The sequence below is a fragment of the Balaenoptera borealis genome (genome assembly GCF_965194805.1).
Source record: "Balaenoptera borealis genome assembly, chromosome: 6".
In the NCBI taxonomy this organism is placed as follows: domain Eukaryota; kingdom Metazoa; phylum Chordata; class Mammalia; order Artiodactyla; family Balaenopteridae; genus Balaenoptera; species Balaenoptera borealis.
The window spans coordinates 28107233-28339756 of record NC_138863.1 but is presented as its reverse complement, the minus strand read 5'-3'; the positions used below and the strand labels follow the sequence as shown (position 1 = coordinate 28339756).

Here is a 232524-nt window from a genome sequence, read left to right as displayed (position 1 = left end):
AGAAGTTAGCATCTTCTCTCAAGGGATGGAACGCCGGGTTGACTTAGTTAAGCCCCACCAAAGGGAATGCCCAGAGGCAGCCGCGCAATAGCCGCTATCCCATCTACGTGCTCTTGGGTCTGTGCGGCTGCAAATCAATGCGCAATGAGCAAGTCATTGATTACAACAAAAACCCAAATCGGTACCTCTTCCTTCCTTATTGGTCCAGTACAAGAGGGTGCACTCACCCTCTTGAGTGGTAGGAGCAATAACAGTGACAATGTAAAAATACTGCCTAGCAGCTCTGCAGGAAATCCGAGGCAAAGACAAAGTGGCTTCTTTTGGGTCACTAGCAAATTCGCAACATCTTATAATAATAGCTCATTTATGGAGCCCTTGATGTATGGGAAGGAACAGCCACCCAAGGTAAGGAGGAGTCCTAGCGTGAGCTCCAGTTAACAGATGAAGAAGCAGCAATTCTGTGACGTTATCTATGTGACTAGCCCAAAGTCTCTCAATGTCCAGAGTGACAGCCGGATATTAAACCTAGATTTCTATCCAGGTCCAAAGCTCTTGCCCCAATAATACCACCTGGATTTGGGACCTGCCTAAACAAATACCAGTTCAGTCCCACTGACTCCTGGCTGCTCCAAAGGGCTTGCTGCAATTGGCTTGAATGCCACTTCTGAGATCTGGGCCCATTGTGGTCAGAAGAACCTCTGTAGCAGCTCTCAACCTTGGCTACACGTTGCAATCACCAGGGAAGCTTTACAAAAATGTTGACACCAGGGTCCCACCCATAAAGATTTTGATTTAATGGTTCTTCAGTGCAACTTCAGCATAGGGATTTGTGTTTAACTTTTTATTGAAGTATATTATACACATAGAAACGTGCACATACCTAAGTATACATCACAATTAATTTTTAAAACCTGAAGGTAACTGTGTAACCACCACCCAGCTCAAGAATCAGAACTTCAGGAGCACCCTCGAAGTTGGCATCATGCTTCCTTCTAGCCGCTCCCCTTTCCTCCCACCCCCCAGCCACTATCCTGACTTCTAACAGCGTAGATAGTTCCGGTATAGAGATTTTCAAAGCTCCCAAATGATTCTAGTGTGCTGTCACCATTGAGAACCACTGTCTCACTGGTAGAAAGTAGAGAAGTAGGATGAACCAAACTAAATGCATAGAAACAGATAAACCAAAATGAAAGAAAATAAGAAGAAACCCAGGCTACATTTATGCCTCAACCCAGGCTGCTACTTCCTGTGTTGCATGCATAAGTCTTATTTCACATTAGCAAGTCAACAAGGATGAAAAAGTTTTGTTTTTCTAAACAAGATCTTTCATTTATAAACAACTTTTCTCAGCATTCACACCTTAGTGAAAGAACACCAGCCATCCCAAGGGGTGCCAAATCACATTTGCTGATAATAATAAAAAAATGTATGGAGCAAGTCCCTCATTAATGTCTTGTGCATGACCTCATTCAGTCTTCACACCTCATAACACCCAATACTAGTAGGTTTTCTTCTTTCTTCCATTTTGCAGATGAGGAAAGCTAGGCGTAAAGAGATGTGGTAACTTGCCCAAGGGTACAGAGTTTGTAACTGGGACAGCTTAACCTGAAGAGATTTTTCATGCTGTACCACCATGAAGGTTTTTATTTTATTTTATTATTATTTTTTTTTATGTCAATCATGGTTTTTATTTTAGATATGTGTGTCAACTGACTTCTGCTAGTAAATACCTGGACAAAGATAAATGCCACACTGATTTCATCCTTTCAATGTACAGTGGAATGAGCTGGGATGGCGGTGGAGAAAAATCACAGCATTACCTGTGTGTACTGGAGTGGACCTTGATGGTCATGTATTTTTATTTCCTTCTTTCCCAGGTGAGGAAATGGGCCAAGAAAAAAAGATTTAGGATGGTTTAACAAGCTGAATGAGAGAAAATTAGAGAAAGTCCAAACACTCCTGGGGGAGAGGCTAGGTAAGGCTTTCATTGGGCAGCTAAGGACACTGAGCTATTCTTCTAACCCACAGATGGACACGTGTGTGGCCTTAGTCAGTACAACTTTGTGGCTAGTGACATTACTATTATTATTTAATTTAACATTCGTAGCATATTCACATGTGAATATTGTTATTTGTATAATTATGAAGGTCTCTGTATAGTGAGCTTCTAATCTAAACCAGACAGAGAACTGATGATCACAAAGTTATCTGAGTGGGAAATTGGATCTTCTCAGGTTTCCCTGAGTTTGTTCAGTTTGTTTGGATTTCATGTCGTAGGTGATCAGCTTCCTAGTGTATTTATTCTGGCAACGGAAAGTGTAGGGTGTGCAAGAAATCTCTTGGAGACATTGTCCTTAAAAACTTGGTATTGCATGTGGAAGTCTTCCTTCTTGAGCCCTTCCAGAAATCAAAACAAATCTCAGAAACTGTGAGGCTTGTTGCTTTTCCATATTTCTCCTCTACAATTATTTCGGACTTTCTTTATATTGTTCATTGTTCTTCCTGGTTTTAGATCTCTCCCCCGCCTCTCACTTCTGCCTCCGTAGGGTGCCCACCTACCCTTCCATTTCGCCACATCACTTTTTCTGCTTTGTTCAGTTTCCCTGGATTTTTGGTATAAAACTCCCTTCAAGCCAGAGTGTTTGGTCTGTTGCTCTCTAATTTTTTTTTCAGAGCAATTTTCCCAATCTAAATTACACCCTCAATTACTTTTCTCTTCCTAGAGCAGTGAATCACATTCTAAGAAGCCATTGCGGTGGGCGCAGCTAGATACAGAGCCAGGAGGTTGGAGCCAGTGCCGGCTTGTCACCCTCGTTCTCTGTTTACCCTGCTGCAGCAGGCCAAAGTATGGCCTTGTGCTGAAGTTACCAGCAAAGGAAGTGCCGTCAGAACCCGTTCTTGCTACACGCATGTGCTCTGATACCTATGAGAAGGAGAGACCATGCTTTAGAGCATTGGCCTGTGCTTGGAGGCGTGAAGAAAAATTAGCTTAACTTAGGACGGCTTGATATTTGAGAGCTGGTAGATTGTATTAATGCCCCCAATCTTCATCCCTCCCTATATCTCTACCCTCTGCCATCTGACTTTGTAGTTCTTCCCGTAAAGAGATGAGTGTCTTCTCCAAACCACTGATTCTGACTGTAACACCTGCTTTGGTCAATAGGATGTTAGGAGAGACTTGAAAGCGTGCTTGTGTCATTGGATGTGGTCTCTTGCATCTTTGCTATTTCCATGAGAAGAGCATGCCTGGGATGGCCCACTGGTCCCAGGAGGGGGGTGAGAGGTACATGGGGCAGAGTTGCCCCAAGGAAGCTGCCCCAGCCCAGCCCAGCCTAGAACAGAGCCGCCTAGCCGACCCAGAGATGCAGGAACAAAACCAGTCAAGATGGGCAGGTCTGCCTATCCAACCTTCACATGAACTGCAGATGCAGGAGCTAGAGTAGGAAGTGCTTGTTGTTTTAAGCCTCTGAATTTTGAGATGGTTTGCCCCCCAGCAACTGCGATGAGGTCATGCCCCCTGAGACTATTATGATGATTACGTGAGCAACTAGACACAAATGCACATCGCAAATGTAAAATTGTGGGGAGTGAGCATAAGGGAGAGGCTGTTGACCAAGCTCTGGACCTGGAACCTGAGGACCTGAGTTTAAGTCCACCCAGGCCCCCAATTCACTCTGTAAACTTGGGCAGATAATTTAAAATTTCTGGGTCTTACCATCAAATTACAGAGCTGGCTTGCAGACTCAAAACCATGAAAGCTTGAGATAATATTGGAAAATTAATATGGGTCCCAGAACTTCATTGGTGGGGAGTTAAGAAAGGGATAGGGAAGGTGGGACAGAGGTCAGAGAATATTTTATTTGGGTATAAATATAATATTATATCCAAAGGAAAGGGCCAGATACACGGAGTTGGGAATTGGATGATTTTAAAGAACAGGTTTGATCTAAGGCTAAGAGGTAGACTTGGAGCCCAGATATAAAATCAAGTCTCACTTCTCTAGAGAAAAAAACACTGTCTTGAAAGTATGGGATACATGAGTAAGTAAGGGAGGCGAGTGACTGTGAAAAACCTTATAGAAGATGTTCTTCCTGACAGCTCTTCACTTGGAATAAAGCAAAGCTGAGGACAATTATGAAGTCTTTGGTCAGATAGAGAGATAACAGTCAGATATACCTATGTGACTCCTGCCTTGGCTACCTTTAAATTTTCTTGGTCGTTTGTTACCTGACCTTGGACAGGTCACTTATCCTGTGGACAAGTGGAAATATGCTTCATTCATCCGCTGCATATTGAGTAGACGCTACATCCCGGGAACTGCTCTGGATACAGGGGGTGAAACAGAGAGTAAGACATGGGTCCTGAGCTGGCTATCAGCTCAGGTTAGATGGACTTTCCGTACATTGTCATTCATGTCAAAACATGTAATACTAGATTCTTTTTCAGAGGGGAAAATTATAGTTCAGAGAGGTTAAGTGGCTTGTCCAAGATCATACAACTTAGAAAGATGAAAAATTACTCCTTTGACCTCAAAATCTGTACTGTTTCTACCGAATTATGCTGACTTTTCTTGTTAGTTGTTTGATTTTATTTACAAAAATGTTATTTTTACATATTGTTTTAGGAGGACATCCCTGTATATAAAGTAAAGTAGAGTTGGGTGGTTGGGGTTTTTTGTTGCTGTTGTTGTTGTGGTTTTGTGGAGAAGCTGTGTGATTTATAAGTCAAAGGATCAAGTTCTCGATTTCTAGGGCTATGGAAGTAGGTCTCTCTATTGAATAGGGACAGAGCTTAAAGGTACAGAAATAAGGGAATGGCTTAATCAAGTATGGGTCTTCTGTTCAACAGAATATTTTGAAAACATGAAATACAATGACTATCTCTCAAACTTTATAGGTGGGAGTGTAGATTGTTATATCCCCTCAAGGAGAGCAATTTGAAAATATATTTCAAAACTACAAATGAACATGCCTTTGTTTTAACAATTTTAACTTAAGGAAATTGTTCTACAGAAATATTCACAGATTACAAAATTATTCAGAGCAGCATTTATTCATAGTAAAATGTTGGAAATAATGTAAATGACTATCAATAGGAAACGGTTAAATAAATTATGGTACACCCTTAGGACAGACTAGCATGCAACGATGAGGAAGGTAGAAGAGAAGAAGGAGGAGGGGGAGGAAAAGGCTCTTTACGTATTCACATGGAACATTTCCAAGTTGTCCTGCTAAGTGATGATGGTATCATAATGCCCATGGAGAGGACGGACGGAGTCTCTGAAATTCCAGGAAGAGAAGATCACATAGCTTGACTTACTGGATCAGAAGTAGTGAGTTTCCTCTTAATTGATCTGTACTGACTTTTACTGACTATGTATCATATGAAAGGTGCTCAGATATGTTCTATAGAAGACATAAATGATATGAGAAAGATATAAAATGATATGTACTTTCATCTAGTACAGTCTAGTTGGGGGGGGGGTACATGATCTTTATGTATAAAAGATAACAATTGAAACCATCCCATGATCAGAGAATGAACATGGAATCATCCTTATGTTGGGACAAGGGAAACATTTGGGCTTGAGGGAATCAGGAGTCTTCAGGAGAATTTCATTTGAGTTAGGGAAGGATTTAGATAGAACGAGAGGATTGTGGGAGCCAGGCAGGAAACTCAGCAGAGGCAGAGTCTGGAATGAGCAAGATGAGTTGGGGGCAAAGAGGACCACTTTGGCTGGAGATGGGGAGATGGGTTTAGAGAGCGACTCAGTGCTAAAATCGGAATAATAGCTTAGGGCAACACTGAGGAGGAACTAGGATGCCAAGATAAAGATCTGGAATTTTGTTCAGGTATTTGGGCCAGGGGCCGTGTTTGGGGGAGTGTAATCTGGCCACAGTATGACAAGTGGATTGTAGCAGAGGAGGTCTGAGGTTAGGAGACTCCTGGAGACTTGGATAGGAGTCCAGGGACAAGGTGAAGGGGCCTAAGCTAGCTCAGTGGCTGGAAAAGTAGAAAAAGAGAGGCAGACACTAAGGTATTATTCTTCAGCCTACCCTGCCTGGACATGACTTTGACATTCCCCTGCCAAGTCATAATGACTGTGACAGTTATTATGCTGGGTTTTACAGGCGTATGACACTGTCGATTGTGTAAGTACATCAACAGCCAAAGACAATTGTGTTCCATTGCATCTCTTTGTCTGCAGGCTGCTGCTGCAGATTCAAAACTGATGTGGAGCCTGTCTTCCAACACATCCAGAGCTGTATCCAGCCTGCTGCTGTGTCCATAGAGAAATCATAAACATAAATCCATTTCCTGAAAACAGAGGTTACAAGGTAAAAGTGATTCTTAAAAGTTATTTTTCTAGTATTCAGCCAGAACTTTAATTGATGCTTTCATTTAAAAAGGGGTTATGAAAATAACACGCCACTATTAAAAAGAAAAAACTAAGTAGATTATGAGTGCTATCATGTAAAGGGGTCCATGCTCTAGTGTTACGTGATAAAAGCAGGTCTCCTGACAGTATCGTTATGCACTGCTTCTGCTAAAAGCATTACATATGCTTTAAGGATGAAATCTGGGAGGCCACCCTCCAGCTAGGGCACAGGGGATGTGGGGAAGGAGGGTGCTTGGAATGGGAAAGATACTTTTTGCTTTTGAATAGTTGCAGATTTTTACCAGCAGGTTAGTGCTTATAATGAAGAGATTCTTAAAGGCATTTAGCACATCCCAGAGAAGGAGAACACCCACACTGCCTTCCTCAGGCTCAAGCCTATTAATAGGAAAACAGATGAAAATGTTAGTTAGAGAAATAAATAGAGGCAAGGAGAGCGATAATAAAGGTCACCCAGATCGCTTCTCCAGGCTGGCTCCTTGGAAGAGTCCAGTGTGGTTAACAGCTTGCACTTGTTTCATTGAGCAAGTTATTCATGTCTCCAGCCTTCAGTTTCCTCAACTGTAAAACGAGGATGTTACGATAAAATGAAATAAGATATATAAAGCCTTACTTTGCACATAGTGGCCAACACCTACTAGGTGTTTAGTAATCACTGGTGATTATTATTGTTATTGTCTACTTGACATTCCAACATCTAACAGTGACCTTGTAGTTTTCCTTGACTCTAGTTATTTACTTGCTTGACCCCGTACTAGAATGTGCACCCCTCGAAAGAAGGTTTTTGAAGTTATTTTAATTGCTTTTCTCCTCTGCTGATAAAAATAATACATTCATACCAGAAAAAAAAATCTAAAAATCTGCTTTCATCTCAGCCCCTAAAGGTAATCACTGTAGGTTGTGGTTTCTATAGATTCCTGTAAAATAAATGTTGGGGCAACTTTGAGGCCCCTTTTCTGTTATGGGCCAGATAGTAAATATTTTTGGCTTTGCGGCCATATGGTCTCTGTTACAACTACTCACCTTTGTCTTTTTTTTTTTTTTTAATTATTAGCACCTTTAATTTTTATTTATTTATTTATTTATTTATTTATTTGGCTGTGTTGGGTCTTCGTTTCTGTGCGAGGACTTCCTCTAGTTGCGGCAAGCGGGGGCCACTCTTCATTGCGGTGCGCGGGCCTCTCACTATCGCGGCCTCTCTTGTTACGGAGCACAGGCTCCAGACGCGCAGGCTCAGTAGTTGTGGCTCACGGGCCTAGTCGCATCCGCAGCATGTGGGATCTTCCCAGACCAGGGCTCGAACCCGTGTCCCCTGCATTAGCAGGCAGATTCCCAACCACTGCACCACCAGGGAAGCCCCCTCACCTGTGTCTTTATAGCAGGGAAGTAGCCATAGACAACACCTAAACAAATGGGCATGGCTGTGTTCCAATAATGCTTGATTCGCAAAAACAGGTTTCGGCCCAATTTGGCCCTGAGACCATTGTTTGCCGGCTCCTGACCTAGAAATAGTGCTTGATGTCTAATAGAAGTATAATGTGAACCACATATGTAATGTTACGTTTTCTTGTAAATACACTAAAAAAATCCAGTTTTTTTAAAAACTAAAATCAGTTTCAATATTATGTTTTATTTAATTCCATATATCCAAATGTTATCATTTCAACATGTAATCAAAATAAATAATTATTGAAATATTTTCCATTCTTGTTTTCATACTAAGTCTTTGAAATTGGCTGTGAATTTTGCACTGCTAGGTTAATTCAGATTAGTCACATTTCAAGTGTTTAATAGCCACATGTGGCTACTGGCTACCACGTTGGACAGCTCAGCTGTAGAATCTAGATAGACTTTGTATACATATAATTACGCAAATTTTAAAAAACAAAAGTGGTATAATATACATGCTTCTTTACTGAATAATCTTTCTTGGCTATCTTTCCTTATCATTCCATAAAATTTATCCTTTTTTTTTTGACAGTTACTATATTTCATTGTTTATAGTTTTCACAATCTATTTTATCAGTTCCCACTGGTGGATGTTTGCATTGTTCCTAATGTTGAATTGTTATTTCAAACGGTTCAGGGATTATTTTTTACGTATAAGTGTTGACACCTGTGGGTATATAGCTTTAAAATATATTCTTGGGAGTTGAGCTGCTGAATCAAAGACTGTGATGACATTTAACTTTTTTTTTTTTTTTAAATTATTAGCACCTTTAATTTTTATTTATTTATTTATTTATTTATTTGGCTGTGTTGGGTCTTCGTTTCTGCGTGAGGGCTTCCTTTAGTTGCGGCAAGCAGGGGCCACTCTTCATTGTGGTGCGCGGGCCTCTCACTATCGCGGCCTCTCTTGTTGCAGAGCACAGGTTCCAGATGCACAGGCTCAGTAGTTGTGGCTCACGGGCCTAGTTGCTCCGCGGCATGTGGGATCTTCCCAGACCAGGGCTCGAACCCGTGTCCCCTGCATTAGCAGGCAGACTCTCAACCACTGCGCCACCAGGGAAGCCCGACATTTAACTTTTTAATAACTATTGCCAAGCTAGAGAGCCGGAATTCTAACTTGTTTTCATCTCCAGCGTGTTGGCACTCAGTGGATAATTAACTGTTAAATGAATGGATAAATACAAATCTCACACGATTGATAGAGAGAGAGAGAGAGAGAGGAAAAGAGAGAAAGAGACAGAGACAGAGAGACAGTGGGGGAGAAATTCTATGGAATAAAGTGGGAACAGTTAATTGCACATTAAGGAGGCACAGACGGAAACACCCTGGGTTAGTATAGTGAAAGGTGTTTGCTTAATAATCAGTTAAGTGCCTCCTGAACTCCGCCCAAACTCCTATCGTTCTCAGAAAGTCTCCAGGCCTTGGGTCTCAGACTATGGCATTTTGTGTTATGCTGGGAAATTGTTCTCTACATTTGCTGTGGGCAGGACAGAGTTTCTAGTTAAGGTGGGGTTGGTTGCTGCCTTCTCCCAGGGGCAATGGGAAGGCCCCTGCTTTCCAGGTTCAGAAAAGCTTCTGGAATTCCGGGTCCGTGGGAGGCTCTGACACCAAACCTGCTGCCTTTCTGGGAGGAGAGGAGGCTTCCTCCCCCCAGGTCAAGCAGTCTGTCACTATGGGGCAAATGAGGTCCCAATTTCCCATGGCCAAGTACAGGGAGAGAAAATCTGACTACAAAAATTTGACTTCACCCTAGGTCTTGCCTGTCCCCTCACCTGCTAAGTGTTCTCCCCTGCTTATCTCCCACACCAGCGCCTCTGGCACACTCCCAGCCCTGCTGGGCCCTGGCAGGCCAGCCTCCCATCCCCCAGCCTCCCTCATCCTTCTTCTCCAGTTCATCCAACGCTCCTCCCTGCCCCTGCCACCAACTGGATCGTAAGCCCTGGCTTTTCTGGGCAGAGCCTGGCTTCTTTTCTCCCCAGAAGCTGCCTGGCATATAGTCGGCACTTAATAAATGTTAGTTAAGTAAAAACACAAAGTAATCCCCGGATTTTTTAGTTTGCCCTCCACGGCCTTCCCTATGGAATAACTCATTGGACAAGCACCAATCAAGTGCCAACTATATGCCAGGCATCATGTCAGGTAAATAAGACAGATGGGGTTCCTAAGTTCACAGAGCTCATGATCTCAGATCCTCTTCATATCCAAGACTTCACGGCTCCCCAAACACCCATGGATCATTCTGTATGTTATTCACTTAAATATTTATTCGAGCGCCTATTAGGTGCTGGCAGTATGCTAAATATATACTCTCTAATTTAGTCCTCACAAGACCCCTTAAAGGAAAGTAATACTGGCTCCATTCACACACAGGGAAAGTAAGATTAACTCGCCCAAATCACATAGGCCCAGTAGTGAGTGGGGCTGGCCTTCCACCCCAGGCCTGTCTACACCCTGTTCATTCTGGAGCTCCAGAGCCTGGCTGGGAAGCCTTCAACCCTGCAGGGGTGAGGGAAGAGCATTTCAGACCAGGTGCACCTGGAGCCCAGTGGGAAATCACTGCGTATGAGTGTGTGTGTGTGTGTGTGTGTGTGTGTGTGTGTGTGTGTGTGGCCAAGGGGCTGTTCTAGTTGGCTGGGGAACAAGAAGCCTGGTGAGAAATAAGATGGGAAGAGACAGGAAGTAGCTGAGTGCAGGGTTCCATGAGTTGCTTTTCTCTGCGGCCCTAAACCTCAGTCCTCAGCGCCTCTCACTGTGACTTCTGAGGACATACTTCTCCATCTGTGTTATCTTGCTGTTCTCCTCGGGTTTCTGAAGGAAAGCTCCCTGCGGCGCCTGGACGTGAAGTGGCTTGTCCAGGCCACCCCGGTTAGCGCTGGCCAGGACTGCAATCCAAAGAACCTGAGATTACTTTCCAGGCTAGGCTGATTTTTTCTTTTTTTGAAACAAAATATAAGTCCATGGTGTCATTGCTCCTTGGGGACTGTAATCAGAGGGGCCTCAGCATTCATGCAGGAGCTGTAGCGGGCGTTACCATCAGGTCTCTGCCTTCCCTCCCACTCCTGCGTTTCTCACAGCTGCCAAACCGGCTCCCTCCCAAGGCCGTGCCTTCAGGAGCGAGGAAAGAAAAGCAAAAGCAAGTCATTTTGACAAAATAAGAGCTAATAGATCCAGGAGAAATTACCGCGATCAGAGCCACAGACGTACCACTGGCCAGGTGGGTAAATCTGTAAAATCCTAACGCTCACATCCTCCTGCCTTTTCCCCGCCCTCCTGCCCGAAGTTCTAATGTGAGTGTGTACTTTTCTGCCCTGATGATGTTTAAGATCTTGCCAGAGGCAGGAACACAGAGGGAAAATATTCCTGCCTATAAACAAAGGGGAAATTTTCATGGAAGGGACTTAGAACTTTGAGACTTATATTGGAATGGGTGGTAGGAAAATCTAACACTCGGGAAATAACGATCCCACCATTAGCTCACCTGGGCAGGGCAGCCGTCCTGCATGGCTTTAAAAATGTTGCCTCAGCAAAAGGATGGTTCATTCACTTATTCAATAGTCAGTGGACCCTCACTATTTCCAGGGAACTTGACGAGATATGAAGGGCAAACACAGCTCTCCGGACCTCTAGGAGATCATAGTGCAGCAGGGAAGACCAAACATGTGCAGGAGTAACTACAGGGCCTGGGAGATAGTGATCAATGACCCACCAGGGATCCTCTCACAGCTTCTGCTGTGCTGCCTGCCTGGGGTCCAGGGCTGAAGTCTCACCGGCAGTGCTCTCCTCGACAAGCACTAAAGGGCATCCCTGCACCTTCCTCGATCATCCACACAGCACGCCCCACTCCCATCAGCACCAAGTTCATCCCCTGGAGAATTTAGATATTCGCATGTGAAATCTGGGCTTGTATCCCCTGCTCTGCTGGGTTGCCGAGGAAGGAAAAAGAGGTGCAGAAGACAGGAAATTGACTCTGGCAAGCTGTGCGCTGGAGACCCCACAGAGCTGGATTCATCACTCATTCTTTTCTTCCCTGGCCACATCCAGAAAGCCATGATGAACAGCGTCTGTTCCTCACTTATGCTCAGTGTTGGAGATGCTGAGCATGTTTTCCCACCTCAGAGGGTAAGAGGTCTGATAATGACCCCTCCCCACATTCTTGGTGTGTCTACCTGAACATGTCTGCTCCTACCTTCCATCTCTAGCATTACTGCTCCTCTTTTCCAGATGAGAAAGTTGGAACCCTGAGTAGTTAATTATTTATTTATTTTTGGCCGCGCTGCGTGGCAGGCGGGATCTTAGTTCCCCAACCAGGCATCAAACCTGTGACCCCTGCATTGGAAGTGTGGAGTCCTAACCACTGGACCACCAGGGAATTCCCCCTGCGTAATTGATTTGCCCAAAGACAAAGAGCCAGTTTGAGGCTGAGGTGTCCCAAATCACCATCTATGGTATCTTCTGCCTTAAAATGCCACATCCTCCTTGTTTCAGATTTACATTTTCCCCCCAACTCTCTTTGCCTCCATTTCATCCTGGCAGTGGCCTATGAGTCCCTGAGGAGGAATGCATAAAGCAGTCAACTTTAATCCAGCAATTCCACTCCGAGGTATTTGCCTAAGAGACAGAAAACTTATGCCCTCAAAAAGGCTTGGATGTGAATTTTTTTTTGTGCCTTTATTCATAATAATCAAAAACTGAGAACAACCCAGGTGTCCATTGACAGATGGCTACATAAAGTGTGGTTTATGCCATGGAATATTACTCACCAATAAAAAGGAATAAACTACTGATAAATGTGACCACACAGATAAATCTCTCAGACATTATGACTGAAAGAAGCCAGACACGTGGACTTCCCTGGTGGCGCAGTGGTTAAGAATCCGCCTGCCAATGCAGGGGACATGGGTTCAAGCCCTGGTCTGGGAAGATCCCACATCCTGTGGAGCGACTAACCCCGTGTGCCACAACTACTGAGCCTGTGCTCTAGAGCCCGCGAGCCACAACTCCTGAGCCCACGTGCCACAGCTACTGAAGCCCGCGTGTCTTAGAGCCTGTGCTCCACAACAGGCGAAGCCACCACAATGAGAAGCCAACACACCGCAATGAAGAGTGGCTCCCGCTCTCCGCAACTAGAGAAAGCCCGTGCGCAGCAACAAAGACCCAACGCAGCCAAAAAATAAATTAATTAAAAAAAAAAACTTTTCTTCTAAAATAAAAAGAAAGAAGCCAGACACAAGAGTACATACTGTATGGTTCTGCTTATATGAAGTGCAAACAGTGTTTGCTTGCAGGGGCTGGAAGAATGGGGGGATGTAAGGGGTATAGGAGGAGAAGAGGATTAACTGGGGTGGGATGTGAGGGAACTTTCTGGGGTGATGAAAATGTTCTGTATCTTGATGGGGGTGCGGATTATGTGGGTATATGCATTTTTAAAAACTGATCAGTCTGTATATCTGTGCATGTTAATATTATGTTATATCTAAATTTAAAAAAATAGAAAAAAATATGTTGTCCATGATTGTTGCAAAACTTTATACTGAAGTAGTGAAGTAAGCAAAAATTATTATTTTCTTACATTCAAATTTTGCACCTCTGAGCTAACTGCTGTCCGCTATTTCATGCAGTAACTTTCCAGAGACTCTTTCTAGGCATACACGTCCACACAAATGGGCTCACCCTGTCCACGGGGCTGTACCCTGCTTCACGACAGTGCACAGAGCCAAAGGAAGGCTTTTTGTGCCTTAAACACCCAGATAGAGATGGCCATTTCTGAGTCAACAATTTCCTGTTTTCATGTTAAATATTAATTGTTTTTCCATGTTAGAGTGCTTAGATAGAGTTCGTGAACACCACTAAGGGGTAAAAGGATGCCCTGATGACATCATATTTTTCTAAGTACACACTGTAGTTAGTTTTTCTCTTAAGGGAGGTACATCTTCCCATTCCACCTCATCCCAGACTCTCTCTTCTCCACGTCTAAAGTCATGCTGTTTAATCCCTATTGCATTTTTGTTTCCATTTCAGCTGTGTAAAACACTGTCACCTTTCATGGGCTTGAGACCTCTTGAGGTGCATGGAGAAAGCGCTGCTCTCCCAGAGGCTAGATCAGTGGTTCCCCAGGAATGAGGACCAAGTCTAAACACCCCAAAGACATTCCCTATGACACATTTAATATCTATTGAATGAAAAAGTACATGGAAAGGAAAAGCTACTTTTAATTAAATGTAATGTCTTTATTTTATTTATTTATTTACTTATGGCTATGTTGGGTCTTCGTTGCTGCACGCGGGCTTTTTCTCTAGTTGCAGCGAGCGGGGGCTACTCTTCGTTGCAGTGCGCGGGCTTCTCATTGCAGTGGCTTCTCTTGTTGCGGAGCACGGGCTCTAGGTGCATGGGCTTCAGTAGTTGTGGCTTGCGGGCTTCAGTAGTTGTGGCTCGTGGGTTCTGGAGCGCAGGCTCAATAGTTGGGGCGCACGGGCTTAGTTGCTCCACAGCATATGGGATCTTCCCAGACCAGGGATCGAACCTGTGTCCCCTGCATTGGCAGGCAGATTCTTAACCACTGCGCCACCAGGGAAGTTCCAAATTAAATGTAATGTCTTTAAATTGATTTGCATCTTATAAACTATGACAGAATCTACAAGGGTTAAAATAATAATAGCAGCTACTATTTTTATTTTGGCCGCACCTTGCGGCATGTGGGATCCCAACCAGGGATTGAACTCGTGCCCACTGCAGTGGAAGCATGGAGTCTTAACCGCTGGACTACCAGGGAAGCCCCTAGCAGCTACTATTTCTTGTGTACTTATTATGTGCCAGGTATTTGGCTAAGTGCTCTATGCATGTTATCTTTCATTCACCCCACAACTCTACAGAGTGGAAACCGTTGTTATCCCCATTGTATAGATGAGGAAATGGAGGCTCAGAGAGGTTCAATAACTTGTCCAAGCTCACACTGATGGGAAGTGGTGGCCTGAAAACTCAAAGTCTGACGGGCGTGAAAGATTTAGTGCCACTCCATCCTGCCTCTTTTATTTACTTATTCTGTGGACAATGATTGGTCTGCCTATGAATTCTCCAGCCCCTGGCTTAAACTCAGGGCCTCCTAGGGATCTGAGACCTCCAGGAGGGGGCCACAGGCTGTCTGGGGAACTATGGAGGCACTAAGCACTCATCTTGGAGTTGAGCTTCAATTCGTTGGCTAGCAATGGGCCCTCCTATGTCCAGCCTTATTCTTTTAGCATCTCTCAACCCCTGAGCCCCTGGTGCTTGTGTTTGCTTCTGCCCAGACCGGCTTGGCCCAGTGTCCCCAGAGGATGGAGGGGTTAACGGTTGAGAACCTGTTTGCAGACCATTAGAAGCAATAATCACCTTGCTGGGTAACCTGATCTACCTCAAAAGAAGGGTCTTGATTTTAGCAAACAATTTAAGTGGCCTCTGTGTAAAGTGGAGGGGTGGAGCAGGCCTGAATCACCTCACTGAAAGTGCATTTCTTCTGGGCAGTTGGAATTTGTGTGGTGATCAAGGCAGGCCCAAGGGCCAATTCCTGGGCCTAGGTGACCAAGCTCCCACCCTTCTGGCTGCTGCTTCCCCTGGAATTCTGAAAAACGGTTCCCCTGTATCTAGTGATCTGATACAAGCCCCACATCGCTGCTTTCCCTGCCCAGCCAGGGGGAGCAAGTAACTCTCTATTTGATGTCCACCTGACCAGGTACATGCACTGAATCTGTACTGTGTGCTCAAGGACACCATCTTCCATCCTCACCTCTAAGCGTTATTGCTATTACATCTCCCATTTCCCAGGTAAGAAAGACGAGACTTAGAGACAGCTGTGTGCAGGAGCCAGTGCTGATTGGTAAACTTTCAGGAATTCGGCAAGCTAGTGGTTAAACACAACTGTTATTAAAAATTAAATACATAAACATATAATTAAATAAATTACATTAAAAACAAAGGTAATAAATACTCAAAATTCATCACTTCCTAACTATTTTGTTACTTTTCAATAGCATCTGTGCTCTGGAGGTGGTTTATGTTTTACCTGCATGGTGGAAATATTGTCTAATAATGTGCTGCTGCACACTTCTCTTCCCAGCTCTCCATTTTGTGACATCACGTCGGTGGCTTGAATCGGCTATGGTGGGGGCATTTGCACCACGGAAATTGGCAAATGTACAAATTAGGGCTTGTACCCTTCCCCCGCCCCACCCCAGACTGGTTGTTAAACATTTACCAGTACCTCTGTGCTGACGGAGGTTGACTAACTTGGCCAAGGTCACAAGGCTTGTGATGGAGCCAAGACTCCAGAGAGGTTACCACTATGTTCTTCTACCTCTTAAAAAATAATAGAGGTCCCTCAACAAGTTAATTGCAAGGAATAAAAGAGTTCAAGGAATGTTAATGGTTAAAGATTAAAAGAGACTTAAAGACCTATCATCATACACTCAAAATATGTACACCTTATTTGGACTCTGATTAAAGTAAACAAATTGTAAAAAAAAAAACCAAAAAAAACAACTAGGATATTTATGGGGTATTTGGAGATTTGAGCTCTTACTAGATATTTAATGATATTAATGAGTTACCATTATTTTTTAGGTGTGAGAATGGCATTATCTTTTAGAGCACTGAATATTTCAGATGAAATGATATGCTGTCCTAGGACTGGCCTTCATAATAATACTGAAGGAGAAAGTGAGTGGGTACAGAGATCAGTGGTTCTCCAGGTGTGCTTCCTCACAAGCAGCATCTGGCAGCACCTGGGAACTTGAAAATGCAAACTCTCAGGTCCCACCCCAGACCTACTGAATCAGATTACTGGGAGGGCCCAGCAATCTGTGGTTTAACAAGCCCCCCAGGTGATTCTGATGCCCACTCAAGTCTGAGAGCCACTCTTTTCCATGAAACAAGATTCACCATGAGTTCGTAATTGTTGAGGTTGAAGTGGAGCCTGGGGGTCATAGGTACGCTTGAAGTCTCCTGTAATAAAAAGGTTTTAAAAATGATTAAGCATATCGGATGGAGGGAGGGTAGGTATGGTGGGGGAGGGGTCAGAGCTGCACGGCTTCTGGATGTAGAATGAGACAAATGGATTCTTTTGGATGTTGTTCACAGGCCTTGCACTGCTTTCTTGTCTTCTGAATTAAAACTCCAGGTTAATGGCTGCCTTAGTGACTGGCTTTAACAAGCCCTCTTCTTCTTCCCCACCAACCCCCCACCCCTACTCCTCGTGCTTCTCTAATCAACCCGCCCCTTCATTTGAAGCCCTGGTGTTAATAGGGTTTGACTCTGGAACCTCAAATCTTCTGGAGAAGCAGCTGTTTTAATTTTCAACTTTCACCTAAAGCTGTGTGACTGTGAAATACAGCCACCCACTAGACCTGCTTTATCAGCTACAGCCGTGACACGATTAATTAACTTTATGCAGCCTCTCTTCACACAAGCTGCTTAACTTCTAGCCCATTGTAGTTCTGGTTTACTTAGCCGATGGGGCCTAAGGGCCTGTAACTGTTTACCTCCCTCTGGAGGGGCTGTTCTGGGCAGATGAATTCATTAGTTGGTGTTTGCAGAGCGGCGGGAGACCAAAAAAAAAAGCATTAGGTGAGTTTTTATTTTTATTTATTTATTTTTGTTTAAAAGGTACTGAAAAGGAGACCCTTTGCCTTGGCCTGAACTCATAGTTATGTTGCTACGACCGCAGGACATCAGTTTCCCTCCCTCCCCATCAGGCCCCCCTTCCTCCAGCCTGTTTTTTTTCTCTATCTCTCATTTCCGCTATTTCTCCCAACTGGAGAACTCTGGATTTTGTCCAGGAGGATGGAAAAGGTCTGTCTGCCCATCAGATGGGATATTTAAGGATCTTTAGTCTTTTCGGTTTAAATGTCAAAAGCTTGGAAGTTCTCTACTACCTCCTCCACCCCATCTCCAAGAAGCTGTCTCTTTTTCCTTCCTTCCTTCTCCACTTCTCTTACCTCCCCTCCCTTTTCTTTTAAAAACTGTCCTGTTGAGACTTTGTCAAGAAATAGCACGCCATCCTTTCTGGAAACTGTACTTCCCAAAACTCTGGAGAAGGGAGAAGAAAAGGAGCAATCATTTTCTTGTAGAGAAGGAGGGGAAGACAGAGCAGAGAAAAGAACATTTTAGTGGCGAACTCTGCCTCACCTTTTTCAAATATTACTCCTGGAGCAGGGTTTCTTAACTTCGCTTTATACATCACCAAAGGTAAACTGCAGATTCCGGGGTCATGCTCCAACCCAACTGGATCACAGTTTCTGAGTATGGACTCTGGAAATTTGTATTTATTTTGGTCACGCGGCTTGCGGGATCTTAGTTCCCCGGATCAGGAATCTGAATTCCCCTGGGAATCTATATTTTTGACAAGCTCCCCAGATCATTTGTATGCCCACTGAGGTTTGAGAACCAAGGATCCAGTGGGTAAGGCCCCGGGTTCTATTTATTGATTGCCTTTTAAATGCCAGCTACTGCGCAAGGGAGAGGAATAGCTTTGGCTTTGGTTTTTGAGAGGCCTTAACTCGAAGTACCCTTTTAAAGAAATGAGACTTCATTATTTTATATTAATGGTACTTATTGGGTGCTTGGTGTATGCTAGATGCTTTATAATCCTCACCCCCTCCCCAAAGCTGTATTTTTGTTATACCCATTTTACAGATGAGGACACCGATGCTTGGAGAGGTTAAGTTTGCCTACTTCACACCAATAAAATGTGTATTTAGATTCCTATATTTCTGGCTCAAAGCTGAGCTGTTACCACCCAAGTAGAACCGTGGTGAGAATATTTTCCACACTGAAAACTGAAACTGGTGACTTCACGGATATGCTTTTATTTTTATAGACAATGGTTCATGATATTTGCAATCAGAATGGTCTCCTTATACCCCTGGCATGCAGTAGCCTGTTTTTCACTTTGTAGGATGTTATCAAAGTCAGATGTGGCAGTCAGAGGCCTCACTTGCCAAGCCCACTGGGCAGGAGACCCCAGCCTTCCTCCCAATTACTGGGAAATTAAGGATCTATTTTAAATTATTCAACAATAAAGATAAATCAGGAGTTCTCATTTATCTCCCATTCTCTTCCTCAGAAGTAACTTTTGTGACCAGTATGGGGTATTTCCTTAGAGACATTTCTCTATCCTTTTACACATAAGATGTGTTTCTTTTCCTTAGTATACCTGGAAAATATTGTATATATCAAACTTGCAATCATCCTTTTTCACATAATGATTTATCTTAGACCTCTTTCTTTGTCGACCTTGTTCATTTTTTTTTCCTCTTGCATTTTTAACAGTAAAGGCTCATTGAGGAAGTTCAATGATGGGAGGGGAAGCAAGAATATCCTATAAGCCTAATTAAAAATTTAAAAAAATAGTTATTTTGGAATCCAAGTTTAGAAATGCTTTTAAAACTGTGTTTAAATATCTATAACATAAAACTGACCATTTTAACCATTTTTTGGTATTCAGTTCAGTGACATTAAGTTCTGAACAATCATGGTACAATCATTACCACCATCCATCTCCAGAACTTTTTCATTTTCCACTGAACTCTGCACCCAGGAAACACCATCTCCCCATTCCTTCCTCTTCAGCCCCTGGCAACCACTATTCTACTTACTGTCTCTATGAATCTGACTACTCTAGGTGCCTCGTATAAGTGGAATCATACAACATTTGCCCTCTTGTGTCTGGCTTATTGCACTTATAGCATCGCATCTTCAAGCTTCATCCAAGTTGTAGCGTGTGGTAGAATTTCCTTCTTTTTAAAGGCTAAATATAGAACCCATTGTATGTTTGTGCATTTTGTTTACCTGTTCATCTGTTGATAGACACTTGGGTTGTTTGTACCTTTTGGCTATTGGGAATAATGCTGCCATGAACACGGGTGTGCAGATTTGTTTGAGTCCCTGTTTTAAATTCTTTTGGGTAAATACCCAGAAGTGGAATTGCTGGATCATATGATGATTTTTATGTTAACTCATTCGTTTTAAATACTACATAATCTTCCACTGTATATTTCGTGTGTTTGCCGGCAATTTAAGTTCTCTTTTCTGTAAATTGCCCATTCTCTGGTATGATTTTAGTGGGATTTTAGACAATACTTATATAATCTGGATAGTCTTTCTTTTATCTGTTGTATATATGGCAAGTCATACACATTGAAAAATAAGTTTCTACATCATTCCAGATCCAAGACCTTGTCCTTATCTCTTTGATTATTTAAGGAACAATTATTGGTGAGTTTTTATTATTATGAAAATAAAAGCGCACAGACAGGCAGCCATCTGTATGCAGCACAGGGCCTGCCTCATCGTAGGTGTTCCATAAATATTTACTGAATGACTAAATTACTTTTGAATAGCCCCTGGTTTCATTAGTATTTCTTTTTTAGAACTGACTATGATCAGGCAAGTCCAGAAACTGAACTAAATTCTTCCTGATACCTCACAGCACAGTTTTGCCTAAGTTTAACCTGGTTGACCAGTCTCAGAAAAAAAAATTAAGCCAAATTGCTCTGAAAATAGTAGATAATTCAAGTTTCTGCTCTTTGAATAGCACTCCAGGGAAACTGTACTGCAACGGGTTTTGTCAAAATGAGAATAGTTAGTGATCAAATAACTCATAGACTAGAAAAAACAGTAGAAAAGGTACAGTGGTTCTTAACTCAGTCTTCCTACCTCTTCTCCAGGAAAGATAATGTCAATAGTAATTATAGGCTTCTTTTCTTTCTTGTCAATAGTAACTATAGGCTTCTTCTCTTTTTCTTTCTTTCTTTCTTTCTTTCTTTCCTTTCTTTCTTTCTTTTTAGTAATTATAGGTTTAATGTGTGTGCAATAATTTGTACATCTGTTATTTAATCTTACTTAGTCTTCATCATAATCCTGCAAGGGAACCTTTATCATCCCATTTGACAGATGGGGAGGGCTGAGGATGACTAAGTCACCTGCTGGAGGTCACACAGCTCATGGTAAAGAGCAGAGTTGGGAATTCATCCCTATCCCTTCTGTGGCAGGCACTGAAATTTTTTGACTGTTATCCTACTCTGTGTTCATGGTTCCCCAACACCGGATCAGGGTTACTAACAGGAACCGTGGCCAGGAGTGGGTGGCTTTGCCTGTGCATGTATGTAGAAGGGGAGCAGGAAGGAATCATGGTTTTGTTCGGAGTCCCAGGGCTGTGTCCCAGGGCTGTGTCCCAGGGTGTGGGGAGGCAGGTTGGATTGACTGCTTGTCCTTGGACCTCAGATGTTTACAGCTTCACTGGTTGAGCCCCTCCTCCTCCTGGGACTGCTTCCCTGAGGTGCTGCCAGGTCGTGGGGCTGGAGGAGGTTCCTAAGGCCAGCGTGATGGCTCCAATTTGTCATCCCTTGGGAATGACTCTGCTTATCTCCTCCGGGGATGCTGCCTCTTGACTGTAGCCCACAGAAATCTCTGCCTTTTCCAACTCTGACTACACTGGGAGTTTGCAGCTCATAACTTAATACAGACTTCCGTTCTTGTATTGCTCTCTAAACTTTGTTCCTTGTCACACCAGACAAATAGTGGGGGTCAGAAGCCTGGGTTACGTTTTTTTGTACACAACTCCCTTTAAATAGAGCTCTAGAGCCAAATATTGACGGATAAAGTATATTTTTAGTGGATCATTTCAGAGCCTCTGTAACCTTAGAGTCGGCTGAGAATAATTAGTATGAACAACTGTCCTCAGGAGAAGAAAGATGTGGAAGAACTCTTCAAACTGAATTTTATATTTCTGGGAAGAACACGATATATCTGTTTTTAAGTGCAATCAGCAGAACTTTAAGGGGAAAAGTCCCACAGTATCAGCTATCATTTTCCCCATTCTCATCCTAACTTCCCAGTCTTAGGTGTAGCTAATTTTCTAGAAACGTCTATTCTAGGGCCTGTGAAAATAGAGAGTGCCCCTAGGGAACCCAGAGGCTGTGGTGGTGGAGGTGGTGGCAGTAAAGTTGAGGGGAAGGACCCATATTTTACTTGGAGGCCTGAAAGTTAATCTATCCTTTTGATGATATTTTTTTTAAATTGAAGTATAGTTGATTTATAGTATTATATTCGTTTCAGGTATACAACATAGTGATTCAATATCTTTATACATTACAAAGTTATTACAATATTATTGACTGTATTTCCTGTGCTGTACATCATATCCCTGTGAGTTATTTATTTTGTAACTAGTAGTTTGTACCTCTTAATCCCCTTCACCTATTTTGCCCATCCCCCGGCCCCCTTGATGATAATAATTTAAAATAGCATTTGAAATTATGATCCAAATCCTATAGGGGCTTTCTCTTTTCTGCAAGTTTTTGGATCAATTTTTTTTTTTTATAAATTTTTATTTATTTATTTATTTTTTGGCTGTGTTGGGTCGTGTTGCTGTGCGCAGGCTTCTCATTGTGGTTGCTTCTTGTTGCCGAGCACAGGCTCTAGAGCGCAGGCTCAGTAGTTGTGGCGCACGGGCTTTGTTGCTCCACGGCATGTGGGATCTTCCCGGACCAGGGCTCGAACCCGTGTCCCCTGCAATAGCAGGCATATTCTTAGCCACTGCGCCACCAAGGAAGCTCTATGGACCATATTTAAATACAAAGAAGCCAAGGGGCTCACTCTTCTGTGATTTGCCTGTGCCGTCCTGAATCTCGGCCATCTAGATCTGTTGTGAGTTCTACTCACCCGGCTGCTCTCATCTTTGAAATTGGCCCCAGGTGATCCACTGTTACCTGTATTGGTTACAGAAGTTCTCACTGAAAGAAACAATGCACCTTGAAAATGGAATCCTCTCCCTCTCTCTTTGCTTCACTCATAGTCTTTTACAACCGAGCATCCAGATGACCCTCCACTCCAGAACTTGAAGACCCTGTGAAGAGCCATAATTAGTGTGAACAGGAATCTTTGACAGCTTTGGAGAAAAGGAATGTAAACTAGTCTTCTTGCCCTTGGCATCCAAAATAGAAAGCCTTGACTCCAACAGGTACTTCCCTCCCAGGTGTGGAAGGCTCTTTGTTCTCATTTCCCAGGTAAACCCAGGTGTGTCTACACCAGGGAGCCCCAAACTGTGGTCGTCAGCGGAATGTGTGTGGACAGGGTTTGCTGGTTTCAATCAAGGAAGCCAGAAAAGACTGGTTTCCCTGTCATTGAAAGTCTTTCTCGTCAGGAGGTGCTCCAAGGCTTGTGATTTGCACAGATGTCTTTCTGGAGCAACAAGGTTTGTGAGCAGACTTGCTCCCTGGTCTGTGGCAAGGATCAGTAACATCATGGAGGGTTGCGCTGTCCAATGTGGGACCTTCATTGCGGCTATGAACATTTAAATGAGTTAAAGGGAAATGAAATTCAACATTCAGGCTCTCAGTTGCATTAGCTATGAGGTTACACATGCTCAGTGGCTTCTGTACTGGACATTTCTGTCACTGTAGAAAGTTCTATTGGACAGCGACACTCTAAGGCACACCACTTAACAGAGGCCACTTTACTGGTCCCACACAGTGGTGACCTGCACTGTGGCCCTGAGGGACCCAAGTGAGGCTAAGTGAGGATATAGAGTCGCAGTAAATGTGCACGCAGAGCACAGGTATGGTCATTGGAGTGAAAGCTTAATGATTCTTTCAATAAACATTTCTTAAATGTAACACTTGATTCAGTGTCACTCAAAGGAACATTAGAAATCCTGGTACTTGTGCAAGACACCATTTCTGTCATCTTGGCGTTCCTAACCTATAAGCTGAAGCAGGAAATAAATAAGAATAAGCTGCGATAAACTGAAAAGTGGACAAGTGCAAAGAGGAATTATTTTCTTTGGACAGCGGGATTCGGGAAAATTCTCAGAGAAGGGGACACGCGAGCAAAGTTTGATGGGTGACAAAAAGCTTGGCAAATAGACAAGGAGAACGTTCCAAATAGAAGGAACTGCACAAAACTGGGGAAGTGTAAGAAGTTTGCTGGCAGAGGAATGTGAAGGGGGATGAAGGAGAGACGTAGGACCAGTCGCCACAATTTTGGGGCCCGGTGCAAAATGAAAATGCGAGGTCCTCCTTAAAAACTTCTTCAGAATTTCAAGACAGCAACAGCCGAGCATTAAATCCATAATGTGCCCATGTAAAAGCACAGCTAACGAGTCTACGAGGCCATCCGATGGCAGGAGGTGAGGTTAAAGGGAAGGGCAGGACCATACCGTCAAGGGCTTCTGGGTCGGTTTGGTGTTTGGACTGCGTCCTGAAGGCAGCTGAGAGCCTTAGGAGATTCTTCAGTGGGGCTGAGGCAAGATCAGCCTTGCGTTTGACAAAGACCATGTGGGGGGCAGCCCTGAAGGGCTTGGAGGAAGGCTGGTTAAGAAGCAATTGAAACGGCCTGGAGAGAGAGGAGGAGGATGGGAGAAGTGACAGCGGGCAGAGGAAGCGACAGTGGGACAGAGAGGAGACAGGACTCTGAAAGATGTGTGGGCGGTGAACTTGATAGCAGGACGTCAGGCTTGAGGTCTCGTTTGCTGTGGCCACGCCTGGGCTGTCCTCCGCTGCGATCTCGTGTGCCGCCTTCTTTGGGATTCTGGAGTCTTTGGGTTCCCATGACCCCTCCCAGAGCAAAAGGCTGAGGGTGGAGGAGAGTGGGAGGTACTGATGTTGCCCCCCAAGTCCCTCCCCAAGAACCCTTTCGGGACCCTTCCCTGTTTGCCACATGAGGCAGACGTTGCCTTAACCCAAATCTGGGGAGAACCAAATCCATTCCGCCTCTCTACTCCAGTCCCAGAAACCCAGCCTCTGGCAGAAGCTCAATCAGCATTGTGTCAATACCGCCTCCCTCGGATTTGCATTTCCTGACTTGGGTGTTTGTGACATTCCAGGGGCCATTATCAGAGGGTTTCACTCTTTATTTCCTGATGGAATCAGGACACGTTCTTTTCTGGGGGGTGGAGGTGGGGCGGAGGGGGCCAGTGTGTAACAAGGCATCCACCGAGAGCGGGCACAATCCCACAGCACAGCAGGGAGGGAATGAAAAATGAACCCGTTCAGCGGCCTCCTGACCGCAGACAACACGGAAGGAAGCCGGTGTGTATTCAGTGCCAGGCGGTGTGTGCCAGGGCTCCTCCCTTTTCGTAGGCTGTCTCTTCTCATCCTCATGACGATGCCTGAAGGTGAGCACAGGGGCCCTACTTTTGCACATGAACACCCAGCGGTCATTGGCAGGATGTGGATTAGAACTCTGGTCTTCACACTGCTGGATGCCCACCCCCATCCCTCCCGTCTCAGCAAACACCTGGGAACAGCCCCCAGTTTCCTTCGCTTCTAGTTGACAGGTGGAAAAACAAAACAGAGGAGACACAACAGTGAGCCGGTCCTGGGTAGAGTCTGGGTAAATTGTTTCTAAGCTGAGGGTGATTTTATGTAAACCTTGCATGGAATGGATGTCTCCATTAATTAGCTTATTTGTAAAAAAGCAAACAACCAAAAACTGGGAGTCTGGTCTGACTCAGTGAGAGGGAAGAGGGAGGCATATTTAATGCATTTGAAGGGAAATATAAACCCCAAGTAGCAGCATGAAGTTGGCACAAGTTATGAACTGGCTGCATTGGGCTGGGTGTTTCCAAGAAAAATGTTAAAAACAACAACACAGGAATATCCTTGTTCGGTGGCAAGTCTGACATGGTGAGTCTTGGCACTTTCTAGAAATTGGAGGGTGTGGTGAGGCAGGGGGGAGGAGAGAGAGACCAGCCTAACTGCAGGGTGGCTTCTGGGCTCAGAGAGCATCCCTTGTACCTGGAGCTCTAACAAGCCGGGAACACATCGATTTGGGGGGGATCAGTGTGGAGGAGAGGAGTGAGAACCCGGGGAGCTGTGTTTCCAGCCCGAGAGATATCTGATGAACGCTCCAAATGAAGACCAGCTCAGAAGCCAAGGCTGCTTTTCCAGGCTGGTCCCACATTTAAACTGGGATATTAATTTTACAAGCGGGAAAAAGCTCTCCTGGACACTAAAGTTTGGCTCACAGAAAAAGTCCACAACCCGTAGGCTCTGGATGAAAGGGCTGGGCCTCTGGGGCCATCTTCCGGGCCGCAAAAAGGGCCAGGCTGCTCGAAGGGTACTTGAAACAAATAAAACAGTGACTCTAAATAAAACACACCCATATGTCATGTTCTTCCAGAAAAATACCCTCTGTAATTGGTTACAAGCTTTAGAGAATAAAACCAATTTACCTGTCAAAGAGAAAGGCTGATTCCCCCCCAGAACTTCTGGGGGCCAGCGTGGCTCCAGGCCCCTTCCCTCCCCCGGCTGCACCTTTCTCCTCCCACCTTCTTGATTTGTGAAGACTGGAAAAAAAAAAAATAGAAAAGTTGGGAAAATCCTCTAAAGACACACAGTGTTCCAAGCACAGTCAGACCACTAATTACTGTTAAGCCGGAGCCCCTTTTTGTGTTCTGAGGGGGGCTTCAGTGTGTAGCGACCACTTGGGTCTTTTCATGAGTTTGGGCTAACTCCTGAATGGCAGATTTTTTTTCTTCTCCTTTTCAACATTTGCTCGCCGCCTGCCTTCTTTTCCTTCATCCTCATCTTTACCTTCTTTTTTTCCTTTCTTGCCTTCTTTTTATTTTTATCTGCTTTTTTTCTTTCTCTGTTTTTTCATTTTTCTTCTGGTGTTGTGTTTTAAGTCTCTAAATGAAACTTGACTGCCCCCATGGCCGGCTGGAGAAGCACAAAGGCCTCCCATTCCACTGGCTACAGTAACGCCATTGTGTGTCCTAACAATGCACTAATTGGCAGTGACAATTGTGGAGCTGGGGAGGAAGAGGGGGGCCACCGACATAAAGGGAGAGGAGGAGGACGGGAGGCCCAGGTTCCCGGTGGAGAGGGGGTGAGACCCACAGAGGCGGCGCCGTGCTGGGGTTTGTGCTGGGCTTTCTAAATTAATAATAAAAACAAAGTGGAAAACAATTATTTTGGAAAAAAAACATACAGACTTTGCTGCAGACAACTTCAGCGTCCTGGGCGGGGAGCTTGAATCAGCCGACTTGCACAACCAACATTCCTGTGTTTCTGCAAATCGATGCAAAAGTGGGAGAGGCTGGTGAGAAAAGGCTCTGAGGGAAACTCTAGACAGGATGGCTGAGAGGCAGGTGCTGAGGCTGGTGCATGATGAAGTCCTCGGTTTGACCACATTTCTCAAGGAGGGGAAGCCAGAAGGGGAAAAGGCTTACGTTTGCTGGCTGGTGGATTAGACTGTCACAAAGTCCAGGAGCTGCAGAAGGCAATTCTGATGTTTAAAAGAGTCCAGAAGGGGAGCTGGGCAGGATGGTAGACAAGAACAAAATGATAGCCAGATAGGGCTGCTGGGCCCCCAGGGTCCATCTGCTGGAGATGCCCCCCAAACCCTCAGAACCCTAGTCACCTGGAATCAGCAGGAACCTCAGGGCCACCTGGTGCCAGCCCACACCCCAGCTTTGCACAGAATGACTCACCTTCCCAGACCAACCTCCAAGGGTCCCTCTCCCCAGAAGCTTTTCCTGACCTGGTGAGATTGGCCCACATCCTGTCCATGCTCTCCCTCTGCACCCTGAAAGGAACAAGACTGGGCGTCTCTCCTCTCTTCCTGTGTGCCAGGCCCGGTGCTAAGTGCCCTGTCCGCATGAATTCACTGAAGTCTCACAACCTCTACATAACCTGATGACTATTATTATCCCCAGAGAGAAGGAGGTAACAACGTGCCCGAGGTCACCGAGCATCAAAGCCAAGGAGCCAGGAATCTAGCGGTTGCAACAACAGAGCTGGTTAACATTGCCCTCTTGGCTCCTGTGCTCACCTCTCTCTGTTCACTCTGCGTTTCGGGGCAGGGGTGGGGGGAGGGGGAAGGGTGTGCCCCTGCAACTCCAGCATCTAACGGAGCACTTGGCCGATGGGAGGCCTCCCAAAAGATCTGCTGACTGAAGGGGGAGGCAGGGAGGGCTGGATTATTAGCAGACATCCTCTATGTCCTCCTGGGTCTCAGACTTTGGCCTGCATTAGAATCCGACGCCCGCATAGTTAAAATATAGGTCTCCCGTCTCTCCCCCCATCCCCCGGTCATGAATGAACTGAGAATGTGCACTTCTAACACATTCCCAGCTGATGCTGCTGATGCTGGTCTGGGGACCACAGTTTGAGAGGGGCTGCTCTAGTTCTAGCATAATGTTCACACTGCACCGGGGATTCCATTCCTGCCATTATCTCTGGGTTTTTTGTTGTTGTTTGTTTGTTTGTGTGGCCTGAGATCAGACATTTTATTAAGGAGAAATTAAAGTTGAAAAGTTTTGACCATAATGATAGAGAATCTTAGGTTCCTTCCTGCTTTAAATAATAATCTTAATCAAACAGCCATTTATAGCTGATGGAAAAAAAAAAGATGCTCAGTGATGTGCCCAACTAGCAACTCTGCAAACAATGACATGTTTTAGAAAATATCTGGACAGAGTCTTTTATTTGGGAAGACTCTCTTGGAGAGCCCTTTTCTCTCATACATTTTTGTGCCTCTTAATTTTATGTCATGAATATCATATGCTTTAAAGTGAAATACTCATCCAATGGAAGAAACTGAATAAAGAACATTTTAATTCTAAAGTCTTTTTGGTGAAGGCATCTCGGGGGATGGGAGAGAAATTGAGGAACCTGCCCCCGGGGACCAGGCTGTTGGCTCAGGAGCTAATGCCTTTGGCTCCAACATGGTGCCAGGGAACAGACGGGACCCTCTGCATCGGGGGCACCTGCCATCCCTGCACATAAAGTGTTCTGTCTTTACTCAATTCTGTAGAGACCAACCCTGTTTCTTGAGATGGTCCTTTCAATTAGTCAGGTGTTCAGCATCCATTGACAAGTCACTATCGTCACGTTGGGGGCGCAGCAAACTCCTGAAGTAGCCCCTCTCCTCAATTAAAGAAAACTTTTCTCCCAGCCTTGGTACAGCTTTCTGAATACAGAGGCCGGGAATGATGCACCCTGGAAGGACTCACTCTTGTGTGCTCCCGCTGCAGCTTCTGTTGGCTGCATGGGCCAGCATGAATGGCGCAGGGGGTACTGTCCTCTGAAGGGGACTGGGAAGGAGAAAGGGAAGCTGGGGAGGCAACCACAGCCCTTTACAGTGTATCAAGCCTTCAGGAGGGGTACCTCGTATTCTTATTTTTATTTTGTAAAATCTTTACTGTCAGAACAAACAAAACAAAAAAAGATATTTAGGGGCAATGAGATAAATTTGATATGGAACTGAGCATCAGATGATAACAAGGAATTATTGTTACTTTTGTTCAGTGTGTAATGACGTTGTGACTATGGAGAAAAAAATAAGCCTCTTTTTTAGATGCATGCTAAAGCACATCAGCATAAAGTGTCATTATGTCTGTGATTTGCTCTGTGATATTTTCTCAGAAAAAGTAAATGAGGGACTTCCCTGGTGGCGCAGTGGTTAAGAATTCGCCTGCCAATGCAGGGCACACAGGTTCGAGCCCTGGTCTGGGAAGATCCCACATGCTGCGGAGCAACTAAGCCCGTGCACCACAACTACTGAGCCTGAGTTCTAGAGCCCGCATGCCACAACTACTGAGCCTGCGCTCTAGAGCCCGTAAGCCACAACTACTGAGCCCATGTGCCACAGCTACTGAAGCCCGTGCGCCTAGAGCCCGTGCTCCCCAACAAAGAGAAGCCTCCTCAGTGAGAAGCCCGCATACTGCAACGAAGAGTAGCCCCCTCTCGCCGTAACTAGAGACAGTCTGTGCGCAGCAACAAGCAGCCAAAAAAAAAAAAAAAAAAAAGGTAAACGAGAAACAAGAGTAGGTGGAGCAAGGCAAAATCTAATACTTTTTATTTTTGAAAATGTTTATTTTTATCTTCGAAAATCCTCATTTAGAAACACCCTGTGGTGGGCTGCATGTGAGCTGACTATTGGGGTGCCAGGGCTACAGGTTTGGGGACAATTTGGGCAGGGCTAGTTTCCAGGGCTTTCTGGCTGTCGGACCACATGTTGACACACATTCGCTATAAGCATTGGCACTTGGCAAAGTCTATCAGCCAGTGCCTGGCTTCTGCTTTCCCCCTTCCCCTTGGTGTGGAATTGAACTTGCATGAGCGGGAGGTACTTCCTGAGACATGTGTCACCAGGCGTCTCTTCTGGGCACTGGGGCTGCCGGTGGCTGTTTCCTCAGTTGCCTCACTCCTGGGCAGCAGTGAGAAAGCCATCTGGGGAGCTTGACCCAGTTTAGAATTCACATTCACTTCCCTGCCTATGCAATTGGAATTTATTTCCTCTGCAAAAGGCTTGAATCTCAGAGCAAAATACCTCCAGCTGGGCTTGAGTATGCGTGCAGTGATCCTAATGGAGAAAGATTCTGGTTTATTTTCATAACAGCGTGCACCTTGCGGTATCCTTGGAACCTGACATTATTAAGAGTGTGTCATCACAATACAGCACGGGAGCTAAGGCAATTTCGGGCCCCAAATTAATATGTACTTTGTATAGTCTTGTAATTTGGAAGGCAATTTTCCATAACACAGTGAGAGATGTTCCTTTATACATTTGAGATAATTTAGCTCAATGTTCATTTGAAAAAATGACGGTGCTAATAGCAGCTCTTCAGCTTCAGAACAACAGACCATCCTGGGAGAGCACAGAAGCCACTGAAAGTGATTCTCATATCAGGCTGTCTGGGAGGGACTGGATAAAAGCTGGAGGAATTTCCCCCAGACCAACAGCTGCCTGAGATTGTATGGCAGGATCTGAAATATTGTATGAACCCATGAACTCTAGCTGATTGGCTTAAAACCAATAGCTCTTAATGGAGGAATCTGAAATAGAGGTGGGGGAATTATGAATTTCCCGATCGTCCAGGTAAATTGTAAGTCATTGCACATAAATCAGAATTTCTGTATGCTCAGCTATGGGAACAATTTTTTCTTCCTGCTAGACATTTCTGTCCAAGCTATGAAGGAATAGATGCAAACAGGGGAGAATAAATGAATCTGTTGCGCGTGTTTTGCCTTGGTCTTCCTGAGTATTATATACCAGGGGCCATTGTTCTCCTGGGGAAGGAATCCTCTACCCCAATCAGAATCCAATACAATAATAAAAATACACTTTAAACACCTACCCCTCAAGTCAGGAATGTAGATTTTAATGTTGCTGCTTTAGAAAAAGTCCCTAGTTCATTTCCAGTTGCATTCCTGCCCCTTGGTAACACTACCTTCCTACAATGAGTCTCAATAAACTCTTTGCTGTGGGTGTCCCCCCCGTGGTAAGCACTGTGGGAATGGAGAAGATCACGTCTTTTATAAGACTGAGCCATTTGTACAGGTGTCCCATCAGTGAGGAATACTTGTTATCATCGAAGTTACTGATTTCATAAAAGGAGGAGAGGGTGAGAATTAAGTTTCCCTTCACCTGTAACTGGCAGGTGAGGTTGAAGGTCATTAGTTCAATAGATGCCTTGATTCAGAATGATTCTGGTTCATTTTAAAGTCTAGTTCTTCCACGGAACCAAGGCAAATATGAACACAGCTCAGGATTTCCTGAATTTCCCAGGCCTTTCTGGGCAAGAAGCACCTAGTGATTTTCCATTTTAAACACCACTATCCAGAGTGCTGAGGTTCATGTTAGTAGGATGGGCCTGACCTGGGAGCAGACTGTCACATGCATACATTAGAGGACAATTGCAGTATAACCAGGAGGAATGAACAAATGAAAGGGAGAGTACAAGGCTCTCTTTGTCGGCTAGCTTAGTCACCTGTGGCCATGACTTGGTCACTTCTATTCACCCGGCTGTCTGGCAATGGTATACACTGGGTAAATAGACACTAACCACACCCCGGAAGAAAATGAAGGGGGTATAAAGTTAAGGTTTTATGAAAACAATGGCAGTCCATGAGCAGCAGCTTCCAAAGTACTGTTCTCTGTCTGCCAGGAGGGCTGGAGGGCAACTAAGACCGATCAGTCCCTCTACACCCCTTTGACCTCCTTCCCATAGTGGACCACCAGTATGCTAAGCAAATGTATATTCCATTCAATGAAGCAACTTGCTTCATTCAGTCTAGTGGTTTTTAACTTTCAGAATGCATGGGACTCACCCAGGGAGCTTTTAAAACTAGAAATACTCAGGCCCATCCAGAGAGATTCTGATTCAATTGTCTGTGATGGGGTCCTGACGTTTTGCTTGTGTTTTCGTGCTTCTGATGTGGGGACCACTGATTAAAGCCATCATCAAAGGACAGGACGGGGGGAAACAATTCAGGGAGATTCAAATCACCATCTCCTGAGGGTGGGGAGAGAGGAACAAAATGGTGTCTCTTCCCACCCTCTGGAAATGTCTCCTTTGGATAATGTGAAAGCTTCCTGCGGTCATCCAGCCACTCAGGTTTACCGCCACTGGGGGAAAGCTAACCCGTCCTGTGAATCAGATGAATTGGGGCTCTGGCTACATCGTGTCTAGTTTGGTTCAGTGAAACATTAACCCGTTCCTTTTTATTGTGGATAGTGGCAGGTTTCTTGGGAAGATGAGGTCCAGTTGTTCCTTGGACAGGAAGGGCGTGAGCCCCAGCTGGTTTCCTGAGGGTGCAGGAGGGGCAGCTGGGCATGAACTTGTCTACGTGTGTGTCAGACACTGAGGCTCAGAGGCCACCTGTGGTAAATATTTAACCAGAAGCACCTTTTCTGGTCTCTTCAATGTCTTTCTTTGAACAAGTGAGTTTAAATGGTGCTTTTGAAAGGTTCCAGGTGGACAGTTGTACCCGTAGCCTTTTGGTGGCAGGGTGAGGCCAGCCCTGGGGAGGTAGTGCAGATATTTCCAATCACCCGTTAGTTCCCAGAGGGCTGCTGTCCTCACATAGACAACTTCTCTCTACTTTCACTCTTTGCTCTCGACGTATGGTCTTCAGGAATGAACAGTGGCCTTGCCTAATGGCCTACTGCCTCGCGTTTGTCCCTCCTGATTTGGAGAGCACAGTGGCGAGATGAAACCCGGGCAAGAAGGCCTGGGGAAGATCTGTGGCAGACACTCCATGTGGGAGCTTGGGCGGGTTTGTCTCAGACCTGAAAGAAATCATGGCCTGATTCGGCAAATGAGGACTGTAACACTACATCTGCAACTTTTTAAAAGTTACGCTATATTTTTCATGAGCATAGGAAGGGCTGATGAGAATATTGAGGTTGAAGAATTTAGAAAAAAACCAAAGTCTATCTGCAAGATTAATATTAAGAGCTATAATATACATATTATAATTTTATATATTATATAAATAATATATAATATATAAATTATAGCTCTTAATCACTGAGCTGAATCACTTTGCTGTACAATTGAAACTGATACAACATTGTAAACCAACTATACTTCAATTAAAAAAAAAGAAAAAGAAAAATATTAAGAGCTATTTTAAAGTCCCCAGTAGCTCACTTTCAATGAAGCTCAAAGTTTGACTTTGAATTAACATCCAGGGCTCATCTTGGGCTTTCACCATCCCCGCAAAAACAGCATTTTAATAAGTTGTTATGAGAAGAGAAAGCACTTTCTGCATTGTTTATTGAGAGGGAGAGAACTTTATACGTTAGGAACTGGTGCACTTAAATTGTATGACAGATGAACCATAAAAACTAGGGGTCTTGTCCACAACACAGCTTCATTTTATATTATTACAGTTACTGATATTTAAAAAATGATGTAAACAAAATATGGATAAGTTATGCCAAAACAAAAGGCAATAAAATCCAGAAAACAGAAACAACACATATATAAGTTACCACATTAGATATTACAAATAGCTCAACACAGAGTGACATAGTAATAGCCCAAACCCCAAATTTTAGACAGTTCTGTACAGCATGAACAGAAATAAGGGAAAATGACACCGATCTGACCCAGGAGCGTTAAGAACAAGTTGTGCAGAAGTCTTCCGCTCCCCACGTTCAATACTTGTCATTTGCAACCTACACATTTTCCCTCCTTTTACTGTTCCCTAAAGACAGGTTTTTTTTCCTTCAATGTTCTAAGGTAGGCTATTCACAATAAGATCCTGATAGGTGTCCAAAATTAGAACCTCAGCCTCCGGTGGTGAAAGCCTAATAGCTTGGTGGACTGCCCATGCCACACAGAAATGCTTTCACCACAATTCATCCAAGAGGCTTCTCACTCTCCACTTGGAAAACAGGTGGCAAAATAAAAAAAATATACAGTAAAGGAAAAGAAAATCCTTGTGTTTGTGTAATTTTTTCATCTGAAAAAGGCTAAGTTCACTGACTTTACAGATTTGAATCTGAATAACTGGTTTAATTTCTCTACCCATTGGCCTTGGTAACGTTGTGACATTCCCCTGAGTTTGGTTAATGAAAAGCAAAAGCAAACAAAAAGAGTGATTTGGAAAAACAGCATAAAACAGAGTTAAAACATTATGTGGTTGTAACTTTTGTACTTCCTGGTAAGTGTCAATGGCTCCAAGTAGCACTTCCACCAGTCTGATTTGACAATGTGTTTCCAACAGGAATCCTTGTACTCATGAGGATAAGGCACCAGGTTAAATGAAGGTGAAAGGTCTGACATGCTTGTGGAACATGCAGGCTCCGAGCTTGCCTGTCTAAAGAGCAGCCAGCAGGGAAGAAGCAAAGTGATCCGTATTGAGGCAAAGGGTCCTGCAGGCCTCAAGCGGGTCAGAGAGTCTAGACTAGAAACACTAGGCAGTGCTGTAAGGCACTCCCACGGGGAAAGGAAACGAATGCAACGGCCAACATGAGAAGGAGCCACAGGGCCCAGTGGTCCACCAGCCAGTTTACCAGCCATGAGGCCTGAATCTGGGCTCAGGACTGGGGCGAGGAAGATCAAGGGAAGGGGAGAGAGGCTGGGCTGCAGCTCAGTGGCCTAGCAGGGAATCTTACTGTGCTAAGAGTTGCTGCAAGCGCCTGAATCTTCTACCTGGGTAACAACTGGCTTCACTCCAGACCTTTCTAACAAGATGGTGTCTCTTTCCACAGGGAGGAACCAAAGCAAAACAGCAGCTGTGTTTTCACTTGAGGTTAACAGAGCCTTCCATCACACTGGAGGCCACTGTAGGGGGAGAGGGCCCTATCGCGTGATCACTTGGAGCCCATTTAAAATAAAAGCCCTGACAACTGCGGGTGTGCTTGGAATAGTGTTCCACACTTTTCTTTTGACTTTAATCTAGAGTTTAACAATGACTTGGGGTGCTGGGGCCTAACTGTCGAGACACTGTCCCACATGATAGAAATCACATTTGTCTGTTCCGATGAACTGAGCAGGGCTTGTTCACCCATCACTGGGTTCAAGTAGTCAAGTCGGGCAGTTAGTTCTACTAGGGTAGAACTGAGGGTTAGAAGAATGGTGCAGGGTACACAACACTCGGAGCTGTGTTGTTAATGCCCAGTTGTTAACAAGGACCAGGGAAAGGAAAACGGAGAGTGCTTCCGATGACTCAATTCAGGCCAACGAGGGCATGTTCACTTCTCTCAGTTTTGCCCCCAATTCTCTGCTTTTTCACATTATCTTAGAGGAAGGATAGTCGTGAGGCAGAAAACTCAAGAAATAAAGGGGAAACCGCACGCATCTCTCTTTACCGGGAGAAGTAAAAAAAAAAAATAAAATCACCTTTGTGTTGACTCCAGGCAGTATTAGAATCAGGAGTTGAAGGTTTATTTCACAATCCAGTGATTTCAACACAGATCAGTGAAGGTAAGGAAGTCTGCCCAAACACAAGAACAGCAGCATTGGCTTAACCCTAAATTAGGAGCAGAGCGTACCTTGGCTTCCTCAGATAATGCCTCTCTGCAGAAAATGTTACTAAACATTTGCGGCCTCTTGCAAGTCCTACCCTGAAATAGTAATTTACGTATGGCCTTTTCTGGCTAATGGGTAGAGAAGAAAGCCACAGGTTTGGAAGCCAAGCCTTTTCAAGAAAGTATGGGAAGAAACTATCCAGTGTCAATGTTCAGTGTGTACAGATGCAGAGACAAAAACAGAGGCCAGACCGCATGCAAGGGCACTCATTCCAGCTTAGCAAAGGCTGCCTACAGCAGCTAGAGCGGTATGAACAGCTTGGCTGTCACTGCAGCCAGAAGGAAATCACAGCCCAGTCCCTCAGTGGGAGTCTGAAGGACATCACTGGGTTGGTTGGAAACCACAGATCCCAAGTCCTAGAGATATTCCCTTTTTGGTAGAGGCCTATTCTAGAAGAATCCAAAAGCGATTGCCTTCTCAGCTAACCAAGTATTAAAGCTCCTAAAAAGACTACCCTTTAGCACAACAAACATGAAGACAACTATAAATCAGTCCCCTGAAAAGGCAATGAAGCAAAGGGGGAAGATGAGAGTTTACATGGTTTTCATACAAAGAGCATTCAACTTCGAGAAAGAGCCGCCCTGGAGAGAACATGACTCCCATCCCAGTTGACTGCTTTTTAAGTACTTTGCGGCCTTCCTGCCGCGGTGCAAACTGAGGTCTATTTTAGGAACTGGCCTCTTTACTGCAGGGTGAGATGCCAACATTTCACCAGGGTTGGACTGTCTCACACATGAGTTTCTGGCACTGTGAGGAGGGATTTCCTCAAGTGATACACCAGGGAATGGGCCTTTCAAGAGAAAAGAGGTTGCCCTGAGTCGGCTGCCAGCTCTACGAGATTAATTGGCCATTTTCTCATGTGCTTTATGTGCAAGATATTTAATATGAGATGAAAAACGGACCATGAGGGAAAGCAGGTATTAGCCTGGTCTTAAGGAGGTGGTAATCCACAGATCTGCTTTTGTTTCGACAGTTTCTAAGCAGTGGAACAATTGCCTACAGTGCCCCAAGTAATTTGTTAGTGCTGAAAACAGTAAGGGCGTTCATGTGCGCTACGGCATTCTGGGCTGAAAATAGCAATTTTGAATTTTCGTGGCAGACCCAACTCCTAAGCCGGCTCTGCTCTGTCCTATTAGATTTGGGGGGTGGTGGCCGAGCGTGTCATGTGGGCCTGCGGCCGGCACCGGCCGGGCTGTCAGGGCTCCACGAAGAGGAGAGAAAACAGAAGCAGCTGGGGTACGGTTCCAGTTCTGGGTAGCTGGTGATGATAGCACATTCATTCCACCCCCCCCCCCCCCTTTTCAAAATAAGCAGAAAACGATGTGGGTGGAAAGTTCTCCTTATGAGTTCACAGGGACTGCCAATATTCAGCAGGGCCTCTAAATGGGCCCGGTGAAAGCAGAGGCCTTGAGAACAGATATCCAGAATGTCACCCTGACTTTCGGCGGGTCTGGCCCTGGGTGCCTGTGAGATGGGACAGGAAATTCTGTACATACAGTGAATACGCTAGAAGGGGAGGAGACGGCCTTGCACTTCAGGTCTCCCAAATGCAGTGTGCTGGGGACGGCCTCGCTGACAGTCGGAATCACAGATACATTAATTACGGCAAAGGCAGAAGTAAGCTAGAGTGACAGGGAGCTGGGGGCGGAGGGAAAAAGGCACTTTGCCATCAGAGCACATCTGTTTTATAATAAGCAGGTCTATAATTCTCTTGTGAAAGATCATGTTCTGCTATCTTCTCTGAGGCTGGAAAATATAAATACTGTATTTCACGAAAGGGAGGAGGAAAGGGGAGATGATCAAATTTGTTTGCCTGTTTGCCAAGTGCTTGAGATTTTCCACCCTTTTTCTTTTGTGTGCGACAGTCTCTATAAAGTGGAGTGGGGTGGGCGCTGGGGGGAGTCAACTTGTTTTTCTAAGAGTAAATTGCACCGTAAGGTGTCTCATGAATAGCGCCCTGGCCTTTTAACAAGTTTTCATGCCTTGGTTATAGCTACTGTATAATCAGAAAATAAATGCATGCGTGGTGCTGAGCTATTACACTGAAATGTGTGGCCTGAGGCCAAAGGAACTGGCATGGGTAGAGAGGTGAAATGCGCACACCCAGCAGTCTGCACAAAAGTGAGGCTGAAGTGTCTCGTCTCTCAACGGACGGAAGCATCATGAGTTGGGATCCGGAGGGAGCCGGGTGTGGTGGAAAGGAGCAATGGGGTGAAATGTCCCATGGACTTTGTGAGCCACTGATTCTCCAGATCCTACTAGCGGTGAAACTACTAAACCATGAAGGCATTGAAGGCATCTGCTCAATGGAAATATACAGGATCTTCTCATACAGCCTATTGAGAATTGTTTCAATATAAGCTTATTTTTCTGTTCTGGAAAGAGTTAATGTGGAAGGAATGGGAGCCACGATTTCCAGTGCCATCCTACCTGCCATTTGGGTCACAGTAACTGCTACGCTGGCTCTTAAAAGGGCCCTGCAGAGGGAGAACATTCCCCTGCCAAATGCCTAAGCGATTCATTCTATTTCTTATTCCTATATTATCCTAGTACTTTTCATTTCAGTTTATGGTGGCAATTGCATATGTGTATATATATTTATTTAAATCATATCAGATTTAATTCATTAATTGTATTTGTAAGTTTGGTATTTTCTTAATAGTCTAAAGTTGATATTTTAAGGTTCCAAGTTACTCTGATTTTTCAAGACAATTAAAAAATATGAAAGCAGAAGTGGTTACATTGACAAATTAAAAGTCAAAATGAGAGGGCAATGAAGAACAATGAAAAATAAAGCACTTATAATGAATAGGTGGGAATTGCCTACACAGGATTCTGTGAAAAGAAATTGCAGACCATCTCTTGGAATGTCCGTACTCTACATCCGACCTCCTGGTCTATAAACCGATGTATTTAACAACAATCCTAGGCAATTTCCTCAGGCCAGCACCATTAAAAAATCGTAACCGTCACCCATGAAACTCCTGGAAGACTGGTCTTAAGAGAGCCATGTTTCCAGCCTGGCAAATACCGTGGAGCGTCACATCACTGGGCAGGCGTCGGGATTCGTACCAGCAAACAGACCGACAACATGTAGGTTACTGAGGTCTTTTCTCAAGCAAAACCCTTTCTGAGATTAACTTCAGAACCAGCATTAGCTCCCCTAATAAATTAGGGCCACATGCTTTCTGTCAGAGGGAGCTCGCACTCCTGATTTCCAAGCCATTCAACTCAGCTGAGGTGAACTCTGCCTCTGCGAAGATACCGAGGTGAGAGCCAGGGACACCGGGTCCTGGAAGGATCCAGGAGTCATTGCTGTGTTTTGAAGATTTTCTTATGAAATATGATGATGGGTGCTTGCCTCAGTTACCTCATCCTCTGTGAAGGCTAAAAATAAATAACACAGAAATAACTCGAAGCACTGTTGCTCTGCAGGAAATGCTTTCTCCTGTGTCCCGTGTAATAAATGGCCCTTGAGAGCCGAAAAAAAAGTCTGAACTATAAAGCCTTGTGTGTAAAACACGTTTTGCTTGGGAGCAAGCAGCTGAAATTCATGGCTAAGTATAATTCGGCTACTGGTAATTTTTTGAGCCACAAAGCTCCATGGACCTTTAGGACAACGACTTATACAGAACATACGTACAGGACGTATAGGTATGTGTGTGTGTACATTTATAAATATATATCTATATCTAGCTGAGGGTGAGACGTACTCTTCTCCCGGAGGGGTCTAACTGGCTAGTTAGGAAGCCATTGGGGCTGATGGATGCTTGAGAGGTCACTGCCCGGCCTTGGGCTCCCGCTGAGTCAGGTGTTCTGGAAGGACAGCTCAAACATGTTGCAAGCCTCCTCCAGGCTCTCGTCCATGTTCAGCCTCCGCCAGAAAGACTTCTGCTTCATCTGCAGCTCTCGGCGGACACACCTTGGGCAGGGGACAGACTTTTCTTTGCATTCAGAGTGGAAAACGGCTCCACAGCTTTCACACCTGCAAAAGCCAACCACAGAGATGATGAGCAAGGTTGAAATGAGCAGCGCAGGATGCCGGAAGTCCAGCGGCCTCTGTGCAGCTCGGGCCACAAGCTTTTATTCTGGCCAGCCCTGCCCCTGGGAAGAGACGTGACTCATAGAAATGGGCTCCTCCCTTGTCCAAAATGCTCAAGGTTGAATTTCACTTGAAAAACATACCTTTTTTTTTGGTTTTCTGATTAGAACTAGCTGGGGGGAGGCTTCTGGCTTCTGGGTGGAGGGGAGTCAGCAGTCAGCTAGCAGTTTTGTGACCACGGTGACGATGGACTGAGCTCTAGAAGCTCCGTGTGTTAGCTCCACTGAGAAAGAAGTGGGGTAGTGACTCTAGAGTGAAGTGACAGAAAATGAGTGAAGTGCCCTGCCAACTGAAAACACGCCCAACACCGGTGACAGCCCCTGCGTTACAGCTGTGAAAACGTGACTCTCCACTTCCGCTAACAAGAGCCAAGTGGTTCCCTGTGACTCCCTGCCTTTGACACTTTGGAAAGGTAAAATGACACATTTTCATTTTCTGAATGATATCCTGTGGTTTGTTGCTCTTCTGAGTTTTTTTTTTAAATTAGGAAGCCCCACAACCTTTTGAAATCTACTTGCATAACACAAGTGGGAACAGTAAAGCATGAGAGAGTGGGGAAGAGAATTTTTTTTTAAGAAAAAAACAACACACAGATATTGTAATTTATAGAGAGGAGACATTCCAGGTGGATGACTAGTTTGTTGTTTGGCTCGGTGGAAGCCTGTACAGGAGTCTAAATGGCTGTTTTTACTGCAAAGTCTTTAATAATGAGTAACTGACAAGCACAACTATAGCTGCTCCAGTGGGTGGCTTGCCAATGTGGATTAAGCTCTCATCCTTCCACACATGAGTGACAACCGACTACGACCTCATCCCGGGAGCCCAGGGAATTGGGCCCGCATGATTTTGTTCAACCAGCAATCTCGATGGAGGGTCCAGCACTGGACCAGTTTCAAAGATAGCTAGCTGTGAAGGAACCAGTCCTCGGGGCTCAGCCTTATGCCTCTTGCCTGGGTGTAGGATGGTCTTTGGGGCACCATTCCCTGGCCTGCTACTTACTTACCACTCAGGACTCAAAAGTTTGATCAAAGGAGGATCTTCCCATCCACCCTCGTATCCAGGAGAGAAGGTAGTGACTTAGAGGGAGAGGGGCTGTATCTACCAGCTGAGAGATCAAAAGACAGAAGCTTCACTGCACCCAGCAGTCTCTACCCCCAGCTCAGATCTCTGGGCCAAATATAGCATAATAGCGGTTAGCAGAGCAGGCAGAGTGAGATGGCCTGATGTCAATCCCACCTTCAAATCACTTTCTGCCTGTAGGACTGCTATAGACTGAATTGTGTGCCCCCCAAATTCCTATGTTGAAGCCCTAACCTTCAATGTCTCTGTATTTGGAGATGGGGTCCTCAGGAAGTAATTTAGATTAAATGAAACCATAAGGGTAAGCCCTGATCTGATAGGATTCGTGTCCGTACAAGAAGAGACAACAGAGAGCTCTCTCTTTCTCTTCCCCTGCGTGTACTCAGAGGAAAGGCTGTGTAAGGACTGAGGCAGGAAGGCGGCCACGTGCAAGCCAGGAAGAGAGCTCTCACCAGAAACCAAGCTCTGCTGAACCTTGATCTGGGACTTCCAGCCTCCAGAACTGTGAGAAGTAAATAGCTGTTGTTTAAGCCACCCAGTCTGTGGTATTCTGTATGACAGCCTGAGCTAAGACAGTTACTTGAGCAAGTTACTTCACTTCCCTGAGCTTCAATTTCCTTATCTGCTAAGTTGGATTTCCATTAACACGTGCCTGCCTCATCTGGTGTTACGGGGCTCAAATGAGATAATGCATAAAGCGTTTACACAGTTCCTGGCACCTGGTAAGTGCTTAATAATACAGCTAAGACGGCGCCTTCCAGTGTAAGCAGTTACCTGCTGCCTTTCTGCAAGTCTTCATTTTAGCCTGATTTCACTTATGTCACCATGGTGACCTGAGGACACCTTGATCAACCCCCTCATTTCAGAGAGAAGAAAACTGAAGTTCTAATAGGGCTAGTGGTTGTCTCATGAGGACACGGTGAGTAAAAGACAGAGTTGTGACTAGAACCCAGGACTCCTGGCAGCCCAGCCAAGGCTTGTACTGGGCCCTGGTCATCTGAGTGAGAGCAGGTTACCATGAGGGAAACGCAGGGGTTCAAGTTAGAACCCTGGTGCTCAAATCTCAAATCTTTCTTTGAGTGATCTTGGGCGTGGAATTGACGTTCTTGGTGCTCTGGTTTCCTCATTTGGAAAATGCTACCCACAATGACCTCCTTCCTACTTACTCAATGGGGTTCTGAGACGAACATGGGTGGATGTACGTGGAAGGGCTGTTCAAATGGCAAGTGCTCTGAGGAGCAGGCGAGGGTGACACCACCTCTCATGGTGACACTGGTACCTGCCTTCCTGACTGGAGCTGTGCTGTCTGGGCAGTCGACATGCTGGGGTCATCTCTATGATCCTCTCTGCCCTCAGCCCCTCCCTCCTTCCCAGGGAGAGTAGGGCCGAGGCATGAAGGTCAGACTCAGGTGTCCTAGTGCCTCTCTTGTCTGGCTGGCTCTTCCCCAGTGTCTGTGGCTTTGTCCCCAGTGGGTCACACCTCCGTAACCTCCTACCACTGAAGTGATATGAATGGTAACTTTATCAAATAAATTTCCTCCTTTCTGCCCCCTTTGTCCTGCTGACTTAGTCAGTGACTTATACACCTAGGGATGTTGCCCTAGGGCAATAATTGATAAGGAGAGAACCGCTGGGTTCCTTTAGTACCACTCCCTTATCTCTGCTGATTCCCCCTCCCACCCTGCTGTGAGTGAAGAGGTTGAGTCTTATCAGATATTTCTGGTGCAACAAACACCCATGAGGTGATGGAGGGACCAAGTACACCTGCTCTTTCTAACCAAAGGTCAGTAACTGAAAAAAAAAAGTCTGAGATAAAAAATTAATGATTTCAAAACAGAGCCAAGTCCTATTTTTTCTAACAATCTGTAACCCAGCAGGCATCTTTTGATCTGTATAATGGACAGACTGATCAATGACTTTCCCAAATTCAGAGACTGTATTGTTAATTCCACCCCCCCCCCCCCGATTTTCTCTTTAAAGGAAAAGAACAAGGGCAGGAAAAGGAAGGAGGAAGAGAAACTGTTTCTCGCATAAGAGTTATGTAGCTCTGTGATATAAATATAATGTGCAGGAAAAATATTTACATTAATTTTGTAAATAGGTATGCTCCTCTTTGAGAATAGGACTTTATTAAAAAGAACCTTTCACTTTAAAAGGATTCACTGGCTCCTTAGTGTTTACTGAATTTCCTGACTGTATTTAAAATTTAACAAACATAACTTTTTAGGAATACACCTTTTTATTTATTTATTTATATTAATTAATTAATTAATTAATTAATTAATTTATGGCTGCATTGGGTCTTCGTTGCTGCACACGGGCTTTCTCTACTTGCGGCGAGCCGGGGCTACTCTTCATTGCGGTACACGGACTTCTCACTGTGGTGGCTTCTCTTGTTGCAGAGCACGGGCTCTAGGTGCGCAGGCTTCAGTAGTTGTGGCTCGTGGGCTCTAGAGCGCAGGCTCAGTAGTTGTGGCATGTGGGCTTAGTTGCTCCGCGGCATGTGGGATCTTCCCGGACCAGGGCTCAAACCCGTGTCCCCTGCATTGGCAGGCGGATTCTCAACCACTGCGCCACCAGGGAAGTCCTAGGAATACATCTTTTATACAAGGCAAATCTACCAATGTAATCATCTGTGCAGAATATTGCCACAGATAGTGAAAGAGCAATGTCCCTTTGGCATTCCTCAGTGATAAATCAAACGAAAGCCAGCACCTTCATTTCTGAGTCATCCGGTCAAGCAGTCAGCAGTTTCACTGCTTTTTGGTTGTTGCTGTGCCCCACGGAGAACAAAGACCGTATGGCCTCCCTTCCCAGTGTCATGTCACAGAGGATGTGACTGTAGGGACACATACTTGCTATTGACCAGGGCCATCCAATGGGTTTTTCCATTTTTTTTCTTGAAAACATTCATTACTTAATCCAGGAGTCTCAACCTCGGCACTATTGATGGTTTGGGACAGAGAGTCCTTTGCTGTGGGGGGCAGTCCTGAGCACTGCTGGATGTTTAGCAGCCTCCCTGGCCTCTACCCACTGGATGCTAGTGGCAAACCCCGCTCCTCCCTTGTCAGTGCTTCCAGACACTGCCAAACGTCCAAATGTCCCCTGGGTGGGTGGGTGGGTGGGAGATCTTCCTATCTAGCCTATCTGGATGAGGCATCACAGAGGGGGTACCCAGGGAGTACTTAAACAGTGCCCTCCCCAGGTGGAATGTGCAAGTGTCACCTGCTGGCTTATGCTAATACCAACCAATAAGGTCCAGCGTAGTGTATTTATTCATATCATTTTCACAAATACATATTTTAATACATCATTTGATTAAAATAGCTGAAACTCACTAGAATTAACCATCCTGTGGTTGCTAAAATTAATTTAGGACATCATTTTAGAAGTCAATACCCATGACACAATTCTGTGCATTGACTAGTAACCTGCAACTTTTTATCAACTCACTCTGATTTTTCCATCCTCCCCAAAGGCCATCTTGGTGGTTGACCCTCCAACACATTTATTCGCTCTTTGGCCAAGAACTTCTGAGGTGTTTCTCTGTGGTGTACTTTGCTTCTTTTTTTTTTTTTAAAGACAATTTTTTTTTTAAGCAGATATTCATTTTTAATTAATTAATTATTTATTTATTTATTTTTGGCTGTGTTGGGTCTTCGTTTCTGTGAGAGGGCTTTCTCCAGTTGCGGCGAGCGGGGGCCACTCTTCATCGCGGTGCGCGGGCCTCTCACTATCGCGGCCTCTCTTGTTGCGGAGCACAGGCTCCAGACACGCAGGCTCAGTAGTTGTGGCTCACGGGCCTAGTTGCTCCGCGGCATGTGGGATCTTCCCAGACCAGGGCTGGAACCCGTGTCCCCTGCATCGGCAGGCAGACTCTCAACCACTGCGCCACCAGGGAAGCCCTACTTTGCTTCTTCATACCCTATCTAAGCCAGCTAGAGAACCAAAACCAAATACTTTTGTATTTGCCCCATAAAATAATTTGCTTTTACCTAATTGTGAAGCAGTTAGGTTTTAGCAACTTCTACAATGGAAAAGAGACCAGTAAAGTATCAGCGAGGCCACTTACTGCAGAGGGGAGAGCTCAGCTAGAGAGAGGAACCCTTAGTTCTTGGCCCAGTGGCCCCAGCATCACTGGGATCTTGGGGGAAGTTACTTCATCTCTGAACCTCACTCTCCACAGAAGTCAAAGAGAAAGTTGGATTAGATGGTATCTAAGGTTCCTTCCAAACCTGCAGATTTTGTGCAGGGGAAAAAAGGCTACTCTGGCTTTTATCCTTCTCTTTCTAAAACTTTCTTGCCCCAAGGTCTGTGGATGAATGAGAGGGAATGTAGCTTTGCTGGCCCCTCCTCAGAAAATCTCAGGCTGACAAGCTGGGAATGAATGAGATGAGCCTTAAAATGAAGAGCATCACTTTAAATTTTATTTATTTGCATTGATTAATCAAGCTGTGAAATAGCTTATACGTACCAGTGCATACAGCTCTGATTATCAGGAATTTGGCCAAAAGGAGCTGACTCTGTCCCTTCAAATAAAATTTCAACTAAACATTAAGGACTCCTTTTTAAGCCTCCTCCCAATCTTCATCAGCATCCCTTTTCCCCAAGAAAAAACCCCAGAATTGTTAAATGTTGTGGGGTTTTTATTTTTCTATTTTTATTTTTATTTTTATTGGTGGGGACTGGCTAGAGGCAGTAGTCGTTTGCCACCCTATATGGAAGTACTTTTGTGTTTTAAACATTGGGACAGCCACACTGGAGCAGGCCAGGTGCATATCAGCACGGGATATACCAGAGGATGTGTGAGGAGAAAGGAGTAACTCAAGGTCTGCTTCTACAGAAGCTCTAGGGGGCAATGCCATTAACGATCTGTGTATGCCCTGGCAAACTGGTCCCCTTCCTTGGGACAGGGGCAGGGGAATATCTCCACCATTTGGGGGCAACACAAATCTCATTCTATGTCTTAATAAAGGCATCATAGAACAAGACTCTATACATTTTATAAACAGTCTTTGACCTAAAACTTAGCTTACTGACCTAGGGCAAATGAAAGAGAGGTCCAGAACCTAGAGATCGAATAGTCAATTGCCAAGAAATCAGACAGACAGGGTGTTCTTATTATAGCTATCAAACTCAAGAAAACTAACCTGTGACAAACTAACAGAACTAAATATGTGCAGGAAAAAAGGTTTGCTTCTCAAATACTATGGCAAAGAAGCAAGAATTCCTGGCTGCAGAGAGTTTCCTGTTCTGGAATGCTAATGACATGAGGCCAATTAGAGACAGGCTGGCGATGGCTTTGTCTGTGCCCTTCCAGATTCTAGCTGCACACAGGGAGGTCGCAGGAAGCTGCTAGAGGCCTCTGCCCCAGGTTGAGGTCACTGAGATGCTTCTGCTCTGTTCACGTTGGGTTCTTCCCCTGCTGCATTTTTATTTTTGGCTCAGGCAATGACCTCAGATATTTCACTAGGACTGAAATTCAGGCTTAGTTTGGTTGGATCTCTGACAAGCGAAAGACAGGCCCACAGAGCAGGGTAGAGCTTTGGCTGATTTCCACTCAGTAGAGCCCACAGCGAAAAGGGTGGGGTGCAGAAATAAGTGCACGTTATCAGGCATGCGAGTGCGGTTTGGTGTATGGCTACTATGTAAGACGCCCCATAGGGTCACCAGATATTATTGGTTTTTCCAAGAAACCATGATGATTATTTAAATCTCTTAGCTAAGGGAGGTAGTTATTGGGGCCTGGTTATTTTAATGTTTTGGGTTGGTGTTTTCTTCTGTTCTTCAGGAAGTGAATGTAAGCAAACAATTTATAATTTGCTTAAATAGGAAATCAGCCAATATATATAGCATATGCCTGCATGTGTGTGTGTATATGTGCTATGTATGTGCTTACATACGTATATGTATGCTGTTTAGAAGAATGCACAGAACATGTTACTAAACATTCAAAGGTAAAATGAATTAAATATGATTTAAACAGATGATAGAACCTAACAGATTCATCCATTTGCGGGAAATAGAGCTAACATAAAGAACTGTTAACACGTAATTTCAGTAAGAAACTGATTATGGTTGGTGCTGATGGGTGGGGAGGGTCCAAGATTCACGGCCGCTGCCTGGAGCACCACCTCCAGTCAAGCCTTGTGCCAGGAAATCCACACTCTCCAGATGCCCCTCTATTTTGCCCCGGGAGAAGCAGCTGGGAAAGGGAGGAAGAGGCAAAGGGTCTGGTAACGAATTACAGAACTCTCCTGGCTCCTTGCAGAGCGAGGGATGAACCGCATTTGGGTCTATCACATTTAGGGTTGTTCACTGTGATTTTTTTTTTTTTTTCTTATTTTGGCTGGGGGTAGGGAGGTGGGGATTGAAAAGGTATTCATAACGTTTGACTGGAATTATATGAGACTAGAAAAGATCCAGCTCCTTTGGCTAAACGTCTGGCAGATTGAGGCATGTATGTGCTAATTTGTAAATCTATTCTAGTAGTTCTGCTTTGTAAAATGCACATACAGTAAAATCAAATTAGATATTTAAATTAGGCAATATCTATATGGCCCTTTGCCCCTATTTTTATATAAATTATCCTTATAATAGCTCTCCTATTTGTTTTCCCTTCTTTACATAAGTCAGTCAGTCAGTAAATAGATAAAAATGAAATGAAATACTAAAATAACTGGTGGCTTATCTGGTCCCAGAACTAGTAAATGGTGATCAACTTGGGACTTGATTCCAGTCTTCTGACTTAAACCTGGCCCTCTGTCCCCAGTTCCTAGCCACAGGGTCCTTTAAGTTATTCAGTATATCCCCACATACCTGCTAAGACTCAAATCTGGGAAGAACAATTGGTATGCCCTGCAATAATCTTTTTCTTTACATTTTAATCCCTGCAGTTAATTAAGGAAGGTTTTTTTTTTTTTCCCCTGACTGCAGCCCACAAAGCATTTGGCTTTCACAGGTCTTGTACTTTTAGTTTGTAAACCAACCTCAGCTAATACGTTTGACAAGTGCTTTACTTAAAATCTTGGCTTTGAAATAGAATGTAAACAAGGGTTAATTAATTCATTTGTCAATTTTTCTATCCTGCTGGGGACAATACCTCACCATTATCTTTAGTGCAAACGCTTAATAAATGCTTCTTGCTAATTTGCAGGTGGTGACAGGACTTCTCAGTAATACTCTATTTATGTAAAATCATAATAGATTTGACCTGAATGAAATAGTCTTTTGGGGATAGGGAAAAACTGGAATTTCTGACACTTCTAAGTTTTTTTTTAAATGGTTCACCTGGCAGTTAATATCATTCTCAACAGACAAATGTCCATCACTTCTTGGGATTACTTGAGGATTTAAAAATTTTCTATAATATCTGGAAAAAGTTAGAATATATTATAATTGTACCCATTAAAGAACCATAAATAAGAGCAATGGCTTTCTGTAAAAATCTCTAAAGTAGTTCAAAACACCTAAGAGTCCAAGAGATGTTTAGAAATGTCTTGCTACATCTAAGACAAAGGCAGTAAATATAAGAATTTATTAGGCTAATGCAGATTAAAAAAAAATTATCTTGGCTTATATATGGACTTTTGTTAATTCACCAGCCTACCTTTTTAATGTAAAACTGAAAAATTTAACTGTCAAGTTTTTGAAGTAAACCTCTTTAAAAGAAATAATAATTTATAACAATGGTATCTAAGACCCTTGAATGGGATTTACTTGTATTTAACATATTACATTTCAGTTCCTCAAAGCACTAAGACACTTAATGGAACACAAAAGAAACTGTCAAGCACGGGTACATTAGAAAAATGCAGAAAAGTTCAGAAGGTAAATCTAATTTTATAAACAGCATGATTAGTTGCTTAGGAATAAGTTAGTGATGTAAATTTAAAAGGAGAAAGGCATTCAAATAAAAGACCCAAAGTGTTTTGGCATTAATTTACACTGTTCCCCTATTTGTCTCGTCTCACCAATACATTCTCTACAAGACAGTATTACATCATTTTCTAATACTCAATGTGTTCTAGGCCAATGGTTCTAAAAGTATGGTCCCTGGACTAGCCAAACCAGCATCGCCAGAGAATTTGTTAGAAATGCAAATTATTGGGTTCCATGCCAGACTTACTGAATCATAAACTACAGGGTGGGGCTTGTCAATCTATGTTTTAACAAGCCCTCCAGATAATTCTGATGAATAAGAAAACTTTGAAAACCAATGCTCTAGGCCAATCATTTCCAAAGACAGCTGGGCTGTCTAATATATTAGACAGGGCTGTTCTAAACACTTAGAACAAAAACATGGACTTTGCAAAATGAAATAGGAAGTGATATTAATTACCGTTTTTATATAGGGCTTTACATTTCATATCTATTAATATTTTCCCATAGCTGATATGTAAGAATCTCATTTTATTTTGCTTTCCTTAATTACAATATGGAGTTGTTCTTGTATTTATTGGCCATTTGCATGTTTTTTCTGTATACTGGCTTGTGACCTTTGCCCATTTTCTAATGACTTTTATAGATTTTTTTATATTTAGGAAATTAATACTTTGTCACATGTGGAAAATATCTCTCCAAGTTTCCTGTTTACATTTGCCTTTATCTATAAAATTTTAGGCATTTAACATTTTAAAGATGTATTTAAAAGCATTTTGCTTTCATGACTTCTGGGTTTGTGTCAAGCTTAGAGAGACCTTCCCCACTTTAAGACGACAAAAATATTCACCCATCTTTTCTTCTAGTACTTTATGGGTTTTGTTTTGTTTTGTTTACATTAAAATATTTGATCCAGTTGGAATTTATCTTGATGTAAGATGTATGGTAAAATCCAGCATTATTTTTCTTTCTTCAAATGGCTATCTGATTCCCAGTTCCTTTTATGGAATGATCCATTTTTGTTTCACTAATTTGCTCTGCTACCTTTATCGTGTGCTAAATTCCCATATTACCTGGGTTTATTTCCATACTTTCTGAAATCCTATTCCATTGATCTATTTTCCTATGCCAACACTATACTGTTTTATAATACATTTGTATATCTGGTAAAAACAGTCTCCCTTCAAGTAAACAACTTTAGAGTTTATAACCCTAAAGAGTTATAACATTCTATGTTGAATATATTAGCAAAGTTTACTGCTGCCCATCTTTATGTTAAATGAAAGAATTTGAAATGTAAATAATCAACCAATTAATTAAATTTATATTATAGTTTTATTTCTTAAGTTTATTTAAAAAGAGATGCACCTGTATAAGCATCTCAGGTGGTCAAGGACAAATCCTGACTTTAGACATCTGACTTTTTGAACATCTCAGTTTTTTTTTTCATCTTTATAGTGTCAAAGGTATTGTTTAACTTTTGGTGGGTTAAACTAACAGACTGTTTACATGTTTATAAAATTAGGAAACACTGTTTAATTGTTCAATAATGTATAAACTTTTAGTAATTAAAATTATCCTAATGTGCTTGAACCAAGCATGTATTGGAAAAATAATGCAATAATGCTTAAAACCTGGTACTATCAACATATAGTAACACTGAATGAGGGAAAAAGGCAAGAACAACAATGCCTGTTTTAGCAGCCCCTTTGATTCAGTGAGAACATTATTTGGAACTTTTGCTTCCACTCTGCATATTAGTAAAAGCTGGATGGAACTGATAATCACAGTAATAAAAAGTTACGAATAGTTATGCTATGTACACAAGCAATAAACAGACATGTGAGACACCTGAAAGTCACTAAAAATTTTATTTCTTTCAACACTGCACTGTGTATATTCATAAGACAGGACTAGGGTGGAGAAGGCTAGGTGGTAGTATATCAGCAAAGGAGACTCTCAAAGGGAGCAACGTGCTCACTCACTGGGGGAAGCCAGTGGGTGCCTCTCGCTTCGGTCTGATTAGCAATGTGCTTGCTAACTAATAAATAAGCCTTTTCTCTTTCATTGCCTCCGGGAGGTGGCCTGGGCAAGCTGTCTAGAGCCCTCAGTGAGAAAAACTGAGGTGAGAAACTTTTGTGGGGTTAGGCCCAGAGAAGGGTTAAGTACTGCTCTCAGGTACTTTCTAGGTATTAAGGTTCCCCTGATTAGGTCTCTCTCTTTTAAACAGTGGACCTTACGTACCTCTCAGGAAAGCTGAAAGCAGAGGAAGGGAAAAGTCACCCTTCACGCTTGCTGCTTTGACATTCACATCACTTGTCCCTAAACCCCTGAATTGGTGCCTATTTCTGATACTGCAGGAAAACCATGCTCCCCCCTCAGTTTACCTCAGGTCTCACTCTCCCACCCTAATTCCATCCTTCCTCCCCTTCCCTGCCCCCCACCTTGTCTTCCTTACTGCCAAGGAAAATTTGCTTGTTTCTTCATCCTCAGTTCTGAAATTTTTCTTTCCAATCATTAATGTAAGCTGCTTTCCCACCTAAGTCTTTTAATTTCCTTTCTCCTCACCATCTCTTTCTAGAAAAAAAGTGTTAACTCCCCTCTTAAAGAATAGCTTTAAGATACTTCAACCTCCTCACTCTCAAGGCCGAACTAGATCTTTTAGTTTAAGTTATATCAGTCCAAGTAAGTGGCTTCTAACGTTTCCAATGCAGTCTTTAAACCAGCCACTGATTCATTATTTGCCAGCTAGTCTACTATGTTATTGGTTTTATAAAAGGCAATTCCCACATTTCTGTTTTTCACATGAATTACCTCTTTTAATGCTCTCTTGCCCTGTTCTCTCACCCAAAGGTTACAAAATTCTTTTCATTAATTTTGGTGAGAACACCCATCGCCACTGCCAACCATCACCAGAAGTAAGTGAAACTAGTTGAGGGTATGTAGTCGTCTTTTACCCTTCTAGGATGCTCTGTGCATCCCTCAAATTTTAGGCTAGTGCTCTGACAACAGGGTGAGGCAGAAAGGGTACCGTACTGGGGTATGACAGCCTGAATCTCCAGCTAGCTATGGGTGTGGTGTGGTGGGGGACACTGGCTTCCATCGGGCGGTGGAGGGGGTGGGGAAGGGGTGTGTGTTGCAGGACGTGGGGGTGATGGGCAAACGACTGCTAAGCTTCCCAAGTTCTACGCTCTGATATAATTCATTCCAAATATAATAGCAACTTTTGTATAGAGTGTAAACAGCTATGAACTGTGCCTTTATCTCTATTTTAAGTACTCTGAAAGAATCAGGAACCAAACAGATGATTATTAATGGTAGCTATAGATGGCACAGGCAGGTATTTCCTGATGCAGCATTGAGCGGTTTAATATTCAGAATATTGAAGGGGTTTAATAAAGATACGATAATGCACATTAGATGCTGAAATAAAAACAAAATGACGACTTAAACAGGTTACTATCTGTACTCCTTTAATTAGTTGTATGAAAAAAGTCTCAAAATATCATAAACATATACTGACAAAACCAAGATACTGTTGTACCTCTTGTAATTCTAAAGCACAAAAACAGTTCATTTCAGAACATATTGCTCAGTCTGAAAAGTCAACATTTTTTGTATGGAAAGGTAAATACTCCTTCTCTTCCCTATTGTGTATTCAGGTTACTTATTTACAGTCCCACGGGGAAGGAAAAAGCACACACTAAGAAATGACCTAAAAGATGTTTTGAAAATTAAGTTATCCGGGTAGCTTAGCAAAGCTCAAATTTTTGACAGTAAAGTCTCCATTGGGCCAATAAAACACATCTGTCCCTAATATATAATAGAATGTTAGCTATCACTCAATAAAGTCAGGTCTCTTGGTAATGTCTACATTTAAACAGACAATTTCCCTGAAATTAGTTTAAAAGCTATTTAAAATAAAAGAAAATATGTTGGTAAGTACAGATTTGAAAAACTAAAATAAAGTAAACCATCCATTCATGAATTATTTATTGAGCATTCACTATGTGTTGTTCTAGATGTAGAGGATGGAGCAGTGAGCAAAATAGAAGAAGTCCATTTCCTCATGGATCTTACATTATTTCAGAATGGTGGACTGAATCACAATTTGAATTTATATCTTAATCCCTTTGGGTGAAATGTATCAAGAAAATCAATCAACTTCACTGAAAACGTTATGACAAACCATCAAACAGACTAATACAAAATGCTAAGCAATGGAGCTGAAGTAAAGCTCTTACAAGCTCTTACTTCTTTGGTCAATAAGAGCTTAAAACAGTGTCATACGCCTGATGTGTAGATGGTGGGGCAGCTTGTTAAAGGTCACACAGCAATTTAGTGGCAGAGTTAGGAATGACATCTAGGCTTTCGTATCCCCAGTCCAGTGATCTTTCTGTGGGCTAGCCTGCCTTTACTTTTGGATCTTGATAATTTTAGAGCCAATTAAATTTTTTTTTCCTGTAAAAGTACCCATCAGTGGAAGTGTATAGATTAAATACGACTATTTTCCTGGTTCTAATATGATGTGATAAAAAGACTGGATATAAAATTATGTATTTCATACAATCTCAATTTTATTAAAAAACATATATGCATATGTATGTATGGAGAATTTTCTTCTTTATACTTTTATGTACTTTAATTTATTTTTTATTTTTATTTTTTAAAATTTATTTATTTATTTATTTATGGCTGTGTTGGGTCTTTGTTGCTGCGTGCGGGCTTTCTCTAGTTGCAGCAAGCGGGGGCTACTCTTTGTTGCGGTGCGCGAGCTCCTCATTGCCGGGGCTTCTCTTGCTGCAGAGCACGCGCTCTAGGTGCACAGGCTTCAGTAGATGTGGCACGCAGGCTCGGTAGTTGTGGCGCACGGGCTCAGTTGCTCCGTGGCATGTGGGATCTTCTTGGGCCAGGGCTCGAACCCATGTCCCCTGCATTGGCAGGCAGATTCTTAACCACTGCGCCACCAGGGAAGTCCCTAATTTTATTTTTTATTTTATTTTTTTACTTTCATATACTTCCAATATAATGAACATCAATTTAGTTTATAATTGGAAAGTTAAAACAAGAGTTAAATAACTTCTCCCCCTCCAAACCACAAAAAATTAGGTTGTCTAAAACACTTAGAGATAAAATGATTAACATATTAGCCAGACACCTAAGTAGAAACTTGGTAAGAAATATGTCTGGGGGAGACAACAGCCATCTATTCAAGTGACCAAATGGCTTCAAAAACCAATGGCGGCCTCACCAGCTAGGACTGTGTTTATAAATGCACAGAATTTATCAAGCGGCTTAATGGCAAAAAGGGTCAGGTCAGCCCTGAGGATTTCACAAAAGTCTTGTCTGTGTTAGCAGACATTCTAAAACATTTTGACATGTGAATATAGGAGCCACCAGGCCAAGGTAAAATGTTATTTACCAAGTTACTCTTTGACCAATGTTTAAAAGCCAAAAAAACTAGCATTGTGCTCGAGTTTTTATCAAGGAGAACCTTTACTGACTCAATAAATACATTTAAGAGCAGGCAGTCAGGTAGCCTAAGGAGAGCAGAATTCCATCTTGTAAGTCACCCCCTGCTTCTGCCACTCATGAAATCTGTGCGCTCTTTGGGTTTCAGTTTTTCTACGCTAAAAATGTCTAAATGGTCTCCACAGGCCCTTCCGACTTTGTTAGTTTTGATTCTAGAACAGAGGCAGGAGTCTTGTCCTTCACCATCAGAGTTAGAGAACCATGGAGAAAGTTCCTCGATATGCTCCTCTTCAACCCGGGGGGAGGGGGGAGAGGGGAGAGGGGGAGAGAACACTAAGCAGATGGAAACTACTGGTTCCTCAACAAACACACCTAAGAAGAGGAGTCCAAATTCCCTCTAGCTGCTGGGAGGATCCCACACCTCATTACAATACTTGCCGAGTGGCTGCTTCCCAAGAAAAGCCACGGAAGGGAAATACCATTAAAAAAGCGTATATGCATTGAGGGAAGCTGCTCCCTCCCTAAAGCCTAACCTAGCCAAGGCTGTTGTTCTCTCTTGTGGAACAGGATGTAACAGGACTGCCAAGCACAGCCCACAAACCTGCTAATTAGGTGCACCGACAGTGTTTGTTTTGGAACCATTTACCAACAGAGGAATGTGTCAGGATGATTAGTGAAAAAAGGGTATGTAATGTATGTGTATTCGAGTCCAGATGAGGGCATAATCCAGGTATTCAGTCTGTTTGTGCAAGGGCTCACAGAAATGAAGCCTGAGCAAATAGGAAGCCACAAGGAAAGATCAGCTTCTGGGCAGTGCTTCTCTCTCCTCCTCTTCTGGAGCTTTCTTCTACTCCCCCAACTCCCACCAAAAAATTCCTGCCTAAACATGAAACTCTCTTTCAAAAAATGACAAACTATTGTATAACTGGCTGCCCAGAAAAATGGTGGCAAATCTGGGGTTTAATGATTTTCTAGGCACATAAGTGGCAACCTTAGGCAAAGCCATCTCCACATTTACCTTCCATGAACAAATCAAAGGAAACTAGGGCAATGGAAAACACAGCTCTTAATGGACTGCTCAAGTTGTGCTGAGAATTGTGCATCTCAGCATCTTCTGTGTGAAGAAGTAATTCTGTACTTCATAATACGGCTGGTTTTTTTTTCTCTTTTTAAACAAACCTTTTTAAGGTTTGACTACAATTAGTTATTTGACGCTTCATGTGTACATGAAGCTTAAAGAAGGGCAGAGGTGCCAAGACAAAGAACAGAGTCCATGCCCCAACAAGTTCAGGTCCTCAGGGGCAGGGTGGTATGAATAGCAATGAGATGCAAAATGACAAAGGCCAATTCCAGAGGTCAAGGTATTGGGAGGAGTCTCCATGCTCTTCAGTACAAGCTAGACATTTCTGGAGTTTGGCCAAGATGGATGAAAGCGATGGGGCTTGAACTGAGTTCTTTGGGAGACCTTTTTTTCTGTAAGCTAACCTGACAAAATAGATTTCAAAAGTGAAAAACAGGATAAGCCCTCTTAGAAACTCACTTGCTATGGACTTTTCCATGAGGCCAGTGTTCGTTCTCAATAGACAGATATAGGAAATGTTCTGTGAACGTGTGCAGACTGGATGTGGTGTCAGACTATGTTAACTCAACTGGTAAGAGTTTGATGTTGATAAATTCAAGGTCCTGTGTGCAACTGTGATTTCTTGAAGGAGAGGAGGAAGTGGTCGACGATTGCATACAAAAGGAAAACTACCAAGTAATGCTCAGTCTGCTTCTCCAAACCCCCAGAGCTTTAAAAAAAAACATGTAACCCTTTTAGAAGAGTAACCACTGAGCTGCAGATGCCCTAACACAGGAAGAACATGTGCTCGGGGATGCCTTCCTAGGACAAGTGCACGTTGGCCTCCATAGGCCAACACTCAACGCCAGAGAAATATTTGAAACGACAGGTCAGTTGCTTCAACCTTACATATAAATCTGTAGCGTTACTTCAGACTTTCACTCTGCTCCTCTATCCTCACAAGTGTTTTTTTCCCAGATTTATTGAGATATAATTAACATATAACATTGCATTAGTTTTAGGCATACAGCGTGATGATTTGATATACGTACATGTTGCACAATGATTACCACAGTAAGTTTAGCTAACATCCATCACCACACATAGTCACAAAAGTTTTTTTTCTTGTGATGAGAACTTTTAAGCTATAGTCTCTTAGCAACTTTCAAATATATGATACAGTATTGTTATCTTTAGTCACCACGCTGCACATTATTCATCTTATAACTGGAAGTCTGTACCTTTTTGACCCCCTTCACCCATTTTGCTCCTTCCACACCCCCTGCCTCTGGCCACTGCTTATCTGTTCTCTGTATCTATGAGTTTGGTTTTTTGTAGATTCCACATATAGGTGAAATCATATAATATCTGTTTTCCCTGTCTGATTTATTTCATTTAGTGCAAGTATTTTAAGTTCTCTTAACCAGTTTTTTAAAAAAGCGTTGTCAGCGTTCTTAATGAACGCACATAATATATTTGGGAGAGTTGAACCAAATAGCAAATAGTTATGGAATGCCTACTATATGAAACACACCAAATTCAGTATTAATATATAATCTTCTTATAACACTCCCACATCTAAATGCAACCCCGAATGGGAGCAGGGTCATAAAGTCTTGAAGTGCAGTGTTTTCCATACTGGAAAACCTGTGGGGATGGCTTGTATATGACCTGAAAAAATCAACAAGGCTGAATGGATCAGACACAAAGGACGGAACTGATTTATGATAGCTGGTAGGTTTTGCAAGTCCCATGTTAAACGCATGCTGAGTGTTTTTAAGATGAAGTATTTATGTACTTGTGATCTGGAAACATTTCAAGATTCAGGACTGGCATCTTCACAGAAATGTGTGAAGCAGGATGGTCTCCTTAGCAGCATTATGTCCTTAATAACAAAAGATCAGTGATATGTAGAGATGCTGGAAAGAAAGCTGGATAGGAGGCAATTTTAGGATTAAAAAAAAAAAAACCCCAAAACTAAGTCCTGGGTCATTCTGTGGATTTATGTGACGTTTTTCCTTTTATATTGATTGTTTTTGCTTAATTCTTAGGGCAGTATCAGTCTAATCTTCTGATTTGTAATTCTGAAAATTTAGAGCCCTTATTTCTGATGCTCAATCAAGGAGGGCATGTTTTGTCATTCCTATTTCCTCAGGATGTGGAATTGGACAGTTGTTTTAACAGAATGCTCCTCTCTCCTAGGGCTGAGCTTTCCTTTTAGTCCTCTAAGAGGTAAATGCTGGATTAGGCTTAAGTAAAGCAGTTTTGTGATTCTGGATCTTCCTACTGTATTTAAAACCTTGCAATTTGGATTTCAGTGTTTTCCAATTTAAAGGAGAGAGGTAGGTATTTAATCTGGGGTCTGCCTTCATAAACCTGATTAAGGCGGGTCCTTAGCTGCACAGGTACCCCTCACGGACTTGGCCTGCCTGGGCTGCTCAGAGGTGGGAGCCCTGCTGTGGTTCCCTTTCCCATTCCCCCTCACAACAGCCCCTCGGCCACCTCACGAAAGAAAAGCAGAGCTTTCCCCTCCCCAATTTAACTCTGGCTCACTGCTCCAAGTATAAAAACGTCCAGGTTGGCAAATAAAGGGAAAATTGTAAATAACAATTTTGGGGGAGGCTTCTTTTATTTATTTATTTATTTAAAAAATTTTTATTTATTTATGGCTGCATTGGGTCTTCGTTGCTGCGCAGGGGCTTTCTCTAGTTGCAGCGAGCGGGGGCTACTCTTCGTTGCGGTGCGCGGGCTTCTCACTGCGGTGGCTTCTCTTGTTGCGGAGCACGGGCTCTAGGCACGCGGGCTTCAGTAGTTGTGGCTCGCGGGCTCTAGAGCGCAGGCTCAGTAGTTGTGGCTCACGGGCCCAGTTGCTCCGCGGCATGTGGGATCTTCCCGGACCAGGGATCGAACCCGTGTCCCCTGCATTGGCAGGCGGATTCTTATCTAATGCGCCCCCAGGGAAGTCCGGGGGAGGCTTCTTTTATAGCAGAGGTACATACAATTTTCAAATTTCTTTTAGGGGGTATGCTGCAAAAACAGTTTGAAGACTACAGGTACAAAAAAAAAACAGTGATGTATAATGAAAAAAGCATAGGTTTTGGAGTCAGATATATTTGGGTTCAAGTTTTGGCTTTATCTTTTGGGCCAAGTTAATTGCCTCCTCTGAACCTAGGTTTCCTCATTATTAAAACAGAGGTAATAATACTCCCTCAGAGGACTGGCATAAGAATTAAATGATGAGATATGTAAACTGCTGGCACCAGTACTAGTAAATATTAGTGCCATTCCCCTACAATCCCAGAACATTCTCTATGTCTGCCAGAGATGGTGTTCTAAAAATTAATACTAGGGCTATATTTCTAAATTATACATTCATGAAGTTTCCTCCTGCATAACAATTCATTTAATAAGGAAAAGAAAGTCTCAAGAGTTGACCAATGTTTGATATGTGGTCATAATCAAATAAGCATGTTGTTAAAACCGAGTGTATTCTAATATTGAAGTACATAAATCGGTGCTTTAGAGATCAACATGGAGCTCTGTCATATGTTTAGAAATTGTGGAACGTCTTCCTACCCACAATATACGTCATTCCCCTTCTTGGAGCCCCAGGTCCACCCCCTCTACTGTGGCTCCTCCCACACGTTAACACAACTGCCTACTGGCTTGTCTGTCTCTTACTAGAGACTCTCAACTATTTGTGAGCAAGGAGCATGCCGGGTTCACTGTGTGTCTCTAGAACCCAGCCCAGTGCACAAACATAATATGTTCAATGAATCATTTATTGAAAGAAAGAATAGTTCTAATGCTTGTGGAATGTTCTTTACTGAATTGTAATTATGCTATTCACATGATATTTGGATCTGAAAGGACATTAAATATAGTTCTGAGGATGCAGAGGTGCTGAATTTAGCAAGATGGTCAAGGATGTGGTAACAAATTAACTAAATACTAAATTTCTAGGATTTTTACATACAGATTTTTAAAACGTATTTTATGATGGAAAATTTCAAACATATTCAGAAGTAGAGAGGATAGTATAATAAACCCCTGTGTACTGAGCACCTAGCTTCAACAATTATCTATCTCTTTCATCTATATTTATTGCCTTTCTCCCACCATCAGATTATTCTGAAGTAAATCCAATGTATCATTACTTCATCCATAAAGATTTCAATTATGCATAGATTTAAAAATTTATCCCACAATTCAAATTTACTTTTATTTACCCACATTTATTTATTCAGTACATCTTTATAGATATGTTTTAAATCTGCACCTCTATTTCTGATTAAAGTTTTCCTTCAGTAAATCTTTTATTAGTGTTTGTTTTTGTCCTTTTCCATTGATGTGTACAAGCCACTCCCAGTGTTTAACTGGAAACTGAACACCATGGGAAAGCGCCACAGGCTCCTGGAAAGTATTATCCACCTGGAATTCCAGGAAGGCAGGTCAGAGCTCCTTCGGACTCAGACATTTGTGCAAGCTTGGAGAACTGCATCTGACCAAGGGAGAAACAGAGCATTCTAACTAGTTATGTATTCTTTCCTACTGGGTAAAGGCCCTATGAGCCCATAGATGTGCTAATGTGGTCGTTTTGGTTGTGAGAATCCAGCACCTCTGATCATGACCACAGATATCTTAGAGGAGGGATCTTTTCTTTCTGAATGTGACTTAGAATCACATAGGGAGTCTTTGAAGATACAGATTCTGGGGATTTAAAGAAGCCAGGTCTCACAGGAGATTCTGATGTGCAGTGAGAGGGGAGTACCTCTGTCCCTGCAAGGGACAAGTCCTGGGACTGAGGGCTTTAAAAATGTGTGCATCCCAGCACCCTGATCTTGCTTTCTAATATTCTCTATTAAAAGGAACCAGGGCTCCTTGGAGAAACGGCTGCTTCTAGGATTAGGGCAGGAATTATATAAGATGAGCCTGGAGCATCTGACAGTGCCAGAAAGTAAGGAAGTGCTCAAAACCAAAAACCTCATAATCATTGGGATATGCCAAAGGGAAACAGGAGCCAACTGAAAGAGTTATTAAATGGCTGAAACCAGAACAGTTTGAGTAACAAAATAAAGTGGTATTGGATTATAACCCAAAGTATAAAATAAATATGCATGAGTCCATACTGACATGAATAAATAATTGAAGAAATAAATAAATGGGGAAGAAACAAATCTCTTATGCAGAAGAATTCCAAATAATTTTGTACATACTGCACTCACAAAGGGATGGGGGATAACTCCCCACTGCTTAAGTGTAGGCTGAACATACTGACTTCCTTCCAGAAGGAAAGTATGGAAAGGGGATGGAGTGGGTGGCGGGAAGAAGAGTGACTTTAAAGTGGAGACACTTGACACAAAGACTACAGTGATCAGTCACGTTCATAGTACGTACCCATGATACGATATGATGAAAATGACACTGCCGCTGTGTTCTTCCTCCCAGACCCACAGAACCCAGTGTAATCATAAGAAAAACATCACGTATATCCCAATAGAGGGATTCTACAAAATACCTGACCAGTACCCCTCAAAACTGTCAAGGTCATAAAAACAAAGCCTGAGAAACTGTCACCGCCAAGGAGCCTAGGGTGATGTGACAATTAAACGTAAGGTGATATTCTGGAACAGAAAAGGACCCTAGGTAAAAACTAAGGAAACTGGAAAAAAAACTATGGACTTTAGCTAATAATAATGTATCAATATTGGTTCATGAATTGTAACAAATGTACCATACTAACGTAACTGGGTGTGGGGTATAAAGGAACTCTCTGTACTATCTTTGTGATTTTTCTGTAAATCTAAAATTGTTCTAATAAAGTTTATGAAAACTTTTCAGCTTTGATCTTTGAGTCAAATGTTCAGCTAAATGAATTGTTTTATTTTAATAGATTTTTTTTTTTAGGACAGTTTTAGATTTACAGAAAAATTGAGTAGATAGTACAGAGTTCCTGTATTAGTACCGCCTCTCCCTGAGTTTTCCGTATTATCAACATCTTGCATTAGTGTGGTAGGTCAGTTACAACTAATGAACCAATATTGATATATTATTAACTGAAGTCTGCCGTTTAAATAAAGGTTCATTCTGTGTTGTACAGCTGTATGAGTTTTGACAAATGTATGATGTCATGTGTGCACTATTACAGAATCATATAGAATAATCTCACTGCCCTAAAAATTTCCTGTGCTTCACTTATTCATCCCTCCCTACCCCCTCTCAAACCCCTGGTAATCTCTGATTTTCTTACCATCTGTATAGTTTTGCCTTTCTCAGAACATCACAGAGTTGGAATCATACAGTACGTGGCCTTTTCAGATTGGCTTCTTTCACTCAATAATAGGCATTTAAGTTTCCTCCATGTCCTTTTGTGGCATAATAGCTCATTTCTTTTATCCCTGAATAACACTGCACTGTATGCCTATAACACAGTTCATTTATCCATCCACCTATTAAAGGACAACTTGGTTGTTTCCAGTTTTGGGTGATTAGGAATAAAGCTGCTATAAATACCCACGTGCAGGTTTTTATGTGAATGTAAAGTTATAAACTCATCTGTTACTTGAAGGTATATTGGGTTTTTTTTTTTTGAATTTTATTTTATTCTATTTTTAACACAGCAGGTTCTTATTAGTTATCTACTTTATACATATTAGTGTATATATGTCAACCCCAATCTCCCAATTCATCCCAACACCCGCTCCCCGCCCTGGCCCCCCGCTTTCCCCCCTTAGTGTCCATACATTTGTTCTCTATATCTGTGTCTGTTTCTCCCTTGCAAACTGGTTCATCTGTACTATTTTTCTAGATTCCACATATATGTGTTAATATACGATATTTCTTTTTCACTTTCTGACTTACTTCACTCTGTATGCCAGTCTCTAGGTCCATCCACGTCTCTACAAATGACCCAGTTTCGTTCCTTTTTATGGCTGAGTAATATTCCATTGTATATATGTACCACATCTTTTTTTTTTAATAATTTCTTTTCTTTTTATAAATTTATTTATTTTTATTTTATTTGTTTTATTTTTGGCTGTGTTGGGTCTTCGTTGATGCGCGCGGGCTTTTCTCTGGTTGCGGCGAGCTTCGTTGTGGTGCGCGGGCTTCTCATTGCGGTGGCCTCCCTTGTTGCCCAGCACGGGCTCTAGGCACATGGGCCTCAGTAGTTGCGGCACTCGGGCTCAGTAGTTGTGGCTTGCGGGCTCTAGAGCGCAGGCTCAGCAGCTGCAGTGCCCGGGCTCAGCTGCTCCGTGGCATGTGGGATCTTCCCGGACCAGGGCTCGAAACCGTGTCCCCCGCGTTGGCAGGCGGATTCTTAACCACTGCGCCACCAGGGAAGCCTTACCACATCTTCTTTATCCATTCATCTGTCGATGGGGATTTAGGTTGCTTCCATGACCTGGCTATTGTAAATACTGCTGCAATGAACATTGGGGTGCATGTGTCTTTTTGAATTATGTTTTTTTCTGGGTATATGCCCAGTAGTGGGATTGCTGGGTCATATGGTAATTCCATTTTTAGTTTTTTAAGGAACCTCCATACTGTTCTCCATAGTGGCTGTATCAATTTACATTCTTACTAACAGTGCAAGAGGGTTCCCTTTTCTTCACACCCTCTCCAGCATTTGTTATTTGTATATTTTCTGATGATGCCCATTCTGACTGGTGTGAGGTGATACCTCACTATAGTTTTGATTTGCCTTTCTCTAATAATTAGTGAGGTTGAGCAGCTTTTTATGTGCCTCTTGGCCACCTGTATGACTTCTTTGGAAAAATGTCAATTTAGGTCCTCTGCCCATTTTTTGATTGGGTTGTTTGGTTTTTTAATACTGAGCTGTATGAACTATTTATATATTTTGGAGATTAATCCTTTGTCTGTTGATTCATTTGCAAATATTTTCTCCCATTCTGAGGGCTGTCTTTTCGTCTTCTTTATGGTTTCCTTTGCTGTGCAAAAGCTTTTGAGTTTCATTAGGCCCCAATTGTTTATTTTGGTTTTTATTTCCATTACTCTAGGAGGTGGGTCAAAAAAGATCTTGGCTGTCATTTATGTCAAAGAGTGTTCTTCCTATGTTTTCCACTAAGAGCTTTATAGTGTCCAGTCTTACATTTAGGTCTTTAATCCATTTTGAGTTTATTTTTGTGTATGGTGTTAGGGAGTGTTCTAATTTCATTCTTTTATATGTAGCTGTCCAGTTTTCCCAGAACCACTTATTGAAGAGACTGTCTTTTCTCCACTGTATATCCTTGACTCCTCTGTCATAGACTAGTTGACCATAGGTGCGTGGGTTTATCTCTGGGCTTTCTATCCTATTCCATTGATCTATATTTCTGTTTTTGTGCCAGTACCATATTGTCTTGATTACTGTAGCTTTGTAGTATAGTCTGAAGTCAGGGAGTCTGATTCCTCCTGCTCCGTTTTTTCCCCTCAAGATTGCTTTGGCTATTCGGGGTCTTTTGTGTCTCCATACAAATTTTAAGATTTTTTGTTCTAGTTCTGTAAAGAATGCCATTGGTAATTTGATAGGGATTGCACTGAACCTGTAGATTGCTTTGGATAGTAGAGTCATTTTCACAATATTGATTCTTCCAGTCCAAGAACATGGTATATCTCTCCATCTGTTTGTGTCATCTTTGATTTCTTTCATCAGTATCTTGTAGTTTTCTGAGTACAGGTCTTTAACCTCCTTAGGTAGGTTTATTCCTAGGTATTTTATTCTTTTAGTTGCAATGGTGAATGGGATTGTTTCCTTAATTTCTCTTTCTGATCTTTTGTTCTTAGTGTATAGGAATGCAAGAGATTTCTGATTTCTTTTTTTAATTTTGTACCCTGCAGCTTTAACATATTCATTGATTAGCTCTGGTAGTTTTCTGGTGGTATCTTTAGGATTACCTATGTATAGTATCACATCATCTACAAACAGTGACAGTTTTACTTCTTCTTTTCCAATTTGTATTCCTTTTATTTCTTTTTCTTCTCTGATTGCCATGGCTAGGACTTCCAAAACTATGTTGAATAAGAGTGGCAAGGGTAGACATCCTTGTCTTGTTCCTGATCTTAGAAGAAATGCTTTCAGTTTTTCACCATTGAGAATGATGTTTGCTGTGGGTTTGTCGTATATGGCCTTTATTATGTTGAGGTAGTTTCCCTCTATGCCCACTTTCTGGAGAGTTTTTATCATAAATGGGTGTTGAATTTTGTCAAAAGCTTTTTCTGCATATATTGAGATGATCATATGGTTTTTATTCTTCAATTTGTTAATATGGTGTATCACATTGATTGATTTGTGTATATTAAAGAATCCTTGCATCCCTGGGATAAATCCCACTTGATCATGGTGTATGATCCTTTCAATGTGTTGTTGGATTCTGTTTGCTAGTATTTTGTTGAGGATTTTTGCATCTATATTCATCAGTGATATTGGTCTGTAATTTTCTTTTTTTGTAGTATCTTTGTCTGGTATTGGTATCAGGGTGATGGTGGCCTCATAGAATGAGTTTGGGAGTGTTCCTTCCTCTGCAAGTTTTTGGAAGCGTTTGAGAAGGGTGGGTGTTAGCTCTTCTCTAAATGTTTGATAGAATTCACCTGTGAAGCCATCTGGTCCTGGACTTTTGTTTGTTGGAAGATTTTTAATCACAGTTTCAATTTCATTACTTGTGATTGGTCTGTTCATATTTTCTGTTTCTTCCTAGTTCAGTCCTGGAAGGTTATACCTTTCTAAGAATTTGTCCAGTTCTTCCAGGTTGTCCATTTTCTTGGCATAGAGTTGCTTGTAGTAGTCTCTTAGGATGCTTTGTATTTCTGCAGTGTCCACTGTAACTTCTCCTTTTTCATTTCTAATTTTATTGATTTGAGTCCTCTCCCTCTTTTTCTTGATGAGTCTGGCTAAAGGTTTATCAATTTTGTTTATCTTCTCAAAGAACCAGCTTTTAGTTTTATTGATCTTTGCTATTGTTTTCTTTGTTTCTATTTCATTTATTTCTGCTCTGATCTTTATGATTTCTTTCCTTCTACCAGCTTTGGGTTTTGTGTGTTCTTCTTTCTCTAGTTCCTTTAGGTGTAAGGTTAGATTGTTTATTTAAGATTTTTCTTGTTTCTTGAAGTGAGCTTGAATTGCTATGAACTTCCCTCTTAGAACTGCTTTTGCTGCATCCCATAGGTTTTGGATTGTTGTGTTTTTGTTGTCATTTGTCTCTAGGTATTTTTTGATTTCCTCTTTGAATTCTTCAGTGATCTCCTGTTTATTTAGTAACATATTGTTTAACCTCCATGTGTTTGTGTTTTTTTCCCTGCAATTTACTTCTAATTTCATAGTGTTGTGGTCGGAAAAGATGCTTGATATGAATTCAATTTTCTTAAATTTATGGAGGCTTGATCTGTGACCCAAGATGTGATCTATCCTGGAGAATGTTCCCTGTGCACTTGAGAAGAAAGTGTAATCTGCTGTTTTCGGATGGAATGTCCTATAAATATCAATTAAATCTATCTGGACTATTGTGTCATTTAAAGCTTGTGCTTCCTTATTTATTTTCATTTTGGATGATCTGTCCATTGGTGAAAGTGGGTGTTAAAGTCCCTTACTCTTATTGTGTTACTCTTGATTTCCCCTTTTATGGCTGTCAGCACTTGCCTTATGTATTGAGGTGCTCCTATGTTGGGTGCGTATATGTTTATAATGGTTATATCTTCTTCTTGGATTGATCCCTTGATCATTATGTAGTGTCCTTCCTTGTCTCTTGTAACATTCCTTATTTTAAAGTCTATTTTATCTGATATGAGTATTGCTACTCCAGCTTTGTTTTGATTTCCATTTGCATGGAATATCCTTTTCCATCCCCTCACTTTCAGTCTGTATGTGCCCCTAGGTCTGAAGTGAGTCTCTTGTAGATAGCATATATATGGGTCTTGTTTTTGTATCCATTAAGCAAGCCTCTGTCTTTTGGTTGGAGCATTTAATCCATTCACACTTAAGGTAATTGTCAATATGTATGTTCCTATTATCATTTTCTTAATTGTTTTGGGTTTGTTTTTGTAGGTCCTTTTCTTGTCCTGTGTTTCCCGCTTAGAGAAGTTCCTTTAGCATTTGTTGTAGAACTGGTTTGGTGGTGCTGAATTCTCTTAGCTTTTGCTTGTCTGTAAAGCTTTTGATTTCTCTGTCAAATGTGAATGAGATCCTTGCCGGGTACAGTAATCTGGGTTGTAGGTTCTTCCTTTTCATCACTTTAAATATATCATGCCACTCCCTTCTGGCTTGTAGAGTTTCTGCTGAGAAATCAGCTGTTAACCTTATGGGAGTTCCCTTGTATGTTATTTGTCATTTTTCCCTTGTTGCTTTTAATAATTTTTCTTTGTCTTTAATTTTTGTCAATTTGATCACTATGTGTCTCAGCATGTTTCTCCTTGGGTTTATCCTGCCTGTGACTCTCTGCACTTCCTGGGCTTGGGTGGCTATTTCCTTTCCTATGTTTGGGAAGTTTTCGACTATAATCTCTTCAAGTATTTTCTGGGGTTCTTTCTCTCTCTCTTCTCCTTCTGGGACCCCTACCATGTGAATATTGGTGCATTTAATGTTGTCCCAGAGGTCTCTTATGCTGTCTTAATTTCTTTTAATTCTTTTTTCTTTATTCTGTTCTGCAGCAGTGAATTCCACCATACTGTCTTCCAGGTCACTTATCCGTTCTACTGCCTCAGTTATTCTGCTATTGATTCCTTCTAGTGTATCTTTTCATTTCAGTTATTGTATTGTTTATCTGTTTGTTTGTTCTTTAATTCTTCTAGGCGTTTGTTCTTTAATTCTTCTAGGTCTTTGTTAAACATTTCTTGCATCTTCTCGATCTTTGCCTCCATTCTTTTTCTGAGGTCCTGGATCATCTTCAGTATCATTATTCTGAATTCCTTTTCTGGAAGGTTGCCTATCTATCTCCACTTCATTTAGTTGTTTTTCTGGGGTTTTATCTTGTTCCTTCATCTGGTACATAGTCCTCTGGCTTTTCATTTTATCTATCTTTCTGTGAATGTGGTTTTCATTCCACAGGCTGCAGGATTGTAGTTCTTCTTGCTTCTTCTGTCTCTGAAGGTATACTGTTAATCTTCTAACATGTGGGTATTTTCCAGGTATCTTTCTGTTATGGATTACTAGTTTAATTTCATTACGGTCTGAGAACATACTTTGCATAATTTCTACTCTTTAAAATTTGTCCAGATGTGTTTTATGGCCCAAAATATGGTCTCTCTTGGTAAATATTCCATGTGAGCTTGAGAAGAATGCAAATTCTGTTGTTGTTGGATGAACCACATGAACTGACATGGATGTCAATTAGATTCACTTGGTTGGTAGTGCTTTTCAGTTTAACTATATGCTCACTGATTTTCTGCCTATTGGATCTATCAGTTACTGATAGAGGGGTGTTGAAGTCTCTAACTATAATAGTGGATATATCTAAATAGAACAGTGGATTCATCTGTTTCTCCATGTAGTTCTATCAGTTTTTGTCTCATGTATTTTGACTCTTTGTTCATACACACTAAGGATTGTTATGTCTTTTTGAAGAATCGACCCCATTATCATTATGTAATGCCCCTCTTTATCACTGTATAAAGGATGGTATTATTTCTTTAAATATTCAACAAAATTCACCAGTGAAGCCATCTGACTATTTCATGGGAAGATTTAAAGTAATTTAAGATTACTAGTTCAATTTCTTGTTGTAGGTCTATTCATATTTCTATTTCTTCTTGAGTCAGTTTTGGTAATTTGTCTTTCGAGAAATTTATCCATTTTATCTAAGTTGTCTAAATTGTTGGCATGAAGTTGTTTACACTACCTCTTTAAAAATTTTTAAATTGCTGTACCCTTTTTCATTCCTGATTTTGGGAATCCATGTCTTCTCTCTTAATTTCTTGGTCAGCCTACCTAAAGGGTTATCAAGTTTGATGATCTTTTTAAAAAAAATATTTATTAATTTTGGCTGTGTTGGGTCTTAGTTGCAGCACACGGGATCTTTTGCTGTGGTGCATGGGATCCAGAGTGTGTGGGCTCTGTAGTTGTGGTGCACAGGCTCCAGAGTGCGTGGGCTCTGTAGTTTCAGCACGCGGGCTCTCTAGTTATGGCTCATATGCTCAGTAGTTACGGTGCACAGGCTTAGTTGTCCTGTGGCATGTGGGATGTTAGTCCCCCGACCAGGGATCGAACCTGCATTCCCTACACTGGAAGGCGGATTCTTAACCACTGGACCACCAGGGAAGTCCCTGTTGATCTTTTCAAAGAACTAATTTGGGGTTTCATCCATCTACTACTTTTCTGTTTTTTACTTCATTGATATCTGCTCTAATCTTTATTCTTTCCTTCCTCCTGCTTGCTTTGGATTTATTTTGCTCTTCATTATCTAGTTTCTTAAAGTGGAATTTTAGATTATTAATTTGAGACCTTTCTTCTTTTCTGATATAGGTGTTTATAGCTATAAATTTCACTCAGAGCACTACTTTAGCTGCATTCCATACATTTTGATATTTTGTATTTCATTTTCATTCATTTACAAATATTTTAAAAATTTCTCTTGTGGTGGATTTCTTCTTTGACCCATGAGTTTTTAGAGTGTATTATTTAATTTCCAAATATTTTGGGGTTTCCTGGATTATTTTTTTCTACTGGATATCTTAATTTCATGTGTCAGAGAACATATTTGGTATGGTTTCAATCTTTTAAAATTTACTGAGACTTCTTTTATGGCCCAGAATATATGGTTTATTCAGTTGGAAGCATTTTTTTAATTTAATTTTTTTTTTATTAAATATTTTTATTGCAGTATAATTCACTCATTTAAAGCATAAAATTCACTGCTTTTTATTGTATTCACAAGACTGTGTAACCATCACCATTATCTAATTCTAGAACGTTTTCATCGCTCCCAAAAGAAATCCATACCCATTAGTAGTTACTCCCTTTTCCCCTTTCCCCAAGCTCTAGGCAACTACTAATCTACTTTCTGTCTCTATGGATTTGCCTATTTGGGACATTTCCTGTCAATGGAACATATGTGGCCTTTTGTGTCTGGTTTCTTGCACTTTGGTTAGAAAAAGAATCCCACAGGAACTCCCACTTTTCTTTCCTTTGGGTCCTAAAACTTTCATCACTACACTGCAGTGCATTTATTCAGAAGAGCATGTGGTGAGCCAGAGGGCTGTTCATCACTCTGGTTTTCTTCCTAGTGGCCAATCCAGTTTTGGTCTTCCTCTGCGACTGTGATTTCCATTGCCTATCACTTGACCTGGGATGGTTGTGAGGATTCTTCCTTACCCATCTTCATTCTAAAAATGAATCTGAACACTCTGTTACCTAATAATGCAGAGCTAGGCTATGCAACTTTGTTATCTCATTCTGGATAAAGGTAGCAAAATGAGTTGGAAATAAATATAGGAAACCAAAGGGTAAAAAATGTTCTCCAGGAATAAGGGAAATCTGATACAGAGGAAGAGACAGAGATACAGTACTCGACTAAAAGCTGGCCAGCTCTGGCCCAATAACACTGCATGTGACATATTCAGGTATACTTTTAAAAGACAAGAGATTCTGTACCTGCTTGTTGAAATATCCTCAAAAGGGTAGAGGATCTCTCCATTGTTACAGATTTCACAGATGAACCCCTTCTGGCTACAAAGACTGCAGCTGTACACGTGTGAGGCGGCAAATTTAATGACCTTGCCCAAGAATGGAGCCAGCTTTCCCTCTATCACCTGCAGAAAGAGAAATGGAACAGGGAAGAAGAAAATTTGTTGAGAAGTCTTGCAGATGCAGGAGGAATTCCTTTCCTTTACCCAACAGGAAAACCTCTAATTATAATTTCTCAGCAGCTCTGAGAAAGAAAAGACATAGTATTTTCGCTCCAAAAGAACTCTCTGGCTTAAACCACTGGAGGTTGGAAAATGAAGATGTTGAAATTTCTTTCGTATTCCTCTTTTTTTTTGTAGTGTGTTGTAGAGGACTGAGGACCAACAAATGGGGAACTCTACTTTCATAAACTAACTTGACAGTTATCGTGCGGTATAAGAGCAGTGTGGTCGATTTCCCAAAACAGACTGAAGACATATAGAGTAAGTACTAATGTAGTATTTTATGTTGTACATTCAATAATACCTGTTTTCTGATGAGTTAATAGAATAGTTTTTTAACCATCTCCCCTAAGAACATGTAACAAATGTGGAAGATAGGTTTCTCTTGCTGCTGATAATTATAATAATACACAGAAGCTGCAATTTGGCAGTCTGAGTGCTATATTTAGACTGAAGATTTTTAAAAAAATCTCTTAGTGTTTAAAAAAAAATGCCAATTTAATAATTGGAAGGTTTCACATAAAATTCCAGATTTTTGGCTTCTTTTGGAAAATCATTAGATCTGGAAAAACTAGGCCTGAATTCCAATACGATGATGATCCCGGCTGTGAGTAGAGGCTGCTTGCTCCTGCCGAGGCACGTGCTCTTCAACTGACACTTGTCCCCATGAGGCCCCAGTGTCTTGAGTCTGCCTGCCTCCCACAGTCCCCTCACCTGCTGGCCTGCAAATATCCGTGAGTGTGGAGCCAATGGTCCATCAGAGCCCTCCTCACTTAACTAATACTGCACAGGCTTCAAAGACTTTGGCAGTTCATACACTAACAAGATAAAATTTGCCTTTATTTCTCTCTCATTGATGCACATGCATATACATGCTGATTTTGATATAAGAAAAAAATGAAGATTAAATTTAATTTGGAAAGAGCTGGAAATGGATACTTTCAAGTGAATCATAGTTAAAGTGATAATTTTACATAAAAATAACATCTGAGAGCAGTAAATCATATTTAAAGAGATATTAGAAGGCCAAGGTGAACAAATAGTAATAGCTGATAATACAAAAATAAAAGACTACAAGTAATGTAATAATGTATTTTGCAATTTCTTTACACTAACAATGAAATATGTGAAAGAGAATGTAAACAAACAATCCCTTTTAAAGTCACATCAAAAATAAAATAAAATAAAATACTTAGGAATAAACCCTACCTAGGAGGTGAAAGACTTACATACTGAGAACTACAAAACCTTAATAAAGGACACTGAAGATGATTCAAAGAAACGGAAAGCTATCCCATGCTCTTGGATTGGAAGAATTAATATTGTTAAAATGACAATACTACCCAAAGGATTTGGGTACTACAAAGCTACAGTATTCAAAACAGCATGGTATTGGCACAAAAACAAACATATGGATCAATGGAACAGAATAGACAGCCCAGAAGTAAACCCACACACCTATGGTCAATTAATCTTCAACAAAGGAGGCAAAAATATACAACGGGGAAAAGACAGTCTCTTCAGCAAGTGGTGCTCGGAAAGTTGGACAGCCGCATGCAAATCAATGAAATTAGAACACACCCTCACGCCATACACAAAAATAAACTCAAAATGACTTAAAAACTTAAATATAAAACATGACACCATAAAACTCCTAGAAGAGAACACAGGCAAAAACATTCTCTGACATAAATCGTACCAATGTTTTCTTAGGTCAGTCTCCCAAGGCAACAGACATAAAAGCAAAAATAAACAAGTGGTACCTAATCAAACTTATAAGCTTTTGCACAGCAAACGAAACCATAAACAAAACGAAAAGACAACCTATGGACTGGGAGAAAATATTTGCAAATGATGCAACCAACAAGGGCTTAATTTCCAAAATATACAAACAGCTCATACAACTCAATAAAAAAAAAAAAAAACCCAATCAAAAAATGGGCAGAAGATCTAAACAGACATTTCTCCAAAGAAGACATACAGATGGCCAATAGGCATATGAAAAGATGCTCATCATCGCTAATTATTAGAGAAATGCAAGTCAAAACTACATTGAGGTACCACGTTACACCAGTCAGAATGGCCATCACTAAGAAGTCTACAAATAACAAATGCTGGAGGGGGTGTGGAGAAAAATATCCTGTGATAAACCATAGTGAAAAAGAATATATATATGTAAAACTGAATTAACACAACATTGTAAATCAACTATACTTCAATAAAATTTTAAAAAATTAATAATGTATTTTGCAAAAAATCAAGCTGTACATAATACTGGAGATAAAAACTAAAGTGGTTTATGAACATCACTACTGAATAATCTCACGATGTTTTAAAAATGAATATAATGGTTAAATCTAGGGAAGGGAACAAGTTGGAAAAGCACGTCTTTCACCTTGTATATGGTTGTTTTGGCATTTTTAAAAGCAATGTATATTATTTTTGTATTGATGCAGAAATGGAACAGAAGAATCAGGTTTACTGCTTTATAAGAGTGTTGTTTTTTTTCTTAATAAAGGGGGTAGAAATTATGCTGGCTTTTTTTCTTTTTTTTTGAGTCAAGCAAGTACATTTTCCACCATTTTAAAATTTATTCTCCTCCCCATTACCTTTAAGAAGCCATAGATAAGACCTCCTTTTATTTATGTTTTCTCAAGGACCATTAACTCCAATCAACCCCAGGAAAGTGTGCTCTTAATACCAACACATGATACACACTTTCTAAGAAATAACCACTACCAAATCATATACCCAATGGGGTTATTTATAAATTGTGGTAACAATACTTCAGCTGAGTTTTGTTTTACTAATTTTACTCTTTTCTAAACAACCAAAGTTAATGACACATTTAAAGAGAGGCACTAACAAACTATAGTCCATTTAGGGGAAAACATCAGGATATAGAACTCACCTGGTCTGGAAACCAGATGAGTAAAGGTTGTTTTAAGGAACTGAGGATGAGAAGAGAACACCTTAAGGAAGATATGAGAGTTATCATATAGGATCTAAAAGAGAAGATTGGGGCATCTTGTACATAAAGCTTTTTCTTTATCTAGAAGATTTTCTTGGTACAAAGCGTAAGGGGTATGAACATTTTGAAGGCTTTTGAAATATTTCACCAAATTTACAGTGCCAGTAATTTATATTTATTCCTATCTGGATATTTTAATAAGCTTTTAAAAATTAATTTGGGAATTGATATCTTCACAACATTTAGTCTCCCTATCTCCATTTTATTAAATTTTCATTTATTATCAATACAAATTTGTTTTTTTCCTTTGTATAAGCCACTGACTTCTTATTTTGAACTTTATTTTATTTTTAATAAGCAGGTTCTTATTAGTTATCTATTTTATACACGTTAGTGTATACATGTCAATCCCAATCTCCCAATTCATCCCACAACCCCCACCCCCACCACCCCTCTTGGTGTCCATATGTTTGTTCTCTACATCTGTGTCTCTATTCCTGCCCTGCAAACCGGTTCATCTGTACCATTTTTCTAGATTCCACATATATGCGTTAATACACGATATTTGTTTTGCTCTTTCTGACTTACTTCACTCTGTATGACAGTCTCTAGGTCCATCCACATCTCTACAAATGACCCAATTTCATTCCTTTTTATGGCTGAGTAATATTCCATTGTATATATGTACCACATCTTCTTTATCCATTCATCTGTCGATGGGCATTTAGGTTGCTTCCATGTCCTGGCTATTGTAAATAGTGCTGCAATGAACATTGGGGTGCATATCTCTTTTTGAATTATGGTTTTCTCTGGGCATATGCCCAGTAGTGGGATTGCTGGGTCATATGGTAATTCTATTTTTAGTTTTTTAAGGAACCTTCATACTGTTCTCCATAGTGTAAGCCACTCACAGTTGTTATTTAGGTTATTTTAAGGTTAAACTTTTGTATAATATTTTTTCTTATCAGCTATTGCTGGTGTATTAGAATATACTGACATTTGTGTCCATCTTATATACGACTATATTACTAAATGTTCATGAATGCCTATCATTTTTAGGATTCTTTTGGGTTTTCTGAAGGTAATAATCTGGTCCCTTCCTTTCATGTTTCATGTCTTATTGCATCATGCAGCACTCCTAAAACAATATTAAATAATAATGGTGTTAGTGGACAGTCTTGTTATTTCAATGAAATCAAACTATATAGAGTCTACAGTGAATGATTCATTTTCTCCATCAAACACACATGTCTTGTCATGCACCACATTTTATTGATTCCCTTTCTCTTTTTATTTATTTATTTATCTGTAAAATTTTATTTATTTATTTTTGGCTGGGTTGGGTCTTCGTTGCTGTATGTGGGCTTTCTCTAGTTGTGGCGGGCGGGGGCTACTCTTCATTGCGATGTGCAGGCTTCTTATTGTGGTGGCTTCTCTTGTTGCGGAGCACGGGCTCTAGGTGCGTGGGCTTCAGTAGTTGTGGCTCGTGGGCTCTAGAGTGCAGGCTCAGTAGTTGTGGCGCATGGGCTTAGTTGCTCCGCAGCATGTGGGATCTTCCCGGACCAGGGCTCGAACCCGTGTCCCCTGCATTGGCAGGTGGATTCTTAACCACTGTGCCACCAGGGAAGCCCCTCTCTTTCTCTTTTTAAATAACAGCTTTATTGATATAGAGTTCACATAACATGTAATTAACCTATTTAGAGTCTACAATTGAATATGTTTTAGTTTATTCAGAGAGTTGTGTACATTTCATCAACTTTTCCCCAAATCCCCATACCCATTAGCAGTCACTAGTGTTTTCTCCCTAACCCATCCCCCAAGCCCTAGGCAACCAATAATCTACTGTCTCTACAGATTTACCTACTCTGGATATTTCATGTAAATAGAATAATATAATATGTGGTCTTTTATGACTGGCTTCTTTCACTTAACATAATGTTTCAAGGTTCACGTTGATTCTCTTTTAAATGTCTCTAGTGTAAGTCTTTTTCTCATCCTATCTCAGGCTTTCATCACCCCTCTCTAGATTAATGAAATAATCTTCTGGTTTTATTTCTGGATAATAGTCTTTTTCCTTTGATCCATCCAGCATACATACTAGTCAGTTTTAGACATCACTTTCATCGTGTGTCATCTCTTCCCTCAAACCTTTGGTTGAATTCTTATTTTATCATTGGTAAAAACTCTTCATTCGTTCATGTCAGAAAATTACATTGAGTTACTATTCTCAGTTATTGATACAAGTGTGAACTAGACAAAACTGCAGCTTACATTTTGCCTGGTATATGAGTGTCTCCATAAGCTGATTCCACGCTATCTATCCAAATTCATTTTCCATTTCTTAATATGTATGTTCTGTTGCGAGGAAAGTTTTCCCGGTGTAGAATATGCTTGTTCTTGCTCCTGTGCCTTCACCCATGTATTTCCTCTACCTGGAGTTTCACTTCCTCTCTTAACACTTATTTAAATTTCACCCAGGCTTTAAGGCTCAGATCTATTCTGGCTTGATCTGGAGAGCCATCTCTGGCTACTTCACCTGCCACAGATCTCTTGGGCTTCATACAATTTATTTTTACATCACATAATTTAATATAAATAGAAATTGATGTTCCTTTGTATTTTTTTGCTATTGTTTAACATGTGATTGTTTTGCTTGTCCAACTGTAGATTGAAAATATAAAAGTGGAGATACTGCCTATAAAATGGTGATTTTACCTATAAAAGTATAATGGTGATTTTACCTATAAAAATGGCAATTTTATATGGAGCAACCTAAGAGAATGTAAACTGTTGAAAGACAAAGATTGAGTCTCATACTAGTCTTTAGTAGCCCCTCTCTGTCAGGCACCTAAGTTCTTGTTGACTGACTGAGGATGCTTCCCAGTCTTTTTCCTTGGCTGTAGCAGTCATATCTTTGTGCTCTTTTTGTGTCACAACATTTTTTTTTTTTTAATTAATTAATTAATTTATTTTTGGCTGTGTTGGGTCTTCGTTTCTGTGCGAGGGCTTTCTCTAGTTGCGGCAAGCGGGGGCCACTCTTCATCGCGGTGCGCGGACCTCCCACTATCGCGGCCTGTCTTGTTGCAGAGCACAGGCTCCAGACGCGCAGGCTCAGTAATTGTGGCTCACGGGCCCAGTCGCTCCGTGGCATGTGGGATCTCCCCAGACCAGGGCTCGAACCCGTGTCCCCTGCATTAGCAGGCAGATTCTCAACCACTGCGCCACCAGGGAAGCCCAATGTGTCACAACATTTTGAATCATTCATTCTGCTGTGTGATTTAGGGAGGAGCACGAAGAGCACATGGACTTGGTGGCAGTTCAGCTATTCAGAGACCCTTTCTGCTTCTTTATACTTGAGTAACTGCTCCTCCTATTTGTCAGCTGAGGTTCAGGGCCATGTTCTTCCAAAGGGCTGAAGCTGCTGGAAGTTTGTCCTCCAGAAAAGTGAGGTAATATTCTATAAGTTTATTTTAGAATTGACAAACATTTCTTTAATATTATAGAAAGAAAAACTTTATACTGATACATTTCAAGGGGTAAAGGTATATTTGGAAGGTTTAAATCTTGTCTTTGAATATAACAACTAGCAGCACCGGGGAGCTAGTCTGGCTTCTGGTCTAGAGGTTTCATCACTAAGAGAAGCAGGCTCCAGGTGTGACATCTCCTAGGGTGCTTTTTAAAAAGCAGATATATCTTTACTTGGGATAATCGCTTAAAAAGAAATCAAGTGTCTTGCCTCCCACCATCTCCTCCTGCCCTCAAGAATCCTGCTTTTCACTCCCACTTCCTAGCCATCTTGGTGGAGACTTAAGGTTGGGACCATATACCACAAACAATAGGAAGATGGCAGCCTGAAAGAAGACCAAAGCCCAAGGAGCCCCTCTTTTTCACTCTTTTCCTGGTCACAGGTTAATATAACTTTATATCAGTCCATCACAAGTCACAAGGTCATTTTTAGCATTAGAAGGCTGGTGGTTTCAGTTAACCAGGTGGTCATTTGGATATGTTGTAGGTGCTAGTGAAACAGACCTCTGAGATGAGGTTTGGTTATCCCAGGTTTAGTTATTTTCCCCAAAGTGTCTCTCTATGGGAACAAAATCATGACAAAGTAATTAGCAGAAAACATATGTAGCTCTTTGTCCATCTCCTCAATCTCCCTCACCTTTTCCGTATACCAAATTGCCTTATCTCTTTGAGAAAAGGCATATGTCCAAAATAGGGTGAAAGAGTTTGTTTCTGTTTTCCATTAAACTTAATTTCTTGTACTAAGGAAAATCCTAGTCTGATTCATTTAATTTGGGAGTGTTGCATATATGACTATTCCAGAGGTATCATACTGACCTGGTGTTCAAAGAATGAACACTTCTGTTTGTAACTTAAAATTATGTGTCCTTTATTGCACTGTAGGATAAAGACAAAATGCAATATCAAGCTGGTACCTTCAAGATTTTTCTATTTTTGTCTTTTGCAGTCCCTCTACAAATTCTTTTCACTCTATCATTTCAGGTACTTCTAGAACTCAAGGAATAGTCAAATATCACTCACCATGATCCAGCTAACTGACAAATATACCAAATATGCTTATGCTTCTTGTGTGACAGCAGCCCACGAAAGCTGCCTGGTCGAACTTCCAGCTCAGGGATACACACATTTTCCCCCCTCTTCTATTCTGGTCAAGATGGTCAGCATTGGAATTTGAGGCCTATGGCTTTCTTGCAGACTAAGACAACAGACTTTATTTGATTTGCTTTCTTGCAGACCAATCGAAAATTACAATTAAGTTAAAAAATAACCTAGTGCTGCCTTCTCCAAACCACAGTTTCAGAAACAGCTGCTTATTACTCATGTGTGGCACCAGGAAATTGCAGTGTCATGTTCAAGGTCTGCAGCCAATAGAAATCTGTGGGATTGGGAAAAGGGCACAAATGATTCTTTTATGTCTGTTACCTTCACTCCCTCAGCACCACCACAAAATTCAAAATCTGCATGGGGAGAGGAACAGAGCACTGGGGACTTGGACAAGAAGCAAGAAAGAAAAAGCTCTTTCTCATTGAATTTATGCATCGACGAATTCCTTCCCCCTGATTTGTCAAGTTACCTTCCATTTCAATACAGGCATTCCTCAGCCATTGTGTAACATCTAGATTCTGGACAACTGTTGGGAATACGTTGATGAAGAGGGCTGCTGCACTTGACAAATGGCCCCTCCTCTGAAAGTCTAACCAAAAGACCCCATTCATGTTAAATAAAGCCACCTGCCACTCACCAGTAACAAGCTAGCCTGGTTACTAGTGGAAGAATCAAAATTGTCACGCATTGTAAAATGATTTCAAATATAATTTAGGTTGCGTTTGCTTGGCCAGAGGGCTATGAAAGGCTGCACTCACTATTTTCTCTCTGAGTGACATTTCTCAGCGTTAACAGGTGGGGACAGTGACGTCTAGTGATCTAGGCCAGGTGAGTTCCTGGAGAGGTAAGAAAAACAGCCTATGGAGTCTGCTCAAGTTTGAAAACCTAAACCACAGCAAGAATATTCTGAGTTCTCATTCAATTCTAAATTTTACTCTTTTTTTTAAATTGACATATAATGTTATATTAGTTTCAGATGTACAATGTAATGATTCGATATTTTTATACCCCACAGTAAGTCTAGTTAACTAAATTTTACTCCTTTTAATAATAAATTCTAAAAAATAGAAAATAAAAAGCATACTACCATATTTTTCTCAAAAATAGAAAATAAAAAGCATAGGGAATTTTCTTATTTCAAAAAGTTTGTTAAAACCCCATTTCCCCATAATCAGCCTTTGAGCTCCTTATCATGGCTTAATGCTGGGATGTTTGTATATAAACAGAAAACTGTGTCTTCTCTAATTAGCTGCTCCACACCCTTCTTTATCCATTATGGGACTGTTATAACAGGACTAAGATTTTGGCTAATCAAATACTTCACTGAGGGTGGATTATGATGTCACCAATTAGCTCTTATCTGATCCTCTCCCAAAGGTGACAATTTCTACTTAGATATTGGAAACTATGTGATAATTTAATCTGGACTATCTGGGTTAGTATAATTGGGTAGATCTGTGAGTGGTCATCACCATTCCTATCAAATTATATTTTGCTTCCTGATGGAAACTATCTCAGGGAATAACAGATAAACGAATTTCAACTTTCTCCAATGGCTGAATGGTAAAGCTGAGCCCAAGAACATAAATTTCTTATTCACAAAAGTATACGGGGGGGACTTCCCTCGTGGTGGCAGTGGTTAAGAATCAGCCTGCCGGGGCTTCCCTGGTAGCGCAGTGGTTAAGAATCCGCCTGCCAATGCAGGGGACATGGGTTCGAGCTCTGGTCCGGGAAGATCCCACATGCCGTGGAGCAACTAAGCCCGTGAGCCACAACTACTGAACCCGCATACAACTACTGAAGCCCGTGTGCCTAGACCCGTGCTCCGCAACGAGAGAAGCCACTCCAATGAGAAGCCCGCGCACTGCAACGAAGAGTAGCCCCCGCTCACCACAACTGCCCACGTGCAGCAACCAAGACTCAACACAGCCAAAATAAATAAATTAATTAATTAAAAAAAAAAAAAGAAAAAAAAGAATCCACCTGCCAATGCAGGGCACACAGGTTCAAGCCCTGGTCCAGGAAGATCCCATATGCTGCGGAGCAACTAAGCCCATGCGCCACAACTACTGAGCTTGTGCTCTAGAGCCCGCGAGCCACAACTACTGAGCCTGCGTGCCTAGAGCCTATGCTCCGCAACAAGAGAAGCCACCGCAATGAGAAGCCTACGCATCGCAACAAAGAGTAGCCCCTGCTCGCCACAACTAGAAAAGCCTGCGCGCAGCAACAAAGACCCAACACAGCCATAAATAAATAAATAAATAAATTTATTTAAAAAAAAAAAAATATATATATATACGGGAAGGGGCCTATTTCAGTTTTTCTGCACTATGGAAAGTGCCTCAAGGGGTGTGGCCTCGTGAAGCCACAACCTCATGAAACTTCAGTAGAAGCATTTGCAAACAGTAAGTACAATTATGTGGCCCACATATTCTGAGCCCCAAAGCAGGCCACATGGTCTCATATAAGTGCATGAGTATTATTTAGGGGAAAATAGATTAAAATATTTTAAATTGAGACAGTTCCAGAAAATTCTCATGGTATGGTCAGCAGAATCTTACTCCTCTATTGAGTTAATTAGCTATGTGTCGAAAATAAGTCATATTTAGGTCTCTACTATTCATTTTGGCCCTAGTTATGTCATTATTACTCATTGAACAGTAAACAAGGAAAGGCTCTAAGTGGTTTCCTTAACTCAGCTTCCTTACTTAATATATGAGAAAACTAAGGCCAAGAGAGGTGATGTGAGCTGTCTAAGATCACCCAGCTGGGCTATGTCAGATGCCCCTCCACCGCCTTAAGCACCCTGCACTACTCTAGGAAGGGGCCTTTCTGAGGGCATCTAGGGTCAGAGTGCAGCCTCAGGCTTTGGTTCAGCCTGAGAATCCTGAGGTCACTGGATGCCCACTGATCCACCATATAGAAATGGAGGACTTCTAAACTGACTCAGTCCCTGCCTGGAAACAAGATGCACAGTCTGGTCCAGGTTTACTCCCACAGTCCTGATGTGAACTGGATTTGTCTTTGGCTTATGTAAAGATTTATTGTCCAGCATACTTACTACTTGTATGAAAATTCTCTTAAGTGGTCGCATCTTGTGTGAATTTCTGAACATGGGTATGATTCTTATTATTGAGTGAATGACTGGGAAATTCATCGATTAAAGTAACATGAAATTCTGTGATGAAAATGGACTTAACATCAACTTAAACCCTAGGCTATTTACCCAAACTAGAGAAGTAATTTAATTAAAGGAAGAAGCAACTACAGCTGGAAAAAACCAAAGCAAAACAAAGCAACTCCCCGAATGCGTGTATGTGGGAGAAATTGAAGAAATACGGCTTTTCAGAGAGGACCTGAGTAGAGGCCAATGGAGGACATCTTAACAGAAAAACAACAAAAGACCCCATGTTTAAAGGGATAGAGAAATAGAGGAGAAATAGGAGCAATATTCCCTGATCATATAAGGGAATGACCCACTAAGGGTTAGGAGAGACATAAAAGGCAGAAAGAAGGGAAGAAGAAGTACAGAAAGGGTGGAGTTAAAAAAAAAAAAAGGTTAAAGAAAAGGGAAAAGCAATTCAGATGATCACAAAGAGAAAAAAAAAAAAAAAAGGATTGAAGCTGATTTAGATCTGAAATGGGAGCTAGACATCTTGGCTTCTATTCCCAGTTTTGTCCCCACTAAGCTGTCTGACCTTATTAATAAGTCACTTAACTTCTCCATGCCTCAGTTTCCTCATCTACAAAATAAAGTGATCATACTAAGTCATTCAAAACTAGATGATCAGTAAGGATTTCTCTCAGCTTGAAGATTCTATGATTTTGTGATTAACAGACAGAGAAAACATCAAAAGAAGCTTGTTGAATACCCCCAGGAATGTAGAAAGGAAATATCTGGGGAGATAGATAAAAGGTGAGTTTAACCAGACTAATTAGAAGATACCCAAGGAAATTTTCAAAAGAAGTGAAATAATGTTACCAGCTTTTTATTCCTCCGCTCACTGAGCACCATTCAAAGAGGGAGTTAATGCTTTTTAGGAATCATCCCCTCCCAGGTGTGCAACCAGATACCAGTTTTCCTGAAGAAGTCTGCAAATCCCTTCCTTTCATCAATGCATTTAATTAGTTAATGTTTAGATAGAACTTAGGGATGAAAAGTACAATATAAGTGTTCAACATTATTATTACTTAACAGCTTTTATGAGACCAGAAATGCCTAAGATTAAATGAGAAACCAAAATGAGTTCCTGGCTAGAAGGTTGTGATCTAATAAATTGCTGGGTTACTGATGTGAGGAAAAACAAACCCTGCATATAAATTGAAATGGTGCTCTTTATTAGCTTGCATGCCATTGTCTTAAGAATGTGGGTACTTTTTATTCTTTGCCTCAAGGTGTCAACAAGTAGCAAACCACCAGTCAGTACTGATTATGACTTCATACATCTTGTTTTTTGAGACTATTATCTGCTGTGTTTGTGCTGTTTATGCTGGATATCTGTATACCCAGGGTATGGATTCAAATACATATGGGAATTTAGTACACAGTAAAAGTGAGGAGAGATAAATTATTTAATAAATGATGTTGGGACAACTGGTTAGCCATCAGGGGAAAAATAAAGCTGAATCTCTAACTCATTTCATAAAAAATGTAATTCCAGATAAATGGAAGATTTAAATATAAAAAGTAAACTGTGAAAGTATTTTTAAACTATAAAAGTATTAGAGAAAAATGTTAGAAAAACGTTTATGTGGAGTAAGTATTTTGTAATCTTAGAAACCATAAAAAAGTGATAAATCTGAATATACAAAATTAAAAATCAGTACAGTACAAAATACCATTTACAAAGTCACATAACAGAAAACTGGGAAATATATTTCCTATTTATGTAAAAAGAATGCCAATTTCCTTAATATAATTTAATTACAGGTTAATGAAATAAAAAGGCAATTCACAAAAACTACGTGTAGCCAATATAATATAAAAAAGATACTTAACCTTACAATGAAAAAAATCAAAATCATAGTGTGAAGTTATTTTTTATTTATCAGAATGGCTAGGATTAAAAATATTGTTTACACAGAAAGTTAATGTGGATGGAGGAAAACAGTCATTCTCAAGACACTGAAAGGAAGTAAAAATTGGTTCCACCTTTTCAGAAGGCAAGTGGCAATATACATCAAACTGCAAAGCATGCATACTCTTTGACCTGGTAGTCTCATGTTAATGAACTTACCCTACAGACTCATTCACACAAGAGTACAAGAAAATGTATGAGGGTGTTCACAGCAGTATTGGTTCTAATAGAGAAAAAGTCACAGATCAAAAATCAAGGTAACTCTATACTATGCAGCTAATAAAAGGATGAGGTAAACCTTTATGTATACTGAACGTGCACATATGTCCAGATGTTCACAGTATAATCTTAAGTGGAAAAGGCAAGATGCAAAAAGGTAGTACTGATCCCATTTGCAAAAAAATTAAATATTCACATTTGTGTATAGAGATGTCTGGAAGAAGACAGACTGGCTATAGTTAAACAAAAGCTACCTCTGCAGAGTGGGACGTGAGGGAGAGAAAGGCGGATGTTAAAAACAGAATTCTGCAACCATCAGAGAAATTAAGATAATAATTCCATTTATAATTGCATCAAAAAGAATAAAATACCTAAGAATAAATTTAACCAAGGAAGTGAAAGACTTGTACAATGAAAACTGAGACATTAATGAAAGAAATTGAAGATACAAATAAATGGACAAATATTTCATGCTCATGGATTGGAAGAATCAATATAGTTAAAATGTCCATACTACCCCAAACAATATACAGATTCAATGCAATCCCTATCAAAATTCCAATGGCATCTTTTACGGAAACAGAACAAACAATCGAAATATTTGCATGGAACCACAAAAGACCCTGAATAGCCAAAGCAATCTTGAGAAAGCTGGAGGCATAACCCGCTCTGATTTCAAACTATGTTACAGAGCTATAGTAATCAGAACAGTATGGGATTGGCATAAAAATAGACACATAGATCAACGGAATAGAAATAAACCCATGCATATATGGTCAATTAATTTATGACAAAGGAGCCAGGAATATACAATGGGGAAAAGGAAGCCTCTTCAATAAATGGTGCTGGGGAAACGGGACAGCCACATGCAAAAGAATGAAACTGGACCACTGTCTTACACCATTTACAAAATTAGCTCAAAATGTATTAAAGACTTGAATGGAAGACCTGAAACCATAAAACTCCTAGAAGAAAACATAGGCAGTAAGCTCCTTTACATCGGTCTTGGAGATGACTTTTTAAATCTGGCACCAAAAGCAAAGGCAACAAAAGCAAAAATAAACAAGTGAGACTATATCAAACTAAAAAGTTTCTGCACAGCAAAGAAAACCATCAACAAATGAAAAGGTAACCCCCGAATGGGAGAAAATAATTGTAAGTTATATATCTGATAAGGGGTTAATATCCAAAATATATAAAGAACACATACAAGTCAATAGCAAAAAAAAAAATCTAATTTAAAAATGGGCAGAGGATATGAATAGACATTTTTCCAAAGAAGACATACAGATGGCTAACAGTTACATGAAAAGGTGATCAACGTCACCAATCATCAAGGAAATGCAAATCAAAACCAAAATGAGATACCACCTCACACCTGTTAGAATGGCTATTATCAAAAAGGCAAATAACAAGTGCTGGTGAGAATGTGGAGAAAAGGGAACCCTGTGTGCACTGTTGGTGAGAATGTAAATTGGTGCAACTATTATAAAAAATATATATATGGAGGATCCTCAAAAAATTAAAAATAGAACTACCATATCATACAGTAATTCCAATTCTGGGCATTTATCTAAAGAAAACAAAAACACTCACTTGAAAAGATATATGCACTGCCATGTTCATTGCAGCGTTACTTACAATAGCCAAGATATGGAAGCAACCTAAGTGTCCAGTGATGGATGAATGGATAAAGATGTGGTGTGTGTGTGTGTGTGTGTGTGTGTGTGTGTGTGTGTATACATATATATAGTGTGTATACATATATATATAGTGTGTACACATATAGTGTGTGTATACACACACCACAATGGTATATTATTCAGCCATAAAAAAGAATGAAACCTTGCCATTTGCGACAACATGGATGGACCTTGAGGGCATTATGCTAAGTGAAATAAGTCAGACAGAGAAAGACAAATACTGTATAATCTTACTCATGTTTGGAATCTAAAACAAAACAAACCAGCTTATAGATACATAGAAGAGATTGGTGGTTGCCAGAGACAATACGTGGGGGGGGTAAGTGAAGAAGGTGAAGGGAGTTAAAAGGTATTGGGATGCCATTTTGGGGAATATATCTTAAGGAAATAATTTAATATTGGATTGGCCAAAAAGTTCATTTGGTTTTTTCCATAAGATGGCTGTAGTAGCACTTAGTTGTCTTTAACTTCATTCAAAACCATTTTGTTAGATTGTATTGTGACAGTTGTCATATCAGCGTGCATTTAAAAAAAGGCTTATCGGGACTTTCCTGGTGGCGCAGTGGTTAAGAATCCGCCTGCTAATGCAGGGGACATGGGTTCGAGCCCTGGTCCAGGAAGATCCCACATGCTGTGGAGCAACTAAGCCCGTGTGCCACAACTACTGAGCCTGCGCTCTAGAGCCCACGAGCCACAACTACTGAAGCCCACGCGCCTAGAGCCCATGCTCCGCAACGAGAAGCCACCACGATGAGAAGCCCACACACCGCAACAAAGAGTAGCCCCTGCTCGCCACAACTAGAGAAAGCCCATGCGCATCAACGAAGACTCAACACAGCCAAAAATAAATAAATAAATTTATTTTTAAAAATAAAAAAATAAAATAAAAAATAAAAAAAGACTTATCAAAACTGTTGAATTTTTGTGTAGCCATTTTAAAATTGAAGATGGAAGAAAAACAACATTTTTGGCATATTATGCTTTATTATTTCAAGAAAGGTAAAAACACAACGGAAACGCAAGAAAAAAGGATTTGTGCAGTGTATGGAGAAGGTGCTGTGACTGATCGAATGTGCCAAAAGTGGTTTGCGAAGTTTCGTGCTGGAGATTTCTCCCTGGATGATGCTCCATGGTTGGGTAGACCAGTTGACGTTGATAGCGATCAAATCGAGACATTAATCGAGAACAATCAACGTTATACCACGTGGGAGATAGCCGACATACTCAAAATATCCAAATCAAGCAATGAAAATCATTTGCACCAGCTTGGTTATGTTAATCGCTTTATTGTTTGGGTTCCTCATAAGTGAAAAAAACCTTCTTGACTGTATTTCCGCATGCGATTCTCTACTGAAACGTAATGAAAATGTTCTGTTTTCAAAACAAATTGTGGCAGGCGATGAAAAGTGGATACTGTACAATAATGTGGAACGGAAGAGATCATGGGACAAGTGAAATGAACCACCACCAACAATACCACAGGCCAGTCTTCATCTAAAGAAGGCAATGTTGTATATATGGTGGGATTGGAAAGGAGTCCTCTATTATGAGCTCCTTCCGGAAAACCAAAGGATTAATTCCAGCAAGTACTGCTCCCAGTTAGAGCAACTGAAAGCAGCACTCGATGAAAAGCATCCAGAATTAGTCAACAGAAAGCGCATAATCTTCCATCAGGATAACGCAAGACCTCATGTTTCTTTGATGACCAGGCAAAAACTGTTACACCTTGGCTGGGAAGTTCTGATTCATCTGCCGTATTCACCAGACTTTGCACCTTCGGATTTCCATTTATTTAGGTCTTCACAAAATCTCTTAATAGAAAAAGTTTCAATTCCCTGGAAGACGGTAAAAGGCACCTGGAACAGTTCTTTGCTCAAAAAGATAAAAAGTTTTGGGAAGACGGAATTATGAAGTTGCCTGAAAAATGGCAGAAGGTAGTGGAACAAAAGGGTGGATACGTTGTTCAATACAGTTCTTGGTGAAAATGAAAAATGTGTCTTTTATTTTTACTTAAAAACCAAAGGCACTTTTTGGCCAACCCTATACAAACTTCCATTTATAAAATAAATAAGTCACGTGGATATAATTTACAGCATGATGACTATAGTTAATGATACTGTATTGCATATTTGAAAGTTGCTAAGAGAGTAGATCTTAAAAGTTCTTATGATAAGAAAAAAATTTTGTAACTATGTGTGGTGATGGATGTTAGCTAGACTTAACTGTGGTGATCATTTTGCAAGACATACAATTATTGGAAATTACATTGTGCAACCTGAAACTAATATAATGTTATATGTCAATTATACCTCAATTTAAAAAATCTATCAGAGAGATTCAGATAAAGATGATAACTTCTTAAAAGTAAAGGAGTAGTAGTAAGAGTGGAAAGGGAAGAAAAATTTTAAGAAAAAATTTAGTGGTAACATTGGAAGAGCATGTTGGTGATTGTGTGAATGATATTTGTAATAAAAAGTTAAACTCTTTTGATGTTTGACTGCAAATAGCTTTTAAGCCTCACACCTGCCTCTTCTTGTGCCCCACACCTGGGCAAGCTGATAGGGAAGCCCAAGCACCTACAGGAGATTCAAACCACCCAATCTCCTGTCTTTCTATGTCAGTCCTCACCCAGGCCCACCCCCTAACCACATAAAAGCCTCAAGCCAGTCTGCTTTCCTTGCTCTCTCCAGCCATTTTGGACCAGCTTGAGACTGCTCTGCTCATCCCATAAAACTCAATTATGTAAGTAATAAACTTTTTTGCACCTTCAAAAATATATATGTATATAATTTTGTGTTTTTTAATGTTTAAATTAATATGAATTGCCACTTTTATAATAAATGCTTAAATTGTTAAAAAAACAATGACAGTGCTACAAAGCATGGCTTTAGAAATAAATACATGTAATTTGCATATGCATGTATATAAGCATTATGAAAATGTAGAGAGCCTTCATTTTTTTGGTATTACATGACCTGTGTTTTCACTTATCTTCATGTTTATTTTCACAAAAGTTCTTGAAAATTGCCTATCAGTGAACCTGTCATGGCCACATAAGACTCAAAGCTTGTATCCAAGGAGACCTGTCTGTCTAATCAGAATGTTGCCTGACTTATGGGTTTTTTAGGTTTCAGAAGGTAACATTGCCCCGTTCAATTAGAATGATTTATAAGATATGCATAGTGTCAATAGCCATATCTAATACTAGGCAATTTAAGGTTGGTTTTTGTTTACATAATTATCACTGAATTCTAGACATTTAATCTTATCTTCTTAAATACCTAACTGGGAGTTAGTAAGTAAGTAATTGGTTAGGATGAATATTGCAGTTTTTACAAATCTCACTTAAATGTTTTAAATGCCCTTCTCCAGCTTTGCTGGGCCAGGGCTTTTTTCCCTCCTGACCTATCAGAAATGACCTTCCCCTCACTGCTCCATCCCGAGGCACGTTACTTGATTTTGATCAGCTGGTTGGTCTTGACATTCCAATCGTTTTAGATTGTGTTTTTGTAATCAACAGGAGGAGAAACAGAATGGGTATCAGATTTTAAAAATCCATTCCCCATCCATTCAGAGGTCACAATCATTTCACATCACCCAGGGCACTATGCAGGAGAAGTATGTTGCCCAGTCTGAACACATTTACCACTTAGTTTGGTGTCAGTCCAAGCAAAGGTCAACATACTGACTGAAGTGCCTTGGACTTGGCCTTAAGAAAGAAATGAAAATGGTGGTTTTACAACAGGAGGACATTCAAAGATAAGATTAGGTTCAAAGAGAAAAGCATTCTGAATAGTATTGCCACCTGTGACATGTTTAGAGATTCAGTAAAATCTAAATGGAAAAGTGCCCTAAGGTAGGAAGCCCGGTAAACAGTCAACTTTCCAGAGGGCTGAGGGTGGACGGTCTGTCATCTGGTCCAGCGTCTAACACCCTTCTCCACACCACCCTGGTGTCCTGCCTTTCTTGGTTCTATCATCTCTGTACCACTGGGCTGGAAGAAGAGAGACTCTCCTCTAGATTCATTCACTACTGCTGGTAGGCAGCTCTAGCAAAGGGAAACTCTCCACGAGGTCAGAATTTTGTATGAGTTGTAGAGGTTTGTTTTCTTTGGGCTTCCTGTCCTTCAGTAGCATGGTTCATTGAAAAAGGGTTTCACTTAGTCCCTCACAACGCCTACCCCCCCCCCACTTTTTTTTAAGTGAAGAGAGCTCAGTTAATTGAAACTCCAAGCAGTTGTAGAGCAGCATATGTAAACTAGGAGGAGAGTTTTCATTGGTTATCTCTTCTATTACATTTCTTTAAACTGAGGTATAACATACATGAGGTAAGATGCACGGACCTGAAGTATACAGCTCACTGACCTTTTAAACATGTGTGTGAAAGTACCTGTTCTCTTGGCCTCCAGCCTCAACCACTGCAGCCCATTCTCTATGCCATCACCAGAAGGATCTTACTAAAATACAGATTTGACCGAACAATAAGAATAATGACATCAGCTGTTGCACCACCCTCACAGCAGTGATTAACTGTTAATATGTGCCAATCATTGTCCTAAGCTTTTAAATTCATGACCTCCTTTAAGATAACGCAAGTCAAGCACTTAGAACATTGGCAGGCACACAGCGAGCATTAAATAAATAACTATTATTATTCGCAAGACCCCTGAAGGTCAGTATTTTTTTTTTTTTTGGTCAGTATTTTTATCGTAACCAATTTACAGATGATAGAACTGAGGCTTAGAAGGATTGAGTCATTTGCCCAAGGTCACCCAGCTTGGATGTGTAGAGAAGGGAGCTGGGCTCCCGGAGCCCAAGTGCTACACATTTAGCTTTAGTGCCGTCCTAGAGCTGGCATTTCTTTAATGAAAACTCCCGGAGGCCTCTTCAGCCCCTATGGGATGAGGTCTCAACTCCTTAGCAGGCCCTACAAGGGCTTCCCACAAGCTAAGTACAACCTGTCTTTCCACACTTGCTTCCGGTTTTTATCTGCAATGCATCAATCTCCTGCTCTCTAAATAACTACCATTCATTGCTATGACCATGTATGAGTTCTGGATACTTCTGTATCTATTTCCAATTCTTACTGCAACTGTCCAAAATAGTATCATACTCATTTTACATATACGTAAACTGAGACATAGGAAGATTGCGGGACTTGTTTCATGGTCAGAGAGCTCATCAAAGCTGGAGTCTGAACTGCGTCGTCTGATTGCACGGTGTGATCCTTCCTACTCGGCTGCCATTCCCCTCAAGTCACATGCTCTCATACCTGGCTCAAGTGTCACCTAGTTTCTAAGGCCTTTTTGACTCTGGCCACCAATTTACCCCTCTTGCTCTGCTGCTTTCCACAGGTATAAACAGATGACTAGTTAAGGAAGAATGGCTCTTGCTCTATTTCTATTCTAGGCCTTTCCAAGTGCATTCGACCTCTGCATTAAAAAAGCTGAAACTGAGTATTTCTGGAATATTCCTAGGGCAGGCCCTGGAATCAAATATTTAGATGGCAGCTCTGTCCAAACAAAATGGCAGGTCTTTGGCCAGATGGGGTTATGGGCTAATGGCATGAACACAGAGGGCAAATGGAGAAGTTGCTGCCAGTTAAACACCATGTGTACTTTAGCAGAACCTCTTGGGGCTGTGTGATTCATGCACTCCTGGGACATGGATAATTCCTGAGGGATGAGCTAGCCAGTTCCTCAAACATGAGGACAATTGGAGGATGAATTCTTTGGCAGCTGGAAAGGCCGTAGTGGGCAATTTTTGAACTGATCTTGAAAAGCATTTTATCATTGGAATAGCTAACATTCTTGTTGATTATGCAGAATGAAAAATACCAAAGCATTTGAACACTTGGTACATGTTCAGTTCCTTCTGTACCTCAAAAGTGAATATTAATGTGCAATCTGTATAAGTCTCACAACTTGGGAAGCGGCTGGCTCTGCAACGAACTCCCGACAAACTATGGCAGCGTTCAGTTGTGATCATTCAATCATACTTGTATTTAAGATTATAAAATAAGTCACTTGATTCTTTAGCACATTATTCTTCCATAAATTTAAACTACATACATGTTTTAAGTCCCAAGCTAAAAATTCTCATTGTTAAGAAAAAGTACAGAAATCCAACTCAGAATCAGCATAATTATTAAAATAATGTACAAAGTATATTGGTGGACAAGGTGATTCCAAAGTTGATCTACAAGAATAAAAGCGCAGGCATAATAAATCAATTTTGTAAAACGAGAATATGAGATTGTAGTTACACTACCAGACATCAAAATATATCATACAATTCAAATAATTGGTGCTGGCATCAGAACTGCTATTGAGGAAGTGGAAGTGACTGCACAGAAACAGATCCCAGAACACACATGTAATTAGATTATGATAAATATGGAATAAAAAGTAGCACAGGAAGGATGGATTATTTAAAAAAAGGAGTTGAAATGACTGCTTACCCATTTGGGGGAAAATCAAACTACATCCTCACTTTATATCATGAAGTAGAATAAATCCTGGACATTTATTAAATTATTAAACATATAAAATTATTTTTAAAAGACAAGAAAATGCAAACTATCATTATCTGATCTAAGCATGGTGACAGGCTTTTCAGGCTTTAAAGCCATGGAAAAATATCTCACAAGGGGAAAAATGGACAGATCTGGAAACATAAGAGTTAAACTTCTATTTACCAAAAAACATCATACATAAAATTCAAGGGCAAACAACCAAACTAGGGAAAATATCACACATAAAGTGTTGATAGCCTAATATAGAAGGAACTCACATAAACTGAAAAAACAGCCTACCCCCAAATGGGCAAAAGATATAATCAAACAACTCATTAAAAAAATGGAATTAGCAATAAACATATAAAAATATTTAGCCTCACAAATCATAAAAAGTAGATATGCAAAGTCAAAAAGGAGAAATTTTTTTTTGCCTCTAATATTACCAAAGAGTTGCAGTTTTTAAACGACAATGGCTAATGCTCCAGTGATATAAAGAGAGAATTTGCTTACACTGTTGGTGTGGGTATAGATACAGTAAATTGTATCTAAAGCTTTTAAAAAGTTCAAACTCTCTACTCTAGTAGTTACTCAGGTGAATTTATCTTAAATAGTGAGAAACTAAGTGATTCTGACACAAGGATGTATACTATAGTATTATTTATAATAATACAAAATTGGAAACCCCAAAATGTCCAATAAAAAGGAGGTTAAACTAACTACAGCAATGGGATCTTAACATAGGAATTAACAATCTTCAGAAGCAGTGGGTATTTTTAAGTTATAAGCAAGATAAAAATTTATATGCTGTAAGGGATGGCCATGTTTCATACCTATGAATGCATAGAAAAGAACTCGCTGGATGTGTCTCAGTGTTTACTGTAGTGGGGGCTTATGATAACAGCAGCAGCAACTAGCCCCGGCCAGGTCTGTGATCTCCTTCAATCCTCGCATCACCAGTGCAGGGATCTCGCCACCCCTGCTTTTATAGATGAGGACACTGAGTAGTGGGGCTCAAACTCAGGTCTTCAAGGGCTGTGATCTGAACCTCTCTGCCATGCTGCCAGGATGGTTATTTTCTCTCAGTAACTGCCTATACTTCCCAAATTCTCTGCAATGAGTATACTGTTATAATCTGGGAGAAAAACACCACTTTTTAAAAAGTGAATTGGGGCCAAGAGGCCCCTGGAAGTTTTGTGTTCTGTCCCCTGACAGCCTGCGGTATGGGAGACTGTTCTGCCACTGAGTCCTCTCACTCTTCCCCCTGGCTCTGGGTTCTCCTTCAATTTCCATTTCCATTCCCTTTCTCCTACTCATTCCAGTGTAAATCTCGGAGTCACTTTGCCTAGTGAGGGAGCAAAGCCCTTGGTGCATGGCAGAGCCATCCCAGGGCTGGTCTGGCCTACTCATTTTCTTTCCTTTGCCTCCCTCTTTTCCTTCCCTCCTGCCTACCCTTAGCCTTTCCAGCACCCCCTGAGAATAAGCCTGGTTCAAAGTTCTGGTTTAACAAAACAAAACAGGGCATCCTGGGGTTAATTCTGGGCTGGCCTTTCACAGTTCTATGATTAAATTGCATTTTTCAGTGGTTCTGCCTTTAAACTCAAACTCTTTTAAAGAGAAATTTAAGGAGAGCAAAACATAGGAAACAGTGCCAAATGCCAATAACATATTTTAGTCATTTGGGGAATGGGCAGCTTTAGAAACCACAAATTCCCACTTATGCAAGGGCTACTTGAGCTTTTTCTTTATTGCTTAGTGACAGAAACCTGGCTTTAGACCATGGTCAGAGTTGTTCTTTTGTTTTCTTTTCTCTCTCTCCGAAAACAGTTATAAAAGGCCTGAGCTATCACAATAAGAGTTGGCTACTCCTACAGCTCTAATCAAATAACAAAAATCATTTTCCATTGATGTAGTTAGTCCAGATTAAAAGGCAGATCCAAGTCTATGTCTTGGTACCTGCTATACCTGCTCAACAAGCCCAGTCAGGTGGAAACATGCACTCAAAACTTGGGAAGCTCCACCCATGTGACTTCACCACCAATTGGCAAGGCTTTGGTACCATGTGTTCAGTTAGGTGTTCTGTCTCCTTTCTCCCAAAGAAAATAACTGAAAAGGGAAGATAAGATGTGAGTATTGTTTGTTGACTATGCTTTCCAAAACAATGGCTGGCACAACACAAAATGGAAAGAATCCCAGAGAGCTCTCTTCTGTGGCCTTAGATCTATTCTGACCATCAGGGACTATGAACCCTAACGCCAGAATCCGATGATGAGGTTCTTCTAAGCCCCTGGAGCTAGATTAAGGTGTGGCCCAGCCAGTCCTGGGGCGTGAACTGGTAAACTATACTACATTCTCAACAAATAAATTGGAAATAAGGTGCCAGTGAGGCTGGGTTTCCATAGCCACTCCTTAAATTGCTGGTAATTGTGAACTAGTCCCACTTGAGGATAAGAAGATAGCAATGAAATTTTAAAACAACTTCCTTATATAGAGTACTGAGCATTTTGGTAGTAAGCATGTGTAAGGTGTACAGAGTAACTACAAGCCAGGGAAATAGTTCTGCAATGAAGCAGCTGACAGTCATCTGAAGTAGCAATCAACTAACATGGGTGCAAGAGATTAATTTTTGTTAAATAAAGACTAAACTCAACTGATTACATAAAAATTGCAAACAAAAAACCTAGAGAAAATAAGAACTATAGAAAAGTTGGAAAAAGATGCAAATATCCTCAATAAAATACTAGCACATTGAATCCAGCAACATATAGAAAGAATTATATACTATGATCAATTGGGATTTGTCCCAGGAATGCAAGGTTAGTTTAACATCTGAACATCAAACAATGTAATAGTTTGATTACATTGAATTACCACATTAATAAAGGACAAAAACCACATAATGATCTCAATAGATGCATAAAAAGCATTTGACAAAATCAAACACCTCTTCATGATAAAACACTCAACAAACTAGGAAGAGAAGCCTATATCAGGTTGAGGAAATTACCTGTCTATGAAGAAGTCAGTTCATCCTGAATGGTGAAGAACTAAATGCTTTCTCCTCTAAGATCACGAACAGACTCACATCTATTCAACACTGTACTAGAGGTTCTAGCCAGGGTAATTAGGCAAGAAAAAGAAATTTAAAACTCCAGATTGAAAAGGAAGATGTAAAACCATCTCTAGTCTCAGATGACAAGATCTGGTATATAGAAAAGCTAAAAACATTTTGCTGACATGAAAGTCATTAAAAAAAAAAAAAACTTTTATATTTTTTAACAAGACCTTGTAACTATATTCAAGTATGGTGCTTATACTCTTGGAGCGTCTGAGTGGTTAACACTATCCAGTTCAGAGTTATGGAAACATTTACTAGAAATTCCATTCAATAAGCTAAAAAGATAATGTTACTGTCAGAGCACGTAATAAATTCCTCATTTTCAACATAAAGAGGTATGTATGTATTTTATTTTAAATTTATTTTATTTATTTATTTTTGGCTGTGTTGGTCTTCGTTGCTGTGCACGGGCTTTCTCTAGTTGTGGCGAGTGGGGGCTCCTCTTCGTTGCGGTGCGCGGGCTTCTCATTGCAGTAGCTTCTCTTGTTGCGGAGCACGGGCTCTAGGCGCGCGGGCTTCAGTAGCTGTAGTACACGGGCTCAGTAGTTGTGACTCGCAGGCTCTAGAGTGCAGGCTCAGTAGTTGTGGTGCACGGGCTTAGTTGTGGCGCACGGGCTTAGTTGCCCCGCGGCATGTGGGATCTTCCCAGACCAGGGCTTGAACCCGTGTCCCCTGCATTGGCAGGCAGATTCTTAACCACTGCGCCACCAGGGAAGCCCTATATGTATTTTTATTAGTAGAAAATCAGTTTCTCTTCCCCTATCTACTAAACATATTAAATACTATTTAAGTACATATTGAAAATAGGTTTAAAGAGTATCAGTGAGTTGGATGCCAAATTATTAGCTGCCTGGGTATCCACATATTTCAGTCTGGCCCTGTCTCCTGCAGGTACTCTGGGTCACGGCTACTCCCAAGAGAACAAAGATGACATTAGTGTGATAGGTCTATTCCAGCTCCCCTTGCACTAGATCATAAAAGACTGCATATGGACATGGGGCTTAGAGTCAACTAGAAACAAGCTATTGCCATCTGCTGCTAAAACTGAGGCCAAAGGGTAGATGAGGATGAGAACCTACATGTCTCCCTATAAAGATCATTTAAGGCACAAGGGAAAGCCATGTAAGGGAGAAGGCTACTCAGACATCTTAGAGTTAGTAAAATAAAAGCTCCATGCAAGCCAGTAATATCCACTGAGAGTGATCCAGGTGCTTGGGAACGTCTTGGTCTGAGCCTAGTTTATATTCTTTTCCTTAGAGCGGTGACAATGGCAGTGATCCTGTTGCTTTGGGTTTGCTGGCCAATGCTAGTCTTGAATTTGCCAGATCTTCCCTGGCTAACTCGTACATATTCTGAAAAACCACCTTAAATCCCGTTGGAGTCCTTGAACTTTGTTTCTTGTTTGTGCTTTCACCCTATAGTTAACCCTTCTAACTCTAGTCTTCTTGACTTTGGGCATTTTGGGTCTCCTGCTTTCTCTTTTACAGATCTTTCTGTATCTCCAAATGGCCTCTCTCTAGACCAACTCTGAAATCTCATGTAAAATACTAATGTGTTGGTCAAAACAATGAAGAAACAGAGACAGAAAAATAACAACCTTTTAAAATCTTCTTAAATCTGTCCAATTTTTTTAGCTTCCCTTTCTCCTGAGTCCCAGAAACAACAGCAGCTACATTAAAGAAAAACAAAACAAGAAAAAAACAGTAACTACTTAAGCATTTCTCAACTATGCTCTGAACTTTCCATTTTGGAAGTGAAAATGAAATAAACATATCTTAGCAAGTATAAGTATTCCAATGGATTGGTTGCTCACAATAGTTATTTCAGATACTACATCTTTCAAAAACTATTTTATTAATAATTAGCATTGCAGTCCTAATAGGAAAACTATAAACCTAGAGAACAGACATAAGAGAATTCCATAAACAGGAGTTATTTAATAATTTCCCTGAAGAAAATGCTTGAATGCACTTTATAAAGGATTGGCATGATTCCATATCACCCTTCCTGAAGTACTCAGGGCTGCTGGGCAACTGAGAGGAATCATACCATGAATAGAGTGACTGAGCAATGGCACCCAGATTACATGTTTTCTGGATCAGTACAATTTTTAAAAAGTGTCCAGTTTTTAATTTTACCTAGTAAGGACATTAAGAACAAAACAAAACCTTTCAGCTACTATCACCAGCATTTCACAAGAAAGGAAGGGGATCTTAACACCAAAAAAGTAGAAACAGTATGATTTCAGAAAAATATTTTCAACTGAATATGTGTGGTATTATTAAAAATTCACCACATTATACTTTTCTCCCTTCTGCATGACCTGGTGAAAACTCCATCCCGGATGAGTCCTCAACCCACAGAGGGAAATTGGAATTTTTCTGTGATAAGAGAACAAGGATCTCACTATTTGCTAAAACTATTGCTTTAAAGTGAATTTCAAAATGGAACAATTGGGGAAGTGTTTCCCAAACTTCAATCATTTGAAAACACCTTCACAAACATTTTCATAGCTGCATTCCACTTGTGTTAATTAATTTCAATTGACTCATTTGTTTGCTTAAATAAATTTATTTAAAAATGAAAATCATATATGAACACCATAAATGGAAAGCCAGTATCCCTTGCCATGAAATCAAGATAACCCAACTGCTGGAAGGCCCTGAGCCTACAGCTAACTGTTGAAAAGGGAGATATGCAGGTGTTAGGGGTTCAAGTCACACCAGCACCAGAATGAAACTTTGCTTGATATAACCTCAAGGACAGGAAGAGAACTGAAGAGAATAACTTTCTTATTATGTAATTAAATGTCATTTAATGCTATGACCATGTACTGCCTAAAAGTATCTCTTATATCAACTAATATCATTTTGGTAGACATTCCATGGAATCAGAGGTATCCTCACATAGTAATTAAGAGCAATGGCTAACTCGGTTCAAATTCTGAGACCTTCCCACGTACCAGCTGGTGACCCTGAGCAAGTCATTTACTTCTCTGCTTAAGGTTTTTATCTATGAAAGGGGGATAACAATAATACCTACTTCATTGTGAGAATCAAATGAGTAGATACAGGTAAAGCTCTTAGAATGGTAAGCAACAGATATTAAGAGCTTAAAAATGTTAATATCAATAGTTATCCTTACTATCCCACACTCTGAGAAACACCAAAGGTCTAGGCATCTGTTAGACTACATCAGGCATATAGTGATACAGTAACGTATTTCTGGAGAGAACATGTAGCTAGAGAATAAGAATGACAATTCCTTTGCTAATTTGAATTAAAATAAATAACTTGGTACTCGTGCATCTAAGGCAACTTAATGTTCATTTGGTTTAAGTTTCCTTCCACGGCCCATTTTCTAGGTCAAGAGCAAGTCTGAATGATATATCTTTGTCTTTAAGACATAGTACACAATGTGTTTGACACCAAAAAGATTACACCATAGAGAAAGGCTTTCAGGATCTTAACTGCAAGTCACTACTTAGGTAAACAAGGCCATCCAAAATATATTAGGCTTTTAATTATGAAGTTAATGTCTCCTCTTGTTAGAGTAAACAACAGAATTAACATAGGATTGAACCCTCAGAGTGGGGAGATTTAACCCTCACATGTTATGATTTAATTTATGTTATGACATACAGTACAGGAGGACTTACTCATCACCAAATCATTAAATAAATAAGCTAACATCAAAAAGCAGTAGTTCTAGGGGGCTCCTGAGATGGATTAGTTGGTCTTGAACAAGAAAGACATATATTAACATATCTTAAGCTGTTGCCTTTCATGTGTCTCATCCCTTTTGTCCCTGGAACTATATTTAGTACAGTGAGAACAACAGGGCTGCCAGGGCAGTCAAGTAGAAAGAGAGGGTATTAATTTAGTAGATCTTGGTCAAGGTTAGGGCAAGAGATAGTGGACAAGTACATATTTAGTTTATTAAACTACAAGATAAGGTCAAATTGAAAATTTATAGTAATCTCTAGACCCTCTAATGGGTCTACTGATGGCGGCCTCATTCAAAGGATCTGGATTTTAAAAATATCTTCTCCAGTCTCTGTCCATTCACCGTAGGGCAGTTTCTTCCATCGCTACAACATGCTTCTTGGTAACATCTCTTTTTCCTCCTCTTCCTCTCCACTCGACTTTGGCTGTTTCTTCCTCTAGTGTCTCAGGTTGAACATTTCAGCTTTTTCTTTTTTGCTATCATGATCCCCCATTTATAACTTGCCTCCCTTTTCTCTACAGCCCTCTTCATTGCTAGGCTTCTCTTCTGATGAGACCAAGTTATCATGCTCATTTTCCTTGCTCTTTCAGGCAGGTCTCCCAAATTTACTAGTGAATTCAGCATGAAACATTATTCTTTCTTAAAAAATGTTATCTGTCCTTTCCTACTTCTCTTTCTCCTCCCATAGAGTCAAGGACATTTTTTTGGAAAATTCCTTCACTCTACTCTTATGTCTATAAGTAATAGAATGTTCCAAATCCTGGAAGTGGAATTAGGTCACATCTTTTCTTTTTCCTTTGCACCTTTTCCCTAGGACTTACTTCTTTTAGAAGGCTTAGCTTGAGTACTGTACCAAAAAAGAGCAGAATGAGCTCAGATGCAAGGCAGTAAACTCCCTTCCCTTTTCTTTTTATTTATTTTTATTTATTTTAAAAAATATCTTTACTGGAGTATAATTGTTTTACAATGCTGTGTTAGTTTCTGCTGTACAACAAAGTGAATCAGCTATACGTATACATATATCCCCATATCCCCTCCCTCTCCCTTCCCCTTTCTTTACTGAGTTTGCATCTGGTCTGGGTATCTAATCAAAAAGAGTGCCCAGGGTTGGAGCTCAATAAACCTTAACTACTTACAGTGGCTCTAGCTTTTAGTGAGCCTTACACCCTACCTATAAATGACCTCTATGCTCTGGGGTAAATTAACTCTTTTGGATCTGTCTGATTCCTTTACAATGATCTGATGGGTCATTTATGAAAGTATAATAGTGCCCTAGAAATGTCACACTACCACCAAAATACATATACATTCATGGGGAGTCTGCAGGATGCTGGGCACGGTTCCAGGTGCTGGGGTTATGGGTGAACAACTCCGACAGGCCCTGTTCTCCTGGAGCAATGACTTCCTGAGAGTATTTAAAGGCCAAGGAAAATGATCACAGTCACACTGGTCAAGGAAACCAGATTAAAACCATCCTATTAAGGAAGAGGGGAGCAATTCGTTGGTGGATGGGCCACTGTTAATAAAAATTCCACCTCCCTGAACTAGGATACACATTTAAGAGTGGGCAGGAGGTTTAAAAAAAAAAAATCCTAACCCAACCCAAAAGATAATGGGAATCATCTGTTCTGCTCTCATGTGCAAACCTATAATTTATGGAAAGATGGGAAAGAGAAAGTCCCTGAGGAGACCCAGCCAAGTTCTGCGGTGAAAATTCAACTGTACTCGAAGCTCAGACTGGAAGAGGTGGGGGTGGAGAGGAGCAAGAAGCCACAGGAAAAATAACACGTCCCGAGGCAGCCAGCTCCCTCTCCTTTCCCACTTCCAATGCCACTCCTGGGCCAAGCTGCCCTCCTCTTCTCCTCCTGCCACCTCCAGCCCCTCCCCATTCACGGTTATTGCTTTTTCCTCTTTATTTTTCATTCATTTTTTAAGAATCCCAAGCTGGCTGTAGTGCTCATTAATTCCTGTCACAAGGTAATGTCAACAGTGTAAATTATAGGGCATCCTAGGAAGCAGGTAGTTGAGATCAGGTGAGAATGTATGTTATTAAATTAAAATGGAGTTACCAGGAATCTTCAGATTACGGAGAAGAGACCATTTCCTTAAATACATGACTGTGTATACTATGTATTTGCATATATATTTGTGCACACTTACATATATAGTAATTTACTACTAAAGAATATGCTATAAGACCTGATAGTAGCAAAGGCCATCATTAAGTGCAATGTCCCTAGCAATATCACCCTACCAAACTGATTTTGAATTTCTGCTCTATATCAAGATGGCCACATATTGTCTTTTTTTGCTTCTTCTATTGGGGTATCACTACTTAGCTTTATAATATTGCTTTTAAAGAGTATGGTTATTAACCAGTCAACTACTGTTTTCAATGTATTTTTTAAAATGCCAGTATTAGTGCTGGGCCATTTGAAAACATCTTCATTACACTTAATAATTTGCTAAGGTACTTTGATAAAATTTCAATATATATTTTATTAGTTTCCTTATGAGTCTTGTAAGGTAAACTATTATCCATGTCAGAGATGGAGAAATTGAAGCCGTCTAAACTATAAAAGAATGGTAGTAGAGGTAGAATTAGGATGTGAAATAAATGTCAAATTGTCCAGGGAGGGAATCCCCTTTGTAGCATTTCAGAGTTTCTAATGTCAGTTAAGGTGTTCTTCCTATTCACGGATAGCTAGAACTGCTAGTCAGAATAAAAGGCACAGAGAAAGGAAGCACCTGTGGTCATAGGGTGCCTGCTAAAGCCTCATTAGTGTTGTAAATCAGCTGAATCTTGTCAATAATACGGTGAGGGACTTTCAAAAGCAGCATTCACGGAGCATTCACTATATGCCAGGCATTCTTCCAAGTACTTTATGTATTTGTAACTCGCTTAACTTCACCATCTTGTGAGGCAGGTACTTTAATCATCCCCATTTTACAGGTAAGGAAACTGAGGCATAACAGTTTAAGTGACTTGCTCAAGGTCACACAGCTGGAAGGAGTGCAGCTAAGATGCAAACCCAGGCTGTCTGGCTCCAGACTCTATACCCTCAACTACTGTGCTAAACTGCCTCTCAGAGGGCATGCTGGAGCCACACAGCAGACCATGAATATTTAAAGGTTTACTGGGAAGTCAGGTGTTTGAACTCAGGACCAAACAGTACTAAAGAGAAAAGCAAAAGATAAATGTCGGTGAGGACTTCAGTTCACAAATGCTCACTATGCAACAACAGAGCTTGTAGAAATGCACAGCCCCTTTCGAGTTCATTCTCATTCCTGTCTTCCTCTTCTAATAACTGATTAATTCATTCACCCATGTTTATTGGGCACTTCCTCTTGCCCAGGCACTGTTCTTAGTAGCAGGATGGATAAGATAAAGACTTGCATTCAAGGTTGACTCTTTCACTTATGGATTGTTTTAAAAAGCTCTTGTGAACAGGCCTAAGAACCAAGCAACTCAGGTGACATTTTATTTTGGGAATGCAAAACAGTCTTGGCAAGAATCATCAAACCACCTTTTCTGCTCCCCAGCCTGGGAATTGAGGACACCCCACTGGGCCAGCCCCTCTGGATCCTGGATGTGATGGGTTGGTCCTTCCTCCTAAATGCATCTCTCCTCCCAGTTCAGAGGACTCTTTCAGCACACTGCCCACGAGCACGTGTATCTCATCTTAGGTGAATTTTAATTCACTGCATCACAGTACCTAGCAGTTAACAAATACATGAAAGGTTGTAAAATATAGTCAAGGAGTACTTTCCTGAGAAGCTTATGATCATTTAAGAGTATTCTTTCATTATTATTATTATTGTGGTAAATATATGTAGCATAAAATTTACCATTCTAACATTTTTAGGTATATCTCATCACTTTTGATTAGTTATACTTCATGGATTACTTTTCTAAACACTATGAATACTGCAGCTTACCCATTTCATGGGTAATAAAATCACCATTCAGACAATGAGCTGGTGTGCTGGCCACAGTAGTGTCTCAAAGACCAGCTTCTCTCCCGTATTGGGAGGACTTCAGTCCTTGTGGTGCCCCTTCCCTCCCCACCCTCGATGGACTCAGAAGCTAGCTCCGAGGTCTGAAGTTTCTTTGCCTCCCTCATCCTAAGCAGCTGAATCAACTTCTCTCTCCACCCCTTTCATTATCCCATTCCATCCACCCCATTGCCATCAGCGGGGTGGAGACTCAGCTTATAAGTGTGCAGAAGAAAACCCCAGAAGCAAGAAACTAGAATAACTTGCTCCTGCTAACAAAACAAACCAGAAAACACAGTAGGGGCCAAGACCTCACAGTCGCTGAGTTCCAAATCCTTCCTTATCCCAAGGAGACAGACTGCCTGCCTCTCTATTCTAAGCTCAGGCAATGTGGCTTAAGCAAACGCATAGGAGGAATTCAAGCCTCAAGATCCATTTTCAGCTTCCCCCAGATCCTCATGCGCCTTTTTATCCTTACTCCATCTTGCCCAGCCAAATGTGAAAGCCTGTGTAAAGACCATTACATGTCTCACTTTGAAAGGACTTTAATGCCCTTATGAACTAACTCCTGGCTGAAATCTTTGGTCCCATGGAGACAGAGAAAGCAGCAGCCAGCTGGAAAACAAAAAAAGAGTTGTTATCTCTACATTAAATTAAACTCAGATCTGCTTAATATCTTGGCCAACTTATGCCACAACTATTTTGGCCCTTTCTGCCACCCCAAAGTCTTCTGCAGCCAAAATGTACCATTGTGCTGCTGTCTGACACTGTGCCAGCAGGCCTGTGCCAAAGCCAAGTAACACCCTTCCTTCTTGGGGTTTTGGGATAGCAGGAGAGGGTTGCTAATTCCTTTTGTGACCACTGACTAAGAGCTGAGTGGCCAACAATTTGGTAAATTATATACACACCTAAAATGTCAGCTGCATCAGAGATTTTTGCTCTCTGTCTTTCCAGTAGCTGGGGGGAACCTTTAGGCTAAAGGCAATTCTAGAAGAGCTGGGTTTCCTAACCACATTCTGTGGGAGGGATGCTAGCAGAACTCCAAGCATGCAGGATCCCGAGCAGCAAAGAATCATCTTTGATAAGTGTGTATGCCAATGATTCAGACCAATGGAAAGGGATGGGAATTAAAATTAGTCACAGTTATGAAAACACACACACACACGAGGAGAGAGAGAAGCTCTACCACAAAAGTCCTTTTTGGAATCAGACTAGCTGTAAATACAAAAACACACGTGGACACAGGTCAGCCATAGCTATGAATGTAGAATGTGTTAACTCCAAACTTTTGAAACACAAAAAGCGAACTCGTAGTGTCACAAATCCATATGTATTTAGCCTGTATTCCTTTTTGGACTATAAGTTAATATATTCTGTGGGTTATCCAGTTCTTTGTTCTAGAAATTTGCTGTTTTGGACAACTACAGGTCAATGGGTTGGACAGAATGGAAATATTCTGACCACCATGCCAGTGGTCAAAACGGATCTGTAAAAATTTTAGGGGCTATGGCCTGTGTAGGGGAACTGGGTGGGGGGCTGGGCCTGACTACTGTGATCACACTGGCTACACCAAGTGTCCTGGGCTCTGGGATTCGTGCCACGTGTTGGCCCTCTGGCTAGCGATGGGTGCATGGGCACCTTGTTCTGGTCCCCTCTTTGCCATAGTATTCCCTCCCTCCACCCAGTGAAAAGACTTCGTGGGGCTTCAGCAATGGTGGGGCTGGGCCTTGCTGCCAGGTGGATCTTGCTACCACTTTGCCTCTAGAAATAGAGAACGTCAGTGCTGGAAGCAGACGGTACAGTGTAGCAGCTCGTGCCCACTGGCGAAGGGAATAATACCTACAGCTACAGAGGTAATCAGGCAGCTGTAGTAGTTGTTATTCATGTTTTGATAAATCTGAAAAATTTCATACAAAATTGAAAAAGCAAAAGAGTATGTGCCAGAACAGGACAGCCTGGGCCCTGGCTCCTCCACTTTAGCTAGATGACTTTGGGCAAGTTCATCCCACTGGCAAAAGGTGGATGATAATGGTCCCGTCTTAGAGGGCTGTTGTGAGGATTAAATGAGATAATCCACGTAGATTTCAAACAAGATCTGGCCTAAAGTAAGCACTCAGTAATACAAGTAACTAACATTTCTTGAGCATATAATAAAAAGTAGCCATTGTTAATGTAATTATTAGTACAACCTTCTCATCTTACAGACAAAGATTTTAAGTGCCAGAGATAGGATGTGACTTGGTAAGGGAAAGACTGCTATTGTTACCTTGGGTAGTAGGTCTCCTGAATGTTCTTTTCTCTTTCTCCTTGACTAAGTGCTATGACATGAGAGTGGAGTGAGCAGGCCCCTGGTCTTCAGTGAGACTGTGCCTTAACCACTCTGGGGGTGAAGCCCGCAGGCTGAGAATCCTGGCCCTTTCTAGCCCCTTCTACCTGCCTGTAGGATGATGAGTCCCTACCCCCAGCAGGCAGTAGGCAGAGAAAGGAGAAAAAGGTGAAACTCCAATCAGCAGTTTTATTACCCGCCATTGCCTAGACTTTCTCTGCACCCTTGACCTCTCCTTCAGCCAAGAATCCATTCACAGTATCCTTCCCTGGATTTCCTTTTCTCATCAGGTCTACACCTTCCCTTATTAATGCCCCAACTTTTTTTTTTTTAATATTTATTTATTTATTTGGTTGCGCTGGGTCTTAGTTGTGGCAGGTGGGCTCCTTAGTTGCGGCTCACCAGCTCCTCAGTTGCAGCATGTGAACTCTTAGTTGTGGCATGCACGAGGGATCTAGTTCCCTGACCAGGGATTGAACCCGGGCCCCCTGCATTGGGAGCATGGAGTCTTAACCACTGCACCACCAGGGAAGCCCTGCTCTATCCTTTTATTGTCTGAGCTGCAGTGGGATCTCTGCTGTTAGCCCCGAGAAAACCAACCCACCGTTCACCAGATAACCTGAGTGACGCTGCCCATCTTAGTAACAAACCCAGTAAGTGGCATATTCTCTTCCGCATGTTTTCATTGGCCAACTTTTGTGTGCTGGGCATTGCTTCGAACTGCCACTGGATTGTAAGGTATTAGGAAGACAATTTGTGTTTAAGGAATATATGAAATCAGTAATATTTGACTTGTTTTTGTAAGCTCTCTTTTAGGTTGTATTTGTGAAAACGTTTCAAACTTCTATTTAATGACAAGTTGAAATACCAGTTGACCTTTGGCAAATGGAAATCTTGCATTTGTCACTTAGAACTGAAGGGGCTAAGATCTGGCTCTCCTCCCAGGTTCCTGGCTGAGCCCAGAGCTTGGCTGCTTTCTGCAAACTGGCTGGGAAACCCCAGAAGGTAGATACAGGTAGAGTGGCTTCCACAACTTAATCGCTTCTCAAGGATTCTATAATCATGGAACCAGAGTCCTAGAGCTGGAAAGGGCTTTAAAAATTGCTTAATTCAACCTTTTCACATCACAAATGAGGAAACTCAGGACCCAAGAAGTGAGGCGATAAAGGCAGTTTTTATCCAAATGCACCTGTGATTCTCCTCTTGGGAACAGAGGAGCCAAAGCCAGAGAAGAAAGTGGTCCACAGTTGGATATAATGTATGAAATTGTCATTTAAAGATGCCATATAGCTTTAACCACACGGGTTAACAGGGTTGAGAGTAATCCCTATAAGGGTTAAGTTAAAAATGCGTTGTTTTTTTTTTTTTTTTTTAAAAAGAAACTTGGCTTTTATAAGCTATGAGAAGTGATAGGGATGGGGATATTTTCAGAGGTAAGCTGTGTTTCCACTCCTGACTAAGACTTAATGGAACACACGGATTCAGGGAGATGCGTGGGATATTAACACAATTCAACATCAGTTAATTCTAAGAGTAAAGGCCCTTCAGTCCAGCTCCCTTCCACCTCAACGTTAAAGGAAGCTAGAAAGCCAATTACACTCGCAGCAGGGCCTCTCCCCAACTGCAAGGGAAGAATGTACTGCAAATCTGTGTGTGCTTTACAAGCTAGTAAAACTATAATTGCAGGTGGGAAGGAACATGGGTTCTCTTTGTTTCTGCCAACATTTCAGTCTGGTAAGCTCCTCCCTTCTATAGTTGCAGAAATAGCGTGGACTCAGTATTTTTTTTAGCACACAAAATAGGTATTCTATGGTTCTTTAAAACTTACAGAATGCTTTTTGTTAAAACTGAAAAGACATCTGTGCGCAACCCACCAAAAGGGCATGCATTCTTCAGAGACAGGTGCTGAATGTGCCTACCTTTATTTGGAAGCCAAAACCCACCTTCTGGTTCAAGCTCTGAAGGTCTCTCAGCAAGACTAACAAAGGTGGCGAGGCTGGGAGGGTAATACCTGACTTGCTCTAGCAGAGCCCTAGGGAGATCTTGTTGCCTGGGGAGAAGGTGTGGGGTAGGGGGCTCTCCAGGTGCAATTCCCCTGTGGGGTCACTGGGGACGTCTGGTCTAGGACCACCCTGGAGGCAGGAGGAAGCTTTGCCTATCAAGGTGCTGCTCCATATGGTGACTGTGCAACTGTTGCTGCAGCAGGATCCTGAGGTCTAGACACGCTTGCAGAATCTGAGAGGCAGAACTGGGGTGTAGCCAGCATTACTTCTGTGGTGACAACTGTAGTCTAGTGTCCACAGATGCAGAGTCTTGGTGCCACTGAAGAAAGCTACAGGGAGCCATTTATAAAAGTCCACATCTCCTAGCAACACTATACAGCTCCTATCTCCTAAGCCTTATGTGTTAAGCAGAGTTCTAAGTGTCATACATGTTAACTCCTCTAAGCCTCATAAACACATTTTGGGGCAGGTACTATTATTGTCCCCACTTCAGAAATGAAGTGCTTCTCGAGGCACCAAGTGAAGTGACTTGCCCAAGGTCACCTAGTGAGTCTGGGGTGAGCATCTGAATGTGGGCAGCCAGTCTCCAAGGCTCCAGTGCATAACCACTGCACCGTTCAGCCCCTCTGCCAATGCCCAAGGTCGGGTATCATCACCCCTTTGGAGACCTTTGCTCCGGGCAGAAACTTCATCCCATGTTGGCCTCACACTGGCCTGCTGGTCTCCTAAAAGCTCCTGACAGCCATCTTAGTTTTGATTTCTATTTAATTTTCCACCTCACAAAGCAGTGACAGGGAGGGAGAATCTGGTGATACCTTTTGAATATGATTTATTAACCAATAGCTCGAGGAAATGTAGGGCTTCCTTGCTGCCACCTGACCTTTGTCTTCAGCCTTCCGAATGTTTGCATTACTGCCCTGACCTTGCAAAGTGACCTGGAATGCTTGCCTGTTTCCTTGTGTGTGTCCGCTTTCAGAGTCCAGCTGTCAGCCTCTGCAAGTCTGTCGGTTAGCATCTCAAGGGTTCGGAATGGGGTCTGCAGCCTTTTGAGGAGCACAATCTGACACTAACCTCCGAATTCCTTCCCGTAATTGAGCATTCATTAGTTTGACGGAACAAAAGCAGGCATTCTCTTTTATAAAGCAGAGGTCAAAACCAGTAGCTGTGTTTTGTTTGGCCTGCAGAGTGTTTAAATATTGAGAAATTTCACATAAAAATACGAATTTCCGGCTTCTCTTGGAAAACGGGAGGGAATGACAGCTCTGGGGCTCTGAGTACCAGCTGTCCCCTTCAGAGGGAGATGCTCTCTCCGGCTTCTCATCATGGCCTGAAGTCTCACCTCAGGCCTGCTTCGGGCGCGGGTGCCACTTTGCTGGCCTCTGCAGGAATCGGAGTCAACAAAACCCTGTTCTGAAGCCATATTTCCCTCCTGTAAAATGTGAACTGGCTTGGTTAGGCTGGTGTACCAGGACAGAACTGGGAGAGCTGGTGTTCCCAGAGGGCAGGTGCTGTGCCTTTTCTCTCCTGTCCCTGCACTTGGCATGGTAAGTGTCTGGTACATAACAGACATTTATCACTTTCTTCTTACGGATGAATAAGTGAGTGACTAGCTCTCTGGAAGACAGTGAGTTTCTGACTGACAGAAACCAGCTCCCCAGCTACAGAAGTCCAGGCTTATTAATGCTTCAATAGCTTTTTGAATGACCGAGGCACCCTACACCTTTTCTTTATTTGTTGTGCTATAAAGATCTTTCCTGCTGTCACAAATGAGATTGAATCTTGTTTAAAATTCCAGAAGCAAGTATGTTGATGGTTTACTAGAATTTAGCCAGAAATTAAAATAAAAAACAAAGAACAATGTGAAGAGCTGCCCCCGTCAACCTTACAATCTTTCCTCAGAAAGATGGGGGTGATATTATTGAAAAGCAGCAAGTTCCAAATGTAGATGGAACTGCAGGCCACTAACACATGCAGCCAACGGTTCTAAGACACACGTGCTAATGCAGTCCTGTGAGGCTGCCAGGCTTCCTGGCTCCATCTCTTAGAGCATCAGGCGAATGAACTTTGTCTCTCTCTTTTTTTAATTTTATTGAAGTATAGTTGATTTACAATGTTGTGTTAATTTCTGCTGTACAGCAAAGTGACTCAGTTATACATATACATATATATATATATATATTCTTTTTCATATTTGTTTCCATTATGGTTTATCACAGGATATTGAATATAGTTCCCTGTGCTCTACACTAGGACCTTGTTGTTTACCCATTCTATGCGGAACAGCTTGTGTCTGCTAATCCCAAACGCCTGCTCCTTCCCACCCCTCCCCCCTCCCCCTTGGCAACCACAAGCCTGTTCTCTATGTCTGTGAGTCTGTTTCTGTTTTGTAGCTATGTTCACTTGTGTCCTATTTTAGGTTCCACATGTCTTGACTACTGTAAATAGTGCTGCTATGAACATAGGGGTGCATGTATCTTTTCAAATTTTAGTTTTGTCTGGATATATGCTCAGGAGTGGGATTGCTGGATCATATGGTGATTCTATTTTTAGTTTCCTGAGGAACCTCCATACTGTTTTCCATAGTAGCTGCACCAATTTACATTCCCACCAACAGTGTAGGAGGCTTCTCTTTTCTCCACACTCCCTCCAGCATTTGTCATCTGTAGACTTTTTAATGATGGCCAAGCGAATGAATTTTCAAAGTGCTAGAAACCTCCTCAGCCCTCGACACCTGACTAGACAGAGCCTTCTTATAATCCCTCTGGCCCCTTGTAGACCAACCACAAATGTGAGAATGGCTGGCACGAGACATCAAGGGGTAAAATCCCACCGGATGTCACTAGGTTGAAGCAGAATTATAGGTAGCCTCTACTAATTCTTGGCACCCAGGCAGAATACAGGGGTTTGACCATAACCATCAAGAAACACTAGTCCTTTTCTGAGAAAATGAGCCCTCTCAAATTCAGGGCCGGCATGGCTCCGGGCATGTAGTATGTGCTTAATAAATATTTGCTGAATGAATAAATGAATAGAGAGAACACCTAACCAGTTCTCTTGATAGAGAACTGGGCTCATGCTTCAGATGTGCAGGTGGGATGGAAAGACTGTAAACTCTACACCCTTTGCTGCTTTAGGCACATCACAGACTCCTTCATTTCTGAGGAAAGTGATGTGATACCATCATACTTATACCATGAATGTTTTGAGACAAGCTGTCAAAATCTTGAAGCATGCAGACAGAATTGTCAAAATCAGTAATGAAAATTATTCTTCAGAAATGTCCAAGTCAGCAATGAGAATTTTCTCCTGCTTGCCTCCATTCCAGAAACACCATGGGTTAGGTCACTGAGGGGTCTGAAGCTACCAAGGCCTGGAAGTCCTCATCCCATTGCCCTCTGCCTAGCTCATGCCTATAGAGCCTCACATCTTAATCTAGAATCACAGCCACTGGGAAGCCTTCCCTGACAGCCAAGTTACTGGGCGTTCCAGTTACTATTGCTGTAGAATAAATTACCCCCAAACCTAGTGGTGTAAAACAGTCAATATGTTCAGATTCTGTAGGTCAGTATTTCAGACAGGACACAGAAGAGATGGCTCGTCTCCCCTGCACGGTATCTGTAGTCTCATCGTAGCCTCTGCTGGAAAGACTTGAAGGCCAGGTGGGGAGTCATTTGGCGGTATATTTACTCACATGTCTGGTGGTTGATGATGGCTGTCAGCTGGAATGACTACATGTGGCCTCTCTCTGTGGGGTCTCTGCAAGGGCTAGTATGGGCTTCCTTACAACATGGTGGCTGGTTTACAAGAGTGAGCGTTCCCAAAGAGTAGCAGGTTGAAGCTGTATCACTTTTTATGACCTAGCCTTAGAAGTCACATAGCAACACTTCCATGGTCACAGGCCCACCCAAATTCAGAAAAAAAAAGATGCCACTTCTCAATGGGAAGAATGTCAAAGTCTCAGTGTAAGAAGGGAATGTGGGATGGGAGATGCTGTTGTGGATATCTTTGTGAAATATAATCTTCCACACTGGGTTGGATGTGTTTCCTGAGTACCCTGAGTTCAACTCCCCCTGACTTAAAAAAAAAAATGCTTGTGTGTCTCCCTCCCTAGACTGTGAGCTCAGTGAGGGAAGGGACTGACTTACTCACCTCTGCCTCCTCTGTTGCACAGTGCCTGGCACAGAGAAGGCAGTCAACACGCATTTACTGAACTGAACCAAATAGAAAGGAAGAACCAGAAGGACTCCTGGGGCCCCTTTCATGCTGGCTGTTGGTGGCATGAGGGAAGTTTGACCAGGGCAATAAAAGAAATGTGAGAGAAAAGTACCTAAACACCTTTCTGGGGCCCAAGGCTATTCCCTGTGACTGTATCATGTATGATAAGGGAGTTTTTGCTTCCTTATGTTTCTCACACTGTATATAGGAAATAACTACAAGAATTGTAACTGACTTCATGTATTTCTCTTCTTGAGCTTTTTGGAAATATTTTTTTCCCCTTTATATCTCTGTGCCATAAAAATGGCAAGTATGAGATGACATTAGCCAAGAGGCTGCCTTTTTTTTTATACACATACACTCAGGGTACAGCAGAAAGAACACTGGATAAGGAGTCAGAAAACCTCGGCTTCAGTCTTGGTTCAGTCACTGAGCAGAAGCTGTGTAGCTTTGGTATGCCGGCTAATTTTTCTAAATCTCAGTTTTATTGCCTATAAAGTGGGTATAAAAAAGGTAGTAACACAGTATACAAAAACAAGATGCTATTACAAAACATGTTGGTTTTAAAATATGTTCACACATTCTTTGACATGCCTCCTTTTAGAAGGTGGAGTCTAATTCGCCCCAGAAACGTGGGCCTGACTTAGTGATTATTTCAAATGAACAGAACGTGGAAGTGATGCTGACTTCCAAGGAGAGGTCACGTGGCTTTCATTCTCCCAGGTCACTCACAAGCCAGCCAGCATCTCATGAGGACACTCATTAAGCAGCTCGTGGAAAGGCCCATGTGGGGAGGAGCAGAGGCCTCCCACCAGCAATCAGCACCAACTTGCCAGTTGGGGGAGTAACCCACCTTGGAAGCAGATGCTCTAGCCAGTCAAGGCTTCTTCAGATGATGCAGTCCTGACCAACCAACATCAGGACTGCAGCCTCCTAACAGATTCTGCACCCACACTGCCCAACTAAACTGCTCCTGAATTCCTGACCCACAGAAACCATGGGAGACAGTAAATGTCTACTTTCGTTTTAGGTTACTAAGTTGAGGGGTAATTTGTTACGCAGCACTAGATAACTAATACACAGAACTACGCCCCACTAACCAACCAAAGGTATGGTAGGCATTTGTTTCTCTGATCACATGATGGGTTAGTTTTGAGTCATCGGGAGGGGGCAAGAAAGGGTTTGGATCAAAAGATATATTTATGTGTGAGGTGGCAGGCTGAGGGGTCAGGCAGGGGGAAGAGTGCAGTTCCACCTTTAGTAAGAGTGACACTAACCTTACTTTCTATCTTTAAGTAAACTGTCTTTGCAACCAGGCCCTCACCTAGTCAGTATTACAATGCTTTTTTTTTTTTTTTTTAATGAAACTCTCTAGGAGTTAAGCCAGCATTTTATTTATTTATTTATTTTTGGCTGTGTTGGGTCTTCGTTTCTGTGCGAGGGCTTTCTCTAGTTGCGGCAAGCGGGCGGGGCCCCTCTTCATCGTGGTGCGCGGGCCTTTCACCGTCGCGGCTTCTCTTGTTGCGGGGCACAGGCTCCAGACGTGCAGGCTCAGTAGTTGTGGCTCATGGGCCCAGTTGCTCCGTGGCATATGGGATCTTCCCAGACCAGGGCGCGAACCCACATCCCCTGCATAGGCAGGCAGACTCTCAACCACTGCGCCACCAGGGAAGCCCTACAATGCTTTTTAATACGTGGGAAACAACAATAACACAAACTCCAAATCAACAACAAAACCCAGATGGTTGGAAGTCAAAGTAGACGTGGGGGCCAGGAAAGTGGACTCCAGGAAAGTGATCTCAGTGCTGACCGAGCACCATCCAGGGATGTAGCTGCATCTTCATCTACTAGCAGGCTGTTTATACTCGAGGGCCTCACGGTTGGCTTCTGGAATCCTTATCTCTGAGCTCGTTCTCACCTGGACGACAAGCCTCTCCATCCAACACTCAGCACCCAAGGTCATCTTTCTGACCTGGTTTCCCAACAGGAGCAAGAACTGTGCCCTTGGCTAGCCACGTTTCCTGCCGCAGCCCCCGTCCGCCTTCCCCAGTCCTTCACCGCGTCTGTGGGCCAAGTGTGTGGCTGTAGTCGGGTGTGGGGCCTGGATCTGCAGGCAAGCAAAGTTTTCTCTGGGCAAAGGCTAACCAGCTGGCACAAGGAACAATCTGCGCTACCACCTTGTTAATCATCTGTATTAACCCACTCGGCTAATCGGCCCCATCACCAAAACGCCAGCAGTCATGATCGGCAGGCCTCCGAGGACTGAATGCCTCAGGAAAGGAGTCAGAAGACCCAGGCTCCAGTCCTGGTACTTGTCACTTCTCCCTCTCCCCTCCCCCCGGGATCTGAAACACTGTTCCCACCTGCTCTCCTGACAACGGTGACTTTCCACTTGCCCTGCTGCCAACCTGCCAATCCTTCAAAGAGCAACTTTCGGTCCCTTCACTTCACCCTGAAACACCCACATTCACTGTTTAAAACCCCCCTTATTCAAAAGGAATGATTTGTTCCCCGAATGACTTATGGTCCTCTTTCCTAACTCATTCACTGGTTGCACCGACCCTGATGAAAGTTGCTAACAGAGATTTAGTGACGTTTTAATGGAGGCCTCATTCCTGTCTCATCCCAGATTATGCTCAGGGGTTTCTGCAGGCTGTGACGGCTGCAGGGGACACAGGCTCTAGCCATGGAGCAACACAGGCGAGCTGTCACGCTTTGTTTTTCTGCTGGTTAAATCCAAATGCTCCTAATTAGTTATCCTGACCGCTAAGGCCGGGGCAGACAATGGCGTGGGGATCAGGGGTGCTGAGAGGCTATGAATACAAGTTCCTCGGGCTCCTGAGGCCTGGGGATCAGTGACTTGGTTGTGGGCACTGAGGCACTGTGTCCCTGGGGGCTGCAGATTCAAAGACATCAGCCCTCGTGTGAATAAAGGTCATCACCTGTTACTTCTTCGGTGAAAGGGCAGCTGTGCTGGGTGCCCACTTAGGCTCAGCCTTTGTCTGCTGACTCTGTGAATAGCACCCACAGATAATAACATTCTCTGATTCTGTGTTTGCTTGGTGGGGCAGAGCCATGCAAAATAACTCGCAAACTTCCTCGAAGAAGTATTCAGCCAAGTATGTTTTTAAAAAGTGGCCTCGAAATGCCTTAAACGTCACCTTTTGGTGATCGTACTCACTAGCTAGAACACACTAGAAAATCTTCATGGTAGGGCCACCAATTCGCATTATTGCTTCAGGAGCCAATTCTGACAAATGTTTAGGTCACAAGGATGACAATTCCTGAACTCCATGGGTGTGGGGGACTAGAGAAAAAGCTAACTGAAAAGCCAGCTAGCAGTTCAAGAAGGTTTAATGTTCAGAAAGTTTGCAACATTGAACAACCCACTGTTGCTCCAATATGTAAAAAGCGGAGATTTTATTTGGTTTTAGAATTCTGTGCATTATTTTACAAAGTAGCATTTCTTTTTTTTGGTTGTTTTTTCATCTCCCTCTTTTTTGTATTAAAAAAATTTTTTTTTCATTGGGGTATAGTTGTTTTACAATGTTGTGTTAGTTTCTACTGTACGGCGAAGTGGAGTTCCCTGTGCTACACAGCAGGTTCTCATTAGTTATCTGTTTTATACATATTAGCGTATATATGTCAATTCCAGCATTTCTTTTTTTTTTTTTAAATTAATTAATTAATTTTTTTGGCGTGTTGGGTCTTCGTTTCTGTGTGAGGGCTTTCTCTAGTTGCGGCAAGCGGGGGCCACTCTTCATCGCGGTGCGCGGGCCTCTCACTGTCGCGGCCTCTCCCGTTGCGGAGCACAGGCTCCAGACGCGCAGGCTCAGTAGTTGTGGCTCACGGGCTTAGTTGCTCCGCGGCATGTGGGATCTTCCCAGACCAGGGCTCGAACTCGTGTCCCCTGCATTGACAGGCAGATTCTTAACCACTGCGCCACCAGGGAAGCCCAATTCCAGCATTTCTAATGTCATTTTATTTAGGGGCTTATGTTAAATTAATTCGTTTGCTTTTCTTTTAAAGGAAGAGAGTGCGAATGAGTTCAGGATAGTGTATGTATGTGTGTGTATTTATCCATCCATCCATTGATTCATTGACCATTTACATGCCCAGTTGCTTAGTATAAATGTTCATTGCTTTAGCATAAAACAAACAATTCAGACTGTTCTAGGCCCCTCTAGAAAGGCAGTATGCATCTGATTTACTCCTCTCTTTTCAAGGCTCTTGAGGGCTATGGGTCCTCTCCTCTGGCACCCTTCCCACTTCACATCTCTTAGTAAGTACTCCAAATTTCAGACTCTTCCATCTTTTTTTCATAATTAAAACTTACCTATTGAAATCTATCTCCCCTCAGTTGATTATCCTGTGCTTTCAACTTATTAATAAGACAAAAGAATTTGTGCCAAAATAATAATTCACTCTTCTCAGGTAATATACAGGCATGCCTCAGACATACTGTGGGTTCAGCTCCAGAGCACTGAGATAAAGCAAATATCACCATAAAGCGAGTCATATGAATTTTTGGTTTCCCAGTACATATGAAAATTGTTTACACTATACTGCAGTCTATTAAGTGTACAAGCATTATGTCTAAAAAAAAGTACATGCCTTAATTAAAAAATACTTTATTTCTAAAAACTGCTGACCATTATCTGACAACGCAGTGTTGCCACGAACCTTCAACAGGTGAAAAACACAATATCTGCAAAGTGCAATAAAGTGCAATAAAATGAGGTATGCCTGGGTTTCATATTAACTAGAATCGAATTGCCTTAACCTGGAGGTAGGGGCTAGTTTGAAAAGTTAGGGCCTAGGGAAGGTGAACAATGGGGAAGTCAGCTCCTGAGATGGTCCCACAAGAGGTGTGTGTGTTGGCAGGTGAGGTGGTGAGCGGTGGAGGGAGCAGGTGAGGAGGGGCCACTCTAACCCACCGCCTCACCCCTGGGATCATCCAGTATCCTTTCTCACGAATCGGGTACAAATAGAATCATTCACTGCTTAACTTACATACGTCCCAAAGGTGAGTAACACCAGAAGAGTTAGTCATTTATAGACATTTTAGGTTTTTGTCACAAGAGCACAGGTAGCCACAATTTAGAAGTCAAGTCTGACCGTTCCTTTCAGCAAGTAGAAGGAACTTCAGAAGAAGCCTCCTATCACTTACACGGTCCGAGGAATGACATAGTAAACCATGGCTCTGATTTGCTCCTTAATAGCAACCAGGATCTCTTGAACGCTAACTCACATACACTAATGTATTCTGCTGATAAAACGTGGGACTTTCTTGTCAGTGTTAAAAGAGCCAAAGGGATCTGAGTAAGGAGAAGGTTTGTCACACACTCAACAGGGAAAGGGGAGAACTAATACAAAAAGCTAACGCACTGAGGGTTATAGTATTGTTTCTGCTGTCCCACTGGAGCATATCTTTTTATTGTATTCCTGTTGTAAAGTCTTCCCTTGAATTTCTGATAATGCTGGGTAGACTGAAAATAACGAAACATAAATTCTATTCTACTTTCCCTTCTCAAAGTATCCAAGTGGGAAAAAAGCTCTTAAAAAGCAGCCTCATTTCCCCATTAAAAACACGCACCAACACTGGTCCATTCATTCACATATGCTTAGCCATTGCCTGCCAAATCCTTTCTGAGGAATTGCTCTAACATTTCAAAACACCACCATGCATTCAAACCTCCTGAAAGTTTGCTTATAAGATTTTACTTTTAAAAAAATAGTATATTCTGTCAGATTTACATTCAAAGAGCATAGGTTGAATGTTTTTCTAACAATATCTACTTTGCTGAACAGAAATTCATTTGAAATTCCAAACTTAAATGAATAACTCAAACGGGTGTGCCCTCCTCAACCCCCCACCCAGCTCCCGGGATTTGGAGAGTCTCTGCCCCCACCTTCTTCGCCCTTCCGTGGTCCTGCTACTAGGACAGGAGAAGTATTGATACTTGCTCTATCTTATGTGTTAAAATGCCGCCGCTGATTAGGTAGTGACTATGTGGGGGTCAACTACTACCTTTGCCTGTGCTAGGAAAACCCAGTGAGCAACTTATTTACTGGTGAAATAAAAAGACAGGGGGCTTCCCTGGAGGCGCAGTGGTTAAGAATCCACCTGCCAATGCAGGGGACACGGGTTTGAGCCCTGGTCCGGGAAGATCCCACATGCCGCGGAGCAACTAAGCCCGTGCACCACAACTACTGAGCCTGCGCTCTAGGGCCCGCGAGCCACAACTACTGAGCCCACGAGCCACAACTACGGAAGCCCGTGTGCCTAGAGCCCGTGCTATGCAACAAGAGAAGCCACCGCAATGAGAAGCCCATGCAGCGCAAAGAAGAGTAGCCCCTGCTTGCTGCAACTAGAGAAAGACCGCGTGCAGCAACGAGGACCCAACACAGCCAAAAAAAAAAAAAAAAAAAACAATTAGGGACTCCGCACTGGCATAAGCTACAAATGTTGCCAATAATTGGCAACGCTGAGCACTCACTGGCCAGTGGGCAGGTGACTCCAGCTCCCAGAACAACTAGAGGGAGTCCCCTTTGCTAAGCAGTGTCAGTGAGTGCTATTTATTTCCCAGGTCCAAGTGTACAAAAGTAGAGAGAGTGCATGCAAAGAGGCCAGTGAATTCAAATACTAAGAAGAGGAGAAAAAGCTGTCTTGAATGTCATTTCAGAGGCATTAAGGGAGTCTGAAATCTTCTGCCAATTTGTTGAATTGAGTCTACCTGCTAAAAGTTTTGGGATTGTTACTTTTTTTTTAAAAATAAATTTATTTATTTTTGGCTGTGTTGGGTCTTCGTTTCTGTGCGAGGGCTTTCTCCAGTTGCGGCGAGCAGGGGCCACTCTTCATCGCGGTGTGCGGGCCTCTCACTATCGTGGCCTCTCCCATTGCGGAGCACAGGCTCCAGATGCGCAGGCTCAGTAGTTGTGGCTCACGGGCTTAGTTGCTCCGCGGCATGTGGGATCTTCCCAGACCAGGGCTCGAACCCGCGTCCCCTGCATTGGCAGGCAGATTCTCAACCACTGTGCCACCAGGGAAGCCCCGGGATTGTTACTTATAAAAATGAAAACAGAGAGAGAGAAAAAGTTTGCACATTTTTTGCTACCAGAATTCTTTCAGCATCTTTATTTGGGTGGTATTAGTGTTTTGTGTACTACATTATTTTAAGATTAGTGTATATTTACTTAAATTATAAATCCCCTTTTACCATGTTTATTAAAATTTTACCTTTTCTTTCTGGAGAGGAAGATATCTACATTTTGTTTTTTAAATAAAAGCTAATGGGGAAACTCAAATTCACTTGAGAGAAACTTGTAGAAAGGAATCTAGGCCTTTAGGAAGGATATTTATATTGCCATTATTTGAGATTAATTCTTCAGTTACTTGGTTGAATTTCTTCCTCTCCCCTGCAAAAGTTATAAACTGAAATTCATTCTTCTATAGTTATTTCATATAATAGAAGAGATGCTTTTATAGAGACCTTTGTTTTAGGAGTGAGGACGGGAATCAAATGGGAGAGATAACTTGCTCTAAAACTCCTGAAGCTGACTTGAAACAGGGTGACGTAGAACCCAGACAGAGGCTGAAATGGTACAGGCCGAGCTGGGGCTGGGAGCTGGGTCAGTCAGGCTGGGTTTCCTGCTACCCCTGACACGCTCTGTCACAAAGCAATAGTATGTTTTCCCCCTTCTTGTGTTCTCTTCTCTTACCTATTTGCAAGAACAGTTCAGATCCAGAAAACACGCCAGAAATTTACTCTGAAACCAAGGGAAGATGGGGCGGAGGTGCCCTTCAGTACTGATAGCCTAGATGTAGAGAGATCAAAAGCTAAATCCAATTTAACCCACCTCAGGCAGAAAAAGATAATTGAATTAAACTTCCTCTAAATATGATAGGTTTGGGGATCTTAAATCCAGGCACAAAGAACCAGGTTAGAGTGAACTGTGGAGTAAACGGATGGAGGGAGCTCTGGCCGCCCCCGCCCACAGGGAGTTTGATAAGCTGTTGATTGCCTCTATCGCTTTACTACGGAGGCTGAAAACTGATTAAGCTGCTTATGGGGCTCCGGCGCTAATGGTCTGGCCCACCAAGAATACTGCTGCCACTGATTTAGGTAAGCTGCTTGGCATGTATGGTTTGATTATTACAATGCGAAAGAAAAAAAGACAGCAGGGTATAGGAAAGCTTTAAAAAAGAAGGCTTTATTATGCCAAATAGCTACACTACTTTGACACCCTAAAATGAATATAGAATTACTGATTCTTTCTCTTCATCTGGTATCAAAACTCATTTTTGAAAGGCTTCCTCAAAAAGCACTCACTCTGGGGTCCACCCATTCTATTTTAAACCACCTTTACAAGAAGATGCCACTGGTGCCTTTAAACATACTTCTCCAGTGATAAGAGTCTCGGTCCTCAGATACTAAGATCAGGTAGAGTCCTAGAAAATATATAAATGTATACTGGGTCTTGTATCCAATTCTTCCCCTTGAACACCACTGGGCAATCATAATTAAAACTGTATCTCTTTCCACTCCAGCCAGCAGATCACTGGTGCTTGATTACGTAGTATAGGACAGCAGGACTGAAGGAGGGGAAGGAGCTGATATGTGCAAATAGGTTTAAACTGGGTGCACAAGTGGAAATTAAAACCCTAGTATTCTCTCACCCTGTCCAACTAAATGCTCTAGAACTATTTCTACCTTTTAAAATAACCTATCTACTTCTGGCGGGATAAAGAGAACACAAAACTCTTAAGTTTAAATTACTTTTCAAGGTTTTATTTATTTTTTAAGTCTTGAAAAATGAGTGAAGGATCTGAACACAGATTAAGTTGACCTCATTTCTTCTGGGCAAAACAGCAAGAAACAAAAGAACCGAATCACAGCAGTTTGAGACGTTCTGAAAGTGGTCACAATTTTTTTTTTTTTTTTTTTGTAATTGACTCTTGAAAGAATCCACAATATACGGAAAAGAAAGCAATGCTTTCATGCAGTGTCTGAAAGCTTCTTAGGGAGTGAGCTGTTGATTTAAATGGTTAACCAAAGCTTAACATATTCAGAATTTTGGGTTGAACAGACAAAATGTTGGCTTTCTTCCCGGGTGTTAACCTGGTCAGTCATTAAAAGGATATACGTACACAAATGAAAGTATAAAAAGATGATTTTGACTCTTACATGCTCTGTTGTGTTTTACTAAAATTTAATGTCATCCAACTGTTTGACGTGAGCACAAGTCAAAGAGTTTAATATATTCATTGACTTTTATGTCTTTTTTTCCCTTGTACAACTTTTTTTATTGATATAATTCACATACCATAAAGTTCACTCTTTTAAAGTATACAATTCACTGGCTGCTTTTAGTATAGTTTCAAAGTTGTGCAACCATCACCACTAATTCCAGAACATCTTCATCAGCCCCGAAGGAAACCGCACCCCGTCAGCAGCCTCTCCTCACCCCCCGGCTCTCCCCAGGCCCTGGCAACCACTCACCTACTTTGTCTCTATAGATTGGCCTATTTTGGACATCCTAAGAAAAGTCCACATAAAATAAGAATCATAAAATATGTATTCGTTTCTGTCTGGCTTCTTTCAACATGATGTTCTTAAGGTTCATCCGTGCTGTAGCATGTATCAGTACTTCACGCCTTTTTATGGCCGAATACTATTCCATTGCGTGGATATACAACATTTTGTTTATCCATTCATTAGCTGATGAACATCTGGGTTGTTGCCACTCTTCAGCTATTATGAATAATGCTGCTTTGAACATTCCTGTACAAGTTTTTATGTGGACATATGTTTTCAGCCCTCTAGGGTATATGCCTAGCAGTGGAATTGCTGGGTCACAGGGTAACTCTACGTTTAACTTTTTGAGGGACTGCCAAACTATTTCCCTAAGTGGCCGCACCACTTTCCATTCCCAGCAGTGTATGAGAGCTCCAGTTTCTCTATATCCTTGCCAGCATTTCTTATTGTCCTAGAATATCTTTTTATACTAAGTTTTCTTTTCTCATTCTGAACAGAAAATAATTGATGATTAGGGCTTGTGAATAAAACTACTCCAGTGATGGCAGAATTCAGTGCCAAAGCCATAATCAACAAAAACATTCTCCCAGGGAGAAAAGAGAAATGAAATGGCCCCTCTAAGTGCTTACCTGCTGCAGATCAGCAAGGGAATACAGGTGGATCTGTTGAAGGAGGTATTCTCTGGGGAAAATTCTGAAAACGGACAGAAACACAGATAAATTGTGGTGCTGCCACAAAACACACTTTTTCTGAGAAGTTTCCAAGTCTCATTCAAGAATCCCTTTCCACCTAATACTCTTCCTCCCCACATCCTCTGAGAAACCTGTAATAATACCTTTTTCCAGATACTTTTCTTTCTAACACAAATACCAAAAAGGGAGTAAGGGTGTGATCTTTGATTTCTGATGTAGTCCAAGGTGCTAGAAGCACAGTGCAATGGTCCGGGCCTGAGGACCAGAGTGCCAGGTTTCTTGTACCAGCTGCGTCCCTAACAAGCTGTGTCATCTCAGGCAAGTCCTAAAACCCATCTAGCTTCAGACCCTTCATTGGTTAATGAAGGTGACTGAACTTGTTGTCTTAAATCTCTTCCCAGCTCTATTAGTCTATGTCTAGATGAATAGATTTTAGAGTTGAGAAAATCAGTTGGAAGGGCAACCTGAGTGTCTTTGCCTAGAGGCTCCTATGGCTTTCATTAATGGAGATGGCAGTGCCAAACACCACTTAGTGAGCTATCCTCTTACGTACACAGTGATGAGTTTTGGAACCTAGGTACAGATGGGAATAATGGGACAAAATATTTCAAATTGAGACTCCCTGACAAAGTCTAATATCTTTGGTTGCTGTCAATTCATAGCATCTGGATAAATGACAGTGCGTGAACAGGAAAAACAAATCTATTAGGGACAAGCAAACAGGTACCGAAGCATAGATGGTTAGAAAACACCACACACACACACACACACACACGCATACACAAAACAAAACGCATGGTGCTAGCATTTTCTCTTTGTCTTAGGATACAAGGAAATTGCATAGTACCACCTAAATGAAAGAAGCCACCAACTCAATGAACATTTTTGACTATCTGCTACATGCCAAGCACTGTGCCAGGCACTAGGAAGACAATTATGAATGAGACAGTCCCAGTATCTGAGCATATCAGAGCATATCAAGGAGCATAAAGTCAAGCTAGGGAAAGATACATAAACTGATAATTACAACACAACATGGTAACATGAAAATAGGAGTTATATGCACAGGGTACATAGTTTTAGATTGGTCTAGCATGGTAGGTCCCAACCTTGGCCGTCTATTAGAATCACTTGGGAAGCTCTTGAAAATCATAGGGCATAAGTATGGGTAGAACCCAGAAATCAGTCTTAAAACAAAAACTCTCGTGGTGATTAGTGCAGCCAAGGTTTAGAACCACTGGCCTAACTTGTCGCTTGTTGGGGAATTCATTATTCAGTCTTTCAATTAAGTATGCATTACTGGACAAATCCTAGAGATTAAGTCCTTTATCCTTCCATTCATCTATCTAGCCATCCAATTCTGATTAAGCACAACTGTGTGCCAGCTACTGTACTAGGCCACTGAAAAAAGGGCACTGAACCAATTAGGTGAAGTTCATCGCCCATGGAGGTCTGGGACAGGCATATTCTAGTTTGGAACACCCCTGATAAATATATGATAGGCTCTGAAGATTTCGGCTGAAAATTCCTGTTTCATCCACAAGAGTGAGAACAGACCAAGTGAGTGACACGGCCCTTATACTCTGGGGAATAAAATTCAGTTCCTAAGGCTAGGCTCCCTTCAACTCTAATGGTTTGGGGCCGCACCTGCAGCAGGTAGCAGCACACAGTCCCAGCCCAGGTGGGGAGGGTGTTGGGAAAGTGCTCAATCCCTCCATGTGGGATGAAGCTTCCCTACAAAGAGGCCCCCTATTGTAGAAGGTAGACTGCGGTCCCAGGAGGGACCATGAGACATAACCAACTTCCATTTTCAATAACACACACGTATGACAGAGATGATCAAGAGGCCTATTCCTCATGACCCCCTACAGGATTAACAACAAGAGAAGTCTGCTTCAGGTGTGGCCCTCAACGTACATCATTTAATTCTCGCAACAACCCCGCATGGTAAGTACAACCTCCATTTTATGTGAGAGGGAACTGAGGCTCAGAGGCAAAAACTAATTTGCCCAGGGTCACAAGCTGGGATGCAAGGCCAGGACTTTCTGACTCCAAAGGCCTGTGCTTCTTCTACTTTCCAGGAGATGAAGGTGGAGGAAGGAGGGAGGTGGGTTTGAGCTGACCATCTAATATAGCTACATAATACATCTCTCTTCCAGGTAGGTGTTTACTGCTGTTCAGGCCAGCAGCAATATAGAGCCATTGGTGCTTTTTAAAAGAAGGAAAGTAACACTGACGCGTTTGGTCATGCCCACTTCCGGAAGGCAGCTGAGAGGGTGGAGAGACTGCAGGCAGGGACAGTCCTGACCACGTACCCCAGGGGCTCTTCCAGGGTAACCACAAGGTGAAAGCGAAAGGGGTGAGTGTGTAGACACAGGAGAACTTCTGGAAGAGTTGACAACATTTGGAATTGAAGGCGACTCTGAAGTCCTAGCTTGGGTGACAGGATGGTGATGTCATTGGCCAACACAGGGCAGGCTGCTGGGGGAGGGGAAAAAGCATTGAGATTTAATTGCGCTGAATATCAAGTGCTTGTGTGGAGGACAGGCGTGGCCCTTGCGGATGTGGGGCTGAGAGATGTGGAAGAGCCAGGGGCACTTCTGACAGCAGCACAGAGGGGACAGCTGAAGCAGTGGGAACGGAGGGAGCGGACCTCGGAGGAAAATGAACAGAAGCGGGGCTGAGTGTGAACAGGGGTTGTTTTTACTTTTTTTTAACCTTACAAAGCCTAGAATTATCTGAAGTACATTTTGGTAGTCTGCAATTTTTCTCATGCTTGAAAAATTGTTTTGAAAATAACCAGGATGTTCACGTCTACCTGAGTTCCTAACATTTCCTCTTTTTGTGAAATGTTTGTGCCCTTATACCCTTCACCTGGCTTCCCCTAATGGTAACACCTTACACAACCATGGTGCATTGATCAAAACTAAGAAATGAACTATTATGTAAATGAGACCTTATTCAGATTTCACCAGTTGTTTCACTAATGTCCTTTTTCTGTTCAAGGATCCAATCCAGAATACGAGATTGCATTTATAGATTTTAAAATATATATCAGTATTTGCAAGATGACTTGAGACCCAAACATCATGTGCAGAAAAGCAAACCTAGCACATAGTCTTTCAGTGGAGGTCACTAGGATAGCAAAGTATGATAATCTACTATGGGGACAGAGGATGTTTAAGTGTGGTTGAATGGGAGGAATAACCTTTTTCAGAGGCAATTGCCTCATAATGAAATCCCTTAAGTAAAGTAAAATGAAGGCAATGTGGCAGCAGGGCTGAGAAACAGACGGACTGAACTAAACAAGCAGGCTGGAAAATCATTTCAAGATGAGCTCCTGCCTTTTCCATTGGTTTATACACACGTAGGTCAGCTGGAGAAAAAGTTAGAAGGAAGGTGACTGAAATGAACTCTAGCAGGGACAAATGCAGGGTAGCATATCGTTAATGTTTGCTACTTAAAGTTCTTGTCTAAAATCCTAAAACTTCCACGACTGAGAGTGTACAGGATATAAGAATTAATTGCAAATTTACAAATGGAATCATACTGGTATACACTTACTAGAGTACTACAGCCAGTCAGTTGGTTATCCAGTCAACAGACACTACTGCGTGCCTAAAATGAGCCAGGTGCTGTGCTAAGGGCTGGAGACGGGTATGTTCAGTGAACACAATTGATGAGCAGCAAAGAGAATTTCCAATTTCTCCTCTCTAGGCTGGGTCCCCTTTGCCTCCAAACACTGTTCATTACTCTTCTCACAATAACCGGCCAACTCTGGACACAGTAATCTCTAATACTCCTTAAACATTATTTACACAGCTAAAGTGAGCTGTGTATGTTGTGTTTCTGTGTGTCAATATATTTCACATATTTATTTTCTCTTCCCCTCTGGAAGCGATTCTAAGCCCCTCCAGAAGCACCGTATCTGTTGTCTCCTCTCTGGCACTCTTCAGTGTCTAATACTATAATTTACAAGAGGTCAGCCTAACGACACAAAGAACTGGAAAATGCAATATATGCAGAAAAGATAAAGGAACTGAGCTTGTTGTGTTTGGAGAAGATGTTGTGTCCAGGAGATTTAGTGGTGGCCATAAAAATGCAGACTTTTAAGACAGATATTGCCAATCAGCTTTTCTTCTCTCTGAGGATGGAAATTATATCAAGAAAGCATTGAAGTCAAATATGAGAATAAATTTCCTGAGAGGGAAGACTGAGCAGCATTAAAATGTGTCTCTTACAGGGATGCTTTTTAATGTAAATAAAAGAAGGAAAAGATCTGTTGCAGTTATTTAGAGGTAGGGACTTGCTCTTCTGCTTAGAGGAGGAAAGGATTTCAAAGGCGGGGCCAGATAACCCCGTCAGTTTGTTCCTCTTTTTCATTGCTGGCGCCGTCAAGGCAGACTGAATTGGCAAGACATTCTCGGAATATCTTTTCTTTAATTTTCTTTTTTAAATTACAAAATTTTTTTTTAACGGTTTCAGTCCATTTACAGTTATTACAAAATACTGGTTATATTCCCCGTGTTGTACAACACATCCTTGTAGCCTATCTTACACTTACTAGCTTATACCTCCTATGCCCACCCTATATTGTGTCCGCCCTCCACCGCTGGTAACTACTAGTTTGTTCTCTGTATCTGTGAGTCTGCTTCTTTTTTGTTATACTCCCTAGTTTGTTGTATTTTTTTAGATTCCACATGTAAGTGATATCATACAGTGTTTGCCTTTCTCTGAATATCTTCTTTAGGCTGATGTCCACAGGGGAAGTGCAGGGCAAATAATGACATAAAAGCCAAGCCCCGAAAAGCACAGGCAACATCCCATCTGGGTGATGCCCAGGGCTTCCCCCACTGTGGCTTTGGTGTACAAGGAGCTGGCTTTGTACCTGGCCTGTGTGACAGGAGCTCTTTAGGAAATGGATGGAACAAGCAGGGCCTCCCAGGGGTCAGTTGTGGAAGGGATTGTGGAGAACCCGGAGGCCGCGGTGTGCTTGGGTAGCATTAAGCTGCCTCCGGCAGATCTGACTAGGAGAGGATAGGGCGCTGCACGGGACCAGAGATGAACCTGCAGCCACTTCAGGCACTGCTAGGGGAGCCGCTCACGTCTGGGAGGCAAGGTTTGGCACCCCCTTGAGAGCCATGGCAGCACTAATTTTATAATTTTACTATTAATGTATTCAATAAAGGATGAATGATTATTTGCATTTTTTGGTCAGAAAACACAACTTGTGATCACCATATGGCCCAGGAATTTAATGCAAATGAAGTCCAGTCTTACGACCTCTGTGACTGGTCACTATGGCTAAGAACCTAAAATCAGAACCTAAAATCAGCACACATTTTCATTGCAATGAGCGGATGCTGGGTATGTATGTGACAGAAAATTTGGAGAAGACACAGTTCTTTTTCCAATACATACAGACAAGTGAGATAAACAGACAAGTAAACAGACAGCTCCAGCTCTAGCGTGGAGTGCAGGGCTGAGGGGAGCCTGTAGGACACCTGTTCAAGAAAGGCCTCAGAGAACCGACAGGTCAGAATCCATTTGAAGGAGTGGAAGAATGGATATTACAGGTAGAGGGTGAAGCATGGGTAAGAGCAGAGAGGCCAGGACGAACATAATTCTTTCAGGGAACAGGCTCTGTATGCGTATATATGTGTATATGTGTCCATGCTGGGGGCTGGGGGGACTGCAGGGCGTGAGCTCAGAAAGTTAGGGTGTAGCCAGACATGCGAGGGCTTAGACGCCTAGAGAAGAGCCTACCCGCAAAGAGATGAGTGCCTCAAGCAAGAGAAGGGACAGCATTAGATTTGTGCCTTTAAAAGATCATTGACAGCAGAAGGGGGAAGAGACTGAAGAGATGGATAATTCTGGAGATAAACTAGGTGAGAAATGACGGGGGCCTGAACAGAATTTAAATGGTTGCCCTGGGGTTGGAGAGAAATGGCCTACCACAGACAGATTTCTCCAACAATCCACAGGTCATGAAGACTAACAGGAAACGGAGGCCGGGAAGGAGCCTGGCACTGCTCATGGTTTTCCAGCTGGGCCAGTAGGTAAATGAAAGTTCCATCTACTAACACAGGGAATAAAGAAGAGGAGTCACCTTTGGGAAGAAAGGGTAGCTCAGCTGTCGGGGCAGAGGTGTGGAATGTCCAAGTGGAGTCATCTGTGAGTCCAGGGAGGAGAGCTGTGTGCCTACAGGTGAAGACATGAAAATGAGGAAGAGCCCGAGATAGTACACATTAGTGCAACAGAAAAGACTGGACACTGGCAAAACAATACTATTAAAGGAACGGCCACGCCACGGGAAGAAAGCTGGGAAGAAGCAGTTTGATAGGAGAAAAAGCGGAAGAGCCAGCATCCAGGAAGCCAAGGAAGGAGAGAATTTCAAGGACAAAGAGGGTCAACGGCATCAGAGGCAGAGGAGAGGTCACATAATCCGGGGAAGACTCTCACGAGGCCTGAAAGGTGCCTGCTGGTTTTGGCAAAGGGGAATTCATTAGTGACCTTAGAACAGTATCCAGGAGGAAGAGGGACGCCAGACTGCAGAGGGGTGAAGGACCGTGGAATATTCTTTTAAGAAACTAACTTTAAAGGAGAGAAACTAGGCCATAGCTACAGAAGGATGCAGGACTAAGAAAGGATTCTTTTCTTAGAGATGGGAGCCACTTGGGCATATCTATATGCTAAAATGAAGAAGCTAGTACAGAAGCCAAAGCTGCAGATAGAAAAGTAAGGAAAATGACAGCGCCTGAGCTAGTAAAGGCCTAGAGGAAATGGGATGTGGACCCAGCTAGGAGCTCTTCCAAATACACATTTGTGTGTGTGAGGGAGCATGTGCCTATACACACACTCTGCATTTTCTTAATTGAAATGCTTCAAGTTTCTACTAAAATGTTACGTAAAAGGTAACTACTAATTTCTCCAATGTTCCCTCCAAACTTCAGCATGTTAGGTACGGAAAGCTACAGATTACAGCTACAGTTGTCTGACTTGGCAATCCTTTGGTAAATGGCCTCTTTGCTGCAGGATGGTGCTGCCTTTTGTTTCTGGTGAGGCGGCTGTGTTTAGGGGTTCTCTATGCAGTAAGTGACCTCACTGTACTGTAGGCCTATTCATCATCAGGTCTGACAGCATTTCCCCAGCAGGCCAACCACAAGGACAGCCCTGCTCATGCCAATGCAACTTCTTCTGGTTGGCCCTAACGCCAAAGCCAGAGGACAAACGTGATAAGGAGAGTCAGCTCCACACTTCACTCACCCATCAAGGGAAACTGCATCGCTGGCAGGTGGCACTGTCAAGTTCTCTGATACCAAAGAACAATGAAGAAACCTGCTAAAGGATCATGGAAACCAACTAGCACAACTGTTTCTAGTGTCAACATTTTCTATTTTATCACCTTTAGGATTTCCTGACATACTGAGAAGGTAACTTAGGCTTCATTTATAGATTGTTCCAATGAGAAAAGTAAGAAAAGATGAAAATCAAAAGGGAAAAAGGTCATATATGATTCATATCGCTTATATTACACAGCTGGTACTTGGGGTTAAAAATGCAGAAATAATGGCCTATGAAATCAAAGGCAGTAGTCTATATAAAACAGGTAGGGGGTCCTCTTCTATTTTGGACCAGGACACTGAGTCAAATACATCAAGACTCATTTAACTTGACTAATTTCTGGGGACTTCAACTCAGTTCCCACCAAGCCCTGATGCTCATGAGAGAAAAGGGACTAAGTCAGGCACACCCTTTGCAGGATTTTGATAGATTTAGTAATATCGTCATTTCCCTGAAGCTCAGTTATTAGAGCTGCATAACTGGCATTAAAAAACCCAATGATTAAAATGAAAAAAGTCTGAATGAAAATATCTCAGCACGTGTAATAGACAGGCTTTAAAGAAAAGACTCATCTCCCTCCCTTCCTGTGTGTCGTGTGTCTCTGTCTCTCTCTCTTACACACACACACACACACACACACACAATAAAAAAGATAACACCAAAGGAAAAGCTCCAATTTTGATTCTAAATCATAAGGGTCTAAAGGAAGAATACAGGTAGAAGTGCATAAGGAATAATTTAGAAAGGAAAACCATTTATTTATGAAATATTACTGTGTTCTCCAAGAATGTGTGCTCCAGGTTAGGTAATCTGTACGGAATTGAGAGGGCTGCGGTATCTTTCCTTTGGAGGGCACACGCACCCACACTGAAATCAGCAAAAAGCTCTGTGAAGCATCCCTAGGGAGATGCAATTTGGTGTTCTTGATATGAGCTGAAAACACTTCCTGAAATAGTTACATTAGACTGGATGTGGACAGGACTCGTATGTCCAACCATGCTCCCAGCTAATGGAAAAACAATTTTAAATCAAAGGCAGATATTGCGATAGCAACCCATGTGGAAGAAACAAGCTTCAATCATTTCAGCAGATACCTCATTTTGCTAATCTCATTGGCTGAAAAAGTGGCAAGATTGCATCAGATATTATATCTTGGAAGATAGGTATGGGAAATAAGGGTCTCTTACCGGCTCTTTCAGAAATTGTGCTTAAGTTTCTTAGCAACAATCTAAAGCCTGGAGTAGAAATACTTGGGAAGTAATTTGGGTTGTGATTATTCTGGGGTCTGATTATAAAAGTGACAGATTATATCACATTATAGATCCTAGCTCAAATTCTTACGGTATTCAGTGGTGCCAAGAATACAACACTTTTCCTGCCATTCAGTGGTGCCAAGAATACAACACTTTTCCTGCCATGAGTTTTATTTTTTTGTTGTCTCTTAGAAAATGATTTTAGATAATTTATAGATTTCATTTAATCTTAGAATAAGTTAAAACACTTTCTAACTTTCTGAAGGATTTCTTGGTAAATAAAAAGCTACATGTATATTACAGTAAAATTAATATATAACTTGCCAGAGCTCCTTTTTCAAAGTTTATCAATCTGTTTAGCTTTGAATGACACTTTTGCGGATAGTCTATAACTCCTTTTTAGAGTGTTGGTATCAGCATACATATTTATAAAATTTGCTGAATAAGATCTCTGGAGAAAATGAAGGAAGGGGGAGGGGCTATCAGGAGATCAGGAGGTTAGACGACTTGAAAACCTTAGTTCTAGAAGTCATCCGAGGGAAAAGGAATTCTTGAAGGAGACTGAGAACGGTTGCTTTCAAAAACTATCAAAATAACATCCTGTGTTTTAGTAGTTTGAGTCCTGATAGATTCATGCAGCTAATCTGTTGAGAGTAAAGCCCCAATGACACTTTTAATTAGCTAACTTGAAAACTAGCTACAAAGTCTGGCTAATATTAAGTCTTACAGAGAACATAAAGAGCTGTGTTCATTTACTGAGCTTAAAGAAGTGCTATCTATTTGCCTGAAGTGCTAATAACCGCTGGTCTTTAATGAGACTAATTTAGTGATAATATTGTGGCTAAAATGGGCTTATTCTTCTAAAAGCCAATATTAACCAGACTTTGGTTAATAATCAATGGCACATTTGGATCTTAGATTCTGGTTATAAGACATTCCTCATTTGCAGTTCAGAGACACAGCAAATCAAGTCTGTGTAGATTGTGTTTTAAGAACGAGGCTGCCCAATGAGATAGGCTCTCAATAAGCTAGCCTCCTACATTAAGTGTATTCGAGTCACAAGGGCATGAAATCTTTTCTCTGTAACAGACAACCCCTCCACCTAATATGTCTGACTTATTGGGAGGTAGGGAAAAGAGGAAGTGTTGCTATGATATCTCCCAGCTCAGGCAATCTTTTGTTGGGTACATTGAATACTATCCTCATTTACTTCTTCCCAGATCAAGGGTATATCAGTATGCTCATGCATCAAAACACCATTTTCACTCAGTGATTCATGATGCTTTAGACAAATATTTACCAGCATAAAAAGATGTTCACGATATACTAAGTGAAAGGATTGGGTTAAAAGTGGTATGTACAGTATAAAACCATTTTTTAGGGAAAAAATAATCTGCAGAGGAAGCAGTATGAAAGGATATGCACCAAAGTGGTAAGATAATGGATGACTTTCTTATTTTTGTTTTCTATGATGAACAGTATTTTTTTGTAATATGAAAAAACTGTTTGACCCAATTAAGTGGGCAGAATGTCGGTAATAGTACTTTATTTAATTAATTTGTTCACCAAATATTTATTTGCCCCCACTATATGTCAGGTATGGTTCTAGGCCCTGGGGATAGAGCAGTGAGCAAAACAGATAAAAAGCCATGAGCTTCTGTCGTTTACATTCTAGTGGAGAGAGCAGGGCCTCTGCACACGGCTGCACAGGCTGAGCCAAGCACGACCGCCATAGCCATACACAATGGCACCAGAGAGGGAGACAGACAAAAATCAAACACCACGTTATGTGGTAATAAGCAGAGAACGAAGAGAGAAAGTGTGGGGCGGCGGGGCGGGCAGTGTGTGCAAAAATTTTAAATAAAGTGGTCAAGGATGCTTCAGTAACGTGACAGCTGCATACAGATCTAAAGGAGGTAAGGAAGCCAGCTACAGAAGTATCTGGGGAAGACGAAAATGAGCATAGAGACTCACATGGGAGCCTGCTTGGTGTGCTCGAGGAGCAAAACAAGGCTGGTATGACTGGAACAGAGTAAAGGAGGGGGAACGTACTGGGAGATGAGGGCAGAGAGGTGATGGGGAACCAGGCTTATACGTCCTTGGCTTTTACTTGGATTGAGAGGTGACGCTATTAGATAGTTTGAATCAGAGGTGATATCATCTAATGTACACATTAACTATAGCTGTAGCCGGAAGAACAGACTGAAGGGGGAGATCAGTTACCGCAAAAATCCAGGGGAACAATGACAGTGGCTTGGACCCAGGTGGTAGCAGTGGAAGTGATGATTCTGTGGTGATTTTGATTTGAGTGGATATATTTTGAAGGTGAAGCTGATAGGACTTGCTGATAGGTTGGGTGTGGAATGTGGGAGAAAGGTGTTTGGCATGAACAGCTGTATGGGTAGAGGTGTGGTAGGCGGATGGGGGGCCTACAGCAGGAGCAGTTTGCTACAGGAGTGGAGGAGGGGCTACTAGCTCAGTTTTGGACATACTAAGTTTGAGATGCTAGTGGACATCCAAAGGAGGTTTCACCCTTTGGACTTAGCCTCCTGTCCAGTGAATTCACTAGCCAGACAGACAGCTTTCCCTGGGGGTAATAAACGAAGGAATGGGCAGGGAATCTTGGTGAATCAGGTGACATTTCTGGGGACTGTTTCTAAGTGCTAAGCAAGCTGCTAAATTTTGCTTGAAGGAAGAGGAGGCAAGGAGAGTCTGACAGGATACACACACACACACACACACACACACACTCACTCACTCACTCATTTTTTTTCTGGCACTCCCCAGGATAAATAATGGTAATAAAAATGGCTGTTGTTATGATAGAAATTTATCACTGTTCAGTAAAGCTGATATTTCAGTGAGAACTAATTCTGGATATAATTATAATTTCAAATAAAATGTGAGACCAAAGACAGGAAAAGGTGACTTAGAAGGTAGAAGAATCACGTTTGGTATTGTCTAGAGATTCCCAAGTCAAGCTGTTAAATTGTTCAGAATGGTCTAAGCCAAGAACTAAACTTAATAAACAAGTAGGTTCCCCCAGAACCATCACAATTGTGTTCTAAGTAACTGGAAGGATAGGCGTAATATTGCTTACTGGCCTCGACTAGTGTTGGAGAGAAACTAGTGTTAAATACATATCACAATAGGAACTTTGGATTCACCAGGCACCCAATCCCCAAATCATTTGTTAATGACAGAGAATGGGAAACACTCAGGCATCCACTAATTAATTTGTATAATGTCTTTCTTTGGACTAGATGATTTCACTTCAGCACTCAGAAGAGAACAGAACATATGACTTAAATCAGGATTTCTGAAAAGCTAGTCCAAACAGCTGGTGTTGGTCTGGTGATGTTTTTAGCAATCCAAGGCAAAATGAGAAAAGAAAAAGCATAGTAGAATGAATTTTAAATCTATTTGACTTTAAAAAGTTGTTTCATTGCTGTCTGCCTATTTTTTTTTTTTTAGCATTACTACGTTCTTTTATGAAATGATGGTGAAAAATAGGTGGATTATTTGTTTTAGCAAAGGACATGGATAAGACAACCCTACAGATACCTCTACATTTACAGGTCTATGGAATGGAAAGGTTTGGTAAACACAGACCTAGCGAAAAATGCACTCATTAGCGCTAAGCCAATTGTCATGCCTTGTTCTCCAAGGCTGGCGCTGGCAGTGAGCACAGGAGTGCCTGTGTCAGCAATTGCACCTTCCCACTCAAGGGACATTACTGTCTGCCACCTCCCCGCCTTCCTTCACACTCTCCTAGATGACCTCAATCAAGGCTTCAGGAGATATAAAAGCAGTTCCTTCCTGTGAAGAATCTAGAAACTCCTGGACGTCACGGCCACCAGCAAATGCACTGGGGAAGCAGCAGCAATTTGAGCATCGGAAACCCCGGTTCCATGTGTGGACTCTGCTCCTTACCAGCTCTGTCACCTCAGGCAAGTCACGCAGCATCTCAGAGTCACAGTTCTTTCCCTTCTTTGTAAATACCATCTGTCTAACCCATCTGAAGGGCTGTTGTAAAGAGCAAATAATATATCGATATTTACGGGAAAGTACTTTTTAATTGATTAAATCATAATTATCTCACATGGGCCCAGGTACCATCATAAATAAATGAAGTGGGCTGAGGATAAGACAAGCAGGGCAGCAACATATTATGTACCCAATGCCAGTGGGTTTGGGGAGAAGATAGGAGGGGTAGAGACTATGGGAAAGTGCAGAGTCCAGCACGTAAAGCTGATTGCTGCATCCAGGAATGAGGGAAGCTTCTGTGTAATCAGAGCTTCTGATTTCTTAAGAGAAACCAGAGAGTTTTATTTTGTGTGAGCATGAAAACTCCTAATTATTTAAATGTTAGCTACTATTTTGCAACTTTAAAACCTGGTGGGGGCCATTCCTGAAAGGCCAAACAAAACATGTCTGAGGGCCAAATCTGGCCCCGAGGTGCCCTTTTGTGACTTCTGATTTACACACGTACCCCACTATTCCTGTGTTCCCAGCTTCTCTTAGGGTCTCTCCTGAAGACGTCCTTAATGGCTGCTGAGCCGGATGCGTCCTGGCAGTGCAAAGATCTTCCACAGAGTACTTCATGCACCTTTACGTGTGGACACTGTAAATAATTTTTCTCTTGAAAAGTTAAATAGGCCTTGAATAAATCCAGCAGGGTCGCTCGCCATCTGGGAGTCCTCAGAAACGGTGAATGGTCAGCACTATAAACATTTTAGATTTCATGGAAGATACTGACTTTTTCTAAACTAATCACCCCTGCCAGTCAAGATTTGCAGTATGGGTTCAAGAACAAGGTGTTCATTTAACAACAATAACAAAAACAGTGAAGATAAAAACCGGACGGTCATCGTAATGATAGGCCTAAAAGCCAACTGTGACTTCCCTAATAAGGCGACGACCGAAGTTGTCTCCCTGGCGGTTGAGCGCCAATACGATTAATCAGTCTGTTTCCAGTTTCCTCATGACAGCAATATTAACAGTTTGCTTTATTCTGTTTATATGGCGCTGACAGGTCTTCAGCATGTTGGGCCTACTTGCTGGAGATTAATGACAACTTTTATATGGAGGTAAAAACCAGGCAGGGAGAGAATGCCTTTTACGACTAGATAAGAACTGGATTCTCTTGCTCTATTTTTGTTCCCCTGTTGCTCATCAACTCCTCCCTCTTTTAACTTCTATCAATGATACGTATGGTTAGTTGTGCCCAGCAGGTCCTTCTCACTGTTTAAACCACCCCACTCTAGATGTGGTACCCGCAGGTGAAACAAAGGGAACCTTAAGTATTGTTTTTGAACAAGCTTATCATCGCTAAAAGTACTGTTGGCTAATTTTGTTTTTAAAAAGTCAGATTCCATATAAAAGTGAAAGAAGATTGATAGGCAAGAGACGGCTTCTGGTGACAGGAATTTTAGCATATGAGGTGGGCAATGGTTCCTCTTTGTAGCTATGGTTATTTTTATAGACACTGAAGAAGGCGGAATTAGCAAGCATGGCCCAGCTATAAGAAGTATGGACATCCCAGAAAAATCTCTTAGACATATTTCACTAAATAGTCATATTTCAAAATAAATCAAAAAGATTTCTAGCCTCCCTCTAACTCGCCACCTCCCCCCAAAGTTATGAGTACTGCTTGCTACTGGTATACTTTTCTCTGTGCCAGGTTGGAGAGCATGGTAACCCCAAACATTATGTTAACAGTATATAAATATAGAAAAACTAAAATAACATTAAAAAAAAAAAATCAATCACCTCCTCTAGGGCTCTGTAGGAATCACTGCCTCATTCTTTGCTCTTAGGGAGCCTTAGGGAGCGTCCTGCTCCACCTATTTTTATGCAACAAACGCTTAGATGAGTACATACCGCATACCCAGGAACCATACCCAGGAACCGCAGGCCCTGGGCCCGGCTGGCCTTCCAACCCACTTCCTCTTGCTCACCCCTCTCCTGATATAGTGAGTAGCAGGAGAAGGGGCCTGATTCCAGTAGACAGAGCCTCAGGGGTAGCTTTTAAGGGGAATCTTTTAACAAAGATTTTAAAAGCTAGAGACAAGAACAGTCTAGGATAAGAAAGCAGTATTAATAATAATGGTATCTGTAGAGTGTTTACTATGTACAAGCACTACTGTAAGCCCTTCAGTTGTAAAAACCCATTTAATTCCCACAACAGAATGCACTGAGGGAAGAGTTAAATAATTATTTGTGTTTGAAGTGCAGTGTTTGAGAGAGCAGAACAATATACTGGCTTAGATTGGGGCAGATCTTTAATTCCATACTTGTGCTTTAATAATTTGTCGGATGCGAAGGTTCAACTGGAGAGGAAAGAAACCCAAGTGAGACAGAAAGTTAGAAGGATACTGTAATAGTCTTGAGACTGAACCAGGGGAGGGCACTGGAAGTGAATAGGAGAGGAAAGATTTGAGACTTCTCCCAGAAACAGAAATGTTTTTTTGGCTGATTTGGTTTGTTCTTTAGTTGATTTGTTCATTCATTCAACGATTTCTGAAAGTTTCAGATAGGTCAAACACTGTGCTAAGTGACACGAGGAAGTAAGAAAAAGAAGAATTTGAAGATGACTCCTTCCTCAAAACTGGGCTACTAGCCACTGCTCAGTGGTCTGAAGTGACACTGTAACAGACATCCATCTATCACGCATCCCTCCTTCCATCCATCCATTCAGTAGTTACTGAATACCCACCTTGTGCCAGGCACTACACTACATAACGGTCATGAACAAGTCCAGGAAAGAGAAATGAAGGAAAAGGAAAAAAAGACTACTATTTTCATTCTCACAGCCCCAGGAATGCTTTTTTTCTGGAACTTCCATTCCTTTCCTGGTGGTCTGGCCATAAGGCGCAGTACATGGTGGTAAACCACCAAACTGCTGGAACAGCATAGGTATTCTTAGTCATCCATATGAAGAGAGGATCTGCTATTTAATTTCTAAATGTGTGCCCAGATCTGACATATTTAACCAAAGCAAAACATTATATCATAAAGGTATCTAACATGATTCCCATGTGTAGATTTTAATATCATTTAAAAATATAGGCACAGGAAAAACCAGCTCTGAGCAAAGCCAAAAGGTACTGAAAGTAATAGAACAAACATACTTTCAATGTAAAAAATCTTGTATCTAGTTTAGTTGGTGAATTAGTTTGAGACACATAATTTTACTGCCTTTCAGGCAAAGCCTTGATCTTTTAAAATTAAGATTTGTCTAGACTTTACAAGAGTAAATCCTGACCACTTTCTAGCGCTTTCTGAAAAACAACTAGGTAATAGAATGACTACCACTGAGAAGTATTTTGCTTTATGGCAGCTGCCTTTTCATTATTATTTTATATGAGAGCTTGTCTAGATATTATGTATCCCTTACCATCTACATTTAGTTCTTTTCAAAACATCTCTTCAGATGCCTGGGGTTTTGTCAGTTTCTTTGGATCTTAATTGGATTTCAAATAGCAAATGATATCACTTTCCAAAGGTTCTTATTCACATAGGCTTGCCTCCAAAAATCATGACTAATGTATGCCTTTAAATTTCTATTAAAAAAAAAATTAAAAGGTATGTTTAGGGACTTATGAACACCATCAACAATTATTTCAAGTATAAGCTAGTTCATATATGCCAAGGGTGAGAATTTAAATGCCAATAAAACCTAACTGTAAAAGAAGGAATTTGATGAGAGCAGGCACATTTTAACTTCACTTTTAGGTTGAGGATCTGAGCCTGGTATGGACTTGTGTGTTCCATAAACTCTGAGATAACCAAGCTATGGATAAGCAGCCTATGTCAATGTAACATGAAAAGGCAGAATCCTGGGCCTTTTCATGTTTTGTGGTTGTTGTTGGTTTTTAATGCATTTTAATTCCAGCTCTACAGCCTGCATCATTTACCAAGTTCGCTTCTGTCTGCAAAATAAGATTTGAATAACCACCTACTAATTTCCCATTGAAAAAATGTTTCTAAGTTATGAAATATTTCAAACATGCTTATTTTTTCCTGATGATAATACGAACTGAACTTGAGGGAAATATAAAACACTACATAAGTGATCAATGAAGACACTCCCATGAATACTATCTCAAGTTAGCCTACAGGTAAAGAGAGGTCTTCACCATTGTGGGAACTCGATCCATGGGTTAAAAGCCTTCAGTTACGCTGAGATATTATTTTCATTGTGTTTGGCTCAACCGGATAGAGGCCCTCGGAGGAAAGAGCCAAAGATGAGCCCGGAGGGAGAGCCACAGAATTCGAGATACTCCACGTTGTAAAGGCCCTTGGAGATCCTCTAACCACCCTCCTGGGGCGGGAAAAGAAAAACAAACCAGAGCCGTCTGACATTTATGACTCTTACCTGCGGCGCAGATCCTCGGCCACCGCTGCCCGGCAGCTGAACAAATAGGCTCGCAGCGATTTCAGCCGCTGCCGCAGGCGCACCACGGTGGCCAGCGGCTCGGCGTGTCCGTACAGCATGGGGTTCTCCTGCTGGATGTCGATCAGGGGCTCTTCGTACACGTACTCCAGAAACTCTTTGGCCTGCTTAGACACCTACAAAAGAAACTGCTCCATCAGCTCTGGCGAATCACCCGGCTTTCCACACCTCCTCCAACCAGGAACCACAGCTTAAATATCAAAATAACATCATCTTCTGAACACAGCCAAATGAAAAAGCCCATAGTGTAACGTATAAGTATAAAGTGTGGCTTTTCTTTCTCTCTTCCAGAAACACAATTGGTAAAAGTAACCTGGGCATTGAAAGGAATTCATTAACTCTGTATGTTGATCATGTGATTGCATAAATCTACACGTGATAAAATGACATGGAACTATACAGAGCCAGTATACCAATGTCAATTTCCTGTTTGTTTTTTTTTAATTGTACTATAGGTATTTAAGTTATAACCAGTGGGGAAAGTAGGTAAAAGATACACAGGACCTCTCTGTATTATATTACCTATGCAACTTCCTATGAATCCATAATTATTTCAAAATAAAAAGTAAAAAAAAAAAAATTCATTAAGACTTTTTTTTTTAACATCTTTATTGGAGTATAATTGCTTTACAGTGGTGTGTTGGTTTCTGCTTTATAACAAAGGGAATCAGCTATAGGCATACATATATCCCCATATCCCCTCCCTCTTGCGTCTCCCTCACACCCTCCCTCTCCCACCCCTCTAGGTGGTCACAAAGCACCATTACTACTCTTAACAACAATGCTGACTTTAAAAACTAAAACTATGTGCACATATATGTATATATAGTCTATAACACTTTTTATAAAGTAGCCACTTTAAAAAGATAGGTAAACCATGCACATACTACAAAATTCAAAAGGAATAAAAGGCTCTCTCCCAAAAAAGGGGAAAAAAGGATATTATATGCAGAACAGTGTGCATAGAAAATAGGCTCAAACACACACTTTCGTAAGCAGAAAAGAGTTGCTCTTATTAGAACAGCTCTGAGCTTAGGCTGACTTTGGCCAATAGATCCATCCAACTCTATATCCACTTCTGGTAGTAAACATCAAGAGTATGAAAGTTGATTTTAAAATGTCATTGTCATCCAAAGAAATAAATAGAAGAAACACATCTGAGATACAGAGGGAGTAGCTTAAATAATGCATAACCCGTGGGTAGTTTGGGGGAATCTTTGCATACCAATTCACTGATACTGAGGACGTGGACCTCTCCACAAAGTTTCCACCAAAACCTCTCTAGTACTGGGAGTAAGACTGGAATTCAACATAAACAAAACAAACAACTTTGCTTATTAAAAAAACTGAAAATCCACTGTTCCACACTCTAGGCTAGAAGAATATTGATGAAGATAAACAGGATACAGTCCCTACCCTCATGAGATTCACTGTTGAATATAATAGACAAATAATTAAAACAAAAAATACATGTAGCACGTAGCCTGTCATCTGCCACAAAAGGAATATGGATGAGGTCCACTGGGAGCTTAAAGGAGGGAGACATCAACCGTGCTGGGGAGAAGGGAGCTAGGAGCCAGGGCAGGCCTGGCAAAGCAGGTGACACTGGATCAAGGTCTAGAAAGATAAATAGAAATTCACTTGGTGGGTAAGGATGGGACAAAGGAGAGTACAACAAGCAGATACAACCACAAAATCTATCAATATGTACATGTGATAACGAAATGTATGCCTATTGTAGGTTGAGTAAAAACACATGTTTATGAAATTCAGTATTATTTTCTTTACTGTAAAGCTCATACAGAAGTCTATGTTCTTATAGAGATGCAAAAAAAAAAGCATCATTTTTTTTTTCCCTAACAAAAGTTATTTTTTCCCCTTATAAGCAATTATTTTTGAGGTGCCTGTTCTGCTGTATGATCCTTTGGGATCCCGCAAAGTTAAAGAGTTAGAGTTAGTGATGTTTACAGTCTCTGCAAATCCAGCTCACAAAGAGGCACCGCGAATTAGCCGAAACCTTTGACTCTTTAACCAGACTGGAAATAACAGTTGACAGGGCTAAATAATGCCTCATTCTGAGGTCTAGAGATGCAGGTACATACATGGCAGACACTACAGCAGGCATCTGGCACTCAGCGGAGACCACAACAGGCAGGGCCCTGTCCTCATGTAGCTCACAGTTCAGCGGGGAAAGAGAATTGGGTTCAAATATTTTGTTTACCGTGGTTAAATATTTGCTATATTTAAAAATCTTAAATGAGGGGAAAAAATGGATGGTGTTCTGGAAAATGAAGTACAATCCACTTGAAACTGTTGCTGAAGAATGATGTATTGTACAATTCAATTAGTCTTTCTGGCTCTATTGAGCAGTGTTTATACTGAGCCAGGGCCCCGCTGAATTAGGTTAACAATGCTACCTTTTAGTAGGTGAACAGAAGGACAAAGGGCACTGGCCAGTCTCCCAGGCCTTAAAAGGCTTCTCTCTTCAGGTGGTACTTAAGCCCAAATGGAAAAAAATAGTCTTTTACAGAGACAGTAAAAGCAATGAGACAAATGGGATGGCAGCTACTGACATCAGCATTCATACGCTGAAATTACTAAAAACAAAAACAGAGCTACTTTCAATAAGGTCTAAGGCACTGCTTCACAAAGTTATTAGCCAGTGTTAGGAATACAGAGCATATTGTGACCTTGGCTGCCTGAGTATGTGAACAAATAAATTCCTGCCATGTTGAGCCCTTTTTGGCAGCAAGGCACATGCTCATTTTTTGGGAAACGACCACTTATATCAGTGAGGGAATTTTTGAGAGAACTCAAAATTTGGCATGAAATGTTATTTTTGTAAAATAGGAAATCAGTGGGGATACAGTGTCCTAAGTTCAAAACCACCCTCCATACTGATATGAGCATTCTACTTTCAAACTCAACTGTAATTAAAAAGCTTTTTAAAAAATATATAGTTACTTAAGGAAGGAAGCCAATGATATTCTTAAGTGACAAAGTTTATGTGAGAGAAAGTTTCTTATTAATAGAAATATTTCATGAGTTATATGTGAACACTAAATAACATTCTACCTAAGAGCCAAGAGCTACTGTCCTACTTCTTGCCTACCAAATTATGAAAAACATCAAAAGCCTGAGTGCTGTTTCTGATATGAAAACTCAGCTCATAAGTGCAGATGGATAAGCCCACTATGCTTTCCTTTAAAAAAGTGAATGGTTTAAGTTGGCATTCTTTTTCATGATCCCACTCCACTCACATCAGAAGCAATTTTTACAGGGTTGACAGTTCACTTTTCCAACCTATTGGCCTGTTAGTATTTTACTAAATAATATTTGTTAATGATATTAGTATTATTAATATAAAACAGTTTCTTTCCATGGGTCTTCTTAGAATAGTTTAAGCTATAAGAACTCCAGTCTGTGACTGTGGTTTTGTTGCAGTTTGTGAACTGGTTCTCTCCACAGCCCTGGCATCAACATGATTCAAGAGAGTTGAGGAGGAGGAGGTCTAGGTAGAAACAGGTCTCCTCCCCATCTCACACTCAGGAGGAGTTGGACACAATCAGGTTATAATTTTCCACAAACTAGTAATGACAAATCTCCTAGATACACATATGTATTTATAAATAAGCATGTTGTCATTTGATTTTAACATTAAGCATCGTTGGTATAGATTTCAACATAATACATCTTTTGTTATGCTGGTGACAGCTACCTCTGAAAAACAAAATTCTCAAATGTTCAGGTTTATATAATTCTGAAAGGTTCCGGAACAGTGTCCTGATATGTTCCCCCACAAAAAGAGCCCTGGGTAATAAAGCAATGGGGCAGAGGCAATGTGGTGACCACAGACAGCAATTTGCAGAGGAGGAGGATGTGGTGGTGGTGAGGACTTCAGCTTTTGTTAAAGGAGGAAGATGTATCAGAATACAACAGATAGGAACATAATCTCAGAATAACAAGAACGGGTACAGATAATCTAGTTCAGTTTTTTCTCAACCTGTGTGGCAAGGAATACCAGTCATACAGAAAAGATGTTCTGAGGGCCAACAAGAAATACGCCACATGCCACATTCTTCTCTTGGTGTTTCAAAGTGCAGAGTGTTAGCATATTAAAGCTCTGGGACATGGAGTACTAGAGAAAACCTGCTTAACCCAGCCACTTCCCAACCAATCTGACTACAGACAGGGCGCCTGGTTAATGTCATGCAGGCTGTGTGGAGGGGGCAGTAGGAGATGAAAGTCAGCCTAGGTCCCACTCACCAACCGGAGGAAGGGACATTTTTCTCTACCATTACCTATACTTAATAGATGAGAAAATTGAGTCCAGAGAACTTAAATGACTTATCTGTGGTCATCTCGTGGCAGAACTCAAGCCAAAACTCAGACGTCGAGATACACTGCTCCGTGCTTTTTAGCACTGTTTACGTTCACAGTTCCTTTTATTTTTTTAATAACTCTACCAAAAACTATCTGTTCATCACTCTTTAAAAGAGGAGATCCCTGTCCCTGTTCTGTCCTTCCCTCTTCCCCAGTCAAATAGAAAGTGAGTGGGCTACCAATGGAGATGAACCCAGAATTTAAGAAGGCAGTACATTGGTGTGTGGGTCTTTAAAACAAAACTAAAGTCTAATAACACTTCATTTATCTAGAAGTCACTTATTTGTATATTTGTTTACTGTCTTTCTCCCTCACGAGAAATTCACAACACAGAGGCTATGTCCCCGGTGAGCACAGTAAGTGTTCAATAAACACTTGCTGAACAGATGAATGAGTACTTTACAATGCTCTGGCCGTGACTCTGAACCACACACTTCTAACAGTTTGATTATTTGTTTCTAAGCTCACAACATATTTAGAATAAAGTAGAAAAGGGAAAGGACAGCTAGAGGCAGCACAGTGACAAGAGAGGTGACAGCTGACATCCTGGTACTAAGGAAAGAAAGGCACCTGCAAGAAGAGATAAGGTAAAAGTATAGAATACAACCTCAACAGAAAGCAATTTGGCAACATCCATCAAACTCACAGGTGTACATACCTACATCTAGGAAGTTACCTACAGATAGTCTCACTCGTGAATGAAAAACTTACATTCAAAATGATGTATAAAGTTATTCACTGAATCACTGTCTGTAATAGAAAGACTAGAAAAACCTTAATGTCCATCAAAACAAGGAAAAGTTGGATAAACGGGGGTGTGTATGTGTGTGTGTGTGTGTGTGTGTGTGTGTGTTAAATTCATGATGTAATATGGAATGGCTGGGGGCTTCCCTGGTGGCGCAGTGGTTGAGAGTCCGCCTGCCAATGCAGGGGACACGGGTTCGAGCCCTGGTCCGGGAAGATCCCACATGCCGCAGAGCAACTAAGCCCACGTGCCGCACAACTGCTGAGGCCCGCGAGCCTAGAGCCCGTGCTCCGCCACAGGAGAGGCCACCACAGTGGGAGGCCCGCCACCACAGCGAGGAGTGGCCCCCGCTCGTTGCAACCGGAGAAAAGCCTGCACGCAGCAACGAAGACCCAAAGCAGCCAAAAATAAATACATAAAATACAATAAAATAAATTAAAAAAAAAATATATATGGAATGGCTGTTTAAAAAAGCCCAAGGAAGAGTTTTATGATCTGAATGGAATATTTTCTAAGAGCAGCATGTATACTGTATTGCCAATTGACATTTCTGTGTAAAACACATGTATGTAAAATATTTCTGGAAGGAGTAATTTGGTTGCCTGTGGGTGAGAGGAAGAGGAGGGAGGGAGATTATCTATGTGTACATGTCCTTTGTATTTTTAAACCTCGAAATGTGAAAGTATATTATATTCAAAAAAAGAAGAATAAAAGTATAGCGGTACAAGGCAATTTCCTTACAGAAAAAATAGCCTCCCATACCATATTAAACCACATTGAAGTTATTGATCACGAGATAGAACACTCATATTTATAATTATAATTCTGAGGCATTAAAAAAAGGTTAATTTCTAGTACATATTTTCTGAAGTAGGAAACTGTCACGGAGCTACGTGACAGTTAAAATTTATAAAATAATAAAAATAATGTAATCACATTACTGAAAGTTTGGAGAATAAAGATTACTAGAGAAAAAAAAATCACCCATAATCTTACCACAGTAACATAACCACTGATTGCTTTGGTATAATGTTTCCTTCCAGTATTTTTTCCCATCATCTATTATGAAAAATCATGGCAAAAGTTTTAATAAGATCAATTCCAACCATAATACTTCTTGGTCTTATTAAAACAGGCACTATGGGCTAACGGAGAAGGAATCAGGAAATCTTAACTGTAATTACAATTTGTTCTCAAAATCTCCAAATGACTCTGAACAAGTGGTTTTTCCCATCAGTGAGCTACTCTCCAGCTCTGCAAGGGCAATAGAGCTTGCCTTGAATGCCTCTCAAGATGAAGAGATAGGAAATGGCTTATGTAACATGGAAAACCCCTAGCTAAATGGAATGTGAATATTCAGGCTAGGATACAAAAATATTTGTTAAAAGCACAATTTAGGAAGAGTTCAGGCTAAGTTTGTGCTCCTTACCACCTCTTTGTCATGCTTGATATTTTTGAATTGGGAGGGGTGGTGGTAGAGGGAAAGTTATCTTCAAAGAGAATTTCATTAGAAAATGGCTATAAAATTGGAGGATAGGGTTTAGCTGCTAGGTAATCCTGGGGCTCAATTCAATCTGCAGGATGTACACTGGAAAACAGATGAAATCCTGCTTTAAAAGTAATTAGGATTATTATTACTCTGGAGGGCAGACAAGGAAACGCTTAAGATGACAGATTTCATTCTGCTCTGCAAAACCATTTTTTCACTCTTTAAATGGATATTCAAGCCAGTCACGTACTTGCAATTAAGGAGAGCAGGCAGATCTAACAGAACAATGTCTGGTCTTGGAAACTGATAGGTCTGAATTGATCCTCACAATTAGGAACATTAAGTTAAATCCTGGCATCTGAGCAAAGACAGACAGACACTGGACTAAATGGAATATAGTTACTTAATGCCAGTGAGAGATGATCCAGATAAAATTGACCAGCTCTGTTCTTGCTTTAAAATCTTCCCTGGTCCGCTGAGATCCAGGGAGGGAATGGTCTGACAAAGGACATTTTCCTCATGGATGAAGTGAGGGTACCTAATATCCTTATTACTTACTTATCCTCTCAAAATCAAACCTTGTCACTTGAATGACCACCACCACAAAAATATCTGCTTTATAGAAAGACTACAAGCAGTAGTGATGGCTAGATTGATGGTTTGAGTGGCCTTCAGCCATCACTACAAACAGACCTGAATCTCCTCCATTTCATGGCTTCATAAACCATTCCTGAGTTTTTCACTTTCCTCATTCAGTGCCACCTTTTCTGCTTTAGCTCCACTGATGGGTACATATTCTGTGGGCAGGTGCCACCAGCCTAAGCCCTCAACGATCACAGGGCTGGGGCTGCCTCACTCACTTGCTCTCTACACACCTCTCAGCTGTCAAAGCCCTGCTCCAAATAGATTAATCTAAACTGTTCAAACTCAGCTAGTGTCCTTTCCCTCTAAGTAAGTTTTTATCTAATACACACATGGCAAATATATTTATAGCCTATATTCAGAGTGTCAAGTACAAGATGCAGAGGAGAGAATGATAACTGTCTGGCTGAGGGGAAGGAAAAAATCAGGAAAGGAAATGAGGTCTAAGCTGGGTTTAGGATTTGAATGAGGGCAAGAGGAAGACAAGAGGTGTGACATAGCCTGGCGGGACTGGGCAATGGGAAGGAGAGCGATCTTCCTGAAGACACTCACGGGGGCGGGGAGGGAGTGGATAAAAGGGCTAGAAAGGCTGGGACTAGCGATCACAAACAGTCTTTTGTAGGGCTAAGAGATTTGGATTTATCTTATGTTCAGTCAGAGTAAAAGCTGGCATTAATTGAGCACTTATTACATTCCAGACACTGCACTAGGTGCTTTCTGCGAATTATTCATTTAAGCAAACAGCGACCTTGTGAAGTAGGTACTATCGCTGCTATTATCTCCATTCTAAATGTGAAGAAACAGAGACTAAGAGAGGGTATAACATTTACCCAAGGTGAGAATGGGACTTCTTGGGAATAATGTTGGGGCAAATTGGGACTTTTCTGAAATACTGTTGGGCAAGACCCGAAGGCAGGAAGCACGGTTGGGAGGCGGCAGAATTCTTTCCCGTGAGTGATGCTGAGGATTGGGATTGTGTGGTGGGGCCGCGTGTGCAGTGGGGTGCAGGGCCTCAGAGCTCCCAGTCAGCTGTGGATTTCTGCGAACTGATTAGGCAGGGCCGGTGTGGCAGAGGGAAGAGGCCAGGATGTCTCCCAGCATGGGGGTGGGAATGGTGGCCACGTGCAGTGAGGGAGGGGTGGAAGACAGCTGGTGAGGGTGAGGAAGCCAGTTTGGGGCATACTGAGTTTGAGGCACCCACAGGACCGGCTTCACTATACAGTTCTGCTTACCTACTACGCACCAGAAACTGTGCTAAGGCAGGTCCCCAGCACCCAGGAAGCTCACCTTTAGTAAGAAGACAGATAAGCAGCCGGCTGGTATATAAATGTGAGGATCATGAAAATAATCACTTCATTCCATTCTTTAAGTACTTCCCACAGTCAGTCAAAGAGTGCTTTTCTTATATTATCCCAATTCACACAACTCTTTTAGGTAAATACATGAAGCGTAGTAAGAACAAATGCTTATGTGAACAAACACTATGTGCGCGAGGTACTTTGTTCGCATGCATGAACCCATCTAACCATCGGTAACCTATGAGTTATTATTGTCCTCATTTTACAGATGAGGAGACTGAAACACAGAGAGACTAACAACTTGTCCAGGTTAGACAGCTAGTAAATGACAAAGCTAAAATTTGAACCCAGGTAATCTGGGTTCATTTTACAGATTACGAAATGGAGACTCACGGTAGTTCAAGTAATTTGCCCCAACCGATCAAGCACCTAATTAGAGGTGGAGGGAGGATTTGGACAAAGGCCTGGTGAACAACAAGCTCCTGCTGTTAACCCCTATAATAAGTGCAATTCTAGAAACCCACGCATGCATGATGGTGGCACAGGGAGAAGCAGCAAAGCACAAATGGGGAAGGTGGGGAGCATCAGAGCTTTCGCCAAGGAGGACGTGCCTTTCTCAGCTCTGGAACAAACAGCAGGGATTCCCGAGATGGGTAAAAATATCTGGAGCACACATGGAAGGACGATCTCTAAACAAGAGAAAAGGCTCTTCTTCCCAACACAGGACTGGAAAGAGTAAGGATAGGTACAAATGTAGACAGATTTGTAGGTATTCGTATTCAAATCTCGTAGCTTCAATTTTCTCCTTGAAGTAGGAGGCAAGGTCATATGCTGAGAAGGACTGGGATGAGGCATCTTGAAGACAGTGAAGATGTGGATGATTATTGGGTAGAACAGGAGACAGAGCTGCCCAGGGATGTAGAAAAGGATCCAAGACAACTGGCCACTCACAACTGTCATGTTCATTTTAGACTTCAAAGATTACAGGTAGGTGACAGCTACAGGTTCCTTCCCTGCCTACCTTGCTCCCGAGTGACTTACAGTTACAATGAAAGGAAGTCTAAGACATCTATCAGCAAGGAGGTATAAAAACCATCATACAGCCTGTTTTTGTACGAAGCACCTTGCATGGAAGGTTCGTTCAAGGCAGATGTGATGATATTCTGGCAGAAGGATCAGGAAAGCTTCTAGTCCGATCAGATTAACAGAATTCTCTATTGGGTGGCAGGACCCAGGACCAGAAAAAAATCCTAAGCCTAGAGTACAACTCCAGTGGGGGTTAGATTCTTCGACTTGCCAAACTCGATTACCTCGTTTATGCAAGGGTGGAAATGCTGTGCAATGGAGCTAACTGGTTCACGTGTCCTGAGGAGTACTAGGTTGAAAACTACAGTTGAGATAAATGCTATCAGGCAGTTAAATCCACAGATCTCACTTTCAGTAGCAAAACCAGAGCTGGAGATAAATGTAGGAATCAACAGCATATGAGCCCTGGTAGTTAAAACCATAGAAGGGAGGGAAATAACACAGTGGCTTCCCTGGTGGCGCAGTGGTTAAGAATCCTCCTGCCAATGCAGGGAACATGGGTTCAATCCCTGGTCTGGGAAGATCCCACGTGCCGCGGAGCAACTAAGCCTGTGCGCCACAACTACTGAGCCTGCGCTCTAGAGCCTGCAAGCCACAACTACTGAGCCCACATGCCACAACTACTGAAACCCGTGCACCTGTAGCCCATGCTCTGCAATAAGAGAAGCCACTGCAGTGAGAAGCCCGCGCACCTGCAATGAAGAGTAGCCCCCGCTCGCCGCAACTAGAGAAAGCCACGCGCAGCAATGAAGACCCAATGCAGCCAAAAATAAATTAATTAAAAAAAAAAAAAGAAAGTATAGAGTGGGAAAAGAGCATGAAGTTGTAGCTTTAATGAGACTACTTAATGAGGTCTGCCTCAAATTCTTATCTCATTATCTTTAGAATCCACATGACAACATGTAAATACCCAAATCGCTATTATGAAGTGAACCCAGTTTCGGTACCTACCTTATACTTTGAAGTATCCCAGTTGTGGACTATGCGGGCCGGGATGAGAAAACTGTCGTCCGCGTGGCAGCTGCTGCAGTAATACCAGCCGCTGTAATTGCACACCTTGGCTCTCCCATTGGAAAGGCCTATGGACCGCTGGCATCCTGTTCAGGGCAAAAGAAAGAGTCGGTGATGGTTGTACTTCTAACACCACAGAACGAAGTTACACAATCCTCAAGTGAAACAAAAGTCTACGATAGGAAAGAAATTGCAGAGAATATGTGTACAGACACGTCCCCTCTTTCCTAGCCTGGCAGCTCCCACCCCTTCGCCTCCTCGGGGATTGCTGACCCTGGTACTGTTTCTGGTCTCTTCTGATCCCACCTCTTCTGTGTATAGTGGCCAGAGACCAGTCTCTCTACAACCAACCCCCTTTCATCTCCTCGCTTCCTCCTCAGAAACCCTACTTCACCTGGCAGTTGGCTGGGGGCTTCTCATACAGGTTCTTACTTAACCCATGCAGCATCTCTATGAGGAAGATATTATGAGCTCTGTTTTACAGAGGAATAAACTAAGGTTTTAGTCGGGTTAAGCATTTTGTCTTGAGGTCACCCAGCCAGTAAGAGATGGCGTTTGGGTTTGGCTCTAAGCTTGTCTGATTCTAAAATGATCCTAAAACCTGATGTGTAGCCTTTCTTGGATGACAAAAATCAATGAAAGGAATGTGTCCTTTGATTGGTCCCCATCTCTCCTTTCCAACTGCCTACTCCTACTACTCTCCAATGGGAACAGAACCTCTTTGCTGCAGTTAGAGGACTCTCCTCACTGTTCCCCAAATAAACAGTGTGCTTACTCTACCCTCCATATCTTGGCACGATTTATTTCTCCTTTCACGACGCCCTTTTCTCTGATCTCTACTTTGCCAAATCCTGCCCATCACTGATTGCCTGCAAGTGATTGCAAAGGCCCTTTTCATGTTCCAGGAAGGCCATGATTCTGTCAGTACTGTCCTGGTACTGTCAGGGGACCTGGTAATAATCATGGCCCTGCCAAAAAGAAGCCCTTATTTTCCTTTAGCTAGGAGGAACTACATTCTACTGACAACAGAAATTCTGTCATAATCAACCCAAACGACAACATTCAGAACAGATAATCAGGATTATACAAACAGCATCGTTTTTCTGACATTTCTCATCCACTGCTTTTGTTTTAGAAATCCTCCCTCATGGCCCATTTCATGGCTGGGTACCAAGACCTGTACTGATCAAAGAAATCTCACATTAAGCCCATTTCGTAATATGGGTACAAAATAGATTACTCTTAATAATCATAGTAATCATAATATAACCAGTGTGGCAGCCCACTTCCATTAGAAGGAGCTCAAACATGTTTATTTAACAAACTGCCAGCCTAAGAAGATACTTATTCCCATGAATTCATGAATGAAAGCATCATAAAATTGCTAGAGCTTTCATTTCGATCACAAATAAAATGGTATCAGTCATCCAGCAGTTTCACAGGGTACCCTCCAGAAAGAGAATTAGATCCTATTGTTTTTAGATACGAGAGGTATTGAAAGACAGACGGGGAGTAAATGTATTGGAATTACGCTTCCAGAGCTTAATACCCTTTCTTCCTAGGATAGCTATTTCTTTACTGTTGAGTAGCAACAAAACCCTAACAAGCTCCTGTTTCTCAGATTGGCTGAGGATTGAGATATGTGTGAAGGGCAAGGAAGAACCAAACCCACCTGCTGCTTCTGTGGGGCGTGGGAGGTGCTGTCACGATCTCTAGGCTATGAACACTGGAACGCCATGTGCTGCGCCCACTGACCGCGCTGCTTATGCAGCATGTAGCGCATGCACCCCCTTAAACACTGTGCTTTCTGACGTGCTTGTACAACCCTGACCACACGACAAACTGCTCAGATGTATTTTTTAAACTTAGCACTTAACTGTAGCGCTTTACATATGATAGACCAGCAATAAATGTTTATGTTGAAGAGACAATAAACAATATTATCTGACACATAAACACCCTCATGCATATAAAGAGATTTTAATTTCCCAGAGCTATTCTGGAATTGATCCTCCTAACCTGGTCACCTGTCTCTTGAAAACAGCCTACTTTGGTGAATATCCCTGTGCAAATATGTTGCCCCTTCTAAGAATTACACATTAGACACGTTCATAGATGGACTGTGAAACAGAGTTGAGTAGAACTTGACACATTTTAGACACTGCGACACTGTTTCCAAAATTCAGTGGACAGTGAAACTGACTTAACACTGAAGTGACAATGAATAGAATTCAGTCTTCCCTAATGATTCAGAAAATGAGCGTAATCTTATAGAAATTCAGGATCATCATTACAGCTGAAACTCTCACCATAAAACACTGCAAAAATAAATTTAAGTTATTTTAGTTTTTTGCTTGTTTGCATTTTGGATATAATAAACAGCAAGCATTTGCAGAATGTTTATATATGCTTTAGTAGGTCCTACTGGGTTTATTATTCTGTAACTTTTAATGACTTTATTATAATCTCCTAGATGCAGCATACATAGGCAATATTAAAATACACAAATGTGCATTTTTTTTAACATCTTCATTGGAGTATAATCGCTTTACAATGGTGTGTTAGTTTCTGCTGTATAACAAAGTGAATCAGCTATACATATACATATATCCCTGTATCTCCTCCCTCTTGCGTCTCCCTCCCCCCCTCCCTATCCCACCCCCACAAATGTGCATTTTAAGAAAGCATATAGCCTACAAATGTGTATATCAACCGGGCACACAGGCCCAAAGCCTAACATGGTGAGGTTCAACTAAACAGGCTAAACATCCTCACTACTTTGCACAGGCCTCCAGGCTCATAAAAGAGAGAAAGGCTGAGAGAACATGGCTAGGGTTCATGCGCATTTTATTTTATTTTATTATTTTTTTTTTCACACTTAATTTTTTTTATTCTGGTGCAGAACACTATCAATGTCTAACCTTCATTCTAGAGGGTAATTCAGAGAGGGGATGTCAGGAACCAACTATTCCCAAGGCCAACCCTGTCATGCAGTAACCTTTGGGCCATACCACCCCTGGAGCTTTAAATATACCTACCAAAAGGCTTCTGTGAGTGCATTTCTCACCACCACAATCAGAAAACACTAGAGATAGCACCCCAACAAGATGACATCCATAGTTTAAAAAAAACAAAACCAAAACAAGCTCCAGAGTGAGATTACAAACCAGTCACATGAATGGTAGCCGGTTGTCAGTTGGCCGACCCCTGCTAGGTCTTAAGGGAAATCTGTCATTGGGGCCACCTCGCCCTGGCAAGATGGGGTTAGGTCCTGGAAGGGGGCCGATTGGGTCAAAATATGGTCTGAGTGGAGGGAACTGTCTGGGTGTCTCCCCAGGCCCAGGGATGAGTGAATTCATTGGATCCCCAACATAAGGAAGGGTTAGTCTTTCATCATATTCACCACCAATAATTCCTGGAGGAAGGAGAGAACCAGGAGGAAAAGGCCTGGGGTGCAAGGGGTTGGGGTAGAATGGAATGGGGTGGGGTGACGATGGCAGGAACATCACATGCCGCCCTCTCTGAGCTTCTTTTCTTTGTTTGTGCCTCTTCTTGTACAGTTCTTTCCAATCTGTGCCTCGACCTCTGACAGTATCATCTCGAAAATCCCGCAGATATACACACCTCCACAGAAGTTGGTCATTTGAAGCAATACAGAGGTCATGACAAACTGCAGACAAAGACAGGACAGAACGAACAACCAAAAGTCAGAAGATCCGCAGTTTCAGCTCCAATGGGAGGACTACCAACCCAAATACATCTGGTAGGTTCAGTGCTTGTCGGGTAAAACCCAGAAGAGGATACACCAGCTGGTCCTTGAAGAGGCGAGAGAGCTTCTGAAGATCTTTGTATGACTTGGCTACATTTTCCCCTGATTCCTGTTTGCAAATAAAAGATTCTGGCAGCAGCTGCAGTCTTTTCACACTTCTAATCTCATTGTTGATTTTTAGTGTAGCATTTATGACGATGAGGTTTCCCAAAGGCACACAGGTGACAGCAGCAGAGCCACCCTCGCAGAGAGGATGTGTGTACTGCAGCTTATACACGCCCCCCGACCTCCATTTCTCCAGCGTGGACACAGCTTTGGCTTCAGTCCCCTGAGGTATGTAACCCGACTCCAACATGAGAAGATGTATGGATACTATCAGGGCATCACTGGGGTTAGAACAGTCAGCTGACTGATACAGGGTCTCTAATGAATGTGGCACTTGCCCTTCCACTGATTCGCTGCAGAGCATTGGTTCTGAGGGATAGAAACCTGTGCCCTCTTCCATATCCACAACATCTGGAATTGACTCAGCTTCAAAATTTTGACTAGGCCCTGACCTACTGCCATCATTCCAGACATCAGATTGGGCTGCCTGTCTTTGGAATGAATCACGCAGTTGTTCATCCTGCATGCTGGACTGACTGGAGCTGGCGGCCAAAGAGGGTTGGTCATTATTCTGGAGCGAGGAATGCTCTGAATCTGTGGATGAAGGTAAGTTAGGTGCTGCAAAGGCATCTTCAAGAATCAAACATATCCCTTAAAAAACTAAAAATAGAATTACCATATGACCCAGCAATCCCACTACTGGGCATATACCCAGAGAAAACCGTAATTCAAAAAGACACATGCACCCGAATGTTCATTGCAGCACTATTTACAATAGCCAGGTCATGGAAGCAACCTAAATGCCCATCAACAGACGAATGGATAAAGAAGATGTGGTACATATATACAATGGAATATTACTCAGCCATAAAAAGGAACGAAATTGAGTCATTTGTTGAGACGTGGATGGATCTAGAGAGTGTCATACAGAGTGAAGTAAGTCAGAAAGAGAAAAACAAATATCGTATATTAATGCATGTATGTGGAACCTAGAAAAATGGTACAGATGAGCCAGTTTGCAGGGCAGAAGTTGAGACACAGATGTAGAGAATGGACATATGGACACCAAGGGGGGAAAACTGCGGTGAGGTTGGGATGGTGGTGTGCTGAATTGGGCGATTGGGATTGACATGTATACACTGATGTGTATAAAATTGATGCCTAATAAGAACCTGCAGTATAAAAAAACAAACAAAACAACTAATACTAAACTTTCATTGGGTTATTTGTATGGAAATATATTAATATAAATGTTTCAGACATTACATGAAATTTCTAAAAATCTTATATGTTCTGGTATAATGTTATAAGTAATAATCCTAGTTATTACTTTAAAATGTATATCTCAGAAATAACTAATTTTCTTGTCAACTGCATTATTATGAACTTTCATCAAATCTTTAACCGTGGTCATTTTTAAGTCTTTTGTCATTTACAGACAGTTCTGGGTGTACTCTGATGATTTTGCAAATATGTTCCTATAAAAGGGTTTCATCTTCAAGAAATTCATGGAAAAGACTCTGACAAGTACAGGTTTCTGGTAACTGACTGTACTGCTGAACTGAATGAATAAGCATTTTCAGAACTCTAATGAAAAACTGATGAACTCATAAAAGTGCTAACAAAATATCAAGATGAAAAAAAAAATGAATTACATGGGACTGAGTGAACTGATGAGGATGAGTATAATTTTTGTGACTTTCTGTCTGAATTTAAAAAAAAAAATCCCACAAGGACTCAGAGGCAAAGAATATACAAATCAATTTTCACTGCAAAGTAAAGGAGCTGTTACAGTGGAGGATTACTGGACTGAATGTCAATATTATGACATAGTATGAGTGTGTTTCATGTTTGGTAATTGCAATCATTGTTGCTTTTGTTGTGGTCATCCATGTACAATGCTTGGTGTCAGTCTATTTATAAAAAAAAAAAAAAAAGAATCAAACATATCAAGTCCCCAGAAACAATCCCATATGAAGCCAAGGTCTCTTCATCTCCAGTGAGGGCATCCTTGTTGTTCAATGTAATTGCAAACCGGGTATCAGAACCTGGAGGGGACGGGAGCCCCCGAGACGCCGGGCCATGACCTCCGGGAGCCAGGAAGCCGCAAGCTGCAGCCCCAGCGCCCACTCGCCGCCCGGCCTGCGCGTCGCAGTCCAGGAGCGCGGGCCCTGCGACGCCCCGCTTGCCGCCCGGCCTCTCATGCCCATTTTAGTTGAGACAGAAGCAGCAGCACATAAACGCATACGTCTAGTCCTTGGTGTCTTTACCTTCATAACTTATTTAGGACCATGCTCTCCTACTCTTGATGCTGAAATCACCCTACGAAACTGAAAAGGAAAACCTCATTCAAAACGGTGGCAGGAAGCCCTGAAAGGGGAGGTCTCAGGCACATTCCACTTGTGGCAGCTTCCTTTACACAGCCTAGCACGAAGAAGGAAGATTTTCTCCTCGCCCAGCAACAACCCAGCCAATGAGAAGCCACCACAGCCCTGAATACTCACAGTCCTCCAATGAACTTTCCTTCAAAAGAGCTCCTTCCAACTTCCCCTTTCCTCTATAATAGAACTGCTCCTCTCCTTTGTTCTCCGGACCTGCCTGTGGTTCACAGCAGTTTGCATGTCCCGAATTGCAATTCTTCTGATATTCCCAAATAAACTTGATTTTGCTCACTAAATCTTTTTTTGTTTTAAAGCTTGATAGCTCCTAATGACCCAGAAGGTTTCAACCTATCCCCATTCTTAGGAGTGTTTTGGATACATGGTGTAGAGACAAGCACAAGCCTAGAGTCAGGAAGCTTGCTCTTTCCTAGGGAACATGGTGAGCCTGACCCATCAAACTCTCTAGGCCTGCTTTCCTCACCTCAAAATAAAGGAGTTAGCCTAAATCAGTGGTTTGCCAAATTCAGTGAGCATCAGAATTTTCTGGAGACGTTCGTGAAAAATGTAGCCCTCCCCCACCTCCCACCTGGGCCCAGAGATTTTGATTCTGTAAACCTGGGGTAGGGCCCAGGAACCTGCATTTCTACCCATCCAACCACCACCAGGTACTGTGGTGGGTAAAAGCTGGGGATTGTTCCCTGATTTCTAGGTGACTCCAAAGGTCCCTCCAAGCTCTAAAATTCTCATTCTATTTAAGTAAAGTGCAGCGGGTGGGCAGACTGCTAAGTGAAAAGTTCATAACTCGTCACACAGTTTAATTTCTAGGCTTCCAAAATCAACACTTCAAGTTCTTAGTCAATTTCCAAAAATTTACTATGTAGAAACAGCAATTCATTTTACCAGCATTTTTTCCAGAGCATTCACTGTCCCCACTGAGAAGCATCTTATTTGACTTAGAAAGAATTAAAACTTTTAATCTCCAAATCCAATGTATTTGTCTTTGAAAGAACATAGGATGGTCAGGAAAGAAGATTAGAGGCCAGTCAGTGGCCTGGTGTAGATTCATTTTCTAAAAAACAACACATACCATTTATTTGAAGAAGGAGACACCCGTTCTTTCAATTAACTGCAAGATTTCTCTCTTTAATATCCTACTAGCAAATCATAGACTAAAACTGTCTGAAACAATTCCCCATAAAGATACACAACCTGGGATTTTACTTAATCACTGTGAGGTTTTCAACCAGAGGGGGAAAAGTGTGTTTTCTTAATAATGACCTTTAGAAAAACACATTTTTTGGAGGAGGCCAAAGCTGGATTCTGACAAGTGACATTATGAGGAGAAAAATAGAGCTGCAAAGCAGAGACAAAAAATAATTAATTGAAATAACTAATTAGAACTTATTTACATATTATATTTTCATGTACTTTCAAACAGACTTTTCAACAATGTTTCTAAATTAAAAGGCATTTGTAGTAGGGAACACTCCACATGTAGGATCAAAGCAAAAACATTCCTCTCTGTCTCTTTTTGAAACTTTTCAGAGAGTGTATTCAATTCATAGGAACAAAAAACTATCTCACAAGAGAACCCACTGGCCTTTTTTTTTTTTTTTTTTATTGCTTCCCACCCCACTTCAAATCTTTAATGAACACACACTCTGAAGAGCTTAGCTTCCCTTCTGATACACTTTGGGAAACAAATGTCACCATTTAACCAAAATCCTATTTGCTGCTTGTACAGTCCATTTCCCAAGGGGCCTTTCACTATAGACACCCAAAAGAATCTGTTGCTGGGGGTTGAAGCAGAAACGTTGGCATAATTCTCGACAAGGGTACAGTCTTTCTTCTAACGAGGGTACCTAGTTAGCTCAATTGGCTGCAATGAGATGTTACTGAAGCTGAGATCTTGAGGAGAAGCCAACCACCTCTCTCTACTTCCTGGCTCCCAACGACAGTCCTCCTCCCCACCCCCGCCAGCAGGTAGAAAATTCATGGGCACAACAGAAAAGTAACAAGAGCTGTGTCTGCGTCCAGGTGATTCTCTCTCACTAGGGAAAGAACGCACCCAATGCTTCCTAAGTGTGGCCAGCCACGCTACCCCCTCCACCTCATTTGGTAAGGGAAATCCAGGACTTTGTATTTGGAAGGAAGAAATGACCTAAGAAGAGAACAGGGGCAAATAGAGAGAAGAGAAGGTGCCTTTCTAAAAGAGAGGAAAGAAGAGAAAGAGAGTGAGAGGACAAATTTTCATTTGCTCTGTTAAAATAGACAAAATAAAACTGGCAAGTTTCGATCCCTCTTCTACTGTGCATGCCGGGTAAGGAGCAACGGCCATGGGAGGGGAAGGGGACGGCCCTGTCCCTGCCTGCCCCCTCCCACCCAGTGTTCTGGTGGGAGACAGTGAGCTGTGGGGAGCGCTGGGCAAATGTTGACTGAAGGCCTGGAGCCTGATCATGTGCCCCGGGGATCATATGTTCCAAGATGAAGGAAAATGGAAATGCGGATTTCAATGACTTCTTGTTTTACAAGAATTAGGGGGGAAAGTCATAAAGAACTTAGCTTTCCTAGCTTACAGTCTATAACTATTGGCTCATTAAGTAAATGTTGAATAAGTACTTTTTAAAATAAGGTGTCAGATGTTAAAAAATAAAATAAAATAAGGTGTCACATTGGGTATACAGCAGAAAATTCTGTTTAATGAGCCTAAGATTAGCACAAAGCTGGGCACGGTGTTTAAACAAAGGATTGTTGGACACAGGGCAGAAGCAATTTTTGCAAGGTAGCTTTGGTATCCACTAAGGGAAGTTGAAGCAAAGCAAACCTGGGCCCCAGACTTGCATCCTCCTCTATAGGAGGGGAAGGAGCTGGCACGTGAGACTGATCACACGTGTGTTCACGAGTTAACACAGGTGGAACCGAGGCTACATAATTCTACATAATTGTAACAGGAAGAGGGCAAGGGTGAGGGACACTGAGAAACACCTACTTAGAAATAAGTGATGCAAAACTTTCTCCTGTCTCAAGCATCCAAGTTACTCTACATCTTTGGGACCAGGTGGTGACCCATAACGTAGGAGACATCTACTTAGTCATAAAATCAATTAAGACATGAAGTATTTGACATTTTAATTTTTAAATTTTTAATTTTTTAAAAAATTATTTTTGGCTGCGTTGGGTCTTCATTGCTGTGTGCGGGCTTGCTCTAGTTGTGGCGAGCGGGGGCTACTCTTCGTTGCAGTGCTTGGGCTTCTCATTGTGGTGGCTTCTCGTTGCGGAGCATGGGCTCTAGGCATGTGGGCTTCAGTAGTTGCGGCACGCGGGCTCAGTAGTTGTGGCTAGTGGGCTCTAGAGCGCAGGCTCAGTAGTTGTGGCGCACGGGCTTAGTTGCTCTGCGGCACGTGGGATCTTCCCGGACCAGGGATGGAACCCGTGTCCCCTGCATTGGCAGGCGGACTCTTAACCACTGCGCCACCAGGGAAGTCCCAGACATTAAGTATTTGGATTGGAGAATCGGCACATGAAAACAGATGCCTCTGAGTATGCGTTTTGTCTGTTATAAGGAAAATAGTATCCACAAGCATCTCAAATGGAACTAAAGGAAGAAAACAGGAAATCAAGAAAAATCAATTGTGTTCTACCTCTAATTGCTCGTGTGACTAGTATGGCACACTGCTGATGGTCTCTTTGGTATATGGTCTCAACTTTGGAGAGCAATACTTCAAAATTATTTTCTCTATAAGGTTTTAAGTCCTCTGGTAGGGAATTCTCTTCCCAGGGGGTGAAAACTTCAAGTTTGGGAGGGAATACACATACTCAAATACAATCCTAAAATGTACTGACTGGTTGCTTCCAAAGCTATACTGAAATTCATTTCTGTTCATCAGAAAAGAATTTTCTTCTGGTGGGCTTCATTTTACGTTTGTCTATAAATGACTTTCAGGGCAGTGAGAGACTGTAAAGAGAAATTGTCTCTCATTGTTGATCAAAAGTTTGACTCAAAAAGTTGGGCTACACAGTCAGATGGCTGACACGTTAAAAAGTATAAGTAACACTCGGAAGGAAACTGTTCCTACTGTGGCTGACACACATTTAGGATAATTTAACGTGGCACTTGTAGAATGGACCATAGCTGTTGCTAGGACAGCTATGTCCTTAAGAACATAAGTAAATAACTCCTCTGAAGTTATGGATGTAACTAATTAAGGAATTTTCGTTTCATTACAGCAAGATGGCAAATGTTAGGCTTGTAAAGTATGAGCACTGCTCCTGGACACAGTGATTATTCAGTGGCACATTATATCTAGAGAGACAGACAGAGGCAACTGAGACCAACAGACATCAACTGTCCAAGACAGAGGTCATCTACAAGTATAATCACGTGTTGCTTGACTATACTTGCAGGACTACGGCAACCAAAGAAAGATCTTTAAAAAAACCTAATCTGAACACTAATTGGTTTAAAATTTGAAAGTATTCTACAAGCTGTTAGTTGAGGGTTTTTTTTACCCCCCACAATGAATATTTAAATTGCTAAGTCAGTTTCGATTTGCATGTTGTATTAACAGAGCTAGAGGTGCTATGTTTAAGTAAGAAATGAAGAGAAAAATCATGTCAGGTAATCACTGCTGACTGAAAATACAGGCAGCACACTGGTGGTCTCACAGATCTGTCTCATTTTGACAATGTCTGGATGGAACAGACGCAGGGACACCCCTTCTTCCTGTCTCTGACCACTCTCCAACCTCCTTTCTAGTCGCGACCCTTGGGACCCTCGCCATCCTCTGTCTCCGGGACCGGCCAACACCGTTTTTTGTGGTTAGCTCCTTAATCCCAACCAGATTCGTCAGAATTATTCCAGCGAGGTAGAGGCCGCTGTCAACTGACTGCTCAGCCATCTGCGGGCCTCCTGCACCCACCTCTCTTTGAGCCTCTAGTTCCACTGCGACGCTGTGGCTCTGGAGGTGTAAGCCACTTCTGGGAATTGGTTCAGGAGAAGCATGAGGGCACTGAGCGTCTCTTCAAGATGCAAAATTAGTGTGGCGGCTGCACCCTCCTCCAGAACATGCGGAAGCCCTCCCAAGAGGAGTGGAGTGAAACCCTGGAGAAGACCCTGAACTAGGCCCTGTGGGATCTGCGGGCCCTGGGTTCTGCTCGCACAGACCTCCATCACTGTGACATCCGGAGAGCCACTTCCTAGATGAGGAGGTGAAACTCATCAAGGAGATGCACTGCACGTGACTAACCTCTGCAGGCGGGACTGGGTGAGCATCCCTTAGAAGGCTCACCCTCCAACAGGACTAGGAGCCTCCAGAGCCCAGTGGACTTTGAAGGACCCCTCTGCATGCCCCTGGTGTCAGAACTTCTGCCCCCTGTGGCCACTAGGCAGTTTTTTTAACCACCCTGGAGCCCTCTCCCGAGCTGTGGATCAAATGGAAACAATAAAGCTTCTGCAGCAAAAGAAAAAAAGAAAAAAAAATAGAAACTAAAGACTTTCTGCTCTTGCTAAACTCTATAATGTTTATTTGTTTTATTTCATGGTATGTTGTTATTAAGATTATAAATCGTATGAAATAAATGAATAAATACCAAGTAGACTCCAACTCAAGTTGAGAAGTGTCAAGATTTATTGGTCTTTCAGGTAAACAATGATTGAGAACCTAGAGTCAATATTTAGTCAAAATTTATCTTGAAAGGCAATAAATCTTGATTTTTGCTAAGGCAAGTAAGTAAATATGTGCACTGTTTGAGAGATTCTGACTGCTTTTCTATCTACTAAATAGCTACAGTGAGTTATAATGATCTGTGACACGGATTTCCATTTCCAAAGAAATGTTTTGAATTGTTGAATTACTTTTAATTCTTATGATAAGATGCTTCAATACCAGTATTTAGAGTAGTGTAAGATAAGTTTAATAAGAAATGTTATAAATTCCATATCTAGTATATTTAAATCAGTCTAAATTTAGTATTTTTTTCATACTTGTTTTCCTCTTAGAGTTTCTCATTAACTTCTATGCCTGTCTGTTCTTTTCCTAAGGACTTTCAAGAAAATGGTAAGAAATTTAAAATGGAAATAATACATAAATAGGCAAATGGATAAACAAATACTAACATAGTGCTTACTATATGCCAGGTTCTGTTCTAAGCACTTTACATACACACACACACACACACACACACACACACACACACACACACTCATTTAATTCTCTTATCATTCTGTGAGGTAGGTATTATCCCCATTTTACAGATGAAGAAACTGAGACAGAGGGTGATACAGTAATTCTGTCCACGGTTGTACATCTAGTGAAAAAGGTAGGACCTAGATGAAACACCTGATATGGCACTTTATGAGGAACAACAATGAACTATATAGGTGAGTTTCCACGTAGCTATCTCCATACGGAAGATATCACATAAATTGTCTCCTTGTGGATGACAATATGACAAGCATAGAAAATATGAATCAATTATACACAAGAACACAATTTAGTTCATCGATGCATTCAGCCTTGGACCTCACAAGCATCAGCATCTCCTCTGAATATGAAGGGTGAAGGGGGGCAAGAATACAAATCTGTAAGGTGGCAAGTAGAAGACAGTAAGAGGTGAGCAAAGGAGGAAGCAGTCGCTCTAATTGTAGAGATCGAGGAAGGCTGTGTAGACACAGGGGCATTTGAGCTGGGCCTTGAAGAAAAAAAGAGATTTTGGAAAAGGAAGGCTCAAGTCAGAAAAATGGAAGCTCATTTGGAAAACATTGACTATTCTAGTTGTCTGAAGCTCACTGTAACTAGAGGGGTGTCGGGAAAAGAGCTTGGAACGGTAAACTGAACATAAGACTCCCGAATGCTCAGGGCAGAAGTCCTTATTAATCAATACGGGATGAGTATTAACGAGTAAGATACAGGAACAGCTAGAGTTGTTAGAAGCAGAACAGCAATCTGCGCTTTGGAAAGATTAATTGGCAAGAAAACACTGGGAGGGGAGAGAACCAGTTGATAAGTTACTGCCCTGGCCTGAGCTTGGGTAGGCAGTGGGCTTGGGAGCAGGTAGGGGGAAAAAGAAGGCAATACTGGGAGATAAAGTGCAAACGATTTGGTAGGCGATTCATGGGGAGAGCATGGCAAGGGGATTGTCAAAGAGGCCCATGACATTTTGAGCCTGTGACCGTTATATGAGAAATCTATCAGTCAGAAGGGGCGGGTGGTTTAAATGAGAAAATGCTGTTTGAAGCATTAAATTAAAAAAAAATAGTTCAAAAAATTTGAACTGGCAGATCAATTGACGCCTAAAACTCAGCCGGTTGAGAATAATTCCCCTTTACTGTACAAATCAATTTGAATTCAATCTTCTGTTACTTGTGACTGAAAGCATCTGATATATTTATACTGAATGTTGGTCGGTGAGAGTTCTAGTACTTTTACTTAAACCTACCCATTAAGAGGCTGAGGTCTCATTACAAACCATTAGGTGGTACGAAATAATCAACATGCATTTCAGTAGAAGACACTTACTACTTTATAAAGAAGTGAGGAAGAGGAGACATAGTTGGTTGCCCTTGTTTCTTGGTAGCACAGTGGTTCTCAACCAGGGGAGATGTTTGTCCCAACAGGGGACATTTGTAATTTGGGACATGTTTGGTTGCCACAAAAGGGTGAGTGGGGGTAGCTACTGGCACCTAATGGATGGAGGCCAGGGATGTTGCTAAACATCCCTCAATGCACAGGACAGCCTCCCACAACAAAGGATTATCTGGCCCCAAATGTCAACAGTGCCACTGTTGAGAAACCCTGCAACAGCACAAAGACAAGAGGGCAAGATAAAAGGTCCGTGTACTGACCCTACTTAGTCACTTTTCTCTGCAAGCGATGGATATACCATCTATTATGAGGAGGAAAAGCCCTTTCACCAGCTCTGCTTTCTTATCTAAAGAAAATGATTCATGCTGCTAGGTTAGTTTAGACAAAAGAGGTGCCTCCAAAGAGAGGCCTTGTCCACACTGCACCATCATCTACTAGACTACCTGCGAGTAACATCTGCTCCAAGCCTGGGGCTCTTCTCTTCATAAATTAATCCTTCTGGTGAAACACTTGCTACCAATAACCCTTACTTGAAAAACAATGGCAGAAACAGAAGGGGCCAAACTAAGCTGATTATTTTAGACATGCAGGCTGCCGGTGGTGGAATAATGCTCCTGTGTCACAGCTTACACACCCTCCCCTTCAGTTCTATCTTAAACATGGAAGTACCAGGATTCCATCTGGCACCCCTGCAATCCTAGACAGAAAAGGGAGGTCAACCTCACCACCCTCAACATTAACAAAGCGAATGTTGGGCTGAGCAACTTGGAACTTACATGTTGAAAGCTTTGGAGGAAGACATCTTAAGTAAACTGTCTTACTGGAATGTTCCTCTGAACCATATTAGAGCCTGAGGCAAAAGGAAAAATCCATCATACTGATCCTATCTCTATTAAAGATTTTTTACTTGTTCATCATGGATTTTTTGGGGATTAATTTTGATTTTTAAATAATATTACATTAAAATAATATTTATCTTGGTTACTGAGGGTTTAGTTTTGTTTCTGGTTTTTTTTTTTTGGCATTCCCTTAAATTCTGTGCCCCAAACGAGCGCCTCACTCCCCTCACCCTAATCTCAGCCCTGCTCTGAACCCTTTTTCCTCACATAGGATCCATCGTGTGTCCCAATTATGTTCTTTCTACAGTGATTTGCCTTGGTATTTAACATTATATTAAACCACCACTAACTCTTTTCGTGATTCCCCAGTTGCACCTCTATTATGATTGCTTTGAAAGGTCAATAACCTCTTATTGGCTTGGAAGTTCAGATTATCTTTTTGATTTACTTGAAAAGCACCTGCCTTTCCTTTCTGTTCTGGACCTTATGTTTCCTTCCAGTGTGTATACAGACGGCTCCACGTACATCAGCCTCGTCTGGCCTGTAGCTTCTGTCACACACACTGTCTCACCAGGGTCCCCTCTGACTTCTCTTCCACGTTACTCTCCATTCTCAATGCTTGTTTGTCTCTCCTTATTTTGTGAGAGTCTCATCTCTTTGAACTTTACAGTATCTTTAAAACACAACCTTTCCTCTTCTTTGCTGAAACCTCCGAAGAAACCCTGACAGCATCTCTTAGAGTAATTTCTACTTGAGCTATTTTAGTAATGACAACAATTTGATAAAATTAAAGTCAGGAGAGTGGATCCGAATAGTACTAGGAACGGCCTCAAAGTAAAAAAAAAAAATCACTTTCATCAGCTTCCTTTAAGTCCGCGCTGAATTCCGGCATTTTCACCCCACAACAAATCCTTTATGTTCTAGAAGATTTAGGCACTGCCTTGGTCTACTTTCTTTACCTACTCTTCCCCTTATGCCTTCTTTGGCCTGCTTTCCAACTTTTCCTGTCTCTCTAAAAACACAGGTTTGCAACCGCCACCAAGGCTGATCTTTTAACCATATGTTTCATACTTGAAGAAGACAGGTTGCTTGTGTCAGGATATTTAGAGCTGGTAGGCAAGACACAAAGAAACACCTACAACTCAGAAGCAACCACAGACAGTACATAAATGAATGAGTGCGGCTGTGTGCCAATAAAACTTTTATTTATGGACACTGGAAAAAAAAAAAAAAGCACACAACACCTTCAAGTAGGAAACGTCTGTTCCCTGGTCTTCATGTGCCACTTGAGCGGAACTTCCTAGAGTAATATTCCCAGCTTCTTTCCCCATTGCTTATCCAGCGCTCCTCACAGATAAAAAAATGAGGTATCTGACCAGGGAGTTTAGAAGAAGGACCTTGGCACGTCAGCTGGCCTGCAGGGAGCAGTTTTTCTGTCTGCTATGGCAAGAGGACATGGCCTTAGGGACTCCAGTTGTGACCACATGAATAAGTCTATCTAATTTAAGGGTCCATTATATAATATTACATGTGATCTATGAGCGATGCATGCGATATCTTGATCCCCATCCTCCTGACCCCTAGAAGCAGAATGAAGAAGCATGATTTATTAACCCTGTAAAGCCTCTATACGGATGACGGCTCAGACAGGCAGGATCCAATGATGGGAGTGGGCAGGAAAGAGGGAGGTAATCAGGAAACCAGAGCATGCCTGTTGGTGGGTGAAGATCATTAAGAAGAGGGTCATACAGGACAGCTGGGCTCAAGGGGTAGCCAGGAAATCCCCCACATTATTGGACACCTTTTACTCAGTTAAAATTCTTCATCCTAACAGGAGATGAGAAATATCATTTTCCTAAAGGTTTCCCATCCATTTTTAGGTCACAACAAGACCTCTCTTCATCCAAGAGAGAACCTCCCCCCCCCCATGTTTTCTGGGGGGTAAAATGCAGTGATATATAATATTTGGCACTTTGGGTGCAACTGACATTTTGTAACATTTGAATTGTACATAGTCAAGACAGTTTCATCGTCCCTCAAGTTGTAGTGTCAAAGATGCTGACCTGCAAGGCTGTGAAAAGGCTAGCTTGAGGCTGTAAAATAAATCAGTAGCAGGGCTGTAAACAGAAGACCAGGCTCTTGTGCTCCTAATTTATTACTTATCCTACTGAGTCTGGATGCTTCCCAGCCACCAAATCATGTGTCTATTATTTTGTCTGGTCTCTAAAACTCTGGGGGTTGAGAAGAACATCTTTATTGGTAAAGGAAGAAAGAGACCAAGGCTTTCAAACTAAGTCTATCCTCTGTGTCAGAGGTATGGGCCTGGTGATTTAAGGGGGAAAGTGACTTTTAGCAAAGCTTTTGGTTCAGCCCCACATGATTTATTTACATTACTGAAAAAAATATGGACAAGACACAACCTTTGGTATACCAGGACAGACCTGGTTAGAATGATGATGACTATAGTTGATAATACTGTACTGTATACTTGAAAGTTGCTAAAAGAGTAGATGTTAAAAGTTCTCACTACACTACCAAAAAAAAAAAAAAAGAAAGAAAAAAGTAACTGTGAGGTGATGGATAGGTTAACTAACCTTTTTGTGGCAATCACATTGTACACCTTAACATTACACAATGTTACCTGTGAATTATATCTCAATAAAGCTGGATTTAAAAAAGAATGTGAATTTTTACTCTTTGGAAACTGATACAAGCCTACATGTCTTTGGTTTTGGAACCCTAGCTCCCATGTCTAGAAGTTGTGTATAGCATAAACTAGATTATTTTCAGTTAAAGGTAATACATAAAATTAATTTTGTTGATCATTTTTATTTATAGCCATTTAAAAAGGAAACACTCTACTTTAAACCAAGATATGAGAGTGGTACCTGGGTGAGAGAGCAGGAATCACAAAGTCACTGGACATGTCCATCACCCCACCACCCTGAGCTGGGGCTCTGGGAGGGCTGTAGCCAGGCTGGGCAGCCCAAGGCCAGCCAGTTTCTTATCTGCTTCTGAAGCTGATCAGTTCCAGAGAGATCCAGGAAGATACCACCAGAAATCTCCCCTCCCCTGGCAGATGCAGTCAGTGCTGGAAGGCACCCACCAGTAGCTCACCAGAAATGAGGGAACAGGGTCAGTAGGCCATACCTTCCTCACTCTCTGAGGGGCAACCACAATGTCACATCCTCTTTTCATCCAAGTTCTATTTTTGCTGTGGAAATGGCCCACTCAATATCCTGAGCTGTTGTATCATAAAAAATTATCTGGTCTTTCTTCCTAGTTCCTGGCAGGGAGCTTCTAAAACCCTTGGAATTTCCTCAGTGACACAGGTATCTTTATTATTCACGAGACCCTTGGATCACAGTTGAGTTAATGCTAATGAAGTAAGTCCTGGTGGACCATGAAATAGCTTCAGGATGGGGGGTGGTCACCAGAATGATCAACCACAGGATTAGAGACTTGGGACTATGAGCCTGCCTGACCTCTGGGGGAGGGAATGGGAGCTGGAGATTGAGTTCAATTTCAAAGTCAATGATTCAATCAATCGTGCCTATATAATGAAACCCCAATAAAAACTCTGGACACTGAAGCTCTGTGGAACATCCTGGTTGATGAACACATTGGTGTGCTGAGGGGTAGATGAACCCTGATTCCACGGGGAGAGGGCACGGAAGTTCTGTGTTTGGAGCCCTCCCAGACCTTGCCCTCCGAGTCTCTTCATTTGGCTGTTCCTTATTTGTATCCTTTCTAACAAAGCTGTAATAATACAGTCATTCCTTAGTATCCATGAGGTGTTGCTTCCAGGATCCCCCTGTGGATAACAAAATCCACAAATGTTCAAGTCCCTTATATAAAAGGGTGTAGTATTTGCATATAACCTACACGCTGCCTCCCATATACTTTAAATCATCTCTAGATTACTTACAATCTCTAATAGAATGTAAATGCTATGCAAATAGTTGCTGATGCCCAGAAAATTCAAGTTTTGCTTTCTGAAACTCTTCTGGAGGTATTAGATCAGCATGATAGCAGAGGGAACTAAAAAGGTCCTAAGTTAGTCTGAAGGGTTGGTTGGAGAGGGTGTTCTTGAGAAAGGAATATTTAAGTAGTGACCTGAAGAATGCATTGGGGGTAGTGGTGAGGGTGGCAAGATTCCAGGGAGAGGCAACTGCACATGGAGAGGCTCTGAGGCAAGTGGGAAGGAAGTGGTACATTTGAGGAACAGAGTGAAGTCAGTGTGGCTGGAACTCAGTGTGGGAGAGAGTGATAAGAGGGCAAGAGTTGAAGGTTAGGAGGTGGGCAGAGGCCAAATCATGGGGGGTGGGGGGTTCATTGTAAAAATGCTGGTCTTCATGTCAAAAGAAGCGGGAAGCCACTGAAAAATGGTAAAGAAAGGTCTACCAGGGTCAATCTGAATTTTAATAAGGTCATACTCACTGTAGTTAAGACAAAATTTAGAAAAGGTTAGAATGGAAGCAGGAAGCCTGGTTAGGAGGCCACTGTAGTCATCTATGTGAACGATGACCAGGCTGGGAGCAAAGAAGGTGAGGGAGGTAAAAGCTATTTTCAAAATTCAAATACTAAATATGCTTATCAAGTATAAAATAAAAACATATCATTAGGATGTCTTAAAAAAAGAAGCCAAAATGTGGGTCAAGGACTTGAGCTAATCACTTCCTTCATTTGTATTCACCACTGGGTAGAACCCTAAGAGAACATCATTGTAGTTTCCAGAATATAATGAGGCTATGGAACCCTAGGGCTTATCAGCAGGTTGATACTAAATGGTTAAAATGTTCAATATATGTAGAAGAAACAGTTAAAGGAAATGAGCTTATATAACCTAGAGAAAACTGAAATATGACTTGATCCATTCACTAAGAACATTCTATGGGCTAGGCTGGTGGTTTCTCAAACTGTGTATGTGTGCAAATCAACTGGAAAGTTTGTGAAATCTCTAGGCCTGATCCTAGAGATCCTGACTTCAACAGGTCTAGGAAAGGGTCCAACCAAGGCTCCCCACATCAAGCTCATGATTCACGATGCACATGGTGCTCCAACCACAGTCTGAGAGGTGCTGGGGTCCTGCCCTCAAAAAAGTGAGACACAAGTCATAGGCCCATGGGTCCAAGACAGTGGAGGTGGGTGTAGTCAAGCAGGAGGAATGCTCAATTTTACCTGGGGAATTAGAGTGGGGTTTGGGAAGAGTGGTCAAGGAAGGCTTGGAAATAAGTCTTTAAGGGTATAAAGGATTTTTCACACCTACAAGTCTTCAACAAAGCACAGTACAAAAGTGTACCCAAACACTGGCTGTCACCCCTGATCTCAGGGCACAATGCTTTGCAGGCCTGCTCCACTTTTCATCTGAAACATGTAAAGGAGTTTCATGTTGTTTTTTATTAATATAATTTAATTAAAACATTTTCTATATTAGCGTATTTCAAGGTATAAAATCTTGTCTACAGTCATATTTTCTTCTGCTAAAATGAACTTTAGTTTATCTCCATGCCTCAATTTCTGGGACTGTATGTGGTCCATGTCTGTTGAATGAATGAATGAATGACTAGATGAAAATATTAACACAAGAAATAAGTTGGTATTAGGATATTACCAGATTTCCTTATCTAGGGATGTATTTTTAAAATGGCAAGTTTTTCACTTAAGTATGTTTCTACTTTTAGGCAGTATAATGGATTTTAGAAAACCTCTCCAGTAGTTCTTACTCTTAGGACTTCATGAAAAGCTTAGTTTTTCAAGGAACTTAGCTAGAAATTAAGAGAACCTACCCCAGTCTGTCCTAAAACCACACCAAGACCAATTTCCCTCCTAATGAAAGGTCAGTAAATAGAAACTTTTAACTCAACATAGAGTCCAATAGTATATTAACACTTACTTTAGAAGTTTAGCCGGAAATGAACACATGATGAGAACAATGTTAACCATAAAGGAAGCTACAAAAAGGGACAAGAACTTTCCAGACCAAAGTATAGCAACAAAGACTAGGAGAAATGAACAGCTTTTAAAAAAAAAAAAAAAAAAAAAGATAGCACAGCTATGGCCTATGAAGTTCAGGAAGGTCTATCAAAAGATCCCTATCTTCTGAAATTCAAAATGATTTTATTCTTCTGAAACATATCAAAGACCAACATGTGACTTCTATGATGAGAATACCAGGAATAAATCAAAAAAGCAAATTTATATCCTATAAAATCAAACGGCCTACTTATATAAAGTGATCAAATCTCTCTGAATTTTAGGATGTGAAATAGTTCAAAACCCAAATTATATAACATTTTTCTTCTTCCGTAGTCATGGTACTATTTCAGTGTGTATTCACATTCTTCATATACATTTATTTTTATTTAAAATGAATTTCCTGGACCTAGAAACTTAGACTGCAAAAAAGTAATTTATCCAATGCCAAACATCAGAGTCAATAAAAAAAAAAATTCTCATCTCTTGTCCTCTTAGTCAAGTGATATTTCTAATGTTTTAAATTGTCTTACCCACAGGAAAAAGGTATTACTTATTAAATGAGATTTAAATGGAGGACCACATTAATCTAATTTCCCCTAATCTTCTATAGACATTCAAAGAATCACAGAATGAGAAATAAAAAAGGGACCATACAGAGCAAAACCATCCCCTCTAAAATATCCCAGACAGATGGAAGTGTTGGAAGGAAACTCAAAGACCTTCATGTGCTATAGTTACTTATTTAATTGGCTTCCAATTTTCAAGTTCTGTGAGGACACATAGTGAGATTATCTTGTTCACTAAACATCAAGCATAGTGCTTAGAACATAGTAGAACTTCAATAAATATTTGCAGAAGGGCGGAATTAATAAATTTCTTCATCCTGCAGAGGAGAACACGTAGCTCAGACAAGTTAGGTGACTGGCCTTGAGGTTCTTCTGGTCTCATTGGCCAGGGCTCTTGTCACTCTACTCATTTTCACCCATGGCTATCAAACCCTCTTCAATAAGGGAAAATCCATTCTACTCTGGGCATTTCTGTTACTTTGATCCAGTGGAATTACCCAAAGTAAGCCTATTTTCTCTTCTAAATGGCAGCCTTCAAATAATGTGGAGATGACTTGTGTCCTCCCTATTCCAGGTGACATTTGTGTGGCATGGTTTTTAGTCCTGTCACTATCCTCTCAGGTGTCAATAGATGTGGTTGTTCGTTCTTCCAGAGCAGCATCCAAAACTGAAATCTCCAGGTGTGGTCTGGCCACAGTGAGGACGTGTTCTCTTCTTTCTGGACCTGCTTTGTGAACGCATTTGGTGTAGCCACAACAGCACAAATGCTGGCTTCCCCACGGCTTCATCTGCATGCCCACATGAGCATGAGACCAGGAGAACCTACCTTCTATATTTGCCTTTAACTTTCTGAATATAAGTATAGTCCTATCTATTAATCCCTACTAAATTTCACCTTGTTTGGTCCATTCCTCTAGCTTGTTTCAGAATCTCGATTCTCTCATTCAACATACTAGCTGTCCAACCTAGTTTTGAGATAGCTGCAAATTTGATAAGTATGCCTATGATATCTTTATCCAGGTAATTATTGTCTTATGTGGGCAAATAATAAAAATAGCTAATCCTTATATAGCACTTACCATGTGCCAGGCCCTGTTCCAAGCCCTTTTAACCCATTTCATTCTTACTACAAACTTCTGGGGTAGATGTGATTATTTTCTCACATCTGAGATTTTTAAATGGAGGTACAGAGAGGTTAAGTAACTTACCCAGAGTCACAGAGTTAGTGAGTAGCAGATCTAGAAACTTAGCCAGTCTGATTCCAGAGTCCTCGCTCTAATTACTAAAGTATGCTGCTTCTCATTGTTATCATGACCTTTACTGACAACATTCTAGGCTGAAAGGAATCCATTAGTCAATAATCCTTGGGTAAAGCTGCCAATCATTCACCATTCACAAAATGACGTAACTAAAATCTCTGATAACCCAAGTTTCTCTGTCTTGAGGGTTTTGCCAAATGCTTTTCTGAACACTAAGCATGGATCTGACTTAACTGCCTAGTAATCCCTCATTTTTCCTTTGTGCATTTTCAACCAGACTATAAAGTCCTGGGGGTCCAGGCCACACCTATGCTTGTCTTATATCTCCCATCGCACCTACTACCTAATGAGCACATAACAGAAATTCAAGTTTTATCTTTGACAGATGGTATTAAAAGCTGAGGCGATGTTCCCCTGAGATTAATTCTGCAGGAAGTAGGAGGATTAAGTTTAAAATGCGGAAGTGAGGAGAGACACCCTCAAAGCACTTGAGCTTTCAAGTTCTCTACAACAGGGATTCTCTGACATGAACTCAGACATGGATGTATGGGTCTCCAAACCAGTGGCCATGATGCTTGACCCCTTTGTCTCTCAGTACCCCCCATACCCTTTTTTGGGGGTAGTTATTCTAGATGTCTTTGACGAGCACAGCCTGCACCTCACTCCCACTTAGATATCCTGAGGTGCCTGGTAGACCATGTGTGTGGTGTACATGAAGGGTTTAATAAATGCTTGTTGAAATAAACCCTCCACTAAAACTCCACTTAAGGATTTTACTGTCAGCAACCCCTCCATGGTCATATTCAAGGTTGGGGAAATAAAACTTAGCCCTCCAGCATGCACAAAAAACTAACTAACTAGAGATTACTTCTCTGCGAGATAACAATCAAATACACTCAAAAACAAAATAACTTAGACAATACAAAGTGAGAAGGCAACAATGGACTAAACAATTCGCATTTATCCAAGTTATTTATATGTTTTGAGGGGCATAGCTGAGTCTTCCTTAATTGTTTTTTTCTCCTCCAATTGGCTACCTGCCTATTCCTTAAGTCAAATAAATCTTCACTGTATTACTGTCCCTAATAAGTGGGAGGCAAATTTGAAAATAGTCGTAAAGATAGGAATTGAAGATATCATGGAAAGTCAATGTCTTTTTATTTCTGTCTCTCATTTCCTTAGGAGATCTAAGGAAATCTACTAGAGGATACCCTAATTTTTCACACGGGAATCAAAACAGATTTTTGGCTATGCTAGAATTTGCTTTTTCAGGAGCATGAGTTATAAGTTGTATAACTTTCCTTCTTGGCACTTGAAAACCTACAGACCTTTCTTTACCTAGCTAGACTCACATGCATAATTAGTTCCCAAATTCAATTTCTCTTTTTCTTAAGAATTGCCATTCTGCATGGTTTACTCTGAGGCCAATAAGTAACTAACTATGCCCAACTCAGAAATATTGCTTACTTCCAGACTGGCAGCTATTTAATGAATAATTAACCACTCCATACTTTCTATCAGGGATGCTTATATTACCAGGGTAAAGGTATCCTTTATGTCTAAACGATGTCATAAAACAGGCCTTTGCCAGAAAGACGCCCTCATTTATCACATGAAATGCCATGTGGTATTAACAAGGTCGATACTGTTTGTTTAATATATTTTGCTTTCATAGGGGCTTGAAATGATTTGTTTTTGCAGCTGTAACAGAGTTAAATTAGGGATTTAGCTTCAGCTTAGCTAGTTGGGCATATATAACCAGGGGCTATTAATTATCTGCCTAGAGGCCTTTGGTCATCTTCCCACAATTTACAGCAATCTTGGGGTGCTGAGTTACACCACAAGCAGCCAGGTTCTATCTTAAAATAATCCATCTTGGCTTCTCAGGAACTGAGGGGAGATTAGATAATTCAAATTTTTATTTCTTATTCCACAACACCTCCAAAACACACACACATGTAAATGTTATTAGTGCACAGCTTCTTAGTTGAAAGACTAGCTTCAGACATCCGTTCCCACAAATGAGAAACTAAAAAAACAAAAACAAGAACACTTTTCTGACCTTAAAGCACCAATAATCAGCCCCCTTCCCCTTTTCTCTCTTCTCACACTGCTGTTCTGCCTTCAATGGACCAGGGAGAGAGGAGGAAATTTGCTCCAAAGATAAATTTGTCAAAAGCCTGCACTACGATCCTCATTCCTCTCTACCTGCTTGTGAATGTCGGCTGGGAGCAACTGCTGAGAAGCTTGGGGTGCAGGGGTGGCGGGAAGCAAGGGGAGAGAAGAAGGGGAGAGAAGGGGCGGGGCAAAGAAAAACTGGAGTGCAATGCAAGCAAAAAGGAAATCTCACACACACTCACACTCAGACACACACACACACTCACACTCACTCACTCAGACACACAAAGAGGGGGAAAAAAGGCTCCCCCCACCTCAGGTCCTAACAACATACTTCTTTATCAGAGGTTCATTGTCAATCAATTAGCCGAGGCAGCAGGGGTCTGTGAGGTGGGGGGCACCCGTGGAAACAATGGGCAGTCCTGTTGTATTACTATTTAATCACTTTTGCTAAATAAATAGAGCAGCCCCAAGGTGCTGTCATGTCAAGGGAATTTATAACAAAAAAAACTTCATTTTTCATTGGTCATTCCTTTTCTCCCTTCAGGACAAGAGAGGGTTATTACTGTAGCCTTAAGTTCCATCTTTGTGTTTCTTGCCTTTGATTCCCACTCGGACCCTGCCACTTTCTGGCACTAATTTGTCAGGCTGAACAAAGAGAGGATTTGTACCTCCTGTAAGGTCTCAATTAGGAATGGCTTCTGCTGTATTATGTGCCATTCAAAGAGGACACAATGCCGGTAATTACAGGAATTTGCACTAAATGGCTGAAGAATTCACAGCAAAACTCCCCCCCCCCCCAACCTCGGGCTTACCCCTCCCAAGGGCTGGGGGTAAAAAAAGGAAAGCAAAATGCTCTGAATGCCAGAGAGATGTAATTACCAACAGCAGTCCCAAGAGGTTAAACAGCAGCCAAAGGAGTAAAACCATAAAAACTGACAGTGTGAAATGGTGGAGGGGATCCCCTCAGCTCACTGTTTTCTTGCTGTCTCTTCCGTTAACATTTCAATTTCAGTTCAGAATCAGGAACACTGCCCCACAGTGGGCTGTCCGATTTCACCTTCAGATTACAAAGCAGTAAGACACTTCAAGACCGGAGCTTTGCATGTCTTGCAGCATCTATAAAAAAGGTCCTGGGCCCTTTTATCATAATACTCAATTGCTAGGTTTCCTTTTGTTGGGAAATTAGAGGAAAAAATCTGTATGTATTAGTGCCAAGAAAACCATGCATCTATTGAGGGGAAATAGATATGTACACATGTCTAATTCCAGAAGAAAACCGGGCTACTGCCTTATAATTGAATTTATACAGCATTCTGTGAACAACCTCATTTAGAACCACTTACAAGTACATACCCCATAAATATTTTAATAAGCTGCACAGTCATTTGTTTTAGCATTAATATTTTAACGCTACAGATGCCCCATTGCTAAACATAATTTTGAATCCCAACCAGTGACTTCATTAAAGAAGCATTCCTCATTTTCTGCTACCGATGTGTTTCTGTAAAGCTGTACTAAAGCACCAGCAAATTAATTGTTCTTAAACACCACTTTCCTCACATGCTCCTCTGCTCAGGAACGTTCTGGGACTTCAGGGTCAAACATGAAGTTCAACCTTATCAAACTGCCCTTTTTTTGGTAGGTCAAAAATGACTGTCTGCAATTTCACAGAGTTCCACATGGCACTACCTCTGACAGCTCTCTAATCTGACCTGTGGGCCTAACTTCCGCAGCCCTGCTCACAGTTGCCATTTGGCATTGGTGATGTGAGTATCTGATTAATGTCTGTTTTCCCCAGGGGACTGCAAGTTCCATGAAGGCAGGGACAGGGACCACGTTTGCTTTCTCGCAGCACTGACTCGTCCAGGTGCACCTGAGTTTGGGGCATGTGGTCAGAAACTCGGCCCACAATAAACAGTAGAATGAATGGAAGAACTTAATTTTCAAAGGCATGTTCTCAGGAATAAGGAGCAGCAAATATAAAGGCCCTGGAGGCATGAATGACCAAGGTACGTTCCATAACAGCCAGAAGACCACTGTAGCTGGGTTTCCTAATACAGGGCAGCCATGGATCTGGAGAGGAAGCCATGGAACAAACCACACATAATCAAATACAACTATAAAAAGTTCAAGCACGTGTTAAGAAATACACAGTTATGCACAAGCATGTATTTTTAAAACCGTAACCTCAGGCATTTGGGGATGGTCAGAGTCCATTTTCTCTGCAAGGGCTCTTTAAGTTTCAGAAAAGGATATAGAAAATTCTTCACCTACAGAAAGAATTTAGTGAAGTGAGGCCAACTGCACTATTTTGTAGATTTAAAAGCCAACATTTGTGGCTCCCCCAAATAGCAACTGAATGACATCATGATAAAGAGCTGCTCAGTGCAATCTTCCACTTTTAAAGTTTATTCATCAAAAATATTTAAAGGGGGAGGGGCTAAGTGGACATAAATACTTGTAGTCTAAAGAGGCTCACTTAAACCATGAAATACTGTGAATTAGCTTCTCCCTAAAATGATAAAGCCAAGATTCAACTAAAAACGATTTACTGGACTTTTTGACAGTTTGGGAGGTAAACATGCTATACAATCAGATTTTTCACTGAATGTGTGTTTTTATGAGGATGAAAAGTTAGGGGATACAAGTACTAAATGAATAAACAGCTGGTTTAGATTACCTGTGTTTGTGAGAAACATAAATCAATTTTTAAAGTTCCATCTGCTATAATAATCTTTGATATAATAAACAGCCTCCCAGATAATTTAGAAAACATTCAGAGGTTTGCTTACCAAGTTTTGATATTTTTCTTTTGAGACTCTGCCCCCTACAGGAGATGAAGTATTCCTACCTGAGGTAGGAAACCGGTATTCCTGGCGCGCTTACCCATAACCCACGTGTACCATAAAGCAACGGAGCACAGCAGTTTCTGATGGAAGAGGGGGCACTGAAGTGAAATTAAAAGTTTCTACTTGAGAATCAGCCACACTGTACAAATTAGGACTGACTTCTCCCCATGCCGAACGAGAAACCTACCTGTGCCCCATTAGAACTCCAAACCAAAGCATGAAGGTAAAAGCCGAGCAGCAAAGGAGTTTTAGGCTACATTACCCCTGTCTCCTGGGTTCCCCATTACCACCTATCCCCAACCTCTTCTCCAGCCAGCTATTCAGTGAGCACCTGATTCACACAGCAAAGGGCAGCATTCTAAAACATGGACCCTAAAGCAGCTGCCCCAAGTTCTATCCCAGCCCATTATGTGATCCTTTTCCTACTCTTTTCCACTTAGCTTCCTTCTACCTGTCTCTCCTACTCATCTTCCTATGCCTTTTTCCTGTTTTCATTTCTCCAACTGCTAGATGTGGTGGACCTGTTGAATGGTACCCTCTACCTGCATCTCTCCTTCCTCTGAGTGTTAGAAATGCTACTCAGGTGGTACAGAATGTGGCAGGGCACACTCCATCAGGAAGCAAACTTAGGAGAGGAAGGTGAAGTAGGAGCCCACAAAGGGACCATCTTTTCTAACACCTGAGGCTTTTCTTGCCTCTTTTACTAGGAAGTTTCCCGATTCATACTCTGGTCTCTACCTTGAAAATTAAGCTGAGCTGTTCTCCCTGATTCCAATAAGAAAGCAGATTTGTTGCCGCTCTCAGCAGTCTGAAGCCACAGGAGTGTACCATAATTCCAGCGTGTCCACAGAGTAAGCACTTATAAATGATTGTTGAATGGCTGAACTTTGAAATATAATATATGCACTAGTATAATAAGACACTGAAATGTCAATAATTTCTAAAAACTGTGCTAAAGCCAGCATCTCCTTAGTTCAAAAGCATTTTCCAAAAGTAGGTGGCTGACTTAACACAAGGTCACTCATGCCTGCACACATACGGCCCTCACTAGTACGGCTTCTTTATCGGCTCGGGGTTGCCGGTCTCTCCCATCCCACCCTGCAAGTGTCTGCTTCCCAGTTACCGAGGCCCTCCAGACAAGGCAGGGATGATTTACTTAATCTCCCCTTTGGGTAAATTATTTTTCACTAGTAAAGATGATCATCATAACTAACTTAAATTCAAAGTTTCACTGTGCCACCACTATTTGGCTTTTCAATGCAGGAACAAGCACGAAATTGAAAATTTGGTCTTGACTGGTGGCGCGTTTCCTGTTCATTTCTAAACAACATACTTAAATCTGATACACTTGAATTGAAATTTTCCAAATCAGGTTTCCAATTAAAGCTACCTTCATGGTAAATTTCTTGTGACAAACTGTGGGGTTTACTGAAATAACTTGATTTCATTTACAGGAGATATATAGACTTGGTTTAGTGCGGGTTGTCTTCTTTCTGGTTTACTGTCTGGGGGAAGGTGAGAGGAATGGTGAGTAGGGGAGAGAAGCAGTAACAGGGTTTTAAGAACTAACAGATGACTGCCTTGGCCTCCACCTTGTGTCTCACCCTCCACAGCAGTTCCAGTAGCCTCAGGCTTCCCCAGGATGAGGCACCGGCCCATCGTGACTCAGAGGTCATCTGCTGAATCATCTTAGCCCTGCTCTGAGACACCTCCAGGTTTTCTGTCAAGGCTGACTTTCTGGATTCTACCTTAACAGGGTTTGACAAGGTCATGATCAATGACAGTTACTGACTACAGACATTTTCCTCGCCTAAGGAGTGCTAGTAGTCAGCTTTGGGCTTGAATGTCTCTTAGGAGACAATCTGTGACATCCACGTTCCCAGTGACCTTTATTTAAGAAGGCAGAGGAAATGTCATCACAGCAGACTCAGGAAGCCTAAATTCTAGCCTGGTATGCTTCAGCCAAGTCATTCTGATTCAGTGGGTAGATCAGAGCTGCTTCTACTTACTTCACCAGCATGGCATGAAGACGGACAGATGGTTTAATATAGCAAACTCCTTAAAGGAGAGATGCCTTTTAAACAAGAGGTAGCTAGCTAGGACTGGTCTCTTGAGGGGATTTTTGAAGGGAATTCCAATTGTGGGATTCAGGATTGTTCTTTAATGAGCTTTAGGCTGAAAATTTGTTTCATACCTGCACATTTGAAACTCTGAGCAGTGAGTCCTCGTTCCAAAGACAAAGTCGTCAGGATGCTGAGGAAGCTGGTGGTCACAGACTGGCGTTTGTTCTTCCTGAGTTCATGCCCACCCATCTGATCCTTGGCTTTGGTCCTCAGCGTGACCTGCAGGTTTTGTTCTGAACTCCTTGCCGCATCGGCAGCTGTTTTCAGAGCCTCCATCCACTCCTGGGCCCTCTGCCGGGTCTCAGCACGGAGGCGGAGGACATCTTGGGGGAAAATGACTTGAAAGCAAGAGTCACAGTCATCCAGGGTGTCCATCTGGACGGCCAGACACACATCCACATTGTAGCTCAGCAGGGGATCCTCGTCCAGCTTGCCGGGCTGAAAAGCCATCAGGTAGGCCCTGCTCAGGACAAACGTAAATGCCTTCCAGTTGTTTTGGATGGTCAGCCTGTACAGCGTCCCCGATTTGAGGATGTTTTGGTACTCTTTGGGGCTATCCAAGACAGGGGATGGCATGAGCAGCTCGCTGGACTTCTTCTGCAAGCAACGATTCTGTGCACAGTCGACATGATGACCGAGCCCCGGTGAGTCAGCCAGCTCCCCTGGCCGTCCCCCGTAAGCAGGCGCGGCGGCGTGCACACCTTCCCAAAGCTTCTGCCCCCAGTCCAAAGCCTCCCATGGCGACTCTGCCTTCAGCTGCAGCTGAGTGTTGTCATACAGAACAGTATCCACCAGCCTGGCCTCGAGGTTGCCCAGAACAGATATGCTCTGGAAGTGTGACAGCTGGTACGTGGCGTAGAGGTTTTGATTCCCACTGCTGTCGAGGCTGTAGAAGTATAAGCTGTAGGGGGACAGTTCTGCATAACAGCTTTGCCAGTAACTGTCATGGTCCTTCCGAATCTCCAGGTAACCCTTTTTCAGAATGTTTGGGAATGCCTGCTTGTGTTCTAGAAAGAAAGGAAAAAAAATAAAAAGAAGCAACATATTAATCCATTAATTTGAATGAACTGAATGAGATGAAAAGGTGGGTGCCAGAAACCAAACAGATCAGGGGTTGACATGCTTCTGGCTCAAGAGTAAGTACTGGGGAGGGGGGGTGTTGGGGGTTCATGGTCAACGTGACATGCAGAAGTCTGTTCGGAAAACAGAAACACCGAATGACTGGGACCATGCCATGTGGGCCCATGAAACAACTGCGCTTTGCCAGGATTTCTTGTTTTTTAGATAACGTTCTACAGAGTACCAAATACGAGAGACAGAATGTTCCTCCTGCCACCTGACCTAACTCCCTGCTAATACTCATCTTTCTTTAGGTAGGTAAAGCCAGGAAGGGCCAATGGAAAGACCAGAGCATGAAGTGCACTGCACTTCTCACAAACTCCTGTTTCTCAGATGCCCCCATCAGTCTTCAAGGCCAGGCCATGAGCCTTCTGGCTCATAACCAGTTCTCCAGCCGTACCTCGACTACTCACTTCTTAGATCTCTGCTTGGATAGCAGTTCCTCTCATCTCTGAGCCGGCTTACGCTGTTCCCTCGGCTTGCAATGCCCCTTTCCCACCACTTCCACCAGCTGGGACACACTTACCCTTCACTCAGCCATCCTCTCTTCCAGAAAGGGAGTTTGTCCTGACTCTCCCAACCCCACTCCCTCGCCTGCACAGACACATCCCCGGGTCAGTATCAGGGATCCTTACTATATTATTCCTCTCTAATGGGCTCTCATCAGGCTGTATTATAATACAGTTTATAATTTTTAAATTATAAAAATAATTTACAATTTTTAAAGAAGTGTGTCTTCGCTACTGGTCTGTAAGCTCCACTGAGGACAGGGGCAAGGCCTGTCCTGTCATCCTTGTATCACAGCACATAGTGTAATGCCTGGTACACAGTAGGTACTTAGTAAGTACTTGTTGAATTAGAACAGAAATAAAGCTTCTACTATAATGTCCAGCATATAATAGGTATAATTCCCTTCCCTTCTCTTCCCCTGTGTTTCACAAGTTCATCTGGTCATGCCATCTTTAATCAATGATTAGCTGCAACAGATACAAATTTCATACTTTAATAAAAGGGGACTGTCACTTGGGAGATGTCCTGATACTTTCATCAGGCATGAAAATGAGGGAGCTCTCCTCCCTAGTAGAGCTTTTCATTTCTGAGATGTTTCTCAATCTTTTTGCTGACACACGTCGGAGACGGTCACAAACTAATTGAGTCACTCCCTGAAGAAGAGAAATCACATTCCCAAAGGGTATGATTTCTGATCTTGGCTGGAGAAAAAAAAAAAAAAAAGAGTAACACAGATCTAGATCTTAAAATAGCAAACCAAAAGAGAAAATGAGAGAAATGCGGCAGAGAAAAGCCAGTTTACCTGCTTTACATCTCTGCTCCTGACATTCATTAGTATTTCTGTGGTAATTCAAAAGCCATTAATTTCTTGCAACCCACACTAATCCCTTTGCAGAGAGAGATAATGGATGCCTATTCTCCGTTTTCTTTTCTGATAATGCAGTAAGAGAGGCAGTGCTGTTAGACACTGATGCCGCCTCTCCTCCTCTCATTTCCATCAGGTGCCGATGACAGTTCAACCTTTTCCATAATAAGACCCATAACCTCGCGTCCCTCCATCCCCATCCCTCCTGTGACCCAACAGCTCAGGCATGCATCCCCGAATAAAATAAAAACCATCTCTCTTGCTTTTAGCTAGGAATTTTCCTCTCCTTTTCTTTCCTCCCTGAGAGCTTTTTACAACAGCTTCCACGAATTAGAAATTCTAACTATAATTGGACCCAAGCCAGAAGCAAACCTCACTCCTTTCCGACTGTATAAGCTAGGGTGGCAGATGCCAGCTTGGGTGGACTGAATAGAAGTCTGACACGGAGTCTCAAAAGTTCCCCCACCTTCTTGCTGCAGAATAAGGTAAAGAACGCACTGTGTTTCAATATTTTCTCCCCACCTCGGCTCAGCCCTCTCTAAATAGGTATGTTAAACTGAGATAGAAAAGAGGGGTGTTAATCATAGGAAATGGCCCATCCTTATAGGCTGCAGTTTGTAGTGTAATTTCTTGAACAAGAAGAGAACAGATGTGATCAGGAAACTATTCTCAGCATGTATTCCTTTCTGGAGGGCCTGTTTATATCAAACCTTATTAATATGTTGTGTGTGAAGTATTAATTATCTGACTGTAGAGGGCTGGAGAACTACCATTTCTCTTTAATCTCTAGCTGCTACTTTCTACTGAATCTGAAGTTTATTTTGAATATTTTTGCTATTCACAAATCAGAAGTTATATACTTAAATCTAAGCTTTCATTCATTTACTATAGTTCAACTTTTGTTTCCCCGGACCATATCATTTCATCACATACATTCTTCTAAAGTGTTCCATTTCACGAATGAACAATATTATCTCTGTCTTAATTAATATCATAAATGGTTCAGGTAGAACAGCTGACAAAGATTATCGCTGTTTCCCCAGTGAAAATAGAGAAAGGTGATCAAAATGAATCACTGTGTCCGTAAATTTCACACTGAAACCATAAGAGAGTAATTCCCTTGTGAAAAAGAGCAAGCAAAAACAAAAACATAAACAAAAAGAACTTGAGAACTCTTTGCTCCCCCATTGCTTTCCACTGTGGCTAGTTACAAAGACCTGGGTCAGTTCCTCCTCAACAAAGACCCCTTTTCCCTCTCCTCCTGGTCCCACAGTACCCAGCGCAGTGACTTAAGGACAAAAATTGCTACTGATTGAAGAGGAAGAGGGGATTTTTCCCCCTCATGAACCTGATTCATTTCTGTACTGCCAACCCACCGAAGAGTTCCTCTTTTGCCATTATTTCCTCTTTCTGTTTTCAAAAAAGTTCCCATTCTCAGGCCACCATCTTAATCAAGATCTTAAATGGGCTCCCATTTCAAGTCCTCCCCCCGCACCCCGCCATGTCACACTCAGTTACCGGGGTAACCTTTCTGGATCACTCATAACCTTTCCCATGCCCTCCTCATCAGCCCAAAGCCCTGCACAAGTTTCCTGGTGCTACACAATAAAGTCCAAACTCCTTAGACTGGCCTTAACACATTTTCTCATGGAAAATTTCAAACACAGTCAAAGGCATGGAGAAGAGTAAAATGGACACCTGTGGGCTCACCCCTTAGCTTAAAAGTCATCAGGTTTCCGCTATTCTTGTTTCCTCTCTCCCACTCCTCTCCAACTCTTGCTTTTTATTGTTTTTTGTTTGTTTGTTTGTTTTTGCTGGAATACTTGAAAGCAAACTGCAAACATTTTATCATTTCTATTGTAAATATTTCAGGCTGTATCTCTAACAGATAAGAATATATATATATACCAGTTTCACACCTAAAACATGAATAATTCCTTATCTAATACCCAGTCTGTATCTCATTTTCCCAGATTCTCTCAAAAAATTTCTTTATACAGATGGTTTGCTCGATTTAGGTCCGCACCTTGATTTGGTTGGTAGGTCTTTTAAGCCTCTTTAAATCTATAACAATTCCCTCTGTCTCCTTTTTTTTTTTTTCATGCCATGTATTTATTGAAGAAATTCATTCCTTTGTCCTGTAGAATTTCTCACATTCTGGATTTGGCTGAGTGTATCCTCACTGTATCAGTCAAATGCTCCTGTTTCCCAGGTTTTCCATCAACTGCTATTTACTTATTTTACTATTATTTTTTTTTAATATTTATCTATTTATTTGGTTGCACCGAGTCTTAGTAGCGGCAGGCAGGCTCCTTAGTTGCAGCTCGCCAGCCCCTTAGTTGCAGCGTGCATGTGGGATCTAGTCCTCTGACCAGGGATCGAACCCGGGCCCCCTGCATTGGGAGCAGAGTCAACCACTGCGCCACCAGGGAAGTCCCTCATCTGCTATTTAGATCTCAAGATCCAGTTAGTTTTGTTGTGGTTTTTTTTTTATGCAAGAATATGTTACAGGTGGTTGTCCTACTTGCAGGGATATGGAGATTGATTAGGAGGTTCAGAGGATGTTAGCCTGACCCCTCCGTGTTGAATTTCCCCAGGGACCTTTCACACTGCAGCCACTCTCTTCCACTCCCCACACTCCAGCCAGGGGACTTGCTGTGGCTTCCACTACTGGCCCCTCCCGACCTCAGGCATTTTCTCTCACTGTCCTCCCTGCCTAGATTTCCCTGCATCTCTGCTTGCCCATGTTTTCATCATACGTGAGAGCTAGTATAAAATCTCACCTTTTCCTGAAGCCTTTCTTTGTCCCCTCTAGTTGAACACAACTGTCCTCTTCTGAAGCCCCATGGCTCTATGGCTACACCACCCTGATGACTCATATTTCAGATACTATTTCACACTCATCAAATATGTACTAAGTTATATAATAAAAGTATTCCCAGAAAATCAATAAGAAATGATTAAAAAAAGTTTCTGCCTCCACATCCCGGCACCCACAATCCTTCTGCCCAGACTTTAGAGCGTTTGATAGGAAGCCTTTAGACAGTATACATGTGTAATAATAATATTATAAATAATAATTAGGCATGTTCACATATATTAGCATATGTAATTAAAATGTGCTTCCATTTGGGTTACTTTATGCAATTCTGTTTTTTTTAAAAACCACCATGTCCCAGATCACAATAAATGAAACATTTAGGTAAACATTTAATTTACCAAGAAAGTCTGAACTGCCTGAGTCAGCACCATGAAGGACATAAGAATAGGACTTCAAAGATCAGACAATAGTTTAAAATCAAAGATAAAGAGCAACGTTTTAACATTTTCAAAGAACTCAAAAGCCTATGTGGTGTCAGTGTTCCAAATCAAAATTATCTAGGCAAATTTAAAGGAAACATTTAAGTTCTTACAACAAGATGAATAAATGTGAAAGGAAGCCGAAGTAGAGAGTGAATGGAGTACCATGATGCTACAGAACCACATTCTGTCCTAGACAAGCCCAAAAGGACTGCCTCTCGAAGTTCAACAGATTTATTACATTTCCTTTGCCCTTCATCATCTTTCTTTTCAGTTTCTCTACAGGTTATCTAGGCTATTGTTAGCTAAAAGGATAGATGATTTTAAGATCTGAAAGCCTAGGAAACAGGACTTACAACTACCCATGGGCTCAAAACTAAGGGAGCAAAGCAATTTGACACACATTTACTGAGTACCAACTATGTGCAAAGTAGAACACTAAGCTTTATTGGAGATCCAAAGATGACAGACATCCTCAAGGTGCTTACAATTCAGTTTTGGCAAATGACTCTAATAGGAGGCTTCCAGATCAATGATAAAGGAGGAACCATAGCGTCACTTCAGAACAAAGACAATTCTATGATTTGGCTCTTCTTCATGAATGGCCAGTGCCAATGACCTGTACTCAACTGCTACTGTCTCTTGACTTCCAGATCCCATACCCAACCTCCCAGACTACAGTGCCACTTGGTTCAACCTCACCTCACAGCTCTGACCCAGGTGCTGCCAGCACTACATGACAGCCTAGAGCATGGGAGAATGTGACTAGACTCCCTCAGATACAGACAACCTGAGAACCGTCTACTCACCGGCCAGCCCCACTTACTCCTCCAAGACTGCACGCTTCCCTGGGGTTAGTTACAACCTCTAGGCTTCAAGTCTCAGCCCTAATCCTCAACTCCAATTTCTGGGCTTCCCCTCTTACTGACTGGCCTGCTCTTAGCTCCACGCACCCTTGGAGTAACAGCCCCTTCTGGCACTGTCTGACGCAGAGACAGGAGGCAACTTTCACTGACTGCTACTGACTGCCTGGAACCCTGTACCGAGAAAGATGCTGAGGCCACATCCAGACTCAGTGGGGAAAAAGCACCATGATGTCACTGAGGTGGGAAAAGATACATGTTATGTATTTGCCATCTGGTTTTAGGATCTTTATAAACATAGGTCCTTCCCCTCTTTGATTCCAGAGACCTAATTCTCTCTTCCACAACAGTAACAGCCTAGACCTCTTAGACCTCTTCATCACAAAGTACTTTCCAACTTCCAATGAGGTACTCCTTCATTTTTCTCACTCCTCCACCTCACCTACCTTCCACTTCATCCTTATAAGGACCTTTAAACATGAAGCCCTTCCACCTCACCCCTTAAAGTCTCTTCCTTGTTTCACTGGACTCCTTCCTCTAGACTCTGTAGTCAATAGTTAAAACTTGTTTGCTCAGACTTCCCAGATTTAATCACCAACTCTGGATCGTTACCATCATCTATTTAAGACCAGCATGCTCGAGGAAGACACAGAAGTATTAACACAGGTATGTTAGTTCACTTCAACTGCTATAACAAAATACCATAATCTGGGTACCTTGTAAACAACAGAAATTTATTTCTCACAGCTCTGGAGGCTGGAAGTCCAAGACCAAAGTACCAGCTTTGGTACTGGTGAGATCAAGCTTCCTGGTTGATAAAAGGTCGTCTTTTTGCTATAACTTCACATGGTGGAAGGGCCTAGGGAACTCTGTAGGGTCTCTTTTATAAAAGAGACTAATCCCATTCATGAGGGCCCCACCCTCATGACCTGAGCACCCCCAAAGCCTCCACTTAATTCCATCGCTTCAGGGGTCAGAAGTTTAACATATGAATTTTGGGGGGGTACACAAATATTCAGACCAGAGCACCGGTCAAACATAGATTCATGTTGCTCAACTTCTTTTATAGCTTTAATCCTGACAATTCATTCTTTTATTCATCTCATGGATCCCAAACACAATCCCAGAACAATTTTTCCACATCTTCTTTAGTCTTTTCAAACTGCAAATTCCACCATCTCTTTGTGTACCATAGGGAGCTCCTTTACATATACTATACTTGGCTTCACTTCAACATTACACTAACCAATATCCTATACAAGTACGACAGAGCACAGTGGTTAAGACCACATGTGCTAGAGCCAACTGGTCTAAGTTTAAATCATAATTCTGACCTTACTGGCTGGGTAACCCTGGACAAATTACTCAACCCAAGTCTCAGTTTTATCATCTTTAAAATGGGCTATATTAGCACCTACCTCATTGTACTATTGTGAGGAAGAAATGACTAACTCTCAGAACGATGCCTCACACATCTTAAGTATTCAATAGATGTTTCCTATTTTAGCTTCTGGTCTCAAAAGAAGAAGCTTCTTGCCTCCTTGTTAAAGCTAACCCTTCCACCTCCACTCTGTACCTAATTCTTTCCCTCTTCTTCAGAATCTCTTCCTCTATAACATCTGAAAATTACCCCTCTATGGATCTCTTTTCCTCTTGTCTTCTAATATTCTAAGGTTTGTTGTGTCTATTCAAAATTATTCACTTGAACCTACATCTTCTATGGCTCAATCTGTCTCCTTCCTTCAGATTCCAGATTCTTCTAACGCCTCTACTTTCTGTTCCGCACAATCTGGCCTCTGATTATTGCTCTGACCTCCCCTCACATCATCTCACATTTCTTCTCTCGCTCCAGCCAAAAGCCTCTCATGGGTTTTGAACAAGCCGAGCACTTTCTGGCCTCAAGGACTCTGAAGCTGCTGTATCCTAGGTTTGGGACATCTCCCCCCAGCTCCACTGATTTATTCAACTCCCTCAGCTTTTCACCTCAAAGGTGCCATTCTCAGTGAGGCCTTCATCCCCCAGCACCTCAGTTAAAGGGCCCCCCTCAGTCCCTCTCTATCTTACAACATTGTTTTATTTCGTTCAAAGAACTGCTCCTTGAAGACAGAGACCTGAATGTCTCTCTCACTTCGTATTCCCAGTGGCTGGCTCTATAAGTATTTGTCAAATGTATGCACCAAGGACTAAGCTAGAATCGTGGAAATGCCAAGTGAATCAGACAGATCCTGTCAACAGTTTATAGCCCAGTGACAGCCCTCCTTTCTCTCTTCACAAGTCCCACTTTTCTCTTTTACCAGTCACCCTAATTCGAGTCCTCATCACCTCACATCATGATGACTGCAGAGCCTTCTCATTTCCATCCCTTCAATTCTTTCCATCTACCAATCCACCCCACGTACTGTTAGGGCCTGAGGGGACCCAATAAATAGCCTCACTTTTTTTCACCCAAGTTCTAAACCAACTGAGATTGATAGAGGGTAGTCAGATGTATAGAAATCAAAACATGAGCCAGCTGGAGGACACAGCTTAGGCGTGTAGCACCCCAGAATTCCACAGACTCACCAGTGAGTCACCCGCAGCACTGGGTCAGCACAGGCTCCCCTCCCAGGGACTATCCATGAAAGGCTGATGGGTGGTGGAGCAGGCCTAGAGGAGCGGACCAGAATCAGTGCTTCCTGTAGCGGCTGAGTTACACATGCCTGGTTCCTCTCCTAAAGTTGCCCGTAAGTTACTCCTCCCCGGGGGTGGAGTGTGCAAAGGGAGGGAGAGAGGCCAAGAGCACCATTCTAACTGATGAATCTTTACATGGACACAAAAGCTACAGGGAAGGAGATTCCCTGCAACCCACCCCCCACTACCCTTGGCCCCTGCCGGCTTCCAGACTTTCTGTAAAATATCCTTTTAATCTTGACTCTCAAGAAATTTTCAAGTGCTTCTTGCCAAACATATCATGTTAATTCTCTCTGTCTGGCTTTGAAAGTCCTCCATAAGCTCAGCCCACCGCTCTCCAAAATGAAGTCCTGTTCTGGCTTAGCCTCTGACCACCCCACACAAAGCCTGTGTTCATCTCCACCTCGGCTGTGTGCTCAACCCTCAATGCTCAGCTGGAACATCCTTTCCTCAATGAAGACTTCTCTGACATTCTAGACCACAATCAAGTCTCTTTTCTTCACATTTCTGGTTAACAAAACAGTTTTCCAAGTCTATTTGTTTCATGTTATTATTCAACTGTGTTTAAGCCAGAGACTAGGGGGAAATTAACCAAATTTAGGTCTTTGTTCTCATTAGAGGCGCATAAGGGAAGTGAAATTAACAGGATGCACATCAATCATGACACTGCCACAAATGTCCATAGCAAAGAACATGAAGAGAATGATGCTACAGGAACCAAAGAGGGGCTGTGTTTTGTACATTTTCAATATGGTATATAAGCCCTCACACAGTGCTGGCCACAGTAGTGCTCACAGATATTTGTTAACTTATTCTGGTAGAAATGAACTAGGTTCAAGTGATATCTCTTCTGTGAGTTACTTTGGAGATCTTTCTTTACGGGTAAAAGAGAATATCCCATTTGTTTTCCCTTCATTAACCTAGAGGAAAAGACATATCTGTGCAGGCTCTAGAAGAAAGAGATCCATAACATATCTAGCTATGTATTAGCTAGACACACCAGCTGGGGACCTTTTCCATCTAAGTTCTTTGTGCTATGAGCAACAGTGATAGTGCATAAGTCAACACAGACCTGGTCAATTTCACTTCTCAAGTGTGAACCTGACCAGGAGATCACAGACCCAACCTCTTAAATTCAGAGGTTTTCTGCCTTCTGTGACAAGGGTAATTTCTAGTGCTTACAGAACTTTTTGACCCAGAAAACATTTCCAAACATCAACTTTCAAATGATGCTCAGTCTTGGCCATCGTGAGCTTCTCATTCTGTTTCATTAATCTATACGAATTAAGTATAAAAGAATCTCTCATACTTAGGCCACCAGATTTTAAGATAAGTGGCATTCCATTGCTATATCTTTGGGTAACACAGAATCATAGAAACTTAGAGCCAGAAGGGACTAGAAATCTCTTCAGCCCAGCCCTATCTGAAGTAGAACATGTCAGGTGCCTCCAGCCTATCAACTGTCTCCCCCTTATTTACCAACGGAACCCTAATTTTGTTCAGTTGTGGAGATGGCCTCTCCCCTGCCCCACAAAAAGAATCATGATTTGTGTAACCCAATCAGTAACCGTATTTTCCTTTGCCAGAGATTGCTTTAGGGGAAGGCATGCAACCCAGTTCTGGCTGCAGACGAGGTGCTTTTGGGGTCCTCTGGGAAGAGACCCAGAGGAAGTGCCCTGCTTTCCCTTCCTGACTTTGGCGGCCGATATATATCCTTGGGACTGCTGTAGCCATCTTGCATAAATGAGGGAGAGAAGATACACTACCAATATACTGAGGATAGCAGAGGAAAAAGATGAAAAGTGCCTGGATCTTGATGACCCTGGGGCCACCAGAGGTAGGTGTCCTTAAGTGTTTACTGCATACAGTGTTTGATATTCACTAAGTGTCCAATAGCTGTCTGTTAGATACGTGAAAAAATAAGATGATAAATGGCCTCACTGTTTATGCCACTTTCAGCTGAGTTTCTATTACTTCCTTCTAAACGCATTCTAACTGATTTAACAGATTTGGAAAGAGGTTCCAGGAAACAAAATGTCTTGGCCAAGGTTATACCACAGAGTGTGCAAGTTGAGAGTGGAACTCCAACCTCCAGACTTTCAATCTAGATGACACTGTGCTTTATCTGTGGTGGAGGGGATGAGGCCTAAGCTTCCTCAGACTTGAGAGGCAGTATTAGAGCGTGGTTATGTGTGGCCTCCAGAATGGGCTTGGCTTGGGATCCTAGCTCCACCACATACTAGCCAGATGGCCTTGGGTGAGGTTACCTTCTCTAAGGCTTGGCTTCCTCCTTTGAAAAATCAGCAAAATATTAATCTCTTAGTCTAACATATTAAACTATTATTAATATTAAATAAGATAATGGATGAATACTTCTTAGCACAGGTCTGGGCATAAAGTTAACTCTCATTAAGTGATAGCTCTTATTGACAGTATTAATACTAATAAGCTTCATTCAACTTGACTCAAGCTTTAGGTACGGAAAAATGAAAGAGAGGCCATTTTCATTCTGGAAACAAGCAAATAAAACTGTGCTGTCCTGATTTTCCAAGCATCAATACATAGAGTTCAACCAAACACCTTGCATATGCTCATACACGATATGATAGAAAGTTGTCTACAATACAATTCATTTTATCAAAGAACTGCTAACCTAGTGTGGGAGATGAATGTACAAGCAATTACCTATAATGCGCGGCAGAATAAAATGTGCTATGGAAACATAAAATAAGAGAAAAAAAAAATTTTAATTTAAAAAAACCACAAGAAACACAGAGAACAAACCAGTGGTTATCAGAGGGGAAAGGGGTCAGAGGAGGAGCAAAATAGGTGAATTAGAAGGATTAGGAGGTACGAACTACCACGTATAAAATAAATAAGTTACAAGAATGTGATGCATGGTACAGGAGATATAGCCAATGTTTTATAATAACTTTATACAGAGCATAATCTATAAAAATAGAAAATAGGTATGTTGTGTACCTCAAGTTAATATAATATTGTAAGTTACTTATACTTCAATTTTTTTAAAAAATGGAAAAATATGGAAAGGTCTCAGGGATGATGTGGCATTTGAACTGGTCCTTGAAAGAAAATGGAGGATTTTGAAAAGTGAAGAAGACAGAGAAGGTATTGTGGGTGAAGAGACATCATGAGCAAAGTCCCAGGAGATTGAACGCACAAGGCACATTCAAAACTAGCACACAGATGGGGTGAAGAAAGGTGCAGGTGATAAGCTTGGAAAGATGGGAAAGATATCTGGATGCTTTAGAAAATTTACACTTGATTTTGTAAACAATGGGGAACCATGATTCATTTTTGAGAACAGAGTAGCACCAAAAGATCTGTGTTTTAAGGAAGTAACTCTAGCAGTTTGTGAAATTAGTAACTATAGTTCTCCTTAGCCAAGAAAGATAAAACACATTAACAGAACAACCGCAAAAAAATGCCAGACATTTCATTTTCAGAGTTCCCATATACATTTGTTAGGAATCAGGATGCGGGCTGGCAATGAGGCATGTTGGGTTTCCGAAAAATATAACCAATGGAAACTATACAACCATATAAAATCAACTTTCTGTGACCTATTTTAGCAACTTCTTTGCACTGACTAACCTTGCTGAAGGGTGAATCATAAATTCAGCAGAGCCCATGTCCTGGTGACCTCACTTGTTCTAAGCCCGTAGGAATATTCCCACCTCTACTGGCTCCAAGTCTTTTGAGAAACATCATAATTGAAAAAGCAGTCATTTTAGTATAAGTCCCAAATTTGGCTTTCTTTCTTTTTTTTTTTTTTTCTCTAGTGAAAGATGGGGAAAAAGGGAATCAAAACAGAGTAACATAGAACTCCAGATAAAGAAACCATACTGCCACGGTTTTTCTAGCCCTACAGAAAAACTCTGCTTGAGACCTTCTCCTAAAGTACTCAGCACAAGAAAAACAGGCAGAGGGATGGTACCAGGTCACCAGAGAGTGAAACCGACTGAAACAAAAGCCCAGTTGACCACTACCCTTACCAAGCAGATGAAAATGTGAACACAGGGAGGGAAAAGTCAGTCAGATTCGGGCAGTCTGCTGAGTTTCAGAGCTCCATAGCTAATGCCAAGGAGTTCTTCTAAAACTTTTTTATTTGAAAAATTGCAACAGCAGTTCATCCAGAAGTGGAGTTACAAGGCACGTGGAAATCCTTCTGTGTTAACTAATTTCAACCATACCTATATTCCCATCATGACCTTCCATTACCTCTCTGACTATAGTAATTGGCTCCCACACAACCATAAGTCAAGGTCAGTTCAACGACATCCTAGAATAATCTCATTTTAGAGTTGGGAAAGATTATAGAGATAATTTAACCTGCTTCACGGGTTTACAAACCAAAGGCAGTAGACAAGTGATTTTTCCAAACCTACATGGTGAGTTAGGGGTAGAGCTACGATACAATGCTTGCAAGTCCTTGATGAGTGTTCTTTCCATATAGCCTCACCTTCCTCTACCGTGTGTATATACTTAGAGGGATGAAAGAGAGAGAGAGAGAGTGTGTGTATAACTATTTTTCATATTGATAACATATCTAGTGTCCACATGTTCTTATGGCGTTTTATGTTCTTACCTTAATATATGTTTATATTTGGATTGTAATTCTATCGTGTTAGGACCCCATCTTTTTTATCCCACAGGAAATTCCCTGCTGCCTCTGGCTGTATCATTATTTAGTGAACAAGAACAGGGTAGCAGCGGTGCAAAGGGGGAAAGGGTTAAGACAGATACTAGTCAGGAGCATGTCTGTATAGAATGAAGATTAGTGCTAGGACTAAAAAGGAGCCATTTTGGTTATGGGATCAGACTCCTCCCTCAGGGCTAGTTCCCAGTCACACCTTGCTACAGCTGCCTAGGGCATGGCAGACCCTGGGATGGCAGGAGCAAGGGAGCTGGCGCTGAGGAAGCTTTGGTCTCCACCACCTACCTGAGGTTCTCTAGAAATAGCTGCCTTTGAAATGAGGTGATGGATGTGTTATTTAATGGACGGGTACATCCTTTCATAATGTATACATATATCAAATCATCATGATGCACGTCTAAAATATCGTACAATTTTGTCAATTATACTTCAACAAAGCTGAAAAAAATAAAAAAGAACTGCTGTTGCCATCTCGCCTTAGATCTACTCCTTCCCCATCAGTTTACAACCTAACCCTTTTGTTAGGACTATTCTATCCTCAGGTAATGCAGGTAGTCTTAACTACATTGGATTCAAGCTATACTCCATCCACCTAGTAGGATCCACTGGCAGTACCCTAGCACTTAGCATAGTCTGTCTTCCTGAGGCAATGAAATCTCTAGAGTGCATTCACAGGCTTCTGAGTAAGACTGAAGAAGGAAGCCAAAGATGGGGCAAAACTCTGAAGCCTTCTTTCCGTGGTCACAAACCCAGAGGGGTCGGTTCACTTACGCTTTTCTGTATGGATAACACTCAAGAGTATGAAAGGCAAAGTTACAGTCTTCCTCTTGCAGATTCATGGGTCCCCTAAAGGACTGTGACCAGCTCTGCACTGTTCATGTGGTAAATGTGTTAAAGGCAGGAAACAATCCTTGCTTAGCTAGACTGCTTGGGTGGGTCTCAGTTTTCCTAACCAGTGATTCCCTGAGGGAGTAATTTTAGTTGATGAACGTTATCACCCAGGTCTGTTCCCTCCACACCACTTCCTACCCTTTACTCCCACAGGGACTGACTGCCAACAAGGCTTCTATAGTGGAGGGTTCTGGGGACTGAGAACGACTGGCTTCCAAAGTAGGGGTCCAGCTCCAGCTTAGTGGTTAAGAGCATGGAGTCTGAAGAAAGGGTGCCCGGGTCCAAACCGAGGACCCACTCGTTAGTAGCTGGGGGACGGGAAGCACGTTACTTAAGCTCTCAGTGTCCTCATCCTTAAAAAGGGCTCAATAAAAATACCTATATCACAGGAGTGTTATAGGAATTAAATAAGCTGCTATCTGCACAGCACTTAAAATAGTGAACTAAGTGTCTGTTGCTGTTATTGTTATTTTTTCCCTTCTCTTTCCACCTGGGCTCTCTCACTTATCCTGAGGATGAACACACCAGGTGCTCGGATGTTGGCTTTGATAGTAACAAGTAGGCTGTGAATCTCTTTGATGTGTTCTGCTCTCATATATACCAAAAACCTAGGAAAGAAGTGATCTTCAACTCCAAAGCAATAGCCTTCTGTAAAGAAACACTATCAGGGAACAGGGAAAAGTTGAGGAGGGATGCAAAAAATTACCTCACGTGACTGCCAACTTCAGAAAGACTAAAGGGCGCACCACAATTATCTCCCCAGGCTTTGTGCTCACCAAACAGCAGTCAGATTCCTCTACAAAGGGTAATCGTAACCATGCCTGTGCGACCCCAGAGTCTGAGATGGTATCTGGAGACTCCTCCAAGGCCAGGGCACCATTCTTCCAACGCTAGGGGCTACTTTACAAGCCGTCTCTGTTTGATTCTCTCTTCTCACAAGGACAGTGCCCAGCAGCCTTTGAGATGAAAGCAAATCTTCATTTCCTGCTGCTAAAGAACTTCACAGAGAGGATGTGCAAGCTATGAGGTGCTAGATGATGGTGCAAGGCCCTCAGAAAAGAGGGTGGAGTTGTTCTTTTTCTAGAAGGACATAAACCAGCTAAAGAACTAATGTTCTTAATTTATCAGCTTGATTTTGATCAGAAACACATTCATCTCAGGTGTAAGAAAATGTTTTCAGGATGTATGAACATTCAGAGCACTGTATTAGGTACTGAGGATAATGCAATGCATAAGAAACAATCCCTTCCTCAGTGACCATAAACTCTGGTGTAGAAGACAGTAGACAGTTGATGACAAATCAGTATGAGAGAGGGCATGGATGGTTTACTTCCCATTAACAAACCAGTTAACAGCTATGAGAAAGTACAGTGCAGGAAGGCCAATTCAAGAAATATTTATTACGAGGCCATTTTATGAAACTGACTATGCCAGGGAAAACTAGGAGTGATTGGTAGTATCACTTTGCTTCTCATGGATGACTTCCAAATTCAATTGTAATAGTAATAATAATATTATTAAATGTTTAAGACATCTATTGTTTACTGTGTGCCAAACATGGTTCTAAGAAGCACTTTAGATCTTTTAACCCATTTAATGCTCACAAGATATTGAGGTAAGTACTACTATTATTCCACACTTTATGGCCCCCCTAAAAAAAATTAAGGCTCAGAGAGATTAAGAAACCTGCCCTATGTTACACAGCTAGTAAGTACTGAAACAAGGAATGAAATTCTAACAGTCTAGGTTTATAGTCATTTTTTTAACCAATATGTTACTTTGTCTGACCAGAAGGCCTTCTTCAGACAGGCTTGCCCATTAGCCAAACAACTCTTACTATACCCCAGCTACCCACTGCCCTCAATATGCCAAAATCTGGTTTGCTTTATACCCAAAGCACCATTTATCCTCAGTAAGGTTCACAAGCCTAGTTAATCATTGCCAAACGAGGCAGAAGACACAGAGGCCCTACCTAATGAAGAAGACCCTTGGGCTTGTCGTTATGGAAGGAAAGGGAGGGAATGAGGGTGGCAAAAGAGGAGGAAGCTGCGGGCGAGAAGAAGAACCACTCCTGGTTTAAGTCTTTAAGCTTGTCAGGGGACCTCAGAAAGAGGATCCAGAAAAAAATAAAAATCAACTGGAGAAAACACAAGACTACAAAGTAATAAAGCCCATAAGTAAGACAGTGACAGGGCTAGACACAAAACCCTGATAGCCTTTCCCCATCTGCCTGTGGTGCCAGGAAAGGGCTTTACAGTGAGGAGAGGGTTCCCGTGCATTTCTTCTGTTTGTTTTGTTACTAAAACTCTGTGCCACGCCCTGAGAGGGTTGCACACCCCAGTGTGTAACGAGTCTTCTGTATCTGTAGCCTCTAGCAACCGGCATCTTTTGAACAAATCCACTTTGGCATGGGGACACTCAGAACGCAGTGACAAACTGACCCCAAAGCAGACACTATTTGAGCGCGCCCCTGTAGAACACCTGTTTGCAACTTGCTGACCTCCACTGAAGCACGTGTGTATGCGGGCGTGTGCACACGCACATACACACACTCACAGGGCTGAGCCCTGGTGACTCTGGAAACTCTACTCCCCTCCCAAAAGCCATTTGATTCTAGGAGAAGCCCCCGCTGGCCAAACTACAAAGGTCTGGAGGGCCCCGGGCAGACCCCAGATACACACTCTTTGTTGAAAACCAGGCGCACTGCCGTGCCATTGCTGGGGTCCCAAGCGCTTCCCTTCACCCCAGAGCCGAGGCGGCCCTCCAGGCAGGTGGCGGTGGCCTCGGGTGTTTGCCTCTCCCCTACAGCCAGCTCCTGGGCTCTGCAGGGTGGGCTCCGAGACCACAAGGCCACCTTTCTTCCCTGACTCGCTCTTCTACAAACACTGGATCTGCTGGGCCCGGGGGGAGGGGCAGAGAGAAGCCCCCAGCCAGCAAGTGTGCACAGCGCACAGAGGGGAGGCGTGTGCAGGACGGAGGTGCGCCTTGGTTTACAACGTGGCTGCAGTGCCCGCACTTCCCTGTCTCAGGTGCGACGTTGATTTATTGTTGCTGAGTAACTTCTCGTGGTAGAAACCAAGTTTCTTTTAATATATTACATATGTATGTACACCCTCGGGTGAAATATATGTACTTTGAGGGGATCTATTTATGTTCCATGGGGAGTCATTCTTTCCCATCAGGAATCTCACCTGCTGCTTTGTGTATTTGGTCAGATTCCTGGCACGTTTTGTTTCCTGTTGTTTAGTAAAGGTGCTCTTCCTGGGATGCACACACACAAAAAAACACCAAGTTGCCCTCCTCAAAGGAGACCCATTTGACTACATTTTATTTCTTCTGAGGAGCCCTTAGCCTCTCATTAACCCTTGTTAATTTTTAGAACAGCTAGAGTGGAGGATGTGAGGATGACGGGCCCTTTCTGGACACTGAATTTGAAGTGCCTGTGGGACACTCCAGCAGAGGTGTTCACCAGACAGCCGGATACGTGAGTCTGAAGCTAAAGGAAGAGATCTGGCCTGACCCCAGATCTGGCCTGACCCCAGATCCTCAGATCCTGACCCCTGGGTCCTCAGCTACAGCTCTGGCCAAGATACCATACCGCCTCCCTCTGCTTTTGGCATATGCCTTCAGGAGAGACAATAAGCCTTTCTTCAGTTTGGATGGCTACTTTCAAAGGTTTTAAAGTGAACTTCACTCAGAGATCTTGGCTGATCTTGACTAGTATGCACGTGGGTGTTGGCACTTCCTCACCTCTCCCAAACGCCGTGAAAATTACAGTTGGCAGAGTGGGTGACCAGCCATGAACCTAGAGCTCCTCTCCACCCCCAGCCCAAGAGTGGGCAGCCCGTGGGCCCTGCTTGCCCCTGCCCTTTACCTAGTGAACAACAGGAACAAGATTTCTCTCTCCTGCTCTCCAGAGTACGCCAGACGGAGCAGGTGTCAGACACTTGGCAGGCCATTTCCCCAACCTTATTATTTCCAGATAGGATGCGTATCCCGTGGATGACCAAAAGGGGGCCAGGTTATATTATATCAATACTTGCAAAGGCCACTGGTTACAGTTTAGTTTTCAAAATACCACTCAGTACATATATTTCAACATAATACTCAAACTTTTTTAAATTGAGAATTAAAAAGTAATAATCATGGTCTGTCATATCCTCAAGAGGGAAGCTAAGGAAGGTTCTTTCTTTAGCTTCCTTTAGAGAACCCAAGGAAGGCTGGTTCTTGCATTTACAATCCAAACAAGATTGGAAAAAATAAAATTGGAAATACGACATCCTCTTAACTTGGTTTATGCCAGGGATTTAGAATGGTTACAGTGGTTTAGTGATTAAAAAGAAAAAAATCTATGTGAACTCCAAGAAACCAAACAAAAACTGAGGTTGTTTGCTAATCAATGAGCACAACTGTTTGTACGTGAGCCCAAGGCAAAGGTCTCATTCTGCCAGGCACTGAGGTCGCAGCAACTTGTTTATCCCCTAATGTCTAGCCAGTTACCAAGCCCTGTGCTTTATAATGTCCTTTTCTTTTTACTCTCATGATCACCATTTGGCTAGATGTTACAGAGGACTGGTGAAAGTCTAGGAGAGAAGATGAGGAATTACAAGTCATAAATTTGAGTGGGGGAAAAAGAGTATTTTAAAAGGATAGATTTGAACTGGGTGTGAAAATAATGTAGCACCTCATAGGCAGGAAGACTGCATTTCCTTAATGGACATACTATACCATATCCTTGCCTCGAGTTATACTTACAAACTAAATGTTATTAATTAAAATTTAATGTAAAATAAGTAAATAAAATACAATGTTAAATGTATCAGTGGAGTAGCAAGCAATGATAGAGATTGAAGAAATGCTAAAATAGCAGTTAAGTACGTAAAATAGTATCCCCAGTTAATTAAGCAGAAGCCATCTAAATTAAGAGGTTAAGCAGGGTAACTGAAGAATCATCAGTAAGAAAAATGGATAGCCTGTATAAATGAGGTTATGGTGAAGAAAAATGCTGGGGGAAACAGAGGGATGGTTTGTCATGTCTCACAGAAGAGGAAGTTCATGTGTGAGTACATGAGTACATATTCATGTGCATGTGTGCGTGTGTGTGTATAAAGTACAAGGAAAAAAGAAATCAGGGCCCTGCACCATGAGGTCCTAACCAACCTCTCCAAACGTTTCCTCCCACGACCGCCATGAGATCCTTTGGTCTCCTCAAGGGTCAGCCTGGTCTCCTTGTCTCCCCCTTGGTCCACACCATAATCCTGACCGAGTGTCCTCCAACTGTGACTCTCTTTCTGCAACTTAGTGTCCTTCAAGGTCCAGCTCAAGTTCCACCACGTCTCACAAGCCCTTCCTGACAAGCCCAGCCCAGAATGTCTTCCCCTTCCTCTATCCTCTGACAATTGCTGCCACTCACTCATTTTTTAAAAAAAATTCCAACAATATAAAGTAAAACAAAAGTTCCCTCCCAGGCATTTCAGTTGAGCACCTCCTTTCTCTCACCACTGGGCGCCTTCGTGAGTCTCTGGGAGTGTCTGATCCCCTCAACCTAATGAGAAGTTCTTTAGGGCAGGGACTGTGTCTTCACACATCTTTTAATCCTTCATATCACAAGACTATGGCCAAGGTACGAGCTGATCAACATCTACCAATGTGAATAAGTGGTATCATACAATGTTCAAAGGAAAGTACTACATTAATCATGAGAATATTCTGATTCTAACATACAAGATTAGGAAAGGAGAATTAACCGCAGTCATCTTTTCACTCAGTTCCTCCTAGGAGGAAGAAGACTGTAGACTTCAGGTAAGGTAAGTGCAAAGGTAAATGGAAGAGGGGGCTTAAGTAGGCAAAGCCAGACATGGACAATGGAGAGTAAGAGTCTCATGAGGTAGATGCAAGATAGACAAAGGAAAATCAACAATTGTTTAATTGCAGTCAGATATAAAAACATACCCATATTTCCTTGAGCATCTTCTACCTTGTCTGATGAGGACAACAGGAAAGACGGCCTGGTGAAGTGAGGGCCCTGAAGAGGTGGTTGTTGCTGCTGCTGCAGAGGCGTGGTTTTGAGGACCACCCGCCAGTCCACCTGGGTAACATCGGACCTCGATCGAGCATGGCCGGGCTTAAAAGTAGAGGTCTCATCCAATAAGTCATTCACAGAACGAGGTCTGTCCCTCCGACGCTGACAGATGTTGAAAAACTCAAAGGTTGAAGCTTCCTTTTGTTCCATCCAGGACAGATTATCTGGGGTTGTCCCTTTCTGGACCATAAACTGTTCTTTGGCAGGGAAGACATTTTGAGCTTTGGTTTCTAAGAACCTGGTCTTACAATGGTCCCAGATCATGCCTCCCTTGCCCAGGGAGGAGACATTTCTGATGGCACCGTTGTCTATGTTACTGAGGACCTCATGCCCCACCAGTTCAGGGACTTCCTGAATCCCATAAACCTCTGCTTGCTGCACAGCCTTTTCTAGCTTACTATCAAAAGTACTAAAGAAATCCTCAGTAACTTCCAGGGCTGGGCTGATATCATCCACTTCCAAAGCTTCCATGTCACAGGCTCCAAGAGGCCTAAGCCTCCTAAGCTGGTTCAGGAAAGGGCTTCATGAACATTCACCCGACGAAGAGAGGTGTTCTGGGCAACAGAGTTCTGGAAACAACTGGAAGGAACTTTCATTCAGCTGCCCAGAGCAGGTCAAGCACAAGGGTGGTTGATGTTTTCTGGGACATTAAAAGCATCTGCTAGATGACAACAATCATCAACAAAGGTACTGGGAGACAAACATTCCTTTGAGATTATTCTGCAGTGAGACCTCTGTAAAGACAACAGGAAGTGCTTGTCAAGGCAATGTCACCACCATCTTTAATTTCCTGAAAGAAAATGAAAAGAACAACATTGGCACATAGTTCATTGTATTCTATATCATTGTATTCTTTTTTTTTTTTTAATTATTTATTTATTTATTTATTTATGGCTGTGTTGGGTCTTCGTTTCTGTGCGAGGGCTTTCTCTAGTTGTGGCAAGCGGGGGCCACTCTTCATCGCGGTGCACGGGCCTCTCACTATCGCGGCCTCTCTTGTTGCGGAGCACAGGCTCCAGACGCGCAGGCTCAGTAACTGTGGCTCACGGGCCTAGTTGCTCCGCGGCATGTGGGATCCTCCCAGACCAGGGCTCGAACCCGTGTCCCCTGCATTGGCAGGCAGACTCTCAACCACTGCACCACCAGGGAAGCCCCATTGTATTCTATATACATAAATCTGCCCTCTTACTTCCTCATCTTTACATCTCTTCCATGGCAGTCATGCCCAAACATGGACAACACCTACAGAGAAGTTCCACTGTCAAGAGTACACATCACTGGGACTACCCTGGTGGCACAGTGGATAAGAATCCGCCTGCCAATGTGGCGACACGGGTTCGATCCCCGGTCTGGTAAGATCTCACATGCTGTGGCGCAACTAAGCCCGTGGGCCACAACTACTGAGCCTGCACTCCGGAGCCCACGTGCCACAACTACTGAACCTGCATGCCACAACTACTGAACCTGCATGCCACAACTACTGAAGCCCACGTGCCTAGAGCCCGTGCTCCGCAGCAAGAGAAGCCACTGCAAGGAGAACCCCGCGCACCGCAATGAAGAGTAGCCCCAGCTTGCCGCAACTAGAGAAAGCCAGCGTGCAGCAACGAAGACCCAATGCAGTCAAATAAACAAATAAATACAATTTAAAATCTTAAAAAAAAAAAAAAAAAGAGTACACATCACTACATTGTATTAGAACTTACACAGAGCAGGGTGGGACTCTTGATAAGGGGAATTAAGGTCAGCAGCTTTTACTCACACAGAGAAGCCTTTGAGAGCAGCTGTGAAAAGACTGCCCCGGCAAACCTCTGTGATACTGACCTAAAAGAGTTAGCCAAAGAGACGAGGAATTCTGTGACTGCACTTATATCGTTATCAGTCTGAAAGTCATAAATGCATGAGTCCTGTCACAAACCTTGAAAGCACTGATGGTTTGTCAGGCTCAAAGGTGCAAGGGGGAAGTAGAGAGGGAGAATGGCCCTTTCATTAACCTGAATGTTCTTGTGCTGTGTTTCCTAAGGTTAGATTATGTAATGCCTGATGATGACTCTGGACTTCACAATTCTTCCAGTCATCTTGCAAAAAGGCTTCAGGATCCAAACTCCCTGAGGCTTTGAGGATTGGCCTATGAGTAGGTCCAGCCTTGGGGCTGGGCAGAAAGAATCCTAACACTAACCACACTGTCTGGGAAATGCTAGATCTCCAAGGCCAGGCCAAACGAGAACAGTGATGCTGTCCAGTATGGTAGACACTAGCCACACATGGCCATTTACATTTAAATTTACTCGGCTTCCCTGGTGATGCAGTGGTTAAGAAGCCACCTGCCAATGCAGGGGACACGGGTTCGAGCCCTGGTCCAGGAAGATCCCACACGCTGCGGAGCAACTAAGCCTGTGCGCCACAACTACTGAGCCTGCGCTCCAAAGCCCATGAGCCACAACTACTGAACCCGCATGCCACAACTACTGAAGCCTGCGCGCCTAGAGCCCATGCTGCGCAACAAGAGAAGCCACTGCAATGAGAAGCCTTTGCACCTCAATGAAGAGTAGCCCCTGCTCGCCGCAGCTAGGGAAGGCCCATGCACGGCAACGAAGACCCAACACTGCCAAAAAAATAAATAAATATTTTTTTAAAATTTAGAAAATAAATAAATAAATAAATAAATTTAAACTGATTAAGAATCAAATAAAGTTCCTCAGTCACACTAGCCACACTTCATGTGCTCAACATACACCTTTGTATCTTTACCAAAAAAACGAACAAAGAAACAAAACAACTAGGTAAGCTTTGTTTTCCTTAACTACTTACAAGCAGGTAAAACTAGGCAATTAGCAACACCTTTGCAAGTTGCTGCAAAGGTACATAAATGTGCTTTCTTCTTTAAAACTGCACAATTTCTGTGGTTAATTAAAATCATTTTTAGCACTTAGGTCATTAAATCACTACATTTAAATCAACAGCACCAATCTACATTGCTTAATGTGTTTAAGTAAAACTACTATATACAGCCCTTTATTTTAAATGTATCAAGAAGGTTTGCAGGTCACAGGAACTTGGTGGCTAACCTCTTATAAAGTGGTAATGACTGTGAACTTGTCTACTTTTTACATTTTCATATTTATTATGTTAGCATTCATGAAGCAAGGCACAGATTGATTTTTGGCGATAAGATCAGTTATAATATTTTTCTAGCTGCAAACATGGCTTCATTTGCCGTGTCTATGCTAAGCCTTGAGTCTCTTGAATCCTATAGCAGAGTTTCACTACTTCTGTCATTTTGAAACTTGGAATTTTTCAGTTTTGTCTTGTACACCAGACGCTAAGAAAAAGAAATACATAATAAATCTTAAAACTTCTAGTTCTTTATTTACTAAAATTTTAAATGAACATAATACAATATGAGTTTCCCATTTTATAGAAGAGGCACCAAGGTGCAGAGCACCAAGTTATTCAGCTAAGATTCTATTATGAATATTCCTTTTCTTACCTAGTTCTTAAAATTCAGTCTTTAATCATACTAAAGAGAGTAAATACCTTCAAACTGATTCTTTCTTTCTTTCTTTTTTTATTAAATCAAAATGTCTAGGAATATACTCTTTGTGCTCCCTGCTTTGGTATTCACAGGCTGGCTAGGAGCATATAACCACTGACAGCCAGCACTGCGGGCTTGTGGAACTCTCCATCACACTGCCTTCTCAGATTGTAGACTGTTAGACAAGGACGGGACCTTCGAGATCATCCTCTCAACCCCAACCTTTCACGGAGGGGACACTGAGGTCCACAGAAAGTAAGAAGTCCCAGGGACACTTCCCTATGCAATGCCTCATTTAATCCTCATTAAGGGCAGTAACAATTCAACTTGAGAACCATTTCAATGCTGTTTAACAAGGGATTCTGGAAACCACTCGTCTACCATCTATTAAGGTCACGACAGGTCCAAGATGCTGAAGATGGAAGGATGAATAAGATAACAGTCCTTGCCCTAAAGAGGCTCACAGTCTATCATGATGAGCCTAAGAAAATAAGTCCAAAAAACTGCCTTGATAGAGGACGGAAACAGATTTGGTGGGGGAAGGAGGGAGGGGTCACTTGCCAGCAAAGGTGAGGGAGAGATTAAGAAGGCCTTCAAAAGGAGGTGCCCTCTGAGCTGAGTCTAGAAAACTTAGAAGGTATTTGCCTGGATGGCTTGGAAGAAATTAGGAAGAGTAAATCACCTTTTGGTTAGCAAGGGATTTTCAAGTTTATTATATAAAATGACTTTCCATAGGCAGTGTGGTAAGCAATGTAGTGGAGAAATAGCAAGCAATCTAGTGGATCTAGAGTCAGAGCTAGGTCCAAATCCTAATTCTGTCTCATCCTAGCTATGTAATTTGGGGTAAGATTTCCCTGAACCACCCCCAAGTCCACCCCAAGTCCTCTGGGCTAATCTGTTCTTCCTATTCTAGGAATTTCACTGTTAGTGCTTTCCATCGCTCCTGTCTGGAACCTACACAGCTATTCTCTTTGCTTTCTAATGTAAATATGCATTTACCCTTCAAAACCATACTCTACTCTTCACTGTGTGCCCCAGCATTTCCATGCCACTCTTCCTCCCCTCATTCCTCCACTTAGTCACAAAGGCCTTTCAGTTCCTCCTTCAAGGTTTACCATTTTGATCTCCAGGCCTGCCCACGGGCTGTTCCCGTCGCTGGAGGGGTTACTCCCTCCTGGACTCTTTTGCCCATCGCATCAATACCTAATCATCCTTCAGGGTCCAATCTAACATCAAGTGACAGACCTGTATTCTCTAAAGAGGGCCACAACAATATCTCCTATCCCACGTGCTTTTCGGCAATGAGAACTTGCTACTTCCCCATCAAGAAGTGAGTTTACTTTTCCACTCCCATGAATCGGGGCAAAGCTTGTGATGTTTTGATCAGTAGAGTGTGGCAGAAATAATGCTGTGCCCATTGGGGGTGCAGCCTTTGACTGGCCTGGTGGCTTCCTCTTCCCGTCTCTTGGAGCTCTAAGCTGATTATATAGAAAGTCCAGGCTACTCTGCTGGAGGGAGAGGCCACATGCTACAGCACAGAGGCACCAGACATGTGAGGGAAGAAGCCATCTTGAATGACAGCCCAGTTGAGCTCTCCAGTGATTCCAGCCCCAGTCAGTATCATAAGAGATTCCCAGGTGAGAATTTTCCAGCTGAGTCCAGTTAGCCCAGAACCATGAGAGATAATAAATTGTTTTCAGACACTAAATTTCAGAGTAGTTTGCCACACAGCAAACAATAATCAGGACTTAACCACTTCCTTAGGGAAGCATTCTCTGGTGTCCCAGACTAGGTTAAATGTACTTGTTTAAGGACAGAAGGGCCTTGGTTCAGAAGGGCACCAGCACTTCTGTAAGTTATACACATCACATTTGTAATTACTAGTTTTGGTGTCAATATCCCCTTATGCAGCAACTGTCAATTTTGTTCACCATGGACCCCCTAAACACAGTTGCAGTTCAATAAATATTTGTTGAATAAATGAATGAATTATTTTTGAGTGGTTATCTTTAGAATCATGACATTGTTTTCTTTTCCCCCTTTTTCTTTTGTTGTTAGTACCTGACTTACATTCCTCTTACCACATAATGATTATCTCTAGCAATAAACAATAGAGGTACTGCTTTAACAACAGCCAAAAAAAATTACTCTTTAGTGTAATAAATGAATTAACAGACCAATGTGAGAGATCCAGCCCTTTGCCTGTATTTTCACAGTACGAATTAAATAGCTAAGAAGAATTTGAGAGTTGCAGTGATTTATTCATTCCATAAACATTTACTGAAGCAGTTACTGTGTTCTAGGCACTGGTGATACGACAGTGAACAAGACAGACATAAATCCTACCCTTGTGGAACTTACATTCTAGAGAGCACTTACTATTTAGACACTGCTCTAAATGCCTCCAATGTCTTACTCATCTGTTAAGGTGTGGTGAGAAGGCTGATGCACTCCTCCACACTCTAGCAATCCAATCCATCCCATCCCATCCCAAATCCCAACCCTCTATGAAGTCTTTCCTGAGACTCAGTCCTTTCGGATCTCTCCCTTCACCAAATATCTAAAGCATCACTAAACAAGTCAACTTTGCAGACTGTCTTTTTCCCTCAATTACACTATAAGCTTCTCGAGGGCAAGTCCCATACCCATGTCTCTGTCACCCAACAAAGGCAGCAGGGTCTTCCTGCCTCTTGTCTTCCTCCTTCTAAAGCAGCCTCCACATCGTTTCTCTTAACCCTTCAGAGTCTCCCCAGTAAAACAGGGCTCAGCAAACATTTTCTGTAAAGAACCAGTAATAAACAGTTTAGGCTTTGTAGGCCACACAGTCACTTTTGCAACTACTCAGGTCTACGGCTGTAGTGGGGTAAATTGCCATAGACAACATGGAAATGAATGGACATGTCTGTGTTCTGATAAAGCTTTATTTACAAAACAGGCAGATAACCAAAATATGGTATATCCATACAATGGAATATTATTCAGCCTTTGAGAGGAAGGAAATCCTGTCACATGCTACAACATGAATGAACCTCGAGGACATCATACTAAGTAAAATAAACCAGTTACAAAAAGAAATACTGCATGATTCAATGTATATTAAGAAGTCATATTCATGGAAATAAAAAGGTAGAATGGAGGTTACCAGGGCTGGAGGGGAGGAGGGAAAAGGGAGTTACTGTTTAATGGGTATAGAGTTTCAGATTTGCAAGATGAAAAGTTCTGGAGATCTGTTTCACAGCAATGTGAATATAAACACTACTGACCTTAAAATGATTAGATGGTAAATTGTATGTTTTTTACCACGACTTAAAACAAACAACCAAAAAACAAGCAGAGGGCCAGATTTTCCAGCGGGCTGTGGTTTGCCAATTCCTGGCCTAGAAGATCTAGTCCAGCCCCCTGAGGAGAGGAGGAAGAAGTCAGGAGTGACAACTTTGGGTCTCAGGAGGAAGAAAGGAATGGCAGCTCCATCAATTACCAGGAATGGGACTTCAGTAAGTCACTTCCTAATCTCAGTTTTCTCATTTGCAAAATCAGCAAGTTAATAATACCTCTCTCCTAAAATAGTTGAGAGAATTAAATAGGACAATGCATGGCATGGTTCCCGGCACACGGTATAGCACATGAATAACAACAGCCTAAAAGCCCTCACCTGATGGGTTCCATCACCTTTTCCTCTATGACCTCATACTCTCCTTACCCCCTACCCTCCCTTCCACACCAGCTGCCCTGCCGGTTCTCCAACTTGCAGACATGTTTTCACCTCAGGGTCTTTGCATTGGTTCCTAATACCAACATGGTGAACTCTCTCTTTAAGTGACTGTTCATGTCACCTTCTCAATGAGGCCTCCCCTGACCACCCTATTTTAAATTATGACATGTGTCTCTGCCCTGGACTTCTGATCCCCTTTACTCTGTTTTTTATTTTTTTTTAATAATCTTTTAATTTTAGAACAGTTTTAGATTTAAAGAATTATTGCAAAGACAGTACAATGAGCTCCCATATACCCCACACACAGTTTCCTCTATGTAACATCTTGCATTAATGTGGTACATTTGTCACAATTAATGAACCAATATTGATACATTATTGTTAACTAAAGTTCATACTTTGTTCAGATTTCCTCAACTTCTCCCTAATATCCTTTTCCTGTTCAAGGATCCTATCCAGGATACCACATGGCATTTAGCTGTCACGTCTCTTTAGCGTTCTCTTGGCTGTGACGGTTTCTCAGACTTTACTTGTTTTTGATGACTTTGACAGTTTTGAGGAGTGCTGGTCAGGTATTTTATAGACTGTCTCTCAACTGGGATTTGTTTAATCTTTTCTCATGTTAAGACTAGGGCTGTATATTTGGGGGAGAAAAACTACAGAGGTAAAGTGCCATTCTCATCATATCATAACAAGAGTAGATACTATCAACATGACTTACTACTGCTCACGTTAACCTTGATCACCTGGCTGGACCCTTCTTCCTTATGCATCTACCATCTTCTAACAAACCACTCAATTTACTTATTATTTAATGTCTAGTGTTTCTCTCACCCCACTAAAGTATAAGCTCCTCGAGGGCAGGAATTGATGCTTATTTTGTTCACTAATGTATCCCAAGTACATACAGAATGCCTGACACACACACACAAAAGGCACTAGATAGACACACGTTGAAAGAATACATTGTTACTCCTTTGCATGACATTCATCGCCCTTCATGACCTATCCACCTCTCCAGTTTGTCGTTCCTAACCAACATTTTACTCCTCCATGTTTTGGCCCAAGCTGGGGAGCCTTCCGAATTGCTCAGGCTCTCGGAACACCCCGGGTTTGCCACAATGTACTGTAATGATGAACAATTTCTCTCCATCCCACTCTACACTCCAAGCTACTTGACAGCAGGCATGATGCCTTACTGACCCTCCTATATAATCTCTATGTCTTCATCTTTTGGGGCTCCATTATCCAACCTTTCTCCTTTTGGAATTTATCTTTTCCCTAGGATGTATAGGCCTCAAATTCACTACAATACAAGGGTCTAATGCGAAGTTTAGTCTCCATAAATGAACACCCCTTACTAGCTTGCCTCATTTGGTTTTGAAATTAATTAATTAAAAAATAATAACAACATGGGCTTCCCTGGTGGCGCAGTGGTTAAGAATCTGCCTGCCAATGCAGGGGACATGGGTTCGATCCCTGGTCCGGGAAGATCCCACATGCTGCGGAGCAACTAAGCCTGTGCACCACAACTACTGAGCCTGCACTCTAGAGCCTGCGAGCCACAACTACTGAGCCTGTGTGCCGCAACTACTGAAGCCTGCGTGCCTAGAGCCCCTGCTCTGCAACAAGTGAAGCCACCGCAATGAGAAGCCCGCATGCAGCAATGAAGACCCAATGCAAAAAAAAAAGACCCAATGCAGCCAAAAATAAATAAAATAAATAAATTAAAAAAATAATAATAACATATTCAGACAGGTCAAAATATGAACAGGACTTTCCTCTGACAAAGTGAACTGAGTGAAATCACCGTGTGGGTGCAGTGTGGTTTGCCTCCACACAAAAAGTGGAAATCAGGAGCTAATTAGAACTGTGTTCTAAATCTGGCTCAACCACACACGTGCTGGGCGGCCTCTGGCAAACCATTAAACCTCTGGGTACCTTACTCAGCTACCTGTATCCAACAACATTGCTAATATCAAATTGCTTCACATGTGGCTCATTCACCAGGTAGCTGTTCCAACATACCTTTAAAAAAATGTAAACTGGGCTTCCCTGGTGGTGCAGTGGTTGAGAATCTGCCTGCCAATGCAGGGGACACGGGTTCGAGCCCTGGGCTGGGAAGATCCCACATGCCGCGGAGCAGCTGGGCCCGTGAGCCACAACTACTGAGCCTGCGCGTCTGGAGCCTGTGCTCCGCAACAAGAGAGGCCGTGATAGTGAGAGGCCCGCACACCGCGATGAAGAGTGGCCCCCGCTTGCCGCAACTAGAGAAAGCCCTCGCACAGAAACGAAGACCCAACACAGCCAAAAATAAATAAATTTTAAAAAAACCAAACAAACAATACTCCTTTAAAAACAAAAAATGTAAACTGCTATATAATTATGGAGCCCTCCACTGGACCTCACCCATTCAAGAACCACCTGCTCCTGTCTTTCCCTGGAAAGATATGTCAGCCCAACAACAGCCAAGTCAGCAGCCAACTATTTATAACGCCCTACTTTTCAGCCAAACTCAATGATCTACAGACACTTTATTTTATTTTTATAAAGAATACTCTTTCTGTAAAAAGGATTATTTCCCCAGTGTAACAGATTGAGAAACGGAGGTCCATTTGTCAGTGTTGTCATAAAAGCTCAATCCAAAGAATCCCATGCATGCATCAAAATGTTAACAGGATGCAGAATCAGTGTATTACTGTTTCCTAACAAGGAAATCTGCTGTTTACATGCTCATTAGGCAAGGCTAATTAGCAGGATGAATACAGCAGTCCTTCCACACACAAGTAGAAGCAGATATGAGTAATAATACCAGCCTGGCCCACACAGAGATGCCACTTTCTCCCAAGCTGGATGGTAAAATCGCTGACTTCCTCCCACTTGACTAAATGGCTTGTATTCAGAACGTAATGCTAATGCGTGCTCAAGAGGGTGTCTGGCGCCATGTCGTTTTAGAAGCAGCTGGACTATGGAGAAAAATGCAATACCAAAGACACCTAGGATAAACAGTTTCTGCCAATTCATTTTCAAACATGAGAAACAAGGGTGATTATAAGAATGGTCAGCACATGTGGCTCTCACACGGTCTTCACTTTGGTTAAGGCCACAGCTGACTGTAAATTTTCTGAGAGCTACATAATGTAAAGGCTCCACCACAAGAGAATATGACCCTAGTAAGGATGCTTCTGGATTATCAGGCTACAGGAGGTTATGCTTTGTCATGGTGCTTTGTCATAAAGACATGTTGCAATGTAAGCATGCTGATGGAGCACCGGCAAGCCAAGAGCAGCAGATAAGGAAATGGTGCCTCTGTGGACCTCATAAGAAGAGTTCAGGGGTTCTTTCAGAGGAGAAAGACAGCTAGAAACACAAACGGAATCCCATCTTCATAGGCCTGAGGAACATTAAATGGCTACATTTATCTAAGTTTCAATAAATGAGAAGTGTATTGCCAGGCAATACCTACGGAACATACCATTTAGAAATACAATTTTATAGTGTTTTTCCCAGTTATGAAGGTAATAAACACATTAAAAACTCTGGAAAATACTGACAGATATGGACAAGAAAATAAAAATCAGTCATGATCTCAGAACTAAATAGTTAGGTGTGTTTTTATCTAATGTTTAATTGGAATCAGATTATATACAGTACACAATTTGGGCACACTGTCTGTTTAAAGACCTGCTCAAAAAGCAAATACCAGTAATTATTAACCGTGAAAAGAAAAAAGAAATGTCTCAGAGTGTGCTGTGCCCACCGATACCTTACAGCCTGGCACAAGGCCCCACCTGACTGAACTCCCTTCCACCCTATCCAGGAACCTCCCCTCTATACTGCCACTAGGGCACTGCAAAGCCCTGACCCGCCTCGAGCATGTCAACCGGCCCCTCCTCAAACCTTTCCTCCCCAGGTTTCATGGGCACCGCGCTCTGTTTTCCTCTCGTTTCTACCCTCTCCTTCTCTGTTCCATCTTCCTCCTTTCCTTCCTGATCTGCTCATCAAATAGGGGCATCACCTCAGCTCTCTTCTCTGACTACAGCCGCACGTACTCCTCGGGTCAGTTTAGCCCCATAATTACCTCCATGCTCACACCTCCCAAATTTCCACCTTCAGTCTCCATGGGACTCTGGTCCCATGTCCCCAACTTTCTGTAGGACATTTTTATCTGGCTTACCATCTGGCAAAATGAAGCTCAACTTGTCTAAAGCCACACTCAGTTGTTCACTCAACAATTATTTGCTGACTGCTCACTATGGGTTGGGTGCTGTCTGAGGTACTGGGGAGACGGTAGCAAATAAAACCCTTCAATGCAGCTCCCACTGACAACAGGGCCCAACTCTCTAACCTGACACTCTAGGCCTTTCACAGTCTTGGACTAGCTTGCCTGTCCAACTTCCCGCTTCCCTTCCATAAGACATTCTTTTCCTCCAAACTGGGATGCTACTGCTCAAATTTTAGGCTTTCCCAACTCCAAATCCTTGCTTACAGTTACCTCTGAGGCACCGTCTCCCCACCTCTACCTACTGAAATTCTATCCACTCTTCAAGCTTACCTGCCGCCTCTTCCACAAGCTTTCTGTGATTCCTCACCCTAAAATAGTCAGCTCTTTCTTGAAATGTCCAGAGAATGGCTTTGGTACTGCCTCCACAACTTACACTGCATGCTGCCTGTTCCTTCTGAAATGATGATGATAATAATTATATTATCTTATATTATAATAATTATATTATTATACTATAATATATTATATTATAATAACTACCAAAAGCATATTTTGTGCCAGGTACATTGCTCAGTACTTTATATCTCTAAGCCTCATCATGTGTAAAGTGGGTACCATTATTCCCATTTTTACAGATGAGGAAACTGAGGCGAAATGATACCTAGTAACTTTCCTGAGGTCACACGCCTACCCTGCTGGACTTACAGCAACTTGGGCACAGCAATTCTACCCCATTTCATTTTTACAACCCTCACTGGGCCTAACACAATGGCTAGTACACAATGGGTGCTCAGTAAATATGGGCCGAATGAACGACTGCATAAAGAGTATGTTTTCAAAGTACTGACGTCTGTAAATATAAACACCACTCTGGTTTTCTGGCGAAAGTATATTTGAATTCATTATAAGCTCGTTTAAGTAAAATTTGGCATGCTTTCCAAAACGTTATGTTGACTTGAGCTTTTAAATTTTTTCTTGGTTAGAAAAAGCTTCCAAGCTATTGAAACCGGGTTTAAAAATAACATGGCAAAGGTCAGGTAGCAAAGACCTCACCCAGACCTTTTATAGAAATAAAAGCGCCTATGCAGTGCTTGGGAATTACTTTGTGAACCACTCCAAATCCATAGCTTGGCTGGTCTAATTTTCCAGTGACTTAGAGCTCAAGCTCTTTTTAATACCAGAAAGGACATGTTCCCTTTGAAATACCCCCGGGCAATCAACCTAAAGCATTTTTCAGTCCATCTCTGCGCTTACTGTTTGCCACTTGCAAAAATCATTGAGACATCTGACGCCCCAAGATGTTTTCCCAGAAACCAACCTAAATATAAGTGTGGGGCTTCAAATCTCCAATTGCTCTGCTATTGAAGGCAGCAATGTTATTATGCCACTGTGGCACCCACTGCGTTGGAAAGCCAAGACTTCTGATTGAGAAGCCCATTTTCATAAAACCACCAGCATTCCAAAATGTCCTGGTTTTAGAAGCAAAACAGACAGACACAAACTTCAGTTACTTAAGCGTCTAAAAATGCAGACTCAATGTTTTCCATTCCCCGTTACCTCCATGGCAGGAAACAGTGATTTAAAAACAAACAAAAGAGTCACTCAAATTATCTTCATCCTAGGACTGAGGTGAAGAAGTTGAAAAGTTCCATCATAAAAACCACGTGTGCTAGAGTCATCCTCCAACTGCAACAGGGAATAACTAGTACATGGAGGTGCCATCTAAACCAGCTGGCATGAGACCTCGTAATGGCCACCCCAAGGAGGTACATTGAGACCCAGCTATGCAAGATACCCGAAAAAGCTAAAGAAATAGCTTTTCAGATTAGCATCTTTAGATTTAAAGATGTCATCAGCTCATATAACTAATTGACTTTATTGAGAATAATCGTCTTCACATGCATGGTTTAGAGTATGGTTTATAAAGCACTTGATAAGCTTCTTGATAAAAATTTGTAGTAATCTCAACAGAGAGAGGTAAGTAAAGTAGCAGGATTATTTTAGAGATGATGAAATAGAGACCAAAATGACTCATCTATTGTCAGTCGAAGGCCCCATGGGGAAGAAAAAGAAGTTCCTAGAATCCCTGTCAAATTACTGAGTCCAAGTTCAATTACCTTTTAAACCACTTTAAATCACTCAGGGGCCCTGACGCTAGAAGGACCATAAACAAGGAGTAAGGTGAATTCAATCCATGAGCCACCCAGTTTTGAGGGTTTTTAATGGGACAGACGTGTGGCAATGGGAAGAACACACATTTCTGACACCAAGAAAGGGTTCATGTCCCAGCACTGCCTTCTAAGCTGAATGACCTCCAGCAAGTCAGGTTGACTCAGGATGTCCTGGCCCTTCTTATCTGCAAAATGGAAATCCTTCCAACGTCTGTCTCCATCAATGCACCTCTCCATTAGAGAGCTGTAATGCACAAATGCAGATAATATATGTGAAATTTTTGTAAAATCTAAAACAATTACTATTCCTATTAGAAGCTAGTTGATTTCTAACCACACAACCATTTATACTCCACAAGCGCTCACAGAGGATGGACCAAGTACCCAAACACTATGTTAGATCATGCTACAGACACAAAACACAGCTTCTGCCCTCAAAGAGCTTAATAGCTAGTGGGGAGACAATACAAAACCAAGTATAAAAAGTGCCTTAACAAAAGTATACAAAAGGTGTTATGGGAACATAAATAAGAAGTCATTACTAATCAAGGGACAATAAAAAGTCTTAAGTGACAGAACACAATTGAATGACATAATAACATGTATACAGAGATGACTTCAGTTGAAAGAAACCAAAGACAAACAAAACGTACAAATAAAACCAATCAGACCTGCTCTAAAAATGATGCTGCTTCTGGCATGAAGCTGTCAACCTACAGGAATGTCTCTAAAGGTCCCACCAAAGGCTGAGCTCAAAGTGAACTAACAAACAATTGCACAAATGGGAGGCACAAGTGCGGAGGGCTTCCTCACAAGCTGCCCAAGTCTATCCAATCCACAGAATCTATCCGACCCACAGAAACATCCCTGGCCAACAGAAGCATTTGCTGGGTGGCTGAGATGTCATGAGAAATGAATCCTTGCCTCACTTCCTGTTGACTTTAATTCCTTAGGTCACCGCAGCTGATTACCAGAAGGGAGAATACTCACCACTTTAACCGTCAAAGCAACAACCAGCTTATGGGTTAGCACATATTCACAAAACTGGTTCCTCTGGGCATTTAGGGTGAACGTACATGAGAAGTAGTTAACTGATTTTTTTTCTTTCCTGGCTACATTTGAACCCGCTAAAAAATGAGGCTGGGTCTTTGTTGAATGGCACCCAGAGAGTACCAGACCCATGATACGGTCTAAGCAGAAGGTGACTCACTTCTTATTTGAAAGGACAGACGTACCCAGTGGTGATGGGCTGCACCCACGACCCCTCCCTCCCTTTTGGACTCAATCTGTGACAATGACCTTGACCTTGGTTGGCTACCAAGCAGCCTCTCACCAATTCCATCAGGAAACAAGCAAGGCTGCCAAAAGCAGACAAAACATTGTCTTTGACCCTCAAAGATAAGGACAAGGCAAGGTAAAATAAGAGGACGAGTCTTTGTTATTTTACTATGTACTACATGAAGGCCAGAAAACTCTCTGCCTGTCATACAGGACAAAGGAAAAGTTTACAAAGTATGAAGAGGAAGAACAGTAAGAACTACATTTTCATCCACAAATCTGGGTTTAAATTTCTTTTATTGTGGACTATTATCATTGGTACTAAATGGATTTTTACAAAACAAGTCTGCAACGTGTAAACATTCTGAAGTTGAATTCTGGAGCTCTGATTGGTCTTATTTCTGTGACTGTTTTGATCTGACATTAGGATGATAGGCTTATGGTAGCTGGGACTCAAATAGTTGCCCAGCATCAGAGACAACTACTGTTATACTAAACCCTTCAAAAATGCCCTATAGAGGACTCCTTCAACGTGGATGGACATATGTTAAATGTGGAATGGTGTATTTAATGAAACGTTTAAAAACAAAATAGAGTTCTTACAACTCCTACACCAAGACCAAGATTTAAGAGTCATCACTGGGCTTCCCTGGTGGCGCAGTGGTTGAGAATCTGCCTGCCAATGCAGGGGACACGGGTTCGAGTCCTGGTCTGGGAGGATCCCACATGCCGCGGAGCAACTAAGCCCGTGAGCCACAACTACGGAGCTTGCGCGTCTGGAGCTTGTGCTCCGCAACGGGAGAGGCCGCGACAGTGAGAGGCCCGCGCACTGCGATGAAGAGAGGCCCCCGCTCGCCGCAACTGGAGAAAGCCCTCGCACAGAAACGAAGACCCAACACAGCCAAATGTAAATAAATAAATAAATTTATAAAAAAAAAAAAAAGTCATCACTAACATTTATTGAGCACTTCCTAAGGTCATTATGTGAAGCCCTTTATCTTCATTATGTTGTTAAATCCGAACAACAACCTTATCGGAGAGCTGCTATTATTATTACCACTTTACAGATAAGGAAATTGAGATTTAAAGAAATGCAGTACTTTGTCCAAGGTAATATGGCCAGTAAGTGAGTGGAAACAAACCTCTAAAATGCACATACTGTCCTGTATAACAATTAACAGCAAACTAATTACCCTGAGATAATACAGCTAGAATTTTACATACAAGGTGCTTTGAATTTTAATGTCAAACTTCAGCAACTTTAATATTTATTTTTTAAGTCTTTCTGTTTGTTAATCCCACAACTCAGAAAGTTAATTGCTAAATATCCAGGGAAATAGTTTATACTTAATTTACAAAAAAAAAAAAAAATCACCTCTGTACTATTTCTGTGTCATCGTAAATTCTCTAAGGGAATAGTGGATGATAGGTGTCTGAACAAACAGAATAAAAGGCTGTTCTCTAACTAAATAGCTAACCTCAATTCTCTCAGTGACCTTGGACATATTGCTTGGAATGTCTGCAAGGGTATAATAACTGTGACTCCATTTAGGCAAAACAAGTGCTTTTGCAAATGTTTACATAGTCCTAATTGCCCAAACCTCTTACTAATGTTTCCAGAAGACATCATTTTTCATTTAGCCAATAAATAGAAACACTTGTAAAAATGTTTGCTTAAAAAAAAAAAAAACCTGCAAATAAGTGTTTCTGTCAAAAGAATTAAAAGGAATATTTTCAAATTAGATGTGACTATAGATAATTCAAACATGCTTTGACTATTAAGGCATGTCCAAATAAACTGCCTCCTTCTAAAACCAACTTAACTTTTTTGGGGGACAGCGGGTGGATAGGGGACAAATATCAATGTATATGGGATTCAAGCAAAATAACAAAGTTGACCCACAATCTTCAGTCTTGTTTCTTAAGTGTACTAAAATATGATATGCCTAAGTTTTATATGACCACACTACAGTGAAAATATAAACATCATATCTAACCTCTCAGTGAAGGGTAATTACTTTTGGACCACAAGATCTGGAATTAGAAGGCCTGAACTGCCCATGCACTACTACTAGATGTGTGATTCCAGGCAAGTCATTTGAACCTGAATTCTAGTTATTTCAATGCAGGTCAAATAAGGATCCCTGTCCTACCTTCTCCAAAGGTTGTTTTGGAATGTAAATCAAATGACATAACGTAGTGCTTTGTGAACTCAAAGGCAGGGTACAGGATGCCAACAGGGGTCATCCGGGGTCATCCATATGGTACCAGGGAAAGGGTCACCACAGTCTCTTTGATCTCCTCCCATTATAAACCAACAAACTGGTGGAGAGAGTGGTGACAGCAATCAGTTTAGGAAGCTCTGAGATAAGGTTTTAATTAACTCAAGGGTTCCTCCTGCACTGTTCAGGCAAAATGAGTTGCTGCACATCGGGCTTTCTGGTAGTCTTAGAGTGGAAGGATTCAGTAGTGCAAGATTCAGGGTGATTCAAAAGGAATGTTTCTTCTCAAAGAAGAAAAAACAAATAAGTAAAATACTCCCTTGTCTCCCAAGTTCCTGTACAGGTAGGATACTCTGTCCCTCCTCCTTTCGTCTTCCAGGTTTCTTAAAGAAATTTTTTTTTTTATGTTTTCTGACTCCACTTCTCACCCATTCATTCCTCCCTGCAGAAGCACTGATTCTGCCCCAGGTGAAACTGCACAGGCAGAGGTCATCAACACTTTCCTTTTGGCTAAACCCAGGAGGTTTTTCACTCCACATCTGACTGACCTCTCAGCAGGATCTGACCTACTCAACACCCACTCTTTGCATTGCTCTCATGAAAGCACTGATGTAGTCTCTTCCAGTATTTCTCCTTTATCTCTGGATGTTCCTTCTGGTCCCCTGTATGAGCCCCCTTCCTATGCCCACATCATAATGTAGGTGTTCCTCCGTTTTCCCCATAACCCTCTTATTTAGTTCCTCTTCCACCTGGGTGATCTTCTCCATCCCCATGGCTTTGGCAGCAGTCCATGTGACAGATGAGAAACATTATTATCCTGAGCTCTAGACCCACACGCAGCTGCCTTTCAGACATCCTCTAACTCCTAACATGCACAAAACCAAACTCCTCATCTTACCCTCAGCCTGCCCCTCCTCCTGGCATTCTCCATATAGTGAAGGATTTCATCATCCTTGACCCTGCTGGCTCCCTCCCCCACAAATCACTCCAAATCAGCAAGTCATGCTAATTCTACCGCTACGAGATCTGCCAAATTTATCCATTGCTCTCCTTCTTTATGGCCTTAGTTCAGACCCCACCATCCAGTTTCCTCCCTTCAGTCTTTCCCTCCACCAATCCATTCACCACACTGCAGTCAGAGAGGGCTTTCTAAAATTAAAACCCTGTTATCTTCTGGATAAATCATATACTCCTTAACATTGCCTATAAGAGCTCAAGTCCACTTACTTTCCTGGGCTTACCTCTTAAATCTCCATCGTCTCTACCCCGCACCCCAAAACACACAGGCACACAACTTGGCTAACTCTCGTTCAGCCTTCAGGTCTTTGCTGAGGTATCACTTCTTCCCTGACCTCCCACGTCCATTTTGAACATCCCTCTTGTGTGTTCACATAGCACACTGATTTCCTCAATTATAATGCTTTTCACTCTGCGTAAAAATAGCCTGCTTAGTTGTGTGTCTCCCCCACTAGACTGTAACCTTCATGAAGGCAAGGATTGTGCCTGTTTTCTTCAAGATTGTATTGCTGGTTGCAAGTACAAGAGGTATGTGCCATGGCACAAAATAAGTGCTCAATTCTTACTTGTTTAATTAACAAACCAATGAATCTCTGAGGGTGGAAGAGAAGTTGTTCTGGAAAAGTTCATGGGAAAAGATCAATTAGCTAATTTCCTGGAGCATAAAAACTGCTGGTTACTTCTAACCTATAATATATGTTCCTTGTTCTATGAAAATCTACATTTATAATCACATCTATAGACTACAAGGTAAAATGGACATTTAGCAATTTCCCAGTTAGATAAATGTCCACAAGTAAACTGGATAATGCAGAACAGGGCAGCTGCAGTTTGTACTGAATTATAAATTGGTTACACTAATCACGGTAACTAGACAAATAAATCTCTCCCATAATCATAAATGTGGCATAAAATCGGGGAATCCAATTTAAAACACATAACTCAAATTGACAGTTAAAGAGTGTATGGGGCTTCCCTGGTGGCGCAGTGGTTGAGAATCTGCCTGCCAATGCAGGGGACACGGGTTCGAGCCTTGGGCTGGGAAGATCCCACATGCCGCGGAGCAGCTAGGCCCATGAGCCACAACTACTGAGCCTGCGCATCTGGAGCCTGTGCTCCGCAACAAGAGAGGCCGCGATAATGAGAGGCCTGCGCACCGCGATGAAGAGTGGCCCCCGCTCGCCGCAACTAGAGAAAGCCCTCGCACAGAAACGAAGACCCAACACAGACAAAAATAAATAAATAAATAAATAAATTTATTTAAAAAAAAAAAAAAGAGTGTATGAAAAACAACCAAATGTTAATGAAAATAGCATGCCTGACATCTCAATACAATGGCCTCTATATTTTGACTTTGGTTTTTGCTCATAATTCATGTTGCCATTAACATTAATTACCCTCATGGACCAAATAAACTTCATACCTTACTGTCAATATGAAGGTGAACTATGTGGGCTTGTTATTGCTGTCTGGTAATACCTACAGTAGCCAATGAAACAGAGCAAACACAATGCACGGAATTTACTACTGGTGGTTATTCTTACCACACTCTCACTCATTACTCAATTCTCTGCATTAGCTTGCACCAGAAACTCCAAGCTAGCATACAGTTCCACTACTTATGAACCATATATAAAATCCACCCTAAAAGAAAAAGGAAAAAGAAAAAAAGCAATTCCTTGCTAGATATCCCTCCACAGGGTTTCTTTTGAAGGGTTAACACTCCCCATGAAGAAAATCAGCATTTGGCTAACAGCCAGTGGAGCAATAGACACTTTCCATACTTTTCTACAGGTGCTGGAGGAGAGTGTAAAGTGAAAATAGAAAAGGGAGCTAGTAGGAAAAAAAGAAGGAGTAGCAGTGGTCTGGGGCTCCTGCAAACTGTCTAGAGATGGAGAATCCTAAAAATTCTGCCCAAATGGTCTAACCTTTTCAGGTTTCTATTAAAATCAGGTCTTCTGAAACCAGTAATTAAAGTAGTACCCCTCTACCTGCCTGTTTCTTAAATTTGTAAATGTATGATGTGACTTCAAGTATTATGGGAAGGCTGCACACATGATTAAACTGGAATAGAGTATATTAAGTATCTGATAACTATTCAATAAATATTAGCTTTGGATGTTTTTTAATGCAGATGTTACCGGCCTACATCCAGTTTGGTTTTCCTAGTAATAACGTGCAGAGGCCTTTTTCTTTTTCTTTTTGTTTTTTTGCTAATGGTCATATATCCATCACAGTTCTTTGTTTTCCACTTATATAATTAACCTGAGTCCATAGCCCAAAGCCTGAAATCCATCAATCTATGAGAAAACAAAGACAATGAAAGTTCAACCGTGAGCTTCCTTTTTCTATCATTTCAGTATGATATTCAGCCATCCTTCCACCGTAAAGCTTTCACTGATTAACCTTATCGAGAAATAAGTTACCCAACTTTATTTCAATCTTTCCAACCATATTGGTCATATCCTATCTTCTAGTCTTTCTTTAAAACATCACTTCCTGCCATATGTTAAGTTATTTATGGATTTTTAAATTCTCCATTATTTGACTGGACAATGTCTTAGATTCATTGTATTCTCCACAACATAGAGTTTTAACAGCTTTTAAAATAATGTTTATTGACTACTATGGTTATAAACAATTACTATATACTTATTGTTAAACATTTTGAAAATACAGAAAGTATAAAAGGGAAAATAAACAATGCCTATTCATCCTCCAATGAGAAAAAAGCACTGCCCCATTTTGGCCCTTTCAGTCCCTTTCCTTATGTAGGTAGATCTTTCTGTTTTTTTAAACATAGTTGAGAGTTGACTGCATATACAGTTCTCTAGCCTATCTCCCCCCATTTAGCAAAAATTGATAAATACCTTTCTACCCTGTTAAAACTCTTCATAAACATCCTTTTACAAATCTGTATAACACCATGTCTTTTGATGAGAGCATAATTTATTTAAACTGTTCCCCTCTTGTTGGGCATTTAGACTATTGCCAATATCTGACTTTTCTAACCAAAGCCATATTAAGCACTTGTGAACATTAACTTTTAAAATATTTCTCATAAGTTCCTTTGGACAGACTGCTAGGAGTGGAACTACTGGATCGAGGAGTGGACACATTTAGTGAGACTTTTCGTACATTCAGCCAATGAGTTTTTCAGAAAGGTTTAACATCTGCGCACCCCTCACAGCATCTGAGAGTGTCTGCTCCACTACACACTACCTGATGTGGAGAATTAGAATTTTTAAAAACCTATGTAAATTTGAGAGCTGGAAAAATGGTCCCTTGCTGTTGTTTCAATTTCATTTCTTTGATTAATGGAAAGAGAATGCATTTTCATATGACTATTAGCCATTTAGTTTTCTCTTGTATGGGTAGTCTGTTCCTGTCTTATTAGTTTTCTTTTGCCGCGTAACAAATTCCCACAAGCTTAGTACCTTAAAACAACACCCATTTCTTCACAATTCTGAAAGTCAGAGTTTGGGTGGGGTTGGCTGGGTTCTCTGCTCAGGCTCTCTTTCACAAGGCTGAAATCAAGGCATTGGCTACGCTGCCTTTACCAGAACTAAAGGTTCTGGTAAAGAATCCAGTTCTGAGCTCATTCAGTTTGTTGGCCCTTGGTTTGAGGTTCCAGTTTCCACACTGGGTCATGCTCAGCAATTCTAGGGCTCCCGCATTTCTCAAGGCTGTCCCCATTCCTTCTCAAGTGTCACCTCCATCTTCGAAACAGCAACAGCATGTTTAGTCCTTCTCAGGCTTCAGATCTCTCTGATTTCCCCAGCCAGAGAATGCTCTCCTCTTTTACAGGCCCCTTTGATTAGATTTGGCCCACCAGCTAATTTCCCCATTTTAAATTCAACTGTGCCATATAAAGAAACATGATCAAGGGAGTGATATTGCATCATATTTACAGGTTCCGGGGATTAGGGTATGCAATCTTGGTGGAGGGGCATTTTCAGAACTGTGCCTGCCATAGGGTATTAGATGTTGTTTCTTATCATTTGTTTGTGCTCTTTATGATGTCTTAATTTCATGACTTTACCAAATAAGTGAATCTTACTGATGACCGCCAGAAGTTGCATTTTCACAATGGCAAAGACAACTAAGGATGGGGCTGCTGCGTGCTAATAAAGATTCTGAACACACTCGGTCCTCCGTACCCTTGGGTTCCACATCCGCAAATTTAACCAACCACAGACTGAAAATATTTGGGGGAAAAAAACTCCAGAAAGCTCCAAAAAGCAAAACTTGAATTTTGCTGGGCACTGGGCAACTATTTACATATCATTTACATTGAATTTACAATTCTTTACATAGAATTTACATTATATGAGGTATTATAAGTAATCTAGAGATGATTTAAATTATACCAGAGGATGTGCGTAGCAGAGGTTATATGCAAGCACTACGCCATTTTATAAGGGACTTGAGCATTCTTGAATTTTGGTATCTGTGGGGGGTCTTGGAACAAATTCCCCTTGTATACCAAGGGATGATAGTATATGACTTTGCTAACATTGGTATTTTAAAAAGATTTAATTGTGGGGAAAAGTACAATATATAAAATTTACTATCTTAACTATTTTTAAGTGTACAGTTCCGAACTATTAAGTACATTCACATTGTTGTGCGACTAATCTCTAGAACGCTTCATCTTGCAAAATGGAAACTCTATACCCATTTAACAACTCTCCATTTCGCCCCTCCCCCAGCTCCTGGCAACCACCATTTTACTTTCAACATTGGTATATCTTTATTTTATGTATTTATTAACAAACATGTATATCGCAATTACTCCATGCGCTGTTCTAAGAACTTTAAAAATATTAACTCATTTAATCGTCATAACAACCCTATGAAATCAGTACTGCTATTATTTCCATACTACAGATTAAGAAATATAGCAAATAAACTGCCCAAGGTTACACAATAGGAAGTGACCAAGCAGGAATTCAAACCCAGAATGGCGTTATAGTTCTTGCTATGAACCATTACATTGTGAAAATACTCACTGAAAGACAAACTCATCAGGCATTAATATTATTTCCTTGATGTGCATGACTTTAAAACACTTTTCTATGAGCAACTTAATCTAATATTCTAGTAACTAAAAGTTAGACTATGTGACCAAGGTGACACATGCCTACTGACCTTTTAGCCCAATTTTGGTTAAGGCATTTGTTTTTGAAGTTAATGAAACAAAAATTGCCTTATATCTTAAGGTGCGCCAATTATAATTTACGTGTGGTATTTTATAATAAAGTATCTTATGAATGAATACAAATCACAATTCACTATGACTACTGAAATTATAATATTAAAGGAAAAAATCCCAGGTATTTCTCTTTTCCAAGAAGAAAAAAACTTCCAAATGAGTCTACAAGAGCATAGCTCAATCTCAGTTTAACCTAGTAAATTCAAATCTGTCCTGCTTTGCAAGCTATAACTCTAGACCAGTCTCAATTTGTCATTCATTTGTATATCTCAGTAGTAACATTTTATTTGAGGAGTGGGTCTGAAATGTCCTTATCTCGATCTTTTAGCTTAGTAATCCTTTCATGGAAGACCAAATCATGCTTGCCATCAGTCACATAGTGTCATTTACTGTATATTAAAAATGAACAAGGTCAACAGAAGGAACAATCGTTGTAGTCTGAAAGCCCCAGTTAGATGGGAGTTAAAAGCTCTGCTGAGGCTTGGTTTCTAGGACCCAGGAGGGGCGGCGGGGTACTAAAAACAACACTCAGAACAGGATCAGCTATTTCAACTGTTTTCTACTTATATACCTGATTCATAAAAATAAACAGACAACGCATCATACAGTCTCCCCTCACCTATTATCCACTGCACTGTTGTGCAGTTTCCAGGATGAAATAGAAACCAAAGCATGGAAGAAACAGCAAAATCACCGCTACCCCAGGGAGCTTCTCGGATACTCACAATGCTGTCATCCCCACACCCTTCCCGCAGTGGCCAGTCGGGCAGCACAGAAGCAGGCAGATGCTCACCTGGCCGCCGGCTACTTCTCCCCCTTCACCTGCGGGGCCTGCAGCCTTCTTCTGGCTGGGGTTCGGCTTTGGCAGCCAGCTCTCCTCACGGTCACGGCCCGTTCGGCCACCGACCATCCCGGCCCGGCTCTCTGTTTACAAGCGCTTCTTGCGGTCCCACACTTAAATGCTTCCTCCCAGCAGCCCGGGAAGCGAGACTCGGACACACAAGGTTCCAGGCCGCAAGGACTCGTCTTTCCTGCCTTAGGGACCCAGCGCCACTCAGGGCCTGACCGCACCCTCCTGGCCTCCTTATCTCTTTGTTTTCTTACGCACAGTTTTCATCACACACTTTTTGAAAACAATGGTATGTGCCGCAGAGTCTCCTCACTGCTCCTCCCAACGCACAGATGGATGTTTGCAATTGGAAAATTTCACTTGAAACATGCCAGGGACCAGACTTGTTATTTAGGAGCTCCCTTGGCTAAGAGAATTAGAGAGAGAAGTTCTTTCTGAAAATAGAACTATTAGAACCTAGAGATTGCTTCACATTTCAGGTTTGGAGCTGCGACGAAAATCAATTTTCACTCCCCTTTCATGTTGTAGCCAGCAGGTTGAAAGAGGATGGTTTTGAGAGGAGGTCTTAACCCACATTCGGATTCCCAGCAAAACAGAACGTGTGTGTGTGTGTGTATGTGCACTGGTGGGCAACCTGAGTGCTCCTTTGTGAGACACTCCAACCCACCCCACAGTGACTTTGGCCACGTTGCAAGAGGATAGGGTGGTCTTGATCTCGGAGAGACAGCAGTGAATGGTCCTGAAGAGAGATCCTAGTTCCCTGCCCAGGAATTGAACCTGGGTAGCCTGGATGAAAACCAGGAATCCTAGCCAATAGATGGGGGGGGGGGGGGGGCTGCGTGCAACTTTTTGCTAAGATGGATCCCACCGCAGAAACCTGTGGGTGTATGTCCACACTTATTATGGGGTGGCGCCCCCTCCCTTTTTGACCCTCAAGGAGCCTTTCTGCACATGCGCAGACAGGGAAGTTTTCCTTGACCTCAGGAGTGGTCGTCTTATCTCTTTACTTTAGCAGAGCTCAGCTTCTGCCACTAGCTTTGGCCTTGGAGTGAGAACAAAGCTTCAATTTTACTCCACTTGACAAACACCAGCTGTCCAGCCCAAGGGCCCATCTATCTCCTACCTCAGTCTGGCTGGAAGACCTTCCTTGAAGTCTCCTGCTTTATTCTCCATCATAGCACACTTAGCCATTTTCTCAATTTATAATTACACATTTTAAAAATTTACCTGTTTTATTGGCTTCTCCACTCCCACTCCAGCCTCACCTATAAACTCCCTGAGGGCAGAAACTAGTTTGGTTTCACTCACCACCACATAATAGGCACAAAGCATAGTGTGTAATGTATATATGTTTGAATGAATGAATGAAGAAATGGACACACACAAAAAAATTGTCAAAGGAGGCCAGAGAAACAGCATGATAAGATTCGAAAAATCTAATTCCTGCACTCCCTTAAAGATTAATAAGAGAATCTTTAACCATTGAATTATTTAAAATATCTCTTTTGGTTGATGTTTAGAGTTTAAATGTTTGTTTGAAAACTTATACTGCAATTCGAGATACATCTCTTGTTCCTTAAACATGCAGTGTTCTCTTTTGCCTCAGGACTTTTGACACTGGGTTTCCTCTGATGAGAGCTGTCACCCCTGCCCCATCCCTTTAGCCTGGCCAACTTCTTGCTTTTTAAGACGCAAGTGGCATCACACCTCTCCTGGAAATCTCTGACAGAGAAACCTGATCCTTTAAACATACCCAGAGGAACTCACATGTTCCTCTATAAATGCACTCATCACACTGTACCAAATTCATCTATATACTCATTAGTCTTCCCAGGCCACTGAGTCTCAAACTTCAGCATGTAACAGAATCTTCTAGAATAGTGCTTCTCAAACTTTAACGTGTGGGGATCCTGTTAAAATGCAGATCATGATTCAAGAGGTCTATGGTGGGGCCTTTGCACCTCCAGTGAACTCCCAGGTGATGCCACATTTTGAGTGTCAAGGCTCTTGAATGCTTGTTAAAAATGCAAATTCTTGGGTCGGGCACCCAGTCTTGGGGGTGGGGCAGCCCGGGAGTGGGGGGGAAATTGCCAATTATAGGTGAAATTGACGTCAGGTTGGCTCATGGGTTACCAGGGAAACCAGCAGAGGGGCACGCCCCTCGCCACCCCTCGGATCAGAACAATCACCAGCTGGGGCCTGGGGCAAGTGCACGGGAAGGTCAGTCGTGTGAGTAGGGTGTAGATGCAGCAGGCACTGGTCGAGCAGAGGGGATACAGAGAGCAAGAGGACAGCCATCTTGAGTGGCCCAACCAGACACCCGTAGATTCTCATTCTGGAGGTCTACAAAAAGTCCTGAATTCTGTTATTTTAGCAAGTGCCTCAAAGTGCTCCTTATTGGACTATTCTTTGAGAAAAACTATACCAGTCTATGAAGTTGGAGGGCAGGGCCAATGCTTTGTGATTTTTTTCCCACCATGCATTAAGCACAGGGTCTGGCACATCAAATGCCTTAAAAAGCCACATTTACAGAATGACTAGATTTACTCATTATCACTAAGATATCACTAAGATATCACATAGATCCTCAGTGCGATCCCAGAAAAGAGATGAAAAGTCAAAGGCTGAGAATGATCTCAGCTGGGCAGTTGCTGGCTCTCAGGCCTCCATTTGGTCAGCAGGGGTCATTTTGCTCCTCTGAATTTAAATATTTAAATTCACGTCTGTATTCAAAAGCCCCAGCTGCTTTTTTTTTTTTTTAATAGACTTTATTTTGTAGAGAATGAGCAGAGAAGTACAGAGTTCCCAGATACCTGCTGCCCCCAAACACGCACAACCTCTCCCACTATCAACATCTTGCACTACGGTGATACATTTGTTACAGCTGATGACCCTACCTTGACATGTCATTATTACCCCACATCCATAGGGCCACCTATGTATACCTTCTAGACCTTGCAGTTATACTGCCAATTAAATCCCTGTTTGCTCAAGGTGGTTTGTGTTGGTCTCTGTCATTTACAACAGAAAGCATCCTAACACTCCACCATTCCAGACTTATCTCCAGAATACTTCTTTTCTCCCACTCTATACTCCAGACTTACATTTTTTTTACCACTCCTGGATACTCTTCCATTCATTCCCATTATCCTGCTTTAGGATCCCCCATTATAGCCCCTCTGCATCCCCTGAAGGGCAGGGAGCTTGCCTTATTCATCTTTATATTCTCCACACCACTTATGGTACCTAGTAAATGATCTTAATAAATGTGCATTAAAACAAAGTGAAATACCAAATGACATATAAGGAGATTTTATTATTGTATCTCTTCATTAAAATTTTTTCCTCTTAGCTTTCCTTTATAAAATAATGGTCAAGTCCAGATTCAATAAAGCAATACTGTCTTCCAAGAAATAAAACAAAAGTTGCATCAAAAAATATTTTAAACTTAATCAGAAAATGTTGGTGCTGTTTATAGCCTAGAATTTGTAAGCCAAGTATACCTCACCCCATGTGCACAGATATGCCCAGGTAAAGATGATTGGGATATTCACTGAGAGCAATATAATAATATTTGTTTGTCTCATTAGGTAAATTAAAAGCATTTGAGATGTAGAATACTAAAGTCATAAATGGAGCAGCTTAAAAGTATAACTGAGCTTGCTATTCAGCTGGGAGGCACCGGCAAGGATATCCCATTGCTGAAATATTGAAACAGTTGCATACAAGCTGGTAACTAGCTTCTGTCCCTAAGCTTCCTAAGTGTCCCAAGTCTCTTTCCAAGGAATTCCCTCCCCACCCATCCTAAGATTCAACACCCAAAGGATTGATACCTGACCCTTCTCTTGCATGAGAGGCAGGATTCTTTCTGATTAGCCAATGATCAGGCCATATATGTTTTTGAGTCTTTTGCTATCACTTCTACAAGTAGGCAAACAAAAAAATAGTGAAAAGTCTTCAACGAAGCAAAATAGTCAATGATACCCCACTCTACTACCACATACTATGTCTTTTTTAACCAGAAAGATCAAGAATAAGTGATAGAATCTTACAGAAAAACGTCCTTAATTGGGCAATTTGAATGTGCTTCATTCAACAAGCACATATTACACGAATTCATTGTTCTCCGGGTAGGCGGTTCATGGGCTCATGGTGGCTTGTATGATGGTTAGTATCAACCAGAGGCCTCCATTAAGAGCTTACCTGTTGATGGAATGGTCCAGAAAGTTAAAACCTTGTAAAAGGAAAACTTTTTCAATCTTGACATGGGACAAAACCTTTTTGTATGATATATTCTAAACTTCCTTCTGGGAAAACCTAGCATTCCTGATAAAATGCCTAAGCAATCTGCAAGTTAGGTAAACTTTAACAGCATTAAGAGCTGCAGGAGTTGCTGCCCTTCAACACCTGACCTGAAAGCTATCTGAGAAGCTTTCTCCCTGGCTATAGTCCTCATTTTGCCCCAAATAAAACTTAACTCACCAAAAAAAAAAAAAAAAAAAAGAGTTGCAGGTTGAGTTCCCAGGAATCAAACTCAGAGAGAGTTCAGCATGCAGGGAGTGCCCGTGGGATCAGCACGTGTATATGGGAGAGGTGAGAGCCAAACTGGGCAGAGGGAAAGGTAGAGTTGTAAGGCCCAACAGCAGCCTTGCCACCCCCGTGAAGGCGTCTGAGACAGAGCGGCCTGTCAGAGGCTTTAGAATAGTCCTGAATCGGGCCAAGAACAAGTGGTGTGCTGGCATATTGGCTCTGAAAAAACAAAAGCCCTGATTTGTTACTGTCTGCCAATTTCCACAGTGTAAACACCACACGATGCCTAATTTCAAGTTCTGGATGTCGTGTCACTGAACATGGGGTTGGAGATGTGCACAGTCAGGTCTCAAGAGCCAGCAGGAGCTGGCTCCAGCACACCACTGACCAAGACGGCCAGGCCTTTCCATGTCCACATCCAGCAGTCAGTGGATGTGGGCTACTCTGAGAGGGAGCACGGTCTTGGGCAAGGTGGCCCCCTGCAGTTGATACAGTCCTTGGAGGGTTTGACCACTGAAGGCAATCTACTGACACCACTTCCAGCAGCTGGGGCAATGAGTCCTTTTTTGATAGGGGATCTGGGCAGCCCATCACAGAGTCCACCATACTTGTTCTGGGAAACAAGTCACCTGCCTGCTCAACTAACTGTCAGTCAAGAGAAAAGTCATCTTTCACCTCTAGATGGAAAGATGTCCAGCGGTCCAAAACAGTAAATACCCAACAAGTGATAAAGGCAAAAGAAATTCCAGAAGTTCAGAAGATTAGAGGGAGGATGGAGCTACTCAGACAGACCTCTACAAAAAACCAAGGGCTTGAGCCTACCTTGAAGGATAAGTAGAATTGTGGTAGAAAAGCAGACGAGACTGAATAGAAGCTGCATTGTCTTGTAATTAGAATCCTGGCTCTGGCACTTATTCATTCTCAGGTCTTCACAAATTATTTTACTTCTCTGTGCCTCAGTTTCCCCATAGGTAAAATGGGGATGGTGACAATAATAATAATGTAATAATAGTAATAATATTATCTACCTCAAAGTGTTTTGAATAAGTTAATTCACAGTGAAAGTCTGTATTAATGTTTGGCAATATAAGGCCCCCAATAAGTGAGCTGTTATTTCATGGAGCTAAATGTGAAGATATTACATTGCAGAGTAGTGGAAAAAAAAAAAATACAAACACACATATATACATACATACAAAGTTCATTTCACCAGAACTGGGGAGCTGAGCAGGTATACCCTGATATTTATAAGAGCCAGGGCAAGAAAACAAATGGATGCCTTCAGTTTCCCAGCCCAGACCCTGTCCTGCACCACAAAGCCCCAAATATGTGCATGTAGACACCTCGGCTGCCATGCCTAACTTTATTTACAGCTTTTCCAGCCACAGTCACTCCTCAGGCTTTTGAGAACACCCCGGCAGCTGGATCAGCCCCCAGGAAGCCCTGGGGAAAAAGCCTGTGCAGCTCTAGAGATAGACTCTTGGCTTTGGTACAGGGAATTCTGATGCCCCAGGAACCTGGTCTAGAAGGAGGAGGCTCCAGGTAGTCACCTTCTTGGCCAGAAAGAGATGTAGCCAGAGGAGGACCTAAAGCACAGAGTCCAGGTCAGCAGCCCAGTTGCCCAGATTTAAGGGTAGTACTTTGTAGTTCTACTGGGGATCAACCCTTATAATGCAATATTCCATCTTTAGTACTTATGCGATTATGATAAAGTAATCATGTCGTAAAAGAGGCTTTGCTACACTAGAAAAGACACTGGATTGGGGATCAGGACCTCTGAATTATGACCTGGCCACAAAGTCTAGGATGATGGATTATGTTTATTATACTCGTTATAACTCACAGCACCAAACACCATGATAGTCCATAGTAAGATCTAATGAAAAATTTATATTTGTAATGTTGAAGACTATTGAGTTCCAGAATTCAATCTGGTTTTAAGAGTAATTTTTTTTTAAAGGAATTCCTTTATTTTATTTATTTATTTATTTATTTATTTATTTATTTATTTTTATTTATTTATTTTTGGCTGTGTTGGGTCTTCGTTTCTGTGTGAGGGCTTTCTCCAGTTGCGGCGAGCGGGGGCCACTCTTCATCGCGGTGTGCGGGCCTCTCACTGTCGCGGCCTCTCTTGTTGCGGAGCGCAGGCTCCAGATGCGCAGGCTCAGTAGCCGTGGCTCACGGGCCCAGTTGCTCCGCGGCATGTGGGATCTTCCCAGACCAGGGCTCGAACCCGTGTCCCCTGCATTGGCAGGCAGACTCTCAACCACTGCACCACCAGGGAAGCCCGCTTTTTATTTTATTGTTTATTTTATGGTTTTTTGGCCGCACCGAGCAGCATGTGGGATCTTAGTTCCCCGACCAGGGATTGAACCCGTGCCCCCTGCAGTGGAAGTGCGGAGTCTTAACCACTGGACAGCCAGGGGAGTCCAACTTCTGCCTTTTTAGGCACTTCCCCAAGTCACCCAACCAATGTAGAAATCCTATCATAGTTCTTTCTAACCCTCTTACGGAGACAGTCCATGCTTCCCCATGGTGTATGTTCTCTCCGTCACTGTAACCAGTAACAAACCCCTTTGTTTCACAACAGGTGTGTCTGGTGGCTTTTGGCTAAAGGACATGGACCTGAATAAATGGGATTATGTGTCTAATGTGTTTGGCACATACTTGGCACAAATGAGCACTGAATAAACGTTTGATATTAGTAATAGTGAGACATTATTAAGGATGACTTCAGCCCATTTGTCTCTCTCAAAGATGTTCAGTCCTCTCAAAGATGCCTGAAAAATGTCTCCACCACAAAGCCATTTTGTGGTAAAAATGTAGATTTGGAAGGAACTTTAGAAATCATCTAGTGTTTTTCAAACTCCAGGGTGCATTAAGAATCACCTGTGCTTATTAAAAATGCTAATTGCCAGGCTCTACCCTATTCTGAGACTCTGCATCATTAGATCTGGAAAAGACTCTAGGAATCTGCATTTTTATTTTTTTAATTTATGTTTTATTTATTTATTTATTTATGGCTGTGTTGGGTCTTCGTTTCTGTGCGAGGGCTTTTCTCTAGTTGTGGCAAGCGGGGGCCACTCTTCATCGCGGTGCACGGGCCTCTCACTATCGCGGCCTCTCTTGTTGCGGAGCACAGGCTCCAGACTCGCAGGCTCAGTAGTTGTGGCTCACGGGCCTAGTTGCTCCGCGGCATGTGGGATCTTCCCAGACCAGGGCTCAAACCCGTGTCCCCTGCATTGGCAGGCAGATTCTCAACCACTGCACCACCAGGGAAGCCCCAAGAGTAATTTTTAAGGTTGTTTTTTGTTTGTTTGATAAATTTATTTATTTATTTATGTTCGGCTGCGTTGGGTCTTCGTTGCTGAGCCCAGGGTTTCTTTAGTTGTGTCGAGTGGGGGCTACTCTTCCTTGTGGTGCGTGGATTTCTCATTGCGGTGGCTTCTCTTGTTGTGGAGCACAGGATCTAGAGCGCAGGCTCACTAGTTGTGGCGCACGGGCTTAGTTGCTCCATGGCATGTGGGATCTTCCTGGATCAGGGCTCAAACCCATGTCCCCTGCATTGGCAGGCGGATTCTTAACCACTGCACCACTAGGGAAGCCCAAGCTTGTTTTTTTAAAAAAACTCTAACCCAAGGTTCAAGCCTATGCCTAAGAGCTGGATCCCTTTTCCTTTCTTGTCTGTTCTAAAAGTTCTCTCTTTCCCCACACACCCAAATGAACTTTCACACTATTCAGTCCTTTTCATCAGAATGGGAATCACTGATACAAAAGAGCCCCAAGGCCCAAAACACTTTCTTCAGTTCCTGCAGGAGGAGTCCTTATTTCACACATTTTAATGAATTATAATGCAAATGAAGCCATTACCCAACAGGTAGATTGTTAATGGTGCATGTACAAGAAACCAACACCTCTCAGATATCAGTTTGTAAATTCATGCTTTTGAAACTAAATAACATCAGAAATTAAATTATTCAGAAGGAACCCTATACATAAGCTGTTCGCAGTCACTAAAATAAAAGGCAGATGTTAAAATGAATGAGAATGGAATGGAACATCCTCTTACTTTTTCCAAGCAGAATATTTCCTGGCCTATGGTGTCTTTCTAGAACCCAGAATCAGAAAATAGCTTTTATCCTGTTGGCTGCAGTGTAATTGTTCTTTCCAGAAATTGTCAAACAGGGTGTGTGTGTGTGTGTGTGTGTGTGTGTGTGTTGGGGATGCTTTGTGAGACTCGCTGAGCTGCGCATAACTCACTCCCATGTATTTGTGTAACTGCAGTCATCCCACTTTGTTATGCTGGCCTGTTTTCACACTCTGTTCAAAACCTTGAATTAGACCATTCTGGAACCCCTGAAAAAGTCCTGTAGGCAAAGAGCAGGTTCCAGCCAGAGCTGACTCACTTCTGTGTATCTGAATGTTGTTTTACACATTTTTATTACAAAGTTGCTCATGACTGAACTTCTTCACACTTTCATGTTGGAGCCTTTGACCCTTCCCAAATAAATTAACCTTGCCCTTTTTCCACATGCTCTGCCCAGGACATAATTTGTTTTTAAATATAACTACATAGTTGTGAAATAAAATTCATATTTTATGGCAAGATAAGAAAAACTTAAACAAAAAAAATTCTTCTCTGCCTTTTGGCCTCCCCTCTCCCCCACTGTGCATTGTGTTTCGGCATCAGGCATCGACCAAACCTCCCCCA

General features: G+C 41.9%; 1 protein-coding gene, 1 long non-coding RNA gene and 1 pseudogene across 14 annotated transcripts; 1 reads left to right on the top strand and 2 right to left on the bottom strand.

The window, feature by feature from the left end:
• Positions 1–33081: 33081 nt before the first annotated feature.
• PLEKHM3 (pleckstrin homology domain containing M3) lies at positions 33082–224080 on the bottom strand. Of its 12 annotated transcripts, XM_082396360.1 has the most exons (9): positions 223227–224078; positions 210861–210984; positions 198932–199851; positions 178155–179090; positions 148450–148595; positions 137778–137971; positions 120738–120801; positions 69819–69976; positions 33082–39630 (listed from the first exon to the last, which is right to left on the bottom strand). In XM_082396360.1, the coding sequence occupies exons 3-9, from the start codon at positions 199530–199532 to the stop codon at positions 39453–39455; spliced, it is 2277 nt and encodes a 758-aa protein (XP_082252486.1). In that variant the 5' UTR covers positions 199533–199851; positions 210861–210984; positions 223227–224078; the 3' UTR covers positions 33082–39452. The 12 variants fall into 12 exon arrangements, with proteins under 12 accessions (XP_082252486.1, XP_082252487.1, XP_082252482.1 ...); XM_082396361.1 differs by lacking the exon at positions 210861–210984 and having other exon boundaries at positions 223159–224078; XM_082396356.1 differs by lacking the exon at positions 210861–210984.
• LOC309630755 lies at positions 39637–45379 on the top strand. The gene is made up of 2 exons (XR_014245918.1): positions 39637–44378; positions 44731–45379. It is a non-coding gene; the product is annotated as an uncharacterized lncRNA (long non-coding RNA).
• LOC309630742 (F-box only protein 7 pseudogene) lies at positions 152173–152924 on the bottom strand (annotated as a pseudogene). Its single transcript has one exon. The product of its transcript is annotated as an F-box only protein 7 pseudogene (transcript).
• Positions 224081–232524: the final 8444 nt, after the last annotated feature.

What these genes read in the sequence shown, in the direction of transcription:
- PLEKHM3 (XM_082396361.1), bottom strand. Translation starts at nt 199,532, where the DNA reads ATGGAAGCTTTGGAAGTGGATGATATCAGCCCAGCCCTGGAAGTTACT. An exon ending in TCAGAGTTTCAAATGTGCAG is followed by an intron (nt 148,596 to 178,154) that starts GTATGAAACAAA and finishes TGCCCTGAACAG; the next exon opens with GATGCCAGCGGTCCATAGGC. An exon ending in GGGATACTTCAAAGTATAAG is followed by an intron (nt 137,972 to 148,449) that starts GTAGGTACCGAA and finishes TTTCTTTTGTAG; the next exon opens with GTGTCTAAGCAGGCCAAAGA.